Here is a 217,983-nt window from a genome sequence, read left to right as displayed (position 1 = left end):
ATGGGGCCACTTTTGTGGCTGTTAAAGGGTTAAAACGTAACGTTTACATGGTATGCATGTACCTTTGCTTTACTGCATCCTTTCTGTATTATTTATATATATATATATATATATATTTTTTTTTTTTTTCCACTGTATAACTTTTGACTTTCAGGTTTTTTCTTCTCTCGTTTCACTATTGCTACGTCTTGTGTCATTGAATATAGTGTGCATTGTAACGCTGCTCCTGTTACTGAAAATAAATAACCATGACTTTCAAATTCGGTATTTGCCTGTGACGTCCCTTTTGGATTGTGTGTGTATATATATCTTCTGCTGTGTACGAGCAATGGCGGTCCTGAGGCATGTTTCATGAGCTATGGATTAAATAGAATTGTACAGAAGGATCTTTTTGGTTTGTGATAACACCAGTGCAGTCACCCGTTGCTATTGCTGCGCTCACTTATGAATGACCCTCTTTATGTACCCTTGTTTCTGGCGTAGGGTGGAGGGCAGGACATGGTACAGTGCTCACAGAGGTCGTCTGTGGATTGCAGCGGCTGCGAAAAGACCTTCCACGCAAGAAATTTCCGAGATTGAAGCTTCATACAGAGTGCTGCTAGACAAAGGTTGTTTTCTCTGATGACAGAGATGGATGAACCCACAGTATTAATATTCATAATTAGATCCATTACACCTGTTGCTTTTTAAAAATATATTAGTTGTTTTGTTCAAATAACCTAAAAATGCATATGTCTGCAACACAAGGCACACACACAAAAATGCCAGTTAGCATTTTAACTTGTGCTATGATAATTTTGCTACAATAAAAATATATCTTGTTTTACCCACGTTACACTGTAGATGTGGCCTTTCCCAAAGATTACCCCACTGGATGCCTTTTGGGGTGTGTGGAAGTGGTGGACTGCCTGCCCCTGGAGCAGTTTAAAGAACAGGTGAGAATATATACTTTGTCTAGTAAAGCATAATTTCTTTAGGAAATAAAACATTAATATGTCTAGTACATTATATGCCATTTTTTTTATACCAGCAGTCTGAATGCATATACATGAGCAGCGGGAAGGTAATGTGGGGCATTTTAAGTTAAGTTATTTTAACTGTTGGGGTTTTAAACATTTAGTTACTTAAACATTGGAATAATTATTAGCAATAGAATGTTGAAGAGCCTTTTTGTCCCCCCAAGGGTTTGGACACCCCCCCCACAAATTTGACCATGTCCCCTATTTATTATTTAATGTACCCATACTAATTCTATAGTGTGTGGGTATATGTATACATCTCAAAGAAGGAGAGCACACCAAAGATTTAAAAAACCCAAATTCTCTGTATTTACATCATTTTTGTGTCGCTACTATGTTGATGTAAATACAGAAAATCATTAATAATAATAATAAAAATCCTGGGTGTGCTTTTCTTCTTTGATTTATCCTGTTTGGAGGGTGCACCTGGGTGAAGTTTTGTGCACAATGTTTTATCTCGTAGATTTAGCATGAAAACTAAAGTACCTTCTTAAAACTTAGTAGTATTTACAAGACTGTATTAAACCTCCATTTCCTCTTTGTATACGTCCTAGAAAATCCAGGGAGGGTAACATTTTTGTCAATCAGCACTTGTTTTCCTTAATTAAGCAAGGTCATTTGGTTTCATAATAAAGTAAGAGTTACTATAAAATCTTATATATAATCACATTTTTTCCTCCTTAAACATAAGCTTTGAGGTACTGTTATCCTTTAAATCTAGTCCTAAATTTAGCATGTGTATTATACCTGAGATCGTACGCAATGTATTTAGTAAGTATTTTGTTTAAAATACTATTTATTGATATAAAACCATAGGCATGTTTTGTTCTGATCAGTGCATTATCTGTTCTTTGTAGTATTCTTCACTCAGTCAGGAGTCCGCTTCTCCGTTTGTCTTTATTTGCACCAATCCACAAGAACTGTTTGTAAAATTTCCCATGAAAGGTCAACACAAGATCTGTAAGTTCAAATATTCTTATTCAAGTGATATGGAGCAGGGCACAACTGTGGTGCCTTTTAAAAAGCAATTCATTTTAGCTATGCATAGATAAAAAATGTATACAAAGGTTCAGCCAAAAGGCCATCCGTGTGACGGGAATGTGTTTTGGTACTCCGAAATAAATGCTTTTATTCATTTTCTGTAATGCTTTTATATTATCATCAGAGGTGCTGTATGGTTAGTACTTTTAATGCTGTAGGGTTATTTGTTTGTTGACAGTCGTTTTAAACTGGATTTGATAAATTGTAGGAGAATATATATAAATGCATTTCCAGACTTAGTATTGACTGTATAATAACCGTTTAGCATGCTGAAAAGCTATATGGACACAAATAAAAAGCACACCATTAATGTTCATATTTTGTATGTTATTTAAAGGGAAGTTGGATTCCAAAATACACCAGGGAGCCAAAAAAGGGTTATTGATGAGAAAAAGCCGGTCATGACGTACATTAGAAGACGCCAAGAAGAGTTTATCAGGGAGGATTGGATGAAAGTGATGTCTTTTGGAAGAAATGTTCCTAAATTCTTTATAATATATATATATATATATATATATATATATATATATATATATATATATATATATAATGGACTTTAATGACAAATAAATCCCTTATTTCAGAAAATATTGTGTTTGTGCTAATAGTCACAATCTTTATTTTGTCAAACAAAAGTCAGACAGTGAATCACATCTCCATTTATAAAAAAAACTGTAGACTCATGTAGAATATAAATACACAATAAGAATGTCCAGAATGTTACAAACATATTGTACATTCTGATTAGAAAATGATCAATATTAAATATATTCTAATATTCCATATATATATATATATATATATATATATATATATATATATATAATCAACACGATATAATACGACATCATAGATGTATAGAAATACTTTGTTTTTATAAATGGTGTTCTATAAATAAAATTGAGTCATTGAGTGCCTTCCCCGTGGGTTTTATATGTATGTATCAAATGCCTCATCCTGTATCTGAAAGAGCAATATGGCTTTTATACAGATTATTAGTGCAAGAAAGCCATGAAGAATCATACTGGAATATGCCTGTCTTTGTGAGTACCATCATGAGGTAATATGCCTCTTACCACATTATTATCATGGTGGGTCATGTAAAAATAAAAAAAAAATATATATCCATCTGCCTTAACACCTATAGTGACAGCATGATGTGTGCCAGATTATGTGTGCCTACCATATGCAGTATACTGTCTGCTACTGAGATATACAATACTCCCTGTGGCACCCTATAACTCAAAATAAAAAAAAACCCAATACATGTGGGGTATTTCCATTATCTGGAGTTAACATAGAATTTTGGTGGATTTCTCCACACTTACCTTTGTAAAAACAAATGCTAACCAAAGTGATGGTGGGGAAAAAAGAGCAGAAATTTAGCATTTTGGCTAATTTTTGGAAAAGGCTGGAGACCAAATACATCCAGTTTGCTTTTCAGAAGTATATATTTTTCATGGGGAGGGGGCTCTAACTGCTGTGCTACTACAACATCCCATATGAATTTTTGGAACCTGTAATAAGAAATTCTGATTTGTGGCTTATAACGGCCCAAAAAAAATTATTTATGGTATTTCTATAATGTGGGGGTGCAACTGAATACATTTAGAAGTTTTGTTTCTGCAGTCCCATGTAACTTGTACAAAAAAACAAGAGAAACAAGCACCTTAAAGTTATACTACAGCTAACTTTGGTGGCCCAATGACTGCATAACAAGCGGTTAAATGCTTCTAGTGAAATACCCCGGGTTGTCTGCTTTCCAGAAATGTGTTTTTATATCTGGTATTTTCACAATCAAGACAAATATATAATTGGAAACGTTTAGATCTGGAGGCTCTGGGTAAATCCTTCCTTCCCCAGGGATCCACGTTTGCTTTCTTCTTTCTCCAGGCAGGAGAGTAGTGTGAGGCCACGTCTCTACCTACTCCTGGACATCCCCCAGTAGCCGACCCCAGGAAGCCATCTGCGCTTGAAATAAAAACATATAAATTATTAACATATTGAACAAACACATTGTAAAATACAGCAAACGCCTCTAGGTTTTCGAGTACAAAATACCCTTAGTAAACATCTGAAATGTTTTGCATCTGTTCAGAATAGAGAATAATTCCGTCACGGAATTGGTTAACACTTTCAGGCGCTTCTCTATATAGCATGTTAAAGTAGGGCATAGATGATACTTCATTATTTATAGATCGAGCCAATTATATTGTCTTTGCATATCTCATTAACCCCTTAATGACAAAGCCCGTACATGTACGGGCTCAAAATGCATTGTTTTCAATGGGTTTAGGGACCGCCCATTGTCCTTAAGGGGTTAAGAACGTATGAAGGCATACAGTGAGGTCTTGGTTGAGTAGAAGCGAACTGCTAATATTACCCAGAAGACACAGGAGGGCACTGCAGCCGCCAGATCTTCCAAAGAACTTGCGTGTCCTGGACATCAGCTCATGCACATGGAGCAATTCTGGTGCACAGCGAAGCAGGAACATTGCACTGGTTGTTATGGTGACTGCACTGCTTTCTAAATAACACCAAATGCTTCCAACAAAATGTCTGAATATTGGGTTTGGTTAAAAAACTTCAAGTATGAGTTTGGCAAATACATGAAAAAAAATGTAAATATTTCATCCCTACCTAATTTCATCCATTATGGTTCTCTCCCAGCCTTAAAAGTTGCCCAAATCTCTGCTCTCCTTGTCTACCTCTTAGTCTCCCTCAACCCATCTTTCACCCTAATTCTAGTATTCAATTTTTGATGTGTCTGAATGTATTAATGTATATTTGCTATTTATTTGTTGGCACTTAATAAATAAAAGGTAATAATTATAATAATATTTATTTCCTGGGGTACTTTCTGCTGATCGAGTGACGTTTCTCCTAAACACACTGCTTTTTTTTCCACAATTTTTTTTTTTCTTATATAAAATCACAGATCGTATAATACGGAATTATTTGGATAATACATACACCTACTGCTCTTTCTCCAGTCAATGATACTACCCCCCCCATTTGTGTTTAGATTTTAGATACAGTGTGCATGTCTAAGAGCTTTCTACATAAGAGCAAGACTCAAATCTTATAAAACCCCAATATATACAATAATATTCATTCACTAAATGGAGTGTTGTGTTTCAGCTGAACATCCAACACCACTTTTGCCATAATTAGATTTAGATGTTAATCAAATAAACATATAGTTTACCTACAGAGACCTATATATTGTTTTATTCATTTATTCAAGTTAAGCTACTGGGATATGTAGTTTTATACTCAGTCTCAAAAAAGTACACAATCTATCACACGGTAAAAGACACAATGTAAGGGGTTACATTTTTTCCCCTCTCCCCAGCGTAATATGTTGTGCTTTGTTTTTTTTTTGATATGTTGTAGTGGCTCATACATGTCCGTGACTTTATAAGTAAAAGAAGGTCAGGCCCTGCATCTTGCACTATTTTGTGAAACAGGGATGCACCTCTTTCCTCATACTGGCACCATTTAGCAAGCCGGCACTTGGTAGCTGAACTGCGTGAGGGGCCGATGCACACACGATTTATACCAAGCACTGACAGTATTTGGATGGATTACGCCGATCAGAAGAGTTTGGGGTACCACCGAAAATGTAATCTTTTTATGTGTTTTACTTTAAACTTTTAAATAGTCTTTGGGATATATAAAGTAACAATGGCATTAGACAGCGGTTAGAACAGCACTGGACCTCTTCTGTACAACATTCATCAGGTGTATTGCCTGCTAAATAAATTACAGGTCATTATATTACTGGGCCTCTCGCTTGGACTTGACACCCAAGCTGAAACGGTCTGGCCTCCACTCACACCTTAAATAAACTTGGATAGCTTTACCAATGACTAGAGAAACAAAGAATTTGACAGCAGGTAAGAACCTTTCGGCCTGTCTAGTCTGCCCATTTTTCCCGACGTAAGACTCAGCCTCTTCATCTGTCCTTGATCTCGACTCCCATGCTCCTCATTGTATTAACTTCTACCACTTCTAATGGGAGGCTGTTCCATTTATCTACAACCTTGGGTGGTTAGACATATGCGACTATCCAGTTTATACATCATGGTTTATAACGGTGCAGAAATTAGTAGGCGTTTAATGCGCATCCACATACCCTATATCACGATTTTTACAGCAGGCAGCATAACGTTGGTAAAAATGTTAAAAGTACGCATCTGTATTTAAATAATTGCAGCCCTCATCCTGGCTAAATATTTTGTGTCCAGTAACAGATTATCATGCACTGTTGCTTCTTAGTATATCAAAACTCAAAATAAGTAAGCTAGATCTGTCTCTTTGTGTAATAATGTAATTATTTTCTGGTATAACCTGTCTTTCCTTCTGTATGCTTTTTGTTCAGAACTACTAGATTTACAGATTCTTAAGCGTAATATATATAAATATAATAATTTATAGTATGCTTTACACATGGAACGTCATAAATAATAATCACATACATACATACATACAAAGCTGAGGGCAGTAGGCTTACTAGGCCTCAGGTCATATCGCAGTAACGCAATGACGTTACTGACGACGTAATTATAAGGTACAACCGAAACCTGTTTCAAGAAACGTCATCATTTTAAATATTTAACTCCATAGCCATTTGGTCGAAACAGTGCCTATATCTTCCTGCATGTCTACATTTCTAAGACACCTGGTCTAGCCCCTTGCTACACATTCTGGAACAATTCGATTGGCACACATAACTCTGGTGTGTAGAGCTCTCTGTTTAACGTTCTGTTTGGACGTGACGCATGTTGTCGATGGGCGTGTTTCATGACGTATCGCGGGAAGGGGAGCGTTCCCGGTCGGATCAGTGGGCGTGTCTCCGGCCGCGCCGGAAGCACAGTCTTCCTATCGGTCCGAATCTAGTTGAGGCCTGTGTGGACGGTGAAGCCTGGAACTGGAGTAGTCATTGCCTGGGTATTTTGAGGGGGGAGGGCGAAGGGATGGGGGGGATCCCGGGCCCCGTGTGAAAAGATTCCCTGGAAACTGTGCGGGATAGGACAAGATGGAGGACACTTGAGGCCAGAAAGAGGGTGAGCGAAAGCTTGAGAGTGAATGTGTGCAATGCTGCTGTTGCTGTTGTCATGAATAATGTGCACGCATTTCCTCGTCGGAGACCGAGTTCGTGATTAGAACGCGACGTATTCCCGTGTAGCATGACTGAATACTGTTCCTAAAATATACCTCATTGTACCGCTTAGCAGGCCAGTCCCTTTTATATATACACGTTTTACGTACAGATACGTTCGTGTACACACAACGTTTCTGTGTCCAATGTGGTGTGAGTATATCAATACTGCTTATAGGGAGTGATGTAAAAATACATGTAGCTAATATCTGCCTACAGACCTAAAACACGTATTATCAGCCGATATGTACACACAATATACGTGTATTGCATACTGTGATATATATTAGACTGCTACGGGATGTGTACCTGCCAAGTTTGTTGTTGTCTTCATGTGGCAAATGTTGCTTAACGCGTGAAAGTGCTGATTGAAGCCGGCGTGCACACGTTATATATTATATTATTATTATTATACTCTATAGTTAGCCTAGCTGACTGCACGTGCCCCTCGTTGGTGTACCCCTTCTGGGAATTGATGACAATGTGTGTGACCCTGCGGCTCTTCTACATGTACATGATTTCTGCTTTTGCTGCAAGTTCCCTGATTTATGGCTGAACGGGGCGGAAATATAATATCGACTATATGTACAAAACAGAAGCAGTGTGTGCGTTCCGGAACATCCGTGTTCTGGCACGCTGACTCTTGCACAGGCCCTGGTGTAATGTAAAACGGGCTAGTAGACCTGTGTCCTACGGGACTCGAAGTACATGGGGGGGGGGGGGTGTTTACAATGTATTCCTTCCCAAGTACGCTTTAACATGTCCGTTTACTAGTTTGCGGTTATAACTCCCCAGCTGCATTTTATGTTATGAAGGGCCAGTGCCTGTCACCAGCGAGAACCGCTTTAATTGTGACTTGATTATGCACTGTACAGGGCCATCTTTGGGAACCTCACTGGATTGGCCCCTCGCCACGCATAGTAAGGTCAGAGTTGAAACCGTAGGCACCTGGTTTAGTAAATAAGCCCTGATGCCTTAAGATATGTGGCTCGTTGTCCTTAAAATCGATCATTGTGATGTTCGAAACCTCAGCCACCCTGGGGGAGGGGAAACACATAAAGGGGTCTTGATGATGGATCCCTTCATGAAACAAGTGAACGCGTTAAAATATGTATGAAGCGTGTATATTTAAGTTTTCACTTGAATTGGTGTTAATCTGCATAGTGACGATACTTTCTCTGTGAGTAAAGCCACCTCTTTGCCAACCTCTTCACGCCCTGTGCTATGCGCCACATACCAGAGACGGCCCAGATAGCGAATGCAGTGACTGGGGTTTGGTGAAGTGCTTGCCGGTGACCCTGTCCACTTCCCATTCCCATCGTGCGATTTACGCGTTCAGAGGTGAATAATACACTGCCGGCCGGCGCGCTATTTTTAGAAGCCTTTCTCACCGGCTTGCTGACAATCCTGTTGGTTTTCTGGAAATCCATTTTTAATATAGTGCGGCCTGAATTATATCGCTGTCTGTGTACTCTATGAAACTTGGCCGTGTATACTGGTGTGTAGGAACACGCTAAATACACGCTACTGGAAGCATGTCACTAATCTATGGAATTATCCTCACTACTTCACAGCTGCTTATTACTTTTCCCCGTGCTGGACCAGCTTCATATGGCTTCCTATGTCTTGGCTCCTCGTCCAGTAGCGATCTCTCTTCCGGGCTGATTTAGATAAACTCCGTCAACCATTACTGTTAGATCGCTACTAAAATACCAGACTGTATTAAATAAAAGTCCAGCCTCCGAAACATTTCCGCGTAATGGTAACCCAGACGCTGGGGAGAAGAGGCGGCTTCTTGCTGCTCTTACTTTGCCTAGGAAAGCAAAGCAAACTTTGCTTCTTCATGAGAAAGGCAACATTTTTGTTTGTATCAATTTTCATGAGGTTTTCTATTCTCTTCTGCTTTGTTGCTACTTTACACGGGGAGATGCTTTGGATATATATCTCATACATTCGTATTACAGAATGTATATGTACGTATATCCGCCCGAACACCCACAATCCTCTACCAAAAAAATGTGTTAACCATAATTATGCGCAAGCAGCAGCGGCGGCTATGTTTGGTCCTCACCGTTACTTTGATTTAAAATGCCTGTTTTATGGAAGCATGTTTTGCTGTCTTTCACAGTTATGGCTTCTCTTCCCAACTTCCCGTTATTAGAAATGAATATCAGTCTCCTGCTCCATTGTTTTTTGTCGTCTGGTTTGTGGGCTGCTGTTCCCATCTCCTCGCCGCTGGTCAGGGTGTCTGTTTTGTGAAAGCTGTACCCCGCTTGCCTGGAGGATTAAACGTGGGAAATGCTGCCTGCCTCCTCCCATCCCCCACTCCGATTGTCTAGCTTCTATTCTCTTTCATGCTAAGCATCTGCAGTAGTAGATTGGGTTACTACAATAATAGTTCTATCAAAGCGGCTGCCCCCCCCAGCTCCACACTGTTGTCACCCAGACCTTGTTTCCTTTTTTCAATCTCATCTCTTCTGCATTTCTTTCGTTCCTAGTCCTGTTTTCATTCTTCTCACATCACAGATTTTCTTTCTCATGTTTTCTCTTGCATGTTAGTCTTCATCACTCACCTCCCCCCCTCACACTCTTTCCTCTAGTCTGCTTTCAGACAGAGCTCCCTACTATTCCACGGAAAACCTATATTTATGGAAAGTGTGGGGTGGGGTGATTTAAGGACACAGGCGAGATGCACAGTATATCGCTACATGCCGGGGCTCTTTGTGTCTTTCCGGGGCTGAGGGAGAATGGATATGGCCTTTTGTTCAGTTTCTGCTATCTCCATTGTGCCCTCTACCAGTTTGGCCTCCTTTCTTCTGGATTGGGAATCTCGTGGTTGTCACTTTCTATTCCATATCTGTTTGTGTGTGTATATATGTAAATATGTATGTGTGTGTGTGTGTGTGTCTGCGTGGGGATGCAGGGTATTTTTATGTGTGTGTATTTGATCTTTACTCTAGAGACCGGTAGCATTACTTCCCTTCCATGATTACTTTGTTCCCACTGTGTTGTGGTTTGTTTGTGTTTTGTTGGCAGCTATTCTAATATATACTGAACGCATTGTCATTATCACGAATAAAACTACGCCAGCGCTTTCTCTTTTTACTGCTGGTCACATAAATAATGCAGCCTCTTAAATGTAAGGCACAGATTGTACATCATGACATTGTATTACTGCCCTTCCCCCTCTCTCTTAACTCTTTGCATGACAAATGCATTCAGAGACTGGCATGTCTTGTAACGTGATTAGGTTCCTTTGTGATTGGGAAAGTTCTTTAAAATCTGGGTCATTTGTCCTTCCCAGCCAAAGTACAACAAAGCTTGATATTTTATTGGTAGTGCTATAAAGCATATATAGACATTTCTAAGGGTAAACCTTGCCTTTAGTATATAAAGCTCACATGCAATTTAAGTTAATTTACATTAATATATATATATATATATATATATATATATATATTTATATATATATATGGTACATCTTTACGCGAAGTTGTATTTAAACACATAAGGCTAGCAATTTTGTTTTAGTGAATTGCATTCATACATTTACATTCCATTGTAATATTGGAAAACGCTGTACATTATACTGTGAGTTCTGTTGCATCAGTGAATATCTTGATGGACGCCACTCCGCGCCGAGTGCTCCTCATAGTCTTTCCTATGCTGTGCTCCTTACTTGTAGGCCAAAAACTTGTACACATGAATATTTTGTACACCTCCAGTGTCACATGTTAGCTTGATGAAGAATTTGTTGCCGCAAAACAAATGTATGTGATGTAGTCTTTCGTGGGGGGCTAATTCTGATATATATATATATATATATATATATATATATATATATATATATATATACACACACACACACACACACCTGTGCAGACCTGTATTCAGAGGAACACATGCCTTGTTTTCTGAAATCATCCGGTGCAACTTGTTTGTAGCAAGAGCTCTCCCAGATCTGCGCACATACTTACCATAGCATCTTCCTCTTGTGTAACCTCTGCAAATATTTCAGCGAGTCAAATGGAAACGTTTCCCTTCCTGCTGGAGTAAGGGTTATTCATGCTTCAAGCAGGGATTCTTACCATGTAAAGAGGGCCCTGCTTGCAAGCTTCTAATCTAGAGGGAATGCGGTATAGAGAAACAAAGTAAGGTGGTTTGCTTCTCTGAAGAAGTGGGTTTGGATATTTTTCTTGAATATCGAGAGGTAGGCTGGAAGTTGGAAGTAGAAGTGAGTTCCGGAAGCATGCCGTAGCAAATGGAAGTCTTGTAAGCCGGGAAGGTGATGGGTGAGGATTAAAGCCTCAGCCCACGGGCAGAATGTAAGGATGGAGATGGGGAGTATTTTGTTATAAGGGCAGAAATGTATGGAGGATCAGTGTTATGGATGGCTTTGTGTGTTAGAAGAATGATTTTAACCCCTTAATGACAAAACCCGTACACTAGAAGAAGAGTGTTGTGTAAGGAAAATAAGCCTAGCAGCATTTTGGATGATTTGCAGATGGATGGCAACCAGAAGAGTATTGCAATTATAGCAATATATAGACTGCATATACAAAGTAATGGGTAGGTGCAAACGGCAGGATTTGGCGAGAGGTTCAGTTAGAGGCATGAAGTAGAGGGTTGAGTTGAAGATGACCTCAAGGCTAATAGTTTAGTGGAAGTGATAGTCATTGTGCTAATTGAGAATTCAAGGACTTCATTAGAGATGGAAGGAGTGAAGGTAATGAGTTCAGTTTTATTACTACTGCTATCATACCAAAAACAAGTTTTCAAAAGATAGTGTGCTTTTTTTAAAGCAACTCTTATCACATTGGGTGTGTATTTCAGCCTTGGGCCTGTCAGTATTGTAAGTATATTTCATTTAATGGCACAAGAGAGTGGCTTAGTTTTAATCACCCTGAAGGACTCTGACTAATCAAAATCTATGGATTCATTGGATAAGCAGGACAGAATCCGCTTACTAGTTATGTTTTTAGTAGGGAAAGTCATCCAAAACACAGCATTGGTGACCTCCAGGTCTGCCAGAAAGGTTTTATTGAAATATAATAAATTGCCCTTTTCTCCATTGCTAAACTACATTACTATGTGCAACGCTCACTGTATTTAATGCTCAAAGAAATACTTTTCCAGATTGTTTTACTTTCCCCTTAAGTTGGAGCATGCTGCGCTGTTACAGGCCAATAAGAACAATACATCACGATCATAATAATGTACTTATATAGGTTCTCCATAGGTTTTATGCATAATGTATCAATAGTTGATTCTACAAGGGGCTCTGTTGCTAAGCGAACAAAACATTTAATCAGTAACGCATTTGACACCTTTATGTTAAAGCATATGATTCACTTGTTCCCTGTACTAGTGGCTGCTGCTTCCTTGAATTGTTGCCAGATCCCTTAGTGCCGGTGGCACGCTCCCTGCCAGGCTTTGAAAAAGTGGAAAATGAAAAGGGAGACAACTTCACAATATGAACTCTGCCGCAGATATTACCGTATTTGCTCAATTATAAGACGACCCTGATTATAAGACGACCCTCAAATTTGGGATATTAATTTAGGAAAAAATAAAGTGTTTGAATACGAGACTACTCTGCTGCCCGTTAGTTCCGCTTGGGCTTCTATGACTGAGCACCGGAATGTCACGCCAGTGCTCTGTCATAGAAGCCCCGGCGGAAGTGCCTGCAGCAGTGGAGGTTATCTGCGCGCATCGCACAGTCATTAACTAGCTGACAGGGAGGAGGATCCAGGTCTCCTGCAGCGCTGCGAGAATCCTCCTCTCTGGCAGCCGGTGAACGTCTGCGGGCTGTGCACAGACAACCTCTGCTGCTGCCGGGGCTTCTGTGGTGGAGCACTGGAAGGTCATGTGATGCCTCTATTTGAGGTCTGATTATAAGATGATCTCTAATATAAGATGAGGGGTGTTTTTAAGAGCATTTGCTTTGAAAAAACCTTGCCTTATAATAAAGCAAATACGGTATCTGTATGTTAAAGCAAATGTTTAAAAGAAAAACCCAAAAACATTTGCTATATGTTCTTCTTAACACACTATATGGTCATTTTCTATTGCATTTATTATAAATGTGCTTCTCAATTTTCTGTCTTCTGCTCGGAATATAATCTTTCTCTTCGTTTTGGCCGCTCATTTAACATTGTTTTTGTTTTGTAAGTGTTGTGGGAAACCGGTGAAAATTCTGGTTGAAATGAGTTATTACAGATATCTCTATTGTCTACAGAATATATTTACACTCTACTTCGAGAAACTAAGTTTACATACAGAGGATATTAATCACGAATATCTTGAAAGCCCCCACACACCACCTTTAATCCCACGCTAAATGGATCATTTTCTGTAAAGCGCTTTCTTTCCTTTTTTTCATTTTCTTCTCCTGCTGCGCCGACTCTCCTTGTGAGAGTTTTTCCAAATTCTATATAATAATAATAATGTTGCTTTTCGTTCTGCTCAGTAGTATGTCTGTAAGTGCAGTTAATGCATAGCTTGGGGAAGAGTCAAACTTTCTTTCGGCTGGAATTTTTAAGAATACTTTTTTTATTTATATACAAGACACGCAGCGGAGATTTCATCCCAGGGTGTTCCCTTTAGTAAATGTTATTGCTGAATGGCGACTTGTTGGCATTGTGTAGGATAGAAGTTCTGTCCCTTGGCCTTTTCTGGTTTAATAAGCCTTCCTCCTCTCCATTTTCCTTTTCACCTCCCCCTCACCCATCCACGCTAGTGTAATCTAGTAGCTCGCATGTTTTGCGATGCCCTCTGGCAGATGATTGTAGCCTTCTGGCTGCAGTATGAGAACCTTGTAGACTATGAAATGCTATTAAACGCCGTCATTTAGTCTGCTTTCTAATCCGTTACCTGCTGCAACCTATAACAAGGTGATATGCCTGTTCAGTGGAAGCAGTCTTTATATGTGTTGCTATTTCTTGAAAGCCGTCCAACACAAATCTAAACATCTGCGCATGGAACACCAGAAATATGTTTTATATGTGATCCGACTCGTGTCCAGTAAACACAGGCCTTATTACGGATTAACCCCTGAAACAGACCAAGTTTTAAAGCCTAGCGTCATAAACTCTATCGTTTCACCCCTTCTTCACCTTCCTGGAAAGTGGAGGCCGACGGGTCAGGGGTTCATTGTCTCAATTCATAAGCCCCGGAACCATCTGGAAGGAGCAGGCGGAAATTTTAACCTGTTAACTGCTGCATAAGTAACAAGACTAGCATATTTCTATTATTTTTCAGCGGTTGCTTGCTTCTTGTTTGTTTGATAATACTTAATGTATGCATAACACAATGTTGAAGTGTGTATTTTCTGCCATTTCATGTCAAACTATTCCTTATTTCTAAAGGCACATTTTACATGTGGAAGGGTTACAGGCTATGTAAAGGCCGGTGTTTGGAGCTTCTGTACCCAATGCTTGATCGTGGCTGTAGTTACTATAGCAACGGTCTAGAATATCTATTAATTGATTTGCAGCATTATTATAGGTGTGTAACCGTGTAGCAGCATTCTAGAAGTTCTTTACATACATGATGTTAACTGGCTCCAGATTGTGACATGTTCCAAAGCACACGTTCTTTTCCCAGTCTGTGCTGAAACTCAGGAGGCCCCCCAGCACTGATCATGTATGGGTTCAATCATCCTTCAAAGGGAAGTTAGGAAATTGATGGTAATATGAAGGGGCCGAATTGGATGAATAAAGTGGATGTTGTAGAATTTAAAACATATCTTTGACACTGTCTGGTGAACTGTGTGGGTTTGACCATTGCATTGTATGAAAATGATAGTTCTTCAGCTTTCCTTGTGTTTTTTTTTCTCTCTCTGACTTGTTGCTGACTTTGTTCTTCCGCCCTTGGAACATCTTCCAGGTCAGTTTCCCTCTCTTGGAGCAGATAACTCAGTTTTTTAACGATGGTCTATAATATACACACTTCCTTCATTGTATGTCGTACCTTTCTGTCTTTTTGGGCCTAATCCTTTCAAAACCATTTTGATAACTTAAGCATTGATCTTCTAAAACATTCTTAATACAGCTGTAATTTTAAATAGTTAAAGGTTGTTATTAAAGAACATAGTAGGGCTGCAACTAACGATTATTTTAATAATCGATTAGTTGGCCGATTATTGTTTGATTAATCGGATAAAAAAAATTCAATTTTTTTAAATTTAAAATAATGTAATAAAAAACGTACAATTTACACTTTCATCTCTTTATTGCAATGGCCTCTCTCTATTCACCTTCTTATTTTACTGACATAATAAAAGCTACAAGAACCCAAACACAGTGTTTCTCAAACTAGGTTTTAATACAAAGTTATTAGTAAATATTAATTCATATGTTAACTATTTTTCATATTTAATAAAAACTATGAGAAAAAAAGCCTTGTTTAATTTTTTTTTATTTACCAAACTGCCCCCGGTTATGCACATCAGACCCCCAGCTTGCCACTCTGCCCCCATCTATGCCTTATACCTCTTATATGCCAGATTCCACTGTGCCCCCTGATATGCCACTGTGCCCTTGATATGCCTTATACTCCTTATATGCCAGTGATATGCAACTGAGCCCCCTGATATACCTTTTACCCCCAGATGTTTTATGACCCCCTGATATGCCTAATATCGATATGCCTTATACCCCCTATATGCCCTGAAATTCATAATACCCCCCATACACCACTATAACTCACCCATACACAACTTTGGCTCCTCCCCTCCCATACACCACTCTGGCTCCTCCCCCTCCCATACGCCACTCTGGCTCCTCCCCCTCCCATACTCTACTCTGGCTCCTCCCCCTCCAATACACCACTGCCTCCTACCCCTCCCATACATCACTTTGGCTCCTCCCCTCCCATACATCACTTTGCCTCCTCCCCTCCCATATACCACTTTGGCTCCTCCCCCTCCCATACTCCACTCTGCCTCCTCCCATACTCCACTCTGCCTCCTCCCATACTCCACTCTGCCTCCTCCCATACTCCACTCTGCCTCCTCCCATACTCCACTCTGCCTCCCCCCATACTCCACTCTGCCTCCTCCCATACTCCACTCTGCCTCCTCCTATACTCCACTCTGGCTCCTCCCCTCTCCCATACAACTCTGGCCCCTCCCATACTCCACTCTGGCTCCTCCCCCTCCCATACTCCACTCTGCCTCCTCCCCCCTCCCATACTCCAATCTGCCTCCTGTCAGCAACGGATCTTCACTAGACACCAGGGAGCCGGGTAGAGAGGCAGAGTGGCGTATGGGAGGAGGAGGAGCCACAGTGGTGTATGGGAGGGTGGCTCCCATACACCCCTCTAACTCTCCCCCCCCTCCCATACACCGCTCTGCCTCTCTACCCGGCTCCGTTACTGACAGTTACTGACAGTAACGGAGGCTGTCTGTGCGATGCAGACCCCCACCAGCTGACAGAGGATGATTCTCTGTCAGCCTGTGAGTGTCTGCATCGCACAGACAGCCTCCGTTACTGCCCTTCACTTACACTGTGGCTTCTATGAACCTGCAGTGAAAGTCCTTGTCAGTAACGGAGCCGGGAGAGAGGCAGAGTGATGTATGGGAGGGGGAGGAGTCAGAGGGGTGTATGGGAGGGGAGAGAGAGACGGAAGTGAGAGACCGGCCGACAGTGAGGGGAATCCAGGTCTCCCGCAGCGTTGCGGGGGATCTGGATTCTGGTGTTATAATCCGATCTCTGTTTGAGATCGGATTATTATAAGGAGAGGAGTTTTTCAGAGCATTTGCTCTGAAAAAAACCTCTTTTTATAATCGATTAGATTAATCGATGATGAAATTCGTTGCCAACGATTTTCATAATCGATTATCGATTTTATCGATTAGTTGTTTCAGCCCTAGAACATAGTCATTTTTGTACTTTTTAAAGTGGCAGTAGACTTCATATTTCACATTTAAAAAAAAACATACCTTAGCTTGACGGTACGTCTACTGGCAGTGTCCAAATGCACGCTAATAAAATATGTTCCGGTATAACATGTTGAATGTGATAATGTTTAGTTCTGGGGTTTGTGCCATCATGTCAAGTTAAAGGGTCCGGAATATCAGGCCTTAACATAAGCCTCTTCTTTGCCAGGTGCAGAAATCTCCTCCTGCCCCCATTAATAAACCTCTCTGCCCTAAAAACATCTTTAATTACTAATCATATGTGGAATATTGACTTATTGCATATGTAATGGTTTGAAATATTGCTTATATATTTGAGTGGATATTATAGGCAATTAGCAAGACACCCCCAATAAAGGAGTGGTTCTGCAGGTGGTGACCACAGACCACTTCTCAGTTCCTATGCTTCCTGGCTGATGTTTTGGTCACTTTTGAATGCTGGCGGTGCTTTCACTCTAGTGGTAGCATGAGACGGAGTCTACAACCCACACAAGTGGCTCAGGTAGTGCAGCTCATCCAGGATGGCACATCAATGCGAGCTGTGGCAAGAAGGTTTGCCAGCGTAGTGTCCAGAGCATGGAAGTGCTACCAGGAGACAGGCCAGTACATCAGGAGACGTGGAGGAGGCCATAGGAGGGCAACAACCCAGCAGCAGGACCGCTACCTCCGCCTTTGTGCAAGGAGGAGCACTGCCAGAGCCCTGCAATATGACCTCCAGCAGGCCACAAATGTGCATGTGTCCACCCAAACGGTCAGAAACAGACTCCATGAGGGTGGTATGAGGGCCCGACGTCCACCGATGGGGGTTGTGCTTACAGCCCGACACCGTGCAGGACGTTTGGCATTTGCCAGAGAACACCAGGATTGGCATATTCGCCACTGGCGCCCTGTGCGCTTCACAGATGAAAGCAGGTTCACACTGAGCACATGTGACAGACGACAGACGTGACAGAGTCTGGAGACGCCGTGGAGAACGTTCTGCTGCCTGCAACATCCTCCAGCATGACCGCTTTGGCGGTGGGTCAGTAATTGTGTGGGGTGGCATTTCTTTGGGGGGGGACCGCACAGCCCTCCATGTGCTTGCCAGAGGTAGCCTGACTGCCATTAGGTACCGAGATATGAGATCCTCAGACCCCTTGTGAGACCATATGCTGGTGCGGTTGGCCCTGGGTTCCTACTAATGCAGGACAATGCTAGACCTCATGTGGCTGGAGTGTGTCAGCAGTTCCTGCAAGAGGAAGGCATTGATGCTATGGACTGGCCCGCCCGTTCCCCAGACCTCAATCCGATTGAGCACATCTGGGACTTCATTTTTCGCTCCATCCACCAACAGACCGTCCAGGAGTTGGCGGATGCGGAGACCATCTGCAACCTCATCAGGAGCATGCCCAGGCGTTGTAGGGAGGTCATACGGGCACGTGGAGGCCACACACACTACTGAGCCGCATTGTGACTTGTTTTAAGGACATTACATCAAGGTTGGATCAGCCTGTAGTGTGGTTTTCCATTTTGATTTTGAGTGTGACTCCATATCCAGACCTCCATGGGTTGATAAATTTGATTTCCATTGAGAAGTTTTGTGTGATTTTGTTGTCAGCACATTCAACTATGTGAAGACGAAAGTATGTCATACGATTAGTTAATTCATTCAGATCTAAGATATGTGTAATCTAAGTGTTCCCTTTAATTTTTGGAGGTGTGTGTGTGTGTGTGTGTGTGTGTGTATATATATATTTTACACACACAAGCATTGAAAAATATTAATGGCTTTCTGCATTATGTAAGAAAATGTGATCTAATTTTCATGTAAGTCACAAGTATAGACAAACACAACGTGCTTAAACTACTAACACAAACAATCGTAACCGTTATGTCTTTATTGAACATGCCCATTAAACATTCACAGTGCTGGTGGAAAAGTAAGTGATCCCTTTGATTTAATAACTGGTTGAACTGCGTTTGGCAGCAATAACCTCAAGCAAGTGTACATCAGACCTGCACAATGCTCGGGAGGAGTTTTAGACCATTCTTCCGTACAAAACCGCTTAAGCTCGGCCATATTCTTAGGCTGTCTGGTGTTAAGGACTCTCTTGAGGTCATCTGTGGCATCTGTACTGAGCTACGGTCTGGGCTCTCTCCAAAAGGCTTTGATGTTTAGGGTCATTGTTGTGCTGCATCTCATAACTTCAGCTGGCGGACATTTTTCTGTATGATACGTTGATAAACTTGGGAATTCATTGTGCCCTCGATGATGGTAAGCTGTTCAGGCACAGAGGCAACAGAGCAGCCCAAAATCATGATACCCCCTCCACCATGCTTCACTGTTGGGATGATGTTTTCATGAGGGTATGCGATGTTCTTTTTATGCCATACTTATTACTGCATGGTCTTCCGAAACAATGTTAAATTGGAGACCAGTGGTGTCTTGCCATGGACATCATGCCTGTTCAATGTTTTGCATATTGCAGACTCATGAACAGAGATTCCAATGATTCATTCCAGCCTTTAGCTTTTACTCCAGGGTTCTTTTTTTTTTTTTTTTTTTTTTTTTTGATTGAGCATTCTGGTTGTGCCCTTGGAGTCACCTTGGCTGGACACTCACTTCATGGGAGAGTAGCCGCAGTACTAAATCATCCCCTTTTATAAACAATTTAACTATGGACTGACAGACGTAAACTCCTTGAGATTGCTTTGTAACCTTTTCCAATGTTGTGCGAATCAACAATTCTCGGTTGTAGGTTTACTGAGATTCCTTTTTTTGGAAGGCATGGTTCACATCACAAGATGCTTCTTGAGAATAGAAGCTTGTTTTTGTTGAAGTGATTAGCCTGGCGATTCACACTGTGAATGTTTGGATGATATATTCAATATGAACAATACAATAATTTGTGTTTATTAAAATATTGTTCATTATCATAATTTAGATGAAGATCATATCATATTTTAAGGTATAGAACTGTACCGTGTTAGCCATAGAAAGCGAAAGCAACTTTGGTAAAGATGATGCCTTTTATTGGCAGACTGTCATATAATGAAGAAATCAAGGTCTCTTCAGGCATATTATATCTGTTAATATGATTAACAGATATAATCTGTAACAGATTATCCATTATAGCATGCCTGAAGAAGAGACCTAGATTGTCTTGAAAGCTTGCAATGTATTAAGTCAGCCATTGTATATACAGATGTGTATATAATCTTACGCCAAGTGTTGTACACCTAGTGCATGCTCCGGTCTTCTGACACTTGTGTGAAAGTTACTCTAGTTAACCGTTATTAGATAAAATATTTCATTTAAATCAGTGTTAGAACTAGACCTGAAACAACAAATCGATAAAATCGATAATAATCGATAACGGGAATCGTTGTCGATGATTTCCGTTATCGATTAATCGAGTGATCGATTTGTCGTTGGAGCGCTCGGCTCCTTTCACTTACCTCCGCCAGCGTTCCCCCGTTTCTGCTGCAGAGCTCTGTAGTGTCCGTCTGCTTGAAGTTACGTAATGACGGATGTGACGCGCGTGAACGATGAAGATTTGAATAAAGTTTTGCGGTTGAACGTTGTAAGTGGAACGATTCGGTAGCGGAGGTACGTATAGAGAGAGAGAGAGAGAGAGAGAGAGAGAGATTTTGCCGGGTGGGAAACTGATGGGGCAGAGTGTGGGTGGGTGCAGGGCATTTCATTAAATTTATCCGATTAATCGAAAAAATAATCGGCCAACTAATCGATTATTAAAATAATCGTTAGTTGCAGCCCTAGTTAGAACAGTTCATCGTTCACGTAATGTGTTAATGTTAGCCATGTAGCCGTGTGTAAAGTGTGATGCCAACATATTGGAAGAACGTACTCTCGCTGTTACAATGGCAAGACACCTGAAGAATATATTTTAGAGAAGATAGTTGGTGTGTTTACTTAGGTGAAGTTGCAGTAGAAGTATTGTCTAGAACGCCGAAGACCATTTTGGTGTGTCACGGACTTGGTTGTGTTTGTACTTATGGGCTGTTATATTATCTTGTTTATATAGAGAGCTGATCCCTCACCACATTTTTTTCCTTTGGATAACTTGGGATCATTTCAATGAGTTGTCTTCTGTGGGGGAATTTTTTTTTTTTTATATAAAGCTTTAGCCTCATGTTAAGTGTGTGTGTGTTAGTATGTTACTCTGTTAATGTGTATGTACGTATCTTACTGTGTGTTAGTGTGTGTGCATGCATGTGTATGATACAATGTGTATATGTAACTGTTACTGATTGTGTGTTGTGTTAGTATATTACCTTGTTAGTATAATAATGTGTTTAAATAGGCATCCTAAATGGCACCTGGTTTAGAATTTGCACAGGACGCTGTTTACGTTATACATGGGCTGTCGCTAGTAGAAGCCATCCTCGCTGCGAACGGAGGAAGGTCTGCAAGAAATGGCAATGCCTATAGTGAAGGCAGATGTGAAATAAAAGTAACACGTATGATGGAAAGTGTTGGGTGCGGGTCACCCCCCCCCTCCGATGCCTGCACCCACCGGGTTGTCTGTTTAGCTGCGTTTGCAACTCTTATCTTACTAGTTGCTGTTATGAAGCCTTATAAAACATTTACGGATTTTGGAGCCAAACATCCAGAGAAAAATAAACGACTGATGTTTTTGCTAAAAGCTTATTTTATTGATGTGATGCGGTGCTGTCAGATTAACCCTTACGTTTCAAGTAAGACAGCAGTGTATATGGTAGAGAGGATTTATACCCACATAAAGGAACTGCACATCAATATGAAAATAATACATTTACATGTATAAATGATTAATACGTTATGTTTGGTGGTATTGTTTCAGCCAGAGTAGTTCAAGCAACACCTGGAGTAGTCCTGCGTGTTATTTTTGGCTTTGCATGCCGGTACATGCCATGTTACAGTGGCGGCTGAATATTAAGGCTGCGTCCTGGAATGACCTATGTACCAACTGTTATCGCACCCAAGTCCGCAGCTTTTACTTAACCATATAATTAAACATAATTTGACTTTTTTGCCGGAATTGTAGACAATTGAGCTCGTTATTTCTGGATAGACTGTCTACCTTGAGTGTAGGGTGTTTTCCCAGCGGCCGTAGAACCGGTATATGGGTATCATTGTCCCCTTGAGTTTTGCGAAGCCCTGTGTGCCCAGTTACATAGAAATGCAGAGTTTTACGGCAGGTAAGAATAATTTGGCCCATCTGGTCTGCTTAGTCGTTCCTTGTTGTTGTCTTAGATTCAGGATAACTTCATGCTCTTCCTGTTCATGGTTAAATTCCCTTAGTGTATTGAGACTGTTCCACGTGTCTACCATATTCTCAGTAAACTATTTCAGTTCTAAAAAGAAAAGGGTTTTGCTTTGGTGTTCATCACATTAAAAATAATTAAATAAAATCACACAAAACATGCATATACAGCCAGTTACCAATAATATTTGCTTTCCCTTAGTCAGCTATCCATAATGGCAACAACATCTGACCAAGTATCATGAGCTACTATTGGTGAAGAAGTTATATGCACTCGACTATAATAATACGTATTCTAAGTTTAGGACTAAAGCTGCATCACTGTGTTGCATGTGTGTCTTATGTACAAATGCTAAGAAATATAGAAAGTTTTCATCCTGATTATAAGATACAGTATTGGCCCGGTTATAGTCCGCACCCTTATAGTTTGGTGCTATTTTAAAGAAAATAAAGGCATATATGTATTTTAACATGTTTGGTAACTAATATGCAGTTAGTCAGCATAGGTTATATACAAACAAATTCTGAGAACCACAAGCCATTTTAAGGTCCCCCCTTAATTCATAATGCACCTGACTTATAATTATGCTCCTCTGCTTCCCTGATATGCTACTCCGCCGCCGCCCACCCCGACTTACCAATGCATCCCAATGCCACCTGTGTTCCAGACTCCCTGGTGTCTAGTGGGGGCAGCCGGTGGAAGTCTTCGCAATGCGTGAAGACAACATCCGCTGCTGGCCGGCACTTCTGGCGGAAGTGTCCGGTTGCAGTGGAGGTTGTCTACGCGCAGACGTCCGCTGGCTGCCAGAGTGGAGGATCCAGATTCCCAACAGCGCTGCGGGGCTAAATGAAAAGGAAAAAAAACAAACACCTGCCTAGCGCCCGGAACTGCATGTGCCGGGCGATATGAATTGCGCATTCCCTGCGCTAAACCCAGATTATAGGCTGCACCCCTTTATAGAAAGTGCGGACTATAATTGGGGCAATACGGTAATTATAGACGTGCCATAGTTCTTCACTTAGTAACATGGACAATAATGTGGTAAGTGAAGTAATACTAATCCCGATGAATGCATATCAGTGTACCTTTTGTGCAAATGTCTTATTCTTATCCAGCTCACACAATTTTTTTTTGCCTCTCTGCAGTAACTATGCTGTCTCCTCAGCCACCTGGTGCCCTACCTCTATAGATCCTCCATCCTGTCTTGTTCCCTCTTCTGTGCTCAAGTAATCCTGCACTACAAGAAGACTGGCGAGGGGCTGGCGAGGCATCCCAACCTGCAACAATTTAAGGACGCAGAAGGGTGCGTATTCTTAAGATGTCCTTGAGCAGTGGCGCATCAGGAGGGAAAGGTCTGGATACGAACCCTGTGGAGACCTATGACAGTGGTGATGAATGGGACATCGGAGTGGGCAATCTGATTATCGATTTGGATGCCGATCTAGAGAAGGACCAGCAGAAGCTCGAGATGTCCGGCTCTAAGGAGGTGGGCCTGCCAGCCCCCAATGCAGTGGCCACTCTACCTGACAATATAAAGTTTGTGACTCCCGTTCCTAGTGGCCAAAGCAAAGAGTCTAAATCCAAGTCGAAGAGGAGTAAAAGCAGCAAAGACGGAGGCAGGAGTAGCCAGACCTCCACCGGACTTTTCCCAGTAGGGGAAGTTAGTAAGAAGGACGTAGCAGGACGTTCTGAGGTTGGGGGTAATTCTGGGGCTCCCTCATCCACAGTGACTTCTAAGGGAGGGGAAAAATCAGGAAAGGCCTCTCGTACCTCATCTGGTTCCAAGAAGGAAAGTGGGAAGGCCAAAAAGGACAAGAGTGAGGTAGCCGTGAGTAGTGGAGAGAAGGAGCCATCAGGAGTTCTTCAGCCTGCTGCAGGAGTGGGGAGTAGAGGTGTTGCATTGCAAGAGGCAGTAGTGGCTTCAGTGGATCAGTTGGGAGGGGGAATGGCAGTTGACAGTGGCAGCACCCTCAATATAGCAGCCATTAAAACAGAGCCTGAGGATCCGGAAACCGACAGTCGTGGATTGAAGAAGGTGAAAGCAGAGATGGTGAGTGCCTAAACGTGTAGATTTGTAAATTATGATACATTCACATCTGTGCACTGTTTCTTAAACAATCTAGGGTGCAGATGTTAAAAATGATAGACATTGGGGTTTATTCACTAAAGTGTGAGTTTGCGGGAACATTGAGCATTTCAAGTTCCTGGTATTGGTATGCGTTAAGAAGGGCGATCCCCTGTGAGCTTCTCGTGTGTTTGTGTATGTATGTATATGTATGTGTATGTATATATATATATATATATATATATATATATATATATATATATATTACACATTTCTCAGAGGTCTCGCGCATTACCAATGCATTTACGATATGTTCACTTTTGTAGTGAACCAGGGATGTCAGAAAGCTGCTAAGTGTAAATAGTGAAGCAGTTTCCCGTTAAAATGTTACACATACCACAGGCTGGGACACCGTGGTCCTCCCAGTTCAGTCTTGTGGGCTGATGCTTAATTACTGATGTTGAAGCTCTAAATGGGATACAGGCAGAGCGTTCATTGTGGGTATCTAAGTCATTCCTTCACCAATGCTTTCATGATGATGATTTTGGATGTGATTGCAAATGTAGCGCCGGCCCAACAGCCTCTTGATCATGCTGTAGGTTACAGCCCATGCAGTCTTGATTTGCCTGTTAGGTTGGATTTTGCATGTCCTATGCAGGGGGAGACTGGTTAGGACAAATTTGCTCTTGCAAAGTGCCATAAAGCATACCTCTAGGGGTATTGAGATCAATAAGGAATTTGTGGTGCTGATATAAAATAATGACCAAGCTCCATACATAACTCTGAAGATGCTGCAATTTATGCAGCAATATAATGGCCACCTTTAACTGGATGGTAGGTTTAATAAAAGCATCTTCTGTTTAATGAGAGCATTGGGGAGCTCCATGTGTCAAGTTGCATTTTGTTGGTACGTGTTGGATAAAGGCATGTTGTTGCGCTTCGTGGTACAGGCTGGCCTCTGAAGTGGTAGACTAATAGCTGGCTGCAGCTCACAAACTACCTGTTGGAGATGTCTGGATTGAATGACCTCCTGGTGGAACAGCCGTGCCACAGATATTTCTGTGCATAGTCTTGAACTTTATAAGGAGAGTTTTCCATTACTCCAAGGCGTGACATTTCTGGTTACGTAAAAGGATGATGAAAAGGCATACTTATGTGTGTTCAGGGTGTACCGACAGCCTTGGCAACTGAAAGCTTAACCCCGTTATAACTCAGGCAACCTTTCCAGCCGTGGATTTCTAGTTGCTAATGAGACCGTAGCCTTAGCGAGCGGGTGGATGCTTCTTCCCACGAGGGCTGAACACTGCGTTAGAAGGATGTAGCATCAAAGCATCCTCTCCAGCTTCACACGAGTGCCTGCCGTTCCCACTTTGTAACTGCTGACAGACCTCTGGCTGCTTGCCACTTCCATCTCTGTGCTCCCCCGCCTCTTTAATGCACCCCGGGCACAGAAGAGGGGTGGGTGGGATGAAGCAGTAACAGGGTAATTTCCAGAGGCTGGAGAATACCGCACTTGTCAGCAGCTAAGGAGAACAGCAGGGAGGGGGATAGACGCCAGCCAGAGAGACTGATGAGAGTTGGCAGCAAAAGCCAGATGTCAGCCACGGTCACGTAGCTGCACTAATAAAAGTGTGAGACGTTTTCTGTTCTGCTAAAGATCCCTCAGGGAGCAGGCGAGTGTTTCCAGATAAAACTGCCTCAGTCAGGAGCTTCTTGTAGGAAAAAGCTGCCGTCCACAAAGAGGGAACAATGTCAGTAATCGTTTGGCCCCTTAATCGTCTCTGTGAACTGCATCGCTTTTGACTAGTGGGTTTTCGAGTGAAGTTTATGTAGCCGTTGGGTCCTGTGCTGTTATGCGTACCTTTTTAGATGTTTGTGCAGTTGTGTCCCGAGAGTGAGAGAGAGAGCGCTGTGTTTTTATGAGATCAGGCATTTTATCCCTTTATTGCTAACACACTTCACGGTGTTGTGCGATGGGAAGCATACCTCACACTTACCATCACTAAAGCAAAAGGAAAAATAAAGTGAAACAAACACTACCTTCTCCTTAACAACGCACCAGGAATAAATGTGAACATAAAGGAGAATTGGCAAATGAAACCGCTCCTGGCGCTAATCCCCTCCCCCCCCGCAGCAAACACCGTATTACCAAGATAATATAAAAGGGACTAAAGACGCCTACTGCATGTCCGGCTAATCTAAGCGTTACAGCCAGTTTCATAAGCACACCTTTTCCATTATGTACTGTACATCCTTATTTATCGCTGTGGTGTCAGATAGCATCAGAATGTTGTTTCTGTTTTATATAATTAAGTATACTTCAGTATAAAATAACTGATGCTGCAGATGTTGGCAAGCGATACCTTGTTATTCTTCTCATTTTTAGTCGTTAGGAAAGGAGAAAAAGAAGAGATTTATGTTTTATGCCTTAACTTTAATATAAAAGATCCAAAAACTGTAGTTTTTGATTGGCTTTGATGAAGATGTAGCACAAACTCAATCGCCTCTGTTCATGGAGGATGAAACCCGCAGGTTGCTAGGACTATGCGGCAGATTCCGGTCAACTGTCAGGCAGGAATTTCAAATTCCAACTGCTTGGTAACAGTCACCGTTCAACGGCTTACAACGCGAGCCATCGTCGTGTGAGTGCTGTAGTATAAGTATACCCATATACCTATATCTATCTTACACTTAGTGTTTGGTGTAAATCAGCTTGATATTGCTCATGGTGAATATGTAATATTTTAATCAACACACTAGATTGTTTGGCATTACATGAGAAATGCATATGCCTGTCCCGGCTCTTTAGCTTGCATCTTCTATGTGTATTTGTATTTATAAAATTTTGGCTTTTTTTGGTGCACTCAATTACTCTGTTGTTGTAATATCCATTCTTTACCTGGGAGGGAAAAAACATGAGAGCAAGGTATTTGTAAACAATGTAAACTGTGTTGGGTAGAGATGCATTTGATATAAGTTATAGTTATAGTTTTTTCTGTAGAAACCTGGCATCTGTTAGGCAGAGCTTCACAAATCCCGGCATCCAGACAGCCGCAGCTCCTAGCTGTTTATAGATCTTTATGGATGTACCTTGCAGGCTTCTAAAAGTACTAGGTTGGCCTTCAGATTTGACTCCTAACATCAACACAAATTTCTAAAGCCCTTTCTTGAGGTTCATTTCCAGTTAAGGTTGAATCCTGCTAAATTAGTGACCAAGCCTGTGCAATACCTGCTTCCAGCCGTCTTGTTTTAAGGCAAACACCCAATTGCCTCTACCCTTATAGCTTATCATTCTTAATATACCCGCTTACAGATACAGTAGACCCGTTGCTACTTGGCAGATACCTACACTTTCCCAATGTTATGTGTTCACCGGTATTGTAACAGAAGAGAGTATCGAAGATAAGCAGATCGGTACCACGGAATTATTTCAGGTGGTAACAGTCGCGACAGGGCCGAGCGGCTGCCATGATGTAGTACTGGGGAAAATCTCCTGTGGGAGCAAGGCCGTATCAGGATTACAAGCACTGGTGTTGCTGCACACGTAGTCGCTTACATAAGGATCACAGCAGGTGTAACGTTTGGGGCATTCTGAATGCCCACTCTGCATGCCCACTCTGCATGACTCCTATCAGCCAGAGGGACTTGGTTTTTTATGCATCCCTTTGGCTAGCGGACATGATCACAAGAAAAAATAAAAGGGACGTTTTTTTTTTTATTATTCTTTCTGTACGTAGTGTTTCAGTTACACTGTTAAACTAGGGACAAGTTCCAACATCCAGTTTGCAAGAACAGTTACATCGTGTACACAGTATGGTGCATTCACCCTTAAATGAAACAGAAAAAATGTTCACCGCGTCTTTCCAACAATTCCAGTGTTTAACTTCAAATCGATCAGAATACTTGCGGTTACAGACTGGGTTGGACTACCCTCAATGGGAGTGTGAACATGAAAGGGTTAATCGCTTGTTACACTTCACCCATAAGGCATCCATATCTAAACACTTTAAACCCCCCCACACACTATATTCAAAGTGATTCTTTTTAATCAGTAATGCGGTTTGATTTATATAGCTCTAAAATGTTCTGAAGCCTTTGGACCGCTTTCAGTTGCATGCTGGGACATTTTATCTTGCATCAGACGTGTACATTTTTAAAGCTGCTGTATGGTGTGTTACGTTTTAACATATGCATTACATTTATAGCCACCTTCTCATATTGAAATTAGACCAAAAACACTTTCGTAAATAGATTTCATAGGGTACTAAAGTAAACGACCACAGTACGAAAGGTTGGTCAAACAGTACAGCATATAACTAGAGAGAACATATTATAGAGCAAATCGTTAAAACAAATCACATCCAGTAGGCAGCGTGTACGTGGATCTCCAGGAGGTACAGTCTGTGTACTAGAGCCCTCTGACAGTCATACTTTTATAGTTCGATCCTCCTCGGTTTCTTAGCTACCAGGCCGTTTGGTGTTGTGTGAGCGGACGGTGTGCAGCCCAGGCTGACTGTGTAGTCCTGTGAAGCCAAGTACCAAATGACATAACTCCCTCGTGTGTGACGTTGGTGTTTCCTAGTTACATTCAGCGATAAGGAGGTACAGAGGACCTGTACAGAAAAGCTACATACCGTATAAGTGTAACACGCTTTGTACAATTGGCGCGTAATGTTATGTGTAGAGGTGCAGATAAATAGGCTGTTGCTTAGCAGCCCCCCTTTTTTATTTCACTTCTCAATGTATTGAATCGTGAGGGTTTTTTTGTTGGTGACCATTTCATTTTCAAACAGAAATCCAGATGACTGTGTTTTTCCCCTTTGTACAAGATCCCAGCTATTCACAGACGGACACACAGGCGGGCAGACACACGGCCATCCTTGTGTTCCAGCTTCTCCCTTTCGCTGTAAACGTAAGGTTTGATTTGCACAGAGCCGGCAGCCGCGCTGTTATCCGTTAACCTAGGTGTCTGCTGATGAGTTGAAGTGTTATGGATGTCGCACGTAGCGCTGTGCATTCTATACTACTGGCGTTCTATAAATAAAATGCCATCTCAATAAGTTAACTATTCGCTAATCCTTTGCGTGGGCTGAGCTAACCACATGACTGAAGATAAACATTCTACCCGTTGAATTCAGTTGTATTAAAAGAGCGAGGGGGTCAGACATGTGGCAAATTAATTCCACTAACATTTGCTACATTTTGCGGTCAGTTAGCTGTTTTCAAATTGCAACTTAGTTTTTTAATGATCATGTGGCCTTTAAAACGTGGAGTGACTAATACGAGGCGTTAGAACACAGGAGTGACGGTTGCTGATAAAGGGCCTCTGAACACCTATGAAGATATTGCATAAAAAATCATCCGTTTCCAGCTACAATAGCCATTTACAACATTTTACAATAGTTACACGGTATTTCTGATCAGTTTTAATGTACAAAATGGCTTTTCTTTCAAAGAAACTTGGTGTGTCTTGGTCGTGTGTGGGCACACTGATTCACAGAAGATTGTGCTAAAATCATAAGAAAAAAATATAAGCAGATTAAACTGAGAGAAGCAGGGCAGGGTATCATGATTGCTTCTATCTTGCAGACTGGCAGTTATAATAGAGCTTTTTTGCTTTTAGGAGGAACAAAGTTACTTTAAAATTACACTAAGGCATTTATGGGTAGCTGAGTGATAATGGCTGTGCATGTGCTGCACAAGAACCTTAATCTGTGTCCATACCTATACAGGCTGTACATGTAGGCTTTAGTTAGAAGTACCTGTGTGATATTTTAATTTCAAATAATGTATATTATATTGTGTGAAAGTTACTTGTCATATCCCCCTACATATAATGCCTTGATAATACCCCCATCTCCATTCCATTTCTGCTTTTATAGCAAATAGTGCGTGCATACGTGCCGACAGAGGACTAATGGAATATATCACGGAGAGACCCTTTTCTACAGGAATAACAGATGACTCTCTTGCTCACCTAAAAACAATTTTGGGGTTCTACGTAGAGCCCCAGTTTGTTTCTGTCTCTAAATTGTATAAATAGACCATGCTTTGGTTCCTGCTCCTCAGCTATTATGCGCTTACTGTGATTGACTAGTCCCTGGTCGTAGCACTAATGCTTGTTCTCGTGCTCTGGAAGTATGTTTTACCCGTCCGTTTCCCTGCTTGTGTAATATGTCCCCTTAGTTATCTGTGTTGTATTTGTTTGTGACAAATGTTAGCTGCTCTCTTGCCTCTAGGAAATATTTCTCCATCCCTAATAGGTTCTGTGTTAGGCTGCTGGGCATACATCCAGCATCTGAGCTGATCCTCCCCGGAATGCAGTCCTAATGCTTTTTTAATCCAACAATTTATTGTTGGCAGAAAGGGCAGGCAGCTGGCAGTAGTCCATGCTGCATGCCCCGTCCTGAGACAGAGTACCAAGAGAGAAGAGATGTGTTCAGAGCCGGCAAGAGACCACAAAATACATGGTCCAAAAAACGCTCAAGCATGCAACGTGCTGTCAAAGGCCATGCGGGCATTTACTGGAAGTCTGGCAGTGCCAATATAAAGCTCATGCTGTGCAGTTATTTAATTACGAGCGTGGTGAATTGAGCAGGTTGTTTAAGCCTTAAAGGGGTCCGTGTTGGTGCTTTCTATGACTCCGCATAAAGCCTGCAGGGGGCGGTTGGATAGCAGCCTCTGCTTCTGGCCTGCATGTGAGGCTGGCCATTAGATGACGTTTAAGTGTAGAAAAAAAAAAAAAGTGTGGCTTTTTATGTTAAATGTGAAAATAGAAATGGTTTAACTGGACTGACAGATCAACTCTTTGGGGTAACTTCCGGACTTTATTTTAAATTATGAAGAGCAGACCCCAATGAACTTCTCCTACAAGAGTTGGTCCTGTATAATACACATAAAAATCTGATTCCCAACAAACCTCCTGAGTGTAGCTAGGGCAGTCCTTAAGTTTGTGAAACGCGCTGTTAATCAGACTCTGAAGTGAATGCAGACTATAACCCGGAACAACGTGTACATCGCCGGGTAGGCTGCTTACCTTTTGCTCAATTTGGGAAAGTAAAGGCACACCTCGCCAATATCCTGTTGATTTACAATGTTATATGTCCAATTACATGCTTCAGCCATGTAGGTGAGAAAAATAACCCTATACCCACTGCGTTATTAATAGAGTCCAAGTCCTGTTTTCATGTTAAAAGCGTGTTGGAGTCCATTTTTGCATGGTGTAGTGCATTTTATTGCAGGAATTGTTTTAGTTGTTGGAGGTGTCTTCTGCCTCATTTATCTCATTGAAACGGGCAGACTAGTTGGCCGAATTGTTCTTATCTGCGTTAACTCCTCCAGCGGTTGCTCTTGGAAGTGGAGGGCACAGCCTGGCATGAACTCTTTCTAGTAATTGGCAGTACCAGTCGCTGACGTGTGCCATCTGAACGCTCTGCCTGCATACATGCCATTGGTTGCCGTTTTATTGACTTCAGTGTTTTACATAAAACCGTCTTCCTGGCTTCAGTAGAGGCAGCCAGACAGGAACTAAAATGACAAATTGGTTTCATTTTCCAACTCTATTAATTAAAGGTTTCCCTCTCCGATTTACAGAAACCAGTATTGGTGTCCTTGCAGAATTGCCCCCCACGTACATTAAAAAAACCTCTCCACAGGACCCAAATTGTCACCTTTTGTGTGTCTAGTAGAATAGTTAGAGCTGCAGCAAACCTGGGCATTCCCTTTCACTCACGCAGTCACCCTAATTCCCCTGGGCTGTGTGCCTGTAACGAGTGTCCCCGAGGCACAGACAGTGCATTTGTTTATTTACCTTGTTGCTACCGTTAAAATTAAACCTGCTCAACAAGGTTTAACTATGATCTTGTGACACAGCTCTTACATGTCCCCTGCCTTTATTCTCGCGTTGTCTGCTGCTGTTGTGGATTTGCACGTTTGGCCTTCTAATCAAAGGTTCGACAGCCAAAATGCAGTGAGTTGGATGCGCAAAGGTTTGTAGACTACATGTCTGATCCTGTTATCCGCAGCACACGGTGTGTCTTTTGTTGGATGAACCGTCATGGGCATTGTGTGTTTTATCAGCAACAACTGTAAGTTGATTTGTTCTTAACATCTCTTTTTGGCTGCATTTATATTCTTGTTGATAGGGCTGCCAGTAGATATTCCTCTTGCATTTGAGAGCCTTGGGAATGACTGCTGCTTAAAGTTACCAACATGATGATTATCTGCTTTCTGTCCACCTCAGGATTAATCCCTGCTTAAATAGCTTGTGGAGAGCACAGATTGGTGCAAGACAAACAGAACGGGGGTTAGCTCACTAAACAGGTTCTTGTGACCTAGAGTATCAACCTTTGTGTCTTGCTGGAATTCCTCTATAGTAAGAATAAAAACCTAGCTTTGCTCATTTACATCTGAAATATTGCGGGCTAGTATTAAATAAAATATGCTGCTGGCCGCTGATGAAATGCCGGTGACCTCAGTTGGTGGCTTGTATCCTTATGTGGATCTGTAGACTTCCGAATGTACCGATTTCAAACTGAACCAGTTCTTGTTTCAAAACTATGGTTTAAAACATTTTACGGCCTGGCCGGTTGAAGGGAAATCGCACTATATGTTTGGTTTATGCGGTTCTCCTCCTCTGTTACTTCATGTGTGGTAGGAGTGTCGCTCTCCTTGTTCTGCTCTCTGTAGTATTACTTTAAAGCTCTGTCTAATTGAAGGTGTTGCTAAGGACCTTCTGCCCTTTCCTCTCCCTGTTCTCCTGACACCAGCGGCTCCTCTCAGCCCGCGATCGTAGTAAAATTATTTGATACAATAGTGTGTGTGTACAAAGAATAAAGTGTGTGTATAGGGCTCTGCTTTTTCCCATGCATGTTTGTATAACGTAGATGACGTGTGCAATCATATATATGTAACATCTATGCACTCTTTCCACGGTACATAAGGCATATACACCCTGCGTTTGTTATCCTTGTTAATGATTGCTTTTGGTGGCGATACAACTCAAGGTGTCATTGGATTAACCTCAAAACCGAACGGACACTTTTAGAGAGCTCAAGTGGTTTTCCAAAGTCGATTGCTTTCTTTTAGATGATCCTAGGTTTGCTTCTCTATTAAGGATAAAGTAAAATTCTATTGTTTTTCTATTACTCTAAATTGATTCTAATAACTTTTTACATGTGTAGATGTTGGTTTGTCCGTTTTGCCGAATGTTACATTTTTTACAGATAGAAATAAGTAGTATATAGTAAGGGTGGGGGAGAAGGGATATGACTTCAGAACCTATACTAATTGATATGCTAGTTTTACTATAGATCTTGGCACCTTGGGATAAACATACCGTTACACTGATTGGAAGAAAAAAAACGGACAATTTTAGAAGTGGCTTTAGAAAGCGTTGGAGGTGAAAGCTCACTTTTAAAGGTCTTTTTTTTTTTTTCCTCGTTCCTTTTCCATCTTAATTGGGGGAAGTCCCGTGGAAAATAATCTCCTAACATAGAATACAATGATGTAGGTTAGCATTGACAAATTAAAGTAATTGTATTACATTGCTGCAGCAGACTTGGAAATTCACCTAAAATATAGCATGACTAACAATGACGATCACCACACTGAGCTGATTCTTTGACAATGCTATGAAGTCAGTCCCTCCATAGACTTTCATTAGTCAGAGTCCAGCTGGGTGATTGGAGGTGAGTCATTCTATTGTTTACTACAGGCAGTGTGGGTGGTAGAACATATACAAGTGGCCAAAATGCAGCAGCCAGAAAACATACTATGCTAGAACCAGATCTGTTTTGTTTGCTCCTTTAAAAATAGAATATTGCTGTATTTATGAAAATGTATAATCCATTATAAAAAATGGAGCTTCCCTTTAAAGTAGATCTGTCGTCTACAAACATGTGGCAAATCAAGTAAATATTACATTTGAATATACATTGTACTAAAGAAACGGCTGTAGAAGAAGATTAGCTGAAGTTTTTGCAGCCGGGCTATTAGCGAGTTACATGCGTGTTCCCAGGGCCGTCACGTCTGTCCCTGAGTGTGGTGCGTTCTCTGATACCTGCGCAAGGATTCTGGGTGCCAACACACCGGCCTGGCTGTATTGGTAGTCTTTATCATTATGCCCGTTATGGCACATATAGAGATAGTAGATGAATTTGCCTTGTATGAATAACTTTTCATTTCTATGCAAGCAAAGCAAACCAAGCAATACTTGGTGGTTTTCTTGAATGGATATATTTGCAGACTTTATTGGCTTCTTATGCAATAGTTACTATTATTGCATGGCTACATTCCTACAGCATGGCAGTCCATGCATGGATAGAGAGAGAATCGCGTTATTACTACATTACAGGCCTCTCATAATAGGTTTTATGTTATTTTTGTTGAAATGTACGCACCGCAGCTGTATGGAAATATCTGAAACCCAAGATCTTTTAAAAGGCTTTCGCTTCTTTGTGAATATTTCTAGCACTTACCATTGGTCTTTGTGATTATATGAGATTACAAAGTTTCACCTAAAGCTGTCTGTCGCATCGCTGCCTTTATTAAAGGGACAGTAATCATTCAAGCTAAATTTAGGTGGGTTTTTTGGTTGCTGTACTTTAGCAAATAAGACCCTTCTGTACTGTACTCTCCGACTTCGAGGAGAGTAGAAGTCACACCGTCTGAATCATCAAAGTAAGGCATTTAGAAGAAAATATTTACATGGCCACTGTTCTGTGTAAGCTTAGTTATTACAGCGCCGAGTCTCTTACCCAGGAGGCCGCCAAAGAATGTAGCAGGCGGTTTTTTTCCCCCCAATCGAGTTCTTATTTCCATACATTTAATGTTTTTTGACCGTATTGCCCCTCTCCCTTCTGTTTAAGGTGTCATTGTCACGTAATGCATGTTGGGCTCCTCATGGCACCCGATCACCGCACCGCTGCAGCCAAGCGAAAGGGCCCGGATTCCCAATGGCGGGCCTGGCCCTTGTCTTGAAATCAGTACTTCTTGCCGCCTTAAAACAAATTTGCTCCAAAATAACATAACTGGTATAATTCTGTTGTCGCTGAATAATATACAGTGGATATAAAAAGTCTACACACCCCTGTTAAAATGCCAGGTTCTTGTGATGTTAAAGAATGAGACAACGATAAATCATGTCAGAACTTTTTCCACCTATGTGACCTAGAACGTGAACAATTCAATAGCAAAACAAACTAAACACAGTAAGCTTCTCTCCTTCATAATAATTAAATATGAAAATAAAGAGCGATGAATTGTAGGGCCTCAGAAAAGATCGCTACTGCATTGGGTTTTTTCCTACTGATTTTCCTTTTGGAAGCCTTTTGCTCAGGTCGGTAGCTTTAAGAAATGAGGCTTTCTGCTTAGTAATGCTTTCCATAGGGGGATATTCTACATTTGCAACCCAGGGTGGGAAAGGTTTCAATGGGTAAACTGGGGGAGGGATAATGGCTTCTAGCCCAATGCAGTGTAAGGGCACGGGAGGTCCTGGTGGTCCGTGGAACTGCTGACACAGCCCATAGTGCCTCATGGGAAGGATCATTTTCCGTGCTTCTGGTCTGTGATCGGAACTTGTGCCCAGACTGGCTTTGTGCCACATCTGCTGGGGCTGCTGTCTCGTGGCTTGAAGGTTAAACATTCTTTGCTTGGTCTCCGGTTACAGCAGGTTATTTTAAATGTTCCAGGGGTCGTGTCACCAATTGCTTCTGCTGGCACTCACTTAAACCTTATAATTTAAACCCTACTGGTTTTCTCACAGCTATTACTTGGAAGAGGAATGCTTGTAATAATTCTGTGCTATGCAAATTACCATTGCAACTGCTCACTAATTAGCGGAGCTGAGGTAATTAAGTTCCCATTGTGCTCAAGCTCAATATAATCCCCACAACAATTAAAAGCACTCTTCCCCCACCTCTCTCATTTAAATGGAAATTGCACGTGAACCAAATAGTGCAATGTTAGGTGTAAAAATGTTAGGCTTATGTATATTTTATATACGGACCACTCATGCAGAGTGCTTCTGAGCTATTTGACAGATGTATTTATGGGCTTACAAATTTGTTCTTTAATTGGGCATCTTTTCCAAGCCAAAGCCAGCCATAAAGATTAAATATTTTGACATGAAATGTCATGTGCAAACCAAACTCGAATACTTTCCACTGGGTTATCAATATCTTGTGAGATAGCTAGAACACAGATTTCTGTGGAATCTTGATGACACGAGGATATCCTGAAAAGTGCTTGCTCGACACCTGGCACCAAACTAGACCGTGAGAAGTGGTGTTCAGGGCATGTTGTGGCTAAGAAGCCATTCTAGTGGAAAGGCAACAAGTAGAATAGGTTGCATTGTGAAAACACCATGAAGCAGCGACTGACAAGCTGTGGTGGGAAGTCTTATTGAGTGAAATTTTCACATAAATGCAGTGAGAGCCGGCCTCCAGCTTCCTGTGAAACATGGCGGCGCTGTTAAAATACGAGATTGTGCTTCAGACCGCGGTGCAGCGCAGTTGTGAATGAGCAGATATATAAACACATATTGATATAGCTCTCTGTCCATTCATAAAAACCGCAAGACAATAACCATAACCACTTTCCACGATAAGGGTGCACTGAGTGAAATTACACGTTCATATAGGTTGAGATGCCTGTGGTGGTCAAACCTATACAAGCCAAAAATCTATGAAGCTAAAGCAAGCAAAGTGCGTCAGGGAGGTTTGAGTTGGTACGTGTATTTCCGTCTTCTGTATTGGTGGCTTTTCATCACTTATGATGGGAGGAAGCATTTAATACGTGCTAGTCAGCTGCGTATGAGAATTAAGACACTCCTAGTGCATACTTATTTCTGGACAGGAAGTCTTTGTTCAGCAACAGAAAAAAAAGGGATTGTGATTTTATGACCTAATCATTAAGCAAGCAGCCAACAAGCACTGCATCCACAATAGCATTTAACTTATTCCTGTGCCCTGGCGAATTTGCCTAGCAGCGTTTATTCAAACTCGTAGATGAAGTCATTACCATTACGCAGTGATTTGGCTCAATGAAAGAATGGGGTCTTGTCTCTGAACCTGAGTTTGGCAGATGCTTCCTTCTGGGTGACACGTCATGAAAAGAATGCAACTTGCTAGGGTCTGAGGAAGTGAGAGTTAATAGGAATTAAAGTTATTAGAAATGATTTAATAGCTTTAAAAAGAGGTGGAATTTTGGGTTGAGCCTCGTACAGCAGAATGAGAGTAAGGACCAGCGTATGTACTATTTTTTCCACAACTGTTATAAATCGCTATTTACAGAGGTTAAAGTGCTGATAATTTTATTGTGAAACTAAAAATATGAAGGTACAAGTGAATAAAAAAAGTAATTTGTTCACTTTCTCCTCCCTTACTAACGTCTTCCTTTTGTGTTTTCTCCCTTTAGATGGAGTCCCCAGTGTGTGCTTCTTCAGGCTTGCCTCTCCATTTGTTGGTTCCAGTGGTGAGCAGTGACATTTCCTCACCGTGTGAGCAGATCATGGTGCGCACGCGCTCTGTAGGCGTCAACACCAGTGACGTGGCACTTGCCACTGAACCCGAATGCCTGGGGCCTTGTGAACCCGGAACCAGCGTTAATCTAGAGGGCATCGTGTGGCAAGAGACAGAGGATGGTAAGAAGTTAGACTGCGTGGAAGCCCTGGTAATATAGAATACCAAGAAACGGTGTCACTGAGGCTTGCGTGATGGCCTCGCGGTGTGTTTGGAGAATGATGCAGCTTGGTACATATAAGTGGTATGGCTGGATGCCAATCAACATTATTGCTCATGAGTGGAAAGGTGCATTGTGCATATGTTCAGTACAATGAATGGATTGCATATTTATACATATTGTGGCACAAGTATTCATTTTCTGTCTGTCTCTGCGTGCGGCGTTATACATCATTCCTTATGTTTTTTTTCTGTTTTTGTTTGTCACCCCTGCGGCGGATCTGTGCCCCCATCTCTGTTGAATTCTACCACCTGAAATATTTAACATCAATCAGTGCAGCATGAAAGTGTCTTCTATAATATCTTACGGTTGATTTTTAAATTTGCTTTACCAGGCAAACCCCATATGCTCATCGTACCCTGTAGATACTGCATCCTTGCAAGAAATGCTATTAGTACTTATGTCCATGTCTCGTCGAGCTGCAGGTTACTCTGTCTAGCCATCTGGTGTACAGAAGCTTGCTGGAACAGCAGGTAGAAAGTGGCTTCCTAAAACATCTGTGTTCTCTCAGTAGAATTAATACTGCAGATGTTCATTAAAATGAACAAAAAAGCATGCTACAACATGCGCCTTAATCAAGTTCATTGTCAAGTCACTAATGCCCAATTTAATTCTCAAAATCAGCAAAGATGGTTTTTCCACCAAGTGACTGATATATGAAACCTAATAGAAAGACCGGTATATATCCGTTGTATGCACCACTTAGTGATGTATAGGCCATAACTGGGAATAGTGTGAACTTTGACCTTGCAGGGTATTAAAGCTGTGAGTGATGTAATGTGCACTTTTACTGACCTCTCCTTTATGTCTTTCTACCTTCTATAATGGCAGAAGGGCCTTGTCTGTAACTGATGGGACACGCTGCCACCTGCTGGCAGTCACTAAGAATGACACCATCACATTTATTTAAATATTTTTATATGGACAAAATGAAGCTAACTATTAATAAGACAATGTGAGGCTGGGGAAGTACTAGTGCGTCATTAAAGGACAACTAATGAAAAAAGGTTTCTTTAAATCCCTTAAACACTAATAAATAAAAGATAATAGTAATAAGAACAGTTTAAATGTTGATTTAAAAGTCATATGCAAAATGACCGCCGCCAATAAACAAAGCGACCACCACTGCCTGTAACAAAATTGGCCACAGCGCATGCGCACCAAGACGGGGATATGCATCTTCCATCAGGAGCAACCGATATGTTATTCAATATGGATGCACCCAGCATGCTATATGAGGCGTGTGGAAGCTGCAAAAATAAAAATTCCTATAAACTTTAATGTATAAGTTTGTTCCTGCTTCACTTGCCCTTTAAGGGAATGTATATAGAAGATAGTGATCAATAGGTAGTTTAAAGAGAGATAGGTCTGCTAATGCCTAAATTGTCATAGAAAGGGAAAGTTACGGGCATCCCCATATTCATCTGCAGCAAGAGAATTATTCACAGATATGAGTCTCAAAGATTGATCCCCCTCCCTGACAAACCATTAAACCATGTTAAAAGTCTCTTCTGCCCTGCTGTATTTATTGATATTTTGCTTATGTATAGCTTTCTTCTCTGTTTTATATTAACAGAATTAAACAGGAGGGCCACCATTGTTACTAATTTGGTAGAGGTTTTGATTATATAACACATTGTTGATGATCTAATTGTACAGGACCGCGTGAGTGGTGTAATAAATCAAGAAAAAATAATTGCTTTTTTTGTATACTCAGGATGTCATGTTTCCACAATTGTTCATAATGTTGAGGAAATGTAGTCACTCTTAACACCTCCACATGTCTTGCACCATGTTTCCAAGAGACACCTCTCTGACTTGCTGTTCTGTCTCCCTTTTGCTAAACCACCACCATGACCAAGCTGCAGATTTGTCCTGGGCCAGTCCCGGGAGGGAGACCTCAGTCTGTTGACAATCTTTTGGCTTAATCCGCACTGCTGATTTGTCTGTAGTCTTCCTGTATTGGTGTAACACACATTCTCATTTCCAGGAATGCTGGTTGTGAATGTGACTTGGAGAAATAAGACCTATGTTGGCACGCTGTTGGACTGCACTCGACATGACTGGGCACCACCCCGGTGAGTGTTTTGAAATATTCACCTACCAAACAAAAATCCCTTTAAAATTAATAACAAAATAAGTCCAGTTTAAATCAGGATTTAAAAGGAATGTGCAAAATGCCTTAAGCCAATAGACTATGTTGGCATTTTGCGTGACCCCCTCTCTCCCTCTTGCCCTCGCCCCCTCTCTCCCTCTTGCCCTCGCCCCCTCTCTCCCTCTCGCCCCCTCTCTCCCTCTCGCCCCCTCGCCCCCTCTCTCCCTCGCCCCCTCTCTCCCTCGCCCCCTCTCTCCCTCGCCCCCTCTCTCCCTCGCCCCCTCTCTCCCTCGCCCCCTCTCTCCCTCGCCCCCTGTCGCCCTCGCCCCCTGTCGCCCTCGCTCCCTCTCGCCCTCGCTCCCTCTCGCCCTGTTGATGGTACTGACACTGGAAAGCTAATTTATTTTCTTAATGTTGATGCTCTCCTCTTGTCCCCTTTCCCCCTCCAGATTCTGCGACTCTCCCACCAGTGACTTGGAGATGCGGAACGGACGGGGGAGGGGGAAACGCATGCGACCCAGTAGCAATGCTCCCATTGCAGACACCACTCCAGCCCCCGACAGCAAAGGTGCTAGTAGCAGCAGTAGTAGCAGCAGCAAGACCCGAGCTGGAGCCAACAACAAAGGGAGGCGCGGCAGCCAGAACTCAGGCGAGCACCGTCCTCCTCCATGTGGCACTGCTGAAGACATCAAAGCCAGCCCTTCTTCAGCTAGCAAGCGTAAGAGCAAACCCCCTTCTGACCTTGAACTGACCTCCAGCTCAGAAGATTCCAAAGGGAGTAAACGTGCTCGTACGAATTCAATGGGCTCTTCTTCAGCACCAGGGTCTGTGTCGCTTCCCTTAACTGTTCCACTGAGTACTGTCAAAGTGGAACCCACCACACTAGACAGGAACTGCTCTTCTCCAATCCTAATAGACTGTCCTCACCCAAATTGCAACAAGAAATACAAGCACATAAATGGCCTGAAGTATCATCAGGCTCATGCACACACAGACGATGACAGTAAACCAGAGGCAGATGGTGACAGTGAGTGTGGAGAGGAGCCTAGTCTTCACCTAGATATGGGAGGCTGCAATGGGGCCTTTGTGTCCCAAAAGGGTTCCCTTTCTCCGGCCCGTTCTGCTACCCCAAAAGCCCGTTTGGTTGAGCCACATAGTCCCACCCTCTCTGCCAAGTTTGGTGGAAAGGTGGTGTGCAAAAAGAAGTTAAGTACAGAAGGAGACATGGACCCAGGGGCACTTTCAAATGATGGCTCAGAAGATGGAACCCTAGCAGCTGATGACACCAGTAATGATGGGTTTGAGTCTCAGGAAAAGAGACAGACAGACAGAGATAAGAAAAGTGGTGGTACTAGTAAATCGGAGAAGTTGCCTTCTTCTAAGAGTGTAAAGTCTGCCCGCCCCATTGCCCCGGCCATAGTGCCCCAGCAAATGTATACCATCCAGACCACCACCTTTACTGCCTCAAGTCCAGGTTCCTCTTCTGGGCTTACCACAACAGTGGTTCAAGCAATGCCTACAAGTCCCCAGCTTAAGCCCATTCAGCCAAAACCAACAGTAATGGGGGAGCCGTCCAATATTAACCCGTCGTTAACCCCATCCAGAGATAAGAAAAAGAAGGATAAGAAGAAGAAAGAGACGAGGGAGGAAGAAAGCCCTGCAACCGCTATCAAACCTGGTCGCTCAGAGGATGGGAAAAGCCCCTATGCGGAATCGGGGGGTGATTCAGCTGTGAAAGGTGATGGACTCCTCAATGGCTCTGATTCTCACCAAAGCCGCCTGGCTAGTATAAAGGCAGAGGCTGACAAAATCTACAGCTTCTCAGACAATGCTCCCAGCCCTTCCATTGGAGGAGGGGGAACTTCAAGCCGAATGGACAATCCTAGCCCAGGGCAGCCAATGACTCCTCTACATGTTGTGACCCAAAATGGAGCTGAAGGAACTTCTGCTAAAACAAACAGTCCAGCCTATTCTGACATATCTGATGCAGGGGAGGATGGAGAGGGGAAAATGGACAGCTCTAAAGTCAAAGACACAGAGCAGCTGGTTAAGGAAGGTGCCAAGAAATCCCTCTTCCCACCTCAACCACAAAGCAAAGAGTCCCCATATTACCAGAGCTTTGAAACATACTATTCTCCCAACTATGCGCATTCCAGTCCTGGTGCTATTAATGCTGCTGGCCAGGCCACACCTGAAAATCAGCCTCCCAAGGTCAAAAAAGAGGAGGACATGGAAGTGACTGAGGTAAAGATGAAAACTGAGCCACCTGAGGAGAAAAAGCCAGAGATATGTAGCACAAGCCAACAGCCTTCAGTAATCCAGCAAAGACCCAATATGTACATGCAGTCCCTTTATTACAACCAGTATGCCTATGTGCCTCCATATGGTTACACTGATCAAGGTTATCATGCTCACTTGCTTAGCACCAACCCAGCATACAGACAGCAGTTTGAGGAGCATCAAAAGCAGAGACAGAATCTTGAGCAACAGCAGCAACAACGCAATATGGAGAAGAAGGCAGAAATGGCCATGAGGGAAAGGGAGGCATCTCTGAAAGAAGAATGGAAGCACAAGTCATCAGTTCCTCCAACACTAACAAAGGCCCCAAGTCTAACTGATTTAGGAAAGACAGGACCAAGCAAGGGTAAGGACCTAGGAGCTGGACCGGATGCAAGCAAGTCAGTGATTATTCCCAAACCAGAGGACTCTAAGATGCCTGTGCAGCAAGCAGAAGGCTTGAAAGCAAAAGTTTCTGAAGCAGGTGGACATTCAGGGAAGGAAGCATCAGAGGCTAAACCAGGGGGAGAATGCAATCGTCAAGCCAGTCTGGATCCTGTGCTGTGGTACAGACAAGTAAGTATTAGTATTCAGCACAATTTTTCTCTTGAATGTTGTGAGATTGTAACGTAGACAAGTGGTTTTCAAATCTTGTCCATTTGATCCGGTCGGAAACCACCATGGAAGGTTCTGTAACCTTTTTGATTTATTGTGGGTGACTTCATTTGGGGGTGGGGGTTACAGAGAGTGTATTTACTAAACATAGGTTTGCAGTTTAATTACCTCACCTTGTATTATGTAACATTGTGTGTAATATTTTCTTTGTGCATTAAATACAGTGGTCTATAAACCAATACAGTTTAACATTGAAGAAAGCTTCATTTAGCATAGTTTGTCCCAATCAACTTCCCACAGACTTGGAGGCTGCCACTATTGTCAGTCTTGATATTTTGGATGACTCAAACACCACACTTGTCAAATAAAATCCTTTGTTCCATAGACTTTCAGAACTCAGTGTGTCACCCTGTGTGACCTAAGACTGAGCCATTCCGTTGTTTGCGATAAGGCAGTATAAGGAGTCAGCAGTGTAGTAAATAGATTAGGCTGAGATACCAGGGGTATAACATATAAGGTTAATATTTATTTATTTATTTCAAATGAGGAGAAACGTTGGGACAAGAGGAGGACGTTTTGGAAAGGATATGTATTAAATGTCTATCATGTTGCATGATTGCCGATATCCTTCTTTCTTGAATTGTTCGGGAAAAGGCTTGCCCTAATTAAAGACAAACCTAATAAGGCTTTAAAACTCACAGATTAAAAAATAAAATGCATTTTGGAAAGCCTAAGGTCAATAACAGACCTTTAGCAGAACATGACAAAAAGGTGCAGAAAAACAGCAATGTATGTTAATGGTTGTGTGCTGCAGATATACAAAGAGGAAATTAAGAGCAACTATAATTGAATGTGCAGGAGTGTATATCATGTAAGAATACAAATTGTGCTAGTAACATGCCAAGTAATATATGTTGGGACGTTCCTGTTAAACACTTCTGTCTCCTGCCCTGGGTGCTGAGACTTTTGGAGTATCTGTGGTTAATATTGTGTTGTTCATCCTGAAATATGCAGCAGGAAGCAGAATCTCGCATGTGGACATATGTTTATCCCAAGTACTCCGATGCCTTGAAAGCTGATGATGAGAGATGGAAAGAGGAGCGGGAGAGAAAAGCCAAGGAGGAGCGTAACCGAATTAAGGAAGCGTCTTCAAAGGATGATGGCAAAGAGACCGGGAGTGGGGATGTCAAGGGACCACAACAAACAGAGGACCTGAGAGTGCTGCCCAAGGATCCACGCACCAGTACTCATGTGCCAGTCTCCTCACCCCTCACTCAGCACCAGTCCTATATCCCCTATCTCCACGGTTACACGTACAGTCAGGCCTATGACCCAAATCACCCGAGTTACAGAGGAATGCCTGCCGTCATGATGCAGAACTACTCAGGTAAACAAAACTACGCAGAACAGTAAACAAACTCATAGTTTAGAGATTACACACCTTGTGTTTATCGTGCCCTGTTATGTTATATGTGTTGTATGTGCGATATTAAGTTGCTTGATTGTTAGTGATTGGTTCAGGCAATGTTTGTGAGGGTGGGGATAAAAAAATAATCTGGTCATTCTGCCCCATGTGCTATTTTGGGTATCTTTAAAGCCGGCCAATGCAATTTACCCCACCAAACCATATATTTTTGAAAACTAGACACCTCAAGGTATTTCAAATGCTGGTATTTAACCCTTTTCATGCACTCATTCCCTTTGTCAAACTTTGGTAGTAATTTATTTTGTGGGGTTTTTTTTTATCACAAAAATGGTGCTTCAGGTATGGATTTACAGCTCCTGGTGTATGGCACTTTCAAACAAAACCCCAATATGTGTTCAGCAACATCTCCCAAGTACAGTGATACATGGGTTTGTTGGGTTTGGGAGGTAAAACACCACATTTAGGAAGTGTGCTTGGAGCAGACATCTGGTCTTACTGCCCCCATGTACTAATAGGGCCATCTTTGAAACCATATAATTTTATAACTCGACACCCCAAGTTATTTCAATTGCTGGTATTTTAGCCCTTTCCATGGATGAAATTCCACCACCAGCCTTTGCCAAAGTTTGTGGTGGTAATTTTTTTTTTGTTTGGGGGCTAAAAGGCCACATTTGGGAAGTGCGCCTCCCCCCCCCCCATTTTGGTCAGTCTGGATGGTTCCTCTGATGGTGACATCACTGCATAATTTTTAAATGTTACCGCTTTTTTAGCTTTCTCGATGCATTTCAGCGGTTGTTGATAGCCTCCTAAACTCTTTTAAAACGGCCTTCCGCCGCCATACAGTGTATGGCGGATGTTGTCGCCCACGGGGAGGGGCCAGACATGGCCCCTGATGCCTATCTGTGTTGCTGAATGCCTCGACATTGAGAAATTACAGCAACACTGTTTAAGCAAAGAAAATGATCGTAGATCACTTTATAAGCTTGTTTAATGAAATGACATGCCAGGCACGTCATTGGTAGTTACCTGACCGTTTGTGTCTGACGTGCCTGGGCCGTCATTGGTAGTTAAGGGGTTAAATAATGCAAGGCAAAACAGCCTTAGAATGTTTAAATTTGCGTGTGGTATGTAAACTCCTTTTGTAATGATGATAATGTGTTTTAACTTATGTGTTTTAACCCCTCCTCTTTTTCCATCCAGGTTCTTATCTCCCCTCCAGCTACTCTTTCTCCCCATATGGTAACAAGGTCTCCGGCAGTGAGGAGTCTGAGAAGTCCCGAGCCAGTCCGAGTGTCGGCTGCAAACCCACCTCTGAATCCAAAGCTCTGGATATCTTACAGCAACATGCGAGCCATTACAAGAGCAAGTCACCCACAGTGAGTTGTCCGAGCATGGAGGGGTAATAACCATGGAAATCAGGAAAAGTTCTGTGACAATGATAAAGAATTCGAGAATGCGTAGTTGAAATACATTATTGTTCTGTAGATTAATTTACATAAGGTAAAAATAAAGATAAAATGCAATGCCACTGCAATATTTTTAGAAGAGAGGAATCAGACGTTGCCACCCAATTACTTAGCAGGCAGGTGTACAATATAAAAAGGCAAGCAAAGTAGTTTTTCATGATTGTGTTCATATAAAGGTAAACATGACATGTGACTTCCTTGCCTTTGTGCAGATTGCAGATAAATCTCCGCAAGAGCGTGATCGAGGGGGATGCAATATGCCCGGAGGGTCCTCGGCAGGTGGAGGTTGCAGCAGCATGGGAGCCCCTGACAGAGGAGGGGACAGGAATTCCGAAAGACCTCGCACTTCTCCTTCACAACGCTTAATGTCCACACACCACCATCATCATCACCTTGGCTATTCCCTGCTCCCTGGACAGTACCAATTGCCCTATGCCACTGGTAAAGTACAGCTATTCCACCTCCTCCTCTTACGCAGCTACCATATATGTTAAAGTGCACACGATGGCATGAATGTTCCTTTTAAATGTTGTTAGCACTGTATTTAAAGAGGAAAAACTAAAGTGATTTTAAATTTGATAGATATTCTTAAAAGCAATATCTTAAATGCATGTAATACTGACCAATGAGTAATTTGAGCCTCCAAATGCTTACTTTTCCATTTTCAGGGATATATTATTCATGACTTGAGTTTGCAGTTTCCCTGGGAGTGCTTTTGTTCACAGCTGGTCTGCAGTTTAAGACACAGTGTGCTTACTGTAACAATCAATGACTTAGAATACAAGTTGCACTTTTAGTATTTGTTTAATAGGGAAGGGCAGGAAATATTTTCTCCTTCAGCACAAATTACAGCTTTGTATGCTTACATTGACAAAAGCCAGTTTTATTTCATTTGTCCCAATAAACTTCCTTTATCGCGGACAGTTTTAAAAAAAGAAAACGGCTAAAATATTGAACGTGAATAATGTGCCTTGCTTCCTTGAGCTGAATGTGCTTTTTTTTCTTTTCATCTTCTAGGTTTGTCCTCCACGGCCATTGTGGCCAGTCAGCAAGGTTCAGCACCTTCACTATACCCGCCCCCCAGGAGGTGAGAGCGGTAAGTTCCACCATGTACAACCATCCTTTTGGTTCTTACTTCTCGGTTGCCTTTACTGTCCTGCCAGTTTGCACCCCCAGCCACATGATTTTGATTTTCCTGCACAGCCATTCTATAGCCTCCATCTACACCTGTGCCCAGAGTTTTCTCGACCTCTCACTGCACTGATTTTTCCTCTATATACTTTTTGTACCTTCATCTTTCTTCACACCGCCTCTTGTCCTCCTGCATGCCACCAGCAGTCCCTGCATTCCCTCATCAAATTGACATGTAACTGCTGTTCCTGTTTACCCAGAATCCCCCTGATACCATAATGTTGTGTTCCATCCTCTCTCTCATAGGAAATGATTTCATTGGAGGTCCCTGTATAATCTGCGTCCTGTGACGGGATCACAAGACACACCCGGGAATGAGTCTGTGCATCATTTGAATGGTGTTGAGCATTTTCTATGGCCACAGCTTTCAGCTAAGCCCTCCAGGTTTCAACTCAACTCCCAGACACAGAAAACCCAACCATTGCCCTTTCACAAGCTGTCTACTTTGCAACCATTTGGAGACAACGTTTTGGGGCTGTATTTATTCAGCATTGCCTTTCGCAGAAGTAGGGATTTTATTTTCGCAAAGTGTTGGAGATGAAACTGTACACTTGTTCTTTTAATAAACCCTCTGGGTCTTGGGGGACATTTTTCGGCAACAGACTTCTAGTTAAAAGTTGTTTTGAAAGTTACAAAATGATACATTTGTTTTTGTCTTGTTAATGCACTCCATCACTCATCTCTATAACGTCTGTGGACTTCCTCCTTGACACATCCTCAGGCATAAACTCTTCCAAATATCAAAAGTTAAACCGGCATAGTTCACCTCCAAAGTTATCAACGTTTTGTTTTTTTTTGTTTTTTTTGTTTTTTTTACTTGGGATGAGATCTACTGGACTCAACAAGGTATATAGTTCTGTGTTTGTCACTTATTAGGAATGACCGCTTGGAGCTGGTGTTTCGGTTGCCTTAATTTCATCACTTTTCCTGCAGTGGCACCCGGATTTGGTAGATGTTAGGCCAAAAGGTTCCAAGGGCCAAAATATATCCCTAGGTTAACAGCAGGGATTACAGCTTCCTGTAACATAGGACAGATGAAGACATAATAGCAGCTCTCCTGCTTGGTGTAGAGCTACAACTCTTGTGTTCCTAGATCAGCATATGTCTGGCTGAGGATCATGAGGACTGCGTTTCAGCAATATCTAGCTAGCTGTTGGTTGGCTACCTCCAATGCAGATGTCCAGGTGTTAAACACTGTGCTGCCAGAACAGTAGTAATGTTGTATGTACTATATTTTATTGCTGCTCACGTTGGCGGTACAGAAGTTAACATTGTCTTGGGATGTTTCCATTTCCTGCTCATCACTTGTTTTAACCAGAGAGCTCTTAAATTAAAATTTTTACCTGTTTTCCCACTCTCCAATTTTCTCATGGAGGGTTCAAGTAAATTGACCACATGAAGAGATATCACAACTGTGATGTCATAGCTGGCTTCTGTAAAAGCTCATGACTGTGCATAATGTACATAACCCTGTTACTTTGTTCTTTTATAAGACACTAATCTTAAATATGGAAAATACTTCACATCTGCATTTTAGATCTGGTTAACCACTAATTGTTTACCCAATGCTGGTCACAAAATACAATGTATGCATTTAACTGACCACGTAAGTATATATGTGTGTATATTAGATATACCAGTACACACACCCTCGCATTCTCTCATAGATATGCGTAAGAGGTCCAGCACATCTACAGATCTTTTGTTAAAAATGTTAGGTCTTCTTTGTTTTAAAATATGCTCAGCACATTGTCGGGTCCCAAAACTGCAGTAGTTGTGTTATTGCATGTCAAGATGAAAAAAAGAAAAAAAAATGTTCACTAGTTAAGCAAAAAAGAAAAAAAAAATAGTTGTGTATGAGCAAACAATGAATTACCCTGAATAAAAAAATATACTAATGTGAAAGAAGGGTTTATTGTGGATTGTAATCCAGTAACTTTGGCCTGGTATAATATTTTAAATACGTTACAAGTCTCCAGCCCCCGTCCCCCCCCCCACACAGAATGCTGATTGAAACATTGTTACCTTGTTTATCGCCCAGTGACTCCCAGCTGTGTTCAAGTTGCTGATCTGAACACCTAAATCAGTTGCCAGCAGCTACTCCTCTTTATGCAGGTCATTGGTCCTCCGACAACCCTTTAAACAGCTCCTAACTACAATAACCCATTTCCCTTTTTTTTAATGTTACTTTTGTTTCAGTTCAGCTCTTTAGGTTATTTTTTCTTTTGTTTCCCGGAGAATAGTAATGCAGATCTTGAAATCCCAAGAAAGATATGCAACACTTGAAACGGCCTCTCACTCTGAGAGCTTTAGTTTTATTTTTAAAGTAAACATTTGTTTTCCACAAGTTGCACCCCTCCTCCCATTGGGGGTTGCATGGAGAAAGTTGTGTCGAAAATACAAAACGGGAGGAAAAAATGTATTTAACCTTTTCTGGACGTTTTCCAATAAAGTTTTTTTTGTATTGCTTTGTTGTAAAAAGAACTGATTGTATACAGAATGTTCTCAGACTCACTCAAAGTTGAAGGTGGAATTGATAATACAATTCTGCAGTTACTCTCCTCACCTTTCATACATGTCTGTATAAAGATGTAACGTATATTTGTTATGTAGCAATTTCTTTTTTCCAAAAAAGGATTTGAAGTTGATTTTTTTTTTCTGTTCTTTTTTTGCAGTTATAAAAAATGCATACTTTGTCTATAATTTCAGTAAATGTCTTCTGCCTACGTGCGGTACGTGACAGCTTAATGGTATTACAAGTGAAGTACAGTGTGATATGAGTGCAGATGATATGTTACATAATGGTAGCTTTATTAACAAACATCAAGGATAAAGGCGGGATTTAGTGCCTTAGGATACCTAAAATACCAATTTAATGATCGGGTTCACCGTTCAATGTCAGTGGCCTGATTTGATTTACAGATTTATATTTTATTTTTAAAAATTTCTAACCTAATTATCTGATTAATTACACTTTAGGCTTCTGATCATTGATCAGGCTCATGATCAGCAGCCAGGGACCTAATCTGGGGATGCATATTATACACTAGTACAAAATTGAAGTAAAAATACAGGTTATGACTGACCTCCACATGGGTCATACCAAATGTATCAAATCTCCGTATTTAAATATGTGTGTTTCTCTATAGAAGAACAGTTCTTGCGTGATTGTTATCCCTGTCCGTTTCCTATTAACACAAAGATAAGATAGGCAACTCCTGTCTTGGTAGTAAGATAGGATATACCAAACATAAATGTTTAACCCCTTAATGACCGGTGACGCAAAAAGAATCGGTTAACGACCAATGTCGTGCCTGGCATGTCATGGCATTAAACAATCTTGGAAAGCGATCTAAGATTGCTTTCTTCAATTAAACGGTGTTGCTGTAATGCCTTGATGTTGAGGTATTCAGCCACACCAAATTTACTCTACGAGCCCCATGTGGCCCCTCCCTGAGGCATCAACGGCCGCCATATACTGTATGGCGGTAGACGCCTGATTTAAAAGACCTTAGGAGGCAGTCAATGATTGCCTCCTAAGGTTAAACCGTATCACTGAAATGCCTCAATAGTGGACTCACCCCCGGACACGCTGTGAGAGCAGTCACATGCGCCACTTGCAAGATAGTGGCATCCTTTACAAAAAAAAAAGTTATGGAGAGGGTCTTTCTAGACCCTGCAGAGAACTGTGGGCTCCCCTTGCAGTTTGAATACAGGTATGATAAAAATGATATCTAAAGAAAGCCCTTCATGTTTGGAAAAGAAAGAGAGAAAAAAAACAATATATACCTTGTGCGGATACACTAAATGGGAGAGGTAAAAATTACAGCTGAACACGAGGACCACAAAAGTGTTAAAACTAAGAATGCAAACATATATCTGTTGGAAAATCTTCAAAGGGAAAGAAAGGACTACAGTTCTGTCTAGTTAGAGCTCAGACCAACTGTATGCATCTGTGTTATTTCCAGGTTTTGGATAAAAGGCTTTAAAAAAAAAAACAAAAAAAACTTTATTGTTAACCTTCACATTTCCCGATGCCTTCAAAACAAATGGGGAGAAATAGGTTCCTTATTGAATAGGGAACTTTACAGATCTCTGGTCAACCCTCAGCTAGATAATTGTGTACAATTCTGGAGACCCCTTTTCTAGAAGGATGTGGACATTTTGGAAAGAGTTCAAAGGAGGGCTAGAAAAGTGGTGAAAGGGTTGCAGGTTAACAACTATAAGGAAAGGCCAAAGAACTGCAATATTTATAGCTTGGAAGTGAAGGAGCAGATGTGATATACAGAAGGAATGTTTATTTCAAAGGATGGGAAATGTTAGAACAGGTCATAATCTAATAATTAGAGGGTTCGAGGTAATGTAAGCATGTTTCAATTTACTGAGAAGGTGGTAGAGCGGAAGTGATAAAGGCTAAACTTGTAAGGGGCTTCAAACATGAAGATAAGTACTCCCGCCAAGATCAGCAGGATCAAAACACTATGGGATCCAGGAAGGTCCTAGTATTTTCTGCTGTAATGCCATTAATATACATTTACCATCTTATGACACTGCTGCATTTGTAGTCACTGAGCTCTTTGGTATGACCCATTCTACTATAAGTGTTTGTCTATGGAGATGGCTGCCTATGTCAGCAATGAGTTATATAGGTTGTCGATAATCACACTAAATATTCCCTGTAGTGGGCAAGATTTAAAATTCTTAGTAAAGGATATATATGCGCTTTAACTGCTTTATAAACAGCTTACACGTAACCTTGGGGTATATGTATGTGTTCTATTATTCCCCCATATATACCAAGCTAAATCATAAACGTATCAACTATTTAAAAACAAAAAAAATGCGCACACATCCATCCCGTGTCGGTGTTGCACTAATGCAGGAACGCGGTACACAATGATGCAGATAAGGCATACATAAAAAGTTGGTAAATTCCATAATAACTTTAAGAAACAAAGTAATATATACATAAGATATACTTTTCCAGTCGTATGGCATTACTTTTGCATCACCAGCTTTTTAGGGCTAAAACTCCCATCATCGGTATCAGCATTCTAGATGAGGGAGATGGGAGATGATGTTAAACGCTTCGCCTGTTCCTGTTTATCAAAATATTTGTGTATATTTGTTCTTTGGAGACGCCTATGACATCACAGAGAATGAACCCTGCATGTTAACTATCTGACACAATGGATAAGCTGGCAACCTACTAGCGCATTTATTTTACACAGTTTGCGGTGGCGTACTTTTATCTCACACTGGCAAACACAGATCGATTAGCAGCTTTCTCTTCGCTATTACAGGAAACTTGCATAAGCTTTTCCTCTTTAAAGCAGAAGTCCCACCGGACTTTTTTTTTCATTACTAGTATCAGATTAAAAATACATTTCAAAGATATTGCACAGGACTAGTCTTTCTATAAGGTAATGTTTTCAGGCAGCGGAGACATAAAGCCATGCATATGCTTTCTAGCTCTATCTTAGCCTAGTCTACTAGATAAACCCCGACTCCTTTTCATGCTGCCAATAGTCCTTGTTTTAGTGTGACAATCTTAATTTTTGTGCTCTGTCCCCCTTTTGAAGGCAGTGGGTTTAATGAAAGTTTCCCTCTCAAATATATTTTATCAAGTAACACATGGCCTCCTGGTGATGCAATTTCATGTTTTATTTGCATCACATCCCCCTGGTGATTAGTGAACCAAATCTCTTGACGACTGTGTCTACCTAATGACCACCAGATGGCAGCACAATTGCACATCACGTATATGACTGCAAAGCCATTTACTTCTACACAGCCTTTTTATTCCTTGGAGGTGGGGCTAATTACAGATTTACTAACTAAACAAAGTAAAGGGGACAAACTACTTAGGATGTTCTAAGTTTACAAAGACTTTTAGAACTTGCTATTTTTTGTTCATCTTCTGGCTGCGGGTTTGCGATTGTGTGTGCCGATGTAGATGATTAATTTATTTTATTTTGGTACAGAGGGACTTTGATAGCTTTCCCACAATTTGGTGCTGGTTTAATTTGTCTGTTAAACTAACTAAATGTGTAATCTGCAGGAGTGAATAAATTACCCCCCACAGTTTAAATTAAACACAAATTAAAGGGATTATTGGGTTGGGTTGCTTTAGGTGGGCCAGTCTTACTGATGTTGGCTCCTGCCACCAGGCTGAAGCTGTCAGCACACAAGCTTCCAAAAAACATTTTTACCAATTGTTAAACTGAAATTTCTATGGCTAAGGGCCTCCACTAAGCCACCAACAGAGCCATGTTGAACAAATGGTGGTACAGCATAGGTTTCAACAAACAACTGTCAGATTGAGCAAATGGAGTCACAATGACCCTAGAATGAAATCCAGGCACCCGCAGGCCTCTCTGACCTAAATTTGGCATTCATGTCTCCACATCAGGAAAATGTTGAAATCATGGTACAGTAGCAAAATGAGAACCAGTGCCCTGTAAGAACATGGATGCTTGTCTAGAGTTTGCCAAAAAGCCTTCTGCTTCTCAAAATGCTTCCAAGAGAACAATGTTCAATGGGCACAGGAGACAAAAGCAGAGCTCATTGAGCAACATTCGTCCTGTTGTTTTTTTGCCAGACATAAATACTGCAACAGCAACATTATGACCTTCATGCTAACAGTCAAGCATGGTGGTGTTAAGTGTCATGATTTGGGGATGCTTTGCATCAGGGCCTGGACAACAGAAAGTCAGGCCACTGACCCATCAGCCGATGATCCAAAACACACAAGCAACATCAGAGTAGCTTACATAGGAGAAATTGGAAAGTTTTGAATGGTCTAGTCAATAACCAGACATAAATCTCATAAGATGTTGGGGTAGGTATAAAAACAAGCAGATCATGCTTGAAACCCCACAAATGCCCTAGAGTTAGCAGTTTGAGTGGGTCAATATTCTCCCACATCATTGTGAAAGGTTGATCAATAAGTACAGGAAGCATTTGCAAATATGCAACTATGAAGAAAACAAGGCAAGTGGCTTCTTTATACAACTGCATAAACATAATTTCCAGCCATTCTACATGTATCTGCGGTGGATGTGATGCTGCCTATTCAGATTTGGATGTCTGTTTTGTGCCACTTTGTTTTACTTATTGTGCCTGATTCAGTTCTCAAGAGGAATATTTGAAAAGTTTCTGCTGTAGCTAACTGGCCTTTAACTGTGGGTCATTCTTAAATTTTTGTAGGTATTTAAAAATGTACCAAATAATTTACTAGCAACATTTCTAAAGTTGTGTGACCTGTTTCTGCCACAACCTGTTCTGATGCTTATCACTGCATCTGGTCTCCTGAGGCACTGGTAGTCTCCAACAAGCTGAAATCCTTAAGACACTGTGGGCAGCCATAGTTTTACACAATTTTAAGATCTTTCAGCGCGCTAGGGTTCCAGTGGAATGTCATAGATTGGAAATGGTAATTTACTTTAGGGTCATCAACGTGTTGGATATGTGGTTTGCAAGGACCAACCATGTTTTCCATACGTGGTGGTAGTGTAGATTCTCCTCTGTAGTGTAGTGCAAATGGATGCTAAACTAATCGGCAGCCATCTGTTGCCTCCAGTCACATCAAATTCCACGTTTAAATGTACACTTGAGACTTCTGTGAAAGACAGATGTCTCCTGTTTACACTTAAACGCTTAGGCTCCAAATTATAAAGGAATGCCCGATCATGTGACCAGGCTTTCCCTTCAAGTAGGTGTCAATGCTCACACTCTCTGGAAGGTTACTGGAGGAGCTAGAACCTTGGGGGATTTCTGATTGCTCACCCTGCTGGCTGATCCCACACATTGCAATCAGCAATGCAAGGCTATGGAGCCAACAAACTTCTTTTTTAAATGATATATGAATAATAAAAAAATACACTATATAGTAAGGTCACGGTTATATATACAGAGGAATAATTATAAAAAAAATGATTTATTACTATTGCCCTATCACTACAAGTATCGTCCCCCATCCCATCCCTTCACTGTCCCCAAACCCCTTAAGCTAGTAGCATTAAAAATAGTACACTAAAGGGTAATTGTAAAGTGATAGTTGTGCAAAAACTACCTATGTGGGGTATTACTGTAGTCAGGGGATGTTGCTGATCATAAATTGTGTCATCATTTAGCAGTGGCACCTAATGTTTAGAATAAATACTTTAGTATATTTTGTTTTACATACTAGCACTCATAGTTATTCTTTTCTTATGTGTTTCTACAGTTTCAAAAGAAATCCCTAATTGTCCTGAAAAGGATGTCTAGTTTGTATGGGTACATCAAACATGCAAAAGAGAGATCTTGATTAAACCAACATATGATAAAAATGGAAAAAAATATTTAATGTACAGTATTTAGTGCGCTAAAAATCCTCAGTGCTGAAGGGGTTAAACCATATTCACAAATGTAAGCCACTATTTTATTTTATAAATCTTTGTATTAATTATCAACAGGGAATGTTTACAGCATTTGGTGTTATTTCCATATTGAGAAATAAAAAGTCACATTCATCGAAATTGTCTATTGCCTGTTACAATTGATCAGATTTATATTGAAGAGAGAAAAGGTAACGGTGTTAGCAAGCTGGTTGGCACTCCAGTAATGACTAGGCACCAAAACAGGTAACTTAGTTTGCCCACAGCAGACCAATCTCATATCATAGTCAAAGAAAGAAGACCTTTATCAATGCAGTCCAGAACACACGTATGCCCTTGGTATGCATGAAAGGAGCTGGTGTTGCCTTTTTGTGAGGACTAGGAAGAACGATGCAATCATCCTTGTGTCGTCCACTGAAATGTCCAAAGTAGTATTGTTTGGGTAGGATGGTCCAAGGTATTAATATAGGAGAGCCAGTGTGTAAAGAAGGCTTCGGTGTGTATTTCCTTATGTAAGGCTCACTCAATTCAGTGAGAGACAAAGCCATTTCCACAGTTGGAGGTGTGGAGTGTACAATACTACTTTTTCCCAGTTGCTGATAAAATCAAGAGAAGGGTTTGTGTCTTTGCAGTGGTCTGGCTAAGTTTATGTGGAAGGCACCAAAATAAGAACCTGGCATTTAAACAGGTGTGTGGACTTTTTATATCCACTAAGAAACAAAAACTGTCTGCGCTTCTTACCCTAATAAAGTTGGCAACAAATATATAAACATAATATAAATGAGAGGTTTTGGCAATATTAGCGCACCGACACTTTTTCTTTTCCCTGTTTTTATATCCACTGTAAGCCCTCATTTTAGGGGAGCATTTTGAAGCACATGTCTGTGTATGCACACTAAGATCTTCACTGCCTCGTTCATGACTTCTATCTGGGTGTCAGTATCAATGTCTGTGAAATCCGTTCTCCACAAGGCAATGCATCCCCCACTCCACAGTGTGTCGGAGAATTTGATGTAGAGAAGCTATTTAGTAGGGTATGAGATGGGCGTCTAAGGCATTTGTTACATCTGACCTAAGTGTAGGCTAATGGGTCCTTTGATCCACAAACTCATGCAGGAAGGAGCCTCCATGTTGAAATGATGGCGTGTGTGTTAAGGGTAGGGAGTAAGAGTATTGAGAATTTAGGCGCATTCTCTTCCTAGCCAGGTGGACTGGGGCATATGTAAGAAGTAAGAGATGTATGTGAGGGACAAACTGTTGCTCCAGTGAGGCTGGGGCTTACACAGCCTGTTTGTTGATCCAATTTGCTAAGTTATACAGTAAGGGAAAAAAATATTTGATCCCCTGCTGATTTTGTACGTTTGCCCACTGACAAAGACATGATCAGTCTATAATTTTAATGGTAGGTTTATTTAAACAGTGAGAGACAGAATAGCAACAAAAAATAACGCATTTCAAATATATAATAAAATTGCATTTTACTCAGTGAAATAAGTATTCTTCCCCTTTGCAAAACATGATATAGTACTTGATGGCAAACCCCTGTTGGAAATCACAGAGGTCAGACATTTCTTGTAGTTGGCCACCAGGTTTGCTCACTCCATGACCTTAATGTGCTTCTTCTTGAGCCACTCCTTTGTTGCCTTTGCTGTGTGCTTTGGGTCATTGTCATGCTGAAATACCCATCCACAACCCATTTTCAATGCCATGGCTGAGGGAAGGAGGTTCTCACCAAGATTTGACGGTACATGGCCCCATCCATGGTCCCTTTGATGCGGTGAAGTTGTCCTGGCCCCTTAGCAGAAAAACACCCCCAAAGCATAATGTAACCACCTCCATGTTTGAGGATTGGGATGGTGTTCTTGAGGCCATAGGCAGCATTCCTCCACCTCCAAACATGGCTAGTTGAGTTGATGCCAAATAGCTCGATTTTGGTCTCATCTCACCACAACACTTTCACCCAGTTCTCCTCATGATCATTGAAACTCCACGAGGTGAGACCTTGCATGGAGCCCCAGACAGAGGGAGATTGCCAGTTGTTTTGTGTTTCTTCCATTTGCAAATATTCGCACCAACTGTTGTCACCATCTCACCAAGCTGCTTGGCGGTGGTCTTGTAGCCCATTCCAGCCTTGGTGGAGAGTTTGGAATCTGATTGGTTGCTTCTGTGGACAGGTGCGAATAGACAACCTCCACTCCCGGCACTTCTATAACGGAGCACCGGCGTGATATAACCTTCCGGGGCTCTACCACAGAAGCCCTGGTGGAGGTGGCGGCAGCGGAGGTTGTCTACGCCTGTGCGATGCGCGCAGACAACCTCCGCCGCCGGCACTTCTCCATCATAGAAGCTCCAGCGGAAGTGCCGGCAGTAGAGGTTGTCTGCATGCATCGCGCAGACGTCCTCTGGCTTGCCTCACTAGACACCAGGGAGTCTGGGGGTGCATTGGTAGGTCGGGGGGCATTTCTATGGGGCAGAGTGGCATTACTAGGGGGCATAAAGCATATCTGTGGGGGGCAGAGTAGCATATCAGGAGAGCAGAGGGCAATATGCATTATGAATTAAGGGGGGGGCACGTTAAAATGGCTATTGGTTTTCCAAATTTATGATTGTATATAATTGCATAATATGTATTAAGCTAACTACATAATAGATACCAAAAATGTTAAAATACATGTATTCCTGTTTATTAGGTAAAATACTGCTATACCATTCCACTAATGTGTATTTTTTCTTTAAAAATAATTTTTTCTTTAAAATAGCACCAAACTTTAAGGGTGTGGCCTATCATCGGGTGCGGCCTATAATCGAGCCAATACGGTATATATATTGTAAGGTAGTTTGAACAGGGCCCTCATTACCTCTTGTTTCTGTAAGTCAAATTGTTATTATTATATTGCATTCCTTGTTATGCCCTGTTTACCATTAGTACAGCGCTGTGGAATATGATGGTGCTATATAAAATCATAACTAATAATAGTAATTATATATATATATATATATATATATATATATATATATATATATATACGCACAATTGTTTTTACTGGACAAAGATTTGTTTCTGGTATATAACCACTCTAGGTTATTTTTCTGAAAATATTCCTGCCTTGGCCCCTGCTATGTTTACCCTGCTGATTACAATGGCCACTACTTATTTACTATTTGGAGGGCTTCACTCAGACAGCAGGCCAAGGCTTACAATAGTTTATCTAACCTATGAGTCAGTGCTTCACTGCACGCTCCCAATAAAAAATACAAAGGTCTGCAACAGGCTACGCATTCTTGATGGAATAAGCCAAATGGCAAATGATTTAAGTAAAGTAGAACAATGGTGGAGATTGTGGCAGGTGCTCTTTAATGTTGATAAATGCGAACGCAAAATATAGTATTAGGGTATTGTGCTGTCTGTGACAACAGAAGAAAGGGACTTGGGAGTTATTGTTTCTGAGGGCTTTAAGGTAGGCAAGCAGGCAATGCAAAAAAGCATTGGAAAAGGCAGACAAGCTGCTGGGCTGGATAGCTAGTGGCAATGACAGCAGAAATGAAATTGTGGTTATACCAGTTTTTAGTTTTCAGTGTTTAAATTAGACTAGATGGGCCAAAAGTTTCTCATCCACCATCAAACTCTATGTTTCCAGAGAACCCTAATTCAAGAATACAGAGCCATTCATGACAATGCCCCCACATTGTCTACTCTCATCACAAAACTTTCTGCTTCTTTTCGGTCATGCTATTGTTCCCCCCGTGCCCTTTTCACGGGTAGACGGTACGCATACAGAGAGGTCTCTTTACACTGTTTCAATTTGTCATACCCATGTACTGCCTAAAAGTATTTGTACATGTATGTGCACACCTTTGTTTTAGGGGGTGTGGTTGGTCCCAATACTTGACCATGTGACCTCTAAATTATTTATGTTACTGAAAAAAAACATTTATTTAGAAGAATAATGTATTTTATTTATGCAGTTTCATTTGCTGTTTCTATCTACCAGTGCTTCTCCCAGAGTCTCCGGTAGAGGGTTCCAAGGTATCCCTATCCCAGGCATGTTTAAATTGCCTCACTGTATTAGCTTCTACCACTTGGAAGGCTATTCCATGTAGCTACCACCTGCTACAACTGTAATTCACCTTTATAATGCATTGTTAAATTGGTAAGAGATCTTGAAAGCCTATTGAATAGTGCATTATTCAAGGCCGAGCAAGGTCAGCCCTCCTTGCACCTTTCGCAATGTTTAGTGAAGTAGGTAAGATGAAACCACAATTCACCTTTCAGCTCCCACCTTAGTCAATAAACCTTGATGTTGCCAGAAACGTGTACACCCCAAAAGAATAGATTATTTAATGATACCATGCAAATACGTATCAGAGGATGGCTTACCTTCTTACGTTTGTTTTTTTATTGTAAGATGAACACCTGTATTCTTTAAGGACAACTCTAAACTAGAGCTGAAACAACGAATCGATAAAATCGATAATAATCGATAACGGAAATCATCGATAACGATTTCCGTTATCGATTAATCGAGTGATCAATTCGTTGTTGGAGCACTCGGCTCCTTTTACTTACCTCCGCGAGCGTTCCCCGCTTCTGCTACACGCTCTGCAGTCTCCGCCTTCTTCAAGCTACGTGACGGATGTGACGCGTTCCGGAGGTAAGTATTCTTCTGTCTATGTGCACGGATCGCACAGAGCCACTCGCACAGAGCGAATCGCTCTGTGCGAATGGAGCCACTCGCACAGAGCGGTTCGCTCTGTGCGAGTGGCTCCATTCGCACAGAGCGGTTCGCTCTGTGCGAGTGGCTCCATTCGCACAGAGCGGTTCGCTCTGTGCGAGTGGCTCCATTCGCACAGAGCGGTTCGCTCTGTGCGAGTGGCTCCATTCGCACAGAGCGGTTCGCTCTGTGCGAGTGGCTCCATTCGCACAGAGCGGTTCGCTCTGTGCGAGTGGCTCCATTCGCACAGAGCGGTTCGCTCTGTGCGAGTGGCTCCATTCGCACAGAGCGAACCGCTCTGTGCGAGTGGCTCCATTCGCACAGAGCGAACCGCTCTGTGCGAGTGGCTCCATTCGCACAGAGCGAACCGCTCTGTGCGAGTGGCTCCATTCGCATAGAGCGGTTCGCTCTGTGCGAGTGGCTCCATTCGCACAGAGCGGTTCGTGAGTGTGGGTGCAGGGCAGAGTGGGGGTGGGGGTGCAGGGCAGAGTGGGGGTGGGGGTGCAGGGCAGAGTGGGGGTGGGGGGTGCAGGGCAGGAGACTGGGTGCAGGGCAGAGTGGGGGTGGGGATGCAGGGTGTGAGTGTGGGTGCAGAGCAGAGTGGGAGACTGGGTGCAGGGCAGAGTGGGGGTGGGGATGCAGGGCAGGGTGTGAGTGTGGGTGCAGGGCAGAGTGGGTGCAGGGCAGAGTGTGAGTGTGGGGGCAGGGCAGAATGTGGGGGCAGGGCTGGGTGCAGGGCAGAGTTAGAGACTGGGTGCAGGGGCACAGTGCAAAGTGCTGGGTGCAAAGTGCCAGTGCTGGGTGCAAAGTGCCAGGGCTGGGTGCAAAGTGCTGGGTGCAAAGTGCCAGGGCTGGGTGCAAAGTGCAAAGTGCTGGTGCAAAGTGCTGAATGCTGGGTGCAAAGTGCTGGATGCAAAGTGCCAGGGCTGGGGCAAAGTGCTGGGTGCAAAGTGCTGGGTGCAAAGTGCTGGGTGCAAAGTGCAAAGTGCTGGGGCAAAGTTTCTTGAACAGTAATAGTCCACCTCTTTTCAGAATGTTTGGGGTTATTTTGTTTCATAAATATTGTGTTTGGGTTCTTGTACTTTGAAAATATTGTTTTTTATTACATCATAACAAAATAAGAATGTTAATGTAAATTTTAAGTTGTTTTTTAACATCCAGTTCATTAAATTCTTTTAAATAAACGAAAAATTTGCATATTGTTTTTTTTTATCCGATTAATCGATTAATCGAAAAAATAATCGGCCGATTAATCGATTATTAAAATAATCGTTAGTTGCAGCCCTACTCTAAACAAATCCATATATTATTTGTATTTAGTGCAATACAGTGAAACAATAATTATATGACTCCCCGGTGTATGTAATGTTCCAAGAAGGTGCATTTTAAAACAATGAAATAAACAATATGGGGTGGGGTCTTTAGCATTTGTCCTATCACAATAAGGGGGACAAAATTAAAGGTAGGATTGAGCATGCGATAGGTTTGGATGAAGTTGGTGGGTGTTATCGGCATCTCGTTTAATGCCAATTTACACAATGGACGTTGTTCATCTGAAATTCCAAGTTCAAATGTTTAAAATACAAAACTAATATGGGTTCCTGAAAAGTGGCATCTGATCTGCTGCTCCAGCACGCGTCCAGCAGATGGATATGCCTGACTATATACTACATGACAAAAAAAAGTAGCGCATGGCCGTGCGTAATTGGCCATCATTGGCGCTGAGGTGCCAGGGCCGCCTCGTCATCGCTAGTCCAGCCCTGGGCCGTTCTTACCATGTTTCTGTAAGTCGAATTGTTATCGTCCGCTTATTCATTGTACAGCTCTGTGGAATATGTTGGCGCTATATAAAAATAATAATAATCTATCATACCAAACAAAAGAAGGTATACTGCAGGGTTTCATTAAAATCAGTCCCCCTGAGAGTCTCTAGTTCCGTGGTGCTGCAGTGTAACCCTAAAGGCCTAGTACCTTGCTCCAAAGACATTTACATGATTTTCCCCGCGTTTTCAGAGACCTAATACATCTTAGTACACACACATACTACTTATCTTGAAGAAAAACATGTAATATATCATTTGTAGTGATGTACAACTGAACAACGACCTGGTGAAAATGTTTAAATGTTTTGACATCAAGGTGTTAATAAGTGTTCCTGCCACACAAACCTAATAGCATCAGGGGTATCGTCTGGGTGTACAAATATGGCAACTCCACACTTTACCTCAGGTGATAGACAGCGGGTGTACCAAAATGGAGGGCGCACGGCACTGTGTGTCCTAACACCACGCTGCTTTGTTTAAGTATGAGCTAAACCACTGACGGTCAGTCGGGGGAGGGGGAGTCGGAGTCGCGTGTGTACACGTGTGTTTAGCTATTCCTTCGCTCTGCCGCTACTGGCTACGCAACGCGAGATTACCAGCCGAAGGCGTAATGGATATGGCAAGATGGCGTTTACTTTGCATCCGCCCCAAAGAGTAGTACGCGCTGCCGTTGAATGTGCGTCGTGACGTCAGAGCTCTCGTTTCGATGTGTCGGGCGGGGCCTAGCAAAGCCTGGAGGCTGCGGTGAGACGGAAACTGAGGGGAGGCCGCTGGTAGCGGCGGAGCTGTGACAGGAGTGTGCGGTGCCGACGGGATGGTGGAGAAGGCCGGTGTCGGGAGAGACTCCATGGTGAGCGGTGCGAGACCTCTTGGACACACGGTGTGACTAGAGGAAAGAGCAGGGAGTTGGGAAGTGGGGAGGGGACACTGGAGTGGATGTGTAGAGAGGGCATGTAGTGCAAACACACCCCATCCAAGCCCCTCGCTTCGGACGCCTCATACCGTCTTCTCAGAGGAAAGTTTTCTGTGAAGCAATCGCGTGCTGGGGTTATAGGAAGCCGCTGTGTAACACGGCTCTGGCCGGTAAAGCGGTTTCGGTTATTTACTTCACTCCATGTGAAGCACTTATATTATTTACACACAGTCCGGCTTCAGCATGTGTCGCCGGCTGGAAGGCGATCTGCTGCGCTTCTCGGGTCCCTCGTTTAATTCGATGTTTCTGGTGCTGTGGATTTTAATGATCCGATCGGTGGTGTAATCCCGTAGGGATCCCCGGTCATGTGCCAGATCCCACCCGCACCCGTTTAAAGGATCACATCTTGCCATAACATCCACCTTTTACTGGGATCTCTTGGGGACACAAAACAAACCCTTACACCATGGATACTTTGCACCAGGGGTAGACTAACCGGTCGCATTCTTCCCATGCTGGTTTCATACATTATCATGGCTTGGGGCTCTCTATCATCATTCCTAAAGTAGATACAATCACTAGGTGCCTACATTTACAGCCCCCTCCCATGATTAAACTTGTAGCCACCATGGTAACTTGGGAAGGCTTGTGAGCAGACGTGTCCTGTGATCCAGCCCTTTTACCCCCCACCCCCCTTTTAGTTTTGTGTTTATTTTTTGCCACACAAGACATTGTAGAGTAATCATGTAAGGAGGTGCGAGAAACAATCAACGGCGTGGAAGTGAGAAGCCGGTAAATGGTGCTTACTGAAAAAACACAGGAACAAATTGGGCAAAGCCAGATGTCGTGTGATTATTAAACTAAACCGAATGTCATTTCCTGCTTATGTTCATTCATATTATAGAAAAGAAAGCACTCTCTTAAACGCTTATATAAAACCTATAAAAAGTAAATAGAGGGTCCGTTTGTAAATGTTTACCCACATTTGTCATTATTAGGAATATAATGTATATTGTTTTGCAAACCAAGGATTGGTAGCTTTAGTGTGGTCATTTATTACGGTTAACCGCATGTATATAGGATGTTGCTGGTATAAATGTATGCTTTGTTTCCTTTGGCAATTAAATGCCTTAAATATGCTTAAAAATTAAATGACTGTGAAAATGTTAGGTATCCAATAATAATGTTTTTATTTAACAATTTTTTTTTTTTTAGCCCTCGTTAATCCCTGGTGGGTTAAATCCAGCGCTTTCTGGCAGTTCCCAGATGCTCCCCAAACAGGGCATGAAACTGGAGGCAGTGATGGAGCAGCTGCAGAAGCAGCAACAGCAAGCAGCTCGTAGTATGCTGGAGCGCGAAAGGCAGATCAGAGAAACGCATCGCCTCTATACACAGCAACTGGCAACGCAGCATGCCTTGAAGTCCATGCCCGGCCCGGCGGCAATCTCATCCAATCAAACGCACCTTCCCACAGGTCCCCCTCAGAGCGCCAGCGAGCCAGATGAAGACGAGGAGATGGAAGATGATGAGAGTGACATGGGTGATTCCATTGAGGATGATGACGGCAGAACTGCACACGGTTCTGCTCTGGCACAGAAGTACCTGCAGGCTCAGCGAGAACAACAAGGGATCGGTGTGTCTAATCTGCAGGGGACTCCTAGTAAGCCACCTATGACTGTTAAAGAGGAACCTCCAGAGGAAAACTTCAGCCCTTCTCCTTCCAAACACCACAAGCAGAGTCTGGAAGAGCACATTAAACAGGTAAACATTAACCATGTATTTTGTTTCCGCATAGTATGTGTAACTAACTAGAAGTGTATCTCTGATCAAAAATGATACATTGGCATCTTGTACTGGGTAAAATTTAACACGTGCACTGGTTTGGCCTATATGGAAGAGGATATGTTATGTCCTGCAGATGTCTCTATGATAACTGACCGCTTAGGAAAACGAGCTACATATAATACCACTTGGTGGGCCATGCTCTGCATTTTACAGAATTCAGTGCTTACACACCGAATCCTGTGACGGAAAATGGCGGCCATACTTGTAGTCCATGTAGTATGAAAACTGCTGGTAAGAGAACCAGGGTTATGTGTAAACATTTCACGATGCGGTTCTAAAAGTTTATATCTAACTTCCACATTTGTGGATAGCAATTCACTTTAAAAGGGCGAGCCAACAGTGTATTTTCTCATGCGCGAGATATATTGATATAGTGCGTTTTTGAAGTAGAAGAGCTGGACGACCTTTATGAAGTTCTGTACCAGTATCTCTTGGCTCATGCTTTACAGGCAGTGCATAGGTGTTCTGGGTTGCCTTTCCTAGCAGGCTGTAGGACACTCATGGACGGTATGGGTCTGATCTGACACCCAAAGTGTTACAGATGTAATTTCCTATATGTGTGTCAGTTTGTGTCTTGTACAAGAAAACTTAATGCCATTTGAGGCGCCAATACACAAGTGATTACAGTGCATCACATGTGAAGCAGTTAGGTTTTCTAATCTCCAAGAGTTCACAAGACTGGGTCAGCAAGCTTCTGGAATAGCAGGGGATCATGGGTAGGTGAGTTCCCACACTAAACTTATTGCAACAATTGTTACATATTCCTTACCACAATATGACAATACAATTATGTAGATGTCTGGTAGGAGTTCCCTTTAAACCATTTTGGCTCTACAAACGATATTGAAGGAGTGAATGTTTTTATAACTGTATATTATTTATTCGAGGTATTGGCTTTCTGACCCTTGTGAGTATATTCAGAGTTTATTTTATTGTATTACTTATTCATCTATATACTTTATTCTTCCCAGTCGATGGCATTTGTTATGAAGAACTATATTGCTTCCTATACATTAAATCTGATGTTGCACACAAACCAGTTCTGAGCAAAGTTAGAAACTGGATGACTTTCAGTACGTGGCCCCTCACCAGTCCTGTTTTTCCATGTTAAGATTTACTCTGCTATACTAACATTATACAAATACAACGCTTCCCGTCCCCATAACACCCAAACCTTTTCATACGCTCTCAAGCTAACACGTCTTTGTCAATATTGAAACTATAAGTCACTTGGCAGTTGGTGTTATATACAATATAAGAATATTTAAAAAGACCTGCCTTTATATTACGTAGCTCTGCATTTATCATGCCAGATTCAATACGAGTTATCATCGGAGAGCAAGCGCTATTCCTTTTTCTCCAGATGTTTATTTCCGTCAGCTTGTTAAGTCGTAAACAGTAAGCTACAAGACCGCTTGTTTACCAGGAACATTTATTATTATTATATATACCCAACAATCCTGTAGAGTTGGCTTTGGTAAAGGCTTTTTGTTTAGGTTTCTGGTGTGTGAGTAGGACTTACTCACTTACGATATTTAGAGTATGTCTAGGTGTGTGCATGTGTAATACATTACTACACACACACGCACTGTAACCCTCGCATTCCTTAAGAGTGTAGGATAATGGTGGTCTGTACAGCTGGAAAGAGCCCCAGTATGTTTATCTACCTTACCACTGTGAAAAGGAAACTGCCCCCCTTCAGCTCGGTGTAACTAGAAGGGGCATCATTATATAAATGCAGTCCTTTTGTCACCAGAGGAAGTGACCTGTCACCTCTATCGTAACACATTTCACTCAGCCATTGTATGGCAGAGACTATACGGTAGTCTCCCTAATGGCATTTGGCCGAGACATTGCAGTGAATTAGCTGCGGTTACTATACCTTGGATTTCTCAATATTTCATTTATTCTGGTTTGAGCAACGTTTATGTAATATAAGTAAGGTCTCGGAAATGTTTTGCTAACTTTCATTTTAAAGGTCACAAGGTCACATAACTTTTTTTAATCTATATTTATTTATTTATTTATTTTTTAATACCGGGTATTATTTTTATGATGAGCTGTTCAGACATGCTGATGGGGTGTTGTAGGGGTAAATACTGTACGAATGTTAATGAGAATGTCCCGCGTTGGGCAATAAATGTAATCTGTGATGCATTGACATTTTAGAATGATTTCTTTACCTTGCTGCTTTTTGGCTGATTTAAACATTCCCTTTTTTACTCGTTGAGATTTATCGCGGTAGTTTGTAAACATGCTGAAGTCCGAATAGCCTGTTGATATGTTGGGCTAATGATGTGGGGTTAATGCTTTGTAAGCCAACTATTTTAACTCCTCCTCTATCACAAGCTGCCACATGTTGGGTATGCAACCCCCCTACCTCATTAAACCGATTGAAAGACCAGTTTAGCCTGACCAACTCGCCATTGTATCACATTGTTGCTGGAATCAGGTTCTGCTGCTAATGTTTCACACGTCCGCGTCTCTAGGACCTCCCGTCAAACCCCTTTCAGGAATCTCTTTACATGGATTCTGCCAACTAGAGCTGTGATCTCTTATTAAGTTACCTGCGCGGAAATATTATATTTAAATACTGATTTATGGGGAGTTTTTAGGATACGTGGAGATAAAATCAAATATTTTGCTGACCTTTTCACAGGGATGCTTTTTTGGTGTTTTAAACAGTGTTCATTTTAATTGGTTTTGATCAATCAAAATTATTGAAAACCACTCCGTTACTCTTAGTGGAGTATGTTCTGATCAGCCTTCTACCCAGGTCCATTTTTAGTCATACAAGGAATCTGGGCAAGACTGTGCACAGCACTTGCTACCAGCTCTGACTGATGCTGACCCCTCTTACCTCCATGCAGTGCACCAGTATTGCACATGCGCGCAGGTAAGAGTGAGAACAGATTCAACAAGTATTTTTAAAGGACGGGTCCGTGGGCCCCTTAGGACACACCAGAGTTTTGCATTAATGATAGTTCTTCTTTAATATTTTGAAAATAATATTTAATAAGTCTCCTAGACTGTAATTTCTATCTAGCATTGATTTCGCTTCCTCCCTTTGTCAGGTGTAAGGGGAGATCTCATTGTGCTGCTTTGTGCTATACGTTAAGTTGGGGAAATATTCCTTCTTAAGCTCTCCCTGGACCGCTGTCCCCCCAGCAGAACACCTATCCTCTTCTGTTTCATGGACTAAATTGGCTGCGTTTCTGTTCACACTCGCCATTGTACAGCACTTATGTTAGGACTTTGTCATTGATAATTGGCTTACATCAAAGTAATCTGTGTGCGCAATGCGTTGGGAATTAACAGGAAAGGATATAAATAGCAGGTGCTTGTAAAATAGATTATTAACTAGGAGTCACATTGGTTACACGATCATTAAAATATGACCCCCTACAAATGACTGCAGCTCTGTATTACCACTGCAGCTCATTTAGTAACCTGTCCACTATGGCGCTGACCAATTGGAACGTGTTCTGTAGAACGTTTGGATGCATCGAGTGTTCATTTAGGTCCCATGCTGCAGAATTGTGTACTGTACGGGACTTTTGCTTCATACGGCACGGTGAAAACCTCCTTCCGTTAGCTGATCTCCGAAGCCGCTCCTCGGCTGCGGTTTTGAGGCAGAATAACATATCTTTATACAAGTTGTTCTTCGGTAACCTTTGCAAGTGCGGAAGGCCGCTTGTTGGTCATGTTGCGTGAAAGGTTTGCAGTTCGTTACTTTTTAAAAAAAAGAATGTAAGCCCTCCGCAGCCTGACCAAGTTTTGTTTTTGTAAAATAGATCTGTTCTTTAACTGGCCGGGCTGATAACTGCATGTGATGTAATCAGTTTTTTCATCTTATATAAGAGTTTTTCTTTGGAAACGTATTGATGCCTTTCACGCTGTGTGTTTGATGTTTTATAATTGACCTGTCTGGTGACATTATTCGAAACTACCTTTTGATAAATTGCCGGTCTGGTGTGCAAGCTGTGGCCCATAAACATGTGTCTGCACCCACATAGTCTGTGCAGATGTAGCTTTTGTAGACTAGGTATTCACAAAGGAACAGTTCAGTTTTAATGTATGTCCCTGTGTCAGCACGATTGCTTAATCTTGGTTTAATGAGTGACCTGTTTGATAAAGCCATCCATGCTGATGCAGGGGTTTGTCTGGGGTAGATATATGCACGCTGCACTATGGTACCTCGAGGATCAGAGGTTGTGAAACGCGTTGCGGGTTCAGTAAAGTGAGAAGTGGTCTTCATGTCATTGCTCTCGTGATCTGTGTATTTAGTACGGTGAAGCTCAGACTTCCCAGAACTCAAGCAGACGCTACCGATTGCCGTACACGGACTTCAGTAAGCTACGGGAGCAACTAAGAAAGAGCAGCTTGTTTCGTGTTACAAAATCAGAATTGCCGCCTTTTTCAAATGTTCAATAATTAAAGCTGAATTCCAAAATATTTGCTAAAGCAGAAATTCCTGATTAAAAGAACAGTCCTAGCAGTAATTTTTTTATATGAATGTATATATTAAGGCATCCTGCATGGCACTGCCCGTATGAGCTGTATGGCATATTTAGCAGGCTGAAGTAATGGCATGGACCGTTCGGTGCCTTAATGAGCGCCTTTGCTAGAAGAGAAGCCATTGTGAGTCCGCAAGTGCAGTAGATCAGAAGAAAGCAATCGGTATATGAGTAAAATCCAGATTGTTCCACTAAAAGAAAGGAATTGACAAAGCAAACGGTTTTTCCTTTGATGCCAGGAAAAAACGGTTATTACTGTCTCTTTAAGAGCCCCCCAGGAGTCTGGCCTTGTTACTAATCAGCGGCCTCGGCCTATTTACTAATGTTGGAGGAGCTCTTATGTATATTTTTACTGGTGCGTCCTAAATAGCTGCTGTACGTTGGTTTGGGAGCGGTTAGAGCTGGGCAAACACACGTCTTGACTTATGACAGCAGCATGAAGTTGTCTGTCGTTGTATCTGTATATTTCTTTGTCTCTGGTAGGAGGGCAGACAATTGTAGGACATGTGAGGGAACAAAGGGGCTCCGCTGACCTCTAACCCTACCTCCTGAAAAGACTGATTAGCTCCATTCATTAAGTGGGCTGGGCTGACATAGATGTGCATCAGGTCCTTAGACAAAGGCCTAGCTGGCAGCATGGAAAACATTGCAAATTTCCATTAACGTGTACTCCCTTTTAGCATCATGTAAGCGCCTGATTTTTGGAACTCACAAAGTGCACAGACCCTAAATTATAACTAGTGTTTGACTACTAGGTAATTTCACGCTTTTTTTATGTGGATAAAACTGAGCCTTTAGTGGAACAACCCGCAGTCATATTTACCTTGTAAAATGAAATCTTAATTTGGTGTGCTGTGTACAGCCATTAGGGAACTTGTTTGTGTTACTCAGCTGGAAAATACTTCAGTCCTTGTGCCATTTTGTAGTAGAAATTAACCTAAACTTTAACTGGGTGATTGCATTCCCCCTTGAAGCGAATGGTAGCTGAACTGGTAGCAGAACCAAGTAATGTTTAGCAAATGGCAACTCCCCCCCCCCCGTTTCCATTGCACATGGGTTGGCTTCTGAACACCTTTCTATATGCCATTTGTTGGAAAGGGACTTAGATTCCATTAGTATAGAAAGGTTGCTAATTAAGGCCAGGGTTTTGTTTTTGAACAGTGATACTCAACTTTGGAGTCTGGTCAATAAAGAGTGAGTTTACAAGTAAGCCAGATGTTTGAATTCCTAGATATGGCAATTGTCACGGGCAAACACGTGTGATCTTGTCCGGTGAGAGAGGCTGACCTGGCTTAGAATTCTCAGTATAATTAGTGAGAAGAGTTTTAGGAAAGCTCAAATTATGTATGAATTGTGTACAGGGCTAACTTAGCCTCCTTATGGTCTTCACAATGCGTATTGATAGTTTACAGTACATTTAAGCTCCCTGTCTAGATAATGAAAAGAGGAGTGTTAGAATCTAAGCAATTGATTTTATGTCCTGTTTGGAGAGCAGTTTTATAAAAAGTACAAAAGGGTATGCTTTTTCCTTCCAGTCCTGTTGCTTGCTTACCTATTGACACTAAACCTTTTCCTTAATGGGCCGTATAATTCTACAGGAGTGGGGGAGGGAGATCAGCAGACATCTGAGATCTACTTAAAGATGATAGACCAGGTGGTTTGGTGGTAATCCCTGCTGTGTTCCTCTTTTAATTGCTATTAATGTCTTCCACACCTATCTCCCTTCTCTATAGTCTGCAAAGAAGCAATGGGGGTGGCGGGGGTGGAATAGGACTTCAACTGCTTCTGGATTTTGGGCTGTAAATGAACTTCCCTTTCCTGGTTGATGGCACCCAAGTTTGAAACTCAATGTTAAATCCTTTAATTGTGCCATTGAAGAGTGCACAAACGGTAGCTGGCTTAAATGAAATGATAAACAGTTACAATTTGTTTTATTTCTGTTGTACCTCTAACATATTTGTGTCCCCTTTGATTTGTATTAGATTAATATATACCAGTCACACATCTGGAAACGCTGATGGTTACTCGGTTTCATCTGTACTTTATTGGTTCGTAGTCTTTTGCAGTGACCTCTGAGGTCTCCCAGAGATAAAGCTGCAGTGGGATGGCGCATTCAACAAATACAACATTAGCTGAGTGTCTCCATTTTTCCACAACTTGAACCAATTTGAAACCCCGCTGATTTCCAGCTCTGCTTAATAGCGAAACGTTGGAAGAACTTGAAGCGCTTTAAGTTTGGAAGACGCATAATGCTTCGCTGAGATCCTTTGTGGAGATTGAGGCCACTTTACCCAGAGGAAGGGTCATGTAGGCCCTTAAAAGTTTTAGTGAATGACCAGAGATTAAATGTCTTATCTCAGGGCTATTCTAGGGCCGACTTTATCTTTCTGTTATAACCTGTTTTAAGTCATCGAAACAGCTCTAATTACAAGTGTCGGATTACAGTATGTGATGACTAAATAACTATGCACCTTATAAAGGGATTCCAAGCAGAATGTTTGATTTATTAGTGTTATAGACTGTCTCATTCCAGACACTGGACATTGATAGGCATAAGAAGTAGTAAACATTTACAGGAATTACAAATGGCTTGCTTCTGTGCAACGTAATTAGGTTTAGAGCCGTATATGGAATGTAAGGGCCGCTTTTTCCGTCTCCCTCAGGCAGTAAACAAATCCTAGAGATTGGCCCTGCTATACCCCTTCCCCCTCTCATTCCTTACCAGGCTAATAAAACATGTTTGTTAATGGCTTGCAGTCCATTGAATGTGACTTTAGCTAAAAGGGGATTATAGGACGCAATTTAGTGCTGATCCTTTCCCAAGCCCAGCAGCATCTCAAGGATATAATGAGGATCCTAATTTAATAGCTCTTAAAGAGCTTCTAAAGGTTTACATCCAGATGAGTTTTCCTGATAACTCCTTTTCAGGTGCCATTATTTGAATTGTGTCCAGCTGATCATTAATAAAATAACGGCCTCTTGCATCACAGCCGATAACCATATTCAACCTTGTAAATATTGCTGAATTTACGTGTTGGTAAAGGTTGCAGATCATATATATATCTCTATCTATCTCTCTCTCTCTCTATCTATATCTAATTTTACACACGGGCAAATGTATTTGTCTGCATGATTTTTAATTGTCATGGGACTAGATTGACCATATTTAATGGAACAAATATACTGCTTCCAAAAAGTTATATATGGCTTTGCTGGCTAGGTAACATCCTTACGCAGCATGGTCTGTTGTTTTTTGGGGCAACAAAGAAAATTAAAATGTTATATTAATTTCACAAACTTCTAGCATGAGCTTTTGTATGTATTTACATATTTTTTCTAATGTTAAGCCTATGATTTGCGACCTCTTTACCAAAGCCATTTGTCTGTCGGTTCTAATTTTGTCATACCGCTTTGAATATATGTATTGTGTGAAGATATAAATAAAAGATTAATAATAAACTTGATTTGTTAAAGTGTTAACCAATGCCCATTCCATTTTTATGAATAAGGTAACAAAGATCAGTGAGTGTAAAGGGGGTCTTGGAAAATACACAGGAACAGGACTAGCAGTCTGATGAAATGTATTTTAATGTTATTACTCCCTTTGATTTTTTTACATGTTAAGTATATGATTATATTGTTGGCTTCCTTGCAGTATACACCCTCCAGATGTTTTCTTGCATCTGTGTATAAAGTGTCATGTAAATGTGCTCATAGAGTCAAATAGCTGAGCATAAGGGGAAGTGTTGCATCTTGTGGATTGTAGTAATCGATCCTCGCTGCTAAGTGAATAAATGTTGGCAGCTCTGGTAGCTGTAATGATTCTGTCAATTTAAAGCAATTCCAGTGGGTTAAATGTCACGTAGAGAGCAGGTACAAAGCAAGTAACTGGTTGCTTCCATGTCATTTACATTGTATGCTGCTTCACCAGCAATCTGCTTATTCAATAATAAAAGCTTATGCTTAAAGTTAAAATATCACTCACTCTGCGGCTGTAAATAAGAGTTATGTGTATTCCATTAACATGGAAGGCAGATCTTTGTGCTCAGCTCTATTTTGCTTAGGTTCGGGATCGTTAGTGTTGCCCTCATTCAGCAATAAGCTTCTTTACATCCGTTTCTCTACCTATATATCATTTTAATATATACTACCTCAAACTGCTGGTGTAGCATTCACATGTACCAGTGCAAAGTAATACTATCTGAATATAAAACATACTCCCCACGGTTTGCAGCCCCCCGAAAACGCTTCCTCCGGTGTCCCGAACTGCATACAAAAAAAGAGGGGACGCAAAATTAGTAGAACAAAGCAAATACAACAATGGTGCAGTGCTTCCAAAATACAGCCATAATATGGCCACATACACGCACCCCAATCAGCACAGAGACTGGAGCCCATGGAGAGGTAGAGCCAAGGAGGATCTTCTAGTCTTTGAGCTTTGTTGTATTTCTGTTGTACCTTTAACACATTTGTGTCCCCTTTGATTTGTGTTAGATTAATATATACCAGTCACAATGGACTGTGATACTTAATCACCTGTTGCACAAACCACATTCCACTAGATATGGGGCATGGAAATCCTTTGTTCTCCTGACCCATCTCCAGTATCCCCTTCCATAGCCTGTCCCTGCTTTCTAAAATCCAGTGCCTTTTAAGTCCTTAAAAACCTAGAGCCCGGCCCTCTTCTACTTCTCTACCTGTATGTGTCTTCATTTTTTGTCAATTTGTATATTAGTTGTAACATTATTGTTCATTTTCACTCTTACTGTAATTGCATTACATAATCAGCAGGGATTTTGTAAATTAAATGCTTTATAGAAAATGCTTTATAGAAAAGTTTTGTTATTTAGGGGGATACACACCCTGGAGGGCCACACACCCTTAATAATGTAATAGTGTAGTACCTGGGGGCCCAACAAAACCCTCAAAGTCCCTATCCTACTGACCAATCAAAGCCGTAAGCCGCTAATTGAATGTTTATTTTAGCATTCCGGATAAGCCTTTTCCTCTTCTCGTTAAATGGCATTGTATGTTTTTGAAGCACAACTTTTAAAAGGGGTGTTTTTGCATACGGATGCAATGTTGCTTCTTTACCAACTGTTACAGTAAATACATCTTCAGGAAAGATAATATACGAGTGTCTGTTTTTCTTTGACCTGCAAACAGTCTGTAGCTATTGTTGTTACTTTATTTTATACTGGAATCTTGTTAAATCAATCAAGTAAGATACATTTTATGAAATATAAACTGAGATATGTTTCCACTGAAGATTCTAGACTTGTTGAGAAGTAGATGGGTGTCCATCATCCAGAACCTGAAATCTTTGTATTTATTGATTTATTTTTTAATCCTAGAAAAGGATTTGTTCCCTGGTATGTTCATATAACATAGTAGTTCATTTTAAAGGGGCAGTTTAATGTCCCTGACAGCCTCACCGAAGAAGACATATTCAAGTACTTTAGAGTTTAAAAACAGGTCTTCGGCTCCATTCTTTACAACCAATTTGCTACCTAAAGTTACTGGAAGGCACTACCATTTACCCATTATCTGCCCAAAGTCTTGCAGTAGAGGTCAGTGGTGTTTGCTCGATACAATGCATCCTAGTGAGTTGACATGTTCAGCCCACCTTCCGCCCTCTTGTTTAGATAACACGCTTGTTATGTGTGCAGGAGTGGAAGCCGTGATCTTAACTGCCGGTCCACAAGGTCTAAATTATTATTTGTTCCCACCGAACCGCTACTCGCACTTCATGAATGTGATTATAGCAGCCGAATGTGAAGCCATTAGGATGAGGCAGATGAGTTTAGGATTGGGGCATACGTTGTGCAGCGGTAGTACCAAGTGGCTCTAAACTGTGCTGAACAATACTAAACACTGAAAACAAGGACACAGGAGGAACATTGCTTCTATATCATTCTCTCTCGTTTCTTCGTGAATTTGGTTTCCTTATAAAAGTTCTTTCCATGTGTTTTTTTAATACATCTTACATGTCTAAAGGTCAATATCCAAATGTTCTTTGTGATCCCTAAACAACCCACAGCTTGTACCCAGACCTACACCGTTACTTACATATTAACATCTGCTTGACATCACTCAATTTGTGACACAAAGCATGCATGTTGAAGACGGTAAATTATATTTTTACCATTTTGTATCTTTCATTTTCATGTATTGATACCCCAGGGCCATGCCATCTTATCTGTAAATTCAAATGCTGGAAATACCGGTATACCCTTTTCTGTTCTTTTTGTCACCTTATCACTGCAATATAAAGCTGAATACAAAGTGCCATGTTTGTGAAGTGTTTGCAGCATGTTGGCATGAGGGAATATAGTCATCTATGCTCTGATTACAGAGCAGAAATAATCACCATTTGAATGATGCAAGAAATAGAGCAATCTGTAGGGATTATTTGTACTTCTAAAGTAGTTAATCAACAATATCACAACACATGCTAAACATCTTATAAGAAAGGAGTTGTTAAAGTCAATTTTTATGCTACTGCCTCAAATCACTTTTTCTCTGATATTCTTTTTCTCACCAGGAAAACTCTTCATGGAGCGAGGACCTTGATGGTCGGAGCAGAGAAGCATCAAGGGATTTTGCAAAGGTGCATAATGTTATCTTTCTTTATTGTTCAGTATTTCAGCGGGGTCTTACCCTCTTATCCTATAGACATAGGACTTTTAAAAACTGAAAAAATTAGTAAAACTATAGCGCAGAAGGCTGGTTATATGGCTCCTCCAGTTGACCCCAATGAGGGCACATAAAGTCTTCCCTCTTATAAGTAGTCGCCTGGTCTGGAATCCCAGCAATTTCTTAGTCAATGCTGTTTTTGCTGCCCCCCGTGTGGGATGCCTCGATGTGCCAGGTGAGGTTTAGTCAAAATACAAAACTTCACTTTTGTCCCACATTTCTAATCTTGAAAAATGTTTCTTTTCTCAGTTGTATGAACTGGACAGTGACCCGAAACGAAAGGAGTTCTTGGATGATCTTTTTGTTTTCATGCAAAAAAAAGGTAGGTGGAGGGTAAATTCCTATTCAGGAGAGACACAAAGGTTTTATGGCGCAACCCGATCACGAAACTTGAAAACGATTGTTTTGATTAGACTTCAAGACCACAATGATACTGAAATATGTAGTCTGCCAAACTTGTTTTGCCTTGCAAGGTGTGTTATAGCCAAAAATCTGTGCTTTTGGGACTGGTGGTATGTCTTCTTTGAACCGAGTGCCTCTGGGTTGGGATAGACTTGGATTTCCTGGAGTCTGGGAAATGTAAACACTTGGTCATTTAATTTTGGCATTGTAGCTCATCACCAGGTCATGCTGATGGTTAAATAGAGCAGAAGACTTGTATTTGTTTGTTGTGGAAATCACCACTGTGGCGTTACACAGTAGGCTGAAATTGCTGATTTGTCCTTAAGAGGAACTGAGCTTTTCATAGGTGCATAGCAGAGAGGTCTTCAGATCTTTTGTTCCTCTCAATCTAAATCTGTTCTATCACCGTTCACTACCCCCCATCAACAGCTCTTGAAATCTGATAAGCTTAGAAAGACCTGTCACTATCATTTATTGAGGAAGCTGTTTGCCTGGGGGAGGGGAGAGATACTAAAGCATTGGAAGGCTGGAGTGGGGTAGTTGAAGGAGGGGGTTGTAATCTGTCACTTAGCGTAAGATTAATGAGCCCATTAGCTTCTGGTGGAGTGTGATTTACATCTGAAGTTTGATTTCCTCCCTGCAAATGAAAGAATTAGGCTCACACAAACATTGGGTATTCGATAATAAAGTGAACGCAAATCCAGTCCATTTCAATTTATGGGTGGAATCCGTAGGTAAGATTGTCATCGGTGTAAAATGGCACGTGGAAGTATATGGAATTGAGCCATTTGTCACTAGAGCTAACTTGACAGATTAAACCTGCAGTTGTACATTAATCTGGCCAGCTGCTGACATTGTGAAGCTTCTGTGCTAACAGGGTGGCTTGTTCTATTTAATGCTACCTCTGTTATCTTGTCGGTAAAAGATGGTAGAAATGGCTTGGCGGATATTGAACACCGTGACTCACTTCTTTCTTCTATGAAGTTTCCAAGAAACACAATTCCTAAATGAACACACTCTGGCTGGCTCACCTTCATTAATGTTATAAATGTTAGGGAGTTGTCCTGGATGTTTTAATGGGTAAATCTGGATTGATCATTTTTTTCACCAGCATAAGATAATAACCCAACCCCCCCCCCCCGAATATAACAGATGTTCGGTGGTAATCTAAGCAAGCAGGGCTCTCGACACCTTTTGCCTCTATTTCAGTATGTCAGAACTATCCAAAACTTTTGCGCTATGGGAATCTCTCAGTGCTATGTAAATAAAACACTATTGTGTTACAGGTGGGAGTGTACATTTGTTATTATGAAGTGTATTACTATAGAGCCGCCTTTCATTGCCGTTCATTGTTGAGGATCTGTAAAATTGTACAGCACTGGAATATGGTGGTGCTATATAAAAATATTAACGCTAAAATGCGTCCTTACTGAAGTGATGGTGTGTCATATGGAAACGTCTGCGAATACATGTAAGACACCTGGTAGAATTTATAATGGGCAATTTGTTAATGATGATGGTGCTGCACAGTAGACTAACGAAGAATACACATTAAAGTACTTGTTCACCATATGTATAATTATATATATATATATATATATATTTATATTTGTGGGTTCACAGTGCACCAGTTGCCCTCCTTGTATTGCTATCTTTAGGTATCGCATTCACTGATCCCCAGACATCCTCTGTGTAATGTAGCCATCTGACCCTAGTGACACTAATCACAGGGAGTGTCCTGTGACAGTCATCCATCACTGAGATGACAGCAGCTAATTCCTGTGATGAAGATGGGGAAGTATAGGTTGGGGGAGGGTCACATGGGACTCCATCCTATCTACTTATGTGTCCTTTATCATCATTCGACCTGGAGGAGATGGGGGAAGGGAAGGTGTGTGACAGTCACAGCTGTGCTTGGTAGTCACTAGGCCTCTGTGGCATGGTGCTGTTTGTGTACTCAGCACTGGAATACAGGAATGACTTACAAGGTTGAGATCAAAATAACTGTAGTACATGACTTCACTTTTAGCAGTGCAATAAAACTGCACATGTACAGTCTTGTGCAATTAAGGCCAGCTTTAAATGTCATGACAGCATTAAATTCATTGCTTTTGTAAATTGACTTGCATTCCCCACATTTCTTGATTACTCCATCTTCTCCATCCTCCTGTTTCGCTCTGGTGATAATTCACATACTACCTAAAGCCAGATGGAGCTGTTCCCCAGCGTCAGGTCTGTGATTGCTAGGTGGCAGATGAATGTTGCGGAGTTCTGCAGAGTTTGAAGCTGTTGCTGTAATTGGTACTTTTTGTACAGTTTATTTCTATTAGAAGTTTGCATAGCTGCTCTGCTTACAGCGACATGCAATTTCAGTTCAGTGCCGAACCGTTACCAAATTAGAGCATGCTGTAATTGGTAATCTAAGCCAACGCTTTGTATTCCTCAGTTATTGTATGAAGTCCACACTTGTCCCTGCTCTTCTTTCTAGCTTACATTTCTTATCTATATTTTATCATAATGAACTCTCCTATTCTGCTTTTCTTTCTTCTCATTTACCCAGGCACCCCAATTAGCCGTATTCCCATCATGGCTAAGCAGCTATTGGATCTGTACATGCTGTACAAGCTGGTTACAGAGAAGGGAGGTCTTGTGGAAGTAATCAACAAGAAGATTTGGAGAGAGATCACAAAAGGCCTGAATCTACCAACCTCCATTACCAGCGCAGCCTTCACACTAAGGACCCAGTGAGTATACCTGTCCACTCACCGTCATTACTCTACTAGAAAGTACTATGGTGGCATGGATGACAAAGCAAGAGAATATCTGCTTGTTTTCTGTATGTTATTTGCACGGTCTTTCCCTCCAACGTATACCACCTTGGTCCCTGCTCCCTCTTACCATATTCTAATATGTCCTGCCCCTTCTAGTTGGTACACAGTCCCTACCCCGGAAACTTCCTTTCACACACAGAGGAAGAAGTAAAGCAGCTTATGTACGTGTGGTGTAGTCTCCCTCTTACACTGAGCTTACAGTACCTACACATTGCAAGTATTTGTCATTTAAAGCACTCACAACTAGCATTTTCTCCTGGATGTACAACTTTTTATTGGCCCAATTATTACATTAATATTGCTTTCCTCTTTCTCTTGATATACTGTATGTCTGGAGTGCATTGATTATCATCACACTTAGGATAAGCAATTACCACTCGAGACACTGTAAGCATTGTCACTCCTACACCCCAAAAGTATATGCTCTACAAATACCACCAGATACACTCAATGTTAACTAATATTTTGTTTAGCCATGCTTACTGTGTAATTCAGTAAGAAAAATATTCTCATGCATTCACTTATGTGGCATTGTCACATCTATATTAAATATGTTTGACAAATGAATGCCTATGGTCAGGGGAGGGTTGGCAGCCTAAGGCCTGGGGGGCAAGTCAAGTGAAGTGGCTCCGCCCCCTTGCATTCACCTTTCACCTCTCACGCTGCTCCCATCACTATGCGGCCATCAGACTTCTGGAAAACTGATCTAAACGGCCGCTGGGTGCTGATGCCACCGGCCGGAGCTACTTTAATCCTTTTTTTATTTATTTAATACGCCGGATCGGCTTGCCAAATTAAAAATAAATAAAGTATTAAAGTAGCGCCGGCTGGCAGCATCAGCACCCAGCGACCGTTTAGATTCGATTTCCAACAATCTGATGGCCGCATAGTGATGGGAGCAGCGTGAGGGGTGAAAGGTGAGTGCGAGGGGGCGGAGCTTTCACCCCTCACGCTGCTCCCATCACTTGGCGGCCATCGCATACGGCCGCTGGGTGCTGATGCCGCCGGCCGGCGCTGCTTTAATACTTTTTTTTTCATTTAATAGCCGATCCGGCTTGCCATATTAAATTTGAAAAAAAAAAGTATTAAAGTAGCGCCGGCCGGCGGCATCAGCACCCAGCGGCCGTTTAGATTAGGTTTCGCCCCTGCCTATGGTGGAATGGACTTCAGTAGCATTGCTCTAAAGAATTGGATCAATGTGCTTGAGCAAAGAAAGAAACCCGAATATGACAATGGCAGCCTCCAGGTCTGCAGGTTGAGCTTTATTGGAACAAAATGAAATAAAAGATTGTCAATGCTATATTAAGACGTCTCCTTTGACTCCTGCTTACATGCCCCTTATGCTCAAATAGTGTTTTGGTGGACACGTGCTCACTGAGTCTCATAGGAGTTGTAGTTTATCAACATTCTTATATTTGTCCAAGAGTTCACAGGCTATTAAATATTTTTCTTTTCAATGCAGATACATGAAGTACCTTTATTTGTATGAATGTGAAAAGAAATGCCTCAGTTCCCCTGCTGAGCTGCAAGCTGCCATTGATGGAAACCGCCGGGAAGGCAGGCGTCCAAGCTATGGCTCCTCGTCTTTTAACTACTCCCCAGCCTCGACTGGTGCCCCAACACTTCTCGGAGCGCCAAAACTTTCCTTGTCTATGATGGGTGCACACGCCAGTCCTCGGATCTCACCAGTGATGGCAATAAAGAAAGGTCTGTGTTTTTTTAAACTGGTTATCTCTAAACAAGTATTACCTGTCCTCAAACTTGTCCACTATCCAAGTCTCTCTTCTTCACCCATCAGACATTTAATTTTAACCTTTTTAACTTAAATTCCCAATACATCATGTCCCTTGGGAAATATTACATATCATGACTATCCCTACTTCAATTTGCGTAATAATCATCTTCTCATGATAAGATATCTTTGGAGTGAGGAGAAGAAAATGCCCCATCATTTTTTACCCCCTTTAACAGTGCGGTACTGTGTTGGTTCAAACCAAGTGAGGAAGTTCCATAATGACTACAGGCGGCAACTGCAGTTTGGTTAGTCACATAGCACCTGGATGTGGTAAACCCGTGGGAGATGAGCATGTTTCACATCTTCAGTATCACTGGATGTCTGTTAAAATTAGAAATGTGGTTTCCTGAGACCAACATTTGGAGAAAAGTTTAGATCTACCGGATAAAGCACAATACACATTTGTTTGGATTATTCAAGTTTCCAAATATTACATTAAACACTAGAGCATGGAGATTGTGCTATGTCTTATTTTTTTTGTTAACCTAATATATTAAACATGTCGTTTTAACAATGTGTTAAACCTTAAAGATGAAAGATATAATGGTTTGTCCTCACAAACAAAGCGGGCCGTCTGATGTCAGTTTGATCCTCAGTGTAAGTCAGGATTGCTTGCACTGTGCTGACGGATGTCATGTAATGGCTCGTGGTGCAACTGCAGTTACACTGACGCTTGAGTGTTCCCTTACCACAGTGTAAGCTCTGACGCCGCAGTCAGGATCAGTCAGTGTACCAGAAACGCTGTTAGGGATCTGCTCCCCTGCTACCGATGGGTCGGCAGGGAAATCGGAGTGTATAATTTAATTTAAAAATACTAATAATGACCCTGATATCATTTTGTAACCTCAAGTTACAGGAGAAGCATAACAGTGCTCTCCTAGTAGAGATCTGATTTTAGATTTGGAAAAAATGAAAAATGTAGTGTTTAAGTTTGGCCCTCCAGGATATATATATGTGTATATATATATATATATATATATATATATATATATATATATATATATATATATATATATATATATATATATATATATATATAAAAACTCCTGTAAACATGTTTTTAGCAGTAGCTCTGATCTTACAGAAATCGCCCTAAGCAAAATTATGACACTTTTTGTCACTTTGTTTGTTAGTCCTCGTAGGTATTGAGTGATAATTGAAAAGGGAACAAAGACATTGTGAAAATGCATCCACAAGGGGTTAACTATGTGGCATTTTTTGAGTTGTGTTTAATAACTGATTTTGAGTAATATTTCCCCTCTGATGTGCTTGGCGTATGTTGCTACCCTGACTGGCCTTGTTTGCTTTTTGTGTACCCTTGTCAAGACTTCAACAGGTTTCAAAGGCTTGAAAGCACCTTCTAGCGAACAATTAACAAAACAAAATAAAATATATTATCTTATCTTATAGACATTGAAAAAATGACTACATATTATCAATAACAGGAACTGTTAGGATGACTTTTCCTGCCACTGGTCGTTAACTGGTAACATACCTAATTTCCACAAATGTTTTCCTACAGTGCCCCCTGCTGACCATTTAAATGATAGCAATCCCACCTGGGAATCCACCAGTGATGGCGACGAGGGAGGCTGGGTATTAATTCAAAGGGCGAAGTCGGCTATCATATGCATTAATGTGTATATAATGGCTGGAGTGTCCCATTAACCATAAGCTGAATAAGATTACTTATACACAGATCAGTAACCCCGGCAGCTTTCAGCTATGTATCATGGCATGCTTGGCAGCACATGTTGGGTGGGTAGCTTGGTGGGAGCTACTGCTTTCTGATGGTTAAATTTTTTTTTATGCAGCTCACAGGAGACACGGAATATCCCATACTGACATCATTAATGATGGCTGCAAGGAGTCCCTATAACCGTTAATAGCATGACTCCTTCCTTGCCAGATATAGATATAGATGTATATAGATGTATACGGTATACACACACACAGTATATGTGTCTAGAAAGATGTGTGCACTCATTTTCAGATATCCGGATAATGGTATCGTTGGCAGATATCATTAAAGCTAAAATTATACACAGCTCACATATATGTATAAAATAGTTACACACACTTTGATTTTTAAAAACAAAATACACAGTGTAATGATAAAACAGTATTTTTTCTAATGAACAGGCATAAATGTATAAAGACCTAAAGTGTGTGTATGGGGGGGGTGTTTCTGCAGCCTATATTCAGGCCAATACGGTATATGAGAATGCTCTTGTTTAAGCAAGTATCAAACGTTCCCCTTTCTCTCATTTATGTATCCTGGCTAGAAATGGTAAGTAATTACTCACAAAGCGAAAGACACAAAGATGCCCATAGTGTTATCATTTAGACTCTGAAATAGCATGTAATTTGATTTAATGGTGCATCTTGTATAGCTTTCCTGTTCTATTAGGGGTCTCGTGTTATGCAATAACTGTTCCCTTGATACTTCCGCAGGAGACAGTCCTGCAGGTGTGATGGCAAGCCGCATGTCTCTGGCTGGGCCCCTCAATGCGCAGCAGACTCCCACAGGAGTCCGGACAGCCTCATTGGAACAGCTAAAGGAGAGGCTGGAGACAGGGGAACCTCTGGAGAAACGCACCTCTAGGACAGCAATGGAGGAGCAGCAAAGGCTCATGCAGCAGGCGCTCCAGCACAATCTGCTGAGCATGGCACGACAGATGCCTATGAAGCTCAAGATAAATGGCAAAGGTGAGGTTGAAATTAGAGGGGCTGGCATGTGTTTGTGTTTATCTTTTTTTAACCTGACTAGCTGCTCTTCTCTTTTTTTTTTTCTTATTCACCTTTTTGTCTGTCTTTTCCCTAGCAGCACAGGACCGGCAAGAGGCTACCCTCAATCTGGGGGCTGGCAGCATCAATATGTCCATTGAAATTAATGGCACAATGTACACAGGTGAGTTGTGGGACACACTGATTTTCTCTTTAATATATATTACAAATATGCACCCTTTTAATGGTCTCCGTTTGGGGTGAATTCACCTAGTCTACCCTATTTTTCCTGCTGTAGACATTCAGACTTTAATTGGTCCTTAGTCTTGTCGTTGATTCAGGGTTGCTGTATGCCTATACCAGGGGTAGGCAATCTTCGTCTCTCCAGGTGTTGTGGGCTACATCTCCCTTGATGCTTTGCCAGCATTATGACTGTAAGAGCATTATGGGAGATGTAGTCCACAACACCTGGAGAGCCGAAGTTTGCCTACCCCTGGCCTATACCATGCATGTTTACATTTCATTAATGTATTAGCCTCTACCACTTCTGATGGGAGGCCATTTATCCATCACCCTCTCAGTAAAATAAAACTTCCTTTCCTTGCATACAACCTTCTAGTTTTAGATCATGACCTCCTCTGTTAAATTGCTCTGTATGTATATGTTTCTATCACATCTGTCCTCCAAGGTATACATATTGAGATACCTTTCCTGTTTATTTTGTTTTTTTAGTAGCCCTCCTTTGAACTCCGATATATGCTGATAAGCCCTGTTGTATATCATATAGTTTAACTGGCCAGAGTTCTTCGAATTCACTCTACCCTTTGAATTATGCGTAATGAGGGCCAGCTCAGCTCTTCTTGCTGGGGAAGCTTGTTAGTGTTGGCTTTTCATAATGAATAGTAACGGCTGTTAAAACCACCACTCCTGCCAACTCTCCACTTGGTTATTAATTCGCTTTGGGGTTTGTTAACTAAAGAGAGAGCGTGAGTTGTGTTTCAGATGTTTGACTTCATTATGAATTATTAGTAGCAAGAAAATGCTCCTATTGAAAGATTGCATATGGAGGTCTGACCATCATCGCTGACAGGCGATAAGTATATCGTGTGCAAGGAGATGTGTTTAGCCGACCACATCTGCACAGAAAACAGTTGGGGCAATTGGTTACAAGAACACCACGAATTAAAGGGGCCACACAGCTATCATATGCATCAGTGCACACATACCGGAAGTTGTTCTAACCTCCCTATGGAGTGTGCTGCCTTGCCTTTTGTAGCTCAATCATCTTTTTTGGGTTGTACTGTTGTGTACATTGTGTTACTAATCACCATATGTCTTGCTTTGGAAATTCTTACATTTTCCTGTGTCTTTTCTAGGAATTTTATACGCTCAAAAGCCAGTTCCCTTAATTGCGGGGTACACTGGGCAAAGCGGTGGTAGCAGCAGCAGCAGCAACACCTCCCAAGCCTCTCAGAGCCCCACTTCCTCAAGGGGCACACCAGGGGCCGAACCCTCCACCAGCTGGTCCCTCTGAGCACACTCTCACACTTGGGAGATTGAGCTTGATACTACTTACCTCCTCCACAAGAAAGCGTTACGCAACCGTACCTACCTCAGCTTGCCGGAAGACAGCAACTCTGCTTACCTCATTTAATGTAAAGGTTACACAACCAATTTACCTCATGTTTTACTATGGCATTACACAACCTTACTAATTTATGTGGTGACAATGGCCTCCTGGCAACGCATCCCATAACTGCCTCACCTTGGAGGCCCAGCTGTCCTCCTGCTGTATGGCATTTTGGGAACTGTACAGCATACTTCTATCCTCTCTTTGACCCTCTAGTTCTTTGCAATCTTCTGTAAGATGAGCAGAATAGCCTCATCGTACCTCTGCTGTCGCATTGTGGTCCTTCGCGAGAGAGCGCGGAATGAAGGATTTGGGCCGGCTGTGCGCACATGGCCCAGGCAGGACATTTCAGCCACCCTCGAAAACCTCCATCCCAGCCGCTGTCACACAATCTCAAGAAGTGTTTAGGACAGCAGACCATTTTGCTGGGAAAATAGCAGACTTTAATAGGTTGTAGCATAGTGCTAGCCTATACTAAACGGCAGGTTTTAAGGTTTCTGTTACCAAGTGTGAACATGTTTTATCTTCAAGCATACTCTAATGTGATGTGTTAACTTGATATTTTAATGAAGCAATCGAGATATTTTTCACAGTTTTACCTCTTAGATTGTCTCTGGTAAACAATCTTTTCATGCCGGTCAACGGAATTACTGTTTTCATGGACTGTTTGGTGCATCTCCCTACGTTTAAACCGTATTTAAAAGTGGGGAGAGAAGCATTGTGCTGTACGTATGACAAACCTCGCACAAAGATGCTAGTACTGAAAATACATACAAACATATCCGATGCAAAAGACCAAGCACTAATTTTACTTTCAAGGGAGCAGGTCTTCTGTTAGATTCCAGAGAAGGTAAAAACATAACTATTTAAATGACAAAAACCGTTCCTGGGAGAGGAACAATTGGTAGAGTCACTTATAGGTGGTTTATATTTTTCCATGTAATCTTGGTGCATATCGTGAAGCATATCGCCCTGGCAGATGACCGTTACCTTAGCTGGCTGGAGTGCATTAAATAGTTTTTCAGTACCCCTTAGTTATGGTAAAACAACCACTGCTAACATGCACCATGTTCTGCAAGAATCTGTACCTGCTGTCCAGCAGGAACTGGCGATATACAATGCAATATACACATAGCTAACCAAATTAGTTTGTAATTTTAATAGATTTTTTATCTATCCCTTTTTCCCCTTGAAACGTGTGCTAGATTTCCAAATTATGAATAAATGTATACCCAGACAGCAGTGTAGGGTGTAATTATCAGTCTGTTGGCAAAGCACACCTAGCTGCGTGTGTGAAAGTAGAGTAGTTAGAGAACGCAGTTGCTTGGCAACACAACCTCAATGACACTATCGTTATGACAATCCTGTTGCCTAAAGGGGCGCATTGCATCCTTAAATCATGTTTGTGAAATTTTATTTTTTTGTGTGTGTTAAGTTTAGACCATAACTTGAAATGGTGATTTAAAAGGTGCTGTTCTAAGTAGACAAAACATTAATTCAGCTTTATAACATATTATGCAATCAAACCTTGGCACACAAACTTTTAAGCAACAGTCTGCCAGTGCCTGCTTGTTTGTCACATGACATCTAAGCATTCTCTTAAAAAATGAATAAAGCAAGACTTTGCATAATTAAAGTTATTTCCGAAAATGCGGCATTTTAGTAACGAAATTGACAATTTCAGCAGGGTGGGTGGAATGGCACCTTTTAAATGAGGCTGGAGGCGCAAGCGGAACATTGGTAGGAAGGACCTGTAACAAATGTGGCAGATACTCCTTAATGAGTTACCACATGCCTTAAACCTAAGAACAATTTGATGTTGATCTTGGAGATTGTGTAGAAGAACTCTAGGTTGACAGTCTGTAAGCTCACACGTCACCTTCTCTGAGGTCCTAGTACTGAGAATGGCACAATGGGTTATTGTACAGTTTTAAAGCAAAGTTCTGCATCTGGTGCAATCAGCAAGGAGATTCCACTGCATTCCCTGCTCCACATTTAGAACTTTGCTGCAAAGTAGCCATTTCTACATAGAACTGATAACTCCTGCCTTTAGAATTGTGTGTAGAAAAGGGGAAAGTCCCACGCAGGCATTGACGTACGTCGGTAGAGATCCGTCAATGCCATGCCTCCTCAGAGAGCTATAGTATAATACCTTCTCTTTACCTTTTCTGCTCTTGTCCCAAAATCACTTTCGGGTTATGAAAAGCAAATCTAGAGCTCATAGATAAATCCCAAAGACTTTTGCATGAAGGGCCTCTTAATCGTTGGGTCTTTTTTAAGATACAACTTTTTCTTAGCTTGCGATTTGATAAACTGTGTTCCAGTACTAAATATTTATTGAAATTGCATTTTTATTTCTCTGGCTTCAGGTTTGATCCCTGACATAACCTACCATGTTGTTTCAATAAACATGATCTATTTTAATTAGACTTCTCCAGAACAGGTACAAACATTTAAATGTGCTGATGCTAATTCTTGAAATGTAAAATGGTAATTACTATCAGCAGCTTTTTAGGTTTTATTGCGTTTTTCTTATTGGTAACACTTTTTCCAGAACAGCATGTGACTTGATCTTAATTTTTTTTTTAAATGAAAAACCTCAAATATTTTGTTTTCTTAATGTTTACTGATATTTTTTTCTATTTTAAGTAAATATGTAAAGTACTAGTTGCTCAAGCAATATTTCACTAGGCCAAGTTAGATAATGCTTCAGGTTGTCCATGAAAACTCGAACAACCCTCTTGAGCAAGTCAGTTCTGAGCCCTTAGGAGTGGCATTGCTATGGCACCCACCAGAGCGCATCTGTTCTGTAACAAGCTTTGGGAAAACTGATTTCATCTAGTGAAAAATTGTCTCATTTGAATCTGAGTAACTGGTGCTTTGTTGACATACCTCAGAAACCATCCTCTCTATCATGGAGAAAAGACACTGAATTTATACCGTAAGGGGTTTTTAAACTGTGATGAGGCCTACCAAGCAAAACGTGAAGAAAAAAAGGATTTTGCTTGCCTATGGCATCCATAATCCAAAAACGATAAGACCTGGACGAAAAGTTCATCTATCGTTCTCTATTAGCATATTTGGTAGGCCCATTTTGCATCCCCAGAACATTACCTCAACAAAAATTTAGTTTTTGAGTATTTTTTTTAAATCGGACCTGGAAGTCTCTCTGGTTTAAAAAAAAATATATATCGTTATGTAATATTTGTGTGGTCTTGTGTATTTTTTTTTCTGTGTGTATATTATTATTTTCTTTTTTATTGTTGAACCAAAGAACCTCGGGGGTGGGAAATATATGTTTTAATCACTATTTTCAGCCTTAGAAGTAAAGTCTGAATTCCAGGCATGCACTGGGTCAGTGAAATTAGGTTGGGAGGGAGGGTAATACTTTAGGAAGGGGGGGCAGTTTCTGCTGGTACAAAGATAACATTTGTTCAGGAAATTTTAAATTTTTTGCAGTAAAGTCACTATTAAATGAATGAGAAGAATCTAAGTCTTTGTGTGTTATTTTCCTCTGTATACGATTATAATGTTATTGATTTCACTAGTGATAGAATGATTGACAGTGTGGATGAATTTGTAAAGGAACAGTGATTCAACGTTCTGTATCAATTGTTTAAAAAAAAAATCCACAGTTTAGAATTTTATATAGCCCCAATGCCCCCATTTCCTAAAACAGTTCTTTTTTTGTTTTTTTTTTAATCAGCCATTGGTTCCAATCTGCAATAATACCCACCAGATTTACAATTAGGATAGACATTCAAAAGATCATATAAATCTGAGATTATTGTTCCATTTTCCTAATGTCTTGTATCTCCATGCCCAGAAGTTTAGTGGCAACATATTAGAAGTTTTGCTGGGATTCTGGCTACAAAGCATTTAATTCATATTTTATTTAAACATTTTTAGTGTAATGAAAATAGACCACCATTTGAAGAGAGATTTTAAGGGCTTCATAAATGTTTTTTTATATTTCTTTGAAGTAGATGAATGAAAACTTGTGTACAGACCCTTTATCCAATGTATATTAAAGGATGACAAAATGTCATGAAAAAATAAGGTACAAACTCTACTTTTAATAATATTATGAAGTGCTGATTCAGTTGGTTATGAGCTATGCGATAGTTTGCCATCCCTGACAGCCTCACTGAAGAATACTTTTTAAACCAACAAACCAAAACACCTTTACTATCATGTTCCCAAAAAATAAACCAATGTAAAGTAACATTGCAGTATAAGTCTACCTTGAACTCATTGTGTTCCTCAAACCATTCTTGAACCATTTTTGGTCTGTGGCAGGGCGCATTATCCTGCTACAAGAGGCAATGCCATTAGGGAATACCGTGTTCATGAAAGGGTGTCTGCAACAATGTTTAGGTAGGTGGTACGTGTCAAACTAACATCCACATGAATGGCAGCACCCAACGTTTGCCGGCAGAATATTGCCTAAAGCAACGCACCCAGCCAGACACGTGATGTAAAAGAAAACACACTTCATCAGACCAGGCCACCGTCTTCCATTGCTTTGTGTTCCGGTTCTTATGCTCACATACCCATTTTAGGCTCTTTCTAAAATAGACAGAGGTCTATTTGGTTTTTTTTTACACTTTTCTATCAAAACTGACCTTTTTTTTTTGTTTTTTTTGTTAAGCAATTTGAGCAACAGTAGCTCGTCCATTGGATTTGACTACATGGGCCGGCCTTTGTACCCCCACGTCCATCAATGAGCCTTGGCTGCCCCTTAATTCTATGGCTAACCTGCATCTTTATCTGCTTTTCGAAAGGAGCCAGCACATTTCATAGGTGTCTTTCTTTAAATAAAGTCTTGCATGTACTTAAGTTTGCTTTTGTCTGCAGGAGGTAAGATGGCTGCCAGATCTGCATCCTCTTCTACAATACAGAAATGTTTTCTTCACAATCATGTGTACATGTGCCCTCAAAAGGGTTAATTTATAACTACATTTTCAGGAAATCTTCATATAATACATCATTTGTACTTGAGAATAATAAAGCATCTTAAAAAGGAGGAGAAGTGAGTATCATGTTAAGCAACATCTACAGGCCTGCAATTTTTAATAAGGCTGTGCAAAGAACAAGAGGTCATCCATTCATACTTGAAGAAAGCAATTATCGCTGAAAAAGGTTCTTTACATTAAGAACAATAAAGATGCCAAATTTATTACATACGGTCGTTGTGTCATTAAATTCAAGAGATACTGTTAAATACAGCTCAATGACGTTTAGCAAAGAAGAGTATACAGGAATATAATTGGGACAGGATTTATTATATAGCTTGTTGAACTAGTGAGATGTTCTGGAGGGAAGAAGGATTTTTACCATTTTGGTGCACAATTGGAAATCGCTTAATTGTCTTTTTCAGCATAAATTACTATGTTATGTTATCTGTTACCACTCTGGTTTAAAATATATTCACAGAGTCAAGTTTCTAACTGGTTGAAGCAATGTTATTGTAGGTAATAGGTTCTAAATACTTATACTCTTTATAGCAATGTTGGCCCATACTTTTCAAAGCCAGCATATGGTTCTACAAATTCGTCACCAGGGTTGTGTATTTCTTGATCACACTTGCTAATTTGCCTGTACCTACGCCCGTGAAATATAATCGCCGGAAGGTAGGGTCATTGTTGTTGTAAGTAGCCAGACACATATGATATAAGGCTTTTTCCTACATATACTGCAATGCCTTGCACTCCATGTCAAGTAGAGCAAACACACCAAGTGATGTTGACACAGACTGTTCTAAAAGATCCTGCCCGCACCCCCCCTTTTTTTTGCTCCTTATCAGACCGGTTCCAGTGCCATGTGCGTACACACATACCTTTTCACCATTGCCTGCACACATACACAATTACGATTTAATTGGCTTCACTGAAACGTGTATGTTTGGTGAGCCTGCAATGGATTCTGGAAACCTGGATGTAGATTCACAGCGGCGAGCCTGGACAGGTAGGGTGGACTCTGACCGCCTACGGTAATCACTTGAAGAACCGGGCACTTCTTATGAATGATTCATGTCTTTTGCAGTTCCATATTTAGATTATTTTTAGCTGTTCCTCAACTTCTACTTATATGATGCTGAATACTTCTGCTTAAAGATTACTTTTTGTTGCAACCCACAAATGATTAATGTTTAAAATGTTTCCAAAATTCAGAACTCTCACAGTAGACGTGACTTGCTTTTGCACATGAACTGAAAAAAGTTTTTTTGTTTTTTTCTTACATTGTCTCCTTTTGGGGGGTTTGAGAGGTAGCCATGCAGTAGTTTGAAAGTTGGCGTTATAAAATCATTTAAAATGTACAAACAACTTAAATATGCAGCTGGCTTCTACCTGGAAACACGGCAATTGCTGAATTAGCCTTTATGCCCCTTTTCTGTATAGGGCACAATTATTTACAGATAGGTACCTGTCATCTGTATGCTAAATAGTGTTGAAATAATATGAATCAAGCTCTGTACTTCAGACACATTAACATGGTACAACAATCACCCGCCACATTTCCCTGTTATATCAGTCCAAATCTATATTTTAATACAGAGGCTTTAATTCCGAAGCCGGCGGTTGTGCGTTATGTTTTTATACTCTTGCAGCTTCCCGCTGCAGATTGCAGGGACTATTTCGTTACCACCATTGATTTTCTATAACATAATATTTGTAATGGACTGTTAAAGGGTTAATATTAATAAAGAGTCATATAGTTGGCTCATTTCTAAAGTTCCCAGGTATGACTTTTACTTTTTGGCAACAGCTGTGTGTGAGCATACGGGAAACTAGTATGAATGGCATATGTGTGGGTATTTTTGCTTAAATGTGTGAAATCATGTTTTATTAAATCATATCACATGGCAATACATTCCTTATGTTGTCATCTTTAACATACAGGTAACCAGGCAGCTGCTTATGGCACTTGGCTTTTTGGGGGAGCCACTATATGGTTGTACCCTATGTTAACTATAGTATGGGTTGTACTGGGATACAAGGTGTATGCTTTAAGTTATTACATGCTTCCTAAAGGAAAAAGACCCAGGTCGCGGATTGGCAAAAAAAATGGGAGACGTTTGTTTTCTGGGAAGGGTTTGAAGTTTTAACAATACTAGGAATTCTATATCTAATGCTACGTTTAGTTTTAAGCGTAGGTGGAGAAGCACTGTAAAGGCGGATCTGTCAACTAAAAGTTTAAGGCATAGTTACATTTACACATTTATTGTAGTTAGTCAATATGATGACCGCATCCGCCTTGTTTTCTATGGCACACTTAATTTTTAGTTGTGCAGGTAAAATCCTACCCTGGAATTTGTGACATGTGTGACTAAGTAATAGGTTCCTTTTCCATAGGTTTGTGCGTTCAACATACTGCGGGGCATCTGCCTTATCTCTCTTAGCCTCACTCCTTCCTTCATCACTTATGTAAGCCGTATACAATTATACAGTAATGTTGTCTATACAGTTATAGTTTGACATGTTCTGTCCAAACTTCAAATACAATTATACGTATATGTCTGCTAAGCATTAGGATCACTTGACCGAGTAGGGTGACCACATTTTATTTCTGCCATTCAGGGACACACAATGAATCAGCTGAGATTACATATACAGGCGTATTTTATATATATATATATATATGTGTGTATATATATATATATATATATATATATATATATATAATATATTTATATTATAATTCATTATTACCAGACATGAGCAGTTTTGGATAATTAACCTCTCCATTACCAGGCACGAGCAGATTCAGAGAATTAACCCCTCTATTACCAGACATTACACACAGTCACACACAGTCACACAGTCATATACATATACCTGGTGATCTTGGTGTAAATTCTCATTCTGGGACAATGCAGATTCTATAGTGCGACGCAAGCCAAGACCCACCTTCAACCTTACACAATTTAGGAGTTGGCAGGAGACTTGGCAAGAAAGTGGCAATTTCATCTTGAGGTCTTCTAGGCCTTGACAGGCCATCAGGCACACCAAGCAAATGACTACTGGAGTGTTGCCCAACAGTGCCTGACACTTTTCCTTTAGATGGCATCCACATTCTTGTACTGCGTCAGCTGCTGGCCTTCAAGTGCCAGGACAGACCAGCACCAGTCCACTCCAGTCCAGTACTGCTGACTTCACGAAGGGCCTTCACCAGTGAGCTTCTGTTCCAAGATTAGTTTTAACGGGCCATTACGAAGCATATTTAAATCAGTGAGGTTTATTCTCTAGGAAGAGTTATAAGGAGAGTTCGGTTTCAGTATTTAGTATGAAGTATGAATGCTATCAGGTATCTGGCCATGCATAAAGCGTAATTCAATGTGTGAGGAAACTGATTTTAAGAGATTTGAATGGATTGTATTCAACATAGTACAATGAAAATTATAGGTTTGCTTTTCTGTTCATTTTTTTCTCCTTTAAATATATTCTAAAAGCATTTTATTAGACGGGTTAAGAGTTTATTTAATTAAGCATGGCTTTTTCTCCAACATGGCAAAGTCCTTTTGGTGTACATTACTTCAGTTAAAATTTAACACTGATAGCATGTGTTAATGTGCTAAATATATACACCCACATATCTGTTAAATGGTTTTGTGACTTGGTTATGAAGCTGAAAGCAATATACCATTATTAATATGTTATCACCTTGTAATGGCTCACACCAGACCAGCTGATAGCTCTCATCCTAGCAGGGGGTGAAGGCGACAGCTGCTTCTGGATTCTATTACTGTCACGATTGAGAGACACAGAACTCATGACTGTAGTATAGCATGTGGTTTTTAAAGAAGTCTGAATCTGGATTACTGAAGCAGATGCCCTCTGATTAGAGTCACATAGGTCATTTTTTTCAAGACATGTGGGATGTATAAACTTACTTAATGAATCTCATCTTGATTCATCATGAATCTTGCCTTGTGATACCTGTCGAGGATTAAAGAATCAGCAATGATCCAAGATTCATCACTTTCACTCTTTCCAATTCCTGTCACTGCGGGGAAATTTAGAGTCACGGGACCAGCATTGCTGCACAACCCACTCATCTCCCACCTCCCCATTAACAATAGCATGCGTCCTGCAATGTCAGCGGCACCTCCCACCCGCACCCCTCAAGTAACTAATTAGACATCCAATAAACGTGCATCCCTGGGAACTCTGGGTAGCCGGAGCCAGAAAGTTCCCAGGAATTCTTAATACCTTACACTTGTAGTGTCTATAGCTAAGTCAAGCGGGGGCAGATTGGCCAGAGTGGGTCAAGAGGACACTTGCCAGACTAACTTGTTCTATCCCACTTAATATGTTAACTTAATATGTTGTAATAGCATGTCTGCTATAAGGAAGAGCAAGGTAAAGGTGTGGGTTAGAGTATTTCAGTGTGTTTGAGTGAGCGGATGTGTGCATCATGTGTTATAGTATGTGTGTGTTAATGTAAGTGCTTGTGAGAGTGAGTTGGTATGTGTTATAGTAAGTGTGTGGTAGCATGCATGTTGGTTGAGGGACAAGGGGCTGGGGGGCACTCTGATGTGACTGCCCAGGTTTGGACTGGCCTATCTGCATACTAGGGAATTTCCCGATAGGTTGCCATATGATTATATGTGTCTAATACCTTGATAAGTTTGGGAAATTGTTGTCCCCTCGATGATGGCAAGCTGTCCAGGCCCTAAGGAAGCCCCAAATCATGATGCTCCCTCCACCGTACTTCACCATTGAGAAGATGCTTTTATGTGGGTACACCGTGCCCTTTTTGCACCATACATAGTGCTGCGTGTTTTTCCCACACAATTCCGTTTCATCAGCCCCCAAAACATTTTCCAAGTAGCGTTGTGTAAGCTCAAAACTCAAGTACACAGCAATGTATTTTTGGCGATCAACGGCTTCCTCTGTGGTGTCTTGCCATGGACTCTATGCCTGTTTTGCATATGGTAGACTCATGAATAGATATTAACCAGTTCCAATGATTTCTTCAGGCTTTTAGCTGTTACTCTAGGGCTTTTTTTTTTTTTTTTTACCTAATTGAGCATTCTGTGTTGCGCCCATGGAGTCATCTTAGCTGGGCACCCACTTCTAGGTAGAGTAGTCACAGTGCTAAATCATCTTCTAAATCATCTTCATTTATAAACAATTTGTCTAAGTCTGGACTGATGAATATGTAAACTCTTTGAGATTACTTTGTAACCCATTCCAGCATTATGCAAATCAACAATTCTTGATTGTAGGTCTATGAGTTTTATTTTTTCTTACACATGGTTAACACCAGCAGATGTTTCTTGAGAAAAGCAAACTCAAAATGTTTTTTTTTAAATGTCAAAGTAGCTCTAAAACACACCCGTTTCATTGATTGGACTCCAGGTTTGCCATGTCCTGACTAGCTTTTGTTGAAGTGATTAGCCCGGGGGTGAATAATGTATTCATTATGGACAAGAAATATAAAATAATTTGTGTTATTCGTTAAAACAGATTGTGTTTGTTCATTATTGTAAGTTATATGAAGATCATATATTAAGACAAATTTATACATAATTCCTAAGAGTTTACTTACTTTTTCTTGCCATTATATGTGTTTTAATATGCATCTTCTTTATGACTAATTCGCCCAAATATACTTTAAAAATGCATGGTTTGTCTCTATTCTGGACCAAAAAAATATGTTGGACCCCACACATGTGTCGTCTACACAATAAAGGCGCCATGAAATATGGGGCTGGTATTCAGTTATTTCCAGGGGTATTTTTCATTCCCAATCTGGTCCTGTGCCTGCCCACCATGCTAAAAAGTGTCATCCCTCCCCAATGGTCTCACCAACCTTGGATGGTGTGTGTGGCTGTTAGTGTTACAGATAAATATGTGGCACAGTATCTCGGGTTGACACTTAGGTTGTACACAGATATAAAGTATGAGGATTCACAAGACTGTAGACAAAGATGCTTGAATAATTTATGTGCGCTTTTGAAGAAAAAGTTACATTTATATCATGATTACATTGGGGCCAGCTGGCCCTTGATCTAGACACATCTGAAATTTATAGCAAAGCATTGTGAAGCTGAGCTCTACAACACAGTTGTCCTGCTTGACTTTAGCAGAATTCCTAGATGTAATAAATGCATTACATTTCACGTGGTAAACTACATGGTGATTGTTTCCACAGTTTAATCCAATTTTTAACTGTGTTGTTATTCAATTTGCAACACTATTCAATCATAAATCGTTTTTAAGTAGAATATATTCCTGTTTTATAGAATATGGTCTGGTGATCTGGTCTCTCAAGTAATAATTGGCCCTAAAACAAATCCTAAATCCCAGCCCCCATTTTCTTCACTGTAAAGCTGCTAATCTCCTTCACTTTTTATTCTCTGCTTCTGCTTATCTCAATTCATTCCCGCTTTCTCGTTGTTTCCCTCCCTCCATCTCTCTATTTCCATTTCTTTAATCTTTTTATTATCTTGTGTTTGCAGGCTGCACAGTCTGGACATCTCTCTTGTTGTAATATTTCCCAGAATCCTCAGCGCAACCAGAAAATCTACTCTATCAGCCTTTTCTCTTTTAAAGGAAAACTATAACCAGAATAATAACCTATACACTTATTTGAAATCAAAATTAGCTGATAATTTAGAACATAATTGGACGAGTTGAGAGCCTTCATTTCACAGGGAGATACCTGTATAGGTTTTCAAAAGTATTCATGTACCAAAGTCTCTATAATTCTGGCCATTTGACAACCCTAACACACACACAAATCTCTCAACTTACCTCTCAAGTGTGTGGCCCCCCTTGCGATCCGAGTGATAGCTGTTGTACTTGTAAGCTTTGTTCTCCTACTGGGCACCCACCTCCCAGCACAGTTCAGCTACTGCTATTTGGGAAGGGATGGTGCATCGGCCAGTTTAAGATTAGAAGCCCAGAGGACCTCCAAAGCTCGAGGGCCTGTGGGCACGTTCCTAGTATGCCTAATAGATGATCAGCCACTGGGTGAAGTGTTAAATAGGAAGCAGTCAACTGAAGGCTTTCCATTCATTTATTGATATTTTTGGATTGGGCCTATTTGTCCTGGTTGTTTAAGTTTGCTTACTAAAGTATGGAAGTCCGCTTCCAGTGTCACACCAGTAAGCCAACTCCACGTATCTGATATGCTACATCTGTAGTTGAAGGTTAGAGAGAAAAAGGCAGCGTTCCATGATTATGTTGTATTTCTAGTTGTTAGTCATCTAAACGTATACCTAAAATCGACAAACACCTCAGTACCTTGTAGTTATGGGACATATGGCATACAGCTTATCCTGACTCTAAAACAAGACCAAGAGTCTTTACGACAACAAAATAGGCAGACTAGGTAGGCTAAATGGTTCTTATTTGCTGTCAAATTCAATTTGTATTCAATTGTATTTTTGTAGTTTATCCCCTTAATGACAAAGCCCGTACATGTACGGGCTCAAAATGCATTGTTTTCAATGGGTTTAGGGACCGCCCATTGTCCTTAAGGGGTTAAATACCCGAGTACATGAGACACAATAGACTTTTAAAATGAATAGAAATAAGTTAAACTCGTTCTGTAGTGCGGATGCTCTATAATTAATACCGTGGATTTCAGAACACCCTATTGCCAGGTGAGAAGCAGGAAACAAAGTTCTTTATTTCCCCTTCTTATATACTATTTACAATTATCATATAATATAATATAATGGAAAAATTGTTTCTGCTCCTTACTTAACATGTAAAAAAGGAAACTGAGTAACATGAGTAACAAAATTTCTGATAAATCTTTACTGACACCTTCCATGTAGCCTATATGTTTGTGTTCCCTGCTGATGAATAGACACATTAGTACGAGGACCTGGAAGTTCAATAACACCACCTATATTTACTTGTGTTGCAGGCCCAGCCCTACCATACAGTCAAACTAGGTGGATCCCTAGTGTATGGTTTGTCAGGGCACTAGAAACTTCAAGGCCAGCCCTGGATTCAGTAAGAGGGTACAAATACCCTAATATTATAATTTTCAGACTAGGGCATGTGAATGACTTTTGGTTACTTTCTTTGATTACTAAAATAAATGTATAAAATAAACTTAGGCGCTATAAATGTAATTATTTTAAACTCGGGTGAATTTTCCATGTAATCAACATTGTAACATTAAAACTTCTCTTCATGAAAATTAAAAATGATGAAGGTCTAAGGTTCCTTGCATTTTGCAACTTATAGTAGGGAGCAAATGTAAGAGTATGTAGCTTATTGACTAAATCTGGCAACAGATAGGTTAAAAGCAGCCTTATTTTTGCATGGCTGCTCCCAAAAAAGCAATTCCTTTTGACAGTACAGCAGACGTGGGAGGGGGACAAGATGTTGCTGCTCTTTTTTCTTCCAGTCTGGCTGTCTTGGCATTAAAATGCTCCCTGCCTATTGTTGCACATTTAGGCGATTGACCACTATGTCACTTGGGGATGGACATGATAACATTCTGCAATAAACCATTAAAGCTGGTCATGCACTTAACACATTGGCAAAGGGAGGACCCTCATACTCTCCCCTCCTTTCTCTACTGCATGGCACAACAATCAGCTTCGTGCAGCCTAGGAAGAAGGGAGGAACCTAACGCAGATCTGGGCAGAGGGGCCCACTAACTCTCGACATTAGGTGCCATCTGCAAGGTGACCTTTGTGCGTACAAACATTGGAAGACATGTTGACATGATGACCAGATGATAGTGGTATCCTTGGATGATTTTGAAGGTCACAATCCTATTGGCCTGGAAATGCCTCACCGATGCAACTATAGTTGGCATGGAGCTTAAATCTAACATCCTAAAGAACCCCAGGAAAGGTGGTCTATAAAGTGTGAAATATGATGGACAGTGAGTGTGGGATGGAGGAGTCAGCAGATGAGCAGATGTCCCCCCAGGCTGTGTGTCACTCGGTCATCTTTTTTTGTTCCAAGGGTATGATTGAGGGAGTGGTAGTCTTTCTCTTTATTTGGCTGCTGATTCAGGTCCTCCTCAATAAGCAACAAGAAGGTAAATCTTCTTTTTTTCCCATCTGTGCCGTGTCATATATTAAAGTCCTTGGTTGTGTCTTATACTTAGGATAGCCTTATGCTTATCTAATGCATGTTTAAATCCCTTCATTGTGTGAATATCTATCACCACAACTGGATGGCTGTTCCACCTATCTACCACCCGCTTGGTGTAGTAAAACGTCATTACGTTAAGTATAAGCCTCTAACCCTCCAGTTTTAGACTACGATATATCTTTTTCTAGAATCTCTCCTTTGAAATATACTTCCTTCTTGAATGCCTTTTTTCAGTTTTTCCTGATATTTTTTATCCTGCATACCATTTATCATTTTAGTAGCCCTTGTAAATTCTCATCAGAAATCTATATCCATATAACCAGTATATGACATCCTTATATCCCTTCCGATAACACACACACACATTTCCTCCCTATAACACTTAATAAAGTTCCATATAACCTTTCTTTCTTATCTGATTGGTCAATTTAATTGTAACATATAACATCTGCTCATTGGATAACTTCTCTCTGTAACATAGCATATGGTTCCTTATAACCTCTACCTGTAACTACCCCAATAACTTTGTATAACTTCTCTTAATGCCTCTCATTTTGTGCTCCAATTGTTCCTGAAGCTGTCTGGTATTTATTTCTAGGTGTAACACTTTTTGGCTGGATACAATCAGCATGTTAATAACTAAACCTTCCTAAAGATCCTATATATTCTAATGTCAGTTCTGTTTATATACCCATGCCCAACAACCATGCATCAAGGAACCCCTTATACGACTCTCCGTCATACTCTGTTAACATTAGTTTACTAAAAGTTTGCAAGATTTTGTAGTCCTCATTTAACAAACAAAACAATCTTACAGTGGGATAAATGACTCCCCATACATAAGGTAATGGTACCAGAAACAGTATAACATCATATCATACATAGCAGAGCCGTATTATGGGAATTGCTGGACGGGAAGGGTCCTGGAACTATTCCGGTCTTTTTAGGATGTACTATGAAGTGAAAAAGAGGCCTGTCGGGACACAAGAAAGAAAGGGCTATAATAATGGTGGCGTATAATGCAATAAGCATTCCTAAAACAAAGTTCATGACTTACAGGTGAAGGGGTCTATCTATCTCCACACCCACAAATACATCCATACAGCCATTCATACTCTTGTTAGGAAAAAGAAGTGAGGCTTACCTTGACTCTCCTGTTACATGGAGCCAAAATTTACCTTTTCACACACCCAGCAGAAGAATTAAGGAAGTGGGACTAAATACATTTGCAGCTTCTGCAGTAAGGAAGTTTAAAATAAAATACTATGAAAATGAAGGAGCAAGTGAGATTTCTAGGCCTGCAAAATAAAACTAGACCAAGCTAAATTTCATAAACATCACTCACACTAAAAGGAGTGACAGAAACAAAATGTATGTAACTGTTGGATTAAGATATGTTTTTTTCATATATATATAATATTTGGCTTCATGAAGTCCAAACATTGTGTGCTCCAGGCATCAACCGTCATTAAAGTGGTTCATTGTTCTTGAACTTTCCATCGTCCAGCCTGAGCTTTCTTGTATAAGCTAGACTCTCGCTCTGTCACACTAAATTCTTTATAACTCTCAGTATTTGCTTTTTAGATTCCTGTTCATTTTATCAGCAAACTCCCGGAGATTGCAATGTTATTTTTTCCATGATCAGGGCCAGACATTTTTATTTTCACCTCTGCTGGTATGACAATCACCTCTATGTTACAGAACAGCTGGGATAGTCACAAACCTCCCCATATCAGATAAAATACTTTACCACAAACACTCGGCATACTCACATACAAGTGTTATGTATAATATAGTGATGGAAACATCATAAGAAGGCTGCTGCATATTTTAAAAAAAAAGCTTATTTAATATCATGTCAGCATATCATTGTTATAAAATACACAAGGGCAATATGTACTGTATGACCAAAACTATGTAGACACCATCACACCTATATGAGCTTGTTGAACATGCCATTCATGCCACTCTTTGCGGCGATAACAGTCTTCACTCTTCTGGGAAGGCTTTCCACAACAACTTGGAGTGTACCTGTGGACTGCGCTCCGATTTATCCCAAAGGTGTTCCATGGGGTTTTTCCAGGCCACTCGAGTTCCTCAACACCAAACTCATCCAACAATGTCTTAATGGACCTTAATTTGTGCACATGGTCAGTCACGCTAGAACAGCAAAGGGCCTCCTCCAAACTGGTGCCACAAAGTTGGAAGCATACAATTGTCTAAAATGTCTTGGTATGGTGTAGCATTAAAATTACCCTTGACTGGAACTCAGAGGTCTATCACAAACCCTGAAACACAGCCCAAGACATTATCCCTTCACCAAACTTTGCAGTGGGCATTATGCATTCCAGTAGGTAGCGTTCTCCTTGGATCCGCCAAACCCAGATACATAAATCAGACTTCCAGATAGTGAAGCTTGACTCGTCACTCCAGAGAACATGTTTCCACCGCTCCAAGGGCGTTATGCTTTACACCACTCCAGGTGATGCTTGGCATTTGCGCAAAATGATCTTTGGTTTGTGTGCAGCTGCTCGGCCAAGGAAATCTGTGCTCCTGACGCAAAATACTTCTGTTGATGTTGCTTCCAGAGGTAGTTTTGAACGCTGTAGTGAGTGATGCCACAGAGGAAAGGCGATTTTTACTTGACACTTGGCCACCCCATTCTGTGTGCATGTGTGGTCTATCACTTTGTGGCTAAGGTGTTGTTACTCCTAGATGCCTCCACTTCACAATAATACAACTTACAGTAGGCCAGGGCAAATTTAACAGTGCAGACATTTCTTGAACTGATTTTGTGAGCTCTTCAGTACGACCATTCTACTGCCAACGTTTGTCTATGTAGATGGATGTCTATGTGCTTGATTGTATACACCTATTATCAATGGGTGCAGCTGACACGTCTAAACTTCTCTTATTCAGTCATTTATACATTTTGCATATAGTTAGACACTGCCAAGGTACCTGTCATCTTCCTTGCTATATGGGTGTTATGATTCATTAATATTGGGTTTGGCCATTTTAATTTTTCTCTTTATACTTATTCATTTGGTAAAATTCTATATAAGGTGATTTTATTGTTTCATCATGCACACTTTTTTTTTTTTACATAAAATGGAAGAAAGCAGAGAGTAACTAAAATGGGAGGATTGGGATAAATTATAAAATTTCTTCTGTTCGTTAGGATCACTTATGAAAGTAATGAACTACAATAATTATATAAAAGTGAAAAGTCACTATAACAATCATTTTTTCTCTTTGTTTACATTTTTTATTTTCATGAAAGTGTTACATTTGGGATTTTAATCCCCTTAAAACCATAGAAAATCTGATGTTAGGGATCTCTAATGCTTATCAGCAATCACTGTTATCAAAAATAGATGGAGATGAGATTATAAGAAGCAATTTCTTGTACTAAAATCTTTAATTTTAAATGTAGTGCCTGAAATTGTCATTATCATCTGACACTTACAGATGGCATTTTGCCTCTTGAGTCAATAGGGGTCACGACAAGCACAATATTTTCAGAGAATGATGCGTGCTGTGGTACCCAGCAACTAGAGGTTGCATGTTTGTGCAGATCTCATAAGATTCAGTAAAATATCACATATTGTGTTGAAAGGATTATGTATATGAAGTGCAGCTGATTTATTGCATGTAATATCTGAGCTTATCTCTGTTCTGGTCAGTCCATTTGCAGGTACTCCTGGGTGCTGGACTGGCACTTCTCTGCTTCTGTCTTCTCTTGGGTTGTGCTATATGTTGGCAGCGTAGCCGTAGAAGACAGTCTTCACTCAACATTATCAGTGGGGATAAAGATCTCGCACAGCAAAGAGAACATGAGCATGCAGACACACCTGTTATGTCTGCTGCTGTGCCTATACCACTGCAATACCAAGACATGGATGGGGACATCACTCCAAAAAGTGGGGAGGATATACCCATTGAACAGGATTTAATGCCGATTAGAAGTTTACATTCAAGGGCTTCTCTGCCAAGCCTCTACCAGCTGTCATCAAAAACAAAACGAGCCATTCAGCGGCGTAGCACAATTTTTAGTGAATGCTCTCCAGGAGGAGATCGTGCCAAGTTAGTAAGGATTCCTCTCTCCCGCACTGAGCCCAGTGGACTCTCTGGAGTCAAACAAAAGTCCTTGCCACTTCTGCACTTTGCTTTGTGCTACTCACTGGATGAGGAAATGCTCACAGTAACTGTTACAGGCCTTACCAATCTCCCCAAGAGATTCCACCAGAAAAGAGACTCTTGGGTCAAAGCCTATCTCCTGCCTGGGTTCATAGAGCCAAGCTCAGGCCAAAAAGAAGGTCCAGATGATGGACAGAAATTCTGCTTTTGTAGATACAGTCCCCAGGAATTGAGAGACCTTACCCTTCGCCTGGCAGTGTATGCCCGGGAGAGGAACAACTTGAAAGAAGGATTTATTGGAGAAGTGTTGTTCTCCTGTGCCCACGTTAACTGGCAAGGGCAGGAGACATCTGGTCACACAAAGGAGGTTTCTATTGCAAAGACAAAGCTCAAGAAGGTCAGTATGGTCTCAAGTCACATGGAAAAAAACAAATGTTATTCTTTGAGCATTAAATAGAGAGCTGTGTACGGTAATTACATTTTATGTGGCACTTTGACTTAGATGGCCTTCCAGCAGCAAAAAGAGATGTGTCATAATGCGTGTACACTTTGTTATACTACACATGAGGTTCAAATACACGAAAAGGCTGGGAAATAATTGAAACGTACCAGAGACAGAATTATGGCTCTCATTTATGGAGCATGTAAATGCAAAGAGCAAATTTGCTTGTGACCAAGCCAGTGATATGACATTACACTTAGTTTACAGTTGGTAATAAATAATTACAGACATCCCTAGCATCAGAAGTCAGTAGTGTCAGCTTCAAAGGGAAATCTTAAGCATCAAGAATATTTGACCGGCCCCTGCAGTTCAACATCTTCAGGGGCCTAGACCCTGGGCCACACTAGGAATTATTGCAGTAGTGCAGAAAACGTATGATCAAGAAAAAAGGCAATGGGTTAGGATAGTTAAATAAAGGGGTAGATCGTTAATTGTAGGCAAATCCAAACGTGCCAGTAAAATGGTGTACCAAAAATTCTCTTTTTTTGAACTTTTAACATCTAGATTCTTCAGGGGTTGACGTATAGTCAGAAGAGAAGGTTGTATGCCATAATTAACAATTATTCCATGCATTAACATTGGGTAAAACATGAAAATGGTTATCTGGATGCCTGGCAGGGGGTTTATGTCATATTTTAAATCCACATATGTTCATATCAAAAGTTCACCGCTTTTTATTTTGTTAATAAAGAGAAAGAGAGATATCAAAAACATCAGTCCTTCCCATTCCCAATGCTGCACACTATTATTATTAGTTATTGTTTTATATAGCTATAACATTGTATCCGAGCGGTTTTCCATGGAAGCCATGTTTTATTGAAGGTCACTAAGGTATTGTTGTGATATTCATCATGACCTCTATTATGTCTTATAGTGAAGGTGCCAGACTATGTCTCCATTTCCTGGCAATCGAGACCTTAACAGCAAGAAACACCTATCCTAGTAATTTATGAAGTTTGTTCGGAAAGAATTATAGAATGATTCGTAATAGGGAAGATTTTGGCTTATCTGTGTATCTAGCTTTCAGTATGGGACAGTGTTGTTAAGAATTTCTGATTTTTCACTAGGAAATTTTGTACATTTGACAGCTTTCTCTGAATGATAACCTTTTTATCGAAGGTTTTGTGGTAATGTGTCTAGCTGGATCCCAAGTGGTAAATTGTAAGTATGCGCCTTGACTTTGTGCAAGCCAAACTTGGAATCAATAAAGTATATGTCAGGGATCTTGGATATCAGTTATTATAGAGTCATGGCTAACCCATACTTCCCAACGTCTACTCTTGGCGCATTGGGATGCCCCGGGGTGACACTTGGGAGGTTGAGCATCACTGAAACTGGCAGCACTGCTGTGCGTGCGCACAATAATGCACACACTCAGAATGCATGTTCTGGTGTCCCAGACACCATAGAATGAAATTGGGACCTGGGAATTGTGGTGCTGAATCCCACGTTCCCTCTGAGCATCACCTGTGGCAAAATCGGGACTGTCCTGCACATAGCGAGGTAGTTGAAAGGCATGCTAACCTTTGTGTGTTCATTTTAAAGATAGGACCTTGCATGATACATAAAAAATCTTTGATGATCCAGAATAAATATTACCAGTTTAATTATGTTTGAATCATGCATAGTGAACACATCCCTTCTTGCAGAAGAAACTTAGGTAAGCCCGACATAACATATGGGTAAAGGTGTTTTTATCTCATCTTTCTTTGTTTAGTGAATAAGCCCTGCTTTACACTTAATGGATAACACCCTTGACAAAAATACACCTGAGAGCTATTTATTTTGTTATATCCTGGAAAACTCTTTTGTAAAGATTTGGAACAACTCCTAATGCTGTACAAAGAAAAAAAACATTCAAACATTATGTCTGTTTGTGAACCGATGCCAGGATCTGAAAAGTGAGCAAACTGGAGAACAGAAAATGCTTTAGTTGACATGCATTTTGCTTTTGTGTAATGTAATTAGATTAAATCCAACATCCTCTGTGTAGTTTAAATTTGTGTCCTTAGAAAATGCCCTTTCAAGTACTGGGCAGGTGTTTAATATAATACTGTCTTAAAAGAAAGGAGTTCTGCTTTTATCTGAGGGGTTATCGCTTTGGTCAGGTCCCATTCCAACCCAGTAAAGAGCACTGGGAACAATGAATGGAATAAGAAAAATGTGGGCGCGCTAAGCTAGTTCCAGGCTCAAATAATACAAATGTGTAAAATGAGGCCTACCCAACAGGTGTGAGCATGCTGCAAAAACAATGTATTGGCTGTACAGTAGGGTGACCACATTTTATTTCTGCCATTCAGGGATACGCTATGAAGCGCATGAGATTACACACACAGATGTATATATATATATATACTTTGTGCGCCCAATATGTAGGAGGTGAGAGGAGGTTCTCACCCTACTGAGAGTGTGCCTTGACGTGGCGGGTGAGCTTAATCATGCTTTGGCCAATTCATATAACCAAAACCTCAATTATATGGGTCAAACTGGCAGATGAGACATGGGAAAAGTAAATGCACAATGTCTATCATTCCAGACCAGCTATGGGTATCAATTACATACTAACATACATGTTAAAACGTGCTGAAGAACAAATCCCATGATGCCTTAAAGACATGCAAAGGGAGCAGGCAGGTGGCTATCTCTGGTCTTGGAGTTAGTCACTAAATAAGTGTGCTGAGCTGGTTAAAAAATTAACAAAGGCATCTTTGAAACATTGTCCAAAATGAAGCATAAACACTTTTTTAATTTGTGATAGAATAGTAGAGGACATTCTTCTCCACTTCTTCTGGTTTGCATACAAGATAAAACTTTCTATTCCTACAGAGTCTGAGTACCATGGATGTTCTCTGTGCTCCTGCAACCCATGCCAAGTCCCTGGGCAAGATATACATACTCCTGCAGTATCAAATGTTAGCAAATCGCATTAAAGTAATGGTACAGAAGGCAGAAAACCTAGGAAAGCTCACGCGTATTCCTGGTGCTGCAGGTAAGAAGTAAAACCAAATCCAAAGGCACTTGGCTGTTCTCAGAGTGCAGGAAGTAAGCAGATCATGAAAGTTTGTTGACTGGTAACCCACACAATAATAACCCAATTATTCATTGTTAATTACATATGATTAACTTTTCCATGACTTAATAGTTGCTAAACATCTACCTTTCTTTTTTTTAATTTGGAACTGAAATATTACTAAAGGATTGGAGGGCAATTACCACCAAAGCTAACACGAGTCCTGAATTAGCTTGGACAATCCCGACAACCAGGCTAATGTGCCAGCTTTCAGCTGTCCTGACAAATATCCAGTTTATTAGGACTGCAGACAGCTTGGTATGCACAGTCCCAGAATCAGGCAAAGTATATTTTCTCCCGCATGACATGGGTTAAGTATCATGTGACATTCTGTGACATTCTGTCCAAAATACTGAGGGTAGGGCATGCCCTGATTACCGGGCTTTGAATATTGAAATGTCCCATTAGTAGCAGTGTCAGAATCCCAGATTCCCTTGAAGACTGAGAGTTGTGAGCACCAAAAGAGCTACTTTACTGACTTATATGACTTTACTGACCACATCTGGATTTTCACCTTTGTGGTCAGTACCTAATTTAAATTCAATAAACTTTCAAAAGCCGTGCGTCTCTACTCCCAATAAGCTTCTCACTCCTCAAGGGATAAAAGGTCAGTGCTGAGCAAACCAGGGGCCGGATCCAGATCATCCAAGCAAATGCATACAGGCATTCTAGATTGCTCCCATCAAATGAATTCCATAAACTTTACTGCAATGATAATGGTCTCCTTTATTAAATGTGCATCATAAGAAAAGACATAGAGGCAGACACGCTTGTGTCTGGCTCTGTCTTCTTTATGATGCAGCTTTAATAAAAAAACAAAACGATTATCATCACAGTAAAGTTTATAGAATTCATTTGACAAGAGTAATCTAGAGTGTCGCTTACGTGTGTTGCCTGTGCTGGTATTGCTAACTCTCCAATATCACCACACACGTTATGCTTGCCATAGACTCACCATGGCCATTCTTCCCTGTTTGTGTTCTCCCATGTTACTTATCTTCTTGTTTAATTTATTTTTACATTGCTATGCATTCTGATAGACACTGAGTATTATACCATCAGTTCTAATCAGAGACTAGGCCTAGGGTGGCAGGTCCAGGTGGTAGCAGCCTAAGGTAGCGCTCCACATAACTACATTTATGCTTATAATCCCTCTTCAGGCACCTTTAATGCCATTACGAAACAAATGAAAGCATATATTAACTGAACAGCGTTACAATAGTTACCTTATTTTTTTATTTTATTTTTTTAACACAGATCACTTTGTCAGCATACGCCTTATCCACAATGGTCAGCTAAAGGAAATGAAAGAGACAAGGTCAGTTTCTGGATCCAGCCCTGTGTGGAATGCCCCATTCCTCTTTGTTGCCCCTCCTGGGGCTATGCAGGATCAGACCTTATGCCTGGAGTTCCTGGTAATGCAGGTGAGTGGGAAAAAATGAGAGAGAACACAATCATAGAAGAGATGTTCTTTTGAAACCTAGAACATCTTAAAGTGGATCTCCTACTTTTTCAAATCTTACATTTTTCAGATTAGTAAAGCAAAATATAATGTTTATAAAACGCAAAACATATATATTAAATATTCACCTAATGTACATATCCTTATAATATTCATCTCTTCATTTGCATTGCTTTATTGTTACTATTGCTTCAGCACACTTTGTCACAGATCTCAAATCTTTAAATTCAATATCTAAAGGATAATTATGCATAAAAAAGGTATGGGGTTAAGATATGTTTAATATATACCTTGCATTTATTCAGCCATTAGTTATATCTGCATACAGCTAAATGTATTGCCCATATATTCAGTAGTATTGTATCATTAATAGATCACCACTAGTTCTTTAATAGGACTAGAATTTGGTTCCATAAGCCAGAAGAGATATAACATGCCTTTTGACATGATGCAAACATGGTTGATACACAAAAACCAAACATGTCTTTTGTTTGAAGACCTTATAGTGTTGAAAATCTGCCTGTTTGTCCTGAATTCGGAACAAAAACTACAAAACTTTTCATTACTTGTACTGATTAAAATCAGATGACAACTCTGTTCCTCGCAGTCTTGGTGCTCTATATTGGAGACCTTAGTGCTGCATGCAGCATCATTGTTTCTTCTCAGCAAATCAATGCTTCATTCTTTTTCTCCTACTAGGGCCGAATTTACAGTCGTGGTCGTATTCTTGGCCGTGTGATTATCGGTGCAGGGGCCACTGAAGCTGGTCTGGCTCATTGGGAAGAGATGTGTTTCAAGGGGCCGATGGAGTGTGCCCGGTGGCATGCACTGCAACCAGATGTATTCTAGAATATTTCTTCATCCACCTGGTGGCTTACATATACCACGCATCAATGAACAGGCGCACCTGCTTTCTGTTGGACAGGGCAGGTACTGATAGCAGAGAAATGGCTTGAATCCAATGCAGCATCTAAGAAAACTGGACTGCTCTGTGTTTCTCTATTACAGTACTGTGGTCATATAATATATATATGTATGCATTCATTGAGGAATATATGTATATAAACATATGAATTTACGGAAAAAAAACAGATTATCTTACAAGAAGGATGTATGCATGGTAACCACAATACCCAGGAGGGTCAGATATGAAATGGAACTAAAAAGATTTTTTTATTAAGTTATCCATCAGTCTTGCTTAGTCTAACACTAGTGCATAGCCTCACAAAATTATATATTTACAAAATTATATGCAAACAATGTTTTTATATTTGCACACACATACATCTTTACCCATCAAATGCCTACGAAATGAATGTTTACATAGATTTAAATGCATTAAATGATCACTTTTTTCATCAGGGTGATGAATGTCCATTCAAATAATGATGTGTTCAGAAGAAAATTTCAGGTATTGTCACTTCATCAAGTTTTGTGATGCAAGGAGTTTGAGCAAAAGTTGCAGTTATCGCAGTTTTAGGAATTATGCACTGCTGGGGATTATTCAACTGGTCCGATGGATCTTTGTGTTGTTACAGTCTGAAACAGCAATGACACATCCTACCATTGCATTGTGGTTTCACCTCATAACAAATTGTTACTTCTCAAGGCAGAGAAAGAAGTTTCAATATTCAATAAATGGCTTTTTATTTAACAATATTTAGTAACCAAACTAAACAAATATCCTTACAATCAAATATTCCACCACCAATTCTATTCAAAGTTAAATGTTCATTTTTTCCAAGTATACCTTATATCAGATTGTAGAACTTTGAGGCATAGCAAATTTTAATACAAAGCATATAATCCAGTTTTGCATCTTTAACCTGAACTATAAACGGTTTCTTTTGTGAACAGTAGATCATGATTTGCTTCACTGCGCAGTGTGATTACATTTTCCATGAGAAAAGCCCCTACTGCATTAGTTCTTTCTGACATCACAAGGCCAATAAAGGAATTGTGTTCCGTTGGGTGTTGCACGGCGATGCTATATACATGGGCATTGGGTATGTGCATACATATGGTCCAAATGCAGTCCCTTTGGGGCCACACTGAGATATTCATCACAGGACAAGCTGGGGTTATTTCCAATTTAATAACAAGTGGTCTGGTGCCTTTTAATACATTGTAGGTTATGGAACTACAGCAACCATTAAGTAGCCAAGTATAAGAGTAAAAGGAACAACATTTGTAAGTAAAATAGCCTTTTGCTTTTTCATTTAAATAAAAAAAAATGTTTAGTGTTATGATGTCACTTAGTGTCTGAAGTACAGATTCCAAAATATTGACTGTAGCATTTATAATGACATTTCTTATTTCGTGTTTTATGTGCATTTAGGCATTGAACTCAAGAAATGTTTTTCTAATGTAATTGATTTCTTATACATTATCCATCACCTCTCAGCATGTGCTGGCTTTACTATAGGAAGCAGATTACTAGTCTTCCGTGGACCCCCATTTGGCAATAAACCCTTTATTAGGATATGTAACCTATCCCGTGCTGTACCCTTTAAGCACTAAACTGCAGCACAATATGCCATATTTTATAAAGTACCGTAATCAAAAACAATAGTTGATATTTATGTCTGCAAAAATACTCTGCCCATCTTTGAACACTCCAACCTTGTGCCACAAAGGAAATAATGTTTGCCGCTGTTATAATACTGAATGATTTGTTTTTCACATATAGTTATATACAATTACTTGTGTAAGTTTGTGAATCTTATATTTTCCAGCTATCATTATGCAGCCTACATAGCATAATTTCATCCAAGACTGGTATAACTTTAATAATGTGCACATTGCCAACTTCCTCACTGAGCATCCAGAATTTGTTACCCAGCCCATTGAAAATCAGATCCGTAAAGAATACTAAATTACAAAAAAAATATTCTTATCCGCTGAACAATAATGATCTCACATAAAGACTTTTAATACATTATTTCATGTTTAGAAAAATATAGTTGTATAAGTTCTGTATTTATATAAATGTGTGAAATTAAAATCATAAATGTGTAGGGCTTTGTTCTCATTCACATATTTTACTTTATTTAAGAACTTTTTAAATGAACGTTTTAGCCATTTCATTGATGCATTAATAGTCTGATACTGTTGCCATATCGCCAGTATTACTGGCTGGTTGGTAAAATATAAAACTAAAATAAATTCTTGAGGTCAGTAATAATGCAAAGGAAGAAATCAAGTGACTGATATTTTCATTTCAGTAAATGACTCACTGATCCAAAATTTTGTTTAAACATTTTTGCCACAATCATTTATATTTCATAGTACAAAATGTATATTACTCAAAAAAAAAAAACCCAGTTATGATAACCTGTGAAGATGAAGGGGCCACTTTTTTGTGTCATATGCGTTAATTGTAAATGAATCAACATAGTTTATTGTAAAAAATATGAACTGATGAGTTTTTCACATTGATGCAATAATATAATTATCTGTTTCTATCCTATCCATGAACCAAATGTTCCCTTATACTTTCAGTTGATTGATTGTTCCTGGATATCTCTAAATTTAAAGGTCTGTATGGTCTTCTGAGGGCGGTATGGTCTGGGAGAAAGCAGAGCAGATGCCCTAGGAGTGAGGGAACCCTGTGTATCATTTGTAGCCTCGCTGTCAGCCTGACTCCTTGGACTTAACAGAGATACTTCTGAGGACCTTTTCCAACTTTTCATTGCAGTCCCTGGAAAGATGGGTCTCAATGGTGATCCATGAACTTTGGGATTTAAGGGGGTTCCAGGCCTTGAGTTTTGGGGGGATGCTGTCAAAGATCCCTCGGATGGACATTGAAATGATGCTTGGCTTTCAGCTGAAGCAGCCAATGACTCTTGGCTCCCAGACAATATAAACTCTGCTTTAATACTTTGGTGGGCATCAACTGGGTCAGCAGACAGCCGGGGAACAGAAGGGTCTGTCAGCTCCTTTTCATGGTGTGGCTGAGAGATGCTCCTTATTTGCTGGACCTGCTGCTGGAAACGCAGTTTAGCTAAATAAACATGAAGAAGATAAAGCACCAAAGTTATTATATATAAATGTAGGAAACTGCAAAACAAACAGGACATCTGCTACTGTTTTTTGTTTCCTGCCCCAAGATTTTCACAAACATTTTTGCATTTCCGATTAATAAATACTATAACAATAATCAGGTTATGTTTTGCATATATAGTACCTTTTGTGTGTGCATTACCTTTCATCAAAGACTCATTTTTTTCTCGTAATGTTTTGATTTCAGACGCCATAGAGGATATCTGGAAATAACAAGATTCCATGAGACAGTAGTTGGACATAAACACAGTGAAGCTAAAAGTCCCTGTCTTGGAACTGTGATCTAGAGCTAGACTCTGTAGAACCAGCAGCATTTCCAGTCTTTAAGTAGACTTGTTAGCTTTTCCAAAACCTTCATAATGGGTAATTTACAGATTAAAGTAAAAATCCTCATCTGTATACAATGGGAAAGGCATTTTAACATGCTTTTCTCTGGTCTATGATAACCCCCACCCCGTTCATTAAATAATTAATTTAGTTATGCTACACGTTGGGGCACTGGCAGTTCCTGCCTAACACTGAAGTTGGCAGGATTCTACACCCAAGAATTTAATAAGAATTGAAACATAAAAAATCCCCAACTACCTCCAGCATAGGTTATATGTTGTGCTGTACCTGGTCTGACTTTTCATCAAGCTGCCTCTCTAGGCTTCTCATTTCTTTTTTCTGGGCTTCATTTTCTTGTAGTTGATCTATCTGACCACCAAGCTCCTCCTGATGTCTTTCATTGTCTTTGATAGCGCTTAACACATTCTAAGAAAAGAGACTGATGTGAGGACTGGATCTGGATGTTTGAGCCAGATTATAATATAAGAAGTAGCATAGATTACCTTAACCAGTTTTGACTTAACAGCCCATTCCTCCTTTGGTATCTCCTCCTTAGGGAGTTTGTTGTAGGCTTTTCCCAGATTTTGCTTCTCTTTGAACAAATTTTTGAGCTACAAAAAGAGAGGGAAATGAGGAGAAAATAAGAACCTTTTAGAAAATACATAAGCATTAGTTTAGTAAATGATAATTACGAGATGATTTGGGTCAAAAAAGTAAAGTTTTGAACATTGAGGATTTAAAAAAAAGTATAATATGTGAATTTTACTTGTACCGACCTTATCTGTCTATCTCCTTGGAAGCTCAGTAACCCAGTACTAGCAGTTATTATTATACGTATGACTATATTTAGGATATGTATACCTAGTATCTGGCCCTGTTTAATTATAATGATATACGCACGGGATAGTGCAAGTCATCATACCAAGTCACACTACGACACAGCTTTCTTTATATGGTGTGAATGGGTTTATTACCTGCTCTGTAACCAAATTGTGCTGCTTTTTTAGAGTCTCATTGTCCACCTGTAAGGTTTGAGCCACATTCTCATTCATTTTTGTCTGCTTAGAAACATCCTATAGAGACACAAAAGGGGAGAGAAAAAATTACCCTGGAATACAGGAGAGTGAGATGTGTTGCCGGACTGACTACAGAAAAGCAGTCAATTATATTCCTAGTGCTGAGAGAAAAAAGGTGTTCTGTAGCAAATGAAAGACAGTCGAACAAATGCTTTCCATCCATTGCAGCCTGTGCAAACAGCTAGTGTAGTTGTTTTTGTTATTGCTGTTTAGTTGCTGGTTAAAGCCAATGTATGTCTAAAACTCATTCCCTCTGTAAGCAGTTAGAGGATTAAATAATCTTCTCCTATTTTAGACATACGTTTTTATTTTAATTACTTGAGGTTATGTAGGGACTAAATGAAAAACTGTTCACCTTTAATATTTCCTGCAGCTGATGTAATGACGCCAACACCTGGCTCTTCTCCTCCTGTAACTCCACATTGCGTCCCTGGCATCCTGGTTACAAAAACGAAAAGCATCCAACCACATGTCGTCACAATGACTCCTGAGATACCACAACACTTCAAATTAAATAGCCGGTCAAAAGAGAGTAGCTTAATTGCAGAAAAATAATATAGACACAACAAAACTTGCATTTGACAACCACAGTACTATTTTTCCCATTTTTTTTGGAAAAGAAAAAAAAAATTGTTAAAAGCGGCCCCATGTCCCCCACACACCCTTGATGGCCTTGTCTAGTTGTAGCAGGAAGACGTCACAGCGAGCACACTTCAGGTGGGAACCTTCTGCAGCTTGGACTTCCTTTGGTCTCTTCAGCCCAGTTTGGGATGAAGCCTCCTCAGCCTGCTCCCGTGCCTCTGCCAGCTGGAGAAGGGAAGACATGTAGGCTCAAAATGTCTCTAATTAATTATCTTTGCTCTACCGGATAGCCACAAACTATTTTTTTGGCGACCTAAAATAATATTTTATTCCTGTCTTTTTCTTTTTTGGTCATTAATGTACTCATTATATTTTTAATTAGCGGTCTGCTGATCCCAACACTTGGTATCTGTGAATATAATATGGCGCAGACACATTTTTTCTTATGCTTTAAACCCAGTTGTGAAACCCAAAGGAGTAAACCGGGCCTTTATCTGTAAATCCTACTTCTCAGAGTTCCTAAGAGCAATCCTTTTATCATACATGTTCTATAATACCTGAACCGTTCAGTGCCTTACACTAAAGTAACCCATTGTTCTAACCAAGTGTAAATCTACCAGCCCTTCTGGGTCGAATTTTCCCTTTTCTTGTGTAGAATCAGCTTTAAAATACACCATTGTTTGCGCACTACTCCCTCTGAAACTTGTAACCATGAAAGTGATACAGGTAGATTATAAATAGGAAATAAAGTTTCAGTGTTTACCTTTAGCTCCAGTGATGACCTTTCAATATCCAGCTCTGTTTTTTCCACTTCCCTCATGTGCTTGAGACGTTTCACTGTTTGCTCCCTGAAACCAAGCATTAAAAGACAAAAGGCATTTATTTAGGGGTTAAGTCAGGACACGCAACGCAACTTACCCAGGGGATGTGTGTGCTTAGTGAAGTTACAATTCATCCAACTCTATTCTTTACAAGTCACCAGGAATAAATAATATTTGCAGCTCCTCCCGTTTTTTCCATTTCAGATAGCATCAAGTTTTGACATAATTATTCTGTGTCTACCAAAACATTCTGATCTCCTGAAAGCAGGGACATGAGTTTTTGTCTCAATAGAGCGACCTGTCTCAAATAAAGCAGCCCAGGTCCTGCCACCATTTTAGATTTGTCTTCCTAGGAAAAATACACCAACATTCATGGGATGGCGAGTGCTGAGACCAACCCTGCAGACTTGCTGTGAGTTACTCATGAGTTGAGGAACTTGAGAGAGTTCAAAAAAGAGACTTTTAGCGAGACTCACTGGGATCTCTGCGTGCACTCAATCAACGCTGTTCCACCCCTGGCTGGTAAAAAAATATTCTTCTTCAAAACAAAAAAGTCTGACTTGGATGGGCCAAATTGCAGAGACGGGGACGGGATGGGGTCATGTGATGCAGGCTGCTCACAAAGGGAGTATGTAAGAATGAGTGTGTATGTTAGTGTGCGTTTGGAAGCATGAGAGAATGTGTGTGTAAATCGGGCCACTTGGCTTTACCTGACCCCCAGGCCAGAAGGTACCAGCCCTCCTCTGCTCGTATACTTTAAGAATACTCCGTGATGAAAATGTTTGGGGTGTGATCACCTCAGTGCTATTCTATTGCCATCATGCTCCCACACATTTAACTCTGTCCATGTTCTTCCTTATAATGAAAAACAACCTATTATTATGTGTTAGTCTATGGTAACAATAGTGACTAATGATTTCAGGGTGAAGCTCCATATGATGCATTATTCCAGAACATGTGTAAACTTACGACTCTGTCAGCTGCTTCTGCAATGAGACCACCAACTGCTCCAGCCTAAGGTTCTCATTGCTGCATTCCGTGTACTGCAAAAAGGAACTGGGGGTTAGGTTTAAATACATTGTTTATGTATGGTTAGAATCAAATAGAGAATACAATGTGACTCCTCTTGGTCACCCTCCTGATGACAGGACTGTCTGAAAATGTGTCAGATGTGTAGGCTCTTCCTAGTTGTCCTATCAGTCCTATTAAACTCTATACGTCAAGCTGCTAAAACTACTATACAATTTTTATAGTTGTACCCAATGTAGTACCTGACCCCGAGCAGACTTCAGTTCTTGATACTGCTCCTCCAGCTCTGTGTCTTTTATCTTCAACATGTCCCATACTTTCTGAAGTTCCTCGCGGACGAAAATCAGCTCTGAGTCCACCTCCTCCAAAGATGCCTGAAACACACATATGCAAAAGTAAACAATTTAATAGAAATCTCTCCATACAAGCAAGCAGGTTTACATAAGTAGTAGTATGATGTAGACAGGAACCCACTATACACAGTATGACATCTCTATTGCCTCTCACAATGAAAAGGTTAAATTGTTTGGAATACCTTGTGGCTTCCAACTGTTTGGGTTACATTACATTGTTGCCTATAAACTAAAGTACGAGACAAAGATAAAGCAACCACTTGCCAATACTCCACTAAGCCAACTTGATTAGCAGCTATCCATGAAAATTCTACGTGAATTTGGACTCACCTTAATCTCCCCAGGCTTCTTGTGCTTCAGCTCTTCTAGTTCCTAAAGACAGATACAGAAGGGTATCTTTGTGAATGCCCACTACATTATAATGGTCGCTGACTCCAATTATAAAGGAACCTGGCAATTTGGGGTTTCCCAGTTTCTTCATCTCAGCACAGCCACTGCAGTCACCGAGTCTAAATAATAAGCATTATGGCAATCGTGAGTTCATTGGGAATACTCTGTTGCTGTTGGGGACTGCAGTAGGGGAGCACTACCATTGAATATGTGCTCACACGGTTTCTATTACCAGAGCCATTAAGTGAGCTGTTCCTTCTTAAACAAATAACTCATACAACCAATGCCACTTCGCAAAAATACCTAACTGCAAAGTATCGAGTTCGAAAAACACACTGCATACACGATACCGAGACTTATAAAAAACCTAGTGGAAATGGAAACTTTGCCATAAGGATTTGCATGTGCATTGTGTGCGTTGGCAGATTTAGTCAATAATAATACGCCAGTTATTATTGCCTAAGAAAAGAGTCACGGCATCTTACCTCTCTCAATAATAATATTATGTCATCTTTCTGCGCCCTTACTTCTTTCTCCTTTTCCAGCTCTTGTTGAAGGTTTACAATTTGTGACCTGGCTTCATCTGATGCTGACCTGAAAGAGGTCTCATTTTTAAATATGTGCTCTAAACAAAAGATGAACTACTGGCGTACATAATTACTGGTCAATAAAGCATCAAGGTTTCTAACTATAGCATCTCAGCTACCAATAAATATACTGGGTAAAAAAAAAAACAAAGAACAATAAAATCAAACAAAAAGTCACATATACCGGTAAATCATAACTAGGCTTCCTAAATCTCTCTATAGATGGAAACACAGACATGGGGAACAAAAATTTGATAATTTCCAACAGAAACACAAATCTGTATGGTGTCTCACTAGACCAACCGCGATAATGCCCCTGATATACTGCCCTGCAGACAGATAAATGCAGGTAGGGAGCCCTTTGTTTTTCCCCAGATTGGATTGTGGCCACTTAGGTGACAATTGGTCACTGCCGGTTCTCAACTCAGCTTAGAATGGTCTAGTAGTATCCATCTAGTAATAATATCTTCAAGTACTTCTATGCTCACAGATTACGTGCACACCTCTCATTAAAGGACTGAGATCTCTGGATATCCACATTGTTCTCAAGAACCTGCAATAAAAGATGCCTATGGGTTAAAATCAGACAAACATCATTTTCACTAACACGGAAGAAAGGATTATGTTATGATCACTGAATTTATGATACCTGGTGGTCTTCACCTCATAGTACATGTTGCCCACACAGCTTTTAACATTAGTCAATTGTGCAGAAAATAAATATAAAATAAAATAAACCTTAGCTTTGGGCATTATTTGGGATGATGTTTCTGATGTTGTATTTAATTAAAGATGTTGTAAAATGATGTAAAGTGATTCTTTACAAATTATCAAAAAAAGCTGCATAGTACAGGCAGATTTTGCTTGAATCCAAACATTTTCATAGTCTCAAACAATTATAGTAGTGAGTACCACTCAAATTGTTACTTCCAGTGAAATTGAAGGGCATCCAGTTTATGTATAACCTTCGAGGCAATATTAGCACAACTTATGACTCCTAGACTGTCTGCCAGGAGAAACAAGATGACTGCTTCCTAAAGTCTCTGTTCCACTAACAGCCTGCTGTCTGATATCAACAAGAGTGTTGACCATAGGATTCTGACCCTGATACAAGGTTTACTCACCTCAGCACCCTGTTCCTCAGCTCTGAGCCTGGACTCCAGCTGCCCAACTCTATCCTGCAGAGCGGCTCTATGGCTTCTCTCCAGATCCAGCTGTTGCTTACAAACATCCAGTTCAATACGAAGGACAGCGCCACTCTCTGCCTGCACGGTAAATAAACTGGTCTGAAAAACTGGCAATCCAACATCATCACTCATCCACATTCTTTTAACAATGTGGTAAGCCATGGTGTCCTTACCATTTACAATCGCCCCTTGTCAATTTTGGCAACCCACCAATCAGTGTCCATTAATTGTGGCACTGTTTATGGCTTGTTTTGGGGAAAACGGTTAAACTTTTATAACATCCACATACAAATACATATGCAGGGTCGTAAGGGGGATTCAAATTGGCCCTGGTGCAGGTGCCTGTCATAAGCTGGAGCTATGTGCATGAATTGACTTGCTGATAAATCTGGTGATGGTGATGTCATGCCAGAAAAGGCAACATTACAGAAATAGCACCAGCAACTGATGTGATTCCCTAGGAATGAGCTGGTCAACCTAGCCGTCAAGATCAACATTGGAGACACGTCTATTTAGGTTGTAGATGTTAATCATACTTAAGTGGGAACAAATGTTGAGTTTACGTTTGAGGGCTTGAGTTTCTACAAAAGCCAATGAAAGCATCCCAACTCAACTTACCTTAAGCTTTCTGATCTCAATGTCTTTTTCTGATTGCTCTCTCTCCAGAACTTTAACTCTGTCACTACAGAGAGAAATAAATATCAGCCCTTCATACCAGGGGAACATTAGAACATGTCTAGATATCTGAACAGTGGCAGCAAATGTACTGGGAAAAAGTACCAGCTGTGCAGAGGAGGGGAGGGAATCCATACATTCCAGTGAATGGACGAATGCTCCCCTTGCCGCACTCGGCAAATGCCATTCTGATTTGTATTTGTTGAATCAATGTTATATTGAACCCCCCCCCAAACATTTTGTACTCTAAAAAAATAAAACTATAATGGCCTCGTGATAACTTTAAAAATGCCCCATTGTGGGTAAGCCTGCAGGACATGCGATATATAAGGAAGATACAAAAAACAGGGACAGGCATTGGAGTGGTTGTTAACTATAATGCACATTAGCCAGTATTTGTTAGAGGTAAAACAGTGTCCCCTTTTTTAGGGAAGGTTATTATTACAAGCTATTGATGATTTGAATGTACCCTTGACATATTCTTTATTATAAATGTCCAATGATACATCATCATACAATATGGAATGACATTGTCTAAACATGTAACTCACTAAGTTCTCTGTAACTGTGCAGAGAGTTCATTTTGTGGATAATTCACTTCTTCTGTATTATCATCCTGTACAGGAAAAGATGTAAACATTGTTATTGTAGTATTTAAAACTTCAATTATATTGATTTGTTTGCACTGGGATAATTTGCTGCAAGAACATTCACTCTCAGTGAAGTGTGTGTAAATACAATAAACAAATAACTAAAGTATTTGATGTCATAGCATCTTCTGGCTCAGCAATAGTGATATGAATACTTCATAAGGCATTAGACCAAGTGGCCCCTACAGTAGAAGGAGGACTTTCCTAGAGATTGGCTGCCAAGGAAAGCAGGACAATTGTTTCTCTCTGAATTGCTCTAACATATCCTTCCAACATCCATGCGACCCTTGTGTGTTTCAAACATACCATGGTGGTCTGGATGTCACTTTGAAGATGTTGAAGGCGATTACTCTGCTCCTGTTTCTTTATCGTCTTTTTCAATTGGTTGTTTTCTTCCTTCAGACTAGAATAAAGACAAACCTTTAAGCTTTCTTCAATTATTTCAGCAGCAACTGTTCTCAAAAAGATAAAGTGATAACTCTCACAACCTGTGCTGTTCGTGGCCATTAAGGTCACATTTGAGAAGCACTGAATCAATAATGTGAAATATTTCTATGAAATAAACAGCCACATTTATATCCATGAGAACTTGCAAAATGTGTCAAACTAAAAATACAATTACATTGTATTGTAAAGTTTGTCAAATACAAAATATCCAGAAAAAAAGGTCTAGCAAAAGAAAATAATTTTCAGAACTAGCTGTGAACTAGTGAACTGTAGAATAATGAACACGGAGCAGCACAACCACAACATGTATAATGTATTTGACCAACCTGTTCACAGTTGCTCTGAGTTCAGACAGCTCCTCCGTACCTGCTTGGAGCATTTCACATTCTTGTAACAGCTCTGTGCTCTGCAAGGTAAGAGAATGGCTGAGCCAACAGCACCAACAATTTGTTTTTGTCATGTTAATTAAGACCAAATAGTTGAATGCGTTAGGGTTGCACAATGATACCATAAGGGTCAATGTTCCTCCATTCTTTAAACCCCAGATGGCACTGTGTATGACCTCTGGTAGCCATATATGTGGTCTACTTCTGTAGCATAAATTCATCTACAATTGTTAGCAAATGTGTGGATGATTGTTTGTAATACAGAGGTACACCTTACATTATTTAATCACCTTTTCAGCATCTTTTTGACTTGTCTGCTCCAGCTTTTCTTCTGCATTCTTCAAATTCAGGGCTGCCTGTTGCCACCTCTCCTTCCAATACAATGTCACTTGCTGCTGCTCCTGTATTTGGTTGCCCATCTGTTCATGCGCCTGTTCCAGAGCTACCTCCAAGGTGTTGCAACGGGTACGCAGCGCATCCCTCTCCTCTTGAAGCTGCTCACGTGAAGACCTAGAAGACAAATTCAGAATAAACTAAATGGAAGGCTCTTCGGCTCTCCGTGTTTCTACAGAGAGTGCAGCCTCTTAAAAAATACGATACTATTGTTTGATGCCGTATTTCCTAATGAGTCACATAAACCCCCCAGACACCTGAGTTCTCGTATACTGTCACTCTCTTCATCATTCAACACGGCTGTCTGCAGCAGCTGTTTCTCCGCCAAGAGTTGCGCACGTTCAGCCTCTAGCGCTGATGCAAGATTTGTGGAGATCTTATGCTCTGCCTGGATCTGGTGCAGCTCATCCATGCAACTCTGAAGTTTCTGCTGTGTCTGTCCCAGCTCCAGTGTCAGTCTGTCATTCACCTGGGCAGAATAAACTATAGTAATACAATAGAAAACCACCAAAAACTCAAATTTAGTTTGTAACGTTGCGTTCACATCAATACTAAAGGAGTATTTGTTGGTGAACAGTCGAGTTTAGTGTTGACACTAGTTTAGAAGGCTGTGTTTATTCATACCTGCTTCAGTAACACGAGCTCCTCCTTCATCTGTACTTTCTCTTGGTCCTGGCGGTTAGCTTGGGCCTTGGCTCCAACCAGCTCAATGTGGAGGTCACTAACCTGGTCGTTAAAGCCCTCCCGGCCCCTCTGTGCCCTCTCCAGCTCTAAAGAAAGCTCTTGTGTGCGTCGATGGAGATCCAGCTTCTCCTGTAATGTTGGCAGCGTTTGAATCACTGTACATCTAGTGTTTTTGCTAAAACATTTCTTACTATTTCTTATGATTTAATGTTTCTGAAAGCCGGACGTTGCTAATACTTTGATGTTACCGCAGATATACCATGCGTTGGAGCATCTTGCGGGTGTCCCCTATAGTGATCGGTGTATGGCCGTTCTTACCTGCAAGAATCGTTCTTTATCTGTCTGAGCAATCTTTAACCTTACACCCAGATCAGAAACTTTCTCCTCTAGCCTCATTACCTTGGAGGACAGCAGTTCTTTCTCCTGTTGAGAATAGCACAATGATAACAAAAAAAAACAACAAAAAAGCAACATGCCTCCATATAATGACAACATTTTTGAGGCAAATGCAGCGTATTCATAAATCCTCATGGATTCCGAGACTTCATACCGGACATTCAAGCTTAAAGAGAAGCACTAATTTATATAAAGGGGAGAAGAACGATAATGCAAATCATGTAAACGGGAAGTTAGGACGGCTGTTCCCAGTAGCATATACATAAAGTGGATTTCTAGTGCATAAATATATTTATCTGCAAACAATACTAGTCAGGTTTTTGTGTTACAGAGCTGTAAAATATAATAAATGGAAAATGTGAAAAATCCACTTTCAATTAAAAAATAATCACTCCCACAACTCTTTTCTTATTGCTCTGGGTATTCTTCCTAGATTTTTAAAAAGCTATATCCAATCCATTTCCCCAAGTGCTCACGTCGATTCACTCGTAAACCTTCCCTTAACTGCTCCTACAGACATATATACCGTATCAATGGTTCTTTGTCAACCGGTTCTTAAATGTCCACTATTAACTACAAGTGAAACTTCCTACAGATGGCTCACTGGAACAGGTCCAAGCAGAAGGTAATTTAAAGGTGAGAGATGTCCATACCAGATTGGCGCTGTTGTACTTTATTTGGAGATCAGTGAGTTCCTCTTGCATGTTCTGTTGGGCTTGTATTGTATCAGTAGCCCTCTGATTCGCCTCATTGGTCTGGCTGAGAGCCAGTTGACTACCCTATAAATAAAATGATATGACCTTTATTACTTTAAATTGTCACCTGCACATGTGCACAGGAAAATAAATAATACATGTCGATAATCAGACTGTAAATACTAATGGAGGAAGAGGGACATTGCCAGCGTAATTTAATTTACATCATTAAATGAATACATTTTCTGTATCCCACCTCTCGCAATGTCCTGAGTTCCTCTAGAGCACGATTTTTTTCAGCCTCCAGGCCTTTAACACGGTTCCGGAAAAAGAGCAGGTTCTCACGGGCTGTCCGGAGCTCCTGGACCATACCATCATTCTCCTTTGGAACCGCAGAGGCGGTCACAGTGTTACTATACTGGTAAACCATAAATTATAGTATTGTAAGGTTTCAGATAAACATGTATATGTGTTTACATTAGGCCAAAGACTCCTGTGCATTTATAAGCATATGCCATTGAAAATGTTCATTTTTCTCCAGGTGAAGAGATGTACTTTCTCCTTTATAGATGACATTAAAGGGAAGCTCCAGTTGTCACACAACATTCATTTTTGTGGTGTTGCTTTTGCAACTGCATTGGGGGATTCTGCTAAATCCACCCCATATGTATTTGCATCTCCCGCACCATCCAGCTCTTTCACATGCTGGTAATGTGTTCGGCCCACGACATCTATCTGCACGTGATATCCGTACCCCAAGCCGACTCCAGAGCGCGGAGGTCTATTTAGACCCTCGTGCACATGCAAGTCAAGCACTCCCAATAACTTCAATGTCAGCACATTCCTACTACTGATATGCAGAGTATAGATCACATAATTCTTTCAATAGTTAGACTAAGATTGCTAGACAAAGTAAGAAAGAGCCCGATAAAAGGGTTTGCCATGTAACCCTTATAACGCATTGTTGAGTTAAACGACATGGTTTTACCGTGGCATTCTTCTGGTTCGTGAACATATTGGTATAATTCAGGTTTTCCAGGTTAGATTTAGCCCTCATTACTTCAATTTCCAAATTGACAATCCTGATTGGAAACAGAGCAGAGGAAGTATAATTACAGAAGACTGAAAAGATGAAAGATTGAAACACTGAGGTTGAATTGTATTTGTAATCATTTCCAAAAAAGAGAAACAAAGTAGGTATATGCAATACTTCTACGACATCAGTAGGGTGCAGTTCATAAGACCTTAAAACTCCTCTGGTAAATGTGATTTTAGGGACCTGGGTAATCAGATGCACACTTTGTGTTAAAAAGCAGACATGTGCTTTTGTACTTTACTTATCAGTGAGTGCTGGACTTGTCATGTTATATTAGTCCTGTCTTAAAGGAGTATTAGTGATACTAATGTAAAAAACTTTACGTGTAGTAAGATCTGTTAAATGCTATTCCACAACAAAATAAAAATAATACAATTATTAAGGCTACTTGTTTTTTTGTATTTATAGAAAGCAGGCCTACATTAAATGCTGGGTTGCCAACAGGGCCATGTTAGTGCCAGGCAAGTTAAGCAGCCATATGGGGTACCTGGACCATCAAGGCACCGGCAGTCACTACTGAAAATGCCCCCCAATGTGTACATCTGGAACATGACAGGGGCAGGAACAGGGGCGGGAACTTAAACAATGCATGGAGGGCATGCACAAAAAATCTAGGCCGATACTGGCATTTTAAATGTATAAAAAAATCACACATGACATGTTCATGTGTGGGTAACAAAGGACACGCCTGGAGCACTATTTGGTTGATGACTGGCCTTACGTGCCAATACTAACCATAGCTTTGCGATTTGAAAACACAGTACAGCAAAAATGGATTTGTCTGTATTATAAACAACAATGGAAAACAATCATGTCTCAAATCACAATATAGACATCTCTAGTCACACAAAAGCCATTGTTACCTGTCTTGCAGTTCTCCCCTTTGTTTCTTGTCCTCATAACGAGATACTTCCAGCCAACCTTTCTCCTTCTCCAGTTCAGATATGGAACCTTCTAGCTGCTGAAAATACAGATTTAAGGCAGGTTTATGAAGAAATGAATCAAAATGTTACCATTATACAAAGTATATGCAGTAGAGACATGTTCTGATGCACACAAAAAGGAAAAACTACATAAAATGGGCACAAATGCATGTGAAGTGAACCTAGTGCTCCAGCATCCTGCCAAGCTTGCCACGCCACAGATACCTGGCATTTCGCCTTACATTATAGCACAGACACATAGCTGATTAATATCAATTCTCTTTAAATGTTATGTACCTCACAATAAAAAAATCCTTACATGGTTTATCTGTGATGCTGTTCACTCAATTATAAGGCTCGATCATACTGCAATAATGACAATCTATTGTATTTTTTTTTAAAAACAATTAGAATGGAGAATAAGAACGCTCAATGAAGCCTACAATTTCTCAGGTTTCTTTTTCTTATTATTTATTTATATGCTGCCATCATAACCCATAGCTCTGAACAATAGAATAAGATTTGGCATTAAGTGCCTTAGTGAGTGAAATATATACAGTGACTTCAAATCTCTTCTTCCCCTGCTATAATTTATTAAGGAAAGAAGTGTTTTACATGAACTGATGACTCGGCTCGATTGAATTTATTCATAGACAAGACAAACATTTTATATCCAAAGCATGCTGTGACACAGTGTGGAACACAAACATGGACAGCTTCACCAAGTATATACAGGCTTGATGTGTGTACAGTCAATAATATTAAAAACAGTACACCTTAGACAGCAAAACCCTCATGAATTTTTAAATACTCTACCGTGTCACAGCATAGCATCAATGATTTATACATTAGCCTAATGTATTAAAAAGCAGCAAGTCATCGGAACAGTAAAAACGTAAACTTTTCCAAGGGCTAAGTCAGGAGTGACACCTGGGGTTAAGGGGATTAGATGAGAGGTTGTGGGGTTTTTGTCTTCCTACAATCAGCAAACCACGAAGCACCCTTAACACAACATATTGGTTGCCATGCTCCTTCAATGGCACCCTCTCTGTGAGTTCCTGGAAAAAGCGTATATAGAGTGATAGGAGATGACCCCCACCCCCAACAGAATATTTTAGTTAATTTTGCAGGGATCCCAGCCAAACCTGTGCAAAAGGACACTGCCAGAACATATGTAGTGATGTCCCCTGTGTATATCTGCATAGCCCCCTAGCATGCATGAATGTCTTTAGGGATAGCCTCCCTGGATGGCCATCCATGCAATGTCCTTGTGTCTCTTGGCCAACCTGCTTGATTTTTTCGAAATAGTCTCCGCTTTATCATCAACGATACTTGGAATCTGCGCCATTATGTCCTTGGCTCGGATTAGCTTATTGATCATCCTAGATGACATCAAGTCCAGTTCCATGTCCTGCGGTTGGTGTTCTCTCACTGATGACTTTGCTACTTTTATTTTATGGAATTCAGGGTGAGTTTATTGGTTTGGCTTTAACACCCACAAAAAGTACCGTTGTGTTCCTGACCAAATTAGCATAAACATAAATCAATCATCTATACCACCTGTCTATACTCTCTTTATATCACTGGGTCCTGCCTGGCCCTGATTAAGATTTTAGGACCACAGAAGTCCCACTCTGTTTACATAGAATACATTGCATGCTGAGAGTTATCTTTCCAGTAAGATGATGGTAGAAAACAAGCTTTGTTGATTTTCACAGCTGGGAACTCACTTTTCAACATATTGTGTGGACTAGCCATGCCTCTCTTCAAAGAATAGTTTCACGGCATCTGGGTGAGTAACAGACTGCTCCCCAGCAGTTATATTATTTTCGTACCTAATGTTGCTCTATTTTTCCACTGTAATTCAAGGGGAAACTCACCTTCACAGCTCTTAACATAACTACAACCTGCCTATTTTTGTCCCTTTTGTACTCAATGTTAGTTTTGGGTGTAATAAATGGCTTATTTTACTTCAGGGAACATGATATTGACCTGATGATATATCCCCTTCTCTAGTCCCACTCAACTGCCACCAAAGTGGAACTGTAACTTAATAAAAGGAGAATGATTTGAGGAATACTCGCACAAATCCTTTGAATATGAAGTTATGATGCCTCTGTTGTATGCACATAAGGTATGTAATAGATATCTGTAAACATGTTTGCAAATGTTTATGTATTTAACTGCAAAATTAAACAGTTGGAAACAGGACTGCCTTTAACTTATGTACATTTACACTGTACAAAAGCTGCTTCATATTTCTACTATCTATGTGCACCCACCGGACTTGAAACGCAAATATTTCTAGGTTCTTACTTTCTGCTTTAGGGCCAGCATGTCTATTTTGGCTTTGCTTAGCTCCAGTTCCTTGTCCCTCTTCCTCAGCTCTTCTGATTGTCCCTCCAGTTTTTCTTTGGCTTCTTTCAAGCACTGCACAAGACCTGCCCTACTTTGGGCACTCTCTGTCAGAGATGCCCTAAGGTCCAAGGACGATCTGCTCCATCCCCTGTGGCCCAATGAAAGCTCCAGACCAGACTCATCGAGAGACGCCGCTGGAAGGCGGGAAAGGGAATGTTGCCGGGAAAGTGGTGGGCTTGGCAGGTTCTTGGCGTACTCTGTGCCAAATGGGAATTTACTGACAATACAAATAGAGAAAAAACATTATAGAGTAAAATAATTTGGGTCACATGAAACTAAACAAACATTGTTATAAATGTTTCAACATCTCAATAATATCTTGCGCTAATATTACATGACCAGGATCTTATTGATATACCGTGTTGTAGATAAAATAGCACATAATCTTAACATTTCCAACCTGGCAAACCTACTAGCTTTTCGAATGGGGTTGTCTTTTTCAAATTTGGAATCCTCCTGAACATTTGGGTAGGTTGTAGGTTGCAGAATTAAATGCAGGAACAATAGAGACTTTTGTGCATTTGTGTGTATAAAAGGGAGGCATGTCATAAAAACAAAAAGTAACAAAAAAACCCCAGTATGAATTGCATAGACACAGTTGTGAAAATAATTGCATTTTTTAGTGGTTGGTGCCCAGTTAGAGGTGAAGCCTAAATGGAAAAGCATTGCCTTTTTTCAGTACCTTTTTTCCTGCGAGATACAGCAGTATGTGCTGCAACGTACCTGGAGTGTTCCAGAGAGTGGATGCCCCGCAGAGGACTCACAGATCTCGACCTGTCCAATTGCCGTGGACTCTCGATGCCTCTGCTGTAGTGTCCAGCGGCCTTTCACAGAACAAATCACAAAATAAGAAGTTACAAAGGCAGCTCAGCCCACTTCAACCAAATTTGTTTTAACTAAAATAGAATAGAACTGTGTATTGTAGAATAAAGGACAGAACTTAAAGAAATCTATAAAAAGTCTTGTGGCACTAGAAATCTGTATTTTAATTTTTTTACATTTACGTGAGTTGATGTTTGGCCCCTTCAAAACACATATATTTTTACCCAAAGGTGAAGATTCACCATATGTGGGTAAGCATATCAGTTTAATAATGAAACAATCTGAAACCTCTATGTGCAAACCAGGAATTTCAACCACAACACACTAGCATTAAAAGACCAACGGGAAAGAAGTTAACTCCAGAAAGTCTTTCTTCCAATTTCCAACTTCTTTTAGGATTACAGAAGAAAATCCTGATACTCAGGGCTGGATCCTAAGGGTTTTTCACCAAGTATAATTTTGGTGCTGGGTCTGACCACATATATTGTATTTATATCAATCAAACCCAGAACTAGGGCTTTGGGAAGGTCAGTTAGAAGTATTCCACATACATAGGTAATATTTGGAAATGGTTCTACAAGACAGCCATTAACTACTAGGTCTAACTGCTTCTGAAATATTAGTAGATCTTGAAATAACTTTTTGTTACTAGGTCAAAAAGAATTGATTAGTTAGTAATCTCCTGTCCACAAACTACTCCTAAATGTCCTATACCGAATAGCGTTGACTAGAGAAAGTTATGTTTGCTGTCATTCCGAATATGTATACAGCTGGTCTAGCAATCACTAAGTAGTAAATTTATAATGTTGACAATGGGCGCTGTGATCTATTTAACACTTTCTTCGGTCACCTCGATGTGCCTTTCCAGTTCAGATAATGCGAAAGGTCTTGGTGATTCCATTTCATGTTGGATGCTCCCAAGATCCTTGGAGACCCAACGGGGGGACCTTCTTCCAGTGTCCACATTGTACTGATGGATCCCACAAGGGCTGTAGCGAGAGGGCAAACTGACGTAGCCGTTGCAGACGCGATACGACATTTATGGGGTGTGATTAGATGGAGATGTAACAATAACTGGGAAAGGGCTATTACATCACCGCTGTCCACATTCTGCCAAGGATAATGAACAGAACAGGTAATCTACCTAAAATACAACATAAGGAGACAAAACAAGGTTAGCATGTGAAAAAGATTATGCCATGTACCAGAACTACTCCAGTCCCTTGCAAGTACCTTTAGCTAAACATTACACCAGGCAAAATGTGCATATACTTCATACTTGTTCAGGTATATACACATATTATTTGCACACAGACCTACCACGTATGTAAACACAGGTCACACTCACACACTGACTTATAAACATATCTCAGAGCTACCTTTTACAGAAGAAAATCTGCAACAATCCTGTGGGCCAAATGCATCCTATTAGAACTCCAGCCAACTGGAAACCACAAACAGTAGTGGTAGTTGCCTAGTCTTACGGTTAGTGATCTTTATCACTCTTCACCACCTTCATGCCAGCTGTTTGTCTTATCATTGTTACAGATTACTACCAATGTCTGTAAACAGTCTCAGTTACTTATGAATGCAGTTCTATGGCTGGATTCAGTATAGATACCAGAAGCTGACTTATGTGAGTTTACCAGAACTTTTAGGTACATAAAAAAACAAAGGAAATAAAATCCATATAATAATGAAAGAGAAAGCAGTTGTTTGTGTAGATCTGCCTTCCCAAGAATTGAGTGTTAAATGTAGTCAATGACATATGGTGCACACATAACAGGTATATCTCCTATGAGAGCTGGTCATTAACTGGAATCATGCCTTCATGCCTTGGTTCATCAAAGTCCTCATGCCATGTGACATTCACGCAGAAGAACATATAAAGACAATTTGAGGCAAATAAGAATTATTTGGTCCATGTCGTTCTCTTTCCTCGTGCTTTAAATACCTTAAACCTTATTCAGAAATTGGTATTTTCTTTAATATTCAGGATAGCCTTATGCCTGTCCCTTGCAAGTTTATATCCCCTACCTGTATTAACCTGTGCCACTTATGCTGAGAAGCGTATCTACCACCCCCTCATCCATACATCTGTGTTAATAAAACCGATATATATGAATGCTGGACACAGCTCTAGCAGGACTATATCTCAGTGGACAGTGTGCTTCATTTATACAAAAACCCCCTCCAGCAATATGAAACATATTATCGAAAAACATTGAAAACATAATTGACACCAAACTAGTTAAGAAGTTCTACTTTAGCAACTTAAAAGAAAAATATATATATCTTTTTAGCACATCAGTGATTTAACTTTTTAGTGTCATAGATTTGACTAGGACCATACAATTAAAACACTCCATGTTATAAAAAAAGTATTGCTCATATAAAAAAAGTTTTGAAAGAAATACTATTTGCAAGGAAACAAGACTTATTTTGTATATTAAATACTGTTTTTTATAGTTAGAAACTCTTTACTCGCCAAGCAGTAAGAGCATCCAAACAAGACTTTTTGTAGATAATAATAGAGTTGAGTGGCATAATAGTAAGTATGCATGCTTGTGTGAAGGTGGAGGAGAGGGAGCCCTATGTTGTTTTTTATTTAATGCCTACTTAATCAGCTCCTGTACTGGATGCTATGTATGCCAAAGGTATTATGGGGACAGAATAAAGACTTACCTGATTTTTCGAGGTATAGGAGAGGAGATTTTTCCTTTGTGTGCCCTGCTAAATCTCAGAACAATTTAAGGAGTACATGGAAGCTTGAGATCGCTTCTATGGTTACATCCAGCAACAAGACTGGAGCTGCTCCCTTTTTTGATTAACCAGTTTAGATTGTGAAACCAAGCAACTGACACAAGCAATGGACATGCTTCTACAGCCATGATCATTACTACAAACGTATCTGTCTGGACAATTAATGCATGTATAGGCAGGGGTTGGGCTAAATAAACAATACCAGATTAGGGAAGGGATAAGGGAAGCCCTCTGTTCTTAGATAAATGTAACTTTTCAGTAATTTGTGTTTATTCACATTTACTAAAACAGGAGATTGTTTCAACTAGTGACAGCTAGACATTGATGGCTCACACATGCAAAGTGGCTATGTTTAGGATGGATGTTCCCACCTACTTAGAATTTGAAAAGTAAAATAGTTAATTTGTCATTGAAATGTTTCACTAAATTGCATTAATAATGATTAATGGGTTACAAATTCACATAAAGTTCTTGGTAGAGCCCTGGCCCCACCTCTAAACATGGATGGGTTAGTATTACACACTGTGGAAGTTATCCAAACAGATTAAAGTTATTGTGCCCTGGAACTGGTGATAACTACAACCACCATTCCCAGTCAAAGTTTGCATAATGATAGTGCTGATCGGATGAGGTCATTCAATAATTTGTCCCAGTTTTCCCAGTGCATACCGTTGTTAATGGTTCACAAGCACAATTGCCCCTTGCTGGGAAGGCATATAGCAGGAGTAACTAGACTGTCCCTATCTTGCTTTAGCCTTAGAAAAGCGCACATAGGATGTCATGGGACAATTTTACATGGTTTGATTACCAACCCACATTATCTATGCACTGTAACACGGAGCAACACAACTTTTCGGTACAGGTTTTGTTCCTCTGTGCCACTGGGGTGGTACTAAAGTGTTCTATGTGAGCATGAGTGTGTATGTATAAGTGTATTTGAACATGAATGTGTATGTATAAGTGTATGTGAGCATACATGTCTATGTATAAGTGTATGTGAGCATAAATGTCTATGTATAAGTGTATGTGAGCATGAATGTCTGTGTATAAGTGTATGTTAGCATGAATGTCTGTGTATAAGTGTATGTGAGTATGAATGTCTATGTATATGTGTGTTAACATGAATGTGTATACAAAGGTGGCACTGTGGGACATGTTGCTCGGGGAAGTTGGCAATTCTTGCATCTGGGCCCTGTGGTTTCTAGTTATGCCCCTGTCTAAGCCTAAATGCTAAGCGACATTCACTCTACGTCACTCTAGTGAATGCCTGAGCATCGGATACCACTAGCTAGCTTGGTGTATTACACTGTGCAGGTGATAATATATGCCTTTTAACCCCCTAAATGCCAGAGTGGCAGATAGGGGTATAAGGCATTTCTGGAGGCAGAGTGGCACATAGGGGGGTCAAAAGGCATATCATTGGGCACAGTGGCATATAGAGGGTTAAAAGGCATATCATGTGACACAGTGGCATTTAGAGGGTTAAAGGGCATATCATGGGGCACAGTGGCATTTAGAGGGTTAAAAGGCATATCATGGGGCACAGTGGCATTTAGAGGGTTAAAGGCATTTCTGGGGCAGAGTGGCAAGCTTGGGGGCAGATTGGAAAATAAAAGGAAATAAAACAAAAAAAATCTTTTTCTCAATCATAGCTTTTATTTAAAAAATTGTTTACATGAATTAACATTTACTAGTAAATCTTTTTTCCTATAGGGTCGTCTAATATTAAGGCTTTTTCTTTTTTTCCCCTAAATTAATATTCAGATTTTGAGGGGTTGTCTTATACTCGAGCAAATAGGACCCGCATTTTCATGATTACATTACGCTGAGTTGTAGGCACATCATTAAAGGGAAACCCCTGTCATTGTTTTACTAGTATCATGTTAAAAATACATTTTCAAAAGTATTGTGCTTAAAAAAAAACTGTTCTTAGTTGTTGCATAATGTAACGTATTCACCAAAGGCAAAGCTGTGATTTCAACTCCCTCTTTCACTATACATTATAAATGACCAGTGCTGGAAAGCTGCATCGACAGGGTTGAACTACCGCTGTTTAATATATATACACATATATATCCCCACTGATTTCACTACACATTATACAGGGCCAGGCAAGCGCTTCACGCAGCAGCACTGCCCTTAGCAAAGGGACCCTACTGATTATTGAAAGCCAATGGCGGAACTGACTTAATTGGTATATCCATAAGGAATTAACTCAGTGTGGTCTGAGAAAGAAAATCACCCAAAATCTGATTGACAATAATAGCTGCCGCCAGGTCTGCACATACAATAAGTTTATTAGATCAAAATAAGATAAAACCAGGTTATTGTTAATGCTAAGCTATATTACTGTATACAACAATGTACGTAAGGCTCAGAGAAAAACATTTTCCTTGACACTCTGCCTCTAATATCAAAAATATTGCACACGTATTAGTCACGCTGCTATTGCACGGTTTGAAAAATAATTCAAGCTTAGGCGGCTCAGACGTTCCACTCCGACATTTCCGCTTTAATTCGAAAGAAATGGAAAGGTTCCAATGTTGTATGATTTTTTTTTTAAACTCTAGCTATTTCTTTCCCGCCCTTTGAATACCCCAACACTAGAATGCGGATTCCGAATCCCACGTTTTTCGCTTTCGCCACCGTATATCCACTTTCTACCAATCAATGCGCAGGGTTGAAAGGAGGCTTGGGACGCAAGAAGAAAGCGAAGGGGAAGTAGGCGGGGGTACCGGTCGGTGACGTAAGTGGCGGTTGTGTACTTGCCGTAGGGTCGCGCGGTAAGTTCGTTGGTGGGAACGGAGTCGTTGCCCTTACTTGTGTTTGAGATTGCCGGTATGTGAAGTAAAGCCGTCGTCGGTACAGCTTTGTGTTTTTAGCCCCGTGTGCGTGTCTGATAATGGCGGAGTTAAGCGCTGGGATTACACGTTCGAATCCGGCTTCTAGCTCTCGGGATGCAGCAATTAACCTCATATTAACTAGGCTGTCAGCCTCACAGCTAATATACGTAGAGCGTGTTAACCGTTTGTGCTATTCCATTTTAATTTGCTATTCTAACGAAAGCTCGATTTTACATTAATTGGCCCAGTCAAAAGGCATCATGTCTTCCGTATTGGAATGACTGATGCCTGATTCATCCTCCTGACTCTCCCAAATTCATCTGGCGTTCTAACGCTATATACGTGGAGTATGTTTGCTGTGAATTACACTTTGCAGTTGGCGATGCTGAAATATGGGCCTTATAGGTGGAATATAGCCTTCCAGACTAGGCAAGAGGCCTTTGTGTATATGCAGGTATTGCTATAGGTGTGTGTGAAAACATGTCAAAGAAAAAAACACTTTTGCAAAATAATTTGGGACATAAAGTTATAAATTTTATTTTTATAACTTTGGTAGCGGACATCATATGCATTATACCTTTTACAGGTACATCGTTACTATGTGCAATCCCCAAATATTACCTTTTTATTTTCTTATGTCTTGACACACCTGCTACTATAGTGGGGCTATCTCTCTTGCTAATTCTCACTTGTGAATTACTAATAAAGTTTTATTTTGTTGCCAGATGTTGCATTTTATTAGGACACTTATGTATTGGGAAAAAAAATGGCTGCTGTTTAAATGAAATGTTACTGTGTTGTACCAAGGTGTCCGATGTGAATGCAGAAGCACCCACCGGATAATGCTGTTTAAATCTGTTTACGATCCAGCTCGAGAATATTAAAGGTAAGCGCGTCATCCATTTATATATCCTTTTGGTAAGAGTGGGGACAGTTTCACAAGGCATGAAGCTTCGGTTCCCTTAAACTCATGCACATTCTGGCAGCAAAAACATGTCGTCTTGGTGCTAGTGTAATATTGCAGAGAAAATCAGACCTTTCCTTAAATTACTTTATCTACGTATGTTAACAAAATCAAAATGGCCTTTAAACTGTATGCTTAATATGTACATTTCTTAGCTGCTCAGTGTTAATGTAGAAACTCTTACTGGGTTTTAATCACTTTTTAGGTGTGGCTTGCCTGGTTTTTATTTAGAACATCTAAACACACTGATGTCTGTCTATAAGAATGCAAAAGAGACATTTATGGGTAAATGCCAGATAAGTCTGGGGAGCAGTGTGGAAACAGCGGTACTTTCATACTAGGCCATCACATTGTATATAAATGGTGGCCAACGGGTTGCTCTGCGGATGTTAATGCCCTATATGTTCCATCGCTGATGATTTTGCTATTTGCGGTGGGATTGAATAGTTGTGCGTGTGACGTGATAAGTGAATGCACACATGTTCAGCTGGGTATTGTCTCTGTGTTAGATGCACCGTAGGAAAAGGTACTGGTCTCCCGAGGAGCACTACAGAACTCAGATGTGGAAGAGGAGGAGACGGTCTCCAAGCAGAGACCAAGAAGAAAGGAGAAGATTACGCCAGCGATGGAAATCTCCACGCAGGTCTCGCTCAAGGAGGTAACCATCTGGCAGAAGCTGTAAATCTGCAATTATTTTTTTTTTTCTTCGTCTACCTGGAGCTTTATGTAGCTGCCTACATTATGAAATATTTTGTATAATGAAAGACAGCCCTCTTAGGGTTAAATAGTTTTGATCAATTTTGTCTTCAGTTCTGCAGTAATTAAGCATTTTTTCAGGTAACGGTAACTGGTGAGAATAACTTAAAATATATATAATTACCTGGCTATTATTCTCACAGTAGCTGAGGAAGCCTGTCCATTGAAAATGTCAAAATCTATGTTTACCTGGATTTTTGTGTTTTAAAGTTTAGATTCTATTTGATAGAAGAGGTGTAATCGTTTATTTCCGGCCCCCTGCTTTAGCTCTAGTCAGTAGCACTACATACACGTGCACATATATGTTTGTAATGTAAGTAACAAAATGCTAATCATACGTTAGATGTATTTAGAAACTGTACTTTGGAACAAACTGACATTTTCCTTTATCTTGTGTGCAGCCACCACAACAGAAACACATACTGGGGGAAGCCCGATAATATATATTCTGGTGATGTTTGTTACTCGGAGGGTGCCAGCTCTTCTTCCTACAGCGAGAGCTACTCTTACTCTGCACATTCACCCCATCGTCCGCGTTCCAGGAATCCCGAAAGAAACCGCTATGAGAAGCGATATCGCTCGAGCTCGCGCAAGCGCTCCAGGTCTGGTAGTTGGATTTCTTCGGTGAGTATAGATTACATGGGTGAGTGACCTCTGAAAAACCATACCTCATGCTGAAGGCTTGATTCTCCTAATGTGTGTGCTGCTGGGTAGTCATGTTTGAATCCTCGAGTTACCTTGTCAAAAAGCTGCATTACTGTAACTATGCTGTGATGGGACTGGGGTAAGTTAACAAACTCCTACTTGAAATAACATTGCTTGCTACATCTGATAGGAAACCATTGTTAGTCCATCCAATGTTATGCTCCATTTGGTCTTGTTTTACACCAACATTGTCAGTGACGGTGTCCCAGTTGAGCACGTTTTTATGCCTTTGAATTTGGAATCTTTATTAGTATTTAAAAAAAGACAAAAAAAAAACCATGAAATGTAACAATATCATTTTTTGATGTTTGCAGTTGTGCTGCATATGCCAGCAGTCCTCAGGACGTTGCTTTGTTAGGCAATGCCGGCACGTGCATTGCCTTCCCAGCAGCCGTCTTTTTGGATTTGTTTTTTTTCTATGCCTTAAGTATCAGCACAGCAGTAATAGCTTAATTTTGTTCTGCTAACTTAACCATTTGTCTATGCCATTGCTGACAAAGTGCCTAGCATATAGTTTTAATTTCTTTTCATGTAAAAGTATATATATATATATTTTTTTTTTCCCTCTGGGTAACTGTCTCTTACAAAAAGCAATCCTTGGAGAGTTTTAATTGTTCCTAACACATTCCAACATTTAGCAATTTCCTCCAGAATGCCTCTTAGTGAACATGGCCCAGCGACCTGTGCTTGTGGGTTTTTTCCCTGCGCTGAGTTTGCTCAGGCTTTATCTCCAGGCAGCAACACCTGTAGTGAGAACATAGAGTTAAGCAATTGTAGAGCTAGAATAAATGTAAAGATCGTACTACATTTAAAAGTAAAATATAATTTGAATATACCAGCCATTCTAAACAGTGTTTCTAGGCTGGCACGCTGTTCCGTTGCTGACTCTTCAATTAATCGGCCATTTGTAAAAAACGTGCCATATAGTTTATTTTTGGGGAATGTCATTGATTTAGTAATAAATGAGGAGTGAGGGTAGAATACGACACTGTTTATTGGACCAACAGATTGTAAAAGTATTGACACTTTGTATAAGGCATTATTTGCCCACGTTATTCAGCCTAGTTATTAACTCTGTTCCTCTACTTAAACAAAGTTCTAGTTTGGTTTAGACAATGAAGTGATCTTGGCGTGTGATGAATGTGTCCAAAGTAAGATGACCGCTCCACCTTCTTTTCAGTAATTACTATAGTAAAACATCCAATCTCGGTTTATAAATCCCACATACTGCAGGGCAGTGCCTTACATGTGTCCTGGAGCCAAAGGATGATATGATAACCCGAGTGGGTGAAATCCTAGTTTGATCCTGATATTTGAGGAGGCTTCAGGAGGATATTTCAGAGCATTTTGCGTGCTTGTATTTATAATAGAGCAGTTTTCCCCAACAGGTTTCCCGGAAGCGTGTGAAGCATTTTGTGCTGGATGTGGGTGATAAAACAGGAGATGTAACTTGTTTAAGTAGCAGGGACTGGACAGTTAGTAACTATTTCCACCATCATACTTGCACAAATCATATGTTCGCTGACTAAAATGTTTGCGTGAAGTCATTGACATGTTGTACTGTAAAATGCTATCACCAGTTAATAACCTGATTGCTGTCGGACCCCTGTGGTGGCGAGGGACTGTCTTCACTGACGACGCTTGTTCCCCAGAGTTACTATGAGCTGATCGGTGTTGCGTCATATTTTGCTTGATCTGTCATCTGGCTATTAGTGGGACAGCGCATGCAGTCAATTAAGTATCTGTTGGTTCTCTAAACGGTGATTTGCGTAGCATCCACCACACGCCTCATTTACTACTTGCGCAGATGCCTCAGCGATGCTGTAAAACTGTCACAGGACAAAATTAAAAGGTGAAACTATATTTTTGTAAAGATATGATGTCATATACTAAGGGGTAGAGGAGTATGAAATAGGTTTGCCGGACTTTACCATTAACTCAGGAGGAAGTGCTTGATTGCATTCAGTTCGGCCTTAACTCTGAGCCGTCTCTAACTTGCACGTCTCCCTTTGCAATATCCCCTATCGTTCTATGTTTTTATGCATCTGCACACCTCTCAATCTCCACCGCCTTGGACCCGCATCTCCCTAATGTCCCTGCCTCCCTGAATTGTACCGCCAATGGTCTGCCGTACGTCTGTTGGCGGGTTGACTTGCAGAAGAACCATCGGAGTGCAAAGGACGGCCAGAGTGTGGAGGATGACAAAGAAGGGCACCTGTTGTGCCGGACCGGAGAACGCATCACGGAGAGATGTACTTACCGCTCTTCCGTAAAACTTTATCCTCTATATTCTTCCCCCTACCTTTCCCTGACCTCCCCACTTCTTACCAAGAAAAAAAACCACACAGGGCTGAGGGAGGTAAAGGGAATGCCCGGTATAATTAATGTTATTTCATTGGAAAAATAACAGTGACATCATCGTTTACCATTTCCCAGCAAGCTATTAATTAGCAGAGACTTGGCATGGGGTCTTAATATGTGTGGTTTAACCACAACATGCATGATGAATGATATACACTATATAGCCACAAGAAAACATGCTTCTAATGAAGCAATGTTATTTAAAGCTAGATTCTACAATTAATGGGGGAGACGGTTAGAACTGATTACTAGAATCAATCAAGAGAACTTTATTCTGACATTGAAAGTAGCTACATAAGATTAAGTCTAGAATTGTAACCAGACTCCAGAAACACTAAAATGGCAGGGGATTTCTTCCAGACATTGCTTTTTATAGTAATCTAGGCTTTCTGCCCCTCTCAGTTTAGTAGTGATTGTTGTAGAACACATATATAACTCACTGGTCACTGCTAGGTGATGAATCAAAGGCAGTACAACTGTGGCTTATCGGTTATGCTAAAGACTCCACAGCCGAGGTCGTCTTTGTAGCTTGGACTTTTAATAAAACATGTATATCGATGTTTAGTTCTGTTGAACAAATTGGTGTCAGTATGTTCCATAGACTTTGTGTAAGTCTTTAGTTTCTGGCTTCTTACAATACTTGGCTCCTATGTTTTTCAGATGAGATTGTGGGAAGCCTGGGAGAGGGGACGTTTGGCAAAGTTGTGGAGTGCATGGACCATGGCAGGTTTGTAAACTTCGGTTTTGGGGGGGGAATAAATCTATTGGCTTAATCAATCACAATTTATTATTTGCCCGTAGAGGGAGAACTCGAGTGGCTCTTAAGATTATCCGCAATGTGAAGAAGTACCGAGAGGCAGCCCAGCTGGAAATTAATGTCCTAAAGAAGATCAAAGAGCGAGACCGGGAGAACAAATAGTACGTCTGTTTCATATCTGTTCCTCTGTGAGCTGAGGGAATTTTAAATGTGGTGGATAGGCATATGGCTGTCCTGAATCTAAGGCACGGCCAAGGACTGGTTAAGATTTTAGGCTATACAGTAGAAGAAAATGGGCAGGCTAGATGGGCCAAATGATTCTTATCTGTCATCAGATTCTATGTCTCTATAAAGCACACATGACATCTGTACTTGGTCCAAGCGTGCAAAGCACATAGATATTGATGTCCTATAAAATGTCATACAAATCATGGCCCATAGGGGCCATTTGATTAGCAGATGGATCGCTGAGCACATACAAACGCCCTGACTTACCTGTGACGCTCTAAAGTCAGGCAGCATGGAATAGCATTGTATGTAGAGGTTTAATCTAAGACTGCAATGAACCGTAGCTTGACCTATTTGCCAGTGTGATAACCAATAAAATCAACTATGGTGCAGAGAATCACTTTAAACTAAACACTGCTAATATCTCCTTCCTTGTGTCACTGATTTTATACTAGTCAGTCTGTCTTTATAAATAAATTTGGAGTATAAAGTTTAACAAATCGTAATTAAACATCTTAACCAGTTTATCTCCATTCCTTTTCAAGCATGTGTGTCCTGATGCAAGACTGGTTTGACTTCCATGGCCATGTGTGCATCGCCTTTGAGCTGCTCGGGAAAAGTACATTCGAGTTCCAGAAAGAGAACAACTTTCTGCCATATCCGCTCCCTCAGATCCGACATATGGCTTTCCAGCTATGCCATGCACTGAAATGTGAGTTTCCCTGTCACTTACCTTCTTACCTAGTAATTTGTATATTTAAGGATTGATGATGCAGAAATACACCTTTTTAAAAGCCTTATTTCTGTTACAAGAGCAGGCAGTTGTTTGTGGCTCCTTGCCATAACGCAGTTGTTATTCCTTTTCAGTTCTACACGACAACCAGCTGACGCATACAGACCTGAAGCCTGAGAACATTCTCTTTGTAAATTCTGAATTTGATGTCAGTTACAATGAGGGGAAGGTGAGCGTCCGACCTTTTAACTACGATACGACTTGCTTTTACATTTGTTACAGTGCTGCCCTCCCTTCTTTTAGAAATGTGAGCAAAAATTTGTAAAGAATTCCAGCATCCGTGTGGTAGACTTTGGCAGTGCCACATTCGATCATGAATACCATACCACGATTGTAGCCACTCGTCACTACCGCCCCCCAGAAGTGATCTTGGGTGAGTCTGTGGATTTGGGTTATTTCTGATTGAAAGAAAATCTATAAAAAATATATGTATGTCCAGGGTGAGGTAAATCTAGATTAGTCTTTAATTGGGTGGATCAGTCTTTGATTATTTAATAGTCTGAGCTTCTTTTTCTATTCCTTTGCAGAGCTGGGCTGGTCTCAGCCGTGTGATGTGTGGAGCCTGGGCTGCATTCTGTTTGAGTATTACACTGGATTCACGCTCTTCCAGGTACTCTTCCTATTGCAAGTTTCTGTGACATCTGACAGAGCACAGTTACATGCTTATTGATTCCGTGATCTGTCTAGGTCTCATTTAATTGGTTCTCTAACATACTTTCTCTGATTTGCACTGCATCTTTGATGCTTCAGGTGTCTTCCCCACCGTGACAAAAGGATAATCATTCAAATCGGATAAATTTCTCATAGGTTCACTTTGCTCAGATATAAAACTAAGGTTCTCTAAAGCAAGTTGTAAATGGCAGCTTGTCATGCATGCAGTCAACTCATGAGCGTTTTTTTCTTTTTACTAGACTCATGATAACCGCGAGCACTTGGTTATGATGGAGAAAATTGTCGGTCCGATGCCACGTCGTATGATGTACAAGACAAAGTGAGTGATGCAACCATTTTTACTTTTTGGTGATTAACCCTTTCAGTGCCATATTTGTTTAAGACTACAGAAATGCAAATTGTGCGTGTTACAAGTGAAAGGAAAATAAAATGACAGGTTTTTCAGGGTGAGATTAGTTGAACAATTTAAAACTGAAACGGTGTACAAAGGCTTTGAGCCCTATAGTGGAACTTAATATGTTTGATGTAATGAAATAACCTGGTTACTCTCTTTAACCTACTGCTCTTGATATGTACCGGTTGCCTATTATAAAAAAAAAAAAAAAAAAAACGCCAAGTAACAATCTTCTTTTAACAAGCCAAAACATCCATGATTACAAGAAAAATGTCTCATGCGGACAGTGTTAAGGTGGCTCTTATGAGCTATTAGTATAATTTATAATACAAGCCTTCTCACATCAGTAACCTGGATAATATAGTAATGGCTCTTATGTGACTTAAATGTATGTTTCTGTGGATACCTATATATTCAGTGAGGTTATGATAGGTAGTCATGACTACATTTGTGGAGGGCTAGTTTTTTGACAGTAACTGATGTAAAAATCTAACTTGGCTTGAATCAGCTGGATGTAGGTGAAACCCGACTGGATTTTGTAACTCTACTCTGAACTATGCAGAAAGTTACATAGAATCCTTTGGGTGGCTCTGGAATATCTGCAGTCTGTGTTGTTGCAATGGCTTAATTTTATCCTATGATGGGGTTTTTTTTTTGGTTTTTTTTTTTTGCCGCACCTAAGATAACATCTTTCACTTTAGGAAACAAAAATACTTCCAAAATGGTGCTTTGATCTGGGATGAGACATCTTCAGATGGACGCTATGTCAGCAAAAACTGTCACCCACTCGTGGTAAGCAATTACTCTGCCCTAATTCTTACATCTGAAGAATACCAGGGGATAAATGAATATGATGACTGATTAGAAATACTATGTTATGAGGAACTAAGTGCCCCCTGATTTAACGTGTAGTTACCGCGAGGTAGTGAGTAAAAGTAAAGCATTGGGATACTTTATTAACTATGACTAGCCTAGCCTTTTTTAATGCATAGTTGCTGCTGTCTTGTGCTCTGTACAACTTCTGTTTACTAACTTTGACATTTTAGTAATTTTTTTTGTTTTGTATGGAACTTTTTTTTTTCTTCAGACTTACAAGACAAATAATACACCAGAGGATGCTAAGCTTTTTGATCTGCTGCAAAAGATGCTGGAGTTTAACCCTGCGTTGAGGATCACCTTGACCGAAGCCTTGAGCCACCCATTCTTCAATAATCTTAGTCCTGAGGAAAAGTCATTGGGCTTCCGGACCTCTAGAGACCTCAGCAGATGACTATGACGATATCTGCCCTCATTTGGTCACTGCCTCAAACCACTATGATGACACACATCTTGGACATCTTGAAATGACAGTTCTGATGCATTTGCTGTGTTGCATACCTCCTAGCTCTAAAGCAGTCAATATTCCCAAAATCATCCCTCTGTGATATTGCCGTTTTGAAGAGGATGGCACTCTGCATTCTGATGTCAAACCCCCTCTCGATATTGCGTCGGCTAAACACTGTTAGGTGTTAAGAGGGTTAAATTATCCATGCAGGAAACCATTATAAATAGTTACACGGGCAAATTTCGAAAGATGCTTGCTGCTGCCGCCACTTAACACTTCATGGGGATGATGACTTCCGTCTCTAAGATCACATGCATGTCTTTCTGCTTTGACTTCGAGGTTCAATGCATGGTGGGTATGGGGAAGTCTTTATATGTTCATATTTTATACATATATATATATTTGTACACTCAGGGACAAAGATTAATAAAAATACTTAAGTACTTGTTCCAGGATTCTACAACCGTGAATAAATTGCAGGCTGGTTTCTTTATGTTTATGTGCATCTACAGATAGCTTTTATTCACAGGTATCCGGTTTCCTTAATGATACTATCGTTATATTATGTCCAGGGTTGTTTGCAATCTGTTATCTCTGCAGACAACACACTGGAGGATTGAAAAACCCAGAATTTTTTTTTTCCTTTTTTTTTTTGTGATGGTATACAATGGACTGCAAATCCGTAGCATCTATGACATCTATGCAAAGCTCTAAAGCTTAGTTCTAGTTTAAGCATGTAAAGTATAAAGTATATACTGTATACCAAGGATTTTACAGAATCCCTAGATCAAGCTTCCATACACAGTAGCATGCTAGCCTCCTGTTACTTTTGAGATGGATAAAGTGGAATGGACATTTAGATTATGTGCTTCACAGTTGAGGGTACTTATTAAGCATATAATGTTTATAATTTAAATACCCAGGACTTGAGCTAAATTAGTCCTTTAAATATTTTGAACAATTATGTGTGTATATTATAACATACGCACTATAGAAATAGATTTATCATAGATACAGATAATTAAGGCATGCAAACACGCCATTCGATATGTTTTGCACACAGGGAGCGAGTGAACTAATAGACAAAAGAAAGTGCTACCCATAGATAAATGCCAACCTCAAACTCCTAATGTACGGTATAACCACCAATTCTATTAAAATGTAGCGACTAACGTGTTAATTTATGTAGAAAACGTTCAATAGTGAAGGTATATGTAATGCTACAAAACCAGTCTAATACCCTGCTAGCTATATTGTAATATGCTTATTAACCTGCCCACTAGGAGACTATGTTGGTGCTGTGACCCTTGTCTCCCCAGAATAACCAGCAGAGTCACCCACGTATTTAAAGTGAGTTTCCTGCTTTTGGAGAAACTGATTAGGTAGAGTTGTGTGGATATTTCAAGGTCTTTAAAATATACGGGTTTTGGAGTAACTAACAAACCAGTAGAGGCTCTCTTATTGAGCTGATGGGTGCTGTTTGGGGGTGAGTAGCTTGTACAAATCACTTGTGGGCTGTTGACATTTTAGTATTGAGTAGATGCATAAACTGTACTCCCTTTGAAAAACGATTCATTCGGTTGGCTGGGGAGTTTTTAGGAAAGTTGTGGTTTCAGCTCTTCATATTCACTATGCATTATATAAAGGGTTATCTCTGGCTAATTCATCTGCAAAGTTAACTGAGTTGGCCCTTCGTTGCTCAAGCAGTAAGTTGACGTTCAGGAAACCCAGCTGATATGCTTTATACAGGGCCAAACTCCTCATGGAGAAGGAGCTCGCTGTGTTTAACCCTTCATAATGTAAAGTCAGTGAGTTAAATCTGCCAACACCCTCTCTATTATTGAAGCCCTGTTTATCTCCATCTAGTGTCCTTCATAGACTGTAGAATACTAAATTTCATGTTTTGTGCTCACCAAAATAGCGTAAATAGAATTTGTCTCGCTGCCCAAAGTTTCCAAAAGGACACCCTAAGCAACCGAGTATAAAAGTCATGAAATAGTGACCTTTAGTGTGAAAAGGAGGCCTAAAACATAGTATAAATATGACATGGTGGCCTAAATCTGTTATAATATCTTGGAGCCATGTGAATGGTTTTCATTGTAATCCATCTTCCTTTAAAGGCATATAGTCTTAGCGATATATGTTCCGGGGAACAAGATGTGTGCAGAATATCCGGTGCAGGTTTATAAACCATACTGAAATATAGATGTTTGTCTTCTTACCTGACATCTATCAATTCCAACTTCTTCAGAACCTGCACATAGATTATATTTGTACCAGAGTGAGCCATTGCATGTTTCCAGATCAGTTTGATTGACCCTGGCCTCTTGCAGAATATATGTCAAAAATCAAAGATGGATCTAAGTCATATTATTAGCTGTTAGATATACAGATGATGGCTCTTATTAGAAGGTGTAAGATATTAATGGAGTCCATGTGTGAATGTAGTGTGCAGGTATATTCTCTCTCTCTCTCTCTATATATATATTCTTATATATACAGTGTATATGCATGTTATTAACTGCATTGACAACAACCTAGTCTATATTTTTTAGGTGTTTGTTTAGCAGTCTTTGATCAGTCATTTATTTTGGGCACGGCTAGCCCAAATCAGGTCGGAGTGGCCTTTGCCATCAGTTTGAAGTAGTTAGCACAGAAGGTTCCAATCATGCCCTGCTCAAAAAAACTAAGTGCTACAGAAATCACTTCTCTGTGAAGGTCCTCAAACATACCTTCTGCAAAACTCTGTCAACTGTTTCTTCTGAATGAACCCATAAATGAATATAAAAATGGTTGAGAATTCCACATTATTGTAAGATAACACACTGCAAATCAACTTATGCTTTTGTTGATGCTTTATAAGATCGGCATCATATTTTCTTATTGTTGGTAATCCAAATAAAATATATACAGACTACATCTACTAATGCAAGAACATAGCAATGCCACAAATAAGAGTTCATTATCACATTTTTTGTTTGTTTTAAATTGAGCCCTATATTAGAACAGATGTGAGGCATATTTGAAATTTGGGCTTAGGTTTAATTTTATATACCGAGAGTTCGTAACAAGTTGGAGAAATGGGTGGCTATACAGTGCCCTCTGCAAATATTGGCAACCTTGGTAAATATGGCTGTGAAAATTTGTCTTTATTGTTTAACCTTTGCTATTTTCTTTAAAAAAAAACAACACTCTGCTCTCATTGATATCAAACAATTACAAACACAACACAGGTTTATCCCCCACAAAAGAATTGTGAAATATATGCCCCCCTTCCTCACCTGACCTAAACCATATTGAGAACTTGTGAAGGAAAACAGTACACCTCTCTGAACGGTGTCTGGGAGGCTGTGGTTGATAGTCAACAGATCAAGAAACTGACAGACTCCATGAATGGAAGGCTTATGACTGTTATTGAAAAGAAGGCTGGCTATACTAGTCAATGACTTTTTTTTTTTTTTTTTTGAAATGTCAAATGTTTATTTGCAAATTTTGGATTTTGTTTAGTATCCTCACTTTAATATGGGAAAATTATAATTTTTCGTTTAGTTGCATAATAATTGTGCACGCTAATAGTTGCCCAATAATTGTGCACACATAGATATTCTTCTAAGTCAAGCCCTCACTTTTACTTTCTTAAATATTCAGGTTGACAGAGAGCACTGTAGTTGTTCAATAATAAAATTGTCAAAAATACAACTTGTCTAATAAATGTGCACACAGTGTATACACACACACACACACACACACACACACACACACACACACACACACACAAAAGTCCTTGAAATGTCCTTGTTTTTGAAATCTGAAATACAATGTAGACTAGACTTGTGCATTTTAACCCCTTAAGAACAATGGGCGGTCCCTAAACCCATTGAAAACAATGCATTTTGAGCCAGTACATGTACGGGCTTTGTCATTAAGGGGTTAATGAAATTTGCATGTTTTGGCAATTCAGAAGCTCACCGAAAACGATGAGGGACCCCAAAGAAACAGATGAAAATGAAGCAAATAGCTCTGAATTTGTTTAAGTATTGTAGGTTCTTTGACTCTCTCTCACAAGCTTACCCACTCTTTCATTCAGTCTCACACTCTCATTCGCTCTCTCTCATAATGTCTCCCACCTTCTCTGTTGACCACTTCCTTATCCGTGTCTCTGTGCCATCCAGCTCCTGATCTTGCATCTACTTGTTCTTCTGTCTTCTTCGGCTACTCCAAAAAGCCTTCACTCTTTGTCCACTTCTTCATGGACAACTGGACAGGGACATAACCTCCTGGTGAACTTGGCCAAAATGGCGCAGCTTCCAGGCACATCCTCTCCCTGGATTGGAAGGATTGCGGGAAAGGGTGTGCTCAGAAGCTCCAGCTAGATGATACAGACTAATGCCATCTGCGCCTGACTTCTTTTGCCTGTATCCCCTGAAGGGTTCATGGACTCCCAGTCAGTCAACCTAGGCCAGGGATGTGTAGCACCAACACTGCGAGTAGTCCATGGGTCGATTGAGCAGACGCTTCAGGTGACTCAAACGAGACCCCACTGATGCACACGCTCCATTAGTTCCCTGAGATGAATATCCCCCAAACAGGGATCGTGTAATTCAGTAACATCTGAAATGCTTGTTACTATGTAGACATATAGATTTGCATAAATCTTTATTTTTTGGCAGTAAAAAGGAAAACAAACAATTGTTGAGATGTTAGAAATTAGCTCATATACCTGCCTCACAAGCAATTTGGCAGGCTTTTCTGGCACCATTAGTAAGGATGCTGGGTGGGTTTAATTCATGAAAACAGGTGTTCATTTGCTCAGTGTGTTAAAACCTTACACTGAACTAAACTTATAATATATATGTGTGTATGTATAAGTACACATGCACACACACGCACGCACACAAACAGGGAATAATGCAGGCATTCCTAGGTACAAACATACTAGAATCCCTGAGAGTGTCTGCAGATTTGACACTTCACAAAAATGGAAATGTATTAAAATGGTAAATTTTCATTGGTGAATTTGTCAGGTTGCATTAATCTTCCCAAATCTATAATCACCCTGATGGACCCTCTCAGTGACAGATGTATAGACGGAGACTGGTACATAACAGCACACACCCCTTACTTAAGTGTGGATTTAAAGTCCAGGCACTTCTCTGGTCGGGCTGCAATGTTTTGGTTAATGCAAGAAAACCCCCAGTCACTCAAAAACCACAAATTACACATCAATACACACTGTATTTTCATTTGGTAAAGAACACAGTAGTATTTCCTGACTCTTTCAACACTTCTTAGCTGTTCATTTTTGTTTAAATTGCTCACACCTCTGTGACAGTCACAGGTACCGAATAAACAGTGGACACTTTGGACAGGCAGTCATACGGTACAACAGGTCTTTGAAAATGCAAAAGCAAGGTAAATTCACATATACATATGCCAACTGTCAAGAAATATAAGAGCGAGGGAAAAAAACAAAAACAAAAGTTTTCCAGAATCTCATTTGCTCCTAATACAATTGTTGGCAAGGTTGAAAGTGTGTACTGTTCAGCACAAATAAGGATCATGTTGGCTTTGGAAGGATTCTGTGCCCATCTTCTTAAGGCAGCAGTGTCTGTGAAGCTGCCATCTTTACATAGAGTGCAAAGGAATGACAAACTTGCAGCCAAAGGGTGAGTGGTAGCTGATACCGACTTCCCTGAACACCTTCTGTGGGATACCTATATCACATAAGTAGACCCGTCCTGCCTGCTCCCCTAATGGCAGTGGGAGCCCCAGCTCCAGTGACCACTTGGCATGTATACCAAGGTCCTGGTCATTAACGGGAGGGTCAATGCTAAGCACAGGAGCACGGTTCTGGTTGGCCCACTCTACAGCTGCTCGGTACCATGGCTGGTCGCGCAAAAATGCATTTTCATGGCAGTCCAGGCAGTTAATAACTAGGTCCACAGGGCAATCTGGCAAATCTGTAGATCAACAATGAAAAATAGTCTTTTTAGTGCATATTTCTAACATTCAAGTACATCTTATCATCAAGAAAACACATGTAGCTTGCAAAATAACAAAATAAACCATCAAAACTTGTTTCCCAGGAAAGGAGATGTACCAATCACATTTTGTGAAGAGTACATGATTTTGTCACACCATACATAACAGGTAAAGCAACACCGTTTTACTGCTTTGGGGCAAATGTATTAGTCAATGTTTGTGATCATGTAATGCTCATATGTTTCCACTAGATGGCAAACAAACCCCTATTACGTTTTAAGAGGCAGCGTAACCTTAATTCATGCATTATTGTTGTGCAACAGACTTTGTATTTGTAAACACAATATTCATTAATGTTTCTATTGTTTAACACCAGAGGATAAATTATTAATTGAAAAATGACTAAAAGAAGTAACCAATAGGTCAAACTGCTTTTCAAGTTCTGTACCCTTTCTGACACTTAAGTTATAGGGCAATAATTGCAAGTAGTGTATTCCTATTTAATAAGGATGTTAAATGGCCCCATTTTCTACACTAATCTTTTAGTCTTTTTAAAAAATATTTCTAGCAGGAGGGGCACAAACTGGATGGTTTTCCTTTTAATTTCATGGAGACATAAATGGAGGCTGTTTTTAATTTTATTACATATGTTTTTATTCTTTAACCATTTTAAAATGCTTAATTTTTCATATTTTATATTTACGGGGCTTGTTCTACATTGCTGATTGCAGTACCTGTAATCGGCCTGCAGGGGTCTCGGGAGAGTCTGGACAGATCCTCTTGGAACTTTTTTTACTCCCATTGTTTCCAAGATGCCGCCATCTTGGTAAAGGCATGCTCGGGAGAGAGTGATAAAGCCTGTTTTTTAGTTTTTTCTTTTTGGTTGTTGCTGAAATGCCTCGATATTGGGGCATTCAGCAACACTGGCAGAGCTAAGGAAGCGCTTGCTTCCTAAGAGCTTTCCAGCAGCAGGGAGCAGATCGATTTCTAAGCTTGTTTTACTCCATGACATGCCAGCTACTAACTGTATGCATTTCTGTGACTTGCCTGGCACATCAACTGTCAAAATTAACTGTTTACCTTTCATAATGCATTGTGGAGTGGGTGAGTCCAATTTTATCATTGCAAATAGGTACAACTTAGCAAAACAACTAGCTGTTATATATACAAAAGTAAGTTAAGATATTTCCATAAGCAGTAAACTAAATGGTCATTGGCCCGGAATACACATTAACATATACTGACCTTTCACACTTGACACCTGTTTGCCCTGAGTTTGTCCAAACAGATTTAATTCATTGGATACTGGTTCCAGCATCTTTACAAAATTTGGCAGGAACAGGATAACATCCACGTCATGGTTGGCCAAGTGACGCCCACAGCTAATGCCCTGTGCTCCCTTCACATGAGGCCCACACAGCAGGGCGACAGTAGGGCGTTGGTGCACATTCTTAGGGTTCAGCCTAAAATAAAACAGTGCTTTAAGTTCTGTATTCATTATTAGTTTAAACATGTAATATACAGATAACTAACAATATATATAAGAAGGTCTACTTAATTCTGGAGGAACAAAAAAAGAAAGGGCCTAGCCAAGGGGCTTGGATATCCCAAGTCTGAGCACAGGAAGCCCAAGCTAAATGTCTAACTTAAATCACATGTATGCATGCATGGTTATGCAGATTCCTGGTGTGTTTGTGACCTATGAGCTGGTTTGGTAAATTAGTACAGAATTGCAAAAACACCGTGATACTGATGGAGGGATAAAACAGAACAGAAAAACATTTAGAAAGCTGAACAAAATGAGGATAAGCATTCAATTCAATCATATTATTTGAAATACTAACCAAAAGAGAAAAAAAATGCAATAAAAACATTTTAACATCATGTGTTTTCTATTTTCCTGCTTCTCCCAAGTGCCATTGGTTACCCACTGTGTAATCATCTAAGACCCCGGCACAAAGATATCATTACAGGCTTGGATCACTCTGTCACTTTTCTAAAGCAGCATGCAAGTCAGTGTGTGCAAAGGGCTTTGGAATTATTCCATAAACCAACATTGTACTTCTGTTAAGAGACATAAATCCCCAACAATGTCAATGAGTCGAACGCTGTGATAATGATATCCGGTTTATTCACTTTGGAGACATGCCCTCAACTAGTAAATTATCTATACTTGTTTATACACACGCAAAGCCTTCAAAGCACGACCTACAATAGCCTTGCAGGACTGGTATTACTAGAGAGGTGTAAGAGCAGGAAGACAGATGACTTGAAGAGCTGCATCGCGTGTGAAGAATGAGACATTCCTAGCTGCACATATCACTAACACTGGGAACGTGGGCCTGGTTGTAGAACTGGCCTCATTCCTCATTCTTATCTTGCATGCCTGGTGGCTCAGCTCTCCAGTAGTAGGAACTAGAGGACTGCATTGGGAGGTGGGTCTCACGGGTCCCACGGTACCCACCAAAAAACTTGCGGGCGGTTTTGCTGGGGCTGCGGGCGGTCAGGCACTGTACCTGCGGGTCCCGGAGCAGTCCCGCAAGGCTGCCTTCTCGCTGCTCCCTTACAGTGTCTCCTATCTTGCTCCGCCCAGGAACAAAACAGTCACGTGATGTCACGTCACTTCCTGTGACTCCGCCTTGTTCTTGGGCAGAGCAAGAGAAGAGACGCTGTGAGGGAACAGCTCAAGGGCAGCCTTGCGGGACTGCGCGGGAAATCAGGTAAGGAGGCGGACGTGATTGGCCACAAATGTGGCGGCAGCGGAACACCCACATTGCGGGAGCGGGATTAAAAACAGCGGGAGCGGGATTAAAAACAGCTGTCCCGCGCAGGGCTCTAGTAGGAAGTGACATTAGAACGCTTACTTGATGTCAACTGTGTGTCCATTTTTTTGCCTCAGTGCAAATATATATATATATATATATATATATATATATATATATATATATATATATATATATATATATATATATATATGGATATACAAGAATCTCTTGAATGTATTTGCTCCCTATGCCAACCTCTAAGCAATTCACATTTTAGGAATGCTTTTGACTAAGCAGTTCTCCCAGGCAATAGGGTACATACTCATTGCCAACCAGCTTGCGTGAAGAGTTCCAGTAGGGCCCAGTGATGCCCCTCATTCTAATGTGTGCACTTGCATGTTACTAAATGGCTTCCATATTTATTTTATACAGTTACCTACCTGTTGGGGCCACCAAGAAGCGTAAGTGCCATCTGAGCGGCACAAACCCCTGACATTTCCAACCGCCTCTCCACTGATAGACCGTGCCTTTCTGCCACACAGAGGAGTTTCTTGTGCAGGCTGTATGGAATGCTGGGTACCACCAAGCCAGAATCTGTAACAAAAAAAAGAACATATGTCAGCAGAAGACAAACAGCAGCAGTGAATGGAACTTACAAAGAACTATTAGGTAGAAAGGCAAGCGCTGAATAAATTCTGCTCAACAAGTTTTTTTTTTTAAATAAATATACAGGCTTTATGCAATTCAGAAATTCAATAAGTGATTTGCTAAATGTAGCAACAAGTTGGATCAAAGGCAGGAAGGATTGGTAGAAGGGGTGAACTTGAAGGACTTGGTAATTTAGGTTGGAAAAAGACCTATGTTAATAAATTGGAGGGACAATTAACTTGGTCTCAATAAGTTATGTATCCTTGATGGTGTTACAGGTCTCAGTAGAAGTTAAGGTTAAGGATTTAACTTGGCAGAACTAGTAGGATCTGTTACATAAGATTTTTTTATGTTTTAAGATTATAATGTTTTTGCTATTCTGTAAAAATGATCAAAAGCTTGGCCTTGGTGATTTTCCTCTCCTGATTCTCTCCTGAGTTTTTTTTCTGACCGTTAGTACTCTTTTTGAGGTAGGGATACGCAGGTCTAGTTACAAAACCTTATATGCATGCAGATCTTTGTTTATAATCTGGGGCAGACCGCAAGACTGAAGCTAGACTTCATATCGAGGTATGTTTATTTTTATTTTTTATGCATATAGGCATTCTATGTTGTTATACTCTGTTTTAATTTTGGATTTCTGTAATTTTTTATTATTTTTAATAAATAAGTAATTACTATTTTAAATTCTCAGTCCTTTCTTATAATTGTGCTCACGATTAGGGTGGAGAATAACCTATTTTTAAGACATTACATGGGAGGAAAGGTGTGAACCCATCACAATGGTGTATATAGGACCTTTGTCTCCTTTATAACAAATCATTCTCATCTCCAGGGGCCACATGCTAACCAAGAACAGTCTATAACTGTATGATTTCTACATCTTCAAGTACTGAAAGCATTAATTCCACAGAATTAGGGGGGGGGTCAAAACCCACACAAAAGAGCCACATTAAATAAGTGGTTGGTAGCCCTGGTAAAAACTAATGTGGCGACTAGTCATCTTATATACTTTGGATTTGGATTTCTGCTGGTAATTGGTGTTTTGTTACTAAACGAGAATGTGGCTTGGGCACAACCCATGAGCCTCTTCCTCAGATCCCCAATGGATCCTGTCGCTCCTGCAGAGTTGCGTGCAACGACAAGGAGATGTCGTCTGATTATAGGTGCCACCCCAGCCACGTGGAGCGTAGAGAGCAGAGTCTGTTGTTCTATAACACGAATGTCTAGCAGCTGCAATTAAGAGCTGGCACGAGAGCGACACTGAGCCAAGGCACCCAGCCAAAGCTTTCACCTCAAACAGAGGCAGCTAGTGAATCCTGGCAACATTACATCTCCTTCTCACGTTATGTACATGGAACTGGACTTCAGCCAAGCCCTTCTCTTGTACCTACAGGATCGTACTCCTTACAGCTAACGCTGCAAAGTAGGGAAAGCTCAGGGAAAAGGTTGTGAGGATGGGAACAGCAAAGGCATTTTGAGGATTGTAGCTTTGTAATCTTCTCTTTCAGGTAATGGTGTTGTGTACACATTTCTTCATTTAAAAACACATTTTTTTACCATCTATACAACACAACAACCCACAGCTATTTTTTCTAAATCTTCGTCTAAAACCCCCAAATAAGTGTGAGTTTAAATGGCACAATAGAGCATCATTAACATGGAGAAAAGCCCGCGCACACAAGACGGGATATGCTGATCAGGAGGGAAGTAGGAGTCAAGTATCACGGCAGCTGTTACCGTCAAAACACTTCATAAAACGTAGATTTATTCGGAGCCATTACTAAGCAGAGCAAATAGCGAAACTGGTCTTACTGCGTCTTTCAGCAGAGATGTTTGCTGGACGTAAGACTGCTATCAAAACCGAGACAATGGATACAAAATACTAGAAAGGAAGCAGTCCTCCTTACATCATGCACACACATCCGACAGAGACCCTCGAGGCCGAGGCCTGTGCGCAGGCACGGATGAGAGGCTGTGAGCTGTCAGACAGGTTAGTCCAGATGCACCTGCTTACCCCAGATGTTTTGCACTCACACGCAACTTCATTCACTGCGCTGTTCATTCATTCTCACGTAGTTGTGCAATGAAACTCTTTAACCCCTTCATAATCGTAACTGGGGATGAAGACCTTATACTACATCTGGTCACGCACAAAACGAGTTTTAATCAATTATTATTTGCATCGGTTTTGCATGGTTCAAATATTTTAAGTAACACATTTTCACAAACACCATGGGGCGCTTGTGTATTATACATTGCAAACTATACATGGATACGGTTGGTTTTAATGCCAGAATTTTGCAAAAAAAAAACAACGGTTTTTGAAACCGTGGCTTCATCATAGCAATGGCAGCCCTGGAAATAAATTAAAAACAGCCATCCCTGGTGATGATTTTTGGATGAGTTAAGCCTCTATAATGCATATGTAATGTCCAGGTCCAACTCGGCCCTTTTCAGAGAGGACTCTTCCTGGGGCTGTCTGCTCCCCCCTTTTCTAACCTAATCTGAGCAACCTTGGGGTTTTTTCACCAGATAGAGTTGCAATTTCATTTTACAAACTTCACTTATGAAAACCCAATCCCAGGGAGCTTCTGCTTCAATTACTGCTTGGATGAGCCTATATAAAGCATACTTAAATCAGTAAAATTTCTTGAAAGTCACCCCAATGACTGAACTATGCATTTTTTTTTTATATAGGGTCACCATACTCTAAAACACTGCATATTATACAGGGCCAACTCAGTCATGCTACAGACAATACCCAGGGTGGTCCTTTATAATGCATAGTAAATTTAGTTAGGTAAAATCATAACTCTCCAGCAAATTCCCTTGCCAACTTTAGTGAGCAAACACCAATGTTTATAACCAAAATGTCACAATAAAATAGGCTATGTGTTTATACTTCATAATAAAAACCTGTCTGACAGTTACTGCACATTAAATAGATCATGTAATCATAATTAAGTGTTGCTTCAGTGTCCCTGTGCTAACACCTTGCGTGCCACATAACATTATACTGGCACGCTCACCGTATACTAGGAAGTGAACTTCCAGGAACTGGCAGGCAGCGTGTTTAACTATTCTGCTTCCAGACAGAGGTACTGGGAAGCTGTAGCTTTATATACAAGTTAATGAGGATTTCAAAACGGCCACAATGAGACTCTCACGCAACCAGGAGATTTTACTGCTAATGTTTAGCCTTCCTTAATTAACATGTGTGCAAGTATAGAAGGCATGCCTACTACCACAAGCACACACACGCGCGCATACTACCACACGGTGCATAAAGAGAAATGTAATGTAAACTTTCATAAATGGGAGATATAAAAGCAGACAGCGAGAAGGCAGAGAAATACTGAAATGAAAAACAGTTGAGAGCAAGTGATAGCGATCGCCAAGCAAAACATAGAACTCCAAGCCCACGATTAGATTACAGTCAGAACAGCTCATACTTGGGATAGGAAGCCATGGGGTTTGGCTGCTCCGGAAGCCAAGTAATTAGGAGGGGGGTGGGGGTTGTTTGTGGAGTTTTACTATGAGATTTTACAGCTGGCTGCGAAACCAAGCAAGATATCAGTTCAGCTGCACGCAACAGAGCGTGCAGGCAGAGGTATCATTCACAATGTGGTAAGAGATGCATAGGTCACGAGCAAGATACACACTGTTGCCTTGAGTAACATAATACTGTCCTAAACGCTTAAACTGATAACTAAAAATATATATCTGTTCAGATTGGCAAGGCACTCCTTTGTACAAATTACTCTATAGAAGAGTGAGGCTTTTCTGGGTATTAATAAATGTTAAGCAAGTTAACAGGAGCACTCTTAATTCTGTATATTAAAGGCCATTTTGCAGGGACTCCGGTGCATTCCCCTCATTTAGGAATTCTTAGGATAATACGGTTAGAAAATGAGACTTCTGTCTCATTTAACTGCTCCCTACTTATAAGCAGGGTGCATACCGCACTTTGCCTCTTGGACACGCGAAGTAGAGCTTGTATTCCAGTCTATACAACTGCCAGCCAATCATATGTATGCTACCTGAATATTAATATATGCTAATTTATATAAATATGCTATATATAATTGGCAGCTGCTTTAGTGACGTCAATTGAATTGCCATGGAAATGTGTAAGATGTTTACATACTAATGCTTTCTGGTATCAGTAGACACTGCCAGGGACTTAAATGACACATCCGTCTCATTTTCTAATACCAATAAAATATAAAATGGACTCCATTTTTTTTGTTTTTTTAATCCATATTGACTAGACTTTTTTTTAAAGTTTGTGCAACTTTCATTGTATGATCTTACCTGTGCAATATTCCTTTCCTCCAGACTGGGGAACCATAATTCTTCGATATACAATAGGCTCGGACTCTAGAATATTCTCATCATGCCTGTATGTTGGAGGTCTTTCGTTTGGAGTTCCCCGTGACCTTGCTGCCCCTCCTCCACCTCTTCTCTCATGTGTGTCAATTTCCTCAAAAACAGCCGCCTTGTCAAAGAGAGCCAGGTTCCCCTCAAAGTCAAAGTCTGCATCTGGAATCTCCTCTAAGTCATCTCCAAAGCACTCATCATCACGAGCCTTTAGCTGACCATTCTTTGGGCCAGTCTTCTTTGGTGTGACTTGATTAGGATATCGGCTGCTGGAAGACCCTTTGGCCAAATAAAAAGAGAAATAGATTGGATAAAGCTTCTTTAGATAAATCACGCGCCAACAGTGTGGTGCACGCCCTACATTAGCACAAAAGCACAATCAGATATTGACTAACAAAAGCTATTGACCAAAACAACAAAAAAAGAAGCAAATACCAAGGAGAAATATAAAATGGACCAAAAAAAACTTTTAAGCAAGCACTACTTTACTTTTTTGAACTGCTACTCCAACCTTACCCCTCCAGAACTCTGTCTTCTCAGAAAGGCTACTTGTTGATTCTGCATCTGCTCCATACCCAACGCTCTGTGGCTTTCCTATTGGGAGGGACTCTATGGCCAACCGCATGCTGGCTGATCATGGCAAGTCATAGAAGCAAAGTAAAGAGGTAAAATGTAGAGTCCCAATAATGCTACTTAATACGAAAACCTACTTTCACTGATTCTGCAAAGGATGCGCAGATTTAACTGTTTAGGAGAGCTAAACTATTAAATATTGTAATGTCCAACCACATTCCTACTATTTAAGAAAGCGATCAGATACTTCCAAATTAGAAGAAAAATTCCATTGAACCAAATGACATATTTTTCAGACGCTGAGGGGACTAATTTTGCATCCAAACACATTACTGAGCTAGAGGCACTGTTGCACCTGCACTTTTGTAAATGCAGCGTAGTATCCAAACCCTACCCAGAATACCTATGATGCTGTTTTGTGAGCATGGTCGGAGTGAATGTTTGAACTGCCTGTGCTGTACTATGAGGTGTTCTGAGAACTGAACGGAGTTCAAATGAAAACTTCTGAATACAATTATGATTTACTCCACAATACAATTTTCTTTACATTCCAGGCTGACACACAAATTCCTCCAGCAGTAACATCTTAAACAAATAAACCCGGTTGTGCTTGTGAATGTATACATGCCCCTAGTGACTGGAGGCAGTGTTCCTCCATAAACCCAACAGCATGCTACCCACTTGCTTAGGCTAATGAATCAATGTAAAGAAAGAGAGGAATAAGGAACTGTATAGCTTTTCTAAAGCAAACAGAAATGGTTAAAAACGAAAAATAGACATGGAGCCAAAGCGTAACTTTATATAAGCATCCATACGGATGTATTTCAGAAATAATTCTAAAAACAAGGAGGTATGTGCCTAATTTCCCTGTGTAGTAATAGTGTGTGTAGAGATAGTTACTTAAAACAATAAAAGTGTTGGATTATTGTGAAGGACGGCTGCTTTGGGACTGCACAGTTAGAGAGTTGGTGTGCTTCAGTTATGTAGAGGACAAAGCATCTGGAGCCTTAATTTTAGCTGTAAAGAAAAACCTACACACCATTTTCTGTGACGGCTATGACATTTATTTTGGATTACTGGAACATTTGCCCACAGCCCATACTTTGAAATGAAAACACAAGGCTTTTAATACAACATCATTAAACATTAGGATTTAATCCTAAATCTTAATTAGCAAAAAGTTGGCTTGGTTGTTCCCAAACTGTGGTTCGTGGTAGGCATCAGGTTATGTGCTTCTTGAGAAAACGTGTGCAAGTATCATGCTACCAAGGCATTTACCCGTTACTATGCTTGGTAATGCATCCAATGACGACCTGTGCAAGCCACCGGACTGGGTAACAGCATCAGCGGCCCTTGGAAAAACTATGCAGGGCAGTGAGGATGGTGTGGACATCTTTATTTCTTAACACATAAAAAAGTAGGATTTGGCGGTTTCTTTAAAAATATACAATGTTAAGTAAACTGGCACCTTTATGAAAAAGTCATTAGAGTAAACTACAAATGCTGTATTTCATCAAACACTTAAGACTCTCTTTAGACATAATCCAAAGTCAATAGACATACTGTGACAGGAAGCCAGGCAATATCATTTCTCTGCATAGGCAAGAAACCATGCCACTAAAGTCAATGTTTAAATACACCCTTCATGGAAACTTGAAAAACCAAAAGATATACATGCGGGTTTAAAAAAAGTTTGTTTATACATATGTGTTGTGACAGGTGGTAGTTTGATTGCCCCACGAGGAATAGTCTCAATAATTGGCTGATATCATAGTTGGGTCAAATGACCTCACTGCAGGGCCCTTTGTTACATTTTTTCACATACACATCTCCCCTATGGCAGTCTTCCCGAAGTTCATACGTGTGCCTGTTGGTTGGGTACCATCTGAAAATGCCATCAAAGAACCCTACAAATAAGGTCATTTGGATCATGTTTCACACTCTGTGTCCATGAGCTGGATTAATCTCCCTTAAACAGGTAATATAGTGCCATGGTGAACCCTTCACTGAGGGACAGGGATCCTGCTTTGAATTCTGCGACTGTGCAGATTAAAGAGCAAAACTACTACTACAGCAGAATTTAATTTGGCTGGAAGAGGTGCAAAAACAATGGATGCCGACCACATGGCACGTATGGGGAATGAATAGTCCACACAGCACTGAGTGTAGGAGATATCAGACTTTTTCTGCTTATTATGTTGCAGATAATGAATGGAAACATGCAATATATGTACCAGAGTTAGGTACTTCTTATCAAAACCTAATACCAGATTCACATAAGTATCAAAAGGAGCCCTTCTCTTTGTAAGAGTGACAGCCTAGCAAACACAGACTGGAATTTCCACCTAGAGGCGTAAGTAAAACAACACATCTCCGCGACAGCTCCTCTGAGCAGGGGGAGCGCATGTTTTTTTGTGAACCTCTAATCTCTGTGTATTTAGTTTACTAGAGCAGTGCTCCCTCCTTAGCAGGAAGCAGCCTTCAATGAAACACTGAATAATCAGACACAATCAGCAATCAGTGACCGGACAAATCCCCTCCCTGAAAAAAACACCACCCTTTTTGTCTTTTCTTTTACCTGGAAAAGGGCAAAAAACTAGCTCATTTTCAGCTGTGAAAAAATGCTTGTCTACAGCACACAGGAGCGAATTTCTCTGGAATTAACCCCTTTGTGACAATGGTTGATTTTATTTTTATGTACCCTTTGTGACAACGTTTTTTGTTTTGATTGTATAATATCATTTACCATTACAAACGTGTAAAATACGGTGGAAAATGGAGAAAAGAAAAAAAAAAATAAAAAAAAAATAAAAGACTTCCATAAAAGCTAATAAAAAACCTGCTAAATAGATTCTACTAATCATCCTGAGTTTAGAAATTCCCAATGTTTTTATGTTTTTGCTTTTTTCTACACATTATGGTGCAATAAGTACAGGTAGCGTTTTGCTATTCCAAAACCATTTTTTCCAAATCTGGTCATTCTTCCCCCATGTGCCATTTAGGGTATCTTTGAAGCCAGCCAATGCAATTTACCCCATTGAACCATATATTTTTGAAGACTAGACACCCCAGGGTATTTCAAATGTTAGTATTTTAACTCTTTCAATGCACTAATTCTACCGCCAGTCTTTGTTAAAACATTGTGGTAGTCATTGTTTTGTGTTTTTTTTCACACACATTTTACTTCATGTGTGAATTTACAGCTCCTGGTATATGTCACTAACACAGAAAAGAATCCCAGCATTCCAAACAGCTTCCAATCCTTAGGTTACCTTATTCAGAGAAAGCAAAACAAAAAAGCAACGTTTCAGCCAAACGTTGCCTTTGTCAAAGTCCCTGTTTGGCTGAAACGTTGCTTTTTTTTTTGTTTTGCTTTCTCTAATAAAGTAACCTAAGGATTGGAAGCCGTGTGGAGTGCTGGGATTCTTTTCTGTGTTCGTATACTTCAAGAGGGTTTATGCTGTCCCTTTTTTCCTGCTAGCACCCAGCTTCCTGGGAGTTGAGCGCTGAACCATTTTTTCTTTTTTTAACTGGTATATGTCACTGTCACACAACACCCCAATATGTGTTTAGCAAAATCCCCCGAGTACTGTGATACCGCCTGTAAATACAGCATCCAGGTTCCGCCCAAGTCTCAAAGGCTTCCATGACACCCCCATACATGGATTTGCCTGGCTTTTTGGGGCATGCACATTTTTCAATGTTGAACTTTGACATTTGGTAAGTCTGTGCCCATGCCCTATTTGGTACATATTTGAAGCTAGCCAATTCAGTGTGCCCAATAAAACCATATATTTTTGAAAACTAGACATCCCAGGGTATTTCAAATGCTGGTATTTTAACTCTTTCCATGCACACATTTTACCACCAGCCTGTGTCAAAGTTTGCAGTATTTTTTGTGTGTATTGTTCCCACAAATGTTGTACTTTAGGTATGAATTTACAGGCCCAGTAGACACCCCATGGGCATTTTTTTTGGAACTGGAAGGTTCCCCTGATGAATTTTCAGTGGAAAATAATTTTAACATGTTATATATATATATATTTTTTTTTATTATTTTACTAATCACATAGTGATTAGAAAGCTGGGCTCCTTTGACGTGCATGGTTGAATGCAGTACTCAGGAGAGTCTGGAGAGACCCTCTGGGAAACTTTTTCAACTTCCTTATTTTGTTTACAGGACGTACCGCCATATTGCAAGTGGCAAAATCATTTGCAGTGGCGGTTGTGAATGCTCTCTGGAACGGTCATTGCGTGTCCTGGGGTGGGAGTTCAGCGACACCATTGAAGTTTAGGAGGCGATCGTTAGGAGGCCCCTCTGGTAACGCTGCTGCCGTCACTTCCTCTGGGGGCTTCTATGACGGCGCGCCGTTGTGACATGACCTTCCGGTGCTCTATCATAGATGCCCCGGCGGAAGTGCCAGCAGCGGCGGAGGTTGTCTACACGCATAGCGCAGACATTCACCGGCTGCTAGAGAGGAGGATCCCTTGCAGCGCTGCAGAGGACGTGGATCCCCCTCCCCGGTAGCCTGTGAATGTCTGCACGATGCGCACAGACAACCTCCGCTGCCAGCGGCACTTCCGCTGGGGCTTCTATGACTCAGCACCGGTGTGACATGAACTTCCGGTGCTCAGTCATAGAAGCCCTGGCAGAACTACCGCCAGCAGAGGTTGTCTACGAGCCGAGGAGTGGGGGCAGAGTGGTAAATGGGGGATATAAGGCATTCCTGTAGGCAGAGTGGCATATAGGGGGATAAAGGAATTTCCTGGTGGGCAGAGTGGCATATAGGCAGGTATAAGGCATCGGGGGGGGCAGAGTGGCAAGCCTGGGGGCAGAGTGGCAAATAAAAGGAAATAAAAAATAAATTTTCTCAATCACAGTTTTTATTAAACTATTAAAATTGGGGGGGGGGTTGTCTTATAATTGAGCAAATACAGTATCCTCTTTGTTTCTTAGCCTAAGGCACAGCCCTAGCCACAAGCTAAGCAAACCTAAATGAAGGGAAGCTAAGTCACCCCTCCTCATGGTCATAAGTAGCTCTTGCAGTCTCAGCTACCAGCTTCCATCATTAAAACATGCCAAATTCAACTATTAATTGAGTTTGATCAGGACCTTCCCCCTGCCAACTTTGTTGAGGAGTGTGGTCCAGAGATCTGGTGTAGATTTACCACCAGGGCTGGAAGGCATACTACCACGTATTTTGATTATGTGGAAAAATGTAAGTCAGTAACAGGCTTGTGAATGAACTCTATGTTGAGAGACTGACAACTCCTACAGATACATTTTGTATCTTGAGCAGAATTAGAAGTATCCTAAATAGATATAATATTTGTGGAAGAAGGATCATTTTAAAGGGCAAATACCTGCCCGAGCAAGAGGTATTATATCTGGCCGGCTCAACCAAGCCCTTCTTGTTGGCTGCATTCCTTGTCAAATACACACCAGTAGAGAGAGAAACAGGTTGCCATTTAAAATGAAAATTAAGCTGGAGAATCTTGACCACATGTAGAGAAAGATTCAAATACGTGACACACGTTTGTTAATGTTGCAACCAGATAATTTGAACAAAATCTCTGAAGAACATTAAACAAGTTATGGAGTGTTATGTAGGGAGATTATATTTTCATGAAGTTATTACATGCACATAATCTTTTCAAATCTTCTGTGACTTCACAGCTAAAGGGAGAGAAATTGCTGCAATAAAACTTATCTCAGCTTTCTAGGTAGAGGGGTTTAGCAATGCACCTTCAGGAAATGTATTGAGTTTAAATGTGGAAACTTAATTAGGCTAACTTCTACAGATAAGAAATACACAGAGAAATGTAGGCTGATACGGAAAACAGAGTGTCAGCATAGCACTAATTTCCATCTGTGCTCTCGTTGACTGTAAGTTACAATCCGAAGTCAACACTGCACTCTTCTTTCGGATTTGAAACAAGTCCTATCAAAATAAACCACTTGACTTTCCTCTAGGGCTGAAACAACTAATCGATAAAATCGATAATAATCGATAATGAAAATCGTTGTCAACGAATTTCATCATCGATTAATCGGATCAATTTTTATCGATTATAAAAAGAGGTTTTTTTCAGAGCAAATGCTCTGAAAAACTCCTCTCCTTATATAATCCGACCTCAAACAGAGATCGGATTATAACACCGGAATCCAGATCCCCCGCGACGCTGCAGGGGACCTGGATTCCCCTCACTGTCAGCCGGTCTCTCACTTCCGTCTCTCTCCCCCTCCCATCTGCCTCCTCCCCCCTCCCATACATCACTCTGCCTCTCTACCCGGCACCCTTACTGACAGGCACTTTCCCTGCAGCTTCATAGAAGCCTCAGTGTAAGTGAAGGGCAGTAACGGAGTCTGTCTGTGCGATGCAGACCCCCACCGGCTGACAGAGAATCATCCTTCACTTACACTGTGGCTTCTATGAAGCTGCAATGAAAGTGCCTTCAGTAACGGAGCCGGGTAGAGAGGCAGAGCGGTGTATGGGAGGGGGGAGGAGTCAGAGGGGTGTATGGGAGCCACCCTCCAATACACCACTCTGGCTCCTCCCCCTCTCATACGCCACTGCCTCTCTACCCGGCTCCCCGGTGTCTTGTCAGAAACGGAGGTTCACAGGAGGCAGAGTGGAGTATGGGAGGGGGGGAGGAGGCAAAGTGATGTATGGGAGGGGGAGGAGCCAACGTGATGTATGGGAGGAGGCAGAGTGGAGTATGGGAGGGGGAGGAGCCAGAGTGGTGTATGGGAGGAGGTAGAGTGGAGTATGGGAGGGGGAGGAGCCAAAGTGATGTATGGGAGGGGAGTAGGCAGAGTGGTATATGGGAGGGGGAGGAGGCAAAGTGATGTATGGGAGGGGAGGAGGCAAAGTGATGTATGGGCGGGGGAGGAGGCAGAGTGGTGTATGGGAGGAGGCAGAGTGGAGTATGAGAGGGGGGAGGAGCCAGAGTGGTGTATGGGAGGGGAGGAGCCAGAGTGGTGTATGGGAGGGGAGGAGCCAGAGTGGTGTATGGGTGAGTTATAGTGGTGTATGGGGGGTATTATGAATTTTTAGGGCATATAGGGGGTATAAGGCATATGGATATTAGGCATATCAGGGGGGCATAAACATATCTGGGGTAAAAGGTATATCAGGGGTCTCAGTGGCATATAGGGGGTATAAGACATCGATATTAGGCATATCAGGGGGGCATAAAACAAATCTGGGGGTAAAAGGTATATCAGGGGGCTCAGTTGCATATCACTGGCATATAAGGAGTATAAGGCATATCAGGGGCACAGTGGCATATCAGGGGGCACAGTGGAATCTGGCATATAAGAGGTATAAGGCATATATAAATGGGCACAGAGTGGCAAGCTGGGGGTCAGATGTGCATAACTGGGGGCAGTTTGGTAAATAAAAAAATTTAAACAAGGCTTTTTTCTCAGTTTTTATTAAATATGAAAAATAGTTAACATATGAATTTAGAGCTGAAACAACGAATCGATAAAATCGATAACGGAAATCGTTGTCAACGATTTCCGTTATCGATTAATCGAGTGATCGATTCGTCGTTGGAGCACTAGGCTCCTTTTACTTACCTCCGCCTGCGTTCCCCGGTTCTGCTGCACGCTCTGCAGTCTCCGCCTTCTTCATGCTACGTGACGACGGAGGTGACGCGCGTCTACTATCAAGTTTGAAGTGGAGAGAGAGAGAGTGGGGGGGCAGGGCAGGGTGTGAGACTAGGTGCAGGGCAGAGTGGGGGTGGGGATGCAGGGCAGAGTGGGGGTGGGGGCACAGTGCAAAGGGGTGGGGGCACAATGCAAGTTGTTTTTAACATCTAGTTCTTAAAATTATTTTAAATAAACGAAAAATTTGCATATTGTTTTTTTAATCCGATTAATCGATTAATCGAAAAAATAATCGGCCAACTAATCGATTATTAAAATAATCGTTAGTTGCAGCCCTATATGAATTAATATTTACTAATAACTTTGTATTAAAACCTAGTTTGAGAAGCACTGTGTTTGGGTTCTTGTAGCTTTTATTATTATGTCAGTAAAATAAGAAGGTGAATAGAGAGAGGCCATTGCAATAAAGAGATGAAAGTGTAAATTGTACGTTTTTTATTGCAATTTTTCTTCAATTTAAAATAATGTATTTTTTTATCCGATTAATCGATTAAATAATCGGCCAACTAATCGATTATTAAAATAATCGTTAGTTGCAGCCCTACTTTCCTCTGTTATATTGTGCGTAATAAAAGGTAAATTTGTGAAGTGGAGAAAAACTGTTTACAGAGGTTTAAGTGGGGGAAAAAGGGTACTTACAAGAGTTGTGTCTACGGCGGAAATTTTTGGGTTGGTTGATTGCTTCAGTGTGTTTATCCACGTAGCTCTTGGAACAGGGCTGCGGCGAGGTGCCCGCTGGATCATTGCTCCGTGCATCGGTTCTTCGAGGGATACTCTGCGGTGCGCTGACTGGCTTCTGCTTGCTTGTACCATTTTGTTGGCTGGCTGGCACACAGGAGGCGGCTGATCCATTGTCATGGGTCTGGCGGTTTTGTTGATTATCCACAGGAATCTCTAAAATCTTTAACTCAGCAATATCCCCTGCCCTACAGGTGAAGAAACAAAGTTTCTTAGGAGACTGAACACAGCTATCAACATTTATATAAAAGTACAAATACTGTATTTAGTATGGAATGCATATGTACAGTTACGAAAACAAAACTGGCCCACTTAGTCTGCACTTTTTTAATTTTTTTTTACTTATTCGTTTAGAGAGTGTTATGAACACATCAAGCTTCATTGAACTTATATTATCACAGTAGCTGATTTGCAGAAAAGAATCACAGTTCCCCAACTGATTTTAGGACACAAACTAATGTTTGTCATATTTAGTAGTCTACATTTTTAACATAATATATTTATTTTGAGTGGCTCTACAAACCTGGGCAGTTTGAACAGGATTTTTAGCTTAGTTTATGATGAGTAGTTTTCTTACCTGAAGGTGACCTCTGGCACCAGGCACTTGACCCCATTATGGAAAGGCTGGGTAAGAGAGATAGTTTGATTGTGTTGGTCAACAGCAGATACGCGGCCTTGATACACTCCTAAGGTGTCTCCACAGTTAATGGAGACAATGCTCCCAAGCCAATCAGCAGCCATATTTTATTCCAGGATTACTACAAAACCTAAGACTGAAAATCAGAAGAAACGTTTAGCAACAGACATCACAAAACATGTTGTGAGACAATGCAATTACAATAAGACTAAGTGGCAATTTCAGTGTTGCACTCTTACCTAACACATGGTTTATTGCATGGCTCATACCTGTACCAAATATTGAAAACAGATTCATAAAAAACTGTTTATTCCATTTCTTCTTTCTGTAAGGATTTTTAACATTCACACTTCCAAGAACATAAGTAATTTTAAATCCACCCCATTGGGACGAGAGGCCTGTCAATGGCAGACAAGTGGGAGTTGGCTAACCACATTAAAGCAATTATTAAAATGCGCTATTACATTTGAAAACAATATCATCTTAAACAGAAGACTCCAGATAAGCTTAAGATAATGATTCCCCTTGATTGGGAAGTAAAGGAAGACATATTATAATGGCTCACATAATAAACTCATCATCTGGTGTAACAGAGGAGTACAACATGGCTCCACTACCACTAACAGGTTGAAGGTGGCCATTGTGTCTCTACCTTTTAGCTTTGGTCCACTATTAAAATAAGAGGGTTATAACACTCCCATAACGTGCAAAAAGGGCAGCTCAGTTTAGAAATTACCTTTCAACGTGTTAGTAATGAACAGATTGGAAGGGTGTAAGCACAACTGGACATGAAAATGGTTGGAGGTCAACGCTCATCCAACAGTGCCACACTTCTGAAACATTTACGCTATTCTCCAACCCTGAAAATGGTTTGCAAGAGCACAAGTCACTGTTTTCACTTGCTGTAGTAATGATCAAAAGCTCTTATCCGGCTATTGCTGAACTAAGGAACTCCAGATTAATTTAAACATATTTGAAGCTAGATGTAGCATTAGAGACATCCCCCTAGGACTGCTGAATATCCAAACCCTTCATAGATAATTATTTAACCCTGTAAAATGTTGACTCATTCAACGCATTTAAAGGGCCACTAACGCCTATAATGCATATGACATCTGAGCGTCCCCTTTAAAATTGTTTCCATAGCAAATGCGTGCATCAAAGCCCCCAGATATCTTATGGCCAGGCAACACAATTCACAAGAGCCAGGAAGTGAAATTGCATGTTCAATCAAATGTTATTGCTGCTCCTAAAGTTTTGTGCTGTTACTATGGAAGCATCACTTCTAAATTCTCCAGAGATTTTATCCAGCACCTCTTACTTTATTTGGGATCCCTGTTGTGTGAAATCTCCGTGACACGGACTCTAAGAATTAATACTTTGTGTATATGTTTACATATCAGCACCGGCCATGGTGGAGCAGCTCACAGTCTTCACTTCTGCATATCTTTCCTCTGAGCAACTACGACAAAAATGCATCCTTATTGATTTCATAGACCGTATCCATTCCCAAGGAGCAGAGCGGCAACTTCCCAAGCCTAGGTGGCTCTCTGCTAACTAATATTTTACTACAATTATTGGAGTTTATTAAAAATAGAAATCGGGGGGGGGGGGGGGATATACAGGAAATTGTAGCTATAGTGTAATCAAGTCTGGTGTTAAGTCATCATTTGCCATTTGCTGCTCACAGTATATAGTCAGCCATTTATTTCTAATAGGGATGGAATTTAATCCCCCAGAAAAAAAAGGTAGTCTTATAGAATCATACCAAACAAAAACAGATGAGGAAATTGGGTAGGGGTAGTGTGTGAAAGCAGCCTTAGACATTGGTGTGTTTCAGGTAAGGTTTCTTCTATGTCAGAGGAAAGTGTCCATAAAAATCAGGCAAACATGTATTTACGTTTAGTGAACCTTTACAAGAAATGCTAGATAATGACGTAAAAGAAAATGTTTTATAAATAGGTATTTTCTAAATATATGCAAATATAGATAATACACACAAACTAAAAGTCAACACAAAGTATCATAAGACCAAAAGTTAAATGTATTACAGCAAACGGGTACATACATCAGTGGTATACACATGTTACGGATATACATAGCATATTAATTGAACCCCGGAATAAACGTATCACATACAAGCGCTTCATAACTTCACAGAGGCGGACATACGTACAATTATAAAGTCCGGCTGAACGGACAACCCCACTTCTCACTAATCAGTAGTCACCAGTAGACTTCCGGTTCCGGACGCATGGCCCCTGACGCCACTACCGGCCGGAAAGTTAAGGGGTGGTTGCTATGGCTACCACTGGCGCCTTTAGTTTAGAAGGAAGGCGTCAGGCGTTCAGGTCGGTGCGCCAAGTGACTGGGTGCTAACAATGCGCATAGAAACACAATTATACACCGGTGCATTCTTGTTTTAATCTGTGTTGTTTGCCCGTATAAATCTAGTAAATTTAACCCATAAAGGGCCGGATTCTACTGTCATATATCGCTGATAATAAAATGTAATTCTGCGATAGACTGAAATAGCAAAGACAAACAAAATCTGTGATACATTTTAAGTTAGAATCTAGCCTATAATGTGTGTGGTTATCACCTACTACTATTGCAATAACTATTTTACAAACAGGTTAATCTCACAATATTTTCTACAAGCCGAAAAGCCGCAATAATGCGTAAATTGTTGGCGCTATATAAATAAAGGATAATAATTTGGATTGGTTTGTAAATATGATATATTATTCTTCTAAATGCTTTACAGGGTTACATTAATAAATTTCACAGTCACATAAAACATCTTTGTCCGCCCGCTAGCCACATCCCCTTTTGTATAGCCTTTCATTTGATTTGATTTCAATTGAATGAAATGTCAAAAAAACAACCAAAAAGAAGAAAAGAAACATTTTTCCTAGTTTGCTTAGGAAACCCCTTTCCCTTGATTTATTTTCTGCATCATGCTCTGAGAAGACTAATACCCCACATGGGCTTTTCATTTTTCTAGGTCGCAAAATGCTCTCGTACATACTACACTATTTTTTCTTAATTTTGAATTGTGGACTGGGGGAAAGGATGGGGTTATTTTTAATGGATATTTCTAGTGGGCGAGGTAAGAGGTAGTTGGGCACCTATTTAACATTTTTTTCGATTTCTAATATTTTAAATGTTTTACAATTCTTTACATTGAGGTCTTTATAAAATCCCAGGGATTTCTCTTGGAACTGGGTGGTTCCCCTTGTAATGTCGTGACCAGTAGAGGCAGATCCAGCGGACGATCGAGCCCTTGGTGTCCTGCTGCACAGTGGGCCGGTTACATGGGAGATCTCCCCAAACAGCCCATTAACACCATGGAGGCTGTGCAGGCTCAGCACGGCTTCCACGGCATGGTGCATCATTGCCTTCGATACACCCTCTGGGAACCTTCTTACTTCCAATGTTGTTTCTAGTGGTGTCAGGGCTGGTACTGCCGGCAGAGAAGGTCCTAATTTCTGTTTGGGCATTCTCAGGTATTGGGATGTTACCTGCGGTCGCATAGAATGCTGTTACATTGGTTCAGTCAGCAGGAAGCTAGAGATATGCTGGCTTCTGACTGGGGAGACCCCAGGCTGTCTAATGACAGCCTGATCTCCCGCATACCAATGGAGAAACATCCTATCTGGTGTAAAAACCATAGGATGTACTATTACATGCTTGGTCATCTAGATCATGTTTTATAGGACGGTATAGTATTTTGTAAAGGTCACAAATATGAGTTATTCTACCTGTTTTCATGCAGCCATTTCCCCACCAGCCATTCTAGGGTAAGGTTTTGCATTGAGCAGTATTAAGCATTGTGTTTCTAATGGTGCATCTAGTTGCAAAATGTCATTCTGATCCAAAATTTAAAAAAGTAGTCTTATCACTGTAGCCACCAATAGACTGATCCATTAGCAGGCGTGTTCCACCAATTCTTGTGATCAGACCATACATTGTCCAGAATCATTACATTTTGCCCCTCTGTCATTTTACTTTTGTTTCTGTCTGGATTCAACCAAGTCTAACTACAGACTGAAGATTCATCTACATGCTACTTTCTAACCTGATCCTCTTCATGTGCTGATCCACATTCAATTTTATTAAAGCACGGACGTGTCTCCTTCATACATTCTATGCTATAAGGTGTCAATATTACATGTGCTGTTGGTAATAGTTACATGAAGCAAGTGATCTCTACAGGTCTCCTCAATGTATACATTTTAATACCAGGAGTAGGACTTTTTCTGAAAGTATGCATTTTTTCTTACAGCAGCTGTTCAGGAAAATATTTGTCAAACAGTTTGTGAATGCATTGTTATCAATGTTTCCTGCTGGATTGTATTTTACGTTTGTGCATCTGATCCGTTTCATTGTACTCCAAATACCAAAATCCTCAATATTGTAAGCTTGCGAGCAGGGTCCTCGCCACCTAATGTATCGGTTTGTCACTTTTCGTCTTGTCATACCCCTTGAATATATGTATTGTATTAAGCCCTGCGTAAATTGTTGGCGCTATACAAGTAAATAATAATATAACTGCTTCAAGTTTAAAAAAAATACTGTGTGCCCAAATATTTCCAGCAGGGGGACCCAAAACATTTATTGATTTTTGCCCCTTTCATTTGGTGTCTGCACACTGGAAATGTACTCGTTCCAAACAGCATTCTTAGCGGATCAAAACAGTGTAAGCTCAAGTACGCACTGCTATTTTACAACCGATGGTCAGATCAAGTTAACTAGTTAAATATAAGGACAAAGGACTTTGAAACACGCAGGGTTTCTCCAGTTTAGCAGTAAAGTTTGAGCATAATTATGTCTGGTACTTGCGGTGTTTGCAGTTCTGACACCTTTGGTAACTGGCCCTTAAAAGTGGAAGAATAAATCAAATGCCATTTAGCAATGGGTTCTTTTAGTTTTCATTAATATCATCTTAATTATCTCTGGTCAGGAACTTTTCAGTATTAAATACTATATTGAACGGTCCCCGTCATCTATAAATGCTACGGAGGCTATGTAAAGGTATTTGATACATTGCCAGCCTTCCTGATGTTCATATATTTTACATGCTATATAAAAAACCCTTACTTTTATAGCACAGGCGCATTAAGGTTTGTAAAACTGAGCATTGTTTCATTTGAGCAAAAGTACTCCCAGTTCTGTCACCCCAGGCTTATTACAGTGGTTAACTTGCCAATTTCGAGGCATGTTTGCTATACCCAGCTTTGAAGAGCTTATGTACACAATTTATACAAATAGAAGACCAACATAATCATTCATAGTTTATTATCTCACAGAGATTATAGTTTTATACAAATATATATATATATCATAGTATTTTAGGTTTGTCATTACAAAAATATAGCATTCATTCACATAAAACAGGCTTACAAATAGTGCGAAGAAAAGAAAATGAACCACTGGACTCATGACCCATGTCTACTTGGCCACTTGTCTCTGGTCGGAATTTTCTATAAAAACAGATCAACGCAGATTTTTAGTAAAGCCTTTTTTTGGCTTTCCAGCACACGGCCTCTGTAGTTTCATCAAGTCAGATGCTACGGGTGTAGGAAGAGAATATATCATATATCACATCTGTTTGGTATGGCCAGTCCGAGCAGCAGGATAACTATTAGAGGTCATCACATTATAGTTGATAGTGTAACTACAACTCAGAAAGCTTTGTATGTTCAATACACTGCTGGGAAAAAAACCCTTGCTTTTAATAATTTAGATGGTTGCCAGCGTTTCATATTCCCATAGCACAAAAATTACGTATTTAGCTGAGTAATATTTAATTTCCTGCTTAATTAAGCAATTATCATAATATTGGCTATTATGGATAAATGGGTTAACTAGATACATCTAATTCTGCTAACAGCTGAATGTTCATTAGCTTAGTTCATAGCTATAACAGCTTCCTTCATACAACAATCAACACCAAGCAGGTTTGGTCAGAAAACATTTTCCCCTCTGTAATATATAGGGAATTTCTGCTGGTTAGTTGTTCATTCACAGAGCTTCTAGAACATCATTTACAGCAATGTTTCAATTCAGGCGTCAATTCAGCATTCACATTAGGTTACTGCATACATAATATACTTAGTCTACCACTGAGGAAGGAGCCTTAATACAATGGCCCAGCCTGATATACATCCAGGTTTTATGGGTGTCCAAATAGACACCTGCTCTTCAAATAGGCATCTGCCTCTATATTCACTACCCAGAAGCCACCAGCGGAAAGCGCAGCTTGGCAGTTAAGTGGCACCGTTTGTGCTTCATGGTTAGTCCATACTTTGCAGACATGTCCAGCTTCTCTCCTTCCTGCTTGAAGAACTTCATCTGCTGAAGCAAAGTTGTGAGGAAAAGGAAGACCTCCATTCTCCCAATGGCTTCACCAAGGCATCTCCTCTTTCCTAGTCCAAAAACCATGACTTTATCAATGTCATTTTTGTTCAAGGTGCCATCTGCCATCAGGAACCGATCTGGATTGAAGCTGTACGGGTCATTCCAAATTTTCCTGAAATAAATATTTTATTAGCGCTGGAAAACAGCCAACAAATTGAACTCAATCTTAAATTATCCCAAAATTACATTACAGCCACCTTTGAGGGTTTGAGATAAGCTGTGATGGTCCTGGGCTCCAAAGTGATTTTGCTGCACCCCTTCTGTGGAATTCCCTGCCTCGTTCCGACAGACTTTCTCCCTCACACGCAACTTTCGAAACCCACCATTTTAAAGAAGTGTACAACCTTTCCTCCAAGCACTCTCAGCCATCATCCTATTCAAACCCTCTTAACGATCAACCTCAACAGATCATCCAGGCCCAATCAACTTATCCCCGTCCAAGCAGTCCTCTTACTCCTTCACTTCCCCCTCAACCACTGACTAGATTGTAAGCTCACAAAGACAGGGCCCTCTTTTGTGCCAGCTTGTCATTGTGTGGGACTTTAAATTATCCACCGATTGTAACAGCGCTACGGAATGTGCTGGTGTATAAATAAATGTATTATTGTGTCCGTAATTCTGTAATACGTTCTGTAACATTATTGCATAAGGAGCTTTTAGCACGAAGGTGCTCTTTGTGTACTTACGGGTCATGATTGACTTGCCACTGGTTGATCAACACACATATTCCCTTAGGGATGAAATATCCATTCAACACAGTATCTGAAGTTGTGCTGAAATAAAAAGACAAAATGTTATTCTACAACACAATGAAATATGAACACTCAGTATAGTATACAACAAAGTTAATAAAATTTGTTTTTAACTAGAATTTATTCTCTTGTATCCAAGTGCACAGGTTATGCATACATATGATAATCAGTATATAATATATAGTATAACATCTACAGTAATTCAGTTTAAACTAATCAGACCTTCTGAGATACCTTGCAAATGGCTGCTGGCCATGAAATGCTTATTAGATATGGTTCCGCATTTGCGCTACTGATAGGACTTACCAGTGAGGAATTGTGAAGGGCAGGAAGGAGGAATGGCGGAACATCTCCAAGATAAAGGCTTCCGTGTAAGGCAGCTGGGATCTGTCTGATAACCTGGGCTTCCTTTCCCTGCCGATTACCTGATCTGTTAAGTGATGAATTAAGACAACCAAGTGTAAGCACGCATCAAATTATGTTCATAATTTATGTGTATCAGGTGAAAAAAAGCCTACGTAAATAATTTTTAACTGAAAGGTTTGAGATCATACAACCATTCAGTTGTTTGCACATTGTAATCAAACAGTTTAACTTATCAGCAGTCCATAGATTATCTACCTATAATGAGGATATGGTCTACTGATATGACCTCTGAATTTATGAAAAACAGCCTAGGGATTATATCTACAATGATAACACAATTTATTTTCATTACTTGTTTAAACATTTGTTTTTGGGGCGCTGCGCTTACCCAATTCATTCTGAATCTTCTCCTGGATTTCTGGGTGGGCTACAAGGTACATGAGACTCCACGACAAGGCAGTAGTAACTGTATCAAATCCTGAAACAAATAGAATGAAATTAAATTATAGGGCTTATTGAATGTTATCAAGGTTTGTGTTATTTAGTAGGTTGGAAAAATATATAATTGGTGTGTTTTGGCTGATCAGTTTATGAAAGACATGTAACCAATACTCACCAGCTCCAAAGAGGTCATTCACAATATTCACTATTTTCTGGTCTGTCAATTGAACATTGGAGTTTTCATCAACTTTCTTTTCTTGGGAGTGGTAGATAAGAGAGTCGGTAATATCCCGGACACAATTCTGGTGGAAAGGAAAAAAGAACATTTAGTAATAAAAACAATGATTAGGTGTCATCCTTATATTTAGAAAGCTATATAATTATACACTATTGGCGAGTGGATACCCATTTATCTACAAGAAAATTCAGAATAGATGCTGTGGCCTTATAGGTAGTTTAACAAGGTAACAATTTATTTTGAGGCGTCATTAGACGTCTTGAATATGAATGGTTTATCGGGAAAATGTTATGATATAAATAATCACCAAACCCAATGATACTTTAAAGAGACGGTAATAGAGCCCATAGGCGGGTAGCATTCTCCAAGCTGCAATATGGAGACGCTTAGCCAAGTGTCAAATGCATAATACAGGTCCAGAATCTTTAATAAGTCAGCATTATCACCTGCCTGTCTTAGACCAACTGCTCATTAACACGCAACAGTTTGTGTCAACATTGGTAGTAGATATTCATGTAGGTCTCACCTTGTCAAAAGTTTTGTAGTGTTCCAGCACAATCTTACTTATGAAGGCCATAAACTTCTTGTTTATATCCACAAAGGCTTTCATGCTGCGACTAGGCAGATACTGGAGTATAGGGATGAAATCAGCAGGATTTCCAGAGGCAGCTGCTGCTCCAAACTCATCTGTCAGATTCACCACACTCAGGAATTCTTCATCATCGTGATTGTAGCGTTTTCCAAAGCACATGCCACAGATGACATTGGCTACAGAAACAACCACATACCTATAGGGATCAAACTCTCCCTTTTCTTCTATTAACTCCTGGAACTTCTTTATTAGATATTCACTTTCTTTGGCAATGTGCTCTTCCACCAGGCATGTGCCAGAGGACGAGGACGAGGATGAGGAGGCAAATGTTTTGAGGGCATTGGTTGCTAACCTGCGACGAGCTCTCCACACTTCTCCTGAATCACTGCTGAATGTGAGACTTTGCCCATCACCAATCAAGCGAAAGGTGAAGAGGTCTGGGCGTCCAGCAAAAACATCACCCTGCTTCAGCAAAGCTTGTTTTAGGGTTTCCAGACCACTTAGGACCAGCACAGGCTTTGTGCCTATTTGGATCTGCAAAACATCTCCATAGGTCTCGCTCATCTTGGTCAGACTAAGATGGGGATTCTCGCTCAACTGCAGGAGGTTGCCAATAAGTGGGTAGGGCATTGGGCCTGGCACACTCTTTGTTCCTAGTGGGATCTTCCGCTTAAAAGACTTAAGGAGTAAGTAGATAACTGCAAAGGTCACTAATGCAACAAGTAGCTGTGTGGTAGAGGCTTTGCCTATAATCTCAGGGATGGAACTAAGGAAGTTCGCCATTTTTCTGAAAAGATAAAGTAAAACATACAAGTGAGATTTACAAACTGGTACAGTTTCCAAATTATACTGTTCATTATATAAGGTGTATTTGCATGACATACTACTGAGCGTGACTAATTGGTTGTTTAAGTGGAACAGCATCTTTAATGTAAGTTGTCTCATAATTTAAAGTATATTCAAAGTAGATCTCAGCAAATTTGAATTTCAGATCTTTTAAATGTTTATTTGAGATGCACTTATTGTCCACCTACAGAGCCTAGGAAAAACAGTGTTAATGTTGCTGCTCCAACCCTTCCTGTAATGGTCCAGCCAGCCTATGATGATACTAAGCCGATTAAGGACAGTTAGTGTCTTACATACACTACCTAGCGGGGAGCTGACCATATCCACTTTAGCATAAAACTTCTTTAGCACTTTATAATGTATGGGCATGAATGTGGTGACAATGCGAGTCGATCATTAACTAAGCACAGTTTAGGGCTTAATCTTGGTGAACAGGCTCCTGTTCTAGTTTCTTTTCTGCTGGGAGACTGTTCCATTTATCTACTACCCTCTCAGTAAAGTAGAACTCCCTATAGTTTTAGACTATGACCTCTTGTTCTAATGTTGCTCCTCCTTTCAAGTAAGCTTGTGTCTTCTACTTTATTAAATCCCTTTAAGTACAACCTACAAACAGCACCCTGTTTTCTAACCCCCTCTGACACTTTAATGCGTTGTCTGCTTATCTTTTAGTCATCAGAAATAATTACTCTTAGTCAGTCACTCTCTTGCTTTTCACTGATAGAAAAATGTCCCCAATGCTATATGCTACCTTGGGATTTTTACATTTATCCATATTAAACTGCAGCTGCTACAGTCGTGACCATTTTTCTAATTTACTTAGGTCATTTGATTGTCCCACCCATAAGGTCATCTCCAAAAAGACGACCCTTACCATTAAGACCTCCTGCAATATCACTAATAAATATATTAAAGAGTACTGGTCCCAGTACAGATCCCCGAGATACCCCACTGGTAACAAGTCCTTCCTCTGAATATACACCATTAATAACAGCCTTCTCCCGCTCATCACTCAATCATTATACATCTATTCAACACACAAAGACTGCAATTTAAGTGTTCTATGGGGACAGTGTAGAATGCCTTACTGAAATGTAGGTAGTCTATATCAACAACCTAAGTCGTTATCTTCATTTATAAGACTCCCTTTATTTGTCTTTAGTTTAACTATTCCTGGTTTATGTTTTTTTCTTCTATGGATTTACATCAAGGTTGAACTTGTATCTTTTTTTTAGTCTGAATTACTGTGTTTCTATGAGCAAACCTTTCTATGAGCAAAACTCTTAATCATCTTAGAGAAGCCAATGATCCTCCTCTCTGAGAGAAGTCAGGGTTGGCTCTTTGTATTTTATGGTCAATTTTCTTATGCTGAAAGCTACATCTGCATTGTATATAAGCATTACCTAACATATACTACCGGCACAGGTTATTTACTGAAATATCTCCCACCTTTGGTACTCACAATTTCCCTACACCAATTTTCATAGGAGTTTGTTCACTAAACAGTTGGTTGTTCGGATCCCACCACATTTATGAACTATAAATTACGAATGGCCAACCACATCTAGTTTGTACTCCCAGAAGCTGTATAATGCAAAGTTCATGCAGCCACAGAGAGTGACCCTGTAAAGACTGTTTACTAATATATATATATATATATATATATATATATATATATATATATATATATATATATATCCTCTTCATTTCATTAAATACAATTCTGTATGTAAAAGATACATTTACATGTTGCATTTTGTGATTGTTATATCTAATATCAAATATAAATTCTGCATCATGGGCAAACATCTGATTCCACACAATAAAAAAATATATATTTTACTATGTTTTCCAGCTGTTTAAAAATGTACAGTAGTAACAGGCTGAATTCCCTTAGCACCCAGTAAGTGAATAAAACCCTTACCTTGGCTAAGGTTCCAGGTCAGTGAAGCGCTGCTTTGTATGGCTGAGAGTTGCAGGTCAGTGTTCTCCTGTCCCTAGAAAAGTACCATAGTGTGTGTGCTGGCTGCACGTCCTTATATACGCCTCCATCACACCTCATTGGACAAGGCTTCTTGTCACATGACCAAAGTGCAGCTGAACGGCAGCCAAGTCGCTCCAAACCCCAAATAATTGGCACGCGTGCAACTAGTTGCGTGAAGAACACGGACCCTCCTAGAAATCATTAATTAAACGGAGCTAGATCGAATTAGAGAGATAAGCGCGCCGCATCCTGTAGCCCGGGGAGGTTTAAGAGTTTGAACAAAATAAAAGCTGCGTGTGTTCTTATTACATTCATTCATAACTTACCTCTCCTATATGCTCAGGATATACCGGCACATCTGTCCCATCAGCAGCACAGACACTTACCTCTCCCTGTATTAAACACACACGTACCGACCCAAATCTAGGCAGCACCATCCCCACTGTATGATCAGGGAGCATATTTCACACTGTTAGAGTACAGATCTCTCATATGATAATAATAATGTACTTAAATGGCCATATAATGCCTCCAATATTGGGGTACATACCTCACCAGGAGGAAATATATGCCCTGGTAATTTATGATCCATACCTTACTATATAGCACCTGGAAATATGTTATCTTACAATAGTAAAGCATAATAATGTCGGGGAGTTATACCTCATGATGCACCACCAAGGGTAATATCTATCCTTTTGTATCAATATAATTGATATTATCAATTTTATTAATACAATGTAATACTAGGGTATACTACTCCCTATATAATATCAAGGGATCATAACCCATTCAATAAAATCAGGGTACATTCCCCACCTTCAAAACTAAATGTGCATTCCTACTAATTTACCTTAATATCAGAACACTTAACACTTTTACGTTTTACTACTTTATTGTGTAATTTTCTGCTTTATTATTTTTTACTTAATCATGTTGTGTACTCTGTATTAACATACTTGCCACAAGGTTGCCAAATCATTTTATTTATGTTGGGTTGTCACACTCAGGAACAATTTTAGGGGCACTAAGCCAAAATATTTACAGGGGCCCCCATCTCAGGTATGTTTTCCTATATTTTTACATAAACATATAGGCACGCAATACTACACAAAGTTCACATCGCAATACAACAATATAAATTTAAGGGGCTTCCTACCCTTGCCACAATCTTTGGGGGGGGGGCCTCAGGCCAGTGGGGGCCCTAAGCAGCTGCCCTATCTGCTTATTTGGTACGACATTTTGTAACTTGTTTTTGTATAAATGAATAGAGTGCCACATTTATTCTCTTTTTCACCTAATCTATAGTTCTGGATAGCATTGCATGCAGAATACAATTAGAACTGCTTGTGTAATATACAGAATAAACTCACACATACTTAATGTTTGCCTAATTATATTTATTAAATCTACCAGATGACAATTTCATAACTTATGTTTCAGGTTTTTTTTTTATATTATATTTTTTCAGATCTCGTATTATACGGTAATTGTAATCTTAATATATATATTGGGTGTGCACCTAATCTTTTGATGTGGCGAATTCTTACATATCCAAATTCAGTAATAACGAATAAAGAATGCTATCAAGTAAAAACAAACAAAAAACCCAATAAAGAATAATTAATTTTAAAAAAGCAGAAATGTGACAAATTCCTTTAATACATAATTTTTATACTGATACAATATAAAAATATTTGTTGGGTTTTTTTTAAACAAATTATTTGGTGTAACTTGTTTTGCTTTATTAAATGAAAAACAACCCCAAAGGTTTTTAAATCGATTTCGTACATCATCTTTTGAATATTAGATCCAAAGCAAATGTGTATGTTTCTGTAATTTAAATTGTACTGTTTTATTAGAAACAAATACAAAATCCTATAGAATATAGAAATTCTGTTTTAACGAAAAAAGTACATATTAGAGGTGAGTTTGTCAGTAATTCTTCATTTGTTTATAAGAGAACATCGCATGCAATACTTTTACGGGCGTTTCTTCTGCGAAAGTTATCACAACTTTATGTCTCATAACGAAATTTTGTCCTGCATTTGATAATTTGTTTTAAGACAAAAATAACATCTAATAATTTGCGACAATAATCCCAAGAGATCATGAAATTGCGTAACGATGTTTGCAGCACTGACAATCATAGAACAGACGTCGAGTTAGATTTAGACAAAGTAGCCTACAAAAGTACATTATTGCGTTCTTTTAATTAAATAAAGAAAATAAAATTTTAGGTTAAAATATATATATTTATAATTATATATAACAAATTCCCTTAATACATATAGAAAATACGGTATATTATTATGTATATATTATATTAACACTTGTTATGTTTTTCATAGTTAAGAAATCAGCATTATCTCTCGAATGATGACCATCAGCAAATAACAGCATTCCCAACCTAAAGTGAATCAGTGCATAAATGTGGACTATTGAGGTGCTAGTCTCACTTTACTGGCACACAATCTGGAACCTTGTTTGGGGGTGACATACATATGGATGGGGTCACATAAATATATATGTGAATGGGGCAAGATCCTGCGGATCCACTTGACATTAGTGCTTCAGACCGAAGTTCAGTTAATAAGGACCGGTGTCTTATGTGTTTTCACATTAAGAGTACGTATTGTATTTTGAGATGGTGCAATGTTCTATGAACTTCTGATTGCCGGGTAGAGTTCTGCACGGTTAACACGGAGAGTACAGCACCGAGCACAGCAGAGGACGGTGTGTGAGGCTGATTTCTTAGTTCTTATCATAGAGGCAGTTGCTGTAATCCTGCGATCGATGAGGCCCCGTGTCCCTGCGTTGTGGGTGGTTAACGTTTAGCAGGGGACCCTGTTGTGGAAGCGGCACCTGTGACATGCGGGTTAAAGATTGGCCGGATTGCGTGAGAAGTCTGTGGAGTTTGGCTGAAGTTCCAGCAGCGCCTGGAGAGGAGTCTGAATGGGGGATTCTTTGGAGTAGGAGGGGGGAGGGAGAACCTAAGAAGGAGAGAAGTAGTTGGGGGTGGTCTTGGGAAGAAAAGTATATGTGTGTATGGGGGAGGAGAAGCCTTAAGGGAATGAATACAAGACTTCGCTTCTACTAACACGGGAGCAGAGGAAGTTATTGATGGGTGTGCGTGAGAGAGCATTGCGTGACTGCACTAGATAGGTAACATGTACTTTGGCAACTGCCACGGAACAGGGAATGCAAGCGATCCACCCCCAGCAAAGGACACCAGGGGACAGGCCTGACAATGACAAAGGAGCAAGGGGCTATCTATCTACCATCAATCATCTAAATACCTATCTATCTATTTAGATATATATCTATCCATCATCAATCATCTAAATCTTTATCTATCTATCATCTAAATATCTGTCTTTTTTGAGGGTGAAAACGTACATTTCAAATTATAGCAATAAGGGAGAAAAATGCTCACTAAAACATATTAATAAATACACATATAGGCTAGCACAAGCTCACGTCGTGTAATACAGAGATACAAAGTATAATAAAATACATTAGCATAATTATACATGAAGTAATACGCAGGATAAACAAATGCATATTTCATTTAATAATATAGAATATACAATAACACACCATCAACTATCATACGCTCACATGACGTAATACAGAGATAAACATGCACATGATAAAATCCAATAACAGAACGCCAACACACCTTACCTGTGTAATAAAGGGCATATAATAAAACACACTTCTAAGAAATACACACAGACATACATGTAATGTAAACCCAAGAAAAAGAGGGCAAAGATTGCATAGGAGATAATAAAATGCTTGGTGACCCGATTAATAGATCAGTTATAAATATCAATGTATACTTGTATTACGTATTTAACAATGGTAAAAAATTTAAGAGAATATATATATACACACACACACACACACACATATATAACTGCTGGCAGTTACACACAATATATATATATATATATATATATATATAACCTGCTGGTAAAGTATGTGTATATGTTACCTGCTGGTCGCGTTTTTATCAATATTATTGGGGTAACACATGTAACATATCCCACCCTTTGTATCCCATTCATATTAATATGCTGCACAAACACAGCATCTAAATATATGATAGCACTGATGCCTGTACTAGAAGGTTCCAAAACCTAACCTGATAGACTAGAGTAAAAATAACATTCATTATACTGATAGATATTTGATTCTGTGAATTTACACCTATTGCATACTTTTATATTGTATGCTATCAGAATCAGTTGTTTATTTTTTTTTATTATATTTTAAGTAATACACACACCTCCATAAAGCACACACATGTCCACTAATAAATATCTATCTGTATATTAGAGCTGCAGAATCTGCAGGTGCTCCTTAAATGTAATGCAAAGTATATAATTTATATGTGTGTGTGTTTCATATAAATCTATACATTACATTGTAAGACATATTTCGAGTAGCTATGACAGGACCCAAGGGCTGTGTCTCTCTAGTGCATTGGAAAAGTCTGCTGGGGTGGGGGAGGGGATGGGTTGCCTCCAGGTGCTGGCAATGGGAGAGGGGAGAGGTCAATGTGTTCGGGACATTGCGTGACAAGGGGACTGGGAGATGGTTTAACTCTCAGGACAAAACTTGCCAAACTTTCCTGGGTCAGTCACGCAATGGGAGGATTTAAAGAGATAGTGCAGCACTGGACTGCACAGCACTTTCTGCAGCTTCTTAACTGTTTAAGGTAGCCTGGTATTTGGGGCTATGCAGAATTCTGCTCACTTCTACTGGATTGTCTGCACCAGTACAATATACACATATAAAATATATATTAAAAATGCAAGTTAAAGTAGAGATATTCATGGTTTAAAATAAACCCACAGTGTATATAGGACAGAAGGCAGAAGGAAAGATAGAAGTTAGTTACTGTAAAGATATATATATATATATATATATATAAACATGCATGTTACAAAATGCCTATGTAATGCTCTCCTTGCTGATCTGTTTACTTGTTGCACAGTGCTGCGTAATATGATGGCGCTATATAAATCAATAAATAATAACAATGGTCTTTTTTTCATTTGCCGCTTTGACAATTGCAGTGGATGTTGTGAATATGTTGTGGGGTCCTGCAGAGTCAGCTAATTTATACATTTTTCCTGAGCCGAACCCCCCTAGGGTATACAGTCCATATGCATCCTGAGCTGAGCTTTCTCTTCAGAACGTTTTTTTGAAAGAACCTAGTCAACACCGCATTTTAAAGACAAACAGCATGGAGTGCTCCATAGTGTGCATGAGCAGGTTACTTACGCATACACACACTGCCCCCTTTCCTACCTTTGTTGTCCACCGGGTGGTGAGAGCGCTTGGGCTCCCTCGCAGTCCTCACATGCTGTCTATGTCTGAGCGCCGGGAAATGACATCTTATGCCGGCGCTCAGACTCAGCATGCTGGCACTGAGGAACTGCAGCTCTCCCTCCCAGCGGTTTGCAGGACTCAAGGAGGAGAAGCCCCCTGAAATGCAGAGGTTGCAGGGGCCTCTGTTGTACCAGTGAAGGGCAGAGTCGGTAAAGTTTAACGTCTCTGCCACCCTCACCATAAAGGAATGCCTTTTAAAGCAAAAAAAATTAAAGCCCCTGTGTGACACAGAAGAGGCAGCCCTGCAGTAGCTGACCTCCTGCATCACGGTCTGACTATTCTTGCCACTGATTGGCTGGTTGAAGGGTAGGGCTATTTTTGTACATGGGCATGGATAGCCCCAAACACCTTAAATTGCATGTGGGGGAATTTAGCGGGAGTGGGCATGCCTAGACGCTGTTCCAGCCACCCAGAGATTTAGTTCCCTGACAGAAGAAAACCAGAGAACCGACGATTCACACAGAATCTCCGGGCAAAACCCAGAGACTTCCCAGGTATGGTAATGAATACAGTTATTTATGAATAATATTCCCATGCAAACCTTTAAAAAGTGGTCTTATTACCATAGCAACAAGCTAAAAGGCCTAGCAAGTATGGCTGTTCCATCAGTTGCTATGGTAAGAAGACCTTATATAACACCTTTAAGCAGTTTTGTAACATGTACTTAATGTTAATGCTCGTTTAAATTAAGCAGCAGTGCTGCCATAAATGAAATAAAGTAAAAGTTGGAAAGTGATTTGAATTGATTGCACTAGAATTGGATGGTATTGCATACATTGAGTGTCCTATATGTAACCTATGGAACTTTCCAGTAGCTGTTGCGATATTAAGACTACTTTTGGAATGTGCATCTCTAAGGTATATAAAACAAAATATATACGTTTATACTGGCACGGTTATAAAAGAGGACGATGGAAGGAAATTCACAGTCAAATATGCAGTCCAATGCTTGGCAACTTTGAGCAAGAAACAGGCAAGAATATCAATATGGCAGGACAATATGGCCCCTCATAAACAGATAGGGGCAACTACACCTCTTCTACATCATAAGTGTGAAATGCAGATACAAAAACATTTACACGGATTAAAATCATTTTTAATAGAGTAAAATTCTTACACCCAGTGTCACAATCCCTCCGCAATACATATTGCTTCTGGCCGCTAGAGACAATTGTAAATTAATAAGCGACAGGTGTGTGTGTTAACCTGTCTGGTACCCAAATAGTTAAAATGTCTATCAGGTACCAAACAGCAGAAGGGACAGCTCAGAGGTGTGTGCTGTTTACAGGCAATAAGCCTAAACAATATCCTGTTGACAAATGTACAATTATCCACTTTGCACACACTCGCAAACATTTTAAATGACACTGCAGCATGCAATGTGATAGTAGCGGTGACACAACTTTCTGCTTGACACGCAAAGGAGCTTATCATTTGTACAAGGGCCAATGTGCTGACATCTAATTCCTGTGAAGGAACTGCCAATCCAGTCTGACCTAAATTGAAATTGAAAGTGAGCTCCCTATAATTTATCTTCTTAAGCGGATGGGCAATATTTATTATCATAATTACTGTTATTATTTTTTAATTTATAGAGTGCATATAATGCATTTTAAAGACACAGTGAGAAAAGGTATGTGAAACCACACCCAAGAAAGCTTTACAACGTATGTATGAATACCTACAGAAGGGGCTCATATACGAAGTACAATGGGTTTCTTTTCAAGTATCATTCAAATTGTTATAGATAGCTCCTCATTCATTGACTTGTGCATGCACTGTTCTCTCTTTCACAGAGAGCAAAAGGGAGAGACACCTCGGTCAGAAGAACACAAGAAGTTAGTTGATATAGCATTCTGTTCTCCAAAAATATGATTGCAAGCGTTTCAGGGTAGATGTGGATAAATTAACCCTGGAGTCACATTTTTTTGTTTGCTATCTGCCACTTTATGTGCCTTCCTGCAGATACTAGCCTAGGACCCCTTTTATCATTAAAGATTCCCTTTCGCATGACCAAATATACACCTTAGGTCTGGACACAAGCTTTCAGACCAAGTAGTAGTACATTTGTTCCGTAGCAGTTGAGAATCCTTGTTTGAGTTTCCCTGATCTAGCAAGAAGCTCTTGACAGTAACTGTAGGACAGATGTCCTCCTCAAGCCTTACTTTTGAGCCAATCGTTTTCATGCGTAGGCAGACATATTGCTTAGCTACTTGGCTTGGTGTAATTTTCAGTCTTTTCTAGTGCAGTGAAAACAGGGAAAAATCCCCTTGGTGCATTTCTTAACAGTGCCCATCTAGTGATGCACCAAACTTCCTTGCTCATCATACTATGATCTATCCAGATAGTGGGGGCCATGTAGGTGGTGGGGCCTAGGCAAATCCCCAGTTTACAAACAAAGCCCAAGATGAAGCAATGCAAACAGTACTGTCATTATGGTGCATGGTTTGCCTTAAACTGTGAACAGCTTAAATTATCTTGAATAAAAGAGATGTAGGTCTCCCTAACTAAAGTGTAAAATGTCAATACCTTTGTCAGCACCGTAATGTAACTATAGCAAAACCCTGAAAACTATCCATTCCTAAGAGGAAAAAAATGTGCCCGACCCCCAGCACTCAACGGATTAAGCAAGAAACAAAGAGAAATGTATTACATTTGAAGTGACACTGAACGGATACAATGTTTGACAGTATATATCAAATCAAATTATAATGTATGAGTCAGAAAGCAGGCCCTTGGCTCACGTTATCCTAAGTGAACAGTTATTTTCATCATTCTTTCTTTCACTTTCATTAAAATCCCCCACATTTAGCACTGCACAACTTGAAAAAGTGCTCCATACAGTTGCCTTATTTGATCTTGGCCGTGGAAGCTCACTTAAAAGAATCTTGGTTTCATTAACTGTTTGACCTTATGCTGGTTCTTTAGTTCCCAGCCTACCCCATGAAAAGAATGAATCATATATGTATATATGCAGGTCTCAATATCAAGGTTTACCACTAACTTGTGGGACTTTTTTTTTACTCGATGTCCTTTAATATTACTGCTTACATCTGTTTCAAATAAATCATGAGTATATATTCCTTTCAAACTCAACAGTCATTGCTCGTATTTTTGCTAGTTGGTCTGCTACAGATTTTCTCCAGTGGTGCCTGGCCTTCTAGGATCTGTTCTTGATTAACTCACCCACACTGCCAACTTCGGATTGTTTACAAGATCATCTGCTTACTTCTATTCTTTGCTTTGCTTCCACATTCTAGATAGAAGTGTAACCTCAGTGAGTACCTGACTACTGGTCTGCAACAAGTTAGGACACATGTTTAATAATAGTTAGACTTGAATCTTTTTCAAACAACATGGACTCTCAGGGACAGGGGCGTAACTAGAAACCACAGAGCCCCCAACTTCAACAGCTAGTCTGTGCCATCATTGCCCCTTGCCCCCGCTTCCAACATACAACATATGTAAACACACAAATTACACACTCCATCTCACCCCACTTACATGCTCACACACTATATATATATATATATATATACACACACAGAAACACATATACATACATGCAAAGCAGTCTTCCTGCACATCAGCTGAGAGCAATTATTATTATTTATTGTTTTTTATATAGCGCCATCAAATTCCGTAGCGCTGTACAATGGGTAGACAGGACATAACAAGTAGTATATAACAAATTGACTAATAGAGACAACAGGTGAGGAGGACCCTGCTCAAACAAGCTTACAATCTAGAGGATCAACGATGGACACAGGACATCAATGAGTGCCCATTAGTGACTTACACCAGAGAACACATGAAAATGCTAGTTTTGAGAAGGGGAAGACCGGCCAACCATGGGAAGACACAACCGCATAGGTAGATAGGTAGATGTGTCATCCGTGGCCATCCTTATTTGTGTGGTTCACATAGATATGTAAATTCTGTAGAGCTTTCTTGTTACTGTAACATCTGATGAAAATCTCTATAAAATGATAGATCATGATAGAAACAGTTGCTTTTATATTAAATTTAAAAAGTAGATTAGCTATGTGGCCTGCAAAAATACCTAATAAAACCTTAACTACCTAAATTGACCTGCCTGTTATTATAAGTGGCCTAGATAGACATTTCTTTCTTGTAATTAACCATATTATTATCACTGAGTGCAGTCCATATTCACTTTGTTTGCTTTTATTATATTCTGTTGACCTCAGCTTTTCGTGCTGTACCTTTATGTCCAAGGCCTTGTGTCTTTGTATATTATAAATGAATCAATGTACCCAATAAACAGAGACATGCATGGTATTTCTAGAAAAGAAAATGTATCACACCAAGTTACTAGTACGGTTGGGGGCAAAGCAAATTTTAGACTGCCTCATACAGTAACGCAGGAAAAGATACAAATCTCATAATAAGTAAAATAAATACATTTAGGGATTGAAAATGTTACTGATCTCAGGTTCTGTGCATGTCACGATATGATATCACCAATGTGATGCTTGGTGGGCTGTGGGAGCCGAGGGCATCTCTGATGATTGAACCAACAAGTGGAGGAGGTACACACCCTGCTATATTGAATATTGTGGTTTCTTTGTTAGTGAAATACACTTTTGTTTCTTTTTGGAAGCAACTCAAAGACATTGGTTACCTGCAATAAGATAAATAAAATGTTATTTGTTTTGCAACAGCCTTGTCCTGTCCTGCGGCAAAAGTACCCCGAAGCAGCATAAAATACCATAGGGCCCAAAACTGAACTACATTCTGAATGAGCCATAACTAAAGCTTCATATGGAGGTTCTTAACACCTGGGTGCAGCGCAACTAATAAATAATAATCCATAACAAGCACGCACTCATGAGACTTGTAACAGTAGAAAATCAGATCATTTATTCAGTTCAGACAGATGATGATGTCATCAGATGATCCATAAAATACTGTTGTTGTGAGCTCTTAGACATTTTGTCTTGTCTCTGTGGCTGATATATTTTCAGTAAACACTGTTTCATGTTCAAACAACACTTGGAAAAAGGACAGAGAGGAAGATAGGCAAGCAGCTATACGTGAGCGACCACGATACATCTGTACCAGGATCACAACCGGCACCCCAGACAAGAATACTTTTCTCCATTTCTTTTTTTTGCTGTTGGATCTAAACCACTTAGATTTTTCATACTCTCTGAAATGTGGGTTCCAATAGGGTGAGGTGTCCCTGGTAAAGCAAGTTCTATATTGACAATTGTAATGTTGTTGGTAATTTAGTATTCTCTGTTTTCATAGTAGTACTAAGGAATCTACTGGCACAAATAAAAAAGTACTATATATATATATATATATATATATATATATAGTATAATATATAATGCATGCTTCTAACCATAGGGTAACTTTACATTCTGTTACGTGACCCCTAATAAGCTTCACCTCCACAGGCGGGTTGGCCCTGTTAGAAGAATTAGGACTGGCCTCGGGACAATTGCTCCTAGCTACTCAATAATAATAATCCCACTAAATTATTTCTGCATCCAATGGTGGGCTACTTTAGTGGGATTATTATTATTATTATCCTTTCTTTGTAGTATAATGGAGGATTTAGCATTTTGCGGATGTATAAGAATGTTTATCTCTTAAAGCATCATACAATGCTAGACTACATATTTGTTTTAATCAAGCTGTAAATGCTAGTTATGAAAACTTAGAGTGAGCTGGGATCAGGTTTGGGGTTTTGCAGATGTGCTTCCTTTATTATGTTTTATTGTGTTATAAAACATATCAACTAAATGCTAGATGGACAATTAACTGCAAAACTGTCTACCTGCCATTCCAAACGGACTCCCTCAGCGGTACAGGGAGAATGGCACCCTGCCCCCATCCCAGGTAAATGAGACGCAGTCACGCAAGGACTCCATTAACAAGGCTCTTAATTACAGCACATCCCCCACTGTGTTATTAACCTTAAACCTGGAGATCACTCACTGCTGGCAGCTGACTGAGGAGTGAAAGTCAAGAAGCTGGGGGAAGGGCTTTGAGTTTAGGCCCAGGCCAATATTTACGGTGGTGGTAGCCACCTTCCTATAGACTGTTTAACCACAGCACAAACCAAACATTCATCATGTTACAAAACAGAAATAGCGATAACATCTATGCTTCATTCACCCAGTACTCAATTCCTCTGTCTGACCTTACTTGAACCTTGACCCTATCCTCTTTCTGGTTACCTTTATATATGCTGACTTGGTTTAAAAACAAAAAACAAAGCAAGTATTCTTTTGATTTTAGAAAGCTTTCAATGATGTGAGAGTAGCACAATTAATGGACTACAAAGATCTTTCGACATGTCAACCATTATAGGATCTTTCATATCAGATTCAATATGAATGATCTTCTGAATTTCTGCCTGGACCGGTTCTCCTGCCAAGCTTCCCAAGCAGCTGTCTGGGGTGGGTGAGTTGCATCCAGATGCCCCTCTGAGTCTTGTTTTTGCCAAGGGTATTGTGCCCTTTCACTGGCAACCAAAAACAACACGTACCTTTCCACAAAAGAACTGTATGTATGGTTCATGCATAGTCCTGTAACATCACGTGACCCTGTGCACAGGTACCAAGGATTCATACAACACAGTGCACAGGGCCGGCCGAAGACTTAACGCCGCCTGGGGCGAAGTTTAAAATTGCCCCAGTCGGCTCCATTGTAGGGCCGGCCCTGATAGTGCACAATAATAGCTACAGGGTGGTACCCCAGAAATACGGGGGTTTATTCACTTAAGAGAGAGTTGTGGTTACATTTAGTGAATAGCCCCCTGTGTGCATATACACTACTGTTTATAAGTTTGGGGTCACTTAGCTGTTTTCATGGAAAATAAGGACATTTCTATCTGTGCTAACAAATTGCAAAATGCCTTTTTAATAATTAATTAGCCTTTTAAACCTAAAATTGGATAAGCAAACACAGCACTGTAACACAGGAGTGATGGTTGTTGACAAAGGACCTCTGTACGCCTACTGTATGAAGATATTACATTAAAAAATCAGCTGTTTCCAGCTACAATAGTCACTTACAACATCAACATCATCTACACTGTATTTCTGATCTATATCATGTTATTTAAGTGGACAAAATGTGCTTTTCTTTCAAAACTAATGACATTTCTAAGTGACTTCAACCCTTTAAACAGTAGTGTAAATAATGGAAAGTCATAGCTAAAAAAAACCTAATATGAATGTAAATAGATGTTGTGAATGTTTCATTGTTGTATACATAATAATTTAAGGCTGTACCATGATGTTGTGGTCTTCAAATGCATGGTAGGGGATACCAGAGGGGACTGTGGTGACATTTGGTCTAGGCCTGGCCCTGATTTCTGCCATAATCTCCAATTCCTTTAAAGGCCTCCATGGTTTGATACATAGGTTGAGAATGTATCCAAACTTTACTGTGGATTTTATCCTTTTACCCTTAGAGTGGCAACTACATATGTAATACATAGCGAGCCAGCAAGATTTTAGTTAAGTGCAAATGTGTGGCTTTCCAAAAGCCAAGTCTAAAAAAACAAAAAACAAAGCTGCTGATTAGTCATAGACAAAAAATAAATACATTCAGAGTGCGATCACAAGTTCACATCCTCTAAAACCTATTCACCTCAACAAATACTGTTTGTAGTAAGGTGAAACATACAATGAATATCTCGGTAATAGTTTTTCCCTTTTTTGTCTGTCTGGTAATAAACAGAGAATTCAGGGGCTTTAGTGTCACTTTGAAATCCTTTCATCACCGATTCCCAAAGAACAAACAATTTCAGGACCTAAGACAGCAGCACAGAGAATGAGCAGTCTATAATCCTCTTGGTTTCAGTTAACATTATGCCCCTCAGGGTGAAGCGTTAAAAGGGCTCATCGGGTCTCATGTATAAACCTTTTTATCTTCTTTCAGAAGCACACACTCACTGCAAATCCTCTCCTGTGAAGTCTCCACAGCCATAGTCTCTTCTTCAACAATAAAATGGCATTTTGATGTATTTTGGAGAAAATCATTAGGGGTGATCTTTAGCCCAAGGCTCAGCTACACTGTTTGTCCCGACAAGAATAAGAAAGGAAATATTATTTAATAGAACTTTCTGTAGTCAGCTGCTGGATAAATCATAAATGAAACCACTAAATGTATAGCTGCTGTGTTTACAAGGAATGTAAACTATTTAGAACAATACATTCAAATGTTGCTGAGCTTTTGAGGGTTGCAGGAATATGCATTTAAAATTAAATTATAAAAAGTTTTAAAAAAAAATCAAAAGCATTAAATGGTCCTGGGTCATGGATTGAACATATTTATTGGTAACCTTATTTCGCCATTTTATGCCCGAATGAATACTAGAGGTCTTGTTCTAAGTAAATGAATTATACAATTAAATTACAAAGACCTCTGACATCACCAATGTTTGACTAAGATAACTTTTGTGCCATATTACAGAACTATTGTGATGTTACAGGTCCTATATTACAATACTTTGCCTTATATCCTTGTTTTGGTTTAATATTTATGGTCTTGTTAAAATAATCAGATATTTAGATATGTGTTTAGCTAGATCATTAAGGTCTAGTAGATGCTCTTTATATGTGTATATATATATATATATATATATATATATATATATATATATATATATATATATATATATATAGTACCACATCAGTTATATAATACAAAGTGTTTTTACTGATGTTTATTGTCTGATATAATAACACGTGTTGTAGGATTTCTGTCCCCATCTCGACTGATCTTGTGCTATTGGGTTCACCGTGGATAAGCTGGCTTTACTGGTTTCTCCACATGGTGACACACCTCCATAAGCTCATATAGAGGATAGCCAGCAGGTATGGTGGTTTATTTAAGAGGTGCGTGGGAGAAACATTGATCTTGGGGTAGCATGCTATAGAAACAAGACTCTCCCTGAGGGTATTTATACCCAAGATTTAGGTGAATTCATATGGAGTTAGAGTAGACAAAAAAGATACAACAAAACAATAATGAAAAATAAGTATAATAGGAACAACAATACAGAACTATTGATGTTGTGACTAATAGACAACTGTTTTCCTGTACGTATTTGAAAAGCCACTAACAAATGATCAACTGTCACAATCATAACTACAGAAGAATAAACACCGCACCCCGAGATAGAAAGTGATGTGTACAGCGGACAGAAGGAAGTGAGTGAACAGAAGGAAGATCTGAATCAAATCAATAGTTGTTGTGACCACCGTTTGCCTTGAAAACAGCATCAATTTTCTAGGAGCAGATCAGGGCTGTGGGGGGCCATACCATAACCCCCTGTTCTTCTTTATGCTAAAGATAGTTCTTAATGACTTTGGCTTTATGTTTGGGGACAATCGGGCCTCTTGGAAGTGCAGGATGGATAAATATCTGCCTGTACTTTTTCAGCATTGAGGAGACCATTCATTCTGATCAAATCCCTGACCCGACTTGCAGAAATGCAATCTCAAACTTGCAAGGAACCTCCACCATGCTTAACTGTTGCCTGCAAAACCACTTTTAACCTTTTCAGTTCTACAAAATGCGTTTGCAGGCATTCTTCAAGTCCAACTGTACTATATATTAAGCCTCAGCACACACATCTACTGTTTATCTATCTAAACAAAACAGTGGGGCACCTGATAGGAATCATACCTGGGTTCCATTTGGTCTAGGATATTATCATCAATGAACTACATCTACAAACCAATACACTAAATAATATGTATGTTGGCCAGAATGCACAAATGCCACACCAAGCCACTGCATGGGAGTTGAGGAAAAAAAACTACTTAGTTATATGGGCATGTGTAACAGTAACTTTTTTCATTTATTTAACTGTTTTTACAGATTATTTACAACAATGGAGAGTAATTAAGGTACATTTCTCATTTTAGCTATACAATTCAGTGCAATTCTGCAAGAATAATATACACCACTGTGGTTGCGCTAGTCTTTGTGTCTTTGTTTGGTTAAGAGCTTAATATTAAAATCAACTCTATGTTAACGTGTACTTTACATAAATGGATGCCCTTTTGTGACAGCTTCTTTTTAAAATATTTATGCAATTGTTAAAGGGACAATTTTGAAACAGTATTATTAGAAAATGAAATATTATTATTATTATTATTATTAGTTTTCCTATTTAATTGGCATTATGATATGTTGTGACGGACCCTTTAGAGACGGATGGTCTCTGCCGTCAATAGTTCCAGCGATCTCCTGTGGTCCCCTCAGTATACTCCAGACTTCCAGTAACCAACTAGTTACACCCCACAATGAAGTGTCCCTTGTCCCCAAATCACAGACACAGACACGGTCTTAGGTTTGAACAAGTAAAAATCTCCTTTATTGTACAACAAACACCAACTTTATATATGAGACCATCTTGATAAGAACAGGGTGAACAATACATAAATACATTAGCTTAAACACTTTAACTGGCACCAATCAGGAGAGGGCTAGAACAGGGAGCAACCAATCACAGTGAAGGGGGTGTGGTCAGGGGCAGCCCAAGTACCATTAACTTAGGGACCAATCAGAAGGGGAGCTACCATCCCTACCATATATGGATATCCAGGGGTGTGGCTGTAGCCACCAATAGGGAAAGTGCCTACCTAGCAGACCCCTACAATCTTGCCACAGATGCTCCTGTGACATATGTGATTACTTTACCTCCATTTTTAGATATTTAGGGGCATTAGGTACACAGCACTTCAGTCTCAAAATAAGTGGTGATATAATTATCATATTTTACTCTGCACAGCTCCTCATACTGTTAATGGGTCAGATGGGGATAGATCTTCAGGCCCATCAGGATCATGAAATGAGTTAGGCTTTGCTATGGAGGAAACAGGGAGAGACTTTTGAGAACCAGCAAACATTTCCCTCCGTATAGAAAGAGTGTTGGGTTGTCTTATAACATCATGTTACAGTATCATCATCCAGTGAACAGCAGACTGTAAAGCGAGACATGCTATCAGCTTCAATGAGGTAGCTAAAGGCAATAATCATCTAAGGTTTCCTTTAAGTGTATCGGTCATATATTTGAAAACAATACAAAACACATAAGGATACATACTTAAATAAATATCGTTTTTACTTGGCACTAAATTACATTTGAGCCTATTTTCCTTGTAGTATGCTTTTAACAGAGTGTAAGCAACTCTCTATTATATGAGAACATTTTCTATGTCATTTGTTGGTTTACATTTATGATTTATCAATGTTAGTTGATCTGGTTTTTGTTGCTTTGGTAGTCCGATGCCTGGAGTTGTTAAATAAAGGTTACCCAGAATATATAGATGATCCATGGACTGTTTTCAGAATAACTTGACTGTATCCTGTTATTGTGTTTGCAACCATTTGAAGTACAGACATATACAAATAAAGGTGGCTGGAGAGGTTTAGGCGTGAATAGTTTAGAGGATGCAAGAGTTTCATACCGCATACTTCCCCATGCTGTAAATCCCCACCGTGACACCGCCTTTGTCACCGCGACAATTGATGGCTGGAGATTTGGATGAAATGATTGACAATCGGCAGCACATCATTTACCGGTCTCTATGGAAACCGTCAACAACAGTTTCTTGGCCTGAGAGCATGAAACTCATGGCTTTGGTTTCACTAGAGAGGTACCTGTTGAATCTGTGTGAACTAGGTTTTGGCGCCAGAAATAGTCAACTTTTTAGAAAACCAGCTTTTCTCATAAGAGATGAAGGAACCTATAGAATAGGCCAATAAAACCCCCACTACAGCTCTCAGTATGCTCTTCTGAGATACTGCAGCATTAGAAACATCATTCCTAGTATTGGGGAATGTCGGCACCATGTGCTGGAAGTTGTACAGATCCCCGACATAGTTGCTAAGGAGCCCAATAGGCAGTGGCCATCAGCCCCAATGGTAAGCTGGGCCTCTGGGCAGCTGCCCCTTTTGCCCTAAGTTAAAGACAGCACAAGGTAAAAAGCTTTCTATTCAAAATTGTTGCTTGTCATATACATGTTAACGGTACAGCGTTGATAAGAACGTTGATAAGGTCTCAAAAGTATCCAATGAGTAAAGATTGTCTTTCTAGTCTATAGATTGTTAGGTTTGGTGATCAGGGCCCTCCACACAGTCTATTTGTGGAGCGAACACAAAGACAAATATGTCGATTAATTAATCCATGTTTAGCGCTATCCACACCGCTTTTACAGAACAGATAATTTATGTCCAGGCTAAGTACAAGAGGGCCAAAGGGTCCAATATTTTACAAGTAGGGAACAGCACCACCTTAATAATAATAATAATAAGAGATCATTATGAAGGTGCAAAAGCAATAAAAGGACGGCAAAACCAGCAAAACAAAGAAAACCAAAATATACACGCTGCAGTCAAGCCTGAATTTCGTGTTATGATCTAAGACTCATTTATGTAAAAATAAAATGTATGTAGTCGGGAAAAAAGAGCCAAACAGGTATTAGAAAACAATTAGAACTGCTCAATGTGATTATGGGAAGACTCATACTATAATTCTTGATTACATGACAAGGATTGGCTACAATATAATGCATTTCTAAACTGGTCATAACGGTCTGTCTGAATGTGGAAACCATAACATTACGTTCACATATCATGCCTTTCCCACCCGCCTTGACAATCCATCTGACAAGTCGAATGTACTTAAATCATTCCTACTAATCTACCAGCGCTCTCTATCTACTCTTAATAGGAAATACTAAAAAACACCACTACCAGTGTCTCCAGCCCCTCAATTTAGCCTCTATTAACAGAAGACACCAAGACAAACCTAAACCATGATCTTGTCCCCTCTGAGAGTCCTGCATGTTGAAGGCCTCCACAGCGATTGCAACATTTACTCCACTCAAACATTCTTACCTCCTTCCAGTCAGATACCATTAGATATTTAAAAAATACAAAATAGGAAGTCACTGTTGGCTTCTGCTCCCTACACAATACACTCGGTCACAATAATGACAGGTTCCTCTCCTCTCCTCTCTGGCAAACATCTGGGAAGTTTTAATTTCCAATATTCTAGAACACAACCTTATAGCCAGGAACTTCTTTTATACCAGTTTGAGGTTGACATACCGTACCTCCTTTGCAGTACATAATATGTAAGCACTATATATATATAAAACAATACTAATACACTTGACCTATCAGTTTAAGGGTAAATGTTGTACTCAGCTTGTTGGAGTTAACTATACTATATTATAATGCCTAGAACCCTGGCAGCCAGATCCTCAGAAGCAAGCAAGTACTCATTGGTTGCAAAGAGTAAATACGGGATTAACATACTTTCCAGAACTCATCAAAGTATGGTGTCAGTAATTAAGCATCAAACGATTTGATATACCCTTCAATACTCCAAACTGTATTGCATTTTTTACATTACATGCGTAAGACAAGCAACACATCGCATGCAGCATGAGAAATTGTGCCAACCTTAAATATTGTTGCATTGGTATCAGTAGGGCTGGGTGAGAGCCCATAAATTGCATTTTACCTGTAGCATTTTCAATTCAAGCAGAGCATATTACACATTTTTAGACTGTATGAAAGGGACACTACAACACTTTGACCAAAAGAACTCCAGCTGGAGAGTTAATGTATAAGTCTCTGGCCAGGATAGGTTGTGTTAGTACTTTATTCATTTTGAACCTTAAATGCATTGATTCTGAATTCCGTACACATACTCGTACAGCTCTTCATAATGGTTTGGGGGTCTCTGTGTAAACGTACATCTTTTTCTATGTTGGCCTTTTGCTGTTCTATGTTGACCCAAAAAAAGGTCAACTTGGACAAAATACATTTTTCTAGGGCTAATATACCAATATCTATTTTTTCTTATTGGTACTTTATTAAATCATACCAATAAATGATGTCAAAAACATAGGAGAAAAGGGTTTAAAGACCCAAATCTGTTTGATAGAGTTGGAAATGAAGTGGTTTTATACGTACTCTTCTAGAGGTGTCTGGTCCACTTCATTTGCGTCAGTCGGGGACCCTGTAATAAAATTTGTGATGCTTTAAGCATTTAGTTGTACAGCTATAAGGTCATGTATTCGAAATATCGATGCACATTTTATGAAAATAGGTGCAAATTCACAGTGTACAGACAGGACAAGACTGATAATTCCAGCACCCTTACGCTCAAAAAGCATGATTACCTTTACGTGTAAAATAAATGCGTAAAGAAAACTGCCTTCTATGCCTTCAGATGGATAGGCAATGTGATGACATAAGTATTGTCATTTATTTTGCGTATTGAACTCTTCCTGTATCACGTGTCTTTTGATATGTTAACGAGGGCACATCAGCAGTGATCTCACAAGCAATTCAATATGCCTGTTGAATGCAAAATCTTAGTTCAGTCTCTCTCTGCCCACCATCCTGCATGGATGGGGCAATGGGTGGTGTGCTGGGTTATGTTGGACCTTTAGGTTGCAGGTTAGTCTTGGATAGTGTTGCACTGTCTGTTGGGCTGTTACTCTTGTAAGTTACTGTGTTTTTGTCTCTTATTAAATATCTGTTAATGTAGATGAACCTTTGTGATATATTTTTTATATTTGGTTTAACACCAGAGGCATTGGGCAGAAAATTTGTAGGGGTTCAGTCAAAACTTAGCATTCCAAGCACATGTCCAGTAGGAAAGCTGCCCTTTTGTACTGGTGTAGGTAAAATTGAATGTCACACAAGTCCACGGTATAAAGGTATCGCTGCACTTGAACGTAGCACACTCCCACAGTATAAACGTATAGCTGTGCTTGAACGTAGCACACGTCCACACTGTAAAGGTGCAACCTACACGTTAGAAGCATTAATAGTTTATTTACTGTCAGACTTTCCCCCCCCTTATCTCAGATTGTTTTCATATATGGTGCTTGCCTTTCCCTATCAATGTTTTTTTTACCCTTATTATCTTTGGAAAACTTTGTGGATTGTTTTATATTTCTTGACACAGTCTATTAATATCTTGCTTTTTACCCAGTGCACATTATGGTTAAATAGCGGTCCTCTAAAACACAATATAGTTGTGATGATACGGAGACAACCTTTTGACATTGGGACTAGAGAATAGATAGAAATTTCCTGTGGATGAGAAGTTAATCAGATCACCTATACATATACCTGCACAGTTCACAATGCCGTTTGCATGTAAAATAATAATAATAAAATAACAGGGAAATTTAGGATGAAGACGGTAATAACTAGACTTGTGCATTCGTATTTGGGCGAACATAAAAGCGAACATGAAGGGTGCTTTTTTTTTTTGTCAGCCTGAATACCGAAGAAACGAATCGGCGGTAAAACGTACATGAAGACACACAACATGAAGAATCTTCGTGTTCGTCTTTGTTTACTAATCTCCCTGGCCCCTTTCCTATCTAGCCTACCTTATCTACGCAGCATCGCAGGGGTTAACAGGAGTGGAAATCCATAGGTTTGCGCGATCGATTGGTTGATGCCAGAGGAGGCCCCTGCAGGCGACCAATAGAGTCGCTCGCACAGACTTTAACTCGTCGCACAAACTCCTGATGGCAGAACTTGGCCTGAGGAGACCATGGTCTGTACGAGCGACTCCAGGAGCAGGGAAACCAGTGGTCTCCCCCGGCCGAATTTGGGCCCCAGGACTTTTAGTCTGTACAAGCGACTCTATTGGTCGCCAGCAGGGGGCTCGTCTTCCATCAACCAATTGGTAGATTGCAGAGGAGGTCCCCCCGCTAACGACCAATCGAGTTGCTCGTACAGACCTTTAAAATCTTGGCGCCAAAGGTGCTGGGCAGTGCGTACCCCTTCTACAAAAAAACGAAGAAAGAAACTAACACGAAGAATGTACATGAATATTCTAACCGAACACAGGAACGTGGCATACGAAGATTTTTTCCCACGAAGATAAGGACAAACATGAACACGAAGAGTTGGCCGGCGCCCAAGTCTAGTAATAACCCCACATTAGGTGGTTTCCAATTGTCCTTCAAAAAAGGGAACATTTCTTCTTGACTTTAAATTTGCAATTTGATTTCTCATTGGATAAACAAGCATACCCCTTTAGTAATGCATTTCAACAATTGAATTTCTAAACACATATTGTAATGTTTAGGGTTGCAGAACATTGGGATAGACTCATTCCAGTCAAACAATGTCACTGGTATAATGGCTGCGTATTGTCCAGATGCCTGATCCTGACACCTTTACACACAAGCTGCTTGAGCCCAGCCTTTTCGGAAGTGTGTGTGTGTTCCCAGCTGTTTATCTTAGCGTCCCTCTTCGCATGCGAGGAGCTGTGAATGACAGAAAGCTGCTTGTCAGGGTGTAACTCGGTCAGGATCACATTTCCCTAAACCTCGCTCCACCCTATTTTTTTTCTGGCCGCAGATTCTTTGATATGTGACTGGTGCCGGCTGCTCTAATGAGCTCTGGTCCCTTCTCACGGCATGTGCAATCCGCACACTCGCACGCAATGCCTGTCACACAGGCACATACAGGTGCACAGGTGTCGGAGGTCACACGCGTGCAGCACTGGGACAAGGGTGTCAGGAGCAGCAATTAGTGAGGCTCAAAGTATTAACTCATTTACTATAACACGATTATGAATTGCAGAGTGCTGTTATCATAATCAAACAGCTAGACACGCACAATATCGCACCACAAACGGTTGCATGACAGTAAGCAATACAGTATCTTTACGTTCATCACATGTAGTAGTCATTCCGCGTCCATATTAATACGGTAATATAAAAGATGATACCAGGGAACAGGGCACCATAAGTGTATATTACGAGTCTAATGGAGACGCCTTGTCTGCTGCTGAGTAGCTAGAGGAGATGGATGATGTATTAATTGTAGCAAATATAAACTTTGGAAATAACCTCAATTAAACACTAAACCAAAAATAAACCCAGAACATAAAACAATAAGAAAATAAAAAATTCCACTGTTTTCTTTACACTTTCATCATTACACTTTAAAGGTGCCGTTCTGCCTACTATGCTGTTTGAACCTATTTGGGACGAAATGTACCACAATTCCTTCATTGCATAAACAGTGCCTCAATTCATACTTTTTCCAGAGAATGCATAATTGATATATGACACCGAAAGCAGCTTCTTGAAGGTTCTGCAAATGTTTTACAAGAGTGTAATTAATGTTTTGTCTCTTTGCAAGAGCACCTAAGGTATCTGTAGACTGTGGAAAGCCCCACGTGTGGAAAACAGAAGAAGAAGGGATTGGAACATTGGTACACATGACCCCTTCGTAATTAGTTTTTTATTCCACGTTTGTTGGCTAAAATTGCCATCAAATCTATGACTTGTTTCTTCACATTTTCCCATTTGATATAAAGTATATAACAATTTAAACCTGTGTGCATAGGTCATCACCATGCAGGTACGAGTTGAGTACGTGCAGACCTGTGCTTATACACGATACTCCACATGTAAAGATCACGGTGACACGCAATAGCAAACAGTGCATCAGAACTGCACAGGCTGCAAACGTCAGGCGAGTTTAGATTTCTATGCATGTGCTTGCTATTTTCACTAGCATGGTGTATAGATAACATATGTCCTACAGATAAAATATATCTGAAAGGTAAGGTATGTATACATTATAGTTATGGAAGACCATTGAAACATCAGCATAAAAGGGTGCAGCACTATGTATTCGGTTCTTTACACCCCTGGCACACATGATGTTTATCTTTACTGAAGCGGTAGTATCTTCTTATAGCTAACCCTATTTCTTATGCCATCACTCTGGAAAGAGAACATCTGTTAGTAATTCTATGTGTGTATTATATAAACACACTATATATTTATTGTGCATTCTAATTCATAAGATCTGCTTGTTATGTCCTGTCTACCCATTGTACAGCGCTACGGAATTTGATGGCGCTATATAAAACAATATGTGTATGTAAAAGGTTACTTATAACTACTTTGGTTCTATATAACCGCTAGGTATAATCCATCTTCTCACTCCAAATACCAGTTACCAGAGCCCAACATGTTTACTTCCCTGCCGTCCCTGTAGGTTAAAGTTTGTCACTTTTACACTGGAGTTGCGACCCTGTGTCTGCACGCTATCCTCTTCGAATCCCCTAATCAGCAATTCTATCTGCAAGGCCACTCCATAGTTTATTAACTTATTAACTAGGATTACACAAGCACAGGGAAATGAGAGGGAATGGACAAGATAAGACAAAATTATTATATGGGACAGTAGTAGAATAATGAACAATAGAGAATCTTACTGGGTTTTATGAAAGTTACAAGATTAGATTGTAATTAATCCGGTGTGTATTTTTTCCTTTGTTACGATCCCGAATATAACATAAAACCAAATAAAATCTAGTGTTTTTACCGCAGCTGCTATCAAATTCTACTGTATGTCACCATTTTCCCTTCTATGATATTTACAGGGACAAAAACAATACCTTCTAATTTCCAGCGAGGAAAAGGTTTCAATATTTTCAAAAGAGATAAATGCAAAAAAAAATATAAATAAACCAGGCTAGCAGATTTTTAGTCCTGGGGATAAACATTATGGGGCTTTTGTGCTGATAGAGTGATAGCCCTTCCCCGCACGCAAGGCTCCTGAGTGAAGAGCCCTGGGCCAAATCAAGGTGAGTTGTCCCCTCTCCGGAGCTTTCCTCTTCCTCTATCTGCACATGTAATTGAGCTGTAAATCACTTTTGTACCCTTAGGCCCGCCAAACTTTTATTAATGCAGATTTTTGCACGCATAGCTCTGTCTTCCACGGAAATGAAGAAGAGACTTTAATCATTTAGAGAACAGTCCAACACGTTAGAGCCTAAAGCATGAAAGTAGGGATTTTTTTCTCTATGACAGAGGTGTTAGTGTATGGAGCTGACATTCTGGGTGATATTATACTACCCCAACTGGGAATATCTATTTTATCTGTAAATGAGATTAAGCTTACTTTGTAAAACAGGGAGTCTGATCTAATCTATTAAATCTATGCATCCATTACGTTATCCATTACGTTATAGCCATTGCCTTCGAATGGCTGGTAACGAGGGGGGGGGGGCAATTGCTGTCTGGGCTGCTCAGATTCACAGATTTGGGGTCACTATCTTTTTATATGTGCGAATTGAAATTTCACATAATGCCAACAGAGTTTCTAAAGGGTGTCAAAATTCTACATTTACACCCTGACTGGATCATTCATGTACTCTCTTTATGTGCTTTCTATGTAGTCAGTAGCGTACTTAAAGGGGGGCTGTGCGCCCCGAGTGCCACTCATTAGGGGATATTCGGTGACCCAACAGTTTACCGATGGGGGAGCTCACACTCACAAAAGTAAGCTGCGAGCCCACGTTAGGTGGCCCCATAGATGTCTGCGTGGCCCCAGTGCTCGACCATCCTCTGCAAGAAAGGTAAGGGGGTGCGGGAGGCTCAATGGATGAAGAAATGAATGAGTGAGTGTTTAGGGGCAGAAATATTCTAATTTGTGAAATAAATATTCTCGCCAACATTAATTTTTTGGTGCCAAATACAGGATCTGTATTTGAAGTGCCAAATACTCTAGGTACGCCTCTGTATGTAGTCCCCTTCCAATGAATGTGTGTGTAGGACATGGCTGGACAGTGCTAATTCAACATTCTGTCTGCCAAATGTTTGGAACTCATTTACATTACTGGGCCACTTGACTTATTCAAATCTCCGTTTATTAAAAAGGTAATACAAAACATAGTACAAAACATACATGCGAGCACAATCCGACACAGAGGATGAGTCAGAGCATAAACAGGTAAGATGAACTGTTGAGTACATACATGTGAAAACAAAAAGCATGATAACAAAGCAGTTTCATACAATGCGTACAATCAGGCTTAACCAATAGCGCCACCCGTATAATCGAGGCGCAAGAGTGATATAGCAATATCCATAGGTAAGTAGACATCATACTGTGGAGCTAGAGTGATACAAAAGTGTCGACCGCTACCATGAAAGAAGAAACAGAGATCACGAAAAGAAAATACACTACAACTAGAACTAAAACATAAGCCGCGAAGGGCATGAAGAACTGTCCAGCGGGATATTGCAGAGAGCAAACAGAATGAAGGGTAGATAACGGAAAAAAAAAAGAAATAAAAAAAATAAACAGTGAGTTGATTACCTAAATAAAGAAAGAAATAAAGGAGACACGACGTATACCTGGCAAGGTCAACCGGCGTGACCGATATATATACAGAGAGACCCAGAGCGTTTGTGCGTTAAGCAGGGACACAGCCCCGTAGTAATGCGGAAAAGGATGGGGACACAAGAAATCACTGCCACGGTAGCCATCTCAGGCCGTGTTTATGTGAAGAGCCCTTCGAGGAAGCGGCAAGCTCCTCCAGTTGGCAGACGGAGTTGACCTGGCGCAACCACGCCGAGATTGGTGGCGTAACGGGTTGCTTCCAGTATTTGGGTATAATCACCTTAGCTGCGTTAAGAAGGTGAATGGTAAGGGACCGCTTATATGCACCAATAGAAGAGCCATTAATATGCAGAAGTACGCTAGGTGCCTCAAGAGCGAAACCCGGGTCTGCAACAAATCGGATTACACAGAGGACGGTCTCCCAATAAGGAACTATCAGAGGGCATTCCCACCAAAGATGAATGTATGTGCCGGCACAGGAACCGCATCTCCAACATAAAGGAGAGACAGAAGGTAGAAATCGATGCAGATCAGACGGGACCCTGTACCAACGTGTGAGAAGCTTGAAGGCCTGGGCCACTTGACTTGAGCCAAAAACTGCTGACCTGTCTCTGATGATCACCATAAAAGAATGAAGACCAAAAGCATTTCTAGATTCACGCAGATTCTGTGACTTGAGCCCCAGGCAGAGACACCACACACACAATATGTACACTGTAAGTATGCAACTCAGAGATGTACATCTAACACACATTTCATTCTGACAGCATTCCAGCACTATCTCACAGTAAACTGTCTTGGATTTATTATTGGTTCTTTGATATATTTCTTAAATAAACATGCAAGTGTAACTCAGTTACTGACTAACAACCGCAATGGACATTTTTTGTCCAAATCAGCAGTCTAAACAATATTTTAGATGGAAGCGCCAGGGTCTAAAATTAGGCTGTGCTCAAAGCAATGCATAAACTATTTTACAGCCTTGTAGCATGTTGGTGCTTTACAAATATATTAATAAAAATATATTATTATTATTACATCTATTGTACCGTGCTGCGGAATATGATGGGGCTATATAAAACAATAACCATTATTATAAGGCATATGCAAACAAGAGATGGCATGAAACAGTAGGCCAGGAATCAAAAAGTGGTATACCCTATGTCCAGCACTTCTTTGAGCTCAAAGTAGGACTTTAGACATTTATATTGATGTTTGTGTGTTTTATTTTGGCAGGCGGCATTTATCACTTACTATCTGGAAGATGCCAGGTGCTTCATCCAGTGAAAAAGTCTGCCATCTAGTGGTCGGACTATATAACTATTCTTTATTTGGTGATTGTTTGGGAATGTTTATTAATTTTATTCTACTGCGCTAAAGTACTCCCAGTCCCAAGTCTAGATTATTAAGAAGAGGACAACCGTGTACAGACTTTAGACTTTTCCCCAAAATATGTATTTGCCTATTTTCAAAACAATGTCCTTGCTTGTGGAGGTGTAGTTTGTGTAACAAAACATATACATTGTTTCCATTTCCATAAGTGAGACAGTTGCTTTGATAAATAAATTAATTATATTTGGGTTTCATTTGAGATATTATACATCTTTTGGGAGCAGTTGTGAGACCCAAAGAGAAAGAACACTCTGCACACTTTTGTTAATTAAATTTAACTGGTGCTGCAGCATGGGACACATTTTTCCTCCCGAAGGCTGGGACAATTTTTGTAGTCCCTGCTACTTAATTGCCTTACGGCATGAAAACTGTAAGGTATCACATTTACTTTCCAGAGGGACAATGGCTGTATCTGTAAGTACCAGAAATAAATTCACTTTTGTTTTGCATGAGCGTCTAGTTGCTCAGCGTTTCATTTATTGTTGGCGCGGAGTCATATACTGGCTTTACATCGGCTATTGACCCGTGGGAGCACTGGTGACTGAAGTGGGGGCTTGCATCTTGGAATCCGAAGCAAGGTGGGATCTGTTTTGATTCTGTTTAACATATATAATTCTTTCATTTATTTTTTTTCACAACAAGTTAATCTATTCACAACACAAAAAAAATCCACACAAATAGGGGATCACACAACTTAAAAAGCATAAGAGGCATAAACATTCTCGGGTTGAAATAAATGTCCACTCCCTTAGTAATTCTAGCCATCTGATGTTGTTGTACATCCATGTAGATTGCACTCACATATCATGTAAGTGACAGTACAACATATTGTAAGGTAGGCATAAATACTATAATTATGCCTAATGATCAAAGTATAGACTGAAAATACCAATATACGAGTATGGCACCCTTTTTGCACCCCTGGTGCACCCACTTTTGAGGGCTACAATTCCCATAATTAACATCGTCTTCATCTTCATTCTGTCGGAGGATTATCTAAATTGTAGGCCACAGAAGTCGACCAGACCATTTTTTTCATGTAAACACTTAATATCACAGTAGTTTAGCCCTAATCAGATATTTTCCCATCATTTCCCAGTTGATTTCACAATGGATCCTTGGTCAATATATTTAACACGGCTCTAACCATAGGAGAAGGCAGTCATGTTTGGCTACCTACTCGTTGGACCAGTTGCTGGCTAAAGGTAAGGATCACATGCTTTTTTCATTTATCATTCACAGTGGTTTCATCTCTTCTCCAGATAGAGCCTTGCTTTTTTGTGCAAATGCTAGGTTTCCACTGTTAATATAAGTCTTGCATATACACTTTCCCAAACAAGGCTCCCATAATGGAAGAAAGGCATATTCCATATGGAACAATGGTAGATTGTCAGCTTAGCAGTCGATGGGAAGCAATTGCATAGAAATATTGTGTATGTAGTTTGCCAGCTATATATGCTATACTGGTACTATATAGATGGTTTAAAACAGATCTTTTACTCCTTCTATGGATCTTCAAAGTAATTTATTCAAAGACAAGCAGAACAGCAGAATATTGAAAACGCTAGAGTGAAATTGATCAAAACCGCAAACCAACACCTGCTTTAAAACCAGGATGACTATTCCTAAAGTGATGGAACACGCGAAGCTATTGTACATATAATGCCCTTTCCAACACCTTCTAAGCGGTTTTATCACAGGATATAACAATCTAATTTCTAAGATAAGATAACGTTCAAGGTAGCATTTCCCATGGAGCTCTTTGCACCTCCGTAAATTCCTTTTTGCTGCTTTCCGACAGTCAAGCTTAGCTTCTAAAAAAAAAAAAAAAAAAAAAATGAAAGCCGTTCACTATTCCCATACACAGGTGTTATTACACTGAAATAAACAAAATATTGACATGCATTAGAAACCCACCTTATTTGTATTTTAGTGCAGGCAGCTGCTCTGATACAAATGAATTCCCCTCTTTAAATTAACATTTTTTTCTCCTTGTAAATAGAGATCCATCAATATCCATCCATACATTTGGTCTCTTTCCCCATCCCAAGCTCCTTGACAGGTAACTCCTATTTAAAACTGCATCCACATATAATTTCCACCAGCCAGTTCCAGCACTGCTTTGAGCAAGTGTTCTGCAAAGTCCGATTTATTTCAAAGGGAGCCTTTCCTGTGAGTAAATTAAGGTAAAGGTACAAGGCAGCACCTTACCTGTGCTAATCAGCAATACGTGAACATTATGTGTGGAAAACATGGCAGATGTAGTCACCGAATGGGTGACAAAAGTCTCATGTGTGACACCAGTGCAGTAAAAAAGTCAAGGAGCACCAAACACCCTAGTGTAATGTAAATATTTAATTCTGTGTTTGCATGTGCAGCAATACCACTCCCTAATACCCCTAATGACAGAAGTATTTGTAGGCCAGATCACTTTGCTGTAAATTCTGTAAGAGCCACTAGATGGCGATACGGCTTGTTCTAGTAAATAAGACACACCAGCCACATTAGTATAAGTATCGTCCGAAGGCAGGAGAGGAACTAGGAAAAGTGAGCTAAGGAAGATGGGAGTAAGGCCGTCATCATGTAAGTTTGTAGGCGTCCCTAAAGAAGTGGGTCTTGAGGGATTTTTTTTTTTTTTTTTTTTTGAAGGATCGAAGGCAAGAGGAAAGATGGATAGGCCGGGGGAGTGCATTCCAGAGGATAGGGGCAGCCCTTGGGAAATCTTGCAAGTGAGCATGAGAACTAGAAATCAGAGTGCAGGAAACCGAGATCATCAATTGAGTGGAAAGAGCAGGTGTGAGTGTATTTTGAGATGAGATAGGAGATGTAAGTAGAAGACCAGTAAGGATCAAGGGCATAACCACGGGGTCCTGGTGCAAAAAATTGCCCCGTGCTCTCCAACTTCAACAGCTGGTCTGTGCCATCATTGCCCCCACACAACTGGTCTAAGCCTTCTTTGCCCTTTCCGACATACAACAAAAGGCAAACACACTTACACAAATTACACATACTCCATTTCACCCCACTTACACAATTACACATCCATGCTCACAGACACACACAAGGCAGGAGAGGAACTAGGAAAAGTGAGCTAAGGAAGATGGGAGTAAGGCCGTCATCATGTAAGTTTGTAGGCGTCCCTAAAGAAGTGAAGTCTTTATTTGATATATACCTTCAGTGCTGAGATCACAAGTGAATTTCAATTAATCTATACATGCAAAGCTGGGTTTGTGTGTTGATGTGTTAATGTGTTAGGTCTAATATATATATATATATATATATATATATATATATATATATAGGCAGCAGGGGCTAATAAATGGGTTTTAGATATTTGGACAGGGGCACAATTTCAGTGCTTGCCATAGGCGCTATTTTCAGTAGATACGCCTCTAGAGGAGAGGTGTTAGTAAAGGGATGAGTGAGTAAGATAAGTCTAGCAGCAGCATTCATGGTGGATTGTAGAGGGTGAGATGGGTATGAGGGAGACCAGCTAAGACAGAGTTACAATAGTCAAAGTGGGACACAATGAGGGCAGGGACAAGAGCCTTAGCGGCATCATGTGTTAGGAAAGGATGAATGCACGCAATGCTTTTAAGATGAGACAGACTGGATGTGGAGGGTGAATGAGAGGTCAGAGTTAAGGGTGACATCAAGGCAGCGATTGTGAGGGGATAGGGAGATTATTGAACAATTAACATTGAGGAAAATTGTTAAAGTGAATGTTAGCATTGGAAGGAGGGAAGAGAAGTTCAGTTTTGGAGAGACTGAGTTTAAGGAATCATGCAGAGACCAAGGCAATACAATTAGTTACACGATCTATGAGGGAGGGAGATCAGGAAAGGATAGGTATATCTGGATGTCATTGGCATGCAGGTGGTATAGAAAGCCAAAGGTTGCTCATTGAGGTAGTGTGAAGTGATAGCAAAGGAGGCACTAGAACTGAGCCTTGGGGTACACCAACTGAGAGGGGAAGGGAAGTGTTACTGGAGAGGTTGACGATGAAATTATGATGAGAATGGAGGTATGAGGAAGTAAGGAGACGGGACGATTGTTGGGTCCAGGGAGGGCTTTTTCAAGATTTGAGTTATGGTAGCATTGTTGAAGGAGAATCTGACAGATCCAGTATAGGGAACTAGATGTAAATTGGTCATGTATGGCTGTTTGTTTTATTCCTGGGAGCAAAGGTAAATTGTTATTGAGTTGGACTCAAGCCTAATAGGCCTGGTATCTATCCTTACATTCTCCAGGTAAAACTTCTGCCACCCTGATAGCACAAATCTCTCTTCATTGTGTAATTTGCTGACACTCCAGTGCAATCACCAAGTTTGATTTGGTATGCAGAGCCAGATAATGCAGTTTTGATAGGAATTACATACTAGCACCACAGTTCCACCTTTGATCCACACAATTATGGACATCACATTTTAGTAGGGATAGGCGGAAAATATAAGGCAGCAGCTAGACCCCTTGGCAATCAGTTCCAACATATCCTTGTGTTTGCAATGGTGACACCAGGTAGATGTAAAAATAATTCTCAGCTACTATATGCATTAAATTGCATACAATGGCTAGGTGTACGGCATAAACTGCGTCATGACCACCTCCTGCAAGAGTAGACTTCAGGTAGCTGAAGCCCACAAGTTCCCAGGTATGTGTAGAATACTTCCAACTGGTGCTTTTGCTACTAGTATGTTATGGTTTATATCCCTGCTTGGATTCAGGTGACTCAATTAACCATGGCAGGGTTTCTATGAGGACAGTTGATTACCACCATTGGGCTATTAAAGGGGTTAACATTTAAAGCATCTCAAGTTCAACTCCTTTAGAATGTTCGAAGGTATGGAATATATGCAGTCACAGAGTTGATAAAAAGTTACTTTATTTTTAGGTCTGTCATGAAAATATGCTACACTGGATTACAGTAATAGATTTACTCCCTGGCCACAGGGTGTGGCATTCAGCTGTCTTGGAGGCACCATCTTTGTCATTTGCACACAGACTTATCTCTGACTCATGTGTTCTGTGGATCAACATCTTTGCAACTGATATAGCCAAAGACAAATGTCCCTTTCCTATCTTGGAATTGGTTAGCCCTGTAGCTTTTGCTACTGATGGTGCTAAATAATTTTGAGGTTGAAACGATTCCCAGGTTTACAGAGGCAGATGAAAATATCAACTCACTGTATACCTGCTCCTACCTGACCTGTACCCATCCTCTGCCAATCCTCTAGTTTTGATGGAGGATGGTTCTTTGGTTTTGGCCTCTTCTACATATTTGATCCCAGCTCTTTGCTTTTCCTTGGGTACTTAGTTTTGGCTATCTGTGTCCTGACCTGCCACCAGCCACTTATTTGCCATGCCTAAGCCCTGAGGCAAGCTCAACCATCTCCAATTTTAAAACAAAACAAAACAAAAATCCTTAAAAAGAAATCTTTTTTTAGTTATTGTTTTCCTTTTTTGAAGCCCGAGGTGCCATACTTCCTAGCCGGTGAAAATGTGCCCAGAGTCAATAGTATTAATTTCTGGGGCCGCAAATGCCAGAGAGTTCCTAGGAGCTTAGTGAAGCATTTTGAAGCACCACAGTTAACTGAAAAATGTCTTATGGGACAGTACAATTCACACTAAAGAGAACCAAACCAAGAAAAGGTGTGTGTGTTTGAAAGCACAGTCAAAAGACACATTTGTGAGCAATTAGTGACCTCTTAACCACTTTGTTGCCAAAAACATTTACAATGAATTGACCGAACAGTGAAAAACCAGAAAAAATGCCCTGTTAACTGTCAAATCAAAATATAAAAGTTTTGGTTGCAATCGAAGAGTTCATGTAGCAGACAGCTGCGTGACAGGCTAACACTACATTGTGCAAAACCTACAATTAAATGTGTACAGGAAATATTCAGGTATGGGCCGATTTGCCTATTCTGTTGCACAAGATAAACTATGCTTTGACCAAAGAGAAGTACTGATCTCTTTTGCAGAGACACGTCATCCCTGACCTGAAGTTATGCAGAAGAGGATTTTACAGTAGAACAAGGATCCTAAACACACATCAAAGCTCTGCCAGGTGTATCTAAATTCCAAGGAAGCGCAACGAGTGCTAATTTTCATGGCTTCCCCACAACGGTCACCGGAGCTCAACCTAATTGTACATGATTGAAAGCATTTGGAAAAGTAAAAGGCAAAACACACAGTGGCAACTCTAGACACCCTCTCGGACTGCCGCATCAATGTGGATTGTAAAATTCTGCACAAACTCATGGAATCACTGCCAGAGTTAAAGCAGCCATAAAGACAAATGGTGTTCATTTATACCATACATTTAGATTTTTTTTTTATTTTTAGTATGCAATAAAATGTTTTTCTTTTATTAGTAACAATGATGTATTTTGGTTTAAGAAATACCGTATATTTTAAGTTGCTGAAATAAAAGCAGTAGTAGACAGACTTTTGGACCACTGTGTTTATACAGTATCTATATCATACACATTTAAACAATAAGCAGCTACAGGCCCGGACTGGGACAAAAAATAGGCCCGGACATTTAAGACTGAGCAGCCCATTTTTATTTATTTATTTATTGTTAAAGCCCACCCTTCATGTACCATCTTTGCATTTCCCCAAATCACTTAAACATTCATGATAGACACAAACACTTACTCACTCATTTACACATATTCATTAATGCATTCTCACAAATCATTCAAGCAATTCATCCACACATGAATTAATTCATTCTCGTACACATTCACACTACCCCCTCCCCTTCTTACTATGTTCCCCCTTATCACTATGTACCCCCTCTCACCATCTATCCCCCCCCCTCACTGCAGCCCCCACCAGGGCCGACCTTAGGGGTGTGTGGCTGCACAGGGCTTAACCCCTTCGTGACAAAGGCTGATTTTACTTTTTGTACCCTTCGTGACAATGGCCTTTTTAACATTTCTGCGCTGCTCGTGTTTAGCTGTAATTTTCTTCTTTCCCGTTTACTGAACCCACACACATTAGATATTGTTTTTTTCAGGACAAGAAGGGCTTTTCTTTAGATGACATTGTTTTGATTGTATCATATTATTTACTATTAAAAAAAGTATAAAATATGGTGAAAAATTTAGAAAAAAAATGACTGTTTCTAACTTTTAGTTGAAAAATCTTTTACTCATCTATAAAAGGTAATGAAAAAACCTGCTAAATAGATTCTACTATTTGTCCTGAGTTTGGAAATACCCAATGTTTTTATGTTTTTTGCTTTTTTCTACCCATTATGGGGCAATAAGTACAGGTAGCGTTTTGCTATTTCAAAGCCATTTTTTCCAAATCTGGCAATTCTTCCCCCCATGTGCCATTTCGGGTATCTTTGAAGCCGGCCAATGCATTTTACCCCATCAAGTCATATATTTTTGAAAACTAGACAGCCCAGGGTATTCCAAATGCTGATATTTTAACTCTTTCCATGCACTTATTCTACCAGCAGCCTATGTCAAACTTTATGGTAGTCATTTTTTTGCATTTGTTTTGCCACACACATTTTACTTCAGGTATGAATTAAAATGTTCTCGTTTATGTCACTATCACAAAACACCCCAATATGTGTTCAGCAACATCTCCTGAGCGCAGTGATACCCCACATGAATGCCTGGCTGTTTGGGGGCAAAAGGGCCACATTTGGGGCATGCACATTTTTCAATGTTGAACTTTGGCATTTGGGGATCCACTGCCCATGCCCTATTTGGTACATCTTTGAGCCGGGCCATTTCAGTGTGCCCAACAAAACCATATATTTTTGAAAACTAGACACCCCAGGGTATTTTAAATGCTGGTATTTTAACTCTTTGCATGCACACATTTTACCACCAGCATTTTTTCAAAGTTTGCAGTAGTATTTTTGTGTGTGTATTTTTCCCACACACACCTACTTTATGCATGAATTTACAGCTCCTGGTATATGCCGCTGTCACACGACTCCCCATAATGTGTTCAGCAACATCTCCTAAATGCAGTGATACCCCACATGCATGGGTTTGTCATTTTTTGGGGGAACTAAAAGGCCACATTTGGTACGTGTGCATTTTTCTAATTGGAAATTAGATGTGTGGCCATCCTTCCCCCCGTGTTATTTGGGACATTGTTGAACCCGGCCAATTCAATTTACCCCATCAAATCATACATTTTTTAAAAGTAGACACCCCACGGGCATTTAATATGCCAGTATTTTAACTCTTTCCATGCGAGAATTGTTTTAAGCTAATATGCTAATTTTAGGACTTGCTCACAAAAATATATTTTTTATATATATATTTTATTTTTTTTTGCCTTTTTTTTAAAAAAAATTTAACATTTTTTTTCAACTTGGAGGTTCCCCTGATAGTGACATCAGTGGGAAATGATTTTTACATTTTACTGTTTTTTTACTATTTTTTTCTAATTATTATTAATTTTATTTTATTTTTTTATTTATTTTTACTAATCACACTGTGATTAGAAAGCTGGGCTCCATTGACTGGCATGGTGAATGCAGTACCTGTATTCAACCTGCAAGTGGAGCCAGAGTTCTCTAGATGGTCTGGACCATCTAGCGAACTTTAAAACTTGTTTGTATCTCTTGCAGGGCGACGGCCATCTTGCTTGATGGCGAAGATCACGGGCAGCTGCGGCTGTGACCGCTCTCCGGAGCGGTCACAGCCCATCGAAAGGTAAGTGTTTGGTGTTGCTGGATGCCTCCTGATCGAGGCATTCCAGCGACACCATTTAAGTTTAGGAGGCGATCGCTGATCGCCTCCTAAAAGCTTTTAAAACGGGCGTCCGCCGCCATACAATGTATGGCGGCTGTTGACGCCCCGGGGAAGGGCCAGACATGGCCCCCGATGCCGATCTCGGCCTTGCTGAATGCCTCGACATCGATCCATTACAGTAACGCCGTTTAAGCGAAGAAAGTGATCGTTGATCACTTTCTAAGCTTATTTAACTTTTTGACGGTTCAGGACCGTCATTTAGTGACCTGCATGTCATGACGGTCCTGAATCGGCAAAGGTCGCGAAGGGGTTAACATGGAGGATGTGAAATAAAGTAACCCCCCCCCCAATGTTTTAATTTAAGCCCTGTGCGGCTGCACATCCCTAAGGCCGGCCCTGGTGGGGGCTGCCCAGCCCCCTAGAGTGGCGGGCCCGGTCGCAGTTGCTGCGGGCTTAAGGGGCAGGTGCCCCTATGCCCTGCGTTAATGCAGCCGTAGAGGCCGCATAGGCCCAGTCAGTCCGGTCCTGACTGTGCCTATTTTAAGGTAGGGGCCTGGAGCTTCAGCTCCATCAGCCCCTACATCAATCCGGCCCTGGGCTGCCTGTATAATGATAACATTATACTCCATTACGAACCCATACATTTATTCTAGTCCAATGCAGTTCAGTATCTGTTTTTAGCAACCTAAAAACCCCTTCTAGTTTATAGAGGCAGTATATTTCTTCATTATTTAATTCAGTGTTGTATACAGCAATTCAGTGTAGCACTTTATTTTATATTGTTATGATAAACATCATTTATAGGCAGATGAATGGGCTACTATTGTACAGGGTGATATGATATATTGGTGACTTTCCCTACTCCAGCCCCCCCATGGAGCAGATGGTTTATGGCAGTGCTAATGGCGTTGTGTTAATTTCCTCCATTGAAGTGTGAGGGTACTCCTGGGTGATTAAAGATGCACTCCAGCCATCACATACATTGTAAGGCATATGACAGCCTATAAGAGAGTGTCAACTTATATTTACCCTTTTTGCATCAGAATCCACTCTATACATTTGCTTTGTTGCAGGAGATATAATTGTGTGGGGAAAAAATTTACACTTTTAATTCTATGGATTTACATAAGGAGATAACAACAATCATCTGTTTCTTAGCAGGACTAAGAATTAGGTAAATACAATCTCAGATGAGCAACAACACGACATTAACACCGTCTCATGATGTAGTCAACAAAAGTAAATCCGAGTGAAAAACTGAGCACACTCCTTACTGCTTCCATAGGTATTAAGATGCTACTAGTCAGATGCCCTTGATTAATTGATCATCGGGAGCATTCAGGTGTGTGTTAACACAATGCCAAGAAGGAAAGACATCACAGGGATGCATAATTTGTATCGCTGGACGCCCGGGACAGGCAGTTCCAGGCGTCAGCAGGTAGCTTTTTGTTTCATTTAGCTGTGCTGCGGGAAAGCAGCAGGGCTAGGATCCATGTCGTAAGAAAAATTATCGGTTCAAAGTTTTAATCCGCAATAGGATTAAAACTTTGAACCGATAATTTTCTCCTGAAGAAGCCGAGAAGGCGAAACGCGTTGAGGAGCAGAGAAGAAAAAGAACTTTCACGGTATCATCCGATAGGAGCAGTTTTGGGATTTTTCCCTCTACCCCCGGACTTTTGTGAGTGCATCCACATCACATTTATACTTTATTTTTTCTTACGATATTACACTATTATTTATTTTTTTCTCATCCCACATGTACATGCGCCCCTATATCTGTTGTATCTATTGCTGAACACTGAGAGGAGTGTATATTGGGCTGCTGCAGTATTGTGGGAAGTATCCATTTATTACTCATTTATTTACACTTCATTTACTTTGACACACGTACTGGTGTTTATCATTCACCTTTGGGTTTCTAGGATCCATGTCCCCTGCAGCACTGGGGATACTTAGGCCATAATGTTACAGCAGGGCTCGAAGAACCCGAGGTGTCATGCCATAACAGGACGAGAAACGGTGTATACTTAGGCCATAATGTTACAGCAGGGCTCGACAAACCCCAGGCATCATGGGATGAGAAATGTTAGAGTATATGTACATTAATGTTACCAAGTCTGTATGTGTAAGTATCTTACTGTTATCGGGTGTAATTATTTTACTGTGTGTGTGTTAGTATGTGTATGAAAATATGTATGCTACTGTGTGTGTTAGTATGTGTAAGTATGGTACTTTGTGTATGTTAATGTCTGCAAGTATATCAGTGTGTGTGTGTGTGTATGTTAATGCTACTGTGTAAGTATGTTAAAATGTGTGTATGTGAATGCTACTGTGTATGTTAATGCGTGTATGTATGCTACTGTGTATGTCAGTATGTTAATGTGTGTATGTATGCTACCGTGTGTGGGGACCATTTACTAAAAGGAAAGTTGTCAGGAAGATTTTGGATTCAACTTCTGCGCTACTTTTCATTACAAAGTGAACATATATAATGCATAATTCTACAGGTGAGAAAACCATGAAGAAGTCTCACCCGCTGAACTATTAAAGTTGAAGTATTATACAGGGCTGAACAAGCTATTTCTGCAGCAGAAGGTTCTTGGGGGATGGGCCTTCATAATTTATAGCGGAGTCAAGAAGCCAAAACCACAACTGTCCCTTTACTAAGTAAACCCCTCTGCCAATGGAAGATAACACTTCTTTTGACAGACCAACAACAGAACGCAGGCCTCTTGTGTTTTATCTCCGCCAGTCATGTACTGCATTATATTAAATGGAATCACTGTGAGTGCTTAAAGCTACATCCTCTAAGTACAAAAAATAATTAAAGTGACACACACACATGGAGATAAGCTTGACCTAACACAAAAGTCTCCAATGACTTGTTCTCTGCCAAAGCAAAAGGTCACTTCTTCATTCTAATACTATTGGATCTCTCTGCTGCTTTTGATACTGTTGATCACTACCTTCTTCTTGACTCACTTGCTTCTACAGGCATTCGAGATACAGCTCTCTCCTGGATCTCCTCATATCTGTCTAACCTTTCCTTCTCTGTCAGGACATCGCCCCTTCCACTTTTGGTTGGCGTCCCACAAGGCTCTGTCCTTGGCCCTCTGCTGTTCTCTCTTTATACTTCATCCCTTGGCAAACTAATCAACTCATTTGGCCTCCAGTATCATCTATATGCAGATGATACCCAAATCTTCCTGTCTTCTCCTGATCTCTCTCCATCTCTCATGTCCCGTATTACCAATTGCTTGTCTGCTATTTCTTCACGGACGTCACAACACTACCTGAAACTTAATCTTTCTAAAACAGAACTCATTATCCTCCCATATATATGGCTGCCCCGTATCTCTGGAATCTACTTCCACCGAACCTTCAGCTTTCACCCTCCCTCCCAACATTCAAGAAACATCTCAAAACCCACTTCTTCAGAGAAGCCGCACCATCTTAGCTGCTAGAACCTCCTTGTCATTGATACAACCACCACACTACCTCTCACCCTTTCTCTGTGCCTTATGTTTGTCACCCCATTCCCTCAAGATTGTAAGCTTGCGAGCAGGGCTCTCTCCACCTAATGTATCGGTTTGTATTAGTCTGTCAATTCTCGTCTTGTCATACCCCTTGAATATATGTATTGTATTAAGCGCTGCATACATTGTTGGCACCATATAAATAAAAACCTTCTATGCACAAAAAAAAACAACAGGGGCAGTAGGAAACGGCAAATGGGGTGGGGGTTCTGCAGAATCACCTCATGCAATTGCAAGGGGACACTGAGCATTTAAAGGGACCACAGTTATTACATACAGTCCATTGAATTCCTTATGAGGACTGGAGCATCCCTTTAAGACCAACACCAATATCGTGAAGCCAAAGGT

The 217,983-nt window shown here is 40.3% G+C and overlaps 9 protein-coding genes across 13 annotated transcripts in view; 5 read left to right on the top strand and 4 right to left on the bottom strand.

The window, feature by feature from the left end:
- The window catches only part of TRIP4 (thyroid hormone receptor interactor 4), a 13,193-nt gene extending 10,700 nt beyond the window's left edge, over positions 1-2,493 (top strand). The window contains exons 10-13 of the mRNA XM_053462542.1: positions 484-608; positions 844-935; positions 1,877-1,979; positions 2,398-2,493. Of these exons, the coding sequence (XP_053318517.1) occupies positions 484-608; positions 844-935; positions 1,877-1,979; positions 2,398-2,465 (388 nt within the window). The 3' untranslated portion in view covers positions 2,466-2,493. The remainder of the gene's footprint in view (positions 1-483; positions 609-843; positions 936-1,876; positions 1,980-2,397) is intronic.
- Positions 2,494-6,969: 4,476 nt separating this feature from the next.
- On the top strand, positions 6,970-49,089 carry ZNF609 (zinc finger protein 609). 2 transcript variants are annotated; one of them, XM_053461992.1, is made up of 10 exons: positions 6,970-7,129; positions 23,536-24,440; positions 37,872-38,097; positions 40,186-40,273; positions 40,815-43,143; positions 44,197-44,569; positions 45,809-45,984; positions 46,287-46,515; positions 47,092-47,170; positions 47,512-49,089. In XM_053461992.1, the coding sequence occupies exons 2-9, from the start codon at positions 23,709-23,711 to the stop codon at positions 47,163-47,165; spliced, it is 4,227 nt and encodes a 1,408-aa protein (XP_053317967.1). In that variant the 5' UTR covers positions 6,970-7,129; positions 23,536-23,708; the 3' UTR covers positions 47,166-47,170; positions 47,512-49,089. The 2 variants fall into 2 exon arrangements, with proteins under 2 accessions (XP_053317967.1, XP_053317966.1); XM_053461991.1 differs by having other exon boundaries at positions 40,740-43,143.
- A 13,810-nt stretch (positions 49,090-62,899) lies between these two features.
- ARID3B (AT-rich interaction domain 3B) lies at positions 62,900-86,181 on the top strand. The gene is made up of 9 exons (XM_053464597.1): positions 62,900-63,028; positions 64,307-64,852; positions 75,998-76,063; positions 76,399-76,471; positions 79,112-79,295; positions 80,845-81,089; positions 83,632-83,886; positions 84,005-84,088; positions 85,281-86,181. The coding sequence occupies exons 1-9, from the start codon at positions 62,993-62,995 to the stop codon at positions 85,436-85,438; spliced, it is 1,647 nt and encodes a 548-aa protein (XP_053320572.1). The 5' UTR covers positions 62,900-62,992; the 3' UTR covers positions 85,439-86,181.
- A 15,933-nt stretch (positions 86,182-102,114) lies between these two features.
- Positions 102,115-109,842, top strand: LOC128491406 (synaptotagmin-4-like). The gene is made up of 5 exons (XM_053463729.1): positions 102,115-102,199; positions 103,296-104,146; positions 107,078-107,240; positions 108,579-108,745; positions 109,483-109,842. Exons 1-5 carry the CDS (start codon positions 102,115-102,117, stop codon positions 109,630-109,632), a joined length of 1,416 nt encoding a protein of 471 aa, XP_053319704.1. The 3' UTR covers positions 109,633-109,842.
- A 2,438-nt stretch (positions 109,843-112,280) lies between these two features.
- LOC128491405 (uncharacterized) lies at positions 112,281-119,982 on the bottom strand. Its single transcript, XM_053463727.1, has 15 exons — positions 119,816-119,982; positions 119,135-119,275; positions 118,514-118,563; positions 117,909-118,017; positions 117,364-117,405; positions 116,923-117,054; positions 116,621-116,694; positions 115,594-115,678; positions 114,911-115,055; positions 114,604-114,686; positions 114,147-114,245; positions 113,676-113,783; positions 113,461-113,598; positions 112,988-113,048; positions 112,281-112,786 (listed from the first exon to the last, which is right to left on the bottom strand). Exons 1-15 carry the CDS (start codon positions 119,921-119,923, stop codon positions 112,281-112,283), a joined length of 1,881 nt encoding a protein of 626 aa, XP_053319702.1. The 5' UTR covers positions 119,924-119,982.
- A 440-nt stretch (positions 119,983-120,422) lies between these two features.
- On the bottom strand, positions 120,423-129,863 carry LOC128491404 (cingulin-like protein 1). The gene is made up of 14 exons (XM_053463726.1): positions 129,633-129,863; positions 128,684-128,784; positions 127,859-128,177; positions 125,483-125,580; positions 124,512-124,605; positions 123,780-123,941; positions 123,482-123,607; positions 122,751-122,855; positions 122,373-122,561; positions 122,006-122,217; positions 121,646-121,865; positions 121,296-121,375; positions 120,829-120,925; positions 120,423-120,488 (listed from the first exon to the last, which is right to left on the bottom strand). Exons 1-14 carry the CDS (start codon positions 129,819-129,821, stop codon positions 120,423-120,425), a joined length of 2,058 nt encoding a protein of 685 aa, XP_053319701.1. The 5' UTR covers positions 129,822-129,863.
- A 4,396-nt stretch (positions 129,864-134,259) lies between these two features.
- CLK3 (CDC like kinase 3) lies at positions 134,260-143,816 on the top strand. Of its 3 annotated transcripts, none has more exons than XM_053464354.1 (14): positions 134,260-134,328; positions 135,196-135,274; positions 135,862-136,010; positions 136,510-136,732; positions 138,972-139,065; positions 139,835-139,901; positions 139,976-140,092; positions 140,705-140,871; positions 141,027-141,121; positions 141,196-141,325; positions 141,480-141,562; positions 141,864-141,943; positions 142,720-142,810; positions 143,106-143,816. In XM_053464354.1, the coding sequence occupies exons 3-14, from the start codon at positions 135,862-135,864 to the stop codon at positions 143,286-143,288; spliced, it is 1,479 nt and encodes a 492-aa protein (XP_053320329.1). In that variant the 5' UTR covers positions 134,260-134,328; positions 135,196-135,274; the 3' UTR covers positions 143,289-143,816. The 3 variants fall into 3 exon arrangements, with proteins under 3 accessions (XP_053320329.1, XP_053320330.1, XP_053320332.1); XM_053464355.1 differs by having other exon boundaries at positions 134,319-134,383; XM_053464357.1 differs by lacking the exons at positions 134,260-134,328; positions 135,196-135,274; positions 135,862-136,010; positions 138,972-139,065 and having other exon boundaries at positions 136,604-136,732.
- Positions 143,817-148,941: 5,125 nt separating this feature from the next.
- Positions 148,942-168,976, bottom strand: EDC3 (enhancer of mRNA decapping 3). Of its 2 annotated transcripts, XM_053464598.1 has the most exons (8): positions 168,920-168,976; positions 166,684-166,879; positions 166,008-166,294; positions 157,637-157,750; positions 157,055-157,399; positions 152,530-152,683; positions 150,570-150,787; positions 148,942-149,302 (listed from the first exon to the last, which is right to left on the bottom strand). In XM_053464598.1, the coding sequence occupies exons 2-8, from the start codon at positions 166,845-166,847 to the stop codon at positions 148,968-148,970; spliced, it is 1,617 nt and encodes a 538-aa protein (XP_053320573.1). In that variant the 5' UTR covers positions 166,848-166,879; positions 168,920-168,976; the 3' UTR covers positions 148,942-148,967. The 2 variants fall into 2 exon arrangements, with proteins under 2 accessions (XP_053320573.1, XP_053320574.1); XM_053464599.1 differs by lacking the exon at positions 157,637-157,750.
- A 3,051-nt stretch (positions 168,977-172,027) lies between these two features.
- LOC128492083 (cytochrome P450 1A1) lies at positions 172,028-178,401 on the bottom strand. Its single transcript, XM_053464513.1, has 7 exons — positions 178,323-178,401; positions 175,490-176,342; positions 174,901-175,027; positions 174,673-174,762; positions 174,225-174,348; positions 173,853-173,939; positions 172,028-173,278 (listed from the first exon to the last, which is right to left on the bottom strand). The coding sequence occupies exons 2-7, from the start codon at positions 176,336-176,338 to the stop codon at positions 172,978-172,980; spliced, it is 1,578 nt and encodes a 525-aa protein (XP_053320488.1). The 5' UTR covers positions 176,339-176,342; positions 178,323-178,401; the 3' UTR covers positions 172,028-172,977.
- Positions 178,402-217,983: the final 39,582 nt, after the last annotated feature.

This window comes from Spea bombifrons, chromosome 4, assembly GCF_027358695.1.
Source record: "Spea bombifrons isolate aSpeBom1 chromosome 4, aSpeBom1.2.pri, whole genome shotgun sequence".
Taxonomy (NCBI): Eukaryota; Metazoa; Chordata; class Amphibia; order Anura; family Pelobatidae; genus Spea; species Spea bombifrons.
The sequence above is the reverse complement of the archived record's forward strand: the minus strand, read 5'-3'. Positions and strand labels throughout refer to the sequence as shown.

What these genes read in the sequence shown, in the direction of transcription:
- CLK3 (XM_053464354.1), top strand. Translation starts at nt 135,862, where the DNA reads ATGCACCGTAGGAAAAGGTACTGGTCTCCCGAGGAGCACTACAGAACT. An exon ending in GCTATGCCATGCACTGAAAT is followed by an intron (nt 140,872 to 141,026) that starts GTGAGTTTCCCT and finishes ATTCCTTTTCAG; the next exon opens with TTCTACACGACAACCAGCTG. An exon ending in CGTATGATGTACAAGACAAA is followed by an intron (nt 141,944 to 142,719) that starts GTGAGTGATGCA and finishes CTTTCACTTTAG; the next exon opens with GAAACAAAAATACTTCCAAA.
- LOC128491404 (XM_053463726.1), bottom strand. Translation starts at nt 129,821, where the DNA reads ATGTCGTATCGCGTCTGCAACGGCTACGTCAGTTTGCCCTCTCGCTAC. An exon ending in AACTGGAAAGGCACATCGAG is followed by an intron (nt 128,785 to 129,632) that starts GTGACCGAAGAA and finishes GTTCTGTGAAAG; the next exon opens with GCCGCTGGACACTACAGCAG. An exon ending in ATAAAGAACGATTCTTGCAG is followed by an intron (nt 122,562 to 122,750) that starts GTAAGAACGGCC and finishes CCAACATTACAG; the next exon opens with GAGAAGCTGGATCTCCATCG.
- ZNF609 (XM_053461991.1), top strand. Translation starts at nt 23,709, where the DNA reads ATGTCCTTGAGCAGTGGCGCATCAGGAGGGAAAGGTCTGGATACGAAC. An exon ending in GTGGCAAGAGACAGAGGATG is followed by an intron (nt 38,098 to 40,185) that starts GTAAGAAGTTAG and finishes TCTCATTTCCAG; the next exon opens with GAATGCTGGTTGTGAATGTG. An exon ending in ACAAGAGCAAGTCACCCACA is followed by an intron (nt 45,985 to 46,286) that starts GTGAGTTGTCCG and finishes GCCTTTGTGCAG; the next exon opens with ATTGCAGATAAATCTCCGCA.
- LOC128491406 (XM_053463729.1), top strand. Translation starts at nt 102,115, where the DNA reads ATGATCTTTGGTTTGTGTGCAGCTGCTCGGCCAAGGAAATCTGTGCTC. An exon ending in GCGTATTCCTGGTGCTGCAG is followed by an intron (nt 107,241 to 108,578) that starts GTAAGAAGTAAA and finishes TTTTTAACACAG; the next exon opens with ATCACTTTGTCAGCATACGC. An exon ending in TGGAGTTCCTGGTAATGCAG is followed by an intron (nt 108,746 to 109,482) that starts GTGAGTGGGAAA and finishes TTCTCCTACTAG; the next exon opens with GGCCGAATTTACAGTCGTGG.
- EDC3 (XM_053464598.1), bottom strand. Translation starts at nt 166,847, where the DNA reads ATGGCTGCTGATTGGCTTGGGAGCATTGTCTCCATTAACTGTGGAGAC. An exon ending in GAAGACAGAGTTCTGGAGGG is followed by an intron (nt 157,400 to 157,636) that starts GTAAGGTTGGAG and finishes ATTTGGCCAAAG; the next exon opens with GGTCTTCCAGCAGCCGATAT. An exon ending in ACAGGTGTCAAGTGTGAAAG is followed by an intron (nt 149,303 to 150,569) that starts GTCAGTATATGT and finishes GTTGATCTACAG; the next exon opens with ATTTGCCAGATTGCCCTGTG.
- LOC128491405 (XM_053463727.1), bottom strand. Translation starts at nt 119,923, where the DNA reads ATGTTCCCCTGGTATGAAGGGCTGATATTTATTTCTCTCTGTAGTGAC. An exon ending in TCTCAGTCCTTTAATGAGAG is followed by an intron (nt 118,018 to 118,513) that starts GTGTGCACGTAA and finishes GACCTCTTTCAG; the next exon opens with GTCAGCATCAGATGAAGCCA. An exon ending in CAGAAGCAGCTGACAGAGTC is followed by an intron (nt 115,679 to 116,620) that starts GTAAGTTTACAC and finishes GCTTGGTTTCAG; the next exon opens with GGAGCAAACAGTGAAACGTC.
- ARID3B (XM_053464597.1), top strand. Translation starts at nt 62,993, where the DNA reads ATGGTGGAGAAGGCCGGTGTCGGGAGAGACTCCATG. An exon ending in AGTGATGGCAATAAAGAAAG is followed by an intron (nt 81,090 to 83,631) that starts GTCTGTGTTTTT and finishes ATACTTCCGCAG; the next exon opens with GAGACAGTCCTGCAGGTGTG. An exon ending in TAATGGCACAATGTACACAG is followed by an intron (nt 84,089 to 85,280) that starts GTGAGTTGTGGG and finishes TGTCTTTTCTAG; the next exon opens with GAATTTTATACGCTCAAAAG.
- LOC128492083 (XM_053464513.1), bottom strand. Translation starts at nt 176,338, where the DNA reads ATGGCGAACTTCCTTAGTTCCATCCCTGAGATTATAGGCAAAGCCTCT. An exon ending in GAAGATTCAGAATGAATTGG is followed by an intron (nt 174,349 to 174,672) that starts GTAAGCGCAGCG and finishes ATCACTTAACAG; the next exon opens with ATCAGGTAATCGGCAGGGAA. An exon ending in TGGCAAGTCAATCATGACCC is followed by an intron (nt 173,279 to 173,852) that starts GTAAGTACACAA and finishes TATTTATTTCAG; the next exon opens with GAAAATTTGGAATGACCCGT.